Below are 237651 nucleotides of genomic sequence, written 5' to 3' on the forward strand. Positions count from 1 at the left end.
AATGCCCTGGGAATGCCTCCCAGGATACTGCACCGGCAGGATGCTGGTGGGAGGCCGAGCTGGTGTCCAAAAACTGTGCTACCATTGCCATCCAGACGGGCTGGTGCAAGTGGCACTACACTGGCATCCGTGTCAGTTTGCACAGCGCAAGTGGCACAGACACCAGCGCTAGGGTCACGTCGCCTCCTAAGGCGATTCAGCTCCCTACTTCAGGGAATGCACTCAAAGTCTCACTGATTTCAGTAGCAGAGCTAAACAAGAGAGTAAACTCTTGTCATAAATAAAAGGAATTCTAGACACACCATGCCCTTATTTACAGTGCCATGCTAACCTGATTTACAACCTTCTAAATCTGATCTACATTGGACTTTGGATTCAAAGGGTGTCACTCTGCTTAGGATGGCATTGCAAGTTCACAAATGTATACCCTGCCTTCAAAGAGAAGTCCAGGTAAGAAACTACCTGCCTCCAAAAGATTTTTTGAATTAAAACACCTTAACAATAATCTATAAAGACAACCCTCTAACATTACCGTGTTATTTTTTACCAAATACTTTTACCAAATTATTTTTAAATAAAAACTCGATTGATATTTTATTTTTCAAATGGTCTCAAAGTAGACTTGGGTTTCCTTTCTAGGTGTTTTTGCAACTGGGCATCACTGAGGGACATCTCCAATACAGAAAAGAAACATTTGTTTCCTGCTATAGGAGATAATACTAAATGCTGCATGTATTAGTCATTTGATTAATTTCTCATGTTTGCTTTATGAAAAGCTTGATTTTTCCAGTGTTTCTTGAAATTTGAAAACTTTACATTAGAATGGCCAGAGATGTCTCACTAAGCAGTGCTGGGGGGTTTTAAAAAGAGAGAGAGATTTACAGTGCACTCCTAAAAACAAACTAACACCCTTCAGTGCCCACTGACTTCAATGAATTCAGAATGTGAAACTCTGGTTAGAGTTACAGTTACGGTAGATTTTACAGATCAATTTTAAGTCAAAATTTAAAATATATAAATTAGCTATTGAATCACAAGTTATTATGCAGTATCTTAGAGCATTTGTGATTTATTGTATTACAGAAGTGAAATGTGGCATTTGCTTCCTCGTTTGTAGTAAATAATTTTCCCTTCAAATTTCATGAATTTGAAGTTATTAATCAGTGTGACATAGAAATAATGTTGTTGTTTTTCAGTTTAAGAAATGGGAGGACATATTCCTGGGAGTAAATCCTACTGTATCTCAAGGTGCTTACATTTGAGTAAGGAGTGCTCCCCTCATATGGAAAGTCCTACACAAAGCTTGGAAGAGGTCTAAGGAGACAAGGCAGCATGTACATATTTTAAACAAATACATAACTACTGAGACCCAGAAATAATGAAATCTGAAAGTATAGAATCATAGAGTTGGAAGGGCCATCAAGTCCAGCCCCCTGCACAATGCAGGAAATTCACAACTACCTCCCCCCTCCACACCCCTAGTGACCAGAAGATGGCCAAGATGCCCTCCCTCTCATCATCTGCCTAAGGTCACAGAATCAGCATTGCTGACAGATGGCCATCTAAACTCTTCTTAAAAACCTCCAGGGAAGGAGAGCTTACCACCTCCCAAGGAAGCCTGTTCCACTGAGGAACCGCTCTAACTGTTAGAAAATTCTTCCTAATGTCTAGACGGAAACTCTTTTGATTTAATTTCAACCCATTGGTTCTTGTCCAACCTTCTTGAGCAACAGAAAACAACTCGGCACCCTCCTCTATATGACAGCCCTTCAAGTACTTGAACATGGTTATCATATCCCCTCTCAGTCTTCTCCTCTTCAGGCTAAACATACCCAGCTCCTTCAAACTTTCCTCATAGGACTTGGTCTCCAGACCCCTCACCATCTTTGTTGCCCTTCTCTGGACACGTTCCAGCTTGTCTACATTTTTTTAAAATTGTGGTGCCCAAAACTGAACACAGTACTCTAGTTGAGGTCTAACCAGTATCTTTACTAAGGGTGAATAGTTTAATCTTGGGGCAAGGGAATTAAAAAATCTTTAGCAATAACAATACTACCAAACATTTAATACTCAGGACCTACCTGACAGCAAGTTGTCATACAGAGGAGGGGCAGGCAGCTGAAGGGAGAGGAGCAGAGCAAGAAAAACAAAAACAAATTTATCTGGTCAAATGGGCAGCAAATACAGGTGATGTATAGGTCCAAGGAGCAAGGGAGAAAATAAAGGGGAGAAATCTGGACTGCATGTCATGAATGGGGCGGAGGGAGCAATTTCCTAGACAAGGGTAGTTTTGGAACAGGAAAAAGGACACTTTGGGGAAAGATTCTATCCCCAGTTATAGGGCAAAAGGATGATGGAAACCAGTAGGAGGATTGTGGGTCAAATATATGTCTAGGAGGGGGCAGTTAATGAACTCAAATAAGGTAATATTGAAAGATCTTTATTAGGGATGGGGAATTATAGGGTGTGTGCAGTGGGATACATTCAAATCTGGGTAAAGGCAGGAAAAATACCAAAGGTAGTTGGCTTAAATATGATCATAGATCATGGGAAAGGAAAATAGAGATTAAGCCATTTTCAGTTATGATTTTGGCATTTCTACCTTGTGTACTGGGAGAATGCACATGCACAATCTTTTTGATACTTTTGGTTACCATTTTGTGTGACTTGTCAATGCATGTGTTTTCCTGTTTTTGGTATACATGATAGGAAACCTAATTTTTTTCTGGGTACATGTTCATGTATACTGAAGAAGTAAAATACTATTATGAATTTCCATACACCACCAAATGGCAACCATATGTATTGTGAGGACCGGTGGCTTAGTGAAAGAGCATCTGCTTGGCATGCCGAAGGTCCCAGGTTCAATTCCCGGCATCTCCAGTTAAAGGGACTAGGCAAGTAGGTGATATGAAAGACCTCTTCCTGAGACCCTGGAGAGCCATTGCCAGTCTGAGTAGACAATACTGACTTTGATGGACCAAGAGTCTGTTTCAGCATAAGGCAGCTTCATGTGTGCTCTCCCAATATGTGAGATAGGATCACCCAAATCATAACTGCCAAGGGTTATAATACATAGAGAAGAGAGAGGTATGTGGAGATCTACAGACCTTCTCAACAAAAGCATAGGACTCATATACATTTCTAATTCAAAGTATGACAAAAATAGCATTTAATCAATGTTATAATTCCATGTATCAGGCTGCTCATACCCATGCAACACAATGTTCGTTAACTTATCATTTATACCACATTTATATGGGAAGAAAAGCTTCAGTTTAAAATAACTGAGATCACTAGGTGTGTAAAAACCTTGTTCAAGTAAAAATACTTAAAACTGATAATGCAGGGGTTAAACTATTTACCACATGATCTTTCCCATATGAAGATAAACAAAGAAGTCAAGAGAGTTAATGTAGTTTTATTTTAGTCCCTTGTGTACTTGCTTCCTCTGTTGTTTGAGTGACATTTATTTGTTAGGTTGAAGGGCAGGAGAGAAAGTTGAGTGTCATCAGAAGCATGAGGAACATAAAAGCATGAGGAACATAAAAGCACCCTCCTGACATGGGAGGAATCATAATAGATAATGGATGTTTGAAGGAGAATATGTCATAGAATCAAGTGACACATTGAACAAAAAGAGGAAAAGAAATGAAAGACAAGAGGCTGAATATATTGTCACTGGGTGTTTCTAACAGGGTTCCCATGTCTCTAACATGTCTTTTGTTTCTACAGGGTTCCCATGTCTCTACCCAGATCTTTTATCTCTTCTTCTCTTTCCTATAATTGAGGGAAAATAGGATCTTTCAAGGTAGAAAAGTTGTAAAGGACCAGAAAGTGGAAAAGATAAACAGAATAACATCTATCTGCATAATTCACCAAGCTGGGTTAGTTTATAGCAGGTAATCAGTCTCCATGGTGTGTGACATGCCAAGAATTTTCTGAATTCTCAGAAACTATGATGAATGAATTCACCACAAAGACACAAATAATGATGTCTTGCCACTAGACGTGGAAAGAAAGGATATTTATTTGGGGAGACACAGCATTTAGATATTGTGATTCAGTCCATTTCTAAATACTCAAGAACTGTGTAAAACAGTAAAAATATTTTATTTTATGACAGTGCTTGTGCAAAGAGAAACTTGATACCAGAAGTCAGCTGGGCAGAGAGAAACATATTGAAATCAATTGAGCAGAATGAGGTCCAGCTGGGGGAGAGGAGCTCAAATAGACCCACCCCTGTACTCCAAATATTGTCTGTGGTCTCTAATTTTCCCTTCCTGGTAAAGATGATAAAGAGTGGGGTTGCAGAACAACTCCATGTCTTCCTCAGTGACTCATCTCCTCTAGATGCCGTTCTCAGGTGATCACAAGGAAAGAAAAAGGTGATCCTCGAAGGCCATACCAAACAGAATCAGGCATGTCTGGCTAAACACCCTGATCCACAAAGTAGAAAAAAACTGTAAATGGCCATATTGGTGGTGGAAAGTGCTGCCAAATAACAGCTGACTGATGGCGATCCTGTCAGGTTTTTAAGGCACATGGCTAAAAGAGGTATTTTGCCATTGCCTTCCTCTGCATAGCAACCCTGGTATTCCTAGGTGTCTCCCATCCAAATACTAACTAGGGCTGACCCTGCTTAGGTTCCAAGATTTGACAAGATCAGGCTAGCCTGGGCTACCCAGGTCAGGGCAACCCCCCATATTAGCTGACACAAAATACACACACACACACACAAGAAACAAAATCCATGTGGCCAATCAAGATGACCCAAAATATTGTGCTAACCTTCATGTTCATCAAAACTTCTAGTTAGGCAGAAGTCACAAAAATACAAAAAGGAAAGAGGTAAAAAAGCCGGCTTTCCAGATCAAGATATAGATGTTCTCTTACATATATGGCATTATGATTGTACAGTTCTTACTGAAGCATACTTGTTTAATCTGCATTTAGCTATTAGAGAAAGGTGGATTACAATATTTTAAATAAATTACTGCAGTATTAGTAAGTGGATCCTGAGATGCTCAGGAGAATGGAAGGCATAACATATTTTAAATTAATAAGTAAAACTGGTACAAGGGTTTTACCGCAACAATGTGTAAAATGCACTTATTTCCTGCTGTATTGGTCTCCCTTCTTCTCAATGCTTGCACATTTGTTTTATGTTTATATTTATATACACACATCAGAAATTTGGATATAATCCCTACTTACCCCTTGCATGAAAGACTTTTCTCTAGAAGATTTGCATTAGCATGGAAGAGTTGCACTAGCTAGACTGGAAAATTGGATAGAAAGATCATATGCCAAAGTGAGAGAACAAAAGGCCACTATTGGTATCTCTAATTTGAATGAGATGAGGGAATCCATAATTAGAGTCCCATAGAAGTCCTTAGATTTTAAAAAAGCATATAACCAAGGGAAACTACCTTCACAGTGCAATCTTGGGGAGGTGAAGCACATGGGGAACTCTGCTGGCATATCTCTGAGATATGCCAAAAAACCACCCTGGAAGTGCTGGGTCACGGCTAAGTGCCCTCCTGGCAATGGCATGGAGCAACATCGGGGCAAGCCACTGCACTAGCAGGAAAAGAGGTGGACCCAGGGGTGTGGCAGGTGCTAGTCAGATCCCTAAGCTGCATCAGCCCTAGAACACCTCCCAGCAGAAAGTTATTCTATCAACAAAAAAAAACCAGCAGAAAGTTATTCTATCAACAACAAAAAAATACAGCATAGCTCATAAGCAGCCATACAGTGTGACTGGTCAAGTGCCTCCCTACAGGTACAGTCCCACCCAAAGGCTCCAGTGGGGCACAGGAAGCTGACTGTAACCACAACCAATCAGCCCCTCAACCAATCAGTAGCAGACAAACCCCCTCCCCTGCAACCAGAGTCCCCCACCAGCACTAGGTAAATCTCAGCCAGAATGCCCATATTTCAGTAGGTAGGGCATGTGTCATGGGACTCTGTCTCAGAGTTGAATTTCGGTGGCAAGAGTCAGAGAGAGGGCACTTAGCACCAACAAGGCAGCATTTAACTCTAATGCCCAAGGGGAAGAGCAAAATCCCTGCCATGTGGATAACACGTTTCATTTTAGAACCCTAACAGGTACCCCATCTCCGGAGGCTCAGCCTGAAGGGGCAACTACGCACTGATGGATGAGCAGGGGAAGGAATCCAGCTGCCCCATCCTAGGAGTTCATACCTGCCACTGCTGTCCTGCCTGAGCTCAGGTGCAGCCTCAATAATGCTGGCTCCACACCCAAGGCTAGTAGAATGGGTATATGGGGGCCACCCAAGCAAGGCCCACCCAGCACTGTGCCACGTGTCATGCAATGGGGGATACTGCAGTGAAGCATACCCAGGACAGCTACCTATGTAGGAGAAGTGGTATCCAAAGGATTTTCAACGAGGTTCCCAATGAGGAGACGATCGTTTCGAGTTCACTATGAACAAAACTTCATCAGTCCTTCAACATCCTCTTGTACATTCATTCATTCAAATATTCTCCCATAACGGGTAAGATTTCAAAAAATGCCAAATCATTATTATTTCCCACGAAGGGTAAGAGACATCACTTCCCACTTGGGGTAAGGATTATAGTGTAGCACTCCTACAATTGAGAGAAACTCTATGAACATTAGCTGTGTCATTTTGACACTTTTTCCACCTTGTACAGTCACGTTGTTTGTCTTAGCTTATGCACTTTAGCTTAGTGGTGTATATAGTGTGTATAGCTGTATTGTTATGTCATTTTTGGTAGCTTATAAAGTTTTTTGCACTTTGTATACACTTTGCTCCTGTACTGAGTTCCTCATCCTCCCGATATTAGTACAGTGGTGTCTATTTCTCCCACACTAACTGGCAGTTGGCAACCCTATCCATGGAGAAAATTTCAGAGGGTAGCTGTGTGAGTCTGCAGTAGTACAGCAAGTTTTAAGTCCAATAGAAACTTACCGACCGACGAGATTTTGGGGGTATAAGCTTTCAAGAGCCAAAGCTCCCTTTGTCATGGGGTCAATGTGTGGCATCATGGGGCAGTGGCCGGATCATCCTATGGTGATTGGCTGCGCCTGTGTGCCACTCACAGGGGTGTCATTGGCTGCCATTTTTTGTTTGCTGAGTGTTGCTGGGGTTGCTATGGACTCTGACATGCTTACTGTGCCATCTGTGCCTTGCGGAGGGGTGTGTGCTGTTACTTCCCCCTGTGGAATTCCATAGAGAATGGATCACGGGCACCACTTTTGTATTCGTGGTTGACCACCACCACAGCAGCCCTCAGTCTGTGAGGTAAAATGTGATAAACGCTGGACTGCAGGTTCAATGAGTCACAGTAAAAAGCAATATTGATTTTAATAAAACGAAATATAAGCCCAAAAAATCTAACATGGTGTAATGCCAAAAATATTTTTTAACAAATTTGACTCCTAAATGAAGATGAGAACAAGACAAACCTGAAAATATCACCCGAGTAAGATTCTCAGTCTGTTTTTGATAATCCCTCACTTTACCAACAGACAACAGGCTCCTGTTTTACTACTATTTCTTCCTTTAAAAATAAATGAAAAGGTACAGCTTTTTTGTTTTTGTCTGTAGTAACCAAACTATAATTCTACACTTCACTCATGTGGGAAAAGACTTCCATATAATCCCACTTCAGAAGGATTATTATTAAACTATCCGTACACTTATAACATAGGATAGGAAAGTCAAGAATACCATAGTGACTTGAGCAGAATAGTTGAATAAATGGAACCCAAAAAATCCATTACATTGTTCATTCAAAATATGCTGTGTTCTATTTTATAATGAAAAGGGTGTAGCCAGACAGTTTTGAGGAAATTAAGAAAGATGTGAGTTTAGAAATAATGTATATATTTTAATTCTTCACTGATAACAGAATTGTATATTATTAGAACACATGAAATAAAAATGGAAGTTTAGTGGAACATGGGTAGCCCATTCCTGCGGGGGTGGGGGGGGAGAAATGCAGCGGCTGGGAGCAGCGCAGCCTCTCTGCCTCCTCAGAGGCATCCCAGCCAGAATAAAGGCAAATAACTCCATTTAAAAATAACAGATCTAAAAATAGCCCCATTGCCTTTAGCGAGGCTATGCCAGCAAAATAGCTGGAATAGCAACACTGCAGCATGAGGGGGCATTCCCAGGACAAAAGGGGTTGGGAAGCTGCCTCAAGTCAGCTCAACTCCCAGAAACTCCCTGGGAATGCCTCCCAGGACGCTGGTGCCGGGAGATATGCTGAAAGACATGCCAGTGGGAGGCTACACTGGCATCTGAGAGCCGCGCTCCCGCCGTGGTCCAGGGGGGCTATAGTAAATCACTCTACGCCAATGTCTATGCTAGTTTGCATGGTGTAAGTGGCATGGATGCCAGCATAGGGGTCACTCTGGCTCCTATGGGCATTTGCCCCCACTTCAGGTTTGTATTCCTATTTGGTAGGTTCATTCCAAAAAATCTCCATCTGAACTTGGCCCCTGATTTTGGAGTTTCAGATTACCAGATTGTGTTTGCAAGAAGGGGCTAATACATTCCATTAGGACTTCATTATTTCTTATAAATAAATAAATAAGCAAATAAATAAATAAATAAATAAGACTGTTTACATTATATGCAGTTTGTTTACAGCAGTTCTATACTACTTCCTTTTCTGTCCAAAACTGTTTATGGATTATTAAACCTATAACAAAACTTTAAGAAGAGAAAGTTAACGAGTAAGTTTATAATAGACAACATAAAGCTCATAACAAGAAGACTGTCGACTAATAAATCCATTAAACCATCGAGCCATAGTTACAGCAGAACATGATAGCAGGATAGCAGGGATCAAGAGAAAAGAAAGTTCTTATAATGAGCCAACCATAGAAGACCCCCCATACCTGCTCAGTCCAAAAGCAACCAGCTAATCCCATAATGCCCATAGGGAGAGTAGATGGGTCAGCAGCACACAGAAAATATCTGAATAGGAAAGGTAGACAGCCGTTTATTGACCTGGGCCGTTAATTGCTCCATCTGTGGGAAGGGCCAAGTGGCAAGTCATATAAAGTCCCATATTTAAATCAGAGATGGGACTGGGACAACAGCTTCCATGGCTCTAGTGGCCATTAATGAGAATACAGTGATGAAGAAGTAAATTAGCTTGAAGGAAGTGAAAGCTTCAGCAAACTTTGCATGCTCCAGTTTCAGAAAACCTTTATTTTAAACTAGAATTCAATCAGAAGGGAATGCAAGTCGCAAGTAACCCAAAGAAAAGTAAAGGAACAGAATGGGGAAATTGATTCATTCTTTCAGCAAACCAAGGCTTGCTTCCACATGGGGTTTTCCCCCAATATGAAAAGCAGCATTCTTCCACCCACCCCACCCCACACACATTGAAAGGGAGCTTCCAATTCATATTAATTGTGAAAATGGCTTGTGAGCATCCCGGAACTTTGACCTGGATCAAAGGAAAAATTCTTCTGATTCAGCTCAAAGGAGGCTGTTGTCATTACAGGTGCAGGTTTGAATGTCCATGTGGATGCTCCATCCACAGCCAACATGGGGAGGGAACAGCACTAAGCTCTACCTTCAACATAGTGCAACTAAGCTCCACCATATACCCCTCTCCAGCCCTTGTTTTTCAGGCTGAGCTGCAATATAGCTTTATACTGTGGCTCGCCTGGGAAGGAGAAGGAAGAGTTGTTGGTCAGTGGAGGGCCCCGACATACTGGTTGCATCAATAATGGTGCAAAAGGGGTGAAGGTGGAGTTCGCAAGAGCAAGAAGCAGTGTGGGAATAGGCTGTGTCAATGCCATTCTCACACACTACCATGGTACTTGCTGCTGCTGCCGAAACAGAGGCACATTTTTGCACCCCATGTGGAAGCAGCCCAAGGTTAGTTTTGATAGAAACTAAAAACATTTTCTGAATGTTACAAAATAGTCATTATGGATACTGTTTCAAAGATCAAGCCTATTACTTTCTGTGGGTCTTTCCACAAAATCCTATGCCAGTCTACTCCAATCTAAACCCATAGATTGGAGTAATGCTGTATGGGATTGCCCCCATTAATGAATCTTTGGATCAGATTCAAATCTGCAAATCAATATTGCATTCCTTGGTGTATGTGTGGATCAGGATGTCTCCCTGTCATACAAAGAAGCCTATAACATGATTCAGGATTCAAAGCCTAAATCACAAGATTATGAGATGAAGGTTCTGTTCATTTCTAACATGCTCTTGGGTAGAAGCTTGTAATAGTTTCACCAATAATTACTTCTTTTTTAATTTCAATTTTTGGACAGACATATCTACTTTGCTGTGGACACATGAGGATAGATCCAGCCAGATATTTTTCTTTCACGTTTGTTCTACAACTCCTACCCCACATGGCTTTTGTCTGAGCAGGTTCCATGATTCCCTAGCATAGCCTTTTTATTAGGTGGTTAAAAAGTACTCTTCCTCCTTTTTCCACCAATGGAAAATTTGATTGGATCCAACCCATGGCCAATTTCAACATGTCCTTTATCTCTGCTTAAAAAATATATGTTGAAATGGCTGACAGATGGCTTTTACACAAAATCCACATCCTAAAATGACACAGGACACCACACACACACACACATATAAGCAAGTCTCATACGACATCTTGGTGAGTTTGAACAATGCTTTAAAAGAATGCCTAAAATAATGTCCAAATTGACATGAGGGTTTGTGATCAACATGCACTTTTCAAAACCCATTTTTGTGTTAATAAGACATTACGCAGATATAGGTTTACAATTTTGTCTCCTGGCCTTTGTGTGTTGCTTCAGCACCTGCACTAACCTCTCTTTTACACCATGTCATCACAGTGTACTGCACCACCACTCCGCACCATGTGAAGCCCCAGTGTCTAAAATGGCCTTGAACAAATGATTTCTAACAAACCAGTTGTTTTTTATATGGAACGATACTCTGGCATCTGAAAGTGCATCCGGTGAACGAGTGAAAAAACAATAAATATCCAGTCCTTTTTTTCTATGCATGTTTTGCTTGCCAAATGTCACAATTTTGAAAGAAAGGTTGTTGTATATGTGTCTTGAATGCCATTAATGCCTTTAATTTGGTATTTACTTTGAATACCAGGTACAGCACAAGTTGGAAAGATTAGATTTCAGCTCCCAATATCTTAGTATTGTTCCACTTGTTAAAGTGCTGAAGTGAAGCTGTTATAGGGTTTATGTTATCCGACCCAATATGTTTCAGTTCTTGGGGCAATTGGCAGAGGACACTCAGACTGTTATTTGTGATTCACAGCTGGAATAGCAATGGATTTATTTGTAATACATCCATGAATTTCACCACAGGCCTTTCTAGCAAAGCCGAAGCATCTGTGAATCAAACTGTTCCCCAGCTGTTCATTCACTACCTGCAGGTTCTTCTAGCATAAAGTTCCTATTAATACTGATGGCTACACTGCACCCCTGTTGAGCTCAGACCATATTCTTCCTCTCCCACTACAGTTAAATGCATTAATTCAAAACTAGAACAACAGTGTTGGTTCTTCCAGTCAAATGTTTTTGCCAGCTTTAGACAGTGTTCGGGTGGCAGCTTTCCATATTTCAAGTAAAGCCCTTTTCTGTTGTATATGTATTTTTCCCCCACAAAGCAGAAATACCCTTCCAGGCAGAAACACCCATGGTGATTTTCTACACAAAGCATAGGGGAAAAATTTCCATTGTAAAGGAAAAAAGAGATTCCAGAGCTATAAAGAATTAATATAAATGCCAGACTAATGTTGTTTTAGTGCTTATCTTCAAAAGCGCCATTGCTTCAGGAGCCCTTAACAAATAGCCTTATTAATAAAACTGTAGAAATGTTAATTTATTTTTTTACACTGGCATACATATTTTAGGTTTTAATTAAAAGCTCTTAGTGATACTAATTTGAATCATTGTAGTAATATTTTTTCCAAGCAACAAATTGCATTTATAAATCATTTGATAAAAATTATTTGAGAGTTTTTGCTTGGAGTGATGAAAAGAGAGAAAAGAAATATATAGGCTGTTTAATATAGAACAATACTTGAATGCACTGCGTGTTTGCTCACATAGATATTTAACATCTTTCAAAGCTTTTCCAAAGCTTTATTTGGAATGATTAGAAAATAACTCAACACTGGCTCCCTGCTAACTGGTTAATTGGGGCCAGCCTCGGGAATGTGGATTACCTTCCCTCTGTCCCTCTCCTGTCTATAGCAAATTTACTCATGTCCCCTTAACCATGGATAAGCATTGGCACAGATGCTAATTGCAATTGAGGATAATGAGAGTTTCCATTAGAACAGTATCTCAAACTGCATGTTCAAGAGCGTTTATCAACCTAGACCGCTTGCATATGGAGTTTTTCTCCATCTTGGCTTCTGAACCACAGCACTTTTTCAGAGCATACACACAAAATTTTGCTACAGTTATCCTCTTTTCTCCATTTTTTAATATGCTCCTTCCCACAAGTATTTTATTTTTTCAAAAAAATGATGTCCAAGTGCATTATCATACACCTGGAAATAATAGTATTTTCTTGCTTTGTAAAGGTCCCAAACAAATCTGCACTATTTTCCCTCCATCAGTTCCTTGCGGGCATATAAATCTTCAGCCCATTTTGTTGCAAACATATAAGGGGGAAGTATGCAGGATTTTTTTGTTTAGATTGCCTGGAAAGGAATGGGGAGGTGAAGCTGCAAGCCAGCTGGAGTGGGGCAAGATTTCACTGCTCAGCTAATTATTTCACACCCAATTGTGCAGGGATTCCTTTACATAACATAAACTGGCAGTGCAATCCTAAACAGATTTACACCCTTCTAAACCCATTGTAAAGGTGCAGGGCAGCACTTCATGCAGAGGTATATTATGGATCAATATAATTACCAGCAAGTGTTGCTACACCAGCATGGTGATTCAATGCTTGTAAAATAATACAATTATACTAGCAATATGCTACCCTAGGCAGAGTACTGCTGTTGCAAGAGGCCAAAAGGAGCAGTGCAACAAGAAAAAAAATAACTTGAAATCCCATGTATGGTATGCTCTTAAAGCATAGGTGGGACAGGCCTTTTCTACCAACTGAGAGGACCATGCAGTCTCTTATGATTTTGGGGAACCAGGTTTGTTTTAAACTGAAAACCTTCCCCACAGTTAAAAGATGTCCTTAGGGATAGCATGTGTAAAGGCTTGGGGTACACTGCTATAGAGTAAGTTCTATGGCGAGCAAGTAGAACACAGAGATCACTGAGGAGGGATTTGTATGCAAATTAGGGCTGTTGAATTAAAAAAAAATCGGTATAGTTCGGATTCGGCCGAATTCAGCCCGTTTAGATTCGGGATATGCCGAAGTCCGAACTCCCCCACTTCGGATCCGTTCAATTCGGCGGGAATTCAAAGTTCGGAAAAAAATTCGGCCGAATAAAGCCATTAAAAACACAATCACGCCTTTCCGTGGCTCTGGGGGGGGGGCATTTTGGGGGTTAGAGGTCCCAAACTTTCGGCAGAGCTTCAAAGGACGTTTATTGAAAGACTCCCCAAGTTTTGTAAAGATTGGGTCGGGGGGGCTGAGATATGGGCCCTGAAAGGGGTCCCCCCACCCTTAATGTGCATCTCTCAGCAGAGCTTGCCGCCCATGCACAAAGCTCCCAGCCCCGACAACAGCTGAGAAATTTCCAAAGCAACTGCAAAACAACACAACCTTGTTAAACAACACCTTTGCAACACACAACTGAAACCTCCCCCCTCAAACCAGGGAGCGAGAGACTCGAGGGGGAACACACACCCCAGGCAGAACCGACGAAAGCCCCCTTTGGCTTCGCCCCCACCCACAGAAACTGCTCCCTCCCCACACACACACAGACTCTGCTTCCCCACACACACACACACATACACAGGAGAAAAATTATAGATTAAAGCCCCCAAAGGGGTCTTACTGTGGCTGTCTTCTGTTCCATCAAGAGGGGCTGAAGAGGACTTGTAATCCAAGATGATTCCAATTAGGCACGGGACGTTTTGCTCTGGAGATGCACAGGATCGGCTGATCCATTCATCCCAATAGGGGAAAGGGGAAAGCCCATATCTTGGGACCTCCTGACCCAATGTTCACAAAACTTGGGGGGTATCTTAAGAACACTGGTCTGAAACTCCGCTCAAAGTTTGGGATCTGCACCCCCAAAAATGCGCCCCCTGCAGCCATGGAAAGAGAAAAGGGGGAGGCGATATTTCTGCCCCCACTGAACCCATCTTTACAAAACTTGGGTAGTATCTTAAGAATAATTGACTGAAGCTATGCTAAACGTTTGGGGGCTATATCCCCAAAAAAGCGCCCCCTGCAGCCACATAAATGGAAAAAGGGCGGAGGGAAAAGGGGGAGAGCCCATATCTTGAGACCTCCTGACCCAATGTTTACAAAACTTGGGGGGTATCTTAAGAACACTGGTCTGAAACTCCGCTCAAAGTTTGGGATCTGTACCCCCAAAAATGCGCCCCCTGCAGCCATGGAAAGAAAAAGGGGGGGAGCCCATATCTCGGGACCCCCTGACCCAATGTTTACAAAACTTGGGGGTATCTTAAGAAGCTTCATCTGAAGCTCCAGTGAAAGTTTTGTGTCTGTACCCCAAAAAATACACCCCCTGCAGCCACAGAAAGGAGCGAATGTGCACAAGCACCCCACACACACACATGAGGATTTTGCTCTCTCTCTCTCTCTCTCCCTGGCCGGGCCGCACATCAGCTGATTCCTCCAGTACTCAATCCTGACTGATTGGCCAGAAGAAGACCCAGCTTGGCCACCGATTGGCCGGGGGAGGAGAATGCTGCTTACTGACGGTTATGCTGCTTACTGACGGCCCTGAATTTGCCGAATTTATTCACGAACTCCCGAACTCGCTGAATTCGGCCCCCCCGGTTGCCCGCCAGTTTTGAGTTTGGTTCCTCCCGAACTAAAAACCACCGAATCAGGGGAAATTCAGCTGATTTTCAGTTCGGGCCGAACCGAATCAACAGCCCTAATGCAAATAACAATTTTTTTTGTTTGTTTATTTACAGGTTGGTTTTAAACAACAGATCAGCAGCACAGGTCTCCAGACAGTCAAAGGAGAAACCTGGCTGAGGCACATAAAATTAAGCTAGTCATGGCTTCAGAGTGTGGTTTGAATTCCTTTTAATGCTTTCAGGTACAAACAGGCTTACACTGACCAGCTACCTGGTTGGGTCCTTTCACACCATCCATACCAGCCAGCCCTTTCTCAAGAGTCAGACTAAATGATACAACTTCTGCTCATCACCAGAAACAGGCCAAACAATTCGGTACTCTATTTTCTCCCAGAGGCAGAGTTAAACCACTCTGCCTTTCTACTAGGCAGAGCTACCTTACAACTGCCTGCTGTTTTGCTGAGGCAGACCCAAAACTATGACTTCACCCTCCCTGAGGCTGATCTGAACATGTCTCCTGCTGTTCTTCCCTCCAACATGGCATCACCTCCTCTGAAAGGTGATTGGATGCTGAAGCAGCACTCCAATAGGCTCAGCTGGGTGGCTGTTTTTCCCTTCAAGGGCAGGATGACGTCCTGTTTATCATAACATGAAACAGCAGCTTTACTGAAGCTCAGCAGATCTCTGTGTGATCAATGCCTGGAGATCTTTTGGAATCCCTGGAAACTTCATATATACTACCTTGAGTTCCAAGGGGAAAAGATGGGATACAAATGTAACAAATAGATGCATTCACTCATATGTCAGCTCTTTCCTATATACCTTTATTGTGTTAAAAGAGTTCCACTGGAGAATCCTGGGGGTGAGGGAATCCATCTCTTTCCTCTCTACCCATACAGAAACAACAGAGGATAGACTTCCAAGTGCAGCTGATTCCTCTCCTCTGCACATATTCAGAAATGTGCAGACTCCAGAATATCTCTTGCTTTAAACCTGCAGTCTCTTCAGATAATGTTAGCACAAAAAAGGCCTGATAATATTAGAGAGAGAGAGAGAGAGAGAGAGAGAGAGAGAGAGAGAGAGAGAGAGAGAGAGAGAGAGAGAGAGAGAGAGAGAGAGAGAGAGAGAGAGAGAGAGTTGGCCAAGCAGAATGTGATGTGAGTATTCCTTTTACAGCACAATTTTTTGGGGGGGTAGTTGTGCCAGGGCTGGAGATGGCACAGCCATGGCGCAGCTGAGCTGCCTCCCCTTTAGCCCAGGCATGATGTGTGGTGCTGCCACGCCGCTCCCTGGAGGCAGTGTTAGTGGCCCGGTGCCGGTGTAAATGCCCCTTATTCTGGCGCAAGTGGCATTTATGCTGTCACCGGGGTCACACCACCTCCTAAGCCCTTTCAGCCCCTCCCCTTAGGATTGCACTGTGAGTCTCCTTCACCACCAACATGGATTAAAGCTGAGGAAAAAACAAGGGCAAAGCAAACATTTGGTTCAGAGTACCCCTCCCCTCAAGCCATGTTCTTCATGGGACTTGGTTCACATAACCATGAATTGCCATGATTTGTCCACAGAAGTTACCTTCTGTTCATCTGCAGCCCAGTGATCGTTTTTTAAATTAATTTGATAGACTGCTGAGAAATTTCTTTCTGAATCCATAGTTTTGATGCATACCTCTAAGTTCCTCTTGTTTACAGTGATTCACTCCTGGTTGACTCCTCAGTGTGTAGTCTGAATATGGGGGGGGGCGTGACTTTGCTGGTCCAATCCCCCACCTCTGCATGAGCACCAGCCGTGTCCATGCAGGCAGTGTCCATGTGTATTCTCCCTCCCTGTGATTGACAATGTTTAGAAAGCAGCATCCCTGATCACTGGGAGTGAGAACATATGTGGATACTGCCTGCAGCCATAGGTGCCATCCTCACAAGGTGGTGATCATGCAGAGATGGGGTTGGGGCCAGCATACTTGTGCTCCCTCTCCCTCGCTACATGTTCAGTCAACACATGGAGGAGTTGTGTGAACACAGCTTCCGTATGCTTGTTTTGGTGCATTGTATATCCAGACATGGGACAACCACTTTGATACCATGGGCAGTTATATGTGTGTTCTCCAGGTGGGAATTTAACATTCCAGGACATGGGCAGCCCATCCCTGAGCCAGGAAAAACCTGGCACAGCAATGTTGTTGCTGGAGCGGGCATTCCCGGCCTGGAGGGGCTTTGGAAGCTGACGTCAGCTCCGCCCCAAGAATGCTCCGGGAACACCCCCCCCCCACACACACACACACGCTGGTGCCGGGATTTACGTCCCGGAGAGACTGCACTGCCTGGGGAGTGGCGTGCAGCTCCACGGCACCCAGGCATCGATGAAACTGCCCCCACCAACAGTGTAAGTGCCTCTTATCACGGACTAAGGGGCACTTACGCTGGCGGCGGGGTCATAACACCTAACAGCCCTCCAGCTCAGGAATGGGCTCTATGTCTTATGTATTGTTCTATTTTCTTAATCACCTTTAAAATTACGAACACTCCAAAAGTGCTATAGCAAAACAGTAGCAAAACAGTTTGAAAATTGTCTCCAAACAACTTTGTTTATGAGCATTACCAATTGTACTCTTAGTTGAGTACAATTGGTAATGCTCATAAGCAAAGTTATTTGGAGACCCCTTTATTAATTTTTAATTTATTTTTTCAGTCAATTTCTTATTGCTTCCCAATTCCTGTAGGGGACTATGTTAATTAGCCACATGAAAAAAATATTCATTAAAATAGCTTTCCCCCCCTTTTATTGCAAATTTACATTACTAATCTCATAACCAAAATAAATGCCACTGGGTAGAGGGACCATATTAATTTTGATCAACTATTTGAAACAAAAGCCTACACAATAAAGGATGAGGTAATGAAAAGCACATCAATGCTGCTATGTAGACAGTGACGGGAATCCAAATAGAACAATGTTTTATTTATCTAAAAAATGAACAATGATAAAGATCAATTAGAACAATGAAAAGTGTATTAGAAGAATCATTTCACTGATCCATTCTTTTAAGGATTTCAGCCAGTAAAGGTGAAATGGTGGTTTTTAAAGACTAGCACTCAAGAGGTTATGAACTGGTTGTGAAAATGTGAACAAAGTGACTAGAGTTCAGCAATACAGATAATCAGAACAACAGTGGCATGTGCACTCCATTTTCTTGACAAAATTGGCTTGGATCCCAAGTAGATTAGATTAAATATTTATTACAGTCAATGACCAGCACAGGTAAATATATAAAAGCACCAATTTACACAAGTATACAATAAACTACACATCAGAATAAAACATGCTAGTTCATTTGTTGGCATAGATAAAACCACTTTGAGAAAGAGGGGAACACATATAATTAGAACTGTTGCCCCTCATTTTCAGGACTGTTGATTAGCGCAAGCCCTCATCCATCATAAATCAATTGCAGCAGCACAAAATCTAGCCACTGGTCTAAAACGCACGGTCACTTACTCCGGTTTCTGTCCAGTTTCCTCCCTGTTTCACCCAGACTCAAATCCTCGCAAACGAACGGCACCTAATTTGCTGCTGGCTGAGCGATGTGTCGACCCGAAACGAACCCGGATATGCAATCGAGAAGCCAAACCGTTATCCCTGGCTCATCTCAGATGAACACAAGCCGAGTCTTTCGAGTCACAATGGCCTGCCCGCCTCCAAACCCCTCCCCTTGCAAGGCTGTCATTGGTCAGTGTGAATCGACCAATCACCAGGGGGAGGGGGCGTTGCTGCACGACCAGGAAGTGCGTGTCTCCCACATTTTCTGTTTTCACGGACGATCAGCACACAGTTTCACCACGGATCAACAAAGGTAATGCGTACAGATTCTCCCCCAGCCCGGGTTCATTTAATCCTGGCTGGAACGGGGAGCAAACTGGGCAGAAACCGGAGTAAGTGACTGTGCATTTTAGACCACTGAATATGTTGTATTGGAGTTTGCATCCTGTAACAGAGACGGAATATAGAGATGTCCCATATAACCAGAGAGTTTGTAAATTAATGGCGAGATTAACCTTTCTCGGATAGCTGTATAGTATTGACAGTAGAGCAGAACATGTTCAAAAGTTTGTATGAATCCAGAACCACAGGGACATTTTCTCTCCTCATATGGTATCTTCCTGAACCGGCCTTCCTGAATGGGTGAGGGGAGGGATCCCAAGTAGTGTAATCCAAAGTAGGGTTTACAATTTATGACTGCTTTACCCGACTCTGACCTTAGATTACATTATCTTGATGATGCACACTAAATGGACTAAGAATATGTGGGAGCTTGGAGAGGACTGCATATGTTTGTGTTACCATGTACAAAGATTCTTGAGGTCAGTGGTTATTCTGCCGTGATTTTTGAGGATGCTTGAACATCCATAAATTTGGCTCACATCCTGTTCTCCAGTCATGTGAGCTGTTCAGAAGGTTGTTTTACTCTATTCCTTCTTAGCAGCACACAACTGACTTTTCATGCATGTACCCTTTTACACAGCCCAGTTGAGTTCTACTCCCTCGCCCCCCATCCTTGTACTGCTGGTCCATACTATTCATATAAACCAAAACATAAATAAATGCCATTTAAAAAGTTCTGCAATTCAGTGTTCCCCTAAGTAGTTCTTGACAATCTTAGTGGCTGCCAATCTGTTTGGATTGACAGTATTTCAGCAGGCATTTGAGCACTGAATCAAACCGATCCAGTGACCAGCTTACATCTGATCATTACAGTTGGAAAAGTTGTTTTAATTGATGAATATATTCAACACTAAATTTGAAGCATCCCTAGTCACTTCTGTCTCATTAGCAAGCTTTGTTTTGTTTCCATACTCAAAAGGAAAACTTGGATGCTTAGAAGACAATCATGTGACCCCTCACAGAGAACCAAAGAACATTTTATGCATTTTATGCTCACTCTTATACTGTAAATTAACAGTCTGATTTAGCCAATGGTATCTGAAAGAAATCATGCACAGCAGTTTTGAAATCAGATCTTCAAGCCTGGAAACACCTCACATATATCATGGGCTATTTCATTTGATTTGGAGATGTTTCTCTTGCTGAGGTTGGGCATGTGGATAATTCCCTACAATAAAGCCTCAGTGCTCTCTGCTTCCTTTTGTTGTTGCAACTGGCAAGAGCTCAGACAGAAATGCATGTTATTCATCTTTCTTTACCACATGTATAACTAGAAAAGAAAGACATTAAAAACAGAAAGAATTTCAGCAGTGCCACCTGCTGAGAAGCTTGAAGTCCAAAAAACAAAACACAACAACAACAAATTGTACCGCTAATTCAGGGTTGCCAGCTCCAGGTTGGGAAATACCTAGAGATTTTGGAGGTGGCGCCTGAAGAAGGCAGGGTTTGGAGAGGTGAACCAATCTCATTTGTAATCCTAGGAGATCTCCAGCCACCACCTGGAAGTTGGCAACCCTGCACTAACTACTTCTATTGTTTTTCACATTGGGACCAACTAAATACTATTTCAATATTTGCAGGAAAGAATGGGACAAAAGCTCTGTTGGAAATATACACCATAGCTTTATCATACCAGCCTGTTAAAGCCAAAACATATAAACGTGCAAACATTGAACTATTGCATTTATGTCTTAATATAATTCTGATATAAAGGAATATGACTTGGGTTTTTAAACCTACAATACCACACCAAATCTCCCCTCTTATCTGCACACTCCAGGTCTATATAAGCAACCGCTATGAAATGCACTGCATGCAGAAAAGCAAAGCAAATCTATTGTTTATTTCCTTCTGTGAATAGAAATGTACACTGTGTAGACTGTCGGTACAAAAGGAATCCCATGCATACTGGATAAGTAACATATCAGAATGTGTTTTTCCATGCAGCAAATGGGGAAACCACCTATCTTAGTTCACTGTCTGCATAAAATACAGGAATAACAGCATAAACATGTCTTATTAATACATCAGAACAATGCCTGGGGTACTAGTCTTGGATGTAGGATCTCTTTCTGGACACAGGCTAAAGCAGGGGTGTCAAACTCATTTGTTGCAAGGGCCGGATATGACATGAATGTCGCTTGGTCAGGCCGGGCTATGCCTCGCCAGTCCAGATTGGGACTGGGGGAGGTGGCTGCCTCAGTTGGCTCGAGTCTTTTTAATTTGAGTTTACTGGGCTAATTCAGGGCCATGTCCGCACTACACATTTGCAGCTCCGAATTCTGCAGGCTTTCCTTGCATGTTCCCACTTCAACTCACCCGAAGGATTCCGAGGACATCTTCCGAGCGCAATTTCACCGCGTTAAGCACATCCGCTTATACGGCGAATTAAAAAAATAAAGCATCCTCCACATCCGGTGCCTTTAAGTGGGAACATGCAATGCGTGTTCCATCCATTTCCTGCTGCCAGCCCACTTCCTGCTGCCAGCCAACCCCCGCACTCCCCCGCCTCCCTTACTAACACAGGACCAATCGCCGTCCTTGCTTGGAGCACCGACTGGGCATGCGTGGAGAGAGTGCCAGTCTGGGCTTATCAAATGCAGCAGAGAAAGGCGGCGCGGTGGGAACAGAAATTTAAACTCGTCTTGGATGCTTTCGTACTGGACGTGTACAAATTGCAAGGTAAGTTGCTGGTGCGTTCACGGGCCTGGATTGATACAAGGTTGAAAAAAGTTGCAGTTTAAGCAAGGGAAGGGAAATACATTGAGTACTATAACAAGCCTCCTCAAAAGTTATTAGCAGCATAAAAACCACCAGGTTATTCATCACGTTCCCATTCTGTCCTCCGCCTACCTCTTCAGGAAACTGAACCCATACTACATTGCTTTTTCCTTAGGCTCATAGCCACAGCTACCCAGCTTCCTTAATGTGTCAAATATTATTGCTAATGGTCCTGCTAGTTCATCAAGCAATTACTTCAACTCCCCAGGCTGTAGACCCGCTGAATCAGGAGTCTTCTTTGTTAACTTCTTTTAAAACGTTACTGGCACTCTGCTTACTACAAATTAGTTTTATTTCTTACATTTTCTTTGGTTTCCTGAGTTTTCTTCCCAGTCCGTGCCTATTCCCAGTTCCTGCCAATTAAATTTATACTGAGGTATTTATTTAGGTTTTCTGTGTCAGAATCCTTACTATTTGTTCCACCTTTGTTATGTGGAGATCAGATTTTACCCTTTGGACTCCCCCCCCCCCTTTCCTTTGCTATATTTGAAAACTTTTCTTTCTTTTCTTTTCTGCACAACAAGTAACATGAATTGGTTACATTTTAAAAAACTTTTTTTCTTTACACTGCTTGACCTTTATCATATAATTCAATTTTCTTTGTTCCCATTGAAAATATTTTATGCAAATTTCCTTTGTGTTTCTTAAAGAGCTTCTCTTTATTCCCCTCCCCCCAGGAGGGAACAGTTACTGTTTGGCTTAACATTATTCTTATATGAAAAGTAGAGAGTTTAATGTGGTATAGAATGCAGAAGCAACTACTCTATAAATCAAAGTTAAAAGTTTTTAGAGGAGACTTCTTGGGTTTCAGAGAAATAAGCCAGAGAGAAGAGAGAGTTGATGTGCTATTCTGCACATTAAGACCCACAGACAGGGATACCTTAGACTGAAGGACTTGATTGACCTGCTGCCTCAAGATTTCTCTACTTCATCCTATGTAAGTCCTATTACAACTCCGAAATCAGCCTCAAGCTCATACCAAGCTTGGTGGTCAATAACATTGGCTACAGGTTGAAGTAGGTATTCAAGGCCTGCACAATATATGATCAAGCAAAGCTCCTACAGTACATTATGACTGCTTTGCTTGTGACAAAGCAATTGCCTACCCTGATTCCTTGCCAGATACCACTCCAGCAACATAATCCTATCATGTACAGGGACATTTCCCAATTTACCTTGTGAGGGTGTTTCTGTGTTGGGATGTTTGCCTCAATACCTCATATCAATGGAGGATGAAAGGAAAACAGGGTAGATGAGCCTCCCAGAGACAGGCAAGGCCACATTTGTTTATTAAAATGTTTATATCCCACCTTTCTTTTTGGTTCACAGTAGTTTACATGCCACAGTGAAAACCAATAGAATAAAGGAGAAGTTTCCTTCCCCTCTGTTGAATGGAGGGCATCTTAGCATGGGGGATTCTGACCAATCAGTCAAGGAGAGAGGTCTTAATTGCAAAGTTCCTGTCTCCAGCCGTGGGGATCATCCACTCCTCAGATATTCAGTAGGGGTTGTGCACACACAAAAATGGATTTTCTTTTAATTTGGGCATATTAGACCTGAACATTTTTGAGATTTCTGAAAAATGTCAAATCCCTATACTGGCATGGGGGAGGGGGGTTTCGGCTTTTTTTGGGGGAATCCTGGAAATTTTCAGCTCCATTATACTCTATGGGGAATCTTTCTCAGGCTCTAGGGAGCTGTTTTTAAAAGTAGAGGCACCAAATTTGCAGCATCACTGCTGGTGACTGTCCGTAGAAGAACCCCCCCCCCCGCATTTGGTAAAGATTGGCCCCCAAATGGAGGAAAATTGGGGGCCAATAGAATTGGACCCCTGACCCAACCTTTACCATATTTGGAGATCCTTGTAAGGAGAGTCACAAGCAGCTATGCTGCAAATTTGGTGCCTCCACCTTAAAAAACAACCTCCTCAGAGCCCTGGAAAGATTCCCCATAGGCTTCAATGTGAGCGTTTTTTGTTTGTTTGTTTCTTTTGCTTTTGTAGATGCCGTAAAATAGTAGCTGACAAACACAGGAAAGCTGGAAAAAAACACCACAATTTTTTCTGGCTTTTTAAAATTCAGATGGTTCTGTTAGTGTTAAATAGCACCATTCTTTTGGCCAGAAAAAAAAGCCAAAAAAATGCTGAAAATGCATTTTTTTTTTGGCTTTTTTCCAGTTTGGTAGATCTCTATGCACACCACTAGTATTTAGGAGTTTCCTAAGAGACATAATCACTTCAAATAAAACTCAGAGAGAAAAGCATAAAATGGTGAACATTTTATGGTGAATGTTGAATTATGAACAGAACAGATTGCAAATAAGACAACAATAAGATAATTAAACACATGCTGAAATATGCATCTCTCTGTGTATCCGTTTCATATTTTGTATTAGTTCCAGGGTACAAGAATATGAAGCAGTTCCAGTCCAGGTTTTACTCAGGTCAGTAGATAAGTTGGCTAGGGAAACTGCAATGAAGGACTTTGGTAGGCCTGGTATTCCTTCATTCATTGATCCTGAATAAAATTACTAAATGTTTATCAAAGAGACCATCAGCATCTATCCAGATGACTGAAGGATCATACCCTGCCGATGAACTAATGCTGAACACTAAAGGGATTTGACAAACCGGCTGCGGCCTACCTCAGAGAAAGAACCCTCTTCACAAGCAAGTACTCCCTCACAGAGAAGAGACATTTCCCAAGTTTTTGTCTTTTAAACAAGGCACAGACCACCATGGCTGCACTTCCTGTGTTATGATTTCAAAAATATATTTAATGTCAGTATTTTCTGTGTACTTATTCCTGTAATGTAAAAATACAAATGTTACCAAAAATACTAACTTTGGTATGAAGTGTTATTGGTATCAAAAAATGTTATAAATTGACAAAATAATAAGACAATATTCCTCTGGCTAGCAATATAGAACAGGAAAAGAAAACAAAGGTAGGGGAATTGCTTCTTATTGGAAAACAGAAAATGGCATCCTTATATTGTTGCGGTACTATGAACACTTTTACTTACACTGTACTGCTGAGCCTGTTGAGAATCATCTCTCACCTCTGGATTTAAGCCTATCAGTCAGGGGAGAAAAAAGATTAATTTCTAATGTATTCAGTTTACAGTGCCCTAACAACATTTCTGTTAGGGAAATTATAAGCATCATAATTAATTTAAAATGGATGATAATACCCAGCCCAACTGAATGTGATGACTAAAGGTTTGCTTTCACCTATTATATTATATTATCACCTGTTATGCCCTTTACAAGTCATGTGAATCTAGATACTACTTAATTTTCAAAGTTATACAGTAAGGATGGATATGAAAGCACAATATATAGACTTAAATGATACTGCTTATTTAGCCCTTGAGCAATGTCACAACAAAAAAAAGTAATTTAAATAACCAACCAGTTATCGTTCTTGAAGTCCCTTTGAATTAACTACATAAGCAAAAAAATTGGCTATTGCCAATGTAACTCATAAATCTGTGCCTGCCAAAAGTTTCTTAACCTTATCTGATGTTAGCAACCCCTCATTATCACAAAAGAGGAGTGTCCACAAATCCCTAGTACTGCAAAATGTACCACATTCCAGTAAGCAATGCTTCAAAGTTTCGATCTGTCCAGAAGCACAATCACATAGTCTATCAAAGTATAGGGGTCTCCTGTATCAAGGAATAGTTTAATTTTTTTTTTAAATATGGTAAGGGTGCCTTTGGGTAAGACAATCCCAAAGGGGAGTATAACCTATGGGCTCTCTTCGTGGTACTAATAACATCCAACATATAGGTGTTTATTCACCACAGACCATGCTGCTGTCCTTCCTAATATCTCCAGCTCACTGCTGCTAAAACCCAGTTGGAGTCTAGTCTCCATTAATTTCCTCCATGGAGTAACACAGGAGTCAGATTTTAATAAATAGAGACACCCATTAGCTTCTGTGGCAAAACACACACACACATTCAGCCAAAGCCCAAATGCTGTTGCCCCTACTCATGCTTCCAGAGATCATAAGCCTAATTCTGCCCTTAAAGAGACATTAGCCACACAATTTGGTATCCCTGTGATCTTCTGCAAAAATAATGTGGAAAGGGGAACTAACGTCTCTCTACCACCCTTGATCCACACCGGACCTCCAGAGATAAGCTGACCACCTACCTTCTTTTACATTAAAAACTGAAATAGCAGCAGTGACAGACTGGCCACCTTTGCTGTAGAAAAACCCTGTATTATGGCCTTTGTTGTGACTAAGGCCCTATTATGAGTGTTCTTAAAATGGGCCCTCCAGGCTGAATTAGCTTGGAAGTTCACTCCTAAATAACAAAATTGAGTAACTTGCTCTACAGGTTTCCCATTAGCTTGCCAATTATATTTCTTTGAGTGATTAGATTTAGAGAACACAATTACTTTAGATTTCCCTTGATTAATTGCCAACCCTTCTGCTTTAAAATATTTACAATATTACAATATATAGCCTAGTCACACCTCAAATACTCAGCGGACAACTAGTGAAAGATGATGCTTGCATTCAACAGCTCTTTTCCTTCATTGGAAAGACACTTCAGCTGATTTCCCCCTTTCACTGTTGAGTTTCACATTGTGCCCAGTGATGTTCCTGCTGTTCGTGAACCCTGGGTTTAAGTATTTCAGGGTGTGGCAGGCTACCTTGGGAAGGGAAGGGGAGAATGTCTATTTCCACATGTTTGTCTTTGATTGTAGTATCGATCGGATACCAGCTACTGTGTGGCTTGTATTAGCTAGCGAATTTGCATCTGTTGCTTAGATTATGTAACAAAGTTGCATCTGTTGCTTATGGGTAAGTAGGCTTATTTGACATAAAGGTATATTTTTATTGTATCAATTCTATAGCTACTTCTAATGAAGTACTACTGGGATCATTTAAAGTTTTCTGCTACTTAAAAACATAAGATGAGAAGTGCTGATTGCAGCAGCTTGGTGGGGTCACTCTACAGCTCTCTACAGCTGCTGAGCCCATCATCATCATTGTGTCCCATGGGAAGAGCCTGGCAGCCTGGTGAGGTCTCCCAGGCAGGGTGGGTTGGTGGTCAGTGTCCCCTAGTATTTCACCCCAGTACAGGGGCCAGGCAAGCTGCCCTGATTCCCAAACAGTTAATTCTACCCCTAGAGGCAAGTGGTGAGAACAATAGAGAGGGAACCCTAATATCTCTTTGGTTAGTTATTTTGCAAGTGTCCTGAATGAGCCAGAAGGAAAAATACATTTTCTCCTTAATCATTTCCATGTTGGTTGAGTGGATTTGTGGGTTGGATCCCATGATCTGAAAATGTAGGGTTAGTGGATTTCCCCCACATTTTACTTCCCCAAGAAGACCTTTCTGATTTGGGAAAGTTTACTACAAGGGTCGTGAGACCAATGTGTACTTATAGCCATGCATGCTGGGGGCTCACTGGGAAGAGGAAGGGGGGAATGCTCCCTTCTTCTACTTCCATCAGCATGTTCCACTGATTGTAAGATCCAACCTGATGCCTGGATTTTGTGGCATGTTTTAGGCATTCCAGAATAAGGAGTTACCATTCAATTTTATAAGGGTGCAAAAATAATTGCACAGTGTGCCATAGAGATAGATTTGCTGACCAAAGTTGAACTTATTCATTAACATACATTGCTATTGCAATTTGTGAAATCAACTGACCTGTAACACAATCGCTGTCTTTCAAAAGCCAGGAATGGGAAAAAGCCATGTCGTCATGCGCCAACTCCTGATTTTGCATGCGACCTTCATTTCGTTTTTCTCCATTATTGCTTCCACAAAGCCCACAGGTCTTACCTCTCATTGCTGAAGAAACTGTAACCTGTGTAGACAATGGAACTTTGCTGTAGAGGGTTGCTTATTCAAAGCTTTGAAAAAGAAATAACCAAGGAACTGTAGTACTAAGATAGGCTGATCAACTTACCCATAGTGTTTTACCATCATATGTCACATTCTCTAGGCCATAATGTGGAGCCAGAACACAAACAAAAGACTCATTTCTGTAGATTTCGATGTTTGCTGTGGAGAGATGGGACAGCTCAAAAAAGCTTGCCTATTTCTGAAACAGTAATCATTTCCAGTAACAAACAGACATGCACTTTTCATTTACTTATAGAAATGTTCTGTTTCTTTATGGTTCTTCTCTACAGAATGTGAGATGCAAGATATTTTTTTCCCTGTACGACCTTTGTGGCTTGCATTCTGTAATTCAGCAGCAATGCACAAGTATGTCCATCCAATCTGCAGGCTGGATAATTAGGCTAACACAGGAGTAGCAGTTTAATTGATCAATACCTAGTGAACATTTCATTCCCAAAATTTACTTTTTATGTTCTCATGATAGTATAAAGATGCATAAAGATTTTTTAATTAACTTAATTAACCTTCTGATTTTAGAAGTGATTAATCAATTTTTGAGAAAACAAAACAGTACAGATGGAATACATAGAATTAAACTTGATTCAGATGAATCGCAAGTGGTTTTTTTAGAGAAAAGATGTAACAAGATGCTATACCTTTGTCGTCCTCATACAGAGCTCTGTCTATGAGTTCTCCATTATATGTTACGAGGAGAGAGGAATTTGCGGCAGGTGAGATTGTGATGTTTCTTTGAGAAAAAAAAGATGTTCCCTTTGTTAGAACATGAAATTTCACATTACAGAAAAATATGAAACATTTCCCTCCTGTAATATTTCCAGTTAAAAAACCACTACAAAATGACAGTTGTACCCTCTAAGGAAGTGATCTCCAGTGCGGTGCCTATGGGCACCGTGATGCCCACTGAACTATTTCCTGGTGCCTACTTCCTTTCCCCCCACAGCATCTCTTTCCCAAAGCAAAGAGCCAAGTCTGGCTTTTCTCCATCTCATTCAAGCAGAAGGTATTTCAGAAGATGGCACCGCTCTGCGTGTTCCATTCCCAGTGCAACAAGCCTGCTGCTGCATGTGGCTGTCCTTACATTTTGTCTACAGGGAGCACCTGTCCAGAAATAGTTGCCTCCACCACAGTAGGCCATTTAGCTTCAAACCTCTCAGCATCATGTAGTTGCCCCCCTACCATGGCAGCCATTTTGTGGTGGCACCCATTGCCATTTCTCAAAACACTGCCATTCCTAAAAAAATAAAAAATAAATAGCAAATGCCCATAGGCTCAACAAAGTTGAGGACTTCTGCTGCAAGGTGTATGTTTATTTCTCTCTTTTTTGCCATTGTTTTGGCATGACAGTACTGGGAAGAGGTATTTTGCGGCTCTTACAGAACTGACAGCATGACATGGGAAAGCCATCTCATACAGATGCTAGCTCAGCAATATCATCCTTTATAGTCCGGTTCGTAGGACCAGAGAAAAGCCAATTTCCAACCAACCTGCGGAGTTATGCTGATATGGAACCACCATTAGAACAGCAGAAAATAAAAGTACAACAGTACTAACCGGGCATGAGAGCAAATTTATAATTATTTTTAACACAAGTTTCATCATCGATCTGTCTTCATGGTGCTCATGTCAATCCTCTTATCTTCCTTAGTGCTGGCTTGGTATTACCTGTACCTCATTCCCTGTCTGTTTGCATCTGAAACTAGAGTCTTCTTTCTTCATATGATTATAACTTCAATTTCAGTATCCGTAGCAGATAGCCATATTAGGGTTTAAAGATCCTAGCCTACCCATTTGAGGGTGGCAACTGAGATTTCATGTATGTGTTACTTTTGTATCCTTCCATTCCCTAGAGGACTTCAAAGTGGTGTCACAATAGGTTTAGGCATAACCACTTGTCCTGAGTAGCTAAACCAAGATTTTAACCTGAAATTTCCACCCCTTAATCCAATGTTCTAGCCACTCTGCTGTTCTGACTCTGTTCAATAAGAGCTTGTTGGTGCTGATGCTGGGTATTTATGCCACTTTCAGGATCTCATGTGTATGAGATCTCAGTCCTCTTGTCAGACAAAACAGTAGAAATGGGAAATCAGAAGTTGGCTGTGCATTCCTAAAGTTATACCCTGTGATCCAATTGACTTCAATGGGTATAAAAGGGTGTAACTGTTTAGGATTGCACTGTGGGTATCTGAGATTTCAGAAACCTGTAAATGTTCAGTGTCTAAACAGACTCTTAAGAATGAGATTTGTTCATAGACAAGAAAAACAAGCTCTTAAGAAAGAGGTTTGTCTACAGAAAGGAGGGTGGAATTGTTATTTTAAAAGCCTGTAGAATTTATGGAAATAAAATGTATTTTATTGCTATATCAATTGAAAACCTTTACATCTAATAAAACTTACACTGCAGTCAGAAGGATATAAAGTTCTCTTGGAAGATCCGGTTTGGACTTTCTTGTGATGATAGAGAATTGTGGATTTTCAGTGCATTCTTGGGCTATTAGGGTTCTACAGTTTTCATTAAAAACGCCATTGAATCTCATGTTGGCAAAATTTCTGATGCTTGTTTCATCCACTTGACATACAGCTAGGAAGACAGTAAACGGGAGTGACATCAGCAACAATGCTTATATAATCATAAGATGGGTAGACATGTGAAGGGTCTGAAAGAACCCATTCCAGCACGTCCTAAGGTTCAATCCCTTCCAGTTCAGATGGAAGAATCCAAGCTCCTACATGGCTGAAATTTAATTTTAACAGATGTTGGAGAGACCTGGATCAGGAATCTCTCAGCATCTCTTCCTTTTTAATCCTCAAAGTCAGTGTCAATCCGATGATTATGTACTAATTAAACATCTGATTCCCAGCAGAGCTATATGTAGATATAAACTAGCAAGAAGACAACTCCAAGCACTGGGGTGAGTGAGGAAGAGGTAAGAGGTAATTTTGGAATGTTGACGATGGAATTTGTGCATTCATGAAAAGGGACCCATAGGAGAAATAATGATTTTTTTTCTAAGCATAAAAACATAAGAACATAAGAAAGGCCCTGCTGGATCAGACCAAGGCCCATCAAGTCCAGCAGTCTGTTCACACAGTGGCCAACCAGGTGCCTCCAGGAAGCCAATAACAAGACGAGTGCAGCAGCACCATCCTGCCTGTGTTCCACCGCACCCAAAATAATAGGCATGCTCCTCTGATACTAGAGAGAGGTATGCAGCATGACTAATATCCATTCTAACTAACAGCCATGAATACCCCTCTCCTCCATGAATATGCCCACTCCCCTCTTAAAGCCCTCCAAGCTGGCAGCCATCACCACATCCTGGGGCAGGGAGTTCCACAATTTAACTGTGCGTTGTGTGAAAAAATACTTCCTTTTATCTGTTTTGAATCTCTCACCCTCCAGCTTTAGCAGATGACCCCATGTTCTAGTATTATGGGAGAGGGAGAAAAACTTCTCCCTGTCCACTCTCTCCAAACCATGCATAATTTTATAGACCTCTATCATGTCTCCCCTTAGCCGCCTTCTTTCCAAGCTAAACAGCCCTAAGCGTCTTAACCGCTCCCCATAGGACAGTTGCTCTAGTCCCCTAATCATTTTGGTTGCTGTTTTCTGCACCTTCTCAAGCTCTGTAATATCCTTTTTAGGTGCGGTGACCAGAACTGTACACAGTATTCCAAGTATGGTCTCACCATAGATTTGTACAAGGGCAGTATGATATCAGCAGTTCTATTCTCTATTTCTCGTCTAATTATAGCCAGCATGGAATTTGCCTTTTTTACAGCAGCCGCACACTGGGTTGACATCTTCATTGAGCTATCCACTACCACCCCAAGATCCCTCTCTTGGTCTGTCGCTGCCAGCACAGATCCCATCAGTGTATATGTGAAGTTGGGATTTTTTGCCCCGATATTCATCACTTTACACTTGCTCACATTGAATCTCATTTGCCATTTTAATGCCCATTCTTCCAGTACGCAGAGATCCTTCTGGAGCTCTTCACAGTCCGATTTTGTTTTAGCCACCCTAAATAATTTGGTGTCATCTGCAAACTTGGCTACTTCACTATTTAACCCCAACTCCAGGTCATTGATGAACAGGTTGAAAAGCACCGGTCCCAAAACAGATCCCTGAGGCACCCCACTGCTCACATCCCACCATTGTGAGAACTAACCATTGATTCCTACTCTCTGCTTCCTATTTTTCAGCCAGCTCTCAATCCATAAGAGGACTTGTCCTCTTATCCCATGACTATGAAGTTTGCTTAGCAGTCTTTGGTGGGGGACTTTGTCAAAAGCTTTTTGGAAATCCAAATACACAATATCCACAGGCTCATTCCTGTCCACATGCTTATTGACGCTATCAAAAAACTCTAATAGGTTAGTGAGACAGGACCTACCCTTACAGAAGCCATGTTGGGTTTTGCCCAGCAGACCTTACCCTTCTATATGCTTGACAACTCTATCTTTAATAATGCTTTCCACTAATTTACCCGGAACAGACGTTAAGCTAACTAGCCTGTAATTTCCTGGGTCCCCCCTGGAACCTTTTTTATAAATGGGTGTTACATTGGCCATTCTCCAGTCCTCTGGTACAGAGGCTGATCGAAGGGACAATTTACATATCTTTGTTAGAAGTTCAGCAATTTCCCAATTGAGTTCTTGAAGAACTCTAGGATGAATATCGTCTGGTCTCTGTGACTTGTTAGTTTGCAGTTTGTCTAGACGTTCTAGGAATTCCTGCCTTGTTACCACTATTTGCCTCAGTTCCTCATTTTCCCCTCTCCAAAATCTCTGTTCAGGAGAAGGAATCTGCCCTGTATCTTCAACAGTGAAGACAGATGAGAAGAATTCATTTAGTTTTTCAGCAATCGCTTTATCCTCCCTTAGAGTTCCTTTACTCCCATTGTCATCCAGTGGTCCAACCGCTTCCCTAGCTGGTTTCCTACTCCTAATATACTTAAAGAATTTCTTATTGTTTGTTTTGATGTGTTTAGCAATAAGCCCCTCAAAATCTTTTTTTTGCATCTTTAATTATCTGCTTGCAATTCCTTTGTGCAAGGTTGTGTTTGCTTCTGTTCGCCTCGTTTGGGCAAACCTTCCAGTCTCTGAAGGAAGACTTTTTTTCTTTAATTGCTTCCTTCACCTTACCCGTTAGCCATGGTGGTGACCTCTTGGACTTATTACTACCTTTCCTGACCTGCGGTATACAAGCTAGCTGAGCCTCTAGTAATGTGGACTTGAGTAACCCCAAGCCTTTTCAAGAGATTTAACCCTCTTAACTGTTCCTTTCAACTTCCTCTTTACCAGTTTTCTCATTTTAGAAAATTAGATGCCCATGCTTGCTGCTTACAAAGTAACAACAGTAAAACAATTAACTTTTTCTTTTAACAACAACAATGGGGGGGACAAAGTTCTCAGACGAACTGCTGAGAAAGCCTCGGCAGCACCTGATTTTATCCTTAGAGGACAGACCAGAGTGAAAACCACCACTCCTGGGTCCGTCTATCCTTTCCCCCCTCCCACCCAGAAAGCTGCTGATAGGCTCGTTTGAGCCTAGAGGGGGGAAAACCGATTGGCCGGCAAGCGTGCTCACCCCACCGCCTGCAAAAAAAGCCACCCATGCTCTCTCCGTCTTTCTCCTGCCTCCTGCCCCGCCCCGGACAGCAAACGGGGCTCTGGGGTAAGTCCCCATAATCCTCCCTTATGAATGAAAACTATAGTGCAACAATAATGCAATACCCAAAGATCTGTGGATACAGCCTATGGCTGAACTCTGTGCTGCAGCTATTCCCTTCCCTCAGGTATAAGAAAATGCATGAAGCAAGGATTCCTTGCATTCACCTTTTCATGCTTGCCTTTGTAATGTTCACATAATGCATTCACCAAAACCAACAGAAGCTGTACTGTCTGTGTGCCATATAACATTCTGCAAAAGGGACTCAGTCCTAAGTCTTCCAATTAAGCCAAATAACCAGTTCTGACTTCCATAACCTTTGCTGTGCTTTACACAATTCCAGTTATGGTCACTAGGATTACATATGGTTTCAACAGCATAGCATTTAATGTCTCACACATTATCTCTTTAAACACTGTCTTTCATCTTGAACGTATTGATTTCAGCAAGTAGAAACATACTGTTTCTGAGTAGTCTGCCCACCAGTTCCTGATGAAAAGAGGATGCCGGAATTGTCAACAAGAAGAGAGCTGACATAGTTGAAAATAATGCCTCCAGCATACCCTGTCTCATGTTTTCTCCAGCCACATTTCAGACTGCCCTTTCTTTTAGTATGCAAGTGAGACTACAACTGCCAAAGGGAATTCTTATTATAGCAGCCTGTATTTCAAAACTGATTAAAAATAAATTATCCATGCCCTTCTGAAACTTATCCCACAGAGGGTCTTGTTTTCTATCAGTGTGAGTAAGAAAATCTGGTACCCAGTAGTTAACTTGATTCACCTCAGCCTTACCTCAGCAGACTTAAAACAAATCATATCAGGTTTCCATTATACTTCATGTATTAAACATTCTTATAAGTTTTGTTGGGAACAAATATAATGAGCAGAGCTTTGGAGAGTTTTCCGAGACTTCTCTTTTAGCTTATTAAGTAAATCAGAAAAGTCTTGCTATAATAATAAACTTAAAATAATTATTTTATAACATTAAGTTTGGCTCACTTTGTCCAATAACAAAGTGGTGAGGTAAATCACAGAATTTGCAAATTCTATCTGCCCGTGTGGGAAATGATCCTGGGTTTTCTAGGAACTTAGGGAGAAAATGAAACTTGGCAGAATTTCCATGTGGAAATTCATTTCATCTGTTTTCTTTTTACAATGTGTCATGTCATCTTATCATTAAACGAAAAAGAAAAATGAAAATCTGCCATATGCATTCTATAAATTACACTTCAGCTCTCAGGTGTCCCACCTGCCATAACTCTGCTATTTGCTATACTTCAGACAACAGACACAATAGTTTGTTTGTGGCCTCTCTATTGCTGCCTGGTGGGGCTTTATTTACTGTAGTATTTGCAGTAAAACCTACTTGCTTCTACTATACATAATACACCTCTTGCTTGAAATATAGACAGTGACTTCAGCCTCCCTATGAGAAGCATATTGTATCATCCTAATTAACTGGCAAAATTTATACTCTCTGCATTTCTACTGACATGTTCTGAGCTTTAAAATTGACTGCTGACATTTTGTAAGACCCCCCATAACACAGTTTATAGAGCTAGATTCACAGTTGTTTCTTTTTATGCTTCTGAACAGCATAGCCATAAGCACGAAAGGTTGCCTCTAAGGTGCAAGCTCACATATTTCTGTTTAGCATTTCAAAATTACTGATTGAAAGGAAATCTCAGAATTAGGATCATGGTCTTCTCTGAATACAAAAATACTTTTGTATATGCAGAATCTTTGGAAGAATATTAAGTCTACTGTATTGTGAGCTCAGCACTTTAGAAGTGAAAATGAAAAAAGGTACATATCATTTACTTAACTAAAATCTATTGGAATAATTCAGCCAGATAACAATTATTTCCCCTGGGACCTGCTTTATGAGGGACAAAAGCACATATTTTGTTATACAATGCCTGATACGGAGCCAAGTCCTATGAATTTCAACTTAGAAGAAAATCCCACTGAGTACCACGGGAGTTACTACCAGAAAAGTGTGCATGGGACTAAAGTCTTAGAAAATTAACCTTAAAAAATGCTTTATTTGCTGTAACTTTTTCCTGACAAAGGATGTGTGTGTGAAGTGCCATCAAGTAGCAGCCAACTTATGGCAACTCTGTAGGATTTCCAAGGCAAGAAACTAACAGAGGTGGTTTGCCTTTGCCTTCCTCTGCATAGCGACGCTGGTATTCCTTGGAGGGAGGTCTCCCAGTACTAGCCAAGACCAATGCTGCTTAGCTTCTGAGATCTGACAAGATCAGGCTACCATGGGCCATCCAGTTCAGGACAACAGAGGATACAGTACCCCATGTTTTGTGCAATGTAAATGTTAAAGAAATTACAAGTCATAACTAAATATGTGTGAAATCTAGCAAATATGCAGAAAAGGACAATATAAATGACTTCTATCATGGACAGTATACATTTGAATCTAGGGGGTTACCGCACTTTGTATTCACAGCGATGTATTAAGAGTTTGAAAATGTTATTAAAAACACCGCTTTAAAACGGTTTTTGGAAACCACGGCTTATAAATGGTTGGAAGACGTCTTCACAGCTAAAGGGCCAAACAAAGTGCGAACAGTATTTTTTATAACGTTTTCAAACTCTTAATACATTGGTGGGAATACGCAGAAAGTGCAAACAGTATTTTTTATAACATTTTCAAACTCTTAATACATCGCTGGGAATATAAGTGCGGTAACCTCCCTACTAGGATGGCCAATGTAAGGTATGATGTCATAATTATAGGCATGATCTCATCTTTTTATTTTTTTACTATGCTTTATTTTTGCCTAATGCATACTACAACCATAGCTGATTAAATGTTGAGTGACCTTGAACATATGGCATTGCCTCATACTTCAAACCATAATAACACAATTTTATCTATACAAGATACAGGTTGTATTCAGTCATTTAGGAGATTGTGAAATTGAAGTGATGGAGAGCTTTGAAGAATAAGCAAGTATGCATTTAAAGGTGTCATTGATTTAATGCCAGTCAGTTCTTAACAGCAGTTAGCCATAATTTGCATCCATATCTCAAAAACTCCACTTTAAAATTTCATCAGATTTTGAAGTTATGCATCTTTAGTTTACAGTTACTTCCTTCTCTGGTTATTTTGAGCTCTGGGCTGAACTTTCTAAACCCCATTTATATGTAGCAGACTAAAGCGTCTTTGTAGTTCCTACTATTTTTATATTTATGTTCCCCTGAAGTTACAAACTTTTTTTTTCATTTACTTGCCGCATGGTCCATCATTTATATAAAAAAATTAAATGCTGCATAATTATGCTGCATCTGTAAGAAAACCAAACTGCCATGCATCGATGTATCTATTAATAAAGCTGTGGGACAGTGACATACTTTGAACAACAGCTACTTCCTGAGAAACTAATAAGCTTACTCAACCCTGAATTCATAGGCCAGCATTTGTGAGTAAAGACTAAACAGTCATCCAGAATAAATCTCCAGTCACACTTTCAGAGAAGCCTGATTGGTAACGTATTCTTTCCCCCCGAGTATCTCACTTCCTTCTTTTGACTGCTTTAATGTGTCAGTGTGAGCTTCATTACTGTTGGAACTACAGCTGGCATCTTACTGGCTTCTTTTGAAACTTTAAGGACTTCTGTCATTGGGGGCATTTTGTGAAACTTGAACAAATCTTGTCAACCACTCTCTTTTTTTAAAGTGTGGAGGATATTTTTCAGATCTTCACACAGTGCTATTTTTCTTCAGTAGAATGTGTAGATTCAATTTATATTGTCTTGTGCTGTTCAGGTAGGCATACAAGCAATAGGCCTGTGCCAGAAGCATGAGCCAAAGGGCAGGAGTACAAGGGCTCTCAGCCCATGGCCCTAACCTTGGATTGCACAGCCAGGACCCGCCATTGCAGCCAAGTGACTGCAGTTGGGAAAAGGAGAAGAAAAGCCATAGCAGCTCTGACATAGAACAGAACCTGCTGAACAACACTAATTAGAAACACCTTCACAACTTAGCCTTCTTTTGCTACTGGCTTGAATCTTGGAATAAATTTGGAACCCAAGGTGCTTTCTAAAGGCAAGGTCTCACCTGAGGCTGATGGCCTGGGCACATAGCCAAGGCACACAAGGACTGGAGAAAGGGTTGCTACTACTGGAAAGAGAGAGTCCCACCAGTTATATAACCAGTTATATATAAGTGGTTGCTGACATAGAACTACACCTATTGTACAATACTGGCATCAGCCCACTACGACTGGATCCCAGGTCTGTTCTAACAGTTTCTGTGCAGTCAATAGCATGTTGATTGTTGGTTGTCTGGGTGGTTTATTATTGTTTTTTGGAGGTGGGGCTAGCTTTACCTATAGCAAGATGTCTGATGAATGCAATATTTCAGTGCACTTGGGAGCTGGTAGATATGGGGGTGGGATAGATCAAAGAAAGCCAGTATGTGGTAAGGATGCTCTCTGCCTATCTGACCACTGTACCCTCTCACATGCTGATGAGGCAAGGAACCCTGTTTCCTCCACCTGTACACTAACACTATGTAATAACAGATCAGTAAGGCACCAAACTACACAACTGTTACAGGAAGAGGAAATTGACGGGTGTGGTGTGTCTGTCCCAGCTAATACCACCTAGATATGCAGTCCTCCATCAACCACAACCAGCTGGCTAGGGAGGAAGTGTGGCCATTATCCTCCATGAGTATTTCACCCTCCACAGACGTCCGGTGCAAATCATCACTGGCACTGACTGTATGATCCTCATATTAGGAACTAAGGATAGATTACACATGTTGCTTGTTTACCAGCTACCCAATTCTCCAGTGGGCACCTTCTCTGAATTGGCAGAAGTGGTCTCAGATGTCATGCTGGAGACACCCAGACTTATTGTTCTGGGGATCTTCAACATTCATGTTGTGTACACCTTATACGGGCTGGCCCAGGATTTTATAGCTTCTTCGTCTGCCTTGGGTCTCTCTCAAATTGTGACTGGTCCAGCACATGAAACAGGCCATACCTTGGACCTAATCTTTCATACTGAATCTTTGAGTGAAAGTTTGATTTCAGGGCTGGAGATTCATCTGAACCATGGTCTGACCACTACCTTCTTAAAACCAAAGTCAATGTGACTCCAAAACCCCAAGAAGAGGGGGGCTGGTTAAAATAGTCCTCCCATGGAGCCTTGGAATCCTATTGGATTCCAGAATGCTCTAGGGGATTGAAGAAGAAGAAGAAGAAGAAGAGGAAGAGGAGGAAAAGGTTTTTATTCTCCCATTTTCTCTACCAAAAGGAGTCTCAAACTGTCTTACAATCACCTTCCTTTCCTCTTCCCACAACAGACAGCTTGTGAGGTAGGTGGGGCTGAGAGAGTTCTGAGAGAACTTTGACTAGCCCAAGGTCACTCAGCAGGGTTCATGTGTAGGAGTGGGGAAACCAACCCGGTTCACCAGATTAGAGTCCACCACTCATATGGTGGAGTAGGGAAACAAACCCTGTGTTCTAAATTAGAGTCCACTGCTATTAACCACTACACCATGCTGGCTCCAGGATTCCAAACATGTGCTCTAAGGTCACAGTAGAAGTGTGGAATTTAAAATTCATTGAAGCTATTGAGAAGGCCACCCCTTGATGACCTCTCAAACCCTTGGGACAAAATTCAGCCCCCTAGTTTACCATGGAGCTGGGTGACCTGAAAATGGCTGGGAGATATCTAGAATGGTACTGGCAGAGAACTTGTACTGAATCTGACAGATCATGTTACACAGTTTACTGTAAGACCTATACAGCTATGATGCTACTATTGCATCCACTAGTTCCGTGTTGGCGAACCTATGGCACGCGTGCCACTTCCGGCACGCGTAGCTCTCTCTGCCGGCACGTGCGGTTCCTCCAAGCCGCTGGCCTTTCTGGCTCTGCCCTGCCCCGGGTGATCTCCAATCAATAGAGATCAGTTCCCCTGGAAAAAATTGCCACTTTGGCAATTGGACTCTATGGCACTGAAGTCCTTCCCCAAAGACCGCCCTCCTCAGGCGCCACCCAAAAAACCTCCCACTCATGGCGAAGAGGAACTTGGCAACCCTAGTCTCTCCCTCTTGGCCCCCTCTGGGGGTGGTATTCAGGTTAAATTGCCGCATTGGCACTCGGCGATAAATAAGTGGGTTTTCGGTTGCAGTTTGGGCACGTTTGGGCACTCGGTCTCTAAAAGGTTCGCCATCACTGCACTAGTTCATGACCAGCCCAATTGTTTAAGGTAGCATGGCATCTGCTGATGCCTAAAACTGAGCCTTCAGTCTATCAGAATCAGACAATTAGTTGTGATATTTTATGAAGTTTTTTCCCCCTGATAAAATATCAGGAATACACTCTGATTTAGACACTGACTGTAATGCAGGTACACCAGAAGAACTTAAAGATGCCTGTGTATTATATTTGTTTAGTATTTTAGTGTTAGTCCCATATTTTGGGGAAGATGGGGACAGGAACTTAATAGTGGTTATTCACTGGTGAATAAAAGGCATTTTGCATGCATCCAGAGGTATTCATTCTTCCACACAGACAAGCTACAGCAAGGTGACTTGTGTGTAATGATTAAAAACAGATACCGGACTAAGTTATATGGAACATTCATTTTTCTTTGCATTCCCCACACCCCCAACTTCTCCTGAGACAAATTTCTCACTGAAAATCAAGGAGAAAACCCCAAACAGTATCAAGAGAACTGCAGCTTTCCCCCCCGGAAGATCTCCCTACAGAAACAAGATGTACTGTACTGCATAAGGCCAAGGGGCTGATGGGGTATTATATCAAGGGCAGACAGGAAAACAAAAATAGTCCTGGAAAGGGTCCTGCCCCCCTAGCCCACCTCCAGTCCAATCCCACCCCAACAGAGGGGGGAAAGGAACAAAGAATGGTTTTCTCACCATGAATGGGCCAACCAGTGCAAAAAGAGTACCTGCATTCAAATTAGTATTTAGGTGTGATTTGATTGCTGACCCAGTGCTAAAGTAGGGTTTCAGCGGCAATTCCCAATTTTAACCCCCCTTTAACCTTAACAATAAAGACTCAGACACTGTTATTCTTTTGGAGGAATGGCCACAACTTTTATTGACAAACAGCTGTTTTGTGCCTTGGCGTGGCATGGGAACTGGATGGATATCAGCCACCACCTTGCGGACTGATGGAGCAAGTCCTCCCGCTGGGAGGGGCGAAAGGATGGCGGAGCTGGGAAATCACCTGGGCTTCAGCCACTTGGTGGTTTCCCCGCCACTTGGTAGAGGCTATACCCTGCTGCCCCCAAGCTGGGCACCCAGATCTGTGCCTCACCCCAAACCCCTTATTGGGGTCCCCAAAATGGCAGAGAGGGGCACGCAGGCCACTCACCCCTCGTAAACGAATCCAGTCCCATGCCTACACCGCCAAGTTGTGACATAAATAACAAACATGCAAACTTCAGAAAGGGAAGGGTGGGTGGGACTGAAGCCCGCAGCTGGCCCGGCTCCCTTTTTATGCTGAGCTGGAGGACCAGAGTGAAAAAATCACCTCCAGCTCAGACCTCCCTGCCCTGCCCTGCACGCTCAGGATAGGCTCATTCAAGCCTACTCCTGGAGCGTGATTGGCTGAGCCTAGGAAAGCAACCCGGGTCCAACAACGTCTCAGCCAGGACCTTGCCGCTTTTGGCGGCAGCCCCACCCAAGACTGCCGCCTCTTCCCCCATGCACGGGTCCCCAACCTTCGACACTATCCGGAACTGTCTGCCTGTAACTTTCAGTGTATCTTCAAAGTGGCCAGATCTACATAAATGTATCACTATGAAAAAATTCAAAAATTAATCTATCAATCAATATGAAAGGTCTCAAATGGGCCCACTCTCAGGAACAGTAAACTAAATCCAGGGGGAAAGAGTAATAAGTTAAAAGAATTCTTTATGGCATTTCATTTAGGAGTTTGCAGAACCTGTGTTGTCTGGTAAAGAGTGCCCATAGCACACTAATAAATTTCAAATATGTATATAGTAGTTTTTTTAATCAAAAATTGTTTATATCACCATGTTCAAATGCCTCAAAGAATTAAGTTATGATGACTCAGTACATTTTATTTCTAACCCATCTATTAACTTGGCACACACAAAAAAGTATCAAGGGAGTAAGGAGTGGAATCAGGGTATTTGATTGTGTGGGGTTTGTTTTTCTAGGATTCTTTAGTTGTTTCCATTACTTTAACATTTTTTACTTAAGTGACAAGTAGTAATATCCTGCCAGTATCATTTTCCCCCCACAATGCATTGTTTGGCCTGTTCATATACAAATTTAAGAAATGTTCAGCATCTGAGCTGTAGGCACTTAAAATGGGGCCTGGAGTTATCTCAGAATTACAAGTGATCTCCAGACTATGAGGATCAATTCCCCTGGGACAAATGGCAGCTTCAGGGGGTGAACTCTTTAGCATCACATTCCTGCTGAGTTCCCTGCAGTCATCTAACTCTACCATCCCTAGGCACCCTTCTCTAAATCTCCAAGAATCTCCCAAACCAGAGTTGGCAATATGGTCGCCACGTTTCTCACTATAGCTGGAGACCACCTGCTAGCAACCCATTCTACCCTCTACCACTTGGCAATGGGAGACTTCTTAAAAAAATCACAGTTGATGCACACAACATGATGCCACTGCAGGGAAAACCCCTGAAGTGACTCCAGGACCCTCTAAGAATTGCTGGAAACTCTATAGTTTAACCTGTTTTCTGGGAAGTGACCTCACATCACACTCAACAATGGCTCTTCCCATGCCCCCCCCTTATCTTGCCATGTGCCAGCCATCAGCTGGTAACCCTAGTTGGCAACCCTACATATAATCCATATGGTGATTAGGGTTGCCATGTCCCTCTTCACCACCGGTGGGAGGTTTTGGGGGCAGAACATGAGGAGGGCAGGGTTTGGGTGAGGGGAGGGACTTCAATGCCATAGAGTCCAATTGCCAAAGTGGCCATTTTCTCCAGGTGAACTGATCTCTTTCGGCTGGAGATCAGTTGTAATAGCAGGTGATCTCCAGCTAGTACCTGGAGGTTGGCAACCCTAACAGTGATCAAACAGTGGCTAGCTAAATGCAGAATTCTCATGTGAATTGAGTTCATTGATCTCATTTGCTACAGTCGCATGCCCTCAGCCTAACCTACATCACATTGTTGTTGTGAGGATAAAATGCAGGGGAAGAGAACTATGTAAGCTGCTTTGAGTCTCCATTGGGGAGAAAGGTGTGATATAAATGAAGTAAGTAAATAAATAAATCTACCTTCCATTGCAGTCAATTGGAAAACTTCCTATGATATTCAAAAAGTTGTATTATGCCCATTAACGGTACCAATCCCACTGCTGAGGAAATAGTGCCCTTAGAATGAAATTTAAAGCTGAAGTTTCTAATATGCTATTTCGTCCTGCTCTTCCTTGATAACATGAGGCATTCAGAGAAAACCATGAAATTACAATTTAAATATCCTGATAAGAATGGATTAGTTGTGTGCCATTTTTAGCTCCTATTACAATTTTTGTCACAGGACTAAGGCTACAGATTGAGTAAAAGTATATTGGGCTTTAAATTCAATGATAAGTCATTGTTAGGAAAAAGCATTTTGTGATAGTGCAGGCACAAGATTAATCCTCTCTGATGACAGCCTTACAAGTCTATCAGAAACAGAATAAGGTGTGAGTTTTATCCATCCTATTGACAAGGACAGTGAAGGGAATGGGAAATTGAACAAAATTAGTCTATTTGCATGACAACCTAAGACTGTAATCATATGGTTCCACTCAAATCCTATAGTAATGGACCATAAGGAAGCAGCATAAACAAGACACATCATTTAAAACTATGCTGTACCCATCAACCTTTCCAGTCTTTGTGCGGAAAGCACTGCCAGTGAATGAAAATTAATTGCAATGCTTCTGGATACATGGTAAACACAAATGAATATGCCATACAACAAAGTTTTCACTAGTCTTCTTGTCAAAAATTTAAATAAAGCCAGAGTCTTGTGCACTTAAAAAGAAAAAGATGGCACCTTGTTTTCAACTAAGATCAATCAACTTGGTTGGAGAAGAGGTTTGCCAATGTTTAGTAACACCAACAAGCTCATTTCTTAAAGAGGAACTAGTGATGCGGAATAACAAAGGAAAGGATTACTGGGGCTGCAGATAGTACTATTACATTATTAGTTCAGAGAACTGCAAATTCAGAAAGTGAAATATCCGAAATACAACCCTTTTGGAAATGATCATATTCCATGAGGACGTAGGCCTGAGATTTTCCATCTAAATTCTAACGCATTTCAGCAATTAATTTAGAAAAACATACAAAAGCTTTTTAAGCAATCAAGTAGCTTGGCTAAGGAGAATAGTAATAATCACATTCATACAGCTCTCCTTGATATGTGGCACTCAGGACCCTTTAGCTGGTATAACAACCTCACAGCAAGTTGGATCCAGACTAACAGATGGGGAGGTATAATTTCTGCCAATGTCATCTTGTGGCCCCACGGGCAAATGGCTCCCCGGAGAAAAGGGGGGACAGCAAATAACCCACAAACCAGAGTTACATAAACAGCAAATAAACACACACACACGTACTTTTTGGGTAATAAAAAATGGCCACAGCTTTTTATTGATCACAACAGAATGGAGCATTGGTGAAAACCATGGGGGCGGATCCAAGTATTGGATCACCACACCTGTCATCCGATGTATCGAAAGCATCGATAAACGTCCCAATCGCCTGTTGGGCAAACCACCGGAGTAGCGCTTAGATGGCCCCACCAGGATGGGAATCTCTGTGCGGAGCCAGCGCCACCTGCGAAAGCATCACTAAACTGCCCAATCGCCTGTTGGGCAAACCACCGGAGTAGCGTTTAGATGGCCCCACCAGGACAAGAATCTCTGTGTGGAGCCAGCGCCACCTGGGATTGGAGCACCGAACACAAGCCCCGCAGCTGGGCCACGGTGTTGTACTCCATTCCAAGACCCCTTATGGGGGTCCCCACAAACAGGAAGGAAAGGCACCTCTTCCCATCTTGGATCAGCCCCCATGCAAAAACCACCAAAAAGCAGGGCTGCCGCCCTGCTCCCACCAATGCTCCTACTGCTGTGACCAACAAAGCAGAGAGCCCCGAAATATCATGCAGCCACATGTCCTGACCCCAGTTGGACAGGTGCACTCCATCAGGGCAATACAGCTCCGGTATCCTGAATGAAATTTCCGTGTGGCAGATCACCACGCCCCCACTCGTCTCTGCATGAAGTCCACACAACGACAGCTTGCCGCACATATCACCTGGAGAAGCAGCTCCAAAACCTATTCCCAGGTTTTCCACCAAGTGACACCTGCCCATTGCCCAGAGGAAGGCAAAAACCCACAGGGCCAATGGCCAATCTGGCCTGTAGGAAAAATTCCTTCCTGACCACAAAATGGCGGTCAGTGTTACCCTGGGCATATGAAACAGGAGCACTGTGCGACCAGTACGTCACTGGGAGCCATCTGTAAAGCTGCAACCATACAGTTCTGGGGCCCGAGGCCGCACCCAAGGGGTCCAGACCCTTCTCCAACTTAGAGCTGAAATGAGAGGACATGTTAGCAGATGCTTCCTGCAAGTAGATGCGTCCCATAAACAGTGAGCACAGAGGCTCCAACCATGGCAGCAGTATTCACTCTGGCAGAATGGAGCATCATCCACAGTCCAGGAAGGAAATCAGAAGGTTACATGACGGGAAAGGGTATATGAGTGCTTGCCTGAAAAGACCATCCTGAAAAAGTGTCAAAGGCCTAAGGTGGCACAAGATACCGAGGCCCATATTTAACTCCTTATCAACACCACAATCTGTTGAGCCCAAAGCTCAAGGCCAATGAAGCCTCAGGTTCCCAACAGAACTGGTGGTCAGATTCATGCCACATGTGCCGAACAGGGCACCCAGCCCCACAGGCCCATAGGTCGCTAACTGTGTGGTGGAGAACCCAATAAGTTACGTTGCCATGTAATCTACCATCAAAGCCGCCCCATAAGTGGTGGTGCCAACATTTGGAAACTCAGGACCTGAAAGCCGTAATGTGTCCACCATTATCATAGATGCCTGAGGTATGCCAAACCATAGAAGAAAGGCTGTCAATAAGTCAAGCAATATTGACTGGCACTGAGGTGCATGGCCCATGTTTTACATACCCCTTCATAGAACATGTTAAAGGCCTTCAAGGCAGCGTGAAAAATGGAGCGTACCACAATCCGTTAAGTTTAAAACAAGGGGGGGGGGAATAGGTCCAAGACGCACGGGGTGAGGAATAGGGAAAAACCATCTGCGGCTACACAGACTTATGTAGTGAAACTGGAGATACCAGTTGCAGTGGGACAACCCCAAAGCAATAGGGGGGGGCATCAATAGGTATGGGCTCAGGAGCAGGATGGCCTAGGGTGGTGGTTGCAAAAAAAGTGCCGAAGGCATAAGCCGGCCCAAGATACCCCTTCATAGAACCTGTTAAAGGCCTTCAAGGCAGCATCTAAAGAGGAGGGGTGCCCACAGGCATGGCCTTATGAACACACCACAATCCGTTGAGTCTAACGGGAGGGCCAGTACCTGGCGCACAGGGCTGGGGAATAGGGAAAAAACCAGCCGCGGCTACAACAGAAGTATGTAGTGAAACTGGCGATACCAGCTGCAGTGGTGCCCAATATGCCCTATTTCGTGCTATCACTCAGAAGGGGGGGAACACTCCAAGCCACAAGGGGGGCATCGATAGGCATAGGCTCTGGAACAGGGTGGTGGCTGCAACCATTATTACAGCCATGCCCTTACCTGCCACAAGTGCGGAGACACCTGCCCTGGTCATTTTCCAGCAAAACACTCCCACCTGTTCTGCCCCAGTGTCACCCCTGCCAGGCCCACTAGTGTACGCGTTGCCCTTGAACCATGAGCCAACCCACAAAAGCCATAGCTTATCTCATCAAAAGGTCCCACTGGTTGCGCTCCCTATGTGAAACCCTTGTACTAAATGCTTCATCATAGTCCATAGTCACCCGCCGCTCTCTTGCATGCAGCCATTGCTCATGTGATCCATGAGGCACCACTCCCTTTACGGGCACGTGGCCTAAATCATCCCCATGAAGACAGTGTAGCCTGACAACCAACTAAGGAACCATCTGCGGCATAACCGTCCCCCTGTTCTTACTTGGTTTCAGTTAGGGTAAAACATCTACCTAGTAGCCTCAGGGCAAGGTGAATGCCAGGGGGATCGGCAGCCATATAGGCCACTGCCTCTGTCCCAAGGTGGAGGCTCGACTAGGAAACGTGCCGCCTCATGGCCATGGCCCCACATGTCCCCTCTTCTCACTGCCCATGCCGGTAAACCAGGCACATAGGCTGCTGCCACCCCATGTCGCCCCGATGTATGAGGGGGTGTTACCTGACTCCCTGTGGTAGATGGTGGCGTAGCCTGCAGGGACTCTAATGTATCCACCCTGGTAGCCAGGCATGCCAGAGTTTGGGATAAGCCTTAAAACACTGCTGCTGTGCAATGCTCAGCTAAGGAAGTCCTTAAGGGTTCATGGCATGGGCACGCACTTCCCAGACTCATGTTGGTGAGGTTGGTGAGGTTGGTGACATGATGGAACCACTAACAAGCGTTTATCTTGTTCATTCCTATAAACCAGTAAAGAAAGGCTCCCATGTGTGGCAGAAGGATCGAACCCTATGGCTCTGGTCAAACATTATTTCCAAAGAGGAAGCTATATCTCAGTATTCAATTCAATTCAACTTTATTATTACGGTCATCAGACCAAATATATATATATATATATATATATATATATATATATATATATATATATATATATATATATATATATATATATATATATATATATATATATATATATATATATATCAGTACAACTAATAGAACAAGATTTCTTGAGCAGAGATAAAGTATAATCAGGGACGTATATTTTGCAGTATCGTTAAAACACACAGTACAGTGATTAATCCAATCTACTGCTCTATTAATAGACTATCCCTTAAGTGACTATGGGTTTTAATTCTTCAGGCCTGTCTCTAGAGATGATAATATATTTTATCCCTGAAGTTTAATAGCACATAGGACTTTCCGATACATTGTTCTGTAGGTCTGTTTGACATTTTCTGTGCTCTGTTGCTGGGAACTATAGCAACTAATCTAAAAATCAAGACTTTTTCATATATGGATGCTGATTTAATTTAAAACAGATCTTATGGTTGAGCACTGGTCTAGGACATTTTACAACTTGAGCTATATCCTGTGTGAACTCTGCAGTTTCTGGAAATGCTGGAAGTCATGGCAATTTGAAAACATGGGTAATCATTGCACCGTCTGAGAGGTCAGAGCTACACTCTTAATTGGATCAAAGGTAAAGATTACTGACACACCTTTGCAGGCAAGTGGGGAATGATGAAGCAAATGATGCTTTTAAAAGGAAACAAAATGTGTTTTTAGAGAAGCATTTTACGTGGGTAAGTAGTAATAAAGCACAAAGGAACCAAACAAGTGCAAATACTGAGGACTTTTAGATAGTTCACTGAAAACATCAGTTCAATATGCTGCTGAGGTCAGAAAGGCAAACGGAATGTGACAGACTATTAGGAAAGAAAAATTACAGAAGAGATCACCTCATGACAAATTCACAGCTGTGCAGAGCACAGCTTCAACACTTGGCTGCGGTTCTGGTTGCCTACATTTCCAAATGCTCAGATTGGAAAGAAAAGGCAAGGAAAAGGGCAGCAATAAAATCACCAAGAACCATTTTTGTATGGAGAGGTAGGAAAATACAGGATGCAATGAAGTTGGCAGGCTTTGGATATAATCTACGTGGATCTGAAAAGCCTCCCGAATGCTTGAAAGCACATGTTAGAAGCTGTTCACATGTAGCAAGCTAAGGAAGAAGAACTTTAGCATGATAGCTATAGGGATTTTTCTAAAATTATCTGACACACACCCCCTACACACACACACACCAGATTTTAGTATTCTGAATGATCTGGTCTTGTTTCCAAAATAGAATTGATCATTTGCCAATGTTCTGGTTTTATTTCCTTTTTCTTTTTTTCTTTTTTTTTTGCAGACTGCTGTGTACATGTAACTTACTACAGGCAGCCTCAGTTCCTTCAGTTCCTGTGGATTGAGGAGAGGCCACACATGAGTGGAAAAGTGACATGCTGAAGAACATACACACATTCGACCTTTGGCATCTCCAGTTAAAGGATCTCAGGAGACAGTTGTTGGGAAAAACAGTTCTCTGCTGTTCACTCTTTGTTGTTTACTTTGTTGTTTATTATACCTTATAATATATAATTATATCTTATATTCTAAAAGTGAAGTTGGCCAAATCTTTGGATACTTAAATAGCTGAACACCTGGCACAATCCAACTCTTGAGTGACATCCGGCAGAGATCCTGAAGATTTTTTGCTTTACTCTGGACATAGAACAGAGGTCACTGGGGAGTGGGGGGAAGGTAGTTGTGAATTTGCAGGGGGCTGAACTAGATTACCCTTGAGGTCCCTTCCAGCTCTATGTTTCTATGTTTAATCCAGTGACTGGAGCTGTGAACAGGCAAGATGGATCTTTCTACAAAGTTTGCAGAAAAATGTGAATTTTTTAAAAAATACACAGGGGGTTAAAAATTGAAAATGATAAAAGCTGAGCCTGTAGCTTTAAGGAATGGATTCCCTCAGTGGTTGTTACTTGGCAACCACAGCTTGGTTCTGTCAGTAAAAGCAAGGCAAGGGGGCAGAGTTCTTTCCAGGTTTATTTTGGCCTTTGAGAGATGACTCACTGGGTCAGGCCTTTTAAGGGTTGCCAGCTCCCAGTTGGAAAATTCCTGGAGATTTTGTGGTGAAGTCTGAGATGGGCAGGGTTTAGGGAGGGGAGAGGCCTCAGCAGGGTATAGAGCCAAAGAGTCCACCCTCCAAAGCAGTCATTTTCTCCAGGGGGACAGATCTCTGCTGTCTGGAATTAAGTTGTAATTCGGCAGGCCTCCTGGAGGTTGGCAACCCTAGGCCTGGCAAAAACGTCTGAGTAAATTAATTGCATGACTCAACTAGGCCTGCCTGGCTGCTTGCTACTGTTCAACAGCAGCCACCCTGTGAAAGCCAGTGTGGTATAGCAGAGTAGGGTCTGGGAGAACCAAGTAATCCCAATATCCACTGGAAGCTGTGTGTGAGTGTGTGTGTGAGTGTGCGCGCACACACACACACACACACACACACACACACATATATATATATATATATATATATATATATATATATATATATATATATATATATATATATATATATATATATATAATGTATGCTGAAATAGAATCCAGACAAGAGACATTGGCAACAGATCATGCTGTGGATCAATTTGTCCTGGCCCTATTAACTTCAAATGAGGAACAGGATGCAATCAGTTCATGGCGAATATGGTCAGCCAATCAGGAGAGGGGGCAGGCTGCATTATCCAGGTGCACCCTCTCACCTACAGTGTTTTGCTGTGGCTGAATGAGCTGCCACCCTCCCTATGAGCAGCACAAGATTAACTGGTCAGTGTAATAGGGCCAAGCAGGATTTTTTTTTGGTGGTGGAGGGTTTCCAGATAAGCTAAGTGTGAAGCCCTTTTTTCACTTGCTCCATGCTGTCTCTGTGGGCCGGGCATTGTTAATTAAATAGGCCTGGTTAAATAAAACTGGTTAGGAATAGGGGAGGTTGCTCAGGATAGGTAGGGTTAGTTGGCAAGCACCTTGAGGCTTGTGGTGTGGTAGTGATGGGGTGTCCAGAGCAGGCCATCACAAGCCTTGCAGTTGGGTGTGAGCCTCTGGTGCTGAGCAGCCTCTATTGTACCTGGTAGGAACCTTGCAGCACATCAGTGGAGAGGGATGGAGCTTGGCACCTGTCAGCACATATGGTTGTGCAAGTGGTGATATTCAATGCTGGTGTAAGCACCAGCTGAGTTTGGAGCCAGGGCGGACCTTCTTAAAAGACATACCAGGCAGATGCCTAGTGCAGCTCACTCTCAAAATCGTCACCTTATTGGAATAAGCAGTGATGTAGATCAGCCATTAAATTAATTTAAATAATAATTTAAATAAGTAAAAACTAGTTGCACCCACATTCTGTTGTCTCGTGTCATCATGGAGGAGGGTGTACCAGCCAAGACCAAACTGTTGCTGGTTGAGAAAGCAGAATCAATAAGGGGACTATATTTTTCTCTTTTTTCTGGGAAACATCCAATATTCTCAAGATTGTGAAAGCACTCCTTGACCCAGCCTTTGTTACTGGAAAAGCATGTGGATCTGCATTCTATCTTTTTTATATAGTTCACAAACCTCTCTCCCTCTTAGACTCTGTTCATCTTGCCATGATGATATTTGCATCCGTACAGGTTTGCTTGAATTAGTTCAACATGCTCTACATGGGGCTGCTTTTTGAAACTGCTACTGGTGAAAAACATGCCTGCTCAGCGGTTGACAGAAGTTCTGTGATAAAAGCACATTATACCAGTATTAAAAGAAGAAAACTTCATTGTTGGATTATATGTCTCTTAGCTCAATTCAATTCAAAGTGCTAATTCTTGCCTTTATAGTCAGGGACCTTCTTCTTGTGGGACCACTTCTTCCTATGCATAGGTGCATACCAACTTAGGGTTGGCAGATAAACGTTTGTTAGTGGTTCCATCATGTCACCAACCTTGGCTGACCTTAATAAAGGACTCAGTCCTTTATGGTGATGGCTCCTATTCTATGAAATACTTTTTAGTCAAGGGCCACCTCTCTTGGTCCATTCTGTCTTTTTGAAATGTTTACAAAGCATTCAATCAAACTGGGAAAGATGGGACATACATTTTTAAATAAATAGAAATAGGCATGAATAGGTTTTGTTTCCTTATAATGTTTACATATCCCACACTTACATAAAACACCGCACTTATCTTCCACCGTGATATATTCATGAAAATGTTATGTAGAATGTTGTTGCTATTTTGAAAATGCCGCATTACTAGTTGTCAGTGGCAATGGAATTGAACAATCCTACAAGAATTTTTTATTATTATTCTCATCTTGGTTTGAATCTCCTGCTGTGCAAAGCCATCAGCCCTTACAAATAGAGCTGAAGCTACAGTTCCAGTAAAAGTGGCATAGGTGCTTTTCTACTTGCCGTCATGTATATCTATGTTCCTGCAGTTCTTTTGGTGCTTCTCCTGTTTCCCAAAAAGGTCACTTTCTTGTGAGAGAGGGGAGCCTACAAATAACAAAGTACCATACATCTCAAATTATATCTGGTATCAAATGCATCAAATTACCACAAAAAAAGGAATACTAGGCATTCTGGAAACCACGGACAACTTTGAAATTTCAGTCAGACCTGGACAGATCCCTTGACACTGCTTTTTGAGCAAGAAAATTAGACAGACTTCCACCAGAGACTACACTGAGAGGCAGAAAGTTTGGCAAAGGAGTCAGCCCACATTCTAACAGTAGGAATTTACTTTTCTGGAACAGCCCCGATGCCTCCTATCAGTCCGAGGCTACTTCAATATCAGATGCCATCTTCTAATGCAGGAGTGCCCAAGAAGCTCTTGGACCTCCATTGTGAGGTAGAAGTATTGTAGCTACTAGGTTCCTTTTCTTTGAAACAAATGGAAATGAAATGAATTAAATAATGGAATTATATGACTGCAATAATGTATACAATGGAAAAATTGGTTGGAAATGAGAAGAAGAAGAAGAAGAAGAAGAAGAAGAAGAAGAAGAAGAAGAAGAAGAAGAAGAAGGAGGAGGAGGAGGAGGAGGAGGAGGAGGAGGAGGAGGAGGAGGAGGAGGAGGAGTTGGTTTTTATATGCTGACTTTCTCTACCTTTTAAGGAGAATCAAACCGGCTTACAATCTCCTTCCCTTCCTCTCCCCACAACAGACATCTTGTGAGGTGGGTGAGGCTGTGAGAGCTATAAAAGAACTGTGACTAGCCCAAGGTCACCCAGCAGGCTTCATGTGGAGGAGTGGGGAAACCAACCTGGTTCACCAGATTAGAGTCCATAGCTCATGTGGAGGAGTGGGGAATCAAATCTGGTTCTCCAGATTAGAGCCCGCCTCTCTTAACCACTACACCACACTGGAATTGGAAAACAATTACCAACTCTGCCATCCATTTTGTTTAGAGAAAACCTCAAACCATTGAAATAGAATGAAGATCACCTAGGTAAGTTCAGTCCAGAGCACCCTGACAATGTGGATAAGAATTACTGTTGACACGAGTGCAGCACTGAAGGATGGGCATTTCTCTGTCTTTTTACAGAATTTACCAGCAGTGTTGTCACCCTTAGCATTTCCTAATGTTGATTTGTTTTAATGCCACTTTACAAAACGTATGAATTAACATCCTTTTTTTCTCCCTACTGTATTTTATATACACAAGTTCAAAGTTTTAGAAATTTTGACTATACGAGGGATTTTTTCCCCCATCAGTGGCTCCTGAGATTTCACAGCAATAAGAAAGCCTTGGCAATACAGCAGATTTTGAAAGTATTTTCTCACATGGTCTACAGTTCCTTCTCATGTGTCACTCCACTCTTTATCCCTATATACTGGTAGATATTATCACTAAATCCAGGTGGTTTTATCTCCCAAATGTCTCTAAAATCTTCCATTTCCTCTTCATTCTCACCACAAAAATATAAAACTTGTCAAGTCCATCATCCTCTTCATCCTTGATTACGGCAACCTCATTTTCTTCAGGCTTCAGCTGATACCCTCGACATTCATTTTTGCCACTAATCTGTTGTGAAAATAATCCTCCATTAAGATAAGGCTCTGACATTCCTAAATTGTCATCTTTGCTGGCTCTCCGTGGCCCGCTACATCTGATGTAAGCTTCTCATATTATCCTTAATGGTTTTATGAGCTGACCCCTTTCCTGCTCCTCTTGGCTTTTCACCTTTCATTCCTACCTTCTCAGCTCATCTAAGCTCCTCATCAAGATCTTTTCTCCTTTTCACCTATGAGCTTCTTATGTGGTTCCTCATTTTTGCAAGTCCTCAAAAAGTACTGTTGAAATACTGCTGAACAGGCGTGGAGAATTACATGAGCAAAATCAACCAATTTAGCAAATGTCTAATTCACAATACTGACGGGTCTGATCATGCAATATCTTATCAATCCATAGGAGGAGGGCAAGGAAATATATTTTAGAAATTGTTTATTCAAATGTATGTTCTTGCCCAATCTTGAAGCCTCCTTGTTAGTAAAATAGATTAAAAACTAACAGTGCATTCCTAAGAAGAGTTACTCCAGTCTAAGCCCTTTGAAATGAATGGGCTTAGACTGGAATGTGGAATGCTCTTTTGTGGTATGCACTGTAAGTGTGTTATGAAAATCATGACAGAGTAGTGACCTTGCCAAGCTATATGGAGATCAAATGTTGAGTATTTATCAGTGGCCTCACAGACTAGGTTCAAAATTCCAAGTAGATTCCACAATAATACTTTCCCATAGTCTATGTTTGTTGAACACAGTTCTAAAACAAAAAAATGTGCCACTGCTACAGCACTGGTAAAGGTTGTGTGGAAACCGACATCACCTAGTTTGAGTGGGTACAGTATTTTGTGATGGGCTGTTTGCCTGCAAAGCAGGGTGTGCAAATAGTGTGTGTGTGTGCTTTTTTAAAATGTTAATTTCAGGTTTCTTTTCATTTTGAAAATGTCATTGATTTTCACCTAAGTTTTACTTTCATTTCAAAGTAAAGGCAACCTTAGATGTGGTCCATGCAGTAGCCATGTAGGCAGGTCACCGTTTGTTGCATGATTAAAAACTAGAACATGTGAATGAGCCCTTATATGAAAAGTGCAAAAGGCTTCTTTAAATATCATGCTTTTCGTCCATGGGAAAAGTTGTTTCTGCATACAAAAAACATGAAGGCAAAAATTATGTTTGGCTTATTGTGACATGTGTTGATTTTATATAGGTTTTATGCTGTATTTACTGAAAATGAAGATGCTGAATGTAAGCTGATTCTCTTTAAAATGTTCTACACATAATAAAATATTGTTGAACATAACTGTAACTTGTATGCAAATGTAAGACGACCCCCTCTTAAAAAAAAAAAAACATGTGAAAAAACCTAGTCTTGACATTTGAGTAAATACTGCATTTCTTCCTAAACAGAAGTGTTTTCCATGTAGTAAAAGAATCATGTTTGATGCAATGGTCAGATTTAGAGGTTAAAGCAGGCCTAAATTGTTGTTCAGGCATCATTCTAATATGAGCACTGAAGCAACTAAGCTCTAATAAATCAAGAGCTCAAGAATAATACTAGGACATAACTCAGGGAGTGAGTTATGTTATACACATACACACACACAATACTCTCCAGTACCATTCCTCATACCTATGTACATTTAGCAAATAGGACAGACTCATAGATTATTTCCAAACAATCACAACAGTCATAGCTGATGAAATTCCTAGCAGGAAATAACATCTACTAACTTACAGTGTGACTCTCTTTGTGCAAGATTATTTTTCTCCATTCCATGTTAGCAAAAGCCTTCTCTCACACACACCCCAATGATCTTTTACACTCCTTTCCTCCTCTAATTGTAATAACGTCACCCCTTTGAGGGCCATAACATGCACCTCCCTGCTTAAGCCATATAAGAGCTGGCCCTGAAATTCCTTGCTGAACATTCAGCTTCCTGCCTTCTTCCTCCTTGGCTTTGTATCTTTGTTTTCCACACAAAAGAAATCTCAGTGGGTTTCCTGTACCTCCTTCTTATGGCACTGCCCTTAAAGAGATAGAATTCTCTGAGACCAGCCTGGCCACCCTGGAATACGGAGGGAGAAAAAACAGTCCAGATAGAAGCAGATGGGGATTGTCCAAGAACTCTGACTTCTGTGACTATCTTAAGGCGAGGGGGATGCTTTGCCTCCACTCACTACCCCTTTCAGCTTCCAGAACATTTCCCCAGTCTTCCAAGATTCTGGCAATCTCCTTCCAATCTAAATCTCCATCCAGTGTGCTAATCTGAATAGCTTTTTGTTCTCTTTCCCTTCATAAATTTTTGCCTAGGTCTTTAACACCTCATCTGCTCAACCCTTCTGCTCATGTGTCTCTCACACAACCCCTGTCCTCACTCACATTCCTTCATCCACTCTGTCACCCTTTCTTTTCCAGCTGAATTGTTATTCATCACTGGCACACTCGTTGTCCTTCAAGTATTTGAAGCTGTGTAACTAAGGACAAATGCCAGTCAAACAGGAGCAACGTCACTAGGATTTCACTCTTGTTTGTAGGCATGTGCAAATATTTTACGGATACTCACGTGTTCTACGGAAAGACTGATTTTTTCGTTACAAAAGGATTTACCACTGAACTCTTGATAGAATCACCACCCATGAAACTTCTCCTGTTCCTAGGTAAGTATTTTTTCTCTCTAAATGAAGATAAAATGTAAAGTAGGTATAGGAAAGCAAACAAGTGTACAGGGCTTGAGAAAGGAAGAGACAGCTTGTGGTTATGATAATTCAGACCTTTCAAAGGTCCTGCTATGGTGGTTGTTACAGCTGACTGTTGCTGCTAGGTTTGACAACCCCATTTTTTCAGCAAGGAAATTCTAGTGGTTGGGTGGGGGAATGAGGCAAACAAACCAGTTCTTATTGAAGTTGATGGCAAAATTCCCATTGGGTTGAATGAATTTGGACTGCTCTTTGAGATGATATAAATCTTACTGTACTGAATCATTTGCAATGCTAACTTGCTGCTCGGATATGTCAGATCACAAAAAGTGCCCAGAACATTTTTTAAACTTAAAAAGTTATCTGTAGGAAATATATGCATATTAATAATGAATTATACACTCGAGGAACCACATATATCTAGATTATTTACAAAGATGTTTAATGCTAACCTTTGCAAAAAAATTGGTCATTATTATTCATGAAAAAGGGCTTCTATTTCTACTGAAGCAATTAATCTTAGAATTGTAATGTCAGGGCCGTAGCAGTAACATACCTGTTCATTAGAGTGCCATGCAAAAAGCTTGCACTTGGTTCATCATGTGGCAAGATAGTTGCACAAATTGGTTCTCATTTATTTTCTAAAAGTGTGTTTCATATCTTTTTTTCATGTTGAGATAATATAGGTGATTATCTGCCCACAATCACCAGGTCTAAAGAGGGTTTAGCAACCTGTCTGTGATTTAGTATCCCATCCCCAAAGAAAGCCACTAACGCCTGAGGAGTTTACTTCGCTAGATCATGGTCATAGTCCTGAAAAATGGGAAACTGCTCAGAACTGTTATTGCAATTGCATGTAAATGTAATCTTCCATATGGCTGCATTGTTGTGCTAGTTTTTGGAAAACGTAATTTGAAAATGCTTGTTAAGGGGAAACTGTGCAGATAATGTTTACTCACTCTCTCTGCTGTGTTATTTGGAAAGGATAAAGAGTGATTTGTCAGTTTTGCCTATCAGGAAAGAAACAGAAAGGATGGTGATCTTTAAAGCTCTTTCTAAACCACTGTGGGACATTTTTTGTGTGTTCATAATTTTTGTGTGCTAAACATAGATTGAAGCTGATTTCTTACACCAAATTCCCACTTGCTCTTTATGTCCACAATGTAGTAGTAAGATTCCTGTCATGGATCAGCCACCCCAATGCTATTGGTTGCCCTGGTTCCCTATTTTCTGGGCCTTAATCAAAGTGATGGTTATTGCTTTTAAAGCCTTTCACAGCCTAAGGAACTCATCCATATGCATCTCCTGATGTACTTCCATGCCCAGCTGTATTCTTCAGAGAACCTTCTTGTGGTGCCCTCCTATGGATTGCCCATCTGGCAAAAGTCAAGCTATTTCTGTGACAGGACCAGTCCGTTGGACAGGACCAGAGTGGGTGTGGAGGGCACCTTCCTTTTCTGTGTTCAGGAAGGCATTTTACAAAGTTTTATTTCAGAAGACTTTTGGTGAAGGGCAAACTGTTTGAGCGGATCTGTTTTTTAAAAAAAACACAACCTTTTAAACTTGTTAAATTGTGATATTGTTTTAATGTGTTTGCAACTTGTTGTTTTGTTAGCCACCTTGGCTCTAAGGAGATAAGGTGGGATATCAATATTTTAAATAAACAAGTAATGCAAAACTATGTCCATTTTCATTCAGTTTTTATGTCCACACTACTGGACCGTAGCTACACCTCACAGAACTGCACCAACACATGCCATGAACATGCCAAATGTGAAGTTCGTAATGGAGTCCAAGGCTGTTATTGTAATCCAGGATTCACTGGCCCTGGCATAACTGGACCTGACAAAACTGGTTGTTACGGTAGGCCACCTCCACTTCGATTTCCTTTGTTGTGTGTGTGTGTGTGTGTGTGAAGTGCCGTCAAGTAGCAGCCGACTTATGGCGACCCCTTTAGGGGTTTTCATGGCAAGAGACTAACAGAGGTGGTTTGCCAGTGCCTTCCTCTGCACAGCAACCCTGGTATTCCTTGGTGGTCTCCCATCCAAATACTAACCAGGGCTGACCCTGCTTAGCTTCTGAGATCTGACGAGATCAGGCTAGCCTGGGCCATCCAGGTCAGGGCTTTTGCTTTGTTCTAATTACTGTTAATTAAGATCTTTCACTGAAATACTTCAGTTACCTATTATCTTTTTTAAAATGTTTTATGGTTTTTATTTCAATACACAAACAAAACATATAAACATAAAACATAACCAATCATATTCATACAATTTATGTGGAGCTTACTTTTTAAATTTACATGGTAGTAGTTCACTTTTTGAGTTACATTACTCTGTCTTTTCAATATATTTTCATTGTGAAACGTGTTACCTAAATATTTGATCTTCTGTTTTGGGTTTCTTTTATTCTTAATTTTCAACTGTATAATTAAAAAAAGATATTCCATTTTTCCTGAAATTCTATAATTGGGCTATTATGTATAAAGGGTATTTATTTTTCCACAGTCACATATTCGGTTAACTTATTCATCCATTCATTCAAATCTGGGTATTTCTCCACCTTCCATTTTGTTGCAAACGTTACCCTTGCTGTCATCACCATGTACTTGAAAAATTCACTATATATTTTTGGAATATTACTTGGTAAGATATTTAGTAGCATATTTTTCAGATCCATCAGAAACTTAAGTTTTAATATCTATTGCATTTCATCATGCATCACTATCCAATATTTTCTTGCTTTCTTGCATGTCCACCACATATGATAAAATGTTGCATCTGTGTTTTAGTTACCTATTATCTTGACAACAGGAGTGACATACCAGCATGTCATCAGGGTATGGGCAGGAAAGTCCCATTGCACCTTGTTCCCCGCATGGAGCTTCCGTTCAGATGCTTTGATCAATTTACAGACTGAGCCAATGAAATTCTGCTTCTCCCCACCCTGTCAAAACCTTGCTAATGTGCATTAGGTCACTTGAAGTGCTTTTCTTGTGGGCTATGAGATGATGCCAGATAACAGCAAGAATAGGTTACATAGTTAACCGTATTATTGTTCTTGAGCTTGAGTTTGTTAAAGTGAAGAACTACTGAGTTGCTTAAAACTCTTTCCAGTGAAGTCAACTTCCGCAGTTTCTGTTACAAGCAAGTAATGGACAAAATCCAAAGACTGGAAACCCTATTCAGACTCCCATTTCAAAGTTTTCTTTACACAGATTTTTGTACTGCTGTACCTGTATAACTTTTGTCTTACTTCAAGGGAAATCTTTGGAGTGGCTTATTTTGTTATTTTATTTTACGGCCTGCTTTTCTCCCTAATTGGGATCCAGAGCAGCTTATTACATTGTCCCCCCACCCCTCCACACAGCTCTCACAACAGCAACCTTGTGAGGAGAACTGCCAACTCTGGCTGGGGAAATTACTGGAGATTTGGGGAAAATGCCTGGGGAAGGTGGAGTTTGGGGAGAAGAGGCTGTGCGATGTCATGCAGTATGCCATCTGAAGCTGCCATTTCCTCCAGGGGAACTGATCCACCAGGAGGCCCCATCTGAGGCCTACTTGTAAGACAAGCTAGGCAGAGAGAAACATTGAGGGGCCCAAGGTCACCCAGCCACCTTCCATAACTGGATGTGGATTTTAATCCAGTTGTCCCACATCCTAGTCCCGTGGTGGCGAACCTATGGCATGCGTGCCAGAGTGGGCACTCAGAGCCTTCTCTGTGGGCACACGTGCCATCGCCCCAGCACAGAGTTCGCCTGAGTTTGTTACTAGAAAGCCAGAGGGACGCGGGGCCGGGCTGCTCCCCTCCCCCTCTCCACGCGCGCCTGAGGGCATTTCTCACATCACCCGCCCCTCTGCCCAGCAGCCCAATGGGAGTGCTTCCTCCCTCCCCTGTCTGGGGTAAGGCATGTCAAGGAAATGGGACCCCCCCCCCAAAAAAAAAATTCCTTGTTGCTGAAAAATCTTTGGTCCAGGCCTTTGGCCTGGCTGGGGAAATCATACTGCAAGACATTCCAGGATGCGGCTCAATTAACATTGGTAAAAAATGCAGTTGCTTCCCCCATCCGCCGGACCACCTGTTGTCATAGTAACAAATTGTCCTGCCTCAGGGAACCCCAGGTGATCTGCTATGTAAGCATTTGTCACCTTGGTGTTTTCTGTTGCAAGCTGGATGTCATCAATCTTTGGTCAGTTGGCATCTCTGGAATCTCAGTGAGGTTTGAACTCCCCCCCCCCCGAGATCCTGGAAAATAAAAGAGGGACACACACAACTGTGCGTGTGATGGTCTGGACACGCGTACAGCATGTTGGATACCATCAATCCATCTGATTCCTGGGGCAGGGATATGCCAAACGGAACTCTTGGAACATTTATTAAATGCTGAACTGATGTGCATCATCGCTTTTGGAACGGGTAACGTTTTTGTAACTTGCTACGCTTTTGCCAAACTCTTGAACCTAAGAATCCTACTGTGTAGCCAGCTGCTTAAAAGCTTTGTTGTTTTGATTTGCTTTTGAGAACGTCACACAAAACTAATTTTTATATGATATTAAAGGTAAACCCCAGAATTGCTTCTCCAATCCTATTGGAAAAGAAGTGCATGCCTAATTTCACATAGCTGTGAGTGTTCATGAAATACAGCATGATGCAGCCATCCAACCAGGATACTGCTGGCTTAATTAAAAAAAATGAAATCTTGCACAGTATTACTATTATTGACAGTATTTATATTTCACTTTTCTAACTGCTCCCTGTCCCTAAGGGGCTCACAATGTAAAAAGAAGCAAAAGAACACCAGCAGACAGCCACCAGAAAAGACACTGCTGGGGTGCGGAGGACCAGTTACTCTCCCTCTGCACAATAAAAGAGGAACACCCACTTACCCAGCATGTAATTAACCTGTGGAACTCCTTGCCACAGGATGTGGTGATGGCATCTAGCCTAGATGCCTTTAAGAGGGGTTTGGACTAATTTCTGGAGGAAAAGTCCATCCCGGGTTACTAGCCCTGATGGGTATGTGCTACCTCCTTATTATAGATGTGGGCCACTATGAGATACAGGAGCTGGACTAGATTGTTCAAAAGTATGCCAAATGCAAACTTTTATCTTTCCATAAAAAGTTGTTTGTATCATTGAAAGCTCTGTTATTGTGTTTTTCTTTAAAGACAAAAGATGTTAATGTATGAGTTGTTTTTTCTAAACTAAAACCTCAGTATTCAGGTTAAATTGCCGTGGGTTTTGGGTTGCAGTTTGGGCACTCGGTCTCTAAAAGGTTCGCCATCACTGTCCTAGTCTGACACTCTAACCTCTATACCACATCAGCTTGTTGCCCTATGCCCTCCCCCTTTCAGCTCTTTAAAGAACTTTTTTCTCTTCTATCCATGCTTAGCCAGACTGTAGTATTACTGAGTGGCTAAGCAGGAAACGTGGGGTGGGAGCCAGAGCCGCTTTTGTGTGGGTGCAATGGGGGAAAGTGGAGGAGCAGGAGGCCGCAACATTGAGTTGTGCGGGAATGGGGTATGCTATTCACATGCTTCTTGCTGGTGCCATCATGGGGATACAACCTAGGTTATTTATTTGTCTAGAAAACCTATCTGTTGCCTCTAGGGCTGTCAAAAAAAAAATCGGTACAATTCGGATTCGGCCGAATTTGGCCCTTGTGGGTTCGGTACGTGCCGAAGTCCAAACTCCCCCACTTCGGATCCGTTCAATTCGGCGGGAATTCAAAGTTCGGAAAAAAAATTCGGCCGAATAAAGCCATTAAAAACACAACCGCGCCTTTCTGCGGCTCAGGGGGGGCATTTTTGGGCTTAGAGGTCCCAAACTTTCAGCAGAGCTTCAAAGGACGTATATTGAAAGACCCCCCAAGTTTTGTAAAGATTGGGTCAGGGGGGGCTGAGATATGGGCCCTGAAAGGGTCCCCCCACCCTTAATGTGCATCTCTCAGCAGAGCTTGCCGCCCAGGCACAAAGCTCCCAGCCCCGACAAACAGCTGATGAGAGCAAGGGCGGGGCAGGTGCTAAGAACTTTGCAAAGCAACACAACTGAAAAGCAACACCTTTGCAAACATGCAAAGGGCAGGGCAGGTGTGAAGAATTTTGCAAAACAATACAACTGCAAAGCAACACAAGCACGCAATGCAACACCTTTGCAACAGTGCAAAGCAACACCTGACACCTGGGAGTTTGCATACCATGGAAAGGGACAGAGGCAGCTAGCTATGCATAATGAGCAGGAGGGGGTGGAATTTCTCCTTTTGCATTGGACTTGGGACCAGGCAGATGCATTCTTTAAGTCACCATTTGAAAACCAGTTTTGAGCAAGCATCAAAATAACCTAACTGACCTTATGAATGAGGAAAAAACTGAAGAATAAAAATGAAGCCCCCCCTCAAACCAGGGAGAGAGACACTGGAGGGGGAACACACACCCCAGGCAGAACCGGCAAAAGCCCCCTTTGGCTTCCCCCCCACCCACAGAAACTGCTCCCTCCCCACACACACACACAGACTCTGCTTCCCCCCCACACACACACACAGAAAAGAAAAATTATAGATTAAAGCCCCCAAAGGGGTCTTACTGTGGCTGTCTTCTGTTCCAGCAGGAGGGGCTGGGAGGCTGGGTAATCCAATATGATTCCATTTGTATCCAATATAAGATCCATATGTATGCATCTCTCGAGGGTGATCCATTCATCCCAATAGGGAAAAGGGGAAAGCCCATATCTCGGGGGGCCCTGACCCAATGTTTACAAAACTTGGGTGGTCTCTTAAGAAGCCTTGTCTGAAGCTCCGCTGAAAGTTTGGGGTCGGCACACCCAAAAATGCGCCCCCTGCAGCCACAGAAAGAGAAAAGGGGGGAGCCGATATTTCAGCCCCCACTGAACCCATCTTTACAAAACTTGGGTGGTCTCTTAAGAGGGATTCTCTGAAGCTATGATAAAAGTTTGGGGGCTTCACCCCCAAAAAAGCGCCCCCTGCAGCCACGAAAATGGAAAAGGGGAGAAAGGAAAAAGGGGTGGAGCCCATATCTCGGGACCCCCTGACCCAATGTTTACAAAACTTGGGGAGTATCTTAAGAAGCCTTGTCTGGTGCTCCGCTGAAAGTTTGGGGTCGGCACACCCAAAAATGCGCCCTCTGCAGCCATGGAAAGAAAAAGGGGGGAGCCCATATCTCGGGACCCCCTGACCCAATGTTTACAAAACATGGGTGGTCTCTTAAGAAAACTTGTCTGAATATCCCCTGAAAGTTTGGGGTCTGTACCCCAAAAAATGCGCCCCCTGCAGCCATGGAAAGGAGTGAATGTGCACAAGCACCCCCTCACACACACATGAGGATTTCCCTCTCTATCTCTTTCCCCGGCCGGCCGCACATCAGCTGATTCCTCCAGTACTCAGTCCTGACTGATTGGCCAGAAGAAGACCCAGCTTGGCCACCGATTGGCCAGAGGAGGAGAATGCTGCTTACTGAAGGTTATGCTGCTTACTGACGGCCCCGAATTGGCCGAATTTATTCGCGAACTCCCGAACTCGCTGAATTCGGCCCCCCCGGTTGCCCGCCAGTTTTGAGTTCGGTTCCTCCTGAACTAAAAACCTCCGAATCAAGGGAAATTCGGCTGATTTTCAGTTCGGGCCGAACCGAATTGACAGCCCTAGTTGCCTCTCCACTAGAATCACCTAAATGGTATAAACATATTCAAGTTCCATTGGGAATGACAGCACCCAATAACTTAAATATTTTAGATGTTCTGATTTCACTGTGGGTTTTTTTTTTTTAATTGTAGATTGAGCTCTGTTTTTTAAAGCACCAAATAAGTACACTTTACACAGAGAAAGTGTTATATAAGAGAACTGAGTTGGACATATTCTGGGAAAGCAAAAGGTTTTTTTGTTTTGTTTTTTGAAGGCAGCAAAGAACATAAGACTTAGTTAATGTATTCTAAGAACTTTGTTTTTTCAACTGGATCTTCAAAGGATTAAAAGGTAATCTAGGTAGGTTAACTAACTTGAAGATAAAAGAGACGAAGCAATGCTGTGGCTTAATGCTATTTCAGATCTTGGGGCAGCCCCCCCTTTTCATAAGTAGCATCTTCTGGGTATATAAGCTTAGCATTCTTCAGTTTATAACCATGGTTTCTACAACAGCTCTGCTATCATCAGTGTAGACTAGGTGTGTGTGTAGAGAAGGTGTAGATCCCCAAATGGCACGCAGAGCACATAAGCTTGTTTGCCCATTTTGCTAGTTAGATAGGTGGTAACATCCACTGTTGCTGTCATTAACATCAATTTAACAATTTTGCACCTGTTCAGTAATAGCTAGCTTTTAATGATATCCTTAATGATGCTGTTTAAACACTTCCATTCTCCTCTGCAACTCTGGAATGTTGTGTTGATGATCAGACAAGCTACAGTAGCTGCTGTTTTCGAATGTAACATTTAGTTTCCTCTTTAAAAAAACCTGTATAGGCAAAAAGGATTAGAAAATAAAAAGATGTCACTTGTCAGGTTAATTTATTGTAAGTATAAACCTTTATGAAACCAACACTTTAGTGTTTAAAGGGGTAGTAACTTGCAGTAATCAATTGCCAGGTTCCCAATCGTTAATGAAAGCTAACAAAGTGAATCAAGGGAATGAAGCAATATGGGATAGGGTTGCCAACTGGCCTAAACATTTCCAGCTTAGCCTGCTTCTGTGCTTTTAAGAATAGCTTGGAATCAGTCAGGGAATCTTTTCATAGGGGCAAACATGATCACCAAGTAATATTAAACTGTTGTTAAAGGCAACCCAAACATTGAGGGTTAACGCACCAAGAATAAATAACGTTTAAACAAACGTCTTATCTTCGATCGCACCCAAAGCCTTCCCCATGGTCCTGGAAATGATTTTTAAAGCACCAAATGTCCATGCTTTCAACATACGCTTATAGCATGATGTTTCCACTTCATCCATTTCAGGGTCGTTTTCCCCTGAGGAGCATACACCTTTAAAATGCTGCATATTTCTCCGCCCCTCTGTAGTCCATCTGTGTAGCCCATCTTCCCTCCCCTCCTCTTTCCCCCTGGCAGCCATTTGCCGTGGGTTGTTATTTTATTTTTGTCAAATCAACCTTTTATGCCCTCTGAATCACTGTCTCAGAAATTTGGGGATCTTCTCCAAATAAGTAGAAATGGAAAATTCTGAGTGTCATGGTGCATGTGTTTGAACAGCATGGAATAGGTATGAGCATGAAGTTATTTGGATCCAGCCAGGGAAGGCAGTTGTGCCAAATCAGTACATGGCTTCTGTGAAAAGCCTGAGGAATCAGAGTCAGAGACGGTGATCAGGTTCATATAGCAAGAAAAATATATATATTATTTCAGTCCCCTTAAGCAAGAGGCCTCTATTTTTCTACGGGTTCTCACTCCAGTAGGTACACAGCTGTCAGCAGGAATATACAGACTCCAAAGTGTTACTGATACAAGTTAAATGGTTTATTGGAAGGCACTACTACAAAAGCAAATTGCAAACTGCAAACTGAATCAGAAAAACATGAAAAAGCATGGACAAATCACTAAGCATTATAAAAACACTTGAAACAAGAAGTTGCAAACATGACAGCAAGCTTAGTGCATTTTAGACAATCTATACCTATTGTCCGCGGATGCGTAATAACGAGAGCTGACAGCAGAGCTGGTATAATAAAAGGGCCAACTTTATTTTATTGTTCATCACCCTGTCCCAAGACGGCTGCTGTGGAGGCTGCCCCAATACGAAATGGATGTGTGCCAAAAAGGGTGTGGGGGGGAGCTCCCAGACCAGCTAACATTTTCTACACCACTGCCCCGAACTGGTACCTGGTAAGCGGCCTGCCATCGCGTGTTGGAATAAAAGGCCCACCCCCTGGCCCCGCAAAGCAACATAGCCCGGCAAGGCCTGCACGGGGCAAAGGGCAACTGCTGTACATGGGTACAGGTGAAACACCTCCCCTCTCCCCCTCTGGTCCGTCTTAGATGACCACAACCTGACAGCCAATCCCGTGGCCATGATGATAACGTGCATTTGCAGTGCTCTGCCTGCTTGATCCCATTTTGACCTCATCAGCCATTCGCCGATCCGCAAGGCCCCAAAGAAGGCCAATAGGACTGCTGCGCAGTACAGCTTGACCTCAAATGCAGAGGTACAATGCGACTTTAAGGCCGGAGACAAACCCGAGAGCAATTCGGGGGAAACCGAGTCCCTTACTCACAGCTTCCGTGTCTCTTCTCCAACCCACCCCTACAGCATCCTCCTCCCCTAAAATCCCCTGCCATGTCTGCCCCCCCGGTGGCTTTTCATTGAACAGCCAGGCAGACAGGCGGCCGGCGATAGTGGCCACTGTGTATCCCGCACTGTGCGGCAGGACACAATACTGCATGAGATGGTCTACTGGCATAGGCCAGACTGGCTGGAGCTGTTCCTTCTCCCTAAATTCCTCAATTGCCCAGAAACTCCTGGCATAGCCCTACCAGTACTCGGGGCCAGAGAGTTGTATATGGCTCCCTAGGCCTCACCCCTCCAAGACTTCACTGCGCCTCGGGCATCCCCGCTGATGCTTCCTGAGCTGGTGGGGCCAGGATCCTGAAGCACTCTATCTGGAAACAGGATAGTGCATTGGCACAATTATTTGTTATTCCCGGAACATAGTGAGCTGCATGGCAAGCTGAAAAAAGGATGTCATATGTGAGGCGCTGGAGTACAAAACCCGCACTAATGACATGACCTTAGGAGATTTGGGGGACAATGTGCTAACGTCGTCACACCAAAACGCACTAAAGGATTGGCCAGAGCCTCGGGCCAGCTGTAAACTGCCACCACCATTGGGAAGAATTCCAGGAAAGTGCAGTCTCTCATAATGTCATGACGATTCCTCTCGGCGGACCATCGCTTGGCACACCACCATGCCGAACCTGTGGGCATCAGCTGCATCAGAGCTGCATCAGAGTGTATCTGCAGCACAGCCTCGAGCAAAAGACCTCCCCTCCAGAAGGAAACCCCATTGTACTTTCTAGCAAGCTGGCCCACGTGCGAAGGTCCTGCCTCCTGTCGCTAGTGCCCTTATCCAGCGGTGGGTGGCCCGCACACCTGCCCTGGCCCTGCAGAGGCGACGCACAAAGGTGTGCCCCGGTGCAACCACCCTGCAAGCAAAATTCTGATGGCCCATCCATGACTGGAGCTCCTGCAGCATGACTTTCCTTGCCTTGATAGGCCAATTAAGGGCCCCAAAACTTCTGAATGAACGTATAAAACACATCACATCATGACCTCATCTAAATACACTTTCAAGTAGGGTTACCAACCTGCAGGTGGTGGCAAGAGATCTCCCAGCATTACAACTGATCTCCAGCTGATACAGATCAGTTCCCCTGGAGAAAATGGCCGCTTTGGCAATTGGACTCTATGGCATTGAAGTCCCTCCCCTCCCCAAACTCTGACCTCCTCAGGTGCCATCCCCAAAACCTCCTGCTGGAGAAGAGGGACCTGGCAACCCTACTTTCAGGATGTATACTAATGTACAAATACAGGGGACTAGGAAGCTCCCAGTTTTGAAAGGTTATGCCAGTTTTGAACTATTACCCAAAGGTGTGATGGTAAAATCATTGCTCTAGGACTGTAAGGAAAATGGAGTCACTCACCCACCCAGGGAGACAGGCAGGCAGGCAAAGATTGGCAAAATGCTTGACGTCTACAATAACCGGGCACTGGAATTTTTCTTCTGAAGTAGATCTGCCCTATGAAGGAGTGTCATAGAAAACATAGGAAACAGCTACACAAGGAATGGATTTTTTTCACCTCTTCCTGTACTCTGCAGCCCCCAGAACCCCTTGAAAAGTCACTCCTGAGACTCAGACCTAGTGGGGATATTGTGGGATGTAGGGCTGCTGAATTAAAAAAAAATTCGGTATAGTTCGGATTCGGCTGAATTTGGCCTGTTTAGATTCGGGATATGCCGAAGTCCGAACTCCCCCACTTCGGGTCCGTGCAATTCGGCGGGAATTCAAACTTCGGGAAAAAAATTCGGCCGAATAAAGCCATTAAAAACACAACCGCTCCTTTCCGCGGCTCTGGGGGGGGCATTTTGGGGGGTAGAGGTCCCAAACTTTCAGTGGAGCTTCAAAGGACGTTTCTTGAAAGACCCCCCAAGTTTTGTAAAGATTGGGTCAGGGGGGGCTGAGATATGGGCCCCGAAAGGGGTCCCCCCAACCTTAATGTGCATGTATGAGCAGAGATTGCCGCCCACACACAAAGCTCCCAGCCCCGACAAACAGCTGAGAAGTTTGCAAAGCATTGCAACACAACTGCAAAGCAACACGACTGCAGAGCAACACAACCTTGTAAGCAACACCTTTGCAACTGTGCAAAGCAACACCTGCACCTGGGAGTTTGCAAACCATGGAAAGGGACAGAGGCAGCTAGCTATGCATAATGAGCAGGAGGGGTGGAATTTCCTTTTTTGCATGGGACTCCAAATGCATTCTTTAAGTCACCATTTGAAAACCAGTTTTGAGCAAGCATCCAAATAGACCTAACAGCTCTTATGAATGAGGGAAAACCTGAAGACACACAACTGAAACCCCCCCCCCTCAAACCAGGGAGGGAGACTCGAGGGGGAACACCCCCCCAGGCAGAACCGGCAAAAGCCCCCTTTGGCTTCCCCCCACCCACAGAAACTGCTCCCTCCCCCCCACACACACACAGGAGAAAAATTATAGATTAAAGCCCCCAAAGGGGTCTTACTGTGGCTGTCTTCTGTTCCATCAGGAGGGGCTGGGGAGGACTGGGTAATCCAAGACGATTCCCGTTTTGCTCTGGAGATGCATACACGATCAGCTGATCCATTCATCCCAATAGGGAAAAGGGGAAAGGGGAAAGCCCATATCTCGGGACCCCCTGACCCAATGTTTACAAAACTTGGGTGGTCTCTTAAGAAGGCTTGTCTGAAGCTCCGCTCAAAGTTTGGGATCTGCACCCCCAAAAATGCGCCCCCTGCAGCCACAGAAAAAGGGGGGAGCTGATATTTCTGCCCCCACTGAACCCATCTTTACAAAACTTGGGTGGTATCTTAAGAAGGATTGTCTGAAGCTATGCTGAAAGTTTGGGGGCTGTATCCCCAAAAAAGCACCCCCTGCAGCCACGTAAATGGAAAAGGAGAGAGGGAAAAGGGGTGGAGCCCATATCTCGAGACCCCCTGACCCAATGTTTACAAAACTTGGGGGGTATCTTAAGAAGGCTCATCTGAAGCTCCACTGAAAGTTTGGGGTCTGTACCCCCAATAACGCGCCCCCTGCAGCCATGGAAAGAAAAAAGGGGGGAGCCCATATCTCGGGACCCCCTGACCCAATGTTTACAAAACTTGGGTGGTCTCTTAAGAAGGCTTGTCTGAATCTCTGCTGAAAGTTTGGGGTCTATACCCCAAAAATACGCCCCCTGCAGCCACAGAAAGGAGTGAATGTGCACAAGCACCCCCCCCCCACACACACACACACACGAGGATTTCCCTCTCTCTCTCTCTCCCCGGCCGGGCCGCACATCAGCTGATTCCTCCAGTACTCAATCCTGACTGATTGGCCAGAAGAAGACCCAGCTTGGCCACCGATTGGCCGGGGGAGGAGAATGCTGCTTACTGACGGTTATGCTGCTTACTGACACCCCGAATTGGCCGGATTTATTTGCGAACTCCCGAACTCACTGAATTTGGTTCCCCGGTTTCCCGCCATTTTTGAGTTCGGTTCGTCCCGAACTAAAAACCACCGAATCAGGGGAAATTCGGCTGTTTTTCAGTTCGGGCCGAACCGAATCAACAGCCCTAGTGGGATGTCACTTGGAAGTTGGCAGTGGCAAGGAAGTAATGGTGGGAAGACATCACTCTTCTCTGTTTTGCAAGTAGGGATGATCTTCCACTTTCAGAAGGGGAAGTCAGATCTTCATGATTCTTATCATGAAGCTCCCATTCAGAATATGAAGTATTTTCTTGGGGTTCCTGCAAAAGTCACCACATACTGATCAAAACCAGAACACACTATTTACATAAAAGAACATTTCCTGTAGGATTATAATTGGGGGGGGGGGTAACAAACCATAAAAGTGATAAAAAGGAAGCTTTTGTTGGATGTAAAAACAGGTTGGAGGGCTAAACAGTTTCTTTATTTTACAGTTTGAGGTATGACAGAGAAATGGAACATCAACATTTCATAAAACCCCTATCCAAAAACAATTCAGACTTCTGAAAAACAGTGGGTGACAAAGAAGAGGGAAATTCAATGTAGCAGGATTCTTTTTCTCTCTCCTTTTTTCCCCAATACAAGATCAAAATGAGCTGACATTCTAGCAGCTTTCCTCGGCTGTTCTGCAGTTTCGGAACTGGCTGCTTCATAACTGCTGACTGCCAATTTGCTGTTTTGCTGGCAGAATGCAGGATATTGAAGTAAACAGTGTGATCACTGTGTTTCCTTTAACTTTCTAAAATATGGCAGGACAATGAAGCTGAGCTGTTTGTGCCATGACGGCAAGCAGGAAGAGTGGAGATACAATAGCCACAAGATTCCCTTGTAAATGTCGTCTGCAATTTCCACTCTGGAAGATGAATAAATCTGCATCAGAAAATAGGCACAACTCTTCCAGATATCCTGAGAAGGAAACGGTACCATCAGGTCTACTTTTCATTTCAGATGAAGTCAGGACTATGAAAAGCCATCATGCCTTTTCCTTCCTAAGTGAAAAGCAATTAGAGTTGCCAAGGTTTCTTAGAGGTAATTTACAGCCGGTGTTAAAAAAAAAAATCTACATGAAAGTGCAATTGTCCTGGCAGAGAACTGAATAATTTCAGAAGATTTAGCAAATACACTTTGAATAGCAAAGATAGGATTTATAATGAAAGGATAGTTTATATGTGCATGAACATCACATGATTATATAAAGTGCTGGGAGTTTAAAAGAAGTAATTCTGATTAAGAGACTCAAATGTGCCACTGGAGAAGCTTGCCAGAAAAGGGAAGCCCCGGCCTGCTGTCTGTTGTGTTTAGAAGCCACCAGTGCCACAGTCTCCAAAGTAGGGTTGCCACCTGGCAACCCCTGGGAACTTCTTGGGACAGGGCTGGATATCACAGGCCAGCACAACATCACTTCCAGCAATTGCCCAGGGCAATGCAATGACTTTTTTTTTTTCACCCAAAATTTCTCCTGCTGCTGTACGGGCAGCAACAAGGGACAAAAGACAGGGGGCAGGAAGTCTCCTGCTATAGTCCCCCTACTCCAACATGCTGAAGCTAGTAGCAGCAGGTGATACAAAGGAGGATGGGGCTTCTCTCAGTGTAAGTAAATTAGAGCAGGGGTGTCAAACTCATTTGTTATGAGGGCCAGATATGACTTAAATGTCACTTGGTCAGGCCAGGCCATGTGTACCATAAAATTTAATGCCAGGTACCAGAGATACAAACTTTATAGAAGACACAAGCAAAGCCAATTAATGATATTATTTTTACTTTATTTTTTACTTAAAATACAAACATGCTTAAAACAATAACACTCTTACAGTATTTTCTTTTATTTAACAGTCTTTGATCACTGACACCTCAGGACTGGGTGAGCCTGCTGCAGGCTCGCCAGCCCAGATCAGGAGTGTGTGTAGGGGTGTGGGCTGCCTTGGCTAGATTGGCTGGATCGTGGGCCAGATAAGAGGTCTCATGAAGCCGTATCTGAACTCCGGGCCACATGTTTGACACCCCTGGCTTAGAGGGTCTAACTAGAGCCAGTGTGGTGTAGTAATTAAGAGCGGTGGTTTGGAGCAGTGAAGTGTGATCTGGAGAACCGGGTTTGATTCCCCACTCCTCCACATAAGTGGCGTAGGCTAATCTGGTCAAAAGGGTTGGTTTCCCCACTCCTACACGCAAAGCCAGCTGGGTGACCTTGGGCTAGTCACACACTCTCAGCCTCAGCTACCTCACAGGGTGTCTGTTGTGAGGAGGGGAAGGGAAGGTGATTATAAGCCGGTTTGATTCTTCCTTAAATGGTAGAGAAAGTGGGCATATAAAAACCAACTCTTCTTCCTCTTCCTCTTCTTCCATTTTTTCCTGGTTCCACCCTTTGTTGGGGCAACAGATGTGGTCTGGAGTTCCATGCTTCCCAGGCACACGTTTATCTAATTGAGATTGAGATTATGGCAAACAGAGGCTACACACACACACACACAAACACACCATTTTCCTCACTTGAAATGGCCCTGAGAAGGTATTTGTCCTACTGGGAAAAGTTAATTTGTCCTGACAAACTACACATCAGTGTTCCCTGGAAATTACTTTATTGTTTAATTATTCATTAATTCATTCATATTTTATTATTTATTTACCAATATTGTACTTGAGACCCAAGGTGGATTACATGGTATAATTGAATAGCATGAGAGATCTAATAAGCACTGCAATAGGACTAGGATTACAAATATTAGAAAAGTGCAAAAAAAAAAGTCTCACACTTGCTATGCAGAAAATGGAAGAACAAAAATTAAAACAAAGCTGTGCCATAGACTACAGTCCCGTTCTGTGTTAGCTGTATAAGAATGCCCACCCAAACAATGGTTTTACGTAGTTTGCAGTTTCTTCCAGTTACTGAAACCAGAAACTGTAAATATAACCTCCTTTTCTCTGTTAATTTTCTGCAAGGGAAACAGAAAGCTCTGTCACAAAGCAAGAATGCCTATCATACCATCTGTAGCTAAAACTCACAAGCTGAGGTTTTCCATACCTAGGTCTGGAGGACAAATGGGTTCACTTCTCTAAAAACTCTTGTCTCTGTTGCAGTTCTATGCTTGAAATTGAGCAATTGTTGGGTTCTAGTTATGAACCTTCCTATTTTCTTACAAGATTAAGTTATTAAACTGATGCAAAAGGAGACTCCCAATATGCAGGTCACAGTTATAAAAACTTTTTTAAATGATTGACAAATTTAACACAGAACTAAATCACTAGTTCAAGGCTTCTAATGGTGCCAACCAACAAATGGGTAAGATCAATAACTGCTCATACACCTGCACTTTCTGTTTAGGTTGCCAAACCTTCAGGTGGTAGCAGGAGATCTTTTATAAAAGGAACAGGGCTGTGGATTATATCCCTGTATATTACGCATTATCTGTTTGCTGTATGTATTATCCTGCTCTTACTGCATTGCTTTCTACCTCTGTGATACCATTTTCTGCATTGTTTGGCATGCCATGTGGAATGATTTTGCTCTGTTTCAAGTTGCTGTAATCCTAGTCTTATTGCATTGCTCATTAGATTGAATTGATTTACACTGTGTAATCCATTTTGCGTCTCAGTGAGAAAAGTGGACTATAAATTAAAAAAATAAACGAATAAAAAGAATAGGATCAGGCTGTGAGTAGGATTCTTTTCTAAGTGAACACAGATAAGATCAATAGGGTTGCCAGGTCCCTCTTCACCACTGGTGGGAGATTTTGGGGGCAGAGCCTGAGGAGGGTGGGGGTTGAGGAGAGACTTCAGTGCCATAGAGTCCAATTGCCAAGGCGGCCATTTTCTCCAGGCGAACTGATCTCTATCAGCTGGAGATCAGTTGTAATAGCAGGAGATCTCCAGCTAGTACCTGGAGGTTGGCAACCCTAAGGATCAAGCATGATCCCTGAGCTGCTCACAGGTAAGAGACCCTTTCTCAGCAACTTTCCATCTTCAGAGAAAACACCACAACCCTCCCCAGTAAATTAGATTCCTGCAGGATAGCATATATTTTCAAAAGAAGATTTGTGCTCACTTACCTCTGGGCCTAAATCCCTTATTATTTGTTTCCTGCTCTGTCAAAAATAATTTCCCCAGTAATAGTCTGCAGGACTATTTTAGAACACTGTCCTGTTCTCTCTGTCTTTTTCTTTGCTTTGCTTTACCCCTTCATTCCTTCATCTGTCTCACTCTCTCGGCTTTACTCCATCATAATTGTACTCTCCCCACCCCCCAGGCTTTTGAATCAGTACTCTTCAGCCCTCCTCCTAACTGCTAATAATTCTGTTCTAGCCAGTCACACAGATAATGAAGATCTCTTGGTGGCTCATTCTCAAATGCAAATCACAAGTGAATAGCCTGCATGTGTGAAACAGCACTTTGTCATAGTGATAACATTTGCTTCCTTAAAAGCTGGTCAGTGATAACCACTTCAGATTAGTCTGGTTTCCACTGACCTTCCCAGACAAATGGAGGCTAGGTCTCTAACTGCTAAATGGAGTGAATATAGAGTACCGTACTTTCACAAGTAACACAAAGAGCATATTATTTCCTTAATGTGGTCTCTTTTAAAATAATATGAATATGGTTTTCACAGTATTATATACAGGAGTCACCAATTTAACGTTCCGATTATAGCCCCCACTTATCAAGCTATACAGTCTGAATTCTCTGCAAAATATATGACTTCCTTTCTTCTGAAAAGCTACAGTGTTACAGAAGTTATTCCTATTAACAGAAAGCAAAGCGTACATGGCCATCTCGTACGGCTATATTCTCTTCTACGATGGAAAAAAGGGCGAGGACTAAATTGGAAAAAGCATAATGTGAGGTGGTGTGGTAGGGAAAAGACACAAGAACTCAAATACAAATTTCAGTGTTGCTTTTGAAAATATGAGTCACTAAAGATCATAGTTTTAAGAGCTTGGCTGGCAATTACTGGAAGTAGTGGGATTCACATGTGTTGTATAGACATAGCCAAAGTTCAGTGACTGAGCTTGTGCTTTGCATCTATAAGGTCTGCAGAAGGCTATGAAAGTAGCAGCTGGGGAAAGACTTCTCTTTGCCTTAAATTCTAGACAGTCAGTGCCAATCAGAGGCGACAGTATTGGACGGCTGGTCTGAATCCATCCAAAGCAGTTCTTAAATCCTCCTTTTGTGATATTTTTGGCCTTACATGCCAGAAACATGTGGGCTGAGAGTATTTCTATTCTAGCTCACTTCATCTTAGCCTGAGGTTACAAAATGGTTCTGGCAAAGGCTGGCCTGAGGCATAGCTCTACCGCAAGGAACTGCAAAGATGTTAAGAAGGCCCCTCACTGACTGCTGAAGTTCCTTTCTCTAATCCTCCCCCCACCCCAATCTGAGTTCTGACTCTTGTAAGTGTTCTTACACTGCAGGAAGTAATGATCTGCCACAGCTTCTTGAGAACAAAAGAAAGCCACTGCTCTTTTCTACCAAGAGCTAGAGTTGAGAAGAAATCCTTGGTAATTTGAACACCATAATACATTTTGCCTTTTATTTCCATCCAAAAGGCTTGGATTGGAGTTTTTAAGCAATCGTTTGGTTTAATTTCATGACAGCTAATACGCTTAGAAATAAGTACATAATGAAAAGTGCCTTGCTTGCATGAAAATGATATCTCTGTAAAGCAGCCTAGAAAGCCAGTGTGGCACAGTGGTTAAGAGCGGCTGACTCTGATCTGGAGAACTAGGTTTGATTCCCCACTCTTCCACATGATGCTTGCTGGGTGACCTTGGGCCAGTCACAGTTCTCTCAGAACTCTCTCAGTGGGACTGTACTGCAAAACATTTATTGACTTCATTTTTAGGGTCGCCAACCTCCAGGTACTAGCTGGAGATCTCCTGCTATTACAACTGATCTCCAGCCAATAGAGATCAGTTCACCTGGAGAAAATGGCTGCTTTGGCAATTGGACTCTATGACATTGAATTCCCTCCCCTCCCCAACCCCCATCCTACTCAGGCTCCACCCCAAACACCTCCCTCCAGTGGCGAAGAGAAACCTGGCAACCCTATTATAAGCCTGAGCCTTGCCTGAGAGTCCTCTTTTATAAAAGCAAACTTAGTTGAGCTATTTGGGAAAATGAGTGGGGCAGGTTGTTCATCAGAGGGAACTAGGCATACCTGGGCTTGACAGAAACAAAAGGGGGGGAGAAAAACCCAGCCTATAAACAAAGCTGGTTACCCAAAGGTTGGGTGGAAAATAACTCAATAATATATAGAAATGTATTTATTTTAAGGCACTTACGTAACTATTAAGAACATTAAAAATTACGTTATGTAAAAACATAAGCGCCTTAAAATAAATACATTTTTACATATCTAGGTTTGAGTCATATAAAAAATGCTAAGAGCTCCTGAAAGGTGGGGTTGGGTTTTAAGCTGAGGGAAGAAGGAAATACTTCTTAACAACAACAGAACATATGGGCAAGAGACCTAACTCTTGTTGCTTTATTATATTCTAAACTTACTTGTAGTAAGTTTTTTTTTTTTTTTACTCACAACCTGGCTCAGTTGCTAGTAGCGAACTGAGATGGAAGAAAACTGTTGAAAGCACTGAATACATTGAGGTAGGGCAGGAAAGAAGACAGAGCTTTATTTTCCATATTTGAATGCTCTTTTTTTTTTAAAGAAGGCTTCTCTGCTTCGAAAAGTCAAGTGGTATACATAGATCTCCCCTTCTCCAGTTTATCCCCAAAACTGCCTTATGATGTAAGTAAATCTGAGAGATCACTACTGGCCCAGTCACCCAGTAAGCTTCATGGTTTAGTGAGGATTTGAACTCTGGTCCTCAGTCCTAATTCAGTGCTCTAACTACGCATTGGTTTTCTCAATGGATGTGCCACATTATGCTTAATTTAGCCTGAAGGCTTTTGAAAAATGAAATGTTGCTTCTGTTCTTTATGAAAAGGCTGTATTCGTCTCTTGAATCCAACCCACAATAGGGTTTGGTGTTCCCTTAAAGCCTAAAAAAGGGTATTGCAGTGTAAGTTTTATTTAAAATGGCTGAGCCTACTATAAAAGATACTTGAAGTGTAGGTTTGCCAGGTCCCTCTTTGCCACCGGTGGGAGGTTTTTGGGGTGGAGCCTGAGGAGGGCGGGGTTTGGGTGAGGGGAAGGGTTTCAATGCCATAACTCCAATTGCCAAAGCAATTGGATCTCCACTGGCTAATATACAGGGTTGCCAGATGCCTGGTGGTGGCGGGTAAAATCCCACCAATCCACCGGGTTGCCAGCCGTCCAGCTGAGGCCTGGCGGGCACAGCGGACATGCACGTGCACACACTCCACGCACGTCACTTCTGGGTTTACCGGAAGCGACGCGGACCCTCTGTGGAAACCATAGAGTTTCGGCCGGGATCACTAGACCATCCATGTCGCTTCCGGGCAGCATCACGCGGGGTGCATGCCAGTCAATAGAGATCAGTTCCCCTGGAGAAAATGGCCGCTTTGGCTACTTCGAGATTATTCACTAATTAAGGGAAATGATCTTTTTACTTGGGATGTCAAATATCCCTGTTTCCATTTTGCTACTCCCTTGTGTGAATCAAACCTAACAGTCTTCATTTTAAAAGACATTGTTTTGGTGTCTGACTGAGCAGTTCTAAGTAGAGATACATCCTTATAAACCCCATGTATTAGAGTCCATTCATAGTAGTAGTAGTAGTCAAATATGGAGGGATTAGTGCTGGCCCAAGGGATTTTAGTGCCAATGGCAGATGACTTTACCCCCTCCTGCCATGACCCAGGTGTATGTGGACCCATGCAGGCAAGGAGTCACTCCTACTGCCACCACTAGCCAGGCAGCACAAAGCTAGAAGATTCCCTTTCTTTCTTTCTTTCTTTCTTTCTTTCTTTCTTTCTTTCTTTCTTTCTTTCTTTCTTTCTTTCTTTCTTTCTTTCTTTCTTTCTTTCTTTCTCTCTTTCTCTCTTTCTCTCTTCCTCACTCCACTGGGGGAACAGGGCAGGATGGAACAGGGAAAGCAGAGTGGGTGAACATGTCTTGTCCTCCCAAACCATTGCTGATCATGTGGTGCACCTGGGGTGGCCTTGCTGGGGCCAGCAGCTCTGCCCAGCTGTCACTTGCCACAGCTGATCTGACTCCATCTGGGACCTGCCCTGAGCCCCTTTTGATGCCCCACCCTCACACCCTAGGCAAGCACCAATGTCCACCTCTAGCTGCACCAGTTGACCTCCCCATGTGTAAGGTTGTTGTTTGTACAGATCCCTACACATGATCTGTACCTCCATTTTTTTCAGAGTATGAATAACAGATAGAGAGCTGGATGAATTTGAGTGCATGATGTGGGCTCCTATGTGAAAATCAGGGGCAAGGTCAGAGGGTATAGTCTGTTTCCTCGCCAGTCAATTAATTTGTATACCAATATGAATATCTGAGCATATATTCTTAAGGGAAAAAAAGGATTCCTCAAAGGACATTACTTTAATGCAAATTTAATGCTAATGTCCCTCATTTTAGAAATTAAGCACAACAGTTCTTTTTCAACTATTCTGCACATTGGACATTTACACTTCACTAATACTAGCATATTGGCTGATTATAAACTCAGCTATAGAATGACAAGCAATATATGCTTATGGGCAAAGCCTGTAGTGCAGGATCTATTGGACCAGAGTATCTTTAAGTTAAGTAGGTCTATGTTAGGCCTAGTTTGGAGACCTCCTAGGAATCCAATGTAAGCTAGCAAGATCCATGATGGAAGAAAGACAGGATACAAATGCAATTAAATAAATAATACCACAGGTGGGCTACCTCATTCAATTCATCCATCTACTTAGTGCTGCAGGCAAAACGATCTATACAGTGTCCTCAGGTTGCTGAGCTATCATCTGCATATGGTGATGGAAGTGACAATACTTACAACATTCTCCATTCATATACAGACTATAGACAGAAAAGATTTTCTCCTAAATTTTCCCTTTTAGATTACACTACCACCATGTAAACTCTAAAATGCACATCACAGTAGCTTCACACAAAATTTTGGTTTCTAATTCTCTGAACAGATTCTACTATTTTCTAGCTGAACATCTGTATGAAGGACACATTTCTATAATTCAATATGTTTTAAACTTTGTCAGCTATTGCCCTTTCCTTTAAGAAGGGAAGTCCTGTCTTTGTCTGTTTTGTAGATCTCAAATCAGTCATACTATGTCTAAAAAGGATGTGGGAAAATTCACTTTAGAAATCTTAAATGTATTAACTGGAAGTCTGGGGTTTTTATATCTGAGATATAAATTATTTCAATTGTAGCCAGCATTGAAAAGAAGACCAATTTCAGTGAGCACAAGTAGCAAACTTCCTGTTTCTCTAGTTTTCTCAACTGAAATAAAGCAGATGGATGCATAGCTAGAAGGTGTGTGTGTGTGTATTCCTTAGTCTGTGAGCAATAAATAATTTCTCATTTTAGGACTACACAAATAACAATGGGGGGGATGAATGAGTGGAAAATCCCCCTCACCCGAATCTCAACCTCAAGGATACTGCAAAATCTTACGGGCTTGAGGAGGCCTATTTTCCTACCTCCTTTGTTGTTTCTTCCTCCTCCCCTTTTGTAAAGTGCTCTCACCATTCTAAGGATAATGAACATGTTCAGTTGTCATCAGGCTGGGAGTGTGAGGTGTTGTGTGTAAAGTCACCCTCTTTTCAATTTAAAGTCATTTTTTGCATACTTGGTGATCCCCACAAGTATGTAGAAATCCCTGGGTTTGTTAGATCATCACAATATATAGTTCAACAGTATGTTGATTTAATGCAAAACTTATTTTGTGGCATCGGCATTCTTACAACCAAAATATGTATCACTGCATTTAAGGGAAGGTTAAAGAAAGTCATCATTATTTGCAACCACATTGTTCTTTCACCTTGACCTCTGCAATTAATAGGAATGGCAATCACCGGTCAACAAGGAAACTGCCAGTTTTGTTTTGCTGGAATACAAGGAAACAAAATAATCTGTCTTCATTGTCTAAGCAGTATGTTATTTCTTCAGTCTCTCTATACTAACTTGCAGAAAAAACACCGCAGTTTTGATATGGAGAATTCTGGCTGACTGGAGCACTCACAAAGAAATAAAACCTCAGCTAAGGCTTATCTGAACACTAGATTCAGTAGCTCTTCTCCTACGTATATCACCATTACTAATAATAATGCACTTTCCTCTCCACTGTAAAGACAGTTTACAATTGATCATGGATTGATTAATCTATTGATTAATATAATTATGGGTCTTATTCACCTACTTCCGTAGGACTGTACCATAATATGCCCTTCACCCTTGTCCCCTTGTCTATTTTTCTCAACCTATGCAATGCAGACATTCATTAGGCCAGGGTTGAGCTTGGTGAGGAATGTTATACCAGCGGAATGCTGTCCTTGAAGAAAACAAATGTCTATGGTTTTTTGGGCAAATGCTATTTTGAAATATTGGGAAATTTGCCACTCATTTATTGTACTTGGATTTTGGTCTACCTCACAGGTCTATAATAATGTCTATGAGGTAGACAGAGTGGTCAATCATGGAACAACCTTGTTTAACATTACTGAGACATTTTAGGAGATAACAAAAAAGCTCTGGTCAGAGAAACCCCAGGATTCTTCCAGATCATTCAAAAATATATGAACATGAGTTTACTAGTTCTTGTAGGTTATCCGAGCTGTGTGACCGTGGTCTTGGTATTTTCTTTCCTGACGTTTCGCCAGCAGCTGTGGCAGGCATCTTCAGAGGAGTAACACTGAAGGACAGTGTCTCTCAGTGTCAAGTGTGTAGGAAGAGTAATATATAGTCAGAAAGGGGTGGGTTTGAGCTGAATCATTGTCCTTCAAAAATCATTGTCTTCCTACACACTTGACACTGAGAGACACTGTCCTTCAGTGTTACTCCTCTGAAGATGCCTGCCACAGCTGCTGGCGAAACGTCAGGAAAGAAAATACCAAGACCACGGTCACACAGCCCGGATAACCTACAAGAACCAATGAACTCTGACAGTGAAAGCCTTCGACAATATTATGAGTTACTTTGTGCATGACAGTGTTCAATTTCTATAAGCGAAACTGAGTGAGAACACCTTTCTTTTTGTTGTGATTTAATGTTGGCCATTTGTTACCCAGACACAAAGATCTTGTGTTGCGAGAAGGAAAATGAAACTTGCTGCAAACCCCTCACAATAAATGGCTATTTTCTCCAAACCAGTTGAATCCAATCTTTGTTTATTTTAGAAGCAGCCCATGTAATGGGTGCTGCAATTTAGAAAAATAGCTTGGATGGCTATGCAAGGGGGTTGATGCTTTATTCATAATGAAACCTATTCACATGAGCAGTCATCTAAACAAGATATTTTGAGAGTGGGCATAAACTTCAGCAGTGACTAGCATCTTTCTTTATTTAATATATGTTTCTTACAAAGAGTCTCCAGATATCTTTAAAAACAGAATGTGACTGAAGCAGCATTGGTAGATCAATGGAAAGTAATGTCTCTGTTATCAAGGTCACATTGCAAAAAATACCAATGACAAAGTAACTTGTGAAAATCACATTGTGGACATTTAAATGGCAAGGTTGAAGCTCTTGTCACTTCATATCTCATTAAGCAGTCCAAAAAGAATAAAAGCATTCTGATGACAAATGATATTCAGAGACATATTCCAAAAAGGAGTAAACAAATGGATTGGTCATGTTGCCTATAAGTATCTATAGTTTCTTCCAGATCACTATTATCATTATAATTTATGTAGGTCTTTTTGTACAGTTTCTATTAGGGTCAGCTCACAGTTTCCCATGTAGAGTAGGGCACCATTATTTCCATTGTATAGGAAGGCTAGATGATATTGACTCAACTAAGATCACAAGTTAGGGATGCCAGCTTCCAGGTGGGACCTGGGGAATCCTCCAGAGTTACAGCTCATCTCCAGACTACAGAGATCAGTTCCTCTGGAGAAAATGGATGTTTTGGACTCTGGGGCATTGTATCTCATGGAGGGCCCTGCCCTCCCCAGGATCCATCCCCAAATCTCCAGGAGTTTCCCAACCTGGAACTGGTGATCCTATCCCCTATTCCCCACTGGTGGTCAGGAGAGACCTGACAACCCTACAACAAGTGTATAGTAAACCTGGTACATGAGCCCAGGTCTCTCAAATCACACTCCAGGGCTTCAGTCCTCAATTGAAGTAATTGTGAAAGTCTTTAAACTGCCACAAATTGTTTAACACTATAGTAGGACTGATCACACAGCTATTGTTTTCTGAACACAGCCATGGGTTTTCTTTTTTAATCTGCATTGTGTTGTGCAGAGTGGCTGTGTGACTTGGCCTAATCTTTTACATGGGATTCAGGAGGAGCATCATAAGGTGAGCTTTCATCGAAACTATCCTGTGATTTCTTCACTGAATGCCCAGACTGATGATTGCAATAACATCAGGCACAACATGTCAGTACTAAATTGAACAGTAGTCTGTTGTGATCTGGGGTCATTGTGCTTTGCAAAATTGGATAAAGCCACTTCACAACCACTTTAGCACATGATCATCAAATTTCTGTGACAGTTTTACCAGGATGAAGAGTGAGTCCTTGTCATGTCATGTTCAGACTGCATCAAGATTCCATCTTTCCAGAGCTTTAATCTATACTCATGTGCCCTCATGTGCATTGATATTTTTGTGTGTGTGCCATCAAGTCACAGCTGACTTATAGCAAACCCGTAGAGTTTTCAAAGCAAAAGATGTTCACAGATGGTTTGCCATTGCCTGCCTTCGCATGGGCTGAGGCAGTTCTGAGAGAACTGTTGCTAGCCCATGGTCACCCAGCAGGCTTCATATGGAGGAGTGGGGAATCAAACCCGGTTCTCCAGATTAGAGTCCACCACTCTTAACCACTACTCCATGCTAGTTCTCACATTGATATTTAATATGGAGGAAAATAGAAATTAAAAACTGTGGCAGATAATGGTCTGAAGTACAGAAATATAAACTAAAATGGAAGAATTGCAGGCCATTGATACACAGGTATGAGTCTATGAAACAGTTAATTTGTAAGCCCAACATCAAGGGAGAAATTTGGATGCATTGCATTCAGAAGATGCCTTACTTTCAATTCAGGCACGCTCTTCCAAACATAATTACATAATTGCTAGAGCTGTGGTACGTCATGAGATCAAGCTCGTTGTGCTTTACTGATCACAGGCAGAATCTTTTTTCATTATTCGAATCCAGATATTTATCCCTCCATAAGAACAAAATAGTGCAGGCATTTCAGAAAGAGTGCGACTAGTTACATGGTAGTAGTTTTGCAGGCTTATTGTGTAAACGATACACAGAGCATGCAAAAAGAATCTTATCTCTATAACAATCACAGTGAAAACAGGAAAAACAAATAGCTTTGAATGTATATTGACCTGAAAGCTTATTCAGAGCAAAAAAAATCTCAAAGTTAAAATGACTTTCCAGCATCTAGGTTAGTCATATGAATTAACTCAGTTAGCACTTGTTAAATGGCTGAGAGAGGCTGAGTTCATTTTTTCCCTGTAGAAGGCTATATAAAGTGAGTTTTATGCAGAACTTGGGCAATAATTGTTAAATGTTGAAGTGTTTTATCATACCTAGTTCCATTGTTAAGATCTGAGTAAAAAGATGCTGTCTAAAAGTGGACTCTGTCCTAGCTATTTGAAACATGCACCATGTGACTTTCACCAGGAAAGGGAGCTTCGTAGGATTACAGAGCCTTATGAATGGACTACAGAAGTTGTGTTTGAGCTGGGGTCCCAGTGGGCAACCAGGCTGACATGAATGCCAGCAGCCAGTGTGAGTGACAGTATTTACACAGCTGCATAGGTCAAAGGAAAGGCTTATTAGCGGAACATCTCCTACATCCTTTTGTGTAAACAAGTAGTTGGCTCATACTGCCTTTTGTTTATGATGCTTTGACATTGCTGCCTTGCTAGCACAGGAAGTATTTTACATACTTTTGGAGTCTATCATTACCTGCCCTTCTGAAGCAGTAAGACAGAAATGTCAGTAAAGCTGTAAATCACAAGGCTAACCAATTTATGATCCACCAACCTAAACACAGCCTGTCAGCCATATGTAAGGGTCTGCCCAGGTATTTGACACCATGTCACTAGGTTTCACATTCCTATGCAAACTTTTGCTAGCTGGTTTGATGTTCAAAACAAGATGTTCAAAATCCATAAATACCTTACTTGCAATGCCCTTTTTCTTTGGAGTTATGTGCCTCATTTGACAACTTTGATGTTCACAATTTGAAATGAGCAGTATTTGAGTAGGTCTGCATCTGTGCAGGGCAAGATTCAGCCTGGCACCTGGCTTGCATATGCCCCAAGATCATCATGATATATCATTTGAAGTCAACTCCATTAGAGCGCATGCACTGCCTTACTGCCTGAGCAGTTGGAAGCAATCATCATGTTGGCACTTGTTTGAGTTTACTGGATTGTACTTGAAGTTCCCAGGCAGCAGGGAGTCAGGGAGGGAACCAAGGATGGAGTGCTGGAGAGAAAAGCTATGCAGCTTCTAGTACCATCCACTTCAATCCCTCCACAGGGAAATTTGTCTGTCCCCCTCTAGCGTTGTCTGACCCTCCTTCCTGTTTTTTGTTTTTTTAATTGTTGTTTTTATTTTTTAAAATATAGATATGTTTTTTTAAAGCTGGTTTCTAATGTTTCTGGTTGTTCACAAATTTAGGGACCATAAATTGGATAAAAAGGTCGCATTAAAATATTTTAAATACATAATACAACAAATAAAATCAAGGGAAGTGTCCATGACTTTTTTCCTGTTGGTTGCCTTGAGGAAGAGGATGAGGATGGCTATTGACAAGACCATGTGAGAACGTGCAAAGAATTTTCTGTGCAGATGCAAATGTGGAGGGAGCTGTGCAAAACTGAAACATCCCTTTCTATTTTATTAGCTTTTTAAACACAATGATGATGGATTTGTTTGTTTATTTACTTCATTTGTAGTCTGCCTTTCTCATGGAGACTCAAAGCAGATGAGAAATGGGGGAAACAGTGTGAGAATGCACATGGGCAAAGCTTTGTGATCCCGTTGCTCCAGGCACCCCCAATAAAGGCACAAGACAACAGCATTGGGTTTAACTATTTCAAGTCATCAGAAGAGGGACCGGGCTGTGCTAGGCAGCCTGCCAATAGCTGCCTTTGTTAGGCAGACCCACCCTGATCTCAAATGCGGTCTGTATCTTCTGCTGGCCTTGATCACCTGCACACTATGTGCTGAGAGGTGCCCCAGTACCACCACTTTCCCCTGCTGTGTGCCACATGGCCACTACCAGGTTCAGAATGATGATGCTCAGCACTGAGGGCTACTCCTTCCCAGCTGCACCCTGCCAGCGATGCACGGTTCTGTACCCATGCTCTATCACTACTGATGCCTCAAGGTTAGGGTTGCCAACCTCCAGGTTGTGTTTGGAGAAGTCTCACTATTACGTCTGATCTCCAGGAGACAAAGATCAGTTAACTTGGAGAAAATTGGCTGCTTTTGATGGTGGAGTTTATGGCATTATACCCCACTGAAGTCCCTCCCCTCCTCAAACTCTGCTCTCCTCAGGCTCCACCTTCAAAATCCCCAGGCATTTCCTTACCTGGAGCTGGCAACCCTATTCAAGAGGTTTGCTGATCATCCCTGCCTATTGTGATTAGCCCACCCTATCCCAGCTTAGCTAAACTGGTTACAGCTTAAACAGCCCAAGGACCAGGCCTATTTAACCACCTCCACCCCAACATCACAAAGCAGCCATTCATAGGAGACCCCAAACATTTCTGCTTGGCCCCAAAGGTGACCAGCTAATCCCATGATGTTAAAGGGAGGCAGGGTGAGTTTGCGAGCAGAAAGGCCCACATGGAAGAGGCACAGCCAGTATATATATGGTAAAAATCACACTTCGTCATCAGCTGCTTCGAACATGGCATCCCAATCAAGCCTCATGCCTTCCTTTTCTCTAAGAGAGACCAAGACAAACCAATCCCTGGCATTAATGCCACAAATTTCATTTTCCAGTGCTTGGGGGGAAAGGAATATTTCAAATGCTGCTCACAATATGTAATCAAATTGTAATCTGAACACAGGTCTGATCAAGTGTCCCCAAAACTAAACTGGTAGCAAAAACCAGAGCCCTGTTGGGCTGCCCCATGTGGTTGGAATGTTGCAAAGTCACAGCTTTTAGTCATTTACAAAAGAATCTGGCCTTCGTTAGACCTAACTTTGTGCCATCTTTATTCTTTTCTTAAGCAAAGGCACTTTAATGAGAAAGGGGAAAATTCAAATGATTTGGAGCTGCCAGTGGTAAAGCTTCCTTTGTCACAGGAGATTCAATAATTAAATAAGTAGATAATATCCTCCTTATTGAGGAGATTTAGGAAATCATATGAACATTAGATTATTGCCATGTTTAATATCTGCAGAGGGAGCAGGAAAGCACTGTAACTGCTTTTATTGGTTATCATGCCCATGGAGCTATTTTTCTTATTTTGAGCAGTGCAACACTTAAACTATTTTGTACAGCGGCCTTAGTTGCTTCTGTTTACTTCTTGGTGGTTAAAAAATACATTAAAACATAAATTAAAAAACTGATTTGACAACTCTATCCACAATGTTTTTCTAAATGGCAGCACTTTGGTATAATTTGTCCCTACTATTCTAATAGAGTAAATTAAAGGGGAAAAAATCATGGAACAGCTTTCTCATGGTCAGTTATTTCTTTCCATGCCTGGTATTCTGTCTTTCCCTATGCTGTTTTATGCATGAGTTGGATCTCCCTGCTTGGACTTGGGTTCATTGCACGTTAAAGTAACCTGGGTTGGGGGAAACTGTATGCATTGGCTTGAATGATCAGGGACAAAACTGTGTGCTAATTGAACCACGAATACAGAAAAGCAGTCTCCCAAGATCAAATCAAGTCTTTAAATGCTGCTCTGTAATTGGCTTACTTCGCAGTGCTCCCTGTGAGAGAAGATTTCCTTCCCCCCAAACCCAACTGCCGCATAAAAATGCATTTTAAAAACAAAAAATGGAGCTACCTGAAAGAAGGGGGGGGGGAGAAATCCAAGCCTCATTTTAAAAAACCTTTCTTTTGCTCAGAAAGAGCTCTGAGGTAGCAGCAAGCAGGAAGCACTTGAATCCCTGCCTCTTTACACACTGCTTTGTGATTGGCTGTGAGAGAAGCCAATCTTCTGTTTTCCCCTGTTAAACCATCCACATGCTGCTTTGAGGAGGGGGTTGGAAAAGGGTGGGGCGTGCTGGTGTGGGGAAGCTCAACCTGAGAATGGAGTATGCACGCTCTGTGACTCCGGAATGAGCCAGGATGAACTGTTTAATTTGGGCCAGAAGAGGAATGGGAAAAGCCGGGTTGGTTTTGCGTCGAAACAGTGTTGAGCTTCCAAGGAATGAGGTATAGTGGATACTGAAAAATTTGATCCTGACTGAAACTGGGAATAAAGGAGGTCAAAGCGACCATGCGTAAAACACCTTTATCTACTTTGTGTGGTTAAGAAAAAGGACATTTTCTCCCTAGAAGATGAGGCAGATATTTACAGAAGGTATGCCCAAAGGTATTGTGCAGATTTCTTTAGAACAGAGAGTGAACACAGATCAAGTTGTAAGAGAGGCCCAGCTAGACTTCAGATAAACATAATCAATTTTCTATGGCTTGTTCATTTAAGATCTTTAAGGTCATTTGCTTCTTCACTCAATTTAATGTCTGTTGGGGATTGTGATAAATCATCCTAGATTTGCATTTCTTCATACTGAGATTGCTGTTTTATACCTCATCCCAAATCAGGGCCTGGCAACTGGGGTACAGAGATGGGATCAAGGTCTTATGTGGTCCCTCCAACCAATCTAGGAAAGCTTGTCCCACCCACAGTTGCAGGCTTTCTGCAGCTGCTTCCTGTCAGCCCTTGGCCCACAGAACCAGAAATCACCACAAAGTCGTATAGAGTCCAAACAGGTGGATTTTACTGATCAAATAGGCATACAGTGCAAACGAATAAAATGACAGCTATGAAAGGCTCACTAGCTGGGAGATATTATAAGGCAGGAAAGGCGGGAGATTACACGCAGGAATACAGTTTCCCAGGAGCTGAGTTCCCAGGCTTAGGCTTAGGCATGCGACCTTGGGGGGCAGACAATACAGCACAGAGACAGAGGCAATAACGAAACCGAGATAGCAGCCTGACATTCTGCTCCCCTCAAGGCCCCCTCCCAGATCGCAAGGGGGCTGGCCTGTTCGGGTAAGCAATGTGAAAGGCGTCAATGAGGTCGGGGGCGGAGACATCTCGTGCGCGCACCCATTCGTCATAGGCAGGGGGGAAATGTTTCCAACGAACTAGATACTGGAGAGTACCATGGTGAATACGGGAGTCAAGGATCTTGGAGACTTCGAAGTGTTCTTCCCCCCCCACCATGATGGGTTGCGCAGGCGGTGGGTCCGGATGCCACCGTGGAGAAGCAACATGGGGTTTGAGGAGGCTTATGTGGAAAACAGGATGCACACGCCTCAAAGATTTGGGGAGAGCCAGTTCCACTGTGACAGGGTTTATGACCCGAGTAATGGGGAAAGGGCCAATGAATTTGGCGCTGAGTTTATGGCACGGTTGGGTGGACCGGAGGTTTTTGGTGGAAAGGTAAACCAAAGCACCCACTTGCAGATCACCCCCGGGGGAGCGATGTTTGTCAGCTTGCGCTTTGTATTTACGTTTGGCCCGGTCGAGGTTGCTAACGAGCCAGGGCCAAGTGGTACGGAGGGCGTGTGCCCAGGAGGCAATGTCGGGGTTCCCCTCCCCCTCTACATCATCTGTAGGAACGATGGGACTGAAATCTTGTCCATACACAGCAAAAAACGGGCTAAAACCTGTGGATTGATGCATGGCATTATTGTAGGCATATTCTGCTAAAGGTAGCAGTTCCACCCAGTTATCCTGGTGGTAGTTAACATAACAACGCAAATAACATTCGAGTACAGCATTGACACGTTCAGTTTGACCATCAGTTTGAGGATGGTATGCACTAGACAATCCCTGTTCCACCCCCACCAACTTGAGGAAAGCTTTCCAAAACTTAGAAACGAAACCACTTCCGCGGTCACAAATTATTTTACGCGGAAACGAATGTAAACGAAATATATGCGTCACGAAGAGGCGGGCTAGTTTCTGAGCAGAGGGGATCCCTGCACATGGAATCAAATGTATTTGCTTAGAAAACAAATCAGTAACAACCCACAACACAGTTTTACCCCCACTGAGAGGGAGATCAGTCATGAAGTCCATAGCGATCACTTCCCAAGGTTTGCTGGGCGTTTCAAGAGGTTGTAGCAGACCCGGGGGTTTGCCCTGCGATCGTTTCGCAGCGGCACAAACGGGACAGCTGCGGATGAAGGAGTCAATGTCGGAACGCATTCCCCCCCACCAGAACTGTCTGCGCAATAAGTGAAGGGTCTTCAGAAACCCAAAGTGCCCAGCTGTTTTGGCTCCATGAGCTAAATGTAAAACGTCCTTCCGGAGAGCTTTGGGTACATACAATTTTGAGTCTTTGTACCAGGACCCCCCTTGTTCCAAAACACCAGGAGGTAGGGTATGAGCGGAACGTTCTAAAAGGCACTGGTCCCGAAGGACAGTTAAAAAGGATTCGGAGATGGGGAGTTTGGAGGGAGCCCCCCCGTCGGTTTTGGAGATCTGAGAAATAGTTATAGGGCTAGTGCTTACGTGTGGCGGCGCGCAGACTGCAGGCGGCTGAGCGGTCGGAGGGGTAGGAGGGGCGGGAACTCCGGTCTGTTGCGGTGGCGGCTGGGCAGCCGGTTGGGCTGGCGGAGCTTGCGAGGTGTGTTGATGCTGGGATCGGGTTTGCACAGCCAGCATAGGTAGGGCCCCACGTTGCATAGGGGTGAATAGAGAGTTGGTGGGTCTTTCGAGTTTTACCGGATATTGTGGTAAACGGGAGAGGGCATCCGCGAGAACGTTCTGCTTCCCAGGGACGTGCTTCAGGGTGAAACGGAACTGAGCAAAGAACTCCGCCCACCGTTGTTGTTTCGCCGATAGCTTATGGGACCCCGTGAGGGCAGCTAGATTTTTGTGATCGGTCCAAACTTCAAAGGGTATTTTAGACCCTTCCAAGAATTGCCGCCATAAAGTCAGTGCATGATGAACTGCAGAGGCCTCTTTCTCCCAGATGGGCCAGTTTAATTGAGCGTGCGCAAATTTTTTTGAAAAGTAAGCGCAAGGGTGAAGAAGACCGTCCGGTCCTTGCTGGAGGAGAGCCCCTCCCATGGCTACATCGGAAGCATCGACTTGCACAATGAACATTTGATTTGGGTCTGGGTGCCGTAGCACCGGCTCCGAAGTGAAGAGGCGTTTGAGGGCCAGAAAGGCGGCTTGGCATTGCTCAGTCCATAGGATCTTTGCGGAGGGCAAGGCAGCCGAGCTTACTTTTCCTTTAGTTTTCAGCAGGTCCGTAATGGGTAGAGCCACTTGGGCGAAGTTAGGGATGAATCCCCGATAGAAGTTTGCAAATCCCAGAAATTGCTGTACTTGCTTACGGTTGGTGGGGGGAGTCCAATCGAGGACGGCTTGGACTTTGGCGGGGTCCATGCGAAGACCTTGGTGGGAGATGATGTATCCCAAAAACGTGAGTTTGCTTTGGTGAAATTCACACTTAGCTAGTTTAGCGAACAGTTGATGGTTACGCAGGCGTTGTAGAACTTCTCTGACCAGAGTCACATGCTCGTCCATAGTTTTCGAATAAATGAGAATGTCATCTAAGTAGACCACCACCCCACGATATAGAAGGTCATGTAGGATTTCATTGATGAGTTGCATGAAGACCCCCGGGGCCCCTTTTAATCCGAACGGCATTACAAGGAATTCATACATTCCGAAACAGCTAGAGAAGGCAGTGAGGTGTTCATCTCCTTCGCGGATACGGACTCGGTAGTAGGCTTCCACCAAGTCTAATTTAGAGAACACACGGCCTTCCTGTAATTGTCCCAAAATATCCGATATTAATGGGATAGGATAGGCGTTGGTCTGGGTAACCGCATTGAGCTTTCTGAAGTCAATGCACAGGCGAAGGTCGCCCTCTTTTTTCCGGACGAAAAACGCGGGGGCCGAGTTTGGGGCATTCGAAGGGCGAATGAACCCTCTGGCGAGGTTTTTGTCCAAAAAGTCCCGGAGGACAGTGCGCTCGGAAGCGCTCATAGGGTAAATCTTACTTTTGGTTAATGTGCAGTCCTTTACTACTTCAATCGCACAGTCTGAGGCCCGGTGGGGGGGTAAGGCATCACATTCCTTAAGGTCGAAGACATCTTCAAAGTCCCGGTATACAGCGGGTAGAGCCGGTGGTACTGGGGCAGTAGAGGTTAACGCTGGAACGGGCGGAAATGGCAGAGCAAAGTTTTGCCGATGCTGGTCGCAGGTGGGACTAGCGAAAGAAATAGTGTCTGTTTCCCAATCAATACTGGGACTATGTCCTTTAATCCAGTTAATTCCCAAGACCACTTCAAATCGGATAGGGGCTATAGTGAAGTCTATTTGTTCCCAGTGGGAACCAATTCCCATTGCCACCCCTATGGTGCGATGATCAACTGGACCCCCCTGGAATTGGCTCCCGTCCATTTGAGCAAATTGGACGGGGGCGGGTAAAGCCTCTGAGTCGGCTCTGAGGGCAGCAAACGTGGCTTCGCTTATGAGAGTGCGACAGCAACCGGAGTCAATTAGTGCTTTGACGGGGATTTGTGGACCTCCGTTAAGTTGTTGTAAAACTGCATCTACGTAGACGGTGGAGTCCACTTCTTTGATTTTGGTAGGAGCATTCGGTTTGATAGGAAGATCCTGAGAGGTCTGTGGAGATGCTCCATTCACCACAGACCGGAGCCGTTTTTTGACAAGTCGAGGGGAGATTCCAGGTTTAAGGCTGGAGAAATCCAAGGGTTTTCCTCATCCGAAGAGGGAAAGCTGTCCCCCAATGGGGCACTTGTAATCCGAGACCCGGCGGGGTCGTTGGAAGCAGGCAGGGAGGCTGGGTCCCCGGCATGGAGTGCAGAGGGTGTGGGCCTTCCCGGAGCTGCGCTGCGGGTGGCCGCGGTGCCTCTGCGTGGTGGACGACCTCGGGCGCGGGTTGTCGTGCTGGGACGAAATAATTCCTGGCGGCGTGGGCAAACGGCTGCAAAGTGGCCCATTTCTCCGCATGTAAGACAGGCACCCCTCTGAAATCGGACTTCACGTTCCTGGAGCGGACGTGAGGGATTTCGTGGGACGAGCAGTGGTGCCTTGGGTTGAGGCTTTTGGGTGCCCTTCTCCTTGTGCTTTTGACGGACGAGAGAAATAAAGCGGCGGCGGCTTTCCACTTCCTCGGCTAATAGGATCCAGCCTTCGAGGGTATCGGGATCGCCCCGCATGTAAGACCAGTTCAGAATGTCAGGATGCAAGGCTTCCCTGAAATGATGGATTAGGGTGGTCTCGGGCCAACCTACAATTTTACTTGCCAGTCGCTGAAATTCATCGGCAAATTCCCGAACTGTAGCAGAGCCTTGTTTTAATTGTAAAAGTTCCGTTTTGGCTCTTTCTCCCAGGAAGGGGTCTTCAAACCTCCTTCTCAGGGCAGTCATGAAGTTGTTGAGGGAACGAATCGCACGAGAGCGGGTGTCAAACTGGAGGACCATCCAGTCAGCCGCTTTGCCTGTCAGGAGGGAAGCTACGTACCGCACCCGGCTATCTTCCGTGGGGAAAAGTTGACCTTGTTCTCGCATATAACTGTCCACTTGATGCAAGAAACAAGGCAAAGTCTCAAGAGATCCGTCATACGTAGTCCTCAATTTGAGTTGCTTCCAAGGGCCGGGCGCGGGCTGACCCGGTTGCACGGGTGGTCCGGGCGGAGGAGCAACAGGAGCTCCAGGAGGCAAGGGTGGAGCAGGCACATTAGCAGGTGGTTGCACGGGTGGTCGGAGCGGAGGAGCAACAGGAGCTCCAGGAGGTAAGGGTGGAGCAGGCACATTAGCGGGTGGTTGTACGGGTACCGCCTGACCCGGTATCGGAACGGGCTGTCTCTGAGCTATCAGGGTTTGTTGTAATTGCCTGTTCTCGTGAAGCATAAGTTCCATTACTTCTTGGAGTTGATCCACACGGTCGGAGAGCTCCCGATTCTGGGCTCGTAAAAGATGAACCTCCTCACTTGGGCCCCCAGTAAGATGAGGCTTACTGGTTCGGAAGCTCGTGGCCCATTGAGAGCTATCCCCATATAAATCCTCGTCTTCAGACTCATCTGAGTCTCGACGTCGGTCAGCCAAACGGCGTGCGCGTTGGGTCGTACGCGACGGGACAAACGCCGGGGAAAAGGTGAGACCTGATAGTCCCAGTACATAGTCCTTGGGGCGCGTGTCCACGTTCGCCTGATTCCTTGCTGCAGCCGCCCTGGCTGCTTCCGCCGCCTCTCTCTCTCTTGCGACCCTAGCCGCTTCGGCGGCTTGCTGATCCGCAAGAACTTTGGCGTTCTCAAGTCTTAGGGCAGCCTCTGCCGTAATGCGTGGCAAAAGTTCTGTCTCGAGGAGCAAGAGTATGGGGTCAGGTTCCCCGCCCAGCAGAGGTTGTACTCGAACCGCCAGTGCGGATGCCTCGGCTCCAAACGTCGGGGTCAAAACTTGAGCCAAGGTGGCTACCGGGGTGTCTTTTGTACATTCCACAAGGAGAAGAGCGGTGCTAATAGCGACTCGCTTGGCCTCAGCCTGGCAGCTGGCCGCATCCGGGATCAGGGAAAAACCCTCCGGTGGGGCTCCCGCCATGGTAGAAAGAGTTTGTCGAGAAATAAGATTATCCAGAAGTCCAGTTAATATTTGTAAATCCTCAGTCGCCAATCGGGCATCGTCCAGTAATTGATCCAAGTCCTGAAGATCTAAACGAGCATCAGTATCCTCCGATGTTAACATCCAGAGACGTCCTGTAAGAGATTGCCACTGCGCGTGTACCAGTCCCCTCAAGCGGCAAACCTCTCGGTTCGTCCGGAAAAGTTCAGCAATTAAGTCCTGTAACAGAGTAGGGTCCTCTGAGAAGGGCTCCAGGGTAGTAGATCACCTGGAGAGCTGCACAGCTCCCATCCAAGTGGCAGGCGAACCCCCCTGGGCTCCAGCCTGGCTAGGAGAATGGTGAAGATGTGAGATAGCTGTCATAATGTCAGCCCTTGGCCCACAGAACCAGAAATCACCACAAAGTCGTATAGAGTCCAAACAGGTGGATTTTACTGATCAAATAGGCATACAGTGCAAACGAATAAAATGACAGCTATGAAAGGCTCACTAGCTGGGAGATATTATAAGGCAGGAAAGGCGGGAGATTACACGCAGGAATACAGTTTCCCAGGAGCTGAGTTCCCAGGCTTAGGCTTAGGCATGCGACCTTGGGGGGCAGACAATACAGCACAGAGACAGAGGCAATAACGAAACCGAGATAGCAGCCATCCACCCTAACTTATATATTATGAGACTAGCTGATCACTTTTGAATCTCCTTGGAAAAGATTTCTTTTTGCCTACTCTGAATTATTGGTAGGGGCAGGTTATAATGAATAAGCCTCCTTTTGTACTGGATAGGCCCTAACTTGGTTCACAGGAATAGTGTGGGTTAATACCATATAGATGGGGTAATTGACAATGACTCTCAAAAAATGAAGGATATTTTTCCAAGCCAGCAAATCACTGTGTGGTCAGGAAGTTGGGGAAGGCACCCCCTTGGTGCTGAGCAGCTTGAGCAAAACCTTTAGTTGATAGGGTTGCCAACTGCCAGGTAGTAGCAGGAGATTTTCTGCTAATTCAACTGATCTCCAGCCGATAAAGATCAGATCACCTGGAGAAAAATGGCCGCTTTTTGCAATTGAACTCTAGGGCATTGAAGTCCCTCCCCTCCCCAAGCCCGCCCTCCTCAGGCTCCGCCCCAAAAATCTCCCACCGGTGGTGAAGAGCGACCTGGCAACCCTATTAGTTGAAGAAGAAGGAGGAGGAGGAGGTTGGTTTTTATATGCCCATTTTCTCTACCACTTAAGGAGGAATTAAACTGGCTTACAATCACCTTCCCTTCCCCTCCCCACAACAGACACCCTGTGAGATAGGTGAAGCTGAGAGAATGTGACTTGCCCAAGGTAACCCAGCTGGCTTCATGTGTAGGAGTGGGGAAACAAATCCAGTTCACCAGATTAGCCTCTGCCGCTCATGTGGAGGAGTGGGGAATCAAACCCAGTTCTCCAGATCAGACACCAGTTTGTGAAGGGAGGGGATGAGGTTTGGCACCTCTTGGTATAGTTTTCTGAGCAGGCAACAAAGACAGAAGCCACACCAACTGAGTCTGGAGCCAGGGTGATCTTGTTCAAAGATGCTGTGAGCCAGCAAAACATGCCCACTGAACTAAAACAAATGCATCCTCTGTGTGAAGTCTGCCATCTGTTGGCAGATACCTATGCATGTATGCAGGGAAAAAAAACTAAATACAGGATTAAAAATGCAACGAAGGAGGTAACACCTGTATTGTGAAAGCAACTCATAATCACGACTGAGCCCTAATTGGATAGCACTGAAGTTTCTGATAAATTCTAATTACATGCTGAAGTCTGTCTTTGAAGCTCATTTGCTGAATAATGATGACTTAAAGTCAGCAGCAGTGTCCTGAGAGACTGAAAAGTTTCTCAGTGTTGCCATTTTTGATGTTTCCATTTATTATTTTATGGAGAAATCAACCTCTTTATATGATTAGCCTAGAATTGAAGAGCCAGTATGGTGGTGTGAGAAGTATTTTGGACTTGAACCAGGGAGCCCTGGATTCAAATCTTCTTGGGTTACCTTGTGCCAGTTCCTCTCTCCCAGTTTAACTGACCTTACAGGGTTGTTATGATGAAATGGAAGAAAAGATACACGTGTAAGCTGCACTGAGATCCTTGAAGAAAGACTGGGCTAAATAAATAAAATAAGTAAAAATAAATAAGTATGGTTTGACCACATCCTCAGGGATGCAGAAAAATATCATCTGCCTCATTACATCAATTCCCCTAACATGGCAGTTCAAAAACCTGATCCCAGTTAAACCACACTACACAACAGAAATGTGAGGCAATCCCATGCTGTGTGTTCCATGTGCAATATTTACTAATTTAAGCTAAACTAATTTAGTTCTGTTGCTTTGAATTGTACTTAACCAATCTACACCTGCTGAAGAACCTGCTCCATTTTCTCCATAGGCACAACTGTGAAAAATGAGAACTCCCCTCCATGTTCGCCTTACTAAATACCAGCTTTTACTAAATTCAGATGCTTTTTTTTTAAACTAAGTGATGAGCCAATGATAGTGGGGAAGTCTGGGTTTGCATTACAGATGGATGCCATTTGGATTTCACTCAGCTTGATCGATGAGCAGGGCACCAAGGATCTGTATTCCAAATATATGAAAGCCAGAGCTAGGGGTGGAAGGTGGATACAGTTTGTAGGTGGATACAGTGAGAGCAATTTGTGAAGCAGACCCATAACTTTAAAAATTAAAGGTCATGGGTTACATTTTTCATAGACAAAAATATAGGAAGTGCAGTCAAGATGATGTAACAGTGTCAGAGCAAATATTCCAGTCCTTCTGGAGGTGCCACTAAAAACAGGTTCTGAAGATCGGGCTACTAGTCTTTTATGTATGCCCTCATGTCTTGTTGATGAGAGCCATGAAGTAGACTGGTTAGCATGTCAAATGGACCTGGGAGACCTGAATTCAAATCTCTGCTTAGTTATGAAGTTCACAGCGCAACTTTGAGACAATCACTCCCCTTTTCAGAACCTAACCAGATGTTTAATTTCCATGGTACACTTGCATATGGCTGCCTAGATATGTACTAAGTTTGAATACATAAGACATGGTGATACACACATCTTGAATTTAACTCATGTTCCTTTGTCACAGAGTTAGGATTCTGCCAAGAATTCTGCATGACCCACAGTTCCCCACAGCTTTGTGTATGCTTAGTACATTCTTTAAAAATAGGTTCTTTTTCTTGGGATTTGCAGATGGCCACAAGGTGGTGTTTATAATAATAATGAATGTTCCTGATTTCACCTCATTGGGGCATCATACAGCAATGACCAGTTAGTGATATTTTCTTTAAAAAAAAAACATATGTTTAAAAATTATATTTCCTCATAATTGCAGATTCAGATTGAACAAATTGTGCACTTAAAAAAAAAACATTAAATGATTCTCCCACACATGGTAGCCAAAACAAGACTTCAAGTAAATGGCACCACCCTGTGGTTTATCTTCAGAAATGCAGGAATAATAAAAAAGACCAGTGATTGCAAGTGTTCAAAAAAGGCGGGTGCTTGATGCTCTATAGTACAAGTGGTATGCAAGGTGATCTACATGATGGTATGTAGACACACCACTTGAAAAACTCAAGTAGGTAATTGCAAGACTTGTGTGTGGGGGGTCCCTTCCATCCCCTCCACTCTCCAGCCAGGCTAGCCATTCATCAGCCATCCAGCCCACCTGCAGCACCGCTGCTTCTCTTGCCATCCCCTCCCCCAGCCTCCCACGTGGCTCACACAGTTGGAGGGTGGGGGCAATGGTGTCTCCTGCTCCTCCTCCTCTTTCCTACATTGCTGCCACCTCCTCTGACTGCCTTTTTCAGGCAAGGGCAGCAGCTGCCCTCCACTTTCTTTGTCTACAATATGCACCCGCCACAGCTGGCAGAGGCACATTGTTTGTGCAAGTACAGATAACACTCCGCTGTTTGGGGGAGAATTTAAGCCCTCCCTTAAAAAAAAAAACACAGATTTTTCTTCATCCTGTGAGGTTTGTAAAAATAACTCTTTACATAACCCCAATCCATGGTTATAAGTATCCAGAGATAGCTAGGGATAAGAATTATATATATTCATGATTGAAACTGGCACAAAGGGGAGGAAAGACATGAACACCTGCTGATCAACAACATTCTTTTTAAAGCCTCAGGAAACCTATGTCAGAAACAAACGTGGCAACTCTAGAGGTAGGTCAGTGGCTTATGAGACATTGTAGTTAGTAATGAACAACATTTTGATCATTGGGACTGAAGCTGTTCATGTTTAAAGGGATTCAAGTTCAGGAAATAAACTGCAGAAATGATGATCAACTCTTAATCCCTGAGTCTCATTACTAGCTTTTACCATGGCAACTAACCTCTTGCACCCAAGTTGCTTCTTTCGTCTTGACCTTTTAAAATATCTGATATAACCTAATATTGGTTCTTGTAAGTTATCCGGACTGTGTGACAGTGGTCTTGGTATTTTCTTTCCTGACGTTTCACCAGCAGCTGTGGCAGGCATCTTCAGAGGAGTAACACTGAAGGACAGTGTCTCTCAGTGTCAAGTGTGTAGGAAGAGTAATATATAGTCAGAAAGGGGGGGTTGAGCAGAAAAACACAACCTAATATATTCAGCCCCCTTTCCCCCATACGTTCCCTATTCCTGTCCTCTACCCCTCTTCTTATGTTTAGTTTCTCTAAATTATATAAATTCAAACAGGGATGGTTTTACTTGGTACAGTGTCAAGGATTTCCTTGTGAGAACAATGATATTGAAAATGTGAGGGCTGACATGAAACACAATGCAGGGAGTTTCTCCTTAAAGCAGAAATCTTGCTAGCTCCTGGAAGAAAATGTTAGCTTAGATCATACAAGAAAAAACTTCTTTTTCCTGAGGTGTTGTAAATATGCTTTGGAAAAGCCAACAGAGAGCATATTTCCTTTTCTGGGAATCAGATAATCAAAAACTCAGATGTTTTCACTTCCACCCACAGGAATTTGGCTGCTGCTTTAATTAACATCCTCTTTCTATTTAAAACTATTCGGTTATGAAATTTCAAGATTACATTATCATCAAGATATTGCTATCAACTAGTAATGTAGTAAAGTACTCCTACATGAGCTTCTGCCTTAACCGCTTCTTTATTGTTCAGACCCAGCTTTTATTAGAGCCTTACTGCTTGTGTTCCCCTTTGTTTGCCCTTGTATTCAATCCTCCAAGTTTCCTGGGAAAATGTGATTAATGTGATGTGAATTGTTGTTGTTGTGTTATACTTTCCTGGCACCACCTAATTCCTGTTCCTTGAGTGGCATCATGTTCTTGTATCAATCTCTGAAAGTTGACATGGGCAAATGGAAAACTCTCATGCAAATGCACTCATATGAATGCATTTTGAGAGCCAATTGAGATGTGCGGAAATAGCACGCATTATAGTTCTTTCTGAAATATACTTGTTCAGAATGCAGATGAAGGAGTCACATGCTTGTCCATGTTATAAAAAAATCTTGGACATTCATGTCAGGAAGAAGGAGTAATGCTGTGATCCTTGCAAGTAACATAAAAAAAAATCAAACATAGCCTGCTTGCAGTGCCTGTTTTCTTTTCTTATGTCGATCCCCTGCACTCTGCAGGTATGAAATGTATGCAATGAGCCGTATTTTGAATTGATGTGCAGCTTTTTCATCTATGCAGTTGGCAACTATCATAATCACACTAGGCAGATGGCTGTTGGTTTCTGTGGATTAAACTGCAGTTTAAAAGGTACACAAGCAGACCATGCCAGGGTTTTGTTTTCTGGCTGGTTTGCAACCCTATTTGCTGGCCAGAGAGAGAAACAGCAACAACAGAAAGAAAAAGAATCCAGCCTACTGAAGTTACAACTGACTATGATGGAAATTTTATATACATTTTGCATTGGTATAAAACAAAGTTAAAAACTAGATTTATGAGTGCCAGACGTAACTAAATTATTGTTTATAATGATATTTATTTAATGTGAATGGTATGTGGGATCGTTGGTTGCAATTCTAAGCACATATACTTGGGGCTTACCTTTGGGTAAACATGTATTCTATGGCTCTTTTTGAATACTGAAAATTCTGGTGTGAACCTTTAAAAAACCAAAGTACCAAAATTAGCTTTCACAAAACCAGCTTTAAGAAGAATTTTATTCTTCAGTGCATTTCAGTCCTTAGTTTGGAATGGTCTACCTAGGAGAATTTAATATTAGAATCAGAGCATGCACAAAACTCAAGGTGTGGCATTGTGTTCCCTAGAAAAAAAGGGGTATTTGACTAAACAGGTCCCCCCATTGTGGACTTACCGGGCAGGATGCAAGAAAGGGAGAGAGACTCCGCCGGGCTGGGCTGCCGCCCGTAGCTGTCTCGCGAGGCCATGCTTACCTCGCAGTTTCTCCCCCCCTCCCTTCGCAGTGGTCAGGCGGGGTGTCCTGACATCACCTCTCCCCGCGCCGATTTAAAAGCCGGCGCAGCCCAGCAGCCGTCCTGTTTTGCTTCGGGACGGCGAGGTTGCCCGCCCACCCTCCCTGTGTTCTGTTGTTGGGTTGTTTGATTTCTTTTGTCACAGTTTGTTCTGGCGGTTTTTGCATGGGGTCTGATCCAAGAAGAGAAGATGTGCTTTTCCTTCCTGTTTGTGGGGACCCCATAAGGGGTCTTGGGATGGAGTACAACAGTGTTGCCCAGCTCGGGGGCCTGTATTGGGTGCTCCAATCCCAGGTGGCGCTGGCTCCACACAGAGATGCCCATCCGGTGGGGCCACCTAAGCGCTACTCCGGTGCTGTGCCCACAGGTGGTTGGGCTGTTTATCTATGCTTTCAATATATATATCGGGTTACAGGGTGGTGACCCAATATCTTGGATCCACACCCATGGTTTTGCACCAATGCTCCATTCTGTTGTGATCAATAAAAAACTGTGGCCATTCATTTCCCAAAAGAGTACTGTGTATGTGTGTTTATTTGATGTTACTCCTCCTTCCCCTTTCCTTGGAGCCGCTTGCCCGTGGGTCCACAATGACAATTGGGAATTCGTCCTTGAAAATCCATTTTTTAAGGAAAATGCTTCAGTGTCAGTGGATCAGTTGTAAGGAACATTCTTTGCAGGTTCAGAACCTAGATTTGGAATGGTAGATCTCAGGTAGAAGAATCACTGCTGCACTTGAGAACCTTGGAAAGCTGCTGCTGATCAAGGTAGATGATGCTGAGATGAGATGCTGGCCATCTCATACATTCAGACTCAGAAATGTGAGCTTTGGCATTACAGTTCCAAATTCTTTGAGCCAGAGAAGAGCTGATTTTTCCATCCCTTCCTTGTTCTTATACTCACTTATTTGCTGTTGACAGCAGGGGAAAGGTAGGAAGAAAATTTCTGGGTCCCCATACTTGACCAGCAATGTCCAAAGTGTATCTAGAACACTAGAGGTCAAACTCTGTGTTATCTACATTTCTCTTGATGCCCCAGGTACATCTCAGATGTTGGGGAAGGACAAGGCAGAGAGACAGAGACACAGAGAGACAGACTGTTCCCAACACTCAGCAGCAGCAACCACTGCTGTCAGAGATATGTTTAGGGAGAGGAGGAAGATGGAGGAAAGTAGAGAGGAGGTAGGAAGAAAGGGAAAGGCAGAAGAAGAAGGCTGCAAGCTTAGAATACTTCTAAAGTGCATGTGCTGAACCTACAATTATCGCCAAGATGATCTTGTAGTAAGATAAGGACTGTACAGATAATATCTGTCTTCAGCATATAGTTAATACATTAACAGTGCTTTCCTAAGGAGAGTTACTTGAGTCTAAGCCCATTGAAATGAATGAGCTTAGACTGGAGTAACTCTCCTTAGGAATGCACTGTAGGTGTATTGGAAATCTGTAGAAGTCTACTGAGTCAGAAAAAAAATCCAGTGAAAAATTAAATAGGTTTCCTGTTGTTGTTTTTAACTAGCTTTCGGTTTTATAATCTAACCATACATGTTGCAACGGGATGCACACTTCTGAAAGGTGTAATCGTGTATGAAAATAAGATATTACCTATAATTATTATTTCTATTAATTAAATGTGTGAATCACTTTATACTCATGCGTGATTTTACAAAATTGTATTATAATGGTATTTTTCTCCATTTTTAAAAAACGTTTAAGGAATTCATTCATTGACTAGTTCCCCCCTTCAAGTAAGAATGTCGATAGACAATATGATGCATCTTCACAAGAAGAAACCACAGGGTATGCCATGTGTCCCCATCCTCTGCCTAATAACAGTACATTTCTTATATAGTTCTTATACTATTGGCAATGTTTGCAAGATATTCTCTAGCCAGTATTATTGTTCAACATCATAAGCTGTTACTGTAATCTGCTCCATATATGTGGATCTGGTTTTGGTCTAAAAGCAAACAACTCAAGGTGTAAAAAAGAAACAAACCCTAAATATATTATTTATCTGATGATAGATCAGTGTATAAAATGGTTGTTGTACATGGCCACTGCAAAGGCAAAGAAAAAAAGATCCTGTGAGTGCCCTTGGTGAGCACAGCAACTTGTAATTATCCTATGACAGAGCATTTCTATGCTGTGATTGATGGAACATTTTGGAAGAAACAATTTAAGAGAATCTTACTGTGGAAAAATACTCTGCTGCCTCCATGATTAGGAACAAACAACAACATTTAACATAGAACTTGGAGTGGGGGAATCAATTCACTTAAACTGCCTTGGATGTCCTTGCTCCATAGTTTCTGTGTGTCACACGTGGGAGCATAAACAACTTAATTCTGAGGTGCCATGCAGTGACCTTTTTCAGTGCTTTGATCTAAGGAGTGTCTGAAATATAGATGAGAAACCTGGAATACTTGTGGTACACTTTCACAGAGGAATAGATTTACATGAAAAAGAGCACAATACCTTCCATTGCAGCAGGCTCTGAATGAAGTGCTGGGGAAATGTTCAGCTTGGTAAAAGAATCATGATTATCTTGTGGTTTGAAGATAACCTACGACTGAGTATAATTTTGACCTCTGAATTTCCTTGCTGTTCTTAAAGTCGAAAATAAGATTTAGTATATCACTCCAGAGCTTGAATCTCATTGAACTAGTATTCTGGGTTAGCAAAAGAGCTCCTTGAGTTGCTGCATTAATTTATGAGAAACCCCCTATGCATTTCACATGAAAACGAGAAATGCTGTGATACTGGATAGGTCTCACCTAATGAGATGGTTAAGAGAAAACAAGGTTAGGCAACAACATGTTTTTAAGATATATAAAATAAAACGTACGGTTTCCCCCCCCCAAAAAAAATTGTTATAAAAGCACACAGACAGAAGACACAAGCATCTAAACTACATCAGGCTTTATTAGTGGCTGATCTACATTAAGAAAGATCCTCACCGTAATTTTTATGGTGGGTGTTGTCTAACAAGCAGCCTACCATTGCTACCAGCATTTTGGGCAAACCCACTGTAGCTCTAAACTTACCCAGCATTCCTGCTAGTTTGATTTATGCCAAGCTGCACATTAAACAGTGCTGACAGGTGTTAAACCTCATCTCTCTCCCTCAACAAGCCAATTGAGCAACTAGGGGATTGGTTGATGCTGCTGAGCACCAAGGTTGTCCCCTACTCAACCCTCCAGTCAATGGTGGGCTGGCTTATGAATTGCCCTTCTTCCATAGAAGCCTCAGGGTACTTGTCAATTGTCCTTCCTATACTGTAGCAACTAGGGTTGTGCATATCAATATACCCGAACTGAAAGTAAACCTAAAATTGGCTGTTTCAGCAATATTTGTATTTCAGGTTGACCGAATACAAATGAGAATTTGCCCGAAACTGAATAGGTGATTCCTGAAAAAGCCGTGTACATATTAGGCTTTTTGGGTTTCGGGTATTCACCTTCTGCGGAGTCTCCATTTTGTGGCCCTTGTTGCGTTTAAAGGAGAGCTATCTCCTTTCTTCATATTCCTGCCCCCTAGCTGGTTTCTAGGGCATCAGGAGGGAGGGAGCAGGCATGGTAGGAGGGAGTGGCCTAGAGAGGGGGAAGGAGGAGGGCCAGGAATTCTCAGTGGCCAATAGGAACCCAGGTAAGGAACAAGAGTGTTCTTTCACCAATCACAGGATGTTGTTGTGTTTTGTTTAGTTTTTTGGCTGGAATTATTTTCAAACTTTTCTGTGGCCAAAGACTATAAAAGCAGGTCTCGTTCCCAGACCAGGCCATTTGAGAGAGTTTGGTGGCATAGCTTGGCTTTAGCTCCTGCTGCCTGATTCTTCCTCTGCAATCCTGGATCCTAATGCTTCATCCTGACCTGCTGGATTACAACCTGCTGCTTGGGTTGGATTCCTTCCTTCCTGCTGCCTGAAAACATCAAAGGGTTTGAGACATCATCCTTTTAAACAAGTTGTTGTATTTGGGGTTTATTTTCTAATTTTTGCTAGAAGCCAGCAGGCCTTGGCCTGTTTGTTTGTGGGGAGGGGTTGCTAGTTTGAGGGGGTGGTTTGATTATTTTGGGTGGGAAGCAGTGCTTCCATTTCTCCACTGCTTGCTGTTTCAAAGTTGCATTGTTTGAATTTTGGGGTTTCCTCTGCTTCAGATCTTGCTGGCTTTCACCTAAAAGGAGGGGGTGATTTGGTTGTTTTTTGGGGGGCACTGCTTTGTTGTTATCATCATTGTTCTCACTGTTGAATTTAGAGAGAGGTTTTTTTGGCAGTTTGGTGTTTTCTTGTGTGAACTTTGCGATGTTTTCCTATAGGGAATGGGGGCAACCCCTTTGGGACCCCATAAAATTGGATCCCCTGACCCAATCTTAACCAAACTTTGTCATTCATGCAAGGAGAGTTCCTTCGAGCTACTCAGAAAATTTGGGAATTCTACCTCCAAAAATACCCTCACAGTAGGGTTGCCAACTGCCAGGTAGTAGCAGGAGATCTCCTGCTAATTCAACTGATCTCCAGCTGATAGAGATCAGATCACCTGGAGAAAAATGGCCGCTTTGGCAATTGAACTCTAGGGCATTGAAGTCCCTCCCCTCCCCAAACCTACCATCCTCAGGCTCCACCCCCAAAATCTCCCGCCGGAGTTTCCGGTTCCGGTCGAACTGAGAGCAGCATTGTGACTGAGCTCCGCTCCGTGGAGCATATTTTTTACTTTCTTTTTAGCCCTAAGCCTTTGCTTAGACTATTATTTTATTGTTTTATTGTTTTAGTGCCTACTTGGCACTATAAATCTTCTGCTTTTTCTCTCCCACACCCCTGCAGTCTCGACAAGTTTGTTGAGCTCATTACCCAGGCACTAGGCGAGGCCTATGTAGCCAGCGGGGGGGGGGGGGGGGGGCGAGCTGAGAACAGCCTGCGACTCTGCAGATTTGTTTCAGTTCCTCTGCTCCTGTTTAGCTTTCACTTTGCCTTGTTCTGGCGTTTATTTGGTGCCTGGCTGCCTGCCTGCATTTTGGGAGATTTGATTTGTCCTTCCGAAAAATATTTTCTTGCCTCTGCTAGACGCTGAGGCAAAGAGCTGTGTGACGCTCACGAAAATCTCCCGCCAGTGGCAGAGAGGGACCTGGCAACCCTACCTCACAGGAGCTTTGAAATCCCCCCCCACACACACACTATAATGGGCCCAATTTTTTTTGGGTAAACTCAGAAACAAGCCAAATACCAATATTTACTGGTATGGATATTCAGCTTATTTCAGGTTTACTGGAAAAAATCAGGCCCAACAAACCCGAACCCGAAGTTTACTGATTTTTTGTTGTTGTACAACCCTATAGTAGCAACACACACTATTTCTACCAACCTTGTTATGACCTAACCAGCCCTGAGACCAGCCCAAATTACTTTTAATTGCCATCCATGGAACAAACATGACCTTCATCATAAATCAAAAGAAAGACCAAAAAATTAATGTATGGCCCTTAATGGCAACTGGCTAGTCCTCTATTATTCCAAAGTGAGGGTGGGAGGGCCAGCTTGCAGAAAGCTTGACATGTGATGCCAAATAGGGCTGTCAATTCGGTTCGGTCCGAACTGAAAATCAACCGAATTTCCCCTGATTCGGTGCTTTTCTGTTCGGACGGAACCAAACTCAAAACTGGCAGGCAACCGGGGGGGCCGAATTCAGCGAGTTTGGGAGTTCGCGAATAAATTCGGCAAATTCGGCCGTCAGTAAGCAGCATAACCATCAGTAAGCAGCATTCTCCTCCCCCGGCCAATCGGTGGGCAAGCTGGGTCTTCTTCTGGCCAATCAGTCAGGATTGAGTACTGGAGGAATCAGCTGATGTGCGGCCCGGCCAGGGAGAGAGAGAGAGAGAGCGAAATCCTCGTGTGTGTGTGGGGGGTGCTTGTGCACATTCGCTCCTTTCTGTGGCTGCAGGGGGCGCATTTTTTTGGGTGCACACACAAAACTTTCACTGGAACTTCAGATGAAGCTTCTTAAGGTACCCCCCAAGTTTTCTAAACATTGGGTCAGGGGGTCCCGAGATATGGGCTCCCCCCTTTTTCTTTCCATGGCTGCAGGGGGCGCACTTTTGGGGGTACAAATCCCAAACTTTGAGCGGAGTTTCAGACCAGTGTTCTTAAGATACCCCCCAAATTTTGTAAACATTGGGTAAGGGGGTCTCGAGATATGGGCTCTCCCCCTTTTCCCTCCCCCCCTTTTCCATTTATGTGGCTGCAGGGGGTGCTTTTTTGGGGATATAGCCCCCAAACCTTTAGCATAGCTTCAGTGAATTATTCTTAAGATACTACCCAAGTTTTGTAAAGATGGGTTCAGTGGGGGCAGAAATATCGCCTCCCCCCTTTTCTCTTTCCATGGCTGCAGGGGGCGCATTTTTGGGGGTGCAGATCCCAAACTTTCACTGGAACTTTAGATTAAGCTTCTTAAGGAACCCCCCAAGTTTTGTGAACATTGGGTCAGGGGGTCCCGAGATATGGGCTTTCCCCTTTCCCCTTTCCCCTATTGGGATGAATGGATCAGCGAGCCGATCCTGTGTGCATCTTCTCCAGAGCAAAACGTTCCGTGCCTAATTGAAATCATCTTGGATTACTTTACAAGTCCTCTTCAGCCCCTCTTGATGGAACAGAAGACAGCCACAGTAAGACCCCTTTGGGGGCTTTAATCTATAACTTTTTCCTGTGTATGTGTGTGTGTGGGGGGGGGAAAGCAGAGTCTGTGTGTGTGTGGGGAGGGAGCAGTTTCTGTGGGTGGGGGGGAAGCCAAAGGGGGCTGTCGTCGGTTCTGCCTGGGGTGTGTGTTCCTCGCCTTCCTGGGAGTCCCGGGAAGACAGGCGAGGGGTCTTTAAACCCCTCTGCTTTGCCTGTCCAGGCAGAGCAGAGGAGCTTGCCAACCCCCCGCTCGCCTTCCTGGGAGTCCCGGGAAGACAGGCGAGGGGTCTTTAAACCCCTCTGCTTTGCCTGTCCAGGCAGAGCAGAGGAGCTTGCCAACCCCCCGCTCGCCTTCCTGGGAGTCCCGGGAAGACAGACGAGGGGTCTTTAAACCCCTCTGCTTTGCCTGTCCAGGCAGAGCAGAGGAGCTTGCCAACCCCCCGCTCGCCTTCCTGGGAGTCCCGGGAAGACAGGCGAGGGATCTGCAGTGGATCGCCTGCCCTTCCCCCCCTCCAATCCCCCCTCCAATCTCCCAAGTGATCCTGTCAGCTGGGGGCAGAAGGATCGCCTGCCCTTCCCCCTTCCAATCCCCCCTCCAATCTCCCGAGCAATCCTGCCGCCTGCGGGGGCCACAGAAGCCACGGCCCTCCGTTTGCAAGATCTGAGCAGGGCTGTCAAAGATGGGACATTTTGGAGGACTTTCATTCATGGAAGGTTTTGCCTTGGATTTGCCACTCTCCAGATGCACATTTTCCCAGCCAGATTCTCCAAACTCTGCATGGGGGCTTATTGTTGAGTTTTGAGAATTTGGCTGGGGGGAATGTGCATCTAGAGAGTGACAAATCCAAGGCAAAACCTCTCTGACCCTGGAGATTATAGATATGCATCATGACTAGTATTCACTTTGACTAGTAGCCATGGATAGCCCTAAGCCCTAAGCCAAAAGTTTTGCATTGGTTTTTATGGAGAAGGGGGCAAGCCCCCTTCCAGCCCCCCCCCAACCCAATCCTCACCAAACACGGGGGTTCTTGCAAGGAGTGTCCCACCAAGCTAACCTAAAAGTTTGGGACCCCCACCTCAAAAAATGCCCCCCCCAGAGCCGTAGGAAAAACCTCCCTATGCCTGCCTATGCTGGGAGATTTCTCATTAACCTACTTCCCATGAGGGGTTAACACTTTGGGTGTCTGTGGTTAACCGCAGAGGAAACAAGCTTAATGAGAAATCTCTCAGCACCAGCAGGCATAGGGAGGTTTTTCCCACGGCTCTGGAGGGGGCATTTTTTGAGGTGGGGGTCCCAAACTTTCAGGGTAGCTTGGGGGGATCTTCTTGCAAGAACCCCCAAGTTTGGTGAGAATTGGGTCAGGGGGTCCAGAGTTATGGGGCCCGGAAGTGGTCCCCCCCCCGCCCATTGCATGAATAGCAGCCGGCTTCTGTTCTCTTTCCTATGGGTGGATGGGGGGGACCCCTTCCGGGCCCCATAACTCCGGACCCCCTGGTCCAATCTTAACCAAACTTGGGGGTTCTTGCAAGGAGGGTCCCTCCAAGCTACCCTGAAATTTTGGGACCTCCACCTTAAAAAATGCCCCCCCCAGAGCCGCGGAAAGTCGCGATTGTGTTTTTAATGGCTTTATTCGGCCGAATTTTTTTCTGAACTTTGAATTCCCGCCGAATTGAACGGATCCGAAGTGGGGGAGTTCGGACTTCGGCACGTACCGAACCCACAAGGGCCAAATTCGTCCGAATCCGAACTGTACCGAATTTTTTTTTTGACAGCCCTAATGCCAAAAACACATGTGTGCTTGTTTTTTACCTTCAAGTCACATATTACTTATGGTGACCCCTGGTGGGGTTTTCAAGGCAAGAGACATTCAGCTGGTTTGCCATTGCCTGCCTCCATGTCATAATCCTGGTATTTCTTGGAGGTTTCCCATCCAAATACTTGCCAGGGTCGACTCTGCTTAGCTTCTGAGATGTGATGAAATCAGGCTAGGCTGGCCTATCCAGGTCAGGGCAAAAACATCTTAAATAGTACTAAAAACACCATTGCACTGACCTGGATGGTCCAGGCTAGCCTGATCTCATCAGATCTCAGAAGCTAAGCAGGGTCGGCCCTGGTTAGTACTAAGCAGGGTCGGCCCTGGTTAGAGACCACCAAGGAATACCAGGGTCGCTATGCAGAGGAATGGCAATGGCAAGCCACCTCGGTTGGTCTCTTGCCTTGAAAACCCTACCTGGTTGCCATAAATTGGCTGCAACTTGGCAGTACTTTACCCGCACAAAAACCTCAGTGCCCATTGGTTGCCCTAAACAAGGCAGCAATAGGGCAGCCAGATCTCTCACTATTATCTACCAGTGTTTATGAGGGCTGCTCATTATATTTAAAAACTTTTTGTTTTTGTTTTCTAAAAACTTGACTGGCTTTTTTAAAAGATATTAAACTCTTTAGCTTCAAGTATTCAACTTACATTTGGCTTCCATTGGTTTTAATGAAAAACACATTTGTATATATAGCACCCCCACCCATCCAATTACAACAAAATTCTTAAACTATATGCCAATAATATGGATTATTAAGACAGGATGTCTGGGCATTATTTTTAAGAGTTTGTGGAAGCTGAGAGGTGGGGAGTAGATCAGGGCCATAGACCAGGCAGGGGCGGGGGCTTAATCCATCTAAACAACTTAAACCATCTTAAACAACCAAAATTGTGCCATCTCCAAAGCAGCTACCATGGTGCAGAAAAAAGAAACGTAGAATATAGCTCCCCGCCCTTCCCATTGTGGCTACTATTTATGGGTGGGGAGTGGTTTTAATTAGGAAATGGTGCAAGAGTGAGCCTCCTGCAGCACCACAGAGCCATGTGAACCTTATCCCACCACCATAGCCACTTTAAAAATAATAATAATAATAATATATAGTTTGGCCATAACCTTATTTCATTTTATCCCATTCTTCTGCCAGGGAGCTCAAAACAGTTTAACTACACAGCTGGCTTCCTATCCAGGCCACCTATGGGCCAGATCTGCTTAGTACAGTTTATTAAAACGGTCCGTGACCAGTAAAATGGCCAGATGTGCTTATTTTTAGTAGCTGAACTGTGCAATATTCCTTCAAGCCACTCTATGAGATATATCAGTGTTCTCAACTGAATCATAAGAAATCTCTCTTGATTCCCCAAGGGCAATGGGCTATGGATGCAGTTTAAGTCTAGAAATGATTGCTAAACTGCAATTTTATGGAGAGTTACTTCAGTCTAAACCCATTGAGATGAATGGGCTTAAATGAGACTAAATGAGAGAATGAGAGAGAAATGAGAGAGAAAATATCCTTTTTCTTAACCACACAAAGTATATAATGGTGTTTTATTCATGGTCGCTTTGTGTGTGTGTGTTAAGTGCCATCAAGTCACTTCCGACTCATGGTGACCCTATGAGTCAATGTCCTCCAAAATGTCCTATCTTTGACAGTCTTGCTCAGGTCTTGCAAACTGAAGGCTGTGGCTTCCTTTATTGGGTCAGTCCATCTCTTTTTGGGTCTTCCTCTTTTCCTGCTGCCCTCAACGTTTCCTAGCATGATTGTCTTTTCCAGTGACTCTTGTCTTCTCATGATGTGACCAAAACACGATAGCCTCAGTTTAGTCATTTTAGCTTCTAGGGTCAGTTCAGGCTTGATTTGATCTATAACCCACAGATTTATTTATTTATTTATTTATTTTTGGCAATCCATGGTATCCATAACACTCTCCTCCAACACCACATTTCAAAGGAGTCTACTTTCTTCCTGTCAGCTTTCTTCTTTGTCCAACTTTCATACCCATACATAGTAATAGGGACTACGATGGCATGAATTAACCTAATCTTGGTGGCCAGTGACACATCCTTACACTTCAGAATCTTTTCTAGCTCCTTCATGGCTGCCCTTCCCAGTCTCAATCTCCTTCTGATTTCTTGGCTGCAGTCTCCCTTTTGGTTGATGATGCAGCCAAGGAATAGATGTGTCTTATTTGCCTGCAAAGTTCACAGTTCATCAAAGGAATCTACATACATATGGCCTAGTTTCAGGCTTAACTTTATTTTGTTTCTTAGGTATTACCAAACTGTAATCACAAAGCTCATTCTTGCTAGCAAAATATAAAGGATACACCCCTCCCCTTTTTGTGTTACTAACTGTATGGAAAATCTATCTCTGTATTGGTCTTATTATATTTGGAAAGTCCTATGGCACAATATGATTATAAAAAAAAACTAAAGTTGTGCTTTTCTGTAACCTCTTACATGGAACTAAATTATGTCAATCCTTTGGGGACTGTTTCTTATATTCTCAAATCCTTGGGGACTCTGAGTTCATTTTATTTGTAACTGCTGGGATGGAGAAGCTGCATGTAGCATTCTCAGTGTAAATGGGACCCCTGCATGCCTTGTATTATGAGTTCTCCCTGAACCAGTTTTTCTAGAGAATTAACCAAGTCACTATTTCTCAAATGCACTAGCAGGCAAAGGATTTCTTTTAACTTCAGTTGCATGTGCTTCAGTTGTACATGTAACATTGCACATTCAGTTGTAATTATGATATTAACAACCTTTGTAAATTGGTATTAAATGTAGGTGTCTTGTCTTAAATATGACCTACCAACCTCTTCTGCTTCTTTAAATTTCCAACTGGGTAACATCTGTATCAGTCAGACAATTTATTTTTCTAATGATTTGTTAGGACAGTCACCAGTGTCAGTTTCATTACCATTGTGCTTTATTTAGATAGGAAATTTAGATAGGAAATGAGGTAAGAAGTAATATTTCTTGTGTGAGGATTTGCTCAAGTCGGTCTTATACGAGGACAAGTTATTTCAGTACATAGCTTGGAAATAAGAATAATAATTTTTTGTGCCAAAATCCATGTCATATTTGCAATCGAATGTACTTTTGTATATTCTCTAATTAGATGTAGGGTAACTAAAAAGAAAGAAAGAATTATTAGCAAATGCAAGCTGTGCTTTTTTGAGTTCTTTCAGAACCAGTTTTTCTGGTTCCCGTTATTACGGCCCCATTATATCCAGTGCAGGCGTGTGTGTGTGTAAAGTGCCGTCAAATCGCAGCTGACTTATGGCAACCCCTTTTGGGGGTTTTCATGGCAAGAGACTAACAGAGGTGGTTTGCCAGTGCCTTCCTCTGCACAGCAATCCTGGTATTCCTTGGTGGTCTCCCATCCAAATACTAACCAGGGCTGACCCTGCTTAGCTTCTGAGATCTGACGAGATCAGGCTAGCCTGGGCCATCCAGGTCAGGGCCCAGTGCAGGTAGACCCTGACCATGTCCACTCAACTATCAGCTGTTATTCAGCTTCTCAGCTTTAAAGGAATGGAGACACCAACTAACAGCTGTTTGGTGGCCCATCTTACTCTGTCTTCCTCCCAGCTCCTGGGCCTTCCTGAAACCAAAACACTGCCAAAATTCATGGAGTTACAATTCCATTACTCCCATAATTTCAGGAGTGTTTTTTTGAAATGGCCGGAGCTCAGCTGGACTGGCTGGTAGTCCCTGCAGTTCCCCAAGGCTTCGCTGCTCCATCAGATTGGGGGGGGCTGTACCCCCACAAAGTTTGGCTGTTCAGTCAAGCCTCCCAGAAGTGTGGGAGCCCACGCACCAATCTGGTCAGGCAACGAAGCCTCACAGGAACATAGAAGCCCATCCATCAGCTTAGCTGACAACCCACCATTTTCCTACGCTGTCCAGGAAAATGCCCATTCCCCCAATTATCAGTTGTTAGCTAGGTGGACAGAGGACTAAGTCTAGTCATTATTTTCTTTCCTCCCAACAGCCCACAGGAAATAATGGCCCCATTATTTCCAATTACTGTCAGGGGCTGATCCCTTTAAAATTTAGAGATATTGGAGTTGCTGAGTTCACAGTTGTTTGATGGAGCCGGCTTCCTCTCTCTTAATCCTTCCCTCCCTGCTCCTGCTGCCTCTGGGAGGGATGGGAGGGGGAAATTGGAGAAAATGGTCCCAAACTTTCAGAACCTAGGAAAAGTACCCCCCCAATCTTAAAATGTCACCAAGGATCTGAAAACTTCTGGATAATAAAAAAGCATGACCTTGATAAAGTCTGGATCTAAACTTACCATGATTTTTTTAAGTGCACACCCCTAAATATTACTTTATTGTTAAAGCTGCAAAATACTTGGTGGATATTTTCACCACCATTCTTTATCTTAAGATTTCTTTAAAAAAAAAATCTGAATAGGCCCTCAGACAGTTCTGTATTCAGAACATTATAGTGCTATGCTTAGGTTTAAACAAGCTTAGTCCCATTAGTGACTAGCAGAAATGAAAGTATGCCCATCCAAACCAACTGTTTTACAGACAAAATGTACTATCATATATTCTTTTAAACTGGTGGCCATATAATGGTGGGGCAGCAGGGAAAAAGTTACAGCTTACAGAAGTTACTACTTAATATCATAGAAGACAATGTATATTCTTCTAGAAGCACAGACGAATTTTCATAATGGCTACATACTTGTGGATGTCTATGCATTCTAAGTTATTGTAAGGTTAGAAATGGGGAATATGATAACAAAGTTAAAGAAGTTCATAGAGATGTGTTTGTTGCTTTCCAAACTCTGCCATCTGAGGCCACCCCAGTCATCACAGTGTAGAGCCAGTCATAGTCAACTCTTTGCACTTTTCTTTATCTCGTCTTAAAATGCCTCCAGCAAGCAAGTTACAGTCCCAGCAGCAAAACCCTTCCATTGTGTTTTGCCAAAGCGTTTTTAACCAAATGGCAGAGGTCCTTTTCCATTTGGAAGCAATGGACAGAATGTGGCTTGTTAGGAAAAAAGGTTTATTAATGATATACCAGCAGATAAGTACCAACGAAAGGAAAACAATGCTTACAGTAGCAGATAAGTATGAACACAGGAAAAATCAGTGCTTAACTACAACAACAAAAATCCAAAGGCTTACACAGCCTAGTGGGTTATGACAAAAAAATCCCCCCTTGGAACCAAAATTTCATCTCCCTAGTTTCCCTTCTCCAGTCCAAGTCTCTCCTTCTGTACTCCTCTCTGGCTTGGCTCCTCTGGCTCAGCCTCTCTCCTCTGGCTTGGCTTCTCTTAGATTTCCCTTCTCTGGCTTGGTTCCTGTGACCCCACTTGCCCCCTTCAGGCTGAAGCTCTCTTGTTTATATACAACAAGAGGTCTTACAACTAGGCCTGTCGATTCGGTTGATCCTGAACTAGAAATCAGCCAAATCCAGTTTGATTCGTGTCTTCCAAGTTCAGGATGAACCGAAGGCAAAAACCGCTGGAGATTCCCGAAGCCGAACTAAGAAGCTTCGGGGAAACGCTGATTAAATTCTGCGAGTTTGGGGGAATCCCCCACGCCTTCCTGCTTTCTTTGACACCAGGGAGTTAAGTTCTTTCTGCTAGCCAGGTCAGAAGTTCAAATCGTAAATTGCCCTGGAGGGGAGCTTATTTTAAACAAAGAAAGCCCCCCTCCAGGGCAATTTACGATTTGAACTTCTGTGAGCTGGGTTGGGCAGTGGGCAGTGGTCTCTGAAGAAGACTTCTGGCTTTCTAATCCCTGCTGTGGCCTGGAGTTGGCATAGGCCAGAGTTAGGCCTGGCCTGTGGTCTCTTCTCGTGATTTAAAAGTTGCAGTGTGTTCAAACTGCAGGGAGATTTGTTTGCCTTGCCTTTCTTCAGCTAGTTGGAAGGCAGTTTCTTAATAGCTAGTTGCAGAGGGTAAGCTGGAGACATATACAAATGCAAAATAGGCAATCTCCTTGCGATTCATATGCAGATTACGCCAGCTTCAAGCACACAGGAGAATGTCCTTTTAAAATCCAAGCCTCTTGCATGGGATGAAACTAGCTTCTATTCATTCCAATGGGTGGATGGGGGGGGGACCCCTTCCAGACCCCATAACTCTGGAACCCCTGACCCAATCTTCACCAAACCTCCAAGCTACCCTGAAAATTTGGGACCTATAGTTCAAAAGATGCCCCCCAGAGCCGCGGAAATCCACGAATGGGTTTAAATGGCTTTAAATTGATGAATTTTTTGGGAATCCCGAATTTAAACCCCAATTCCTACCTATACTGATATAGGGGGATTCAGAATTCGAGGTTTCCCCCCCCCCACTAAAAAAAGGCCATTTAACCCCAAATCTGAATTAAAACGATTTTTTTCAACATCCCTACTTACACCGGTATTCCTAATTGATCTTTGCTAACCATGGGAGGGATGACATATCCTAGGCCCTCCCAATGTTGGCTGACTAGTCTGTCTGCTGTGCCTTTTAAAGGCATATACCTCCAGATACAAAGAAGGGGAAGCAGACATATAGCTACTACCTGCAGATAGGTTGGAAAGGTGAATTAAGCATGGAGGAGAATTATGGCACACCCCCTTACTCCTAAAAACAATCTTCTGCATTTTCACTATACATTAAGAATGAGATGTCTCTGTCCAGCTAGTCTTTCTATCCATTGGTATGTTTAAAGTGTTGGTAACTGCCCACTGCTTTTTCTCATGTAAGAATTTCAGAGGTGGCACTTGTGTGGCCTTGTATGAATCTGACATAAACTGATGGTGTGCCTTCCACAATGAGGAAGTAAGACCATTGTGAAAGAACCCATTCATATGTGGGGGGTTTAGCCCAATTTTCACAAATTTAATACAGAATCTTCATACAAACTCTTTCTGTTCGGTGAATATGTTAATTACTCACCCTTTTCATTTTTACAGTGTCATTTCATTATGAATAAAGTTGGAAAACTGCATTCAAAGCTTTTAGCCAGGTCATTCCCTTAAAGAAAAGAAAAATGGAGATTATTATGGGCATTGATACTCTGAACTTGTTTTCTCTTCTGTGTGACTTGGAGACACAGTACAACAGCACAAGGGGTAATGCATGTCAGACTGCCCACTGTGCTGAGACCTCTACACAAGCTGAGCACAGCAGGGTGAATGTCGCTGGGATTTGTTTTACAGGAAGCCTTCATTTCCTTGCTTTGGAGGGGTTAAGTGAGCCACTTCAACCACTGGTTCCCTTTGGGGGTTATGCTACAGAAAGGCATATCCACTTTACCCCAGAGGCTATGCCAGCAGAGAGCCGCTGTCAGAGGAAAACAGTGGGATGCAATGAATCAATGTATTCCCCAGCCACTTAGGCTATGCTCACTTTCCGACCAGGGCTGTCCAGTCTCAAGCTGTGATGTCCCCTTAGTGGCCTTCAGCCTGAAGCTGTCAAATACACCCCCGACAGGTTTTGGTCACTAGGGATCCTGCGTCCAGGTTTATTCTGGAAAGAATCAGGTTGAATTCATCCATTGTGCCTTAAGAATCTCTCTTGCACCAGTGGAAGAAAACTGAGTGTAGAAACTTTGGGAACAATCTATCAAGAACTATTCCTGTGTAAAACTCCATTTAAGTGAATGAGTCTAATGTTTATTTACCAACTAACTAAAGTTTTCCTGATTTGGAGGGAGGAGGGAGAGGAAGTGAAAGATGTGGCCAATGCAGTGGAAGGTATTAGTGGCCACCTAATTATGCTGACAGCGCTCAAGTAACAGGAAGGCAGCACAGACTTTGCACTTCCTTCTCCATAGCTCTCACATTCCCTTCCTTATACAATTTCTATATTCCCCATCTTTCCACATTGATGGCAGGAACAACAGATAATGTCAAGTGAATAAGGTTCAGAGAATGGAGGACTTGAACATTGAGCAAAAAGCATTGCTAGGCATGGAGAATCAGGTCATTTATCCTTTACAATGCTTGAGAATGAAGACCTTTATTATCATACTTGTATTTTTACTCCTTTATTATCATACTTGTATTTTTGACTTGTATTTCACAGTCATGCTAGGAAAGGTTGAGGGCAGCAGGAAAAGAGGAAGACCCAACAAGAGATGGATTGACTCAATAAAGGAAGCCACAGCCTTCAATTTGCAAGATCTGAGCAAGGCTGTCAAAGCTAGGACATTTTGGAGGACTTTCATTCATAGGGTCGTCATGAGTCAGAAGTGACTTGACGGCACTTAACACACACACACACATTTGTGCTCACTCAGAATGGTAGCACAGATATGCCATCTTAAAATGACTGTAAAGACTAATCCAGTGTCTCCTAAAGTTTAAGATGTTTTATTGACTTACTTTAGCAAGGTTAGATCAAAATTTTATTATAAATATTGAATAGATGTATCTTAAAATTCACTGTGAACACAGTATCTGCTGTATGTAAGACAAACAACTATAGATACCAGTTTTCATTAAACATTGAAAGGTATCGAAAACAAATTTGTTTTAAGTATTTTTGCCGTCAAGACCAAAAAGAAATGCATTCATCAGATAACTCACTGTGGACTTGCACAGCCCAATCCTACACATATTTAGAAAGAAGTGGACCCTGCTATGTTTAATGAGATGTACTCCAAAGCAACACGAATAACAATAAAAGTTAACGACATTGCAGATGTATCTGGTTTTGGTCCAGATATTATTTCATTGGATTTGCTTGCAAATAAGTTGGAAAACAGGTTCTTGGTGAACTCCCTCCTTTTCCTGAATGATACAGGGTAGAGTCCTGAAATGAGTGTCTAAGAGGACCAGCTGTTAGCCTTTTGGCACTGTACTTCAGCACTGCTGTTAAAGAGCCACTCGATGCCTTGCTGAAGAATAATATTTTGGCTATGTTAATCTTGCTTCATTTTCTTATTCCATGGCCCTGAAATTTTGATATAAGACTTCTTATATTTTGGCGTAAGATTTTATATAGAATGAGTAACTAGTACTGAACTCAGGGCCGAAGTAGATAAGACTTTGGGAGATTTATGAATGGATCTCCCAAAGTTAGTTTTAAAGATTTATTTCATTGCAGATATCAGCTTTGAGCTAATTCAGATTGTGTCTGTGTCAAGAACTTTCCACACACTGAGCATCTGGGTAGGAAATATGGCAGCACATATAAAGAAATTGTGTGCTTCTCCATGTGGAGTAAATGGAATCTTGGGGAAGTGTTGAGGATGGGAAAACAGTTAACACCACCATTCTGTCCCACTATGGCCCTCAAAAGCTATTTATCAATCAAATTGCCCCAAATATTCATTCATGTATCTTCCAGAATCTTTTGAATCATAGCTGATTTGTGCAATAGTTTGATCTGTAATTCAGAAAGAGTAATGGAGATATCTAGTGGATCCTGGAATCCAGACATCAGTATATGCAAACAATAATAAAGGATGGAAAGAAAATGAATTCGTCAATTAAGAAGGCCACGAAGATTTATATTAGCCCACAGACCCTTTAAGGTTGCTACAACTGAGTTCTAGATCATCTCTTTCTCTAATGTCTGCTTGCGAACCCAAGTTACTAATAGTTAGAGCAGCACAGAGATTTGCTATGGTTCCAGTTTCTAGGATTGATGACTAGATGTTAGGATGCCTTAGGAAGCAACTATAATTTATCTCTCTCAGTGGTAATCTGCAGAAAATTGCCTGCTTTACAGGGGTGTTGTACAATCAGATACCGTATTTTTCGCTCCATAAGACGCACTTTTTTCCTCCTCAAAAGTGAGGGGAAATGTCTGTGCATCTTATGGAGTGAATGTGTGCACAGAGCCGGCTGGGCGAGCTGGGAGGCGGGCGGGGAAAGCTGGCTCGTGCCGTTCCAGCGTGCCCAGCCAGCTCTGTGCACCCCGCCCGCCTCCCAGCTGCCCATCAGGGCGCACAGAGCTGGCTCCCGTTGTTCCAGCACGCCCAGCCGGCTCTGTGCACACATTCCCTCCACATTCACTCCCAGCTGGGAGGTGGGGGGGGGGCACACAGAGCCGGCTCGCGTCGTTCCAGCGCAAGCCAGCTTCCCCCACCCCGACGGCCAGCTGGGGGGGGGCGTCTTATGGTCAGGTGCGTCTAATGGAGCGAAAAATACGGTAATATCAGTGAAGTGCAGAAATATATAAAAACGTATAACCATTACTATCTTCTTCTGAAGGGATGCCACATAGCCATCATGTATCCCAAGGGCTTCCACCTAGTTTTGTGTCCTGCACTGAGGCAAAGGGGTGAATTGTTTTCCTTGCACTGATGTTAGGATATGTATACCAGATCTTCTGAGCTGCTAACTCAAGAAAGTGGCTCTTAGGATCGATCTTATTAAGGATGATAAGAACTTCAGAGTAAACATATTCAGCAGGCAACTGTACCACTTCCACAACTGCAATCACTCATGACCCGAGCCTTAGATTGGCCTGCACCACTGTTTGGCACCCAACTCAAGCACCACTCTAAGCAGCTTTGAGGCTGTGCAGTAGCTACGGGGGGGGGGGCTTCATTTCCTTCTGCTTTAGAGCTGCTTTTGCACATGAACAGAGTTGCAATTGATTTCCCCGCATGGGTGGATCAGGTAATTAAATGAGGCAACTGTGACTCTCTCGGGGATAGGGTTGCCAGGTCGCCACTGGTGGGAGGTTTTTGGGGTGGAGCCTGAGGTTGGCAGGGTTTGAAGAGGGGAGGGACTTCTGTGCCATAGAGTTCAATTGCCATGGCGGCCATATTCTCCAGGTGAACTGATCTCTATCAGCTGGAGATCAGTTGTAATAGCAGGAGATCTCCAGTTAGTACCTGGAGGTGGGCAACCCTACTCGGGGAGGTGCCAAAATGTGCATGTGAGAACTGCTTCAGATTAGCAGCCATTTGCATTGAATAAGATACAAACACACAATGATAAAACTTTGATTTAAAGTGTTTACTATCAAAAATAGTTTTTAAAAATTGCATAGTATTTATATATGACTGACTGCTTTTATTAATTCTTCATTTAGTGACAGAGCAGGGAGATGTGGTGGCAGTGATACCAGGAGAAGGGATTAAGGTTTACTATGTATGCATACAAAGCAATTGGTAAACAGGCTTGAGCTGCTTCAAAGCAACCTGAACTACCCACTGAACAATCAGCTCTCTGCTTGTGATGGGTGAGCAGGATGTGTGAGCCAAACGGATAGGTGCTTGAGCATCCCCACCTGTTGCACATTTGACATTTACCATTATAAAGTTGTACTTTTTACCTTTAGCCGATATTTGTGCTTGCTGTGAAGGTGGCTGAGAGGTAATGAATTCATATTATGCATGCATTATACAGAGATGACATTGCATATGACTATGCTCAAAATATAGTTGACAGATATATTTATAGACTCGTTCAAATTATTCTTTCCAATGTTTGTGAAAACCCAGGAAACTGGTGCTGATTGAATGTGTTCAGCTTTGGGTCCTAAATGCTATTTTTCTCTAGCCTTAATGAAAATTTAAGAAAAATATTTGACAGCCTATGATCATAGCATAATCATTGTACTCTATTTTGATTGGAACTAGCCAATTTCAAACCCTGAGAGTTATACATTGACAGTGTTATGATCTATGCTGTCAAATAATCTCTGAAATTGCATTAGGGCTGGACAAAAATCATGGCCCAATCAATCCATTCCCAAGGTTTTTGCACACTTTGGCAGTTCTGATTCATCCATAAATTTTCCACTGCTCACAACACACTGAACATGGAGACAGCCCAGACCTTTGAAGAATAAAGTACACATTTTATAGAGTTAAAGGCATAGGTTTGGCCTGTTGGGCAGCCTATAACATGAATTTCCTATAAATACTGTACGTGTAGATAAAAAGCATTGTGCATGTGGAATATGCTAAGTTTGGTCCTTTTTAAGAAATGGAGCAAGGGCATTGTTGACCCCACCCATTGTAGGAATGGAGTGAGGGGCACCACAGGTGTGAGCATGGCTGGGAGCTGCATGCTGCCCAACCAGTGAGGTTGGTATATAAATCAACTCCACCACTGTGAAGTTGGCACTCACTATAGCAGCTACCTGCTGTCCCCCAGTGACCCATAGATACTTTTTTTTTGGGGGGGGGGTTAATGCACATGGTTAAATTACCAGATTGCTTTAAAGCCAAAGAGGATTTATGAGCTCCTTTCTCAGATTTACTAAGGCCCTTTTCACCTGCTTCACATAGTTAGTTGAAGGGATGTGTTAGATCCTGACTGGGGATCTGCAGCAATAGTGCAGGTTTCAATGGATGAGTTATAAGAAAATTGATGAGTGCCCCGAGGCATCTGAAGGAGCTTACCCAACCTAGCTCCTTATAAATGGCCAGCCATGGGGGGTTGTGAGAGGGCATAGGGGCTGGGCAGCATGATTTGAACTCTAATGTTCATCATGGGGAAGTGACGGGGCTCGGTATCACTCAGCACAGCTTTGTGTGCAGGCAAGGAAAAATAAAGCACAGCAGCCCTGCTCTGCTGAAGTTTGAGCTGAGCCAGGTTGGGGTGTCCCAAATGGCTATCCAGTTAATAAGAAGGTTCAATTGTTTGAGTAGATAAATAAATCCAAGTGTAAATCATGGACTTTAATCTGGCATCTCCATTCTAGAGTGTGGGGTCAATTATATACTAAGCTTCTTTGACCCCAATGACAGGTGGCATTTGTAAATGATGAAAAAGGTATTCCCAAAATAACTGTTAAATGCCACAAATCTCACATAATGATTTCAAGTATTATAGAGAAAATTATAATTCTGTGAACCTGAATTCCCTTGAAGTTCTGAATTATTCATTATTTCATGGGAACCATGGGTCTCACTGACAACTTCCTTGGCACCCGACAGGTTTTTTTAAAAAGTGGGTGTGGCCAGGTGAGACCTTTACCCAGATTGGCTGTTGGAGGTCTGATTGGCTCTGCAGATTTTTAAAAAGTTGCTTCAGCAAGAGCTACCACCATATTGCAAGGGATCTTCAGTGAATTACTCTGTGTGTATATATTTTAAGCATTATGTTGATTTTAAAAGGCATCCTGTTAAACAGAGCTTCTGCCTGAAATGCTGAAGAGTTACTATTAGAGTTATGCACACCTTCACTCCCTGACATTTTGTAGTTGGCTCTGCTCCTAGGACAGCCATTTTGTGGTTGCACCCACCACCCTGTGTTAGAATTCCAAAGGTGCCCACAGGCTCTAAAAGGTTGGGGGTCCATGATTTAGAAATTTGATGGCAGCAGTGAGAATGCAAAAAAAAAATGTACTTCTATCATTCAGTGAAGAACTTCAGCTATTAGGCAAACACACTTGCTATAAACAGTGCCAAGGGCAGTGGAATTCCATTAGTCCCACTGAACATGGATGTACCATTATATTTGTTGGTTGGAATCACTTTGCCATTCCTTTCAACAGCGGGAGCAAACTGATGTGCAGTTCTTTTCACAGCTGACACTGATGGAAACTCAGAGTAACACAAGCAACAGCGTACAGAACAAATATGATTTTCACTTTACCATTAGGAAGCCAAACTCTTATTTATCCATTGGGCAAATAAATTCTAAATTGTTTAGTTTTTCAAAAACTTTCTTCTTTCTTTTATATATATATATATATTTTTACAAATTTCTAGTGCATTCCTATGATGGTTGTTTTTCACTACTCGAAGTATACCCTTGCCAGAGGTTGTTTGGTTGTGCATAATTAAGCTAGGTAGTAAGGTATCCATGGAATCTATGCCTGGTTGCTTTCAAAAGTATTCTTTTTTGACCAAGATGGGGGAAAAACAAGCTTGTTTATTATAGTTGTAAAATTTCTAATCTATAAAGCCTGCAGTTGTTGCTTCCTTCAAACCATACAACATTCAATATAGTAGTGAATTATGATAAAATGTTGAAAAATAAACTTAAACCCTTCGGTTTCAGAATTGATTTTTTATTGTGGTTGAGTGCTTTTATAAGTTTTTTTTAAAAAAACATTGCTGTTGATTAATATGTTTGGTATATTTTATAAGAAATCAGGAGGAATATGGTAATTCATCCTAAATATTCAATTCTTCTCATATTTAGCTATCCACCCCCACCATAGTAAATATCTTGTTTTTCTTGAGCCTTGTTGGGTGGGAGGCCTGGCTGCTACTGGTGGTGAACTCAAACAAACCTGATCCTAGAGGAAAGCCAGAGCTCATTCTTTGTTCTAACGGATAAATACTTTTGGGCAAGAAGGTAGAGTTCTTCAAATCTGTCTTTTCTCCTTTAATGTTGACCTGTGCTGGTGGTGGTTATTTGAAAGTGGGGTGTTGGGGGGGGGGGTTGCGCCATGCCTTATTGCAACGTGCCCTGTGTAAATAAGTTAAGTAAAATCTGTTCTTTAATAATCCTGACCCTTTTCCTTTAATTGTTTCTTACCTAATGAACAATTATTACTCTATTCATGGATGGTAACAGCAAGCCAATAATATTCAGTTTTGATCAGGGTCTCATGAGGGGCCCCCAAATGGGATCTCTGTCTGAGGGCTCATGGTGGCACTTGGCATCTCTGACAGTTCCATTGTATAATAAGGCCTTTTCTGGATGCTACCAGTGAGTGTTATGATTAACGTTTGCCTTTACAACTGCAGTGAATTAGAAATTTCCTCCTTTCTTTGAAACTTGAGTGAAAACGTCCATTTCCCCTTTGCTTTAGTGCCTCTTTCTAGATCAATTTGCTTTCATTTGGCTATTTTTGGTATTTTACTAGATGTTTGCCCTGACCTGGATGTCCTAGGCTAGCCTGATCTTGTCAGATCTCAGAAGCTAAGCAGGGTCAGCCCTGGTTAGTATTTGGATGGGAGACCACCAAGGAATACCAGGGTTGCTGTGCAGAGGAAGGCACTGGCAAACCACCTCTGTTCGTCTCTTGCCTTGAAAACCCCATAAGGGGTCACCATAAGTCGGCTGCGACTTGACGGCACTTTACACACACACTAGATGTTTATCTTTGGTTTTATTAATTTTATTTTTGTTTGTACTTGTTTGTTTGCTGGCAAATGGTAGGGTTGCCAACTCACTGGAAAATTCCTGGAAATTTTGAGGTGAGGTTTGGGGAGGGGAGGGACCTCAGTAGGGTTACCAGTAGGGCTGTCAATTAGGTTCGGCCTGAACTGAAAATCAGCCGAATTTTCCTTGATTCGGCGGTTTTTAGTTCGGGAGGAACCGAACTCAAAACTGGCAGGCAACCGGGGGGGCCGAATTCAGCGAGTTTGCGAGTTCGCGAATAAATTCGGCCAATTCGGGGCCGTCAGTAAGCAGCATAACCTTCAGTAAGCAGCATTCTCCTCCCCCGGCCAATCGGTGGCCAAGCTGGGTCTTCTTCTGGCCAATCAGTCAGGACTGAGTACTGGAGGAATCAGCTGATGTGCGGCCGGCCGGGGAAAGAGAGAGAGAGAGGGAAATCCTCATGTGTGTGTGAGGGGGTGCTTGTGCACATTCGCTCCTTTCCGTGGCTGCAGGGGGCGCATTTTTTGGGGTACAGACCCCAAACTTTCAGGGGATATTCAGACAGGTTTTCTTAAGAGACCACCCAAGTTTTGTAAACATTGGGTCAGGGGGTCCCGAGATATGGGCTCCCCCCCTTTTTCTTTCCATAGCTGCAGAGGGCGCATTTTTGGGTGTGCCGACCCCAAACTTTCAGCGGAGCATCAGACAAGGCTTCTTAAGATACCCCCCAAGTTTTGTAAACATTGGGTCAGGGGGTTCCGAGATATGGGCTCCACCCCTTTTTCCTCTCCCCCTTTTCCATTTTCGTGGCTGCAGGGGGCGCTTTTTTGGGGGTTCAGCCCCCAAACTTTTATCATAGCTTCAGAGAATCCCTCTTAAGAGACCACCCAAGTTTTGTAAAGATGGGTTCAGTGGGGGCTGAAATATCGGCTCCCCCCCTTTTCTCTTTCCGTGGCTGCAGGGGGCGCATTTTTGGGTGTGCCGACCCCAGACTTTCAGCGGAGCTTCAGTCAAGGCTTTTTAAGAGACCACCCAAGTTTTGTAAACATTGGGTCAGGGCCCCCCGAGATATGGGCTTTCCCCTTTTCCCTATTGGGATGAATGGATCACCCTCGAGAGATGCATACATATGGATCTTATATTGGATACAAATGGAATCATATTGGATTACCCAGCCTCCCAGCCCCTCCTGCTGGAACAGAAGACAGCCACAGTAAGACCCCTTTGGGGGCTTTAATCTATAATTTTTCTTTTCTGTGTGTGTATGGGGGGGAAAGCAGAGTCTGTGTGTGTGTGTGGGGAGGGAGCAGTTTCTGTGGGTGCGTGGGGGAGCCAAAGGGGGCTTTTGCCGGTTCTGCCTGGGGTGTGTGTTCCCCCTCCAGTCTCTCTCTCCCTGGTTTGAGAGGGGGCTTCATTTTTATTCTTCAGGTTTTTCCTCATTCATAAGATCAGTTAGGTTATTTTGATGCTTGCTCAAAACTGGTTTTCAAATGGTGACTTAAAGAATGCATCTGCCTGGTCCCAAGTCCAATGCAAAAGGAGAAATTCCACCCCCTCCTGCTCATTCTGCATAGCTAGCTGCCTCTGTCCCTTTCCATGGTTTGCAAACTCCCAGGTGTCAGGTGTTGCTTTGCACTGTTGCAAAGGTGTTGCATTGCGTGCTTGTGTTGCTTTGCAGTTGTATTGTTTTGCAAAATTCTTCACACCTGCCCCGCCCTTTGCATGTTTGCAAAGGTGTTGCTTTTCAGTTGTGTTGCTTTGCAAAGTTCTTAGCACCTGCCCCGCCCTTGCTCTCATCAGCTGTTTGTCGAGCGGGAGCTTTGTGCGTGGGCGGCAAGCTCTGCTGAGAGATACACATTAAGGGTGGGGGGGACCCCTTTCAGGGCCCATATCTCAGCCCCCCCTGACCCAATCTTTACAAAACTCGGGGAGTCTTTCAATATACGTCCTTTGAAGCTCTGCTGAAAGTTTGGGACCTCTAAGCCCAAAAATACCGCCCCCAGAGCCGCGGAAAGGCGCGATTGTGTTTTTAATGGCTTTATTCGGCCGAATTTTTTTTCCGAACTTTGAATTCCCCCCGAATTGAACGGATCCGAAGTGGGGGAGTTCGGACTTCGGCACGTACCGAACCCACAAGGGCCAAATTCGGCCGAATCCGAACTGTACCTAATATATATTTTTTTTTACAGCCCTAGTTACCAGGTCCCTCTTCACCACCAGCGGGCAGTTTTTTGGGTGGAGCCTGAGGAGGGTGGGGTTTGGGGAGGGGAGGGATTTCAATGCCATAGAGTCCAATTGCCAAAGTGGCCATTTTCTCCAGGTGAACTGATTTCTACTGGCTGAAGATAGGGTTGCCAACTGCCAGATAATGGGGAGAAAAACGGCACCTCTGTACTTGTACCAAAAACTTTAGAAAAACAGTACAGGAAACTGTATATACACAAAGTGCAAATATTTATAAGCTACTGAGGTGAAACATAGACCATATACGTGACATATATACAACACAATTATATACAATATGTACAGTTCACACAAAAAATGTAGAAAAATTTCCAAAGGTCTCAGCTGAGTACCACAAATATATAGAGGAAGTTCCAAAGGTCTCAGATCCACTATGTGATGTACTTTACTGACTTCTGATTGCTCATACTTACCCTGTGTGGGAAGGAATGATGAATATGTAACAGCACTTTTGTATTAAGGACTGAAGAAAGATTTCCACTGCTGTGGATCTGAAACGGCCGTATCCATCGATGATTGTGGCTCTATATGAACTTTACACAAGGATTACAATATTAGCATTCATTTGGTACTCAGTTGAGACCTTTGGAACTTCCTCTATATATTTGTGGTACTCAGCTGAGACCTTTGGAAATTTTTCTACATTTTTTGTGTGAACTGTACATATTGTATATAATTGTGTTGTATATATGTCACGTATATGGTCTATGTTTCACCTCAGTAGCTTATAAATATTTGCACTTTGTGTATATACAGTTTCCTGTACTGTTTTTCTAAACTGCCAGATAATAGCAGGAGATCTCCTGCTAATTCAACTGATCTCCAGCTGGTAGAGATCAGATCACCTGGAGAAAAATGGCCGCTTTGGCAATTGAACTCTAGGGCATTGAAGTCCCTCCCCTCCCCAAACCCTGCCCTCTTCAGGCTCCGCCCCCTAAATCTTCCACCGGTTGCAAAGAGGGACCTGGCAACCCTAGCTGGAGATCAGCTGTAATAGTACGAGATCTCCAGCTAGTACCTGGAGGATATAACAAGATCACAAAATCACCTGTACTGTAAGGAAGTTACAAAGTAAAAAACAGCACATAGCTCAATACGAGTAGTTTCAAAAATTGTCATCAGTGTATAGAAACAAAACAAGCAAGTGCAATAACAATACAACAGATAGAAAGCAAAACACATAGAGTGGAAATAACAGGAACTCAAAAAAATATAGTTCCAATAATGTTAAACCAAGTCTGAATAGACTTCCACAAGGTTGCTCGCAGAAAGGGGAGACTATTCAAACCCCAGAGTTCAAGCGATTGCGAGATGATGGTGATAAGAAGTTGTAAACGGGAGAAAACCACCCTCTGTTCAGCTCTGTGGCTCCCTGGCACTGGCATGTTTGCCCCCACACTGGTGTCTGTGCCACTTGGTGCTGTGGTAAAATGGCAAGGACATCGGTGCAGGGTCATACCGGCTCCTAAGGTGTTCTGCCCCCCCCTTCAGGATGGCAGCCATAGACATACTTAACACTGATAAAATAATAATAAACAACTTGATTCTACTTTTATTCCTTCCATACATAGATCTTGAGTGTCCTTCAAAGTAACTCACTTGCTTTAATTCTCCTCTTCTGTCACTCACTGATTTCATTATGTCTAGGTATAAATTTTGAAATATAAGGATCAAAGTGGAGCATGGTTAGGAAAACTACTTCTTCTCAAATTCCTTTCTTATACTATCTATGCAGACTTTAAGCCTGACACTGAAATAAGTCAGGATCTCTACCACTGGTAAAATGTCATTGACTTCCCAGCATTAAAGTAAGAAACTGGCTCTCAGAACATGTATTCCTGTATACTGCCTATGAATGCAACTTAATTCTACAGGAATTTTGCTTGTTGGAGCAGTGACTAAACACACACACACCTGGTAATGTAACAATAAAAATAGCTTATTTCTTTTTAGAAAATGGAGAAAAACAGCTACACTTGTCTGAAAAGGGTTTGTAAACCAGAGGGGTTTCTGCTATATAGTGGCCTCCATTAAACCTTTACAAGCACCTAGCTGTGTGGAATACTGCCAACACTACAATAAAGTTAATTAGGCAAAACTGTAAAGATTTTAATAGTGACCACTGTATGAGACAATTTATACTACTTGAGAGTTTTCCCCCACACCACTTGAGGGTTGTAAGAAAGCATTGTTTTCCCTCTCTGCGCATCTTATATCTGAATTACAAAAAAAAAAAAAAAATGCAGAATGGAACTTTTGGGTTGGCATTTTACACAGAAAGGAGAAAAGGAAGCTACAGGAATAAACACCAGTTGAAAAAAAAAACAGGCTATATTGATGTTCAGTGTTTTTACTAACTCAATTCAGAATTCTAGTTTATAGTCAATTGCTTAGGGTTGACATCCTCCAGGTGGTGGCTGGAGAACTCCTGCTATCACAACTGATCTCCAGGTGAGATAAATCAGTTCCCCTGGAGAAAATGGCCGCTTTGGCAATTGGACTCTATGGTATTGAAGTCCCTCCCCTCCCCAAACCCTGCCCTCTTCAGGCTCCGCCCCCTAAATCTCCCACCGGTTGCAAAGAGGGACCTGGCAACCCTACAATTACTGTTCTTCAAATATAGAACAGTCATCATTGTATCTGCTACTGCTTGATAAAACTCTCCAAGTAAGCATATGCTTCTCCATTTCCGGCCATGTTTGGGACAGTTCCATGTGGGATCAGGATCTTAAAACTGACATTAGCATGACAGTAAGTGGGGAAAAAAATAGCACACATTAGTTTTCATATGCGCAAGAAGCTTTGAATAAGCAAGGCAATTAAATTATTAGTGTTGATGAAAAAAATTCTGGGGCAGCAATTTAATCTAGACCTAGCTGAAAGGCATGCAAAATATAATAATCTGAGATCAAAAAGTTGCTAGTAGCTCTGTGTCAAAAGGTATACCGAGAGTTATGTCCATTCCAACTAGGGTTGCCAACTGCAGGGTAGTAGCAGGAGATCTGCTAATTCAACTGATCTCCAGCTGATAGAGATCAGATCACAGATCACCTATCACCTGGAGAAAAATGGCCACTTTGGCAATTGAACTCTATGGCATTGAAGTCCCTCCCCCTCTTCAGGCTCTGCCCCCAAAATCTCCCGCCGGTTGAGAAGAGGGACCGGGCAACCCTAATTCCAACATCAGTTTGAAATTACTACCATAAATTATGTGCTTTCATTCACCATTTAGTGAGTGTCTCATATGTGAACTTTCATATATGATTGACTCTTCATTGCAACCACCAACAGAGCACATTTTCCTGATGCTGAAAGCCTATCACAAGTGGTTGTTAATGTTTAATCTGTGACTGCTTCCAAAGTACACAACAGTATAATCCAGTGCTCCCTGCAATTTATTTGTTAATTAAACTATATGTACCGTATATACTCGCGTATAAGCCGACTTTTTCAGCCCAAAAAAAGGGCTGAAAAAGCCGGCCTCGGCGGGTCAATACGGTAGAGGGGGGAAAGAGGAGGGAGGAGGGAGGGGGGAACTTACCACCGCCATCTTTTCCAGGCCGGGAGCGGCCTCCAGAACCCCCCTGTGGCCGCAGGGAGGGCGCTCCGCTGCCCCCGCCGCCTTCTCCCGGCCGGGAGAGGCCTCTAGAGGCCCTCTGCGGCTGCGGGGAGGGCGCTCGGCCGCCCCCGCCACTTTCTTCCGGCCGGGAGAGGCCTCTAGAGGCCCTCTGCGGCCGCGGGAGGGCGCTCCGCCGCCCCCGCCGCCTTCTCCCGGCCGGGAGAGTCCTCTAGAGGCCCTCTGCTGCCGCTGGGAGGGTGCTCTGGCGCCCCCGCCGCCTTCTCCCGGCCGGGAGAGGCCTCTAGAGGCCCTCTGCGGCCGCGGGGAGGGCGCTGTGCCGCCCCCGCCACCTTCTCCCAGCCGGGAGAGGCCTTTAGAGGCCCTCTGCGGCCGCGGGGAGGGCGCTCCGCCGCCCCCGCCGCCTTCTCCCGGCCGGGAGCGGCCTCTAGAGGCCCTCTGCGGCCGCGGGGAGGGCGCTCCGCCGGCCCCGCCGGATCCGCCGCTTCCCGCCGCCAGGAGCCCAGAAGGTAAGTCTTGGGGGGGAGGCGTTATAAGCCGACCCTCGGCTTATACGCGGGTGCCTAATTTTTCCCCATTTTTGGGGAGAAATTAGGCACCTCGGCTTATACGCGGGTCGGCTTATACACGGGTATATACGGTATATGCCACCTTTCACTATTGACCACAGTGGCTAATGGTAATTTACCAGGAAAACTTGGTCTGCAGGTAATAGGTAATAAAATAAAAACAGACAAAAAGACAACTATACAACTTTTCTGCAAGATAATATCTTTCTTACCGTAAACTGCAAAATGCTCATAGAAAAGGAATGATTTTACTTTTTTTATGGGAAACAGATAACATAAGGGCCCTCCACACCTTTTTGGTCAGGGCATTGGGGAAGGGTTGTGGCTCAGTAACAGAACACCTACTTGGCATACAGGTGATCCCAGGTTCAATTCCCAGCAACTCCAATAGAAAAGATCAGGAAGTAGGTGATGAGAAAGACCACTACCTGAGATTCTGGACAGTCAGTGTCAGTTTGAATAAATAATACTGATCTTGAAACACCAGTGGTCTGGTTCGGTATAAGACAGCTTCACATGTTCATTCCATAATGCTGAAAATGTCACCAAAAAAAACCCACCAGGCCCATGCTATGGTCATTGGCCAAACAACTGAAGCTCAATTAGAAGGAGACTGTGGCAGATCTGAGGTGGGGAAGAGACTCATAACACATAACCGAGAAAAATCAGGACATAAAAACAGTGCTCCAGACAAATCAACTTTATTTATATAAGTATATTTATAATATATGCACATAATACACATTCAATAAGACCTTATGTCTGGTGGCCATCAGATAACTCCATAATGCTAGCTGTGATTCCATTTAGCTGTGTTCCCCCTTTTTAAGCACTTTGTGGGGGGGGGGAGGATATAGGATTTGGGTTTTTATCTTCAGACAACACTGTCCCCCAGCACCACAGTTTATCAGTTCTCCTTTGCTTGCTTGTCAGAAGCTATTGCAAGTGGGGAAATGGGGCTGGGACCTGTGGCTGTAAATTTTCTTGGTTCGGGGATCTTCACAAAAGCACCCAGAGGTCTTCAGTAAGGTGAAGTAATGGAAAGAAAACATAAAATATAAGTAGAAGCTTCATTGCTATGAGCATGCACCATCATGAATTCTGACCATCAAAAGTCTTATGCAAATTTTAAGAATCACTACTTTCATTAAAAAAGGAAAAGAAAATATTAAGCCATTATGAGCCTTCAATCCTCATTACTGACTGTGGAGCAACTGCAATGAAAATATATTTATTGTTGTAGGGGATGTTTCTCTGGGTAAATATGTATCAAATCCATTGGATGTACATGGAGTGGCCTTCATGCATCATTTTAGTACCATGCATCGTTTTAGCAGCAGCAGAAATGGGCATGTGTGTCTATCTTTCCTACTATAAAAGACCTTGGAATCTGCAAAGGAAATACTTTATTTACAAGATTTGTGTAATTAAATAGAGGAAGTGCAAATAATCTGATGTTGTTTCTTTACAGATGACAATGAATGTGCAAATGCTACACAGCTTTGTGGAGAAAATGCTAACTGTACAAATACAGTGGGAAGTTACTTCTGCACGTGTGCCCCCGGATTCAGATCTAGCAATGGCAATGCAACTTTTGTAACTAACGATGGGTCTTCTTGTGAAGGTAAGAGGCCAATGGATCTTTGCTATGCTTTTCTCAACACATTTCCCTGGTTCACTATCATCCCTGTCTAGGGTTGCCAACCTCCAGGTGGTAGCTGGAGATCTCCTGGGATTACAACTGATCTCCTGGTGACAGAGATCAGTTCACCTGGGAAAAATGGTTGATTTGGAAGGCATTATACCCCATTGAAGTCCCTCCTTTCCCAAAACTCAGCCCTCCTCAGGGTGCATCCCCAAATTTTTCAGGTATTTCCCAGATTATTGCTGGCATCCCTAGCAGTAGGGTTGTGAACCTCCAAATAGCACCTGGAAATCAAACACTATTACAATTGATCTTCAGGCAACCAACTGCTCAACAGACTTGTCCACCCTGTTGAATTTTACTGCCAAACTTACTGTATCTAAGGATGCCTACTTCCTTGCTAATTCAGGGTCAAGAATCAAAACACAACATGTATACTTAAGGGTATTGACGGGTAGATGGAATTGCCATATAATGCAATGTCTTTGCTATTTGCTGCCTTACTGGGCACAGCTCTTCCCTTGTACCTTGTATAAGCATGACCTCAAAAACTGCAGTGAATGAAGAAGCTGGTGTTTGCATTGGCATGAGCTTCCTCAGTGAATTCAAGAGCTATGGTTCAGAGCTGAACACATGGAATTGCCTTAGTGAGTCAGACCATTGGTCTATCAAGATCAATATCATCTAATTTGATTGGCAGTGGTTCTGCAGGATCTCAGTTACATCACCTGCTAATGGACCCTTTTAACTAGAGATGCCAGGGATTGAACTTGGCGCCTTCTGCATGCAAAGCAAATGCTCTACCACTGAGCTACCTCTTGTACAATTCTCTGTGCATCTGTTCACAATCTGCTAGTGTGTGTTTAGGATTGATATTGAACAAAAGATTTGCTAGGGAAAAATATTCCTTAACCATTTTATAGGCCCTAAGGATTGCTCTTCTTTAAAGGAAATGTAACTATTTTGCATTTTTTTAGTCTTCTGGTATTTTTCTTGTGCTTCTGGGTTGCTCCACAGGGACTGGGAAAACAATCAATAAATCTATTTTGTCTTTTGGCAAGTATATTACCCCTGTGATGATTGTATCTTATTCAAGACACATCTCTTATGCTTTACAGTCCTGATAATTTGTTTGCCTCATAGTGTTCCCAGTAAGAGAGTTATGTTTGCATTTTAGTCTAGGGAGGCATTTGTTTAACATTTCTGCAAGGATGCTTCATACACCCATCAAGCCCTTTATTCAGCTTGATAGGATTTTATTACCACTCACTCCCACAATGAAATATCTTCTTGATGATCTCTAGAATTGAGAGCCTGCAGTCCATTTTGGATTTTCTGTCTTGATGATGGTTATAAAAATGAAGGGATCACATCTGTGCAATTGTCTGAAAAAATCAGAATAGTAATTGTAAATATTTTTAAATAGTCATATAGATCTTTATATACCAGAGTTATCAAAAATTAAATGAATATATCCTGGTTATCTGAATTGTAATTACCTCTAAATCTTTCTCCATGGACCCATTTAACCTTATGTCAATAGCTCTCTGCTTTATTCACATTTCTGAAAAGCTGCATATTTCAATTCATAATGACCTTTGTTTATCCAAAATCTTGGGAGAGATCCAAAACTTCCCGTTCATCGGGCAATTTTGAGAAATGGGAGTGGGGCTGACATAAGTTTACACTGATATTTCCATAAGCATTCAGCGCTGCTAGAAACAAAACAAAAAAAACCACTAGATGAATAGTTGAAGGGATAAAAACATGGGATTTCATTACACAAAGTCATTTCATGACATGTTCCTTGGCATTGCCTAGTCTTAGGAATTATGAAATATATTAGACTGTCTTTCTAAGATGCCACATCACAGTAAACCCCTGCACAATCATGAGTGTGTTTCATGTTCACTCCCTGTCCCCCCCATGCATTGAGCATGACTGAAATCTTCCGGGTTTGAAAGGCCTTTAATTAACCTCCAGGTTGCAGTGATGCCAAAATGTAGGAGCCAGGGGAAAGTGAAGTTAATTCCCTCCCCATAAACTCTATAGTGGGGTTAAACCATGGTGTAGACTCCAGGTTTGTGGAGAGAGAATGACCTCCAGTTAGCCCAGACACCTGCATTCAGACATCATATGAAATTGGGAGGTCTTTAATCACTCTAGGAGAGGATGGAGGGGGGTGAAGGTGAATGTGAGAATGGCATGCTTGTGGCCAGTGCATAAAACTGAGGTTTAACATTATATCTGAATGTTGCAAGTGACTCTCATTCTCCTAACTTCTCGATTGGTATGTGGCCCTCATGTACTTTCCTACTGTTATTGGTGTTGAATGACAAACACACACGTGTTGCAGGCACTGTACACCTTATCTTTGTTTTCTCTACTATTAAAATGAACTATTTGTATTTGGCTATCTTCTCATTCCTGCTCTGGTTATTGCAGGATAAGAGCGGGGAAAATGGTTTCTTACACAATAACTTTCTAACTTTACACAATGTTTTGACTTTGCTTTTCTCTATACTGTAGTGGCAATTTTCATTTCCTGTCCCTAAATGGAGTGGATGTATTTTTTGCCCACAGGTAGTGTTGCTATGGAGAGGGAGATTTCTTTATAGCCATGGGATCCGCTTTCTTCCTTCCTTCTTTTAAAAGAGAGATTCCTCTTTCATATCTCTTTGATTTACCTTTGAAGAGAAATCAACGTACCATTTATAACTTCAGCCCTTACACTTATGTTTTATGTTACGCAACACATTGTGGTTTACACAAAACGCTGTGGTACTCTAGCAGAAAGATAGGAAGACATTACCTGCCTCTGGGAACAGAGTGAAATTCTGAAATTTTGCAGAACCTCCCTTCCTGCCCCTCTAGGGTTGCCAGCTCCGGGTTGGGAAACACCTGGAGATTTGGGGAGTGAAGCCTGAGGAGAGCAGGGTTAGGGGAGGAACGTCAATGGATTATAATGCCATAGAGTTCTCCTTCTAAAACAGCCATTTTCTCCAGGTGAACCGATCTCTTGAGATCAGTTGTAATAGAAGATCTCCAGCCACCACCTGGAGGTTGGCGACCCTATGCCCCTCCTCTCTTCAAATTTCTGTTTGATCAAAACAGAATTTATTAGAAACATTTCTAATAAATTTATTAGAATTTCTAATAAGCATTTCTAATAAATTTATTAGAATTTATCCAGAATCCTAGAATGAAGGAAATAGGTGGATTGTTAAATTTCAGGGAGAAATGAGGTAAAGGGGAATTATTTTCTCTTAACAATGCTACCTGCAGCTCCTCTTAGAAAGAATGCAGTACATGAGGCATGCTGGATAACTGGGCCATTAGGTGCCAATTTTACCTAATGTAAGGGAAGCACTGAGCACAATATATAAGAGCAGCTCTACCTCCAGGCTTTTTCTCTGAGTTAACGATTGACAGTATGAGATTAGCTAGTCATCTAGGAGCCAAAGAGGAATTTGAAAGGGTCCACTTAGCTAATGGAACCCTTCAAACCCCCATTTTTCACCTGCTTCATATATAGCTTAAACAGGCCTAGTCCTAGAACTGGATAGGCCCTAACTAGGTTGGCAGGAATATACAACTTAATATGAGACAGTCATAGGGTTATAATATGATGGGCATACTCACACCAATGCACCCCCATCCCTGCCAGTTCTCAATTGAGTGGTGGTGGGAAAATGTGGCAGAAAGAATATCCGCGACAGCGAAACTTTATCTTCCATGTAAGCAAATCTACCTCAAGATCCTCCTCCTCGCTTGCCTGCCCGGATGCCTTACCTGAAAGCAGAGATTTGTCTCTGCACAGAGGAATTCTGTTGTTTGACTGCTTGAGGATTAAGTTCACCCTTAAACTTGTTGCTTAGAAAAGAAATAGAAGTTCTTTATTGTGAGAGAACTCCATACTAGATAGGGTTGCCAGGTGCCCGGTGGTGGCGGGCAAACCCCCGGCAATTTGCCCCTTTGCCCGCTGACCAGCTGATGGTCGGCGGGCAAATGTGCACACGCGTACATGCTGCTGCAGGTCACTTCCGGTTTACAACCAGAAGTCCCGCCTTGCAAGGGGCCTTATGCCACCCAAACTAAGAGTTTGAGAGGCATAAGGCCTCTCGCGAGGGAGGACTTCCGGTTGTAAACCGAAAGTGACACGCATGCATGTTGGCGCGTCCACGCATTGCAACGTGATCCCAAGCTGTGCCTTAAAAGTCTCCCCCCGGAGGAGGGGTAGGACCTGGCAACCCTAATGCTAGATAAGAAAGGCAGAGTAAAGGTTTCTAGATATTTATCTAAGCTAGGATGGAGAGAGTTGGTAGAAAGTGTTTCCAGCCCTCATGGTAGAAAGAGTGGGAAGGGAAGTGACTGGAAAGAAGGAACCCCTGAGAGTTACAGCATGAGTGGACAAAGGAAAGGTCAGGGATCACCTTCTAGCCTTCTACTAACTTTCTACTGCCCTCCCCTAACACACGAAAGTCTGTGCTAGCATCAAGCGACATTGCACAGTCCGTTCCTTCCAACATTACCCTCCTTGTGCCATGTTCAAAATCTTACTGGCAGGAGTTGACCAAAGAACTACTTTATCTGTGGCTAAGTGTCGGTTATTAGTAATGAAAATATGGGCCAAGTTAATGTCCTATATATAATCTACTTGGATGCTAACCCTTAAACTATAAGTTATTTTAAGATGAATGATGCATACTGATATTTTACATAGGTAATTAAATTATAGAAGTGTTTCTTTCTGCTTCTGAATGGCATATGCATTTTAATAAAAATTGAACTGAACTTTCTCCCCAATGGGGATGCAAAGCAGCTTACACCATTCTCCTTTCTTTTGTTATATACTCCCAAACCCTGTGAGGTAGGTCAGGCTGAGAGTGTTTGCCCCAAAATCATTCAGCAAGCTTCCATGGCAGATAGGGGATTTGAACCTGGGTCTCCCATAGGCTAGTCTTACATTCTAACCCAGGGGTCCCCAGCGTAGTGCCTGTGGGTGCTGTGGTGCCCAACAACTTTTCTGGTGCCTGCCAAGTGTTTTTAGAAAGTGGCCAGGGTCAGGTGGGGCTTTTGCCTAGCAAGGCTTCAGATTGGTCATTGGAGATTTAATTGGCTGTTCAGATTTTTTTAAAAAACAACAACAACAACATATTGCTCTAGCAAAAGCTGCCACCACAGCACAAGGATCTTCACTGTATGACTGAAAGTAAGCTCCAGCAGCCATTTTGTGGCTGGTTCTGCCTCCTGCAGCAGCCCTTATTCAGCAGCCACTTTGTGGCTGTACCCACCACTCTATGTCAGAATTCTAAAGGTGCCCACAAGCTCAAAAAGGTTGGGGATCCCCTGCTGTAACCACTATACCACACTAGCTTTCCTATTACACGCACATGTCTATGTGGAATTTGCAATGGATTCTGGAATGCATGTGTATCTCTGGAGCTTACAATAAACCCTAAAAAACAAAGTGTTTTAGATATGAAAGTAAAAGAAATTGTTTGGCTTTTTTTATCTTGCTAGCAATACTTTCTAAATCAAATTGGTGCCGTCTGGTTGGCCTAAACTGGACAATCCTAGCACCAGAAGTCCTTGAATTGCACCCTCGTTTTGCTAAAAATAAATTATATGTTTGAAATGACTTATAAATGATTTACGTTAGTAATTAACCTCTTCCTTTGAATAGATAATTTTGAAATCTACTGAATTATATATAACTATCTCTACACAGTGTTTATCATTTTTTTAGCAAAAGCGCAGTTACTATTAATTTTTGTATTAATTTTTAATACACTATTTATAAGTGCTGTTTGAAACCTGACTGAGATGCAGTATGTTATTTTGTCACACACCTTAAAAGGCATTGCAGGCGAGTGTCTTGTTAAAACCCTATTTATTTGCTTAATGTACTTAGGACTCAGGTTTCTTTGTGTTACTGACATGAGGTTGATCTCCAAAGCTGATCTACACAATCATTATGCAAACAGATGTTTTGTCCATTGTTTTCTCATGCTTGATATTTCCATTTTTTTAAGTGAGTTGGTATTAGGGCTGTTGGAAAAAAAATTCGGTATGGTTCGGATTCGGCCGAACCCGGCCTGACTTGGGTCCAGTTTGGCCGAATTCTGAACCCCCCTGTTCAGGAATGCCGAATTCGGCGGGAAATTCGGCATTCCCGAACAAATTCAGTTTGAACTGAACGCTGAACCTGCCGAATTTATCCGGCAATCGCCGGAACTCGCCGAATTCAGTGCGTCCTTTTCCCGCCTTTTTTTGAGTTCGGGTCCATCCAAACTGAAAACCCCCAAATCGGGGGAAATTCGGCTGTTTGTTCGGTTTGGACGAACCGAATCGACAGCCCTATTTGGTATATGAGGGACAGCGGCATGCTTCAAACATGAGATGTACAGTTAATTCACAGTGGTCAATTGTGTCAAGATAGACTCCTTTAATTCTTTGTAGTTAATGATCCATGATATAAATCCAGAGCCAGATTAACTGCAATGTTAATAGTACAATGGAATAGGAGTTTAGGTATCTTCCACACCCATGTTTTGGTTCAGCTTTGTGCTGATGTGAAAGATTGCAGCAAAGGTGGGGTGGATGCTGTGTGGATGAGGATCTTTCCACATATGCAGATGACACCCAGCTATATCTATTGATGGATGAACGGCTGAGCGCTGTCCCAGATACGTTGGCCATGTGCCTCGGAGGTGTGATGAAGTGGTTGAAGTAGAGTCAGCTGAAACTGAATCCAACAAAGATGGAGGTCCTGTGGCTGACTCTTGATGGGTTCAACTGGAACCAGTTTCCTCCATTAGGAGCCTGGGCATGGTCCTGGATGCTTTTCAGTGGCCCAGTTCACAGATACTGCCAGGAGAATGTTCTTTCACCTTCACCAAATTAGGCAGCTGATCCCCTATCTGTCACACTCTGATCTAGCCACAGTGAGCCATGCAATAGTCACCTCCAGGCTAGACTACAGTAACTCACTCTACACAGGGCTATCCTTGAGACTGCTCTGGAAACTACAACTGGTCTACAATGCAGCAGCACAGGTCCATATGGGAAACCCCTTGGAGACCGCATATTCAACCTGGGCTTTGCCAGCTGCACTTGCTCCAGATTGAATACGGAATCAGGTTCAAGGTTTTGGTGTTGACCATTAAAGCCCTAAATGGTCTGGGATCATCATACCTACGGGACCGCCTCTCCCAGTATATCCCCCAAAGAGCACTGTGCTCATCTGGAACCAACCTGCTGGTGATCCCTGGCCCAAGACATATCTGGCAATTGCCCGCCAATGAAGGGGCTGCCTGCTGCCCCTCAGCTGGCTGGTGGGCAGAAGCAGGCCAGCTGAGTGGGTGGGGGGTGATTAATGTCACTCCAGATTTACCCTGGGTTTTCCCATTTACCCTGGGTTTAACATCCGGGGTAAACCCGGAAGTGATGTTATTGCGCCAATCACCTCTCCCCCCATCTCCACCACAATAAAACTCCCGCCAGTGGCAAGGGGGGACCTGGCAACCCTATGTAAGATGGAGATGTTCCCCTGGGCCTATGGTTGAGGGCAGTGATGGTTGTACATCAGTTGGCCTCCCTGCTGGTCTCTTCCAGGGTCACGAACCTCTCCTGTTTGTCTCTGTGCTGTGCCCTGTTATGTTACTGTATTTGAGCACTGCCGCTGCTTGTTCATCCTTTGTTAAAGGCATAATTGAAGACACCATCTTTTAAGTATTTTAGTTATATTGCTAATTTCAGGTTTTACAGTTCTACATTGGTTTGTATATTTTGTTTATTTAATGATCTAGATTATAGTTAGCTGAGCCTGACTTTTGTTGGAAAAGAGTTGGATAAAAGTCAAATAAATATTAATAATAAAGTGTGAATGAGGATTTTTTTCTCATCCTGCCCACATTTCCCCCTGCATATCACTAGAGGACTTCTTTTAAAAAAAAAAAAAAAAAAACACAACAATTAGGGTTAGGGCTGAGCAGTCAAATAATTAGATCCTGTGGATCCATTCTACTACTGGAAGTGCTTTTCTCTAGGGCAAGGAGACTCCTCCCTCCCTTACAGCTTCTTGAATAAAAGATAGGATCCTTGCACTAGTGAAAAGTGCTTCTCTCTGCTAGTGGAATGGATCCATAGGATCTAACACAGTTGGATCAATCTATAGATAGATTAGTAGCCTAGATGTCTGTAGATGTATGGAAAATATCTTTAGAATACAGGTATATTGTCCTTTTCAACCTTTGTCTCATTTACAGTTTCATGTGCTGTGAGTGTAAGTGGAGGTTAGTCTTTTATCAATGCCAAAAGAGCAAGTATGTTGTTGAAGGAAAATTCAAATAATGTTATTCTGTGCAGCATCTGAGGCAAGATAATTTTGCATTGTATATCATAATATATGCAATATGTAAAGTAGTTGAAAGATTCTTTCTAATGACCATGTTGCTTGTTCTGCAGTTTCCATGAAATCTTGCAACATAAGAAATCTTGAATCTGGGACAGCAGGAGTCAATATAATATTTTAACAAACAGTAAGGATAGGAAAGTAATGGTTGGGTGATATTCCAGTAGATGGTATTTCAATTAAATTCTAGGATCAATTTTCCAGATTTCATGACCTTAAAAATATTTAATGAGATATTGTGTAACCTGAGGATCAGCAATAGGAAAGGAAATAGGGAACTGTTGCACATAGTCCCAGGCCCCCGGGCATGGGGAAAAGAGAGTGGTAATGAAGGCTGGAGACAGACATAGAAACATCTGCAGATGCAGGGTAGTAGTGATGGTTTTGGATAAGCTTCTGGACAAGTTCAATTCTCTCTGCCCTTTCCTCAAACTTACTGTTTTGCCTCTCAGTCTTTATATCTCCCATATAATGCGCTAGTCTTGTTTATGCATATATGCATAATCTCACAGGCAGCATTTGTTTGTTATCAATTTATATGACCTACAGGGTCCCAGCATAGGGGAAAACTTTACTAGGATGCAAGGAGAACATGCCCTGGGCTGAAAGCCCATTACCTCGATATGGTCTATTTATATTATTTCAGAAATAAAGTAGAATTGTCTTTAATGACCCATTATACCATATGTTTGGAATGATGGTTATAGAAATCATGCTTGGGCTCTGTTGACTTGCAGAATTGCCGCTTTCCTATGCTTTACACATAATCCCGTTTCTGGTTCATATGCCCTCCATATTCATCCACTGGTTATTTTTAGGGTTGTTCATTTGTATCAGCTATGATCCATGACCCTCTATTTAACTAATCAAATACTATTCTGAATCTGTTCTAGTGGGCATTTTAACTAATCTGAATAAAACATTAATGAGTCAACAGTCTCCTGAAGTTTTGGTAAATTCCGTCCATTTGCTTGGACAGAAATGCACCAAAAAATCTATAGGTGAATTTTGAAAGAAGAAAACTGATTGAATTTGATGCAGATTATGAGAATGTTAGAACAGAAGAGGTGGGGATAACATTAGGAGGGATGAATTAGGACCAGAAGAAAAATAAACTTGTAATGAACAGATGGAGATTTTTGATTAAAAGTGCTTGCTTGAAAAGGGCAAGATAATTTATGAACAGAGGATTGTTGTAGAAGTGTGTCAAAGAAAATCAAGGATGGAAGTAGATACATGCATTTTTCTGTCCATTTCATTCTCTAATACTACTGTTTTCTTTACCATAATAATTATTAGTGTAGCTATTGCATTCTTACAATTCTTGTTTTCCATCTATTTCAAAAGGGAACAAATTTCTACCTGTTTACCCCCCCCAATTCAACTAATTGGAATGAAATTATCGTGCTGTCTTCACAGTGCCCACAGTCTAGAGAATATGAACAAAATGCTTTCCCTATCTATCTTAGACAAACATGGTCTGTGCCTCTATTCTACCTCCCACCCCCAGCCTACAGTTGTTGCCTTCAGAAAGCACAATAAAAATGTTGCACCTAGGCTGGTAGGTGTAGTAACAGAACAGGAAATGGAATAATAAGTCAACACAGTCACTTTTGCTTATGATATAAAATCAATAAAGTGGACCAAGCTAATGGGATCAGTGCAATAACTGCTGGAAAATGCAAATTCTATGTCCAGAAACAGCTGTTGGGATGATCATCTTTGGTGGGACCATATGCATCTGGTTGGAAAACACCTTTGTGAGTTAGATCGTTGAGTCATGTTTCCCCCTTGTTGTCCCTCTCTTTGCCCTCACCTCATGCAACTGTGAAATGGAGGAAACAATTGTCAGAATAAGGATAATTTATACTGTGTTTTCCAATCTACCCCATCATTTATTAGATTTATTAGATTAGCATTCTCTTTCTAGTAGTTTCCTAATGTTAAAAATCCCATAAAAATAGCATCAGCGAAGAGCCAATGGGAACATATAATGGTGGCAAAGTTGAGAAGAGCCAACACTTAGGTGTTCCCATCTGAGAAAGGAAAGCTACATATTTGCCCTAACCCCTTCCTATAAGCCTTTTTATGAATGCGTACTTCAAGGGAATACTGGATCATGAAACAACAGCAAACCCTTAAGGAGAACATGGATGTTTTTGATCCAATGGAATATGTAGGAAACTCAGTGACAGAGCACATGATTTTCATATAGAAAGTTCAGGGTTTACTTTGAGCCAATAATTTCCAGGGTCGTGAATATTAATACTGAATGATGTGAATTAAATAATGATAATGACAAATGTACTCTTGATCATATGCAGAGTGGCTCTATACCACATTGGACAACTACAGCCAGAATGAAGGGCCACAGCTTCCAGTTAGCAGGATATGCTTTCTTGACATGCATGAGATCCACTGCTACCTTGCTTTTGAAATTAAGCACTGTTCTAGTGACCTTAAAATTTCTCCTGCACAGTGATATAATTTGTCACACATTTCCATTACATTTGACGAATACTTTTGCTTTTTCTCATATGTGTGTGTGTGTGTGTGAAAAATGTGTTATGAAATTGCTTGCAGTATGTTGGTTTACTATCAACAAAACAAGGTGTTAGTATGTAAAACCTTTTTGTAAACTCAATTTCTCACAATATTTGCAGATATAGATGAGTGCAGTGAAGCGGTAACCGTTGCCTGTGGAGATCATGCAAAATGTGAAAATTTGGATGGAGGATATAACTGCTCCTGTAAGGAAGGTTATCAACCATCCACAGGAAAATTACAGTTTAAACCAAACGATGGCACTTCCTGCCAAGGTAAATGATATTATAGAGGTTTATGTGTTATTATAGAACTATATCTTCTGAGAGGCCCACCAGTGACTCTTTCTCTTCCGTTAGATTAATCGGCTGGATACGAAAAACTGGCAAGACATGAACTCCTAGATTTTTAAAGAATATGTGTATTGCTGAAAAATAGAAGTAACACTGTGTATCATAAAAACAGATTTGATGCTCTTCTTTTTTGCACTAACCACTGTGCATTAATGTTAATTGACCAAATGTCTTGTGTAAGTGACTGTAGATGGCTATTATCAGTAGACTGCTATTATCAGTAACACTCAACCCCTGACATACTTTAGGGGCCAGATTTGTAACGCATGAGTAAAGGTTGGGCAATCCTGTTGTAGTGCCTTAATTAGACTCCCTTTTAATTTCAACAGAAATCCCAGCACCAGAATGTGAACTGCACCATGACTGTGTAGCTGAAAATATAAACAGAACCTTAGCTAAAGTAAGTACTACCAGAGAATAGACTGATTTGCACGTTTTCATTTTTTCCCTTGCATTGAAAGACGGCTGCTGTCTTTTAGATGCTAAACAATGTGAAGGTTGTTTGAAAACCCTTTGGTTGAATGTTGGTTTTACGTTGGTCTTTTCAGTTTTCGGTTGATGTTTTAATTATTATTTTTTATAGGATTTTATGTTTGGAAAACCACTTTTTAGGGAAAGTAGGCTAGGAACATATTAAGTAATGCATATAAAGTATGTGAAATAACAAGATAATGAAATCAATTAATATGTTTGACACAGAAATGTGATGAGGGGGTGGAAATCTCTAGGGGTCAAGGTTTTCCAGTTTTACCCTCAAGAGTTTTGTGGCTGGAATGGGGTTTGAATGCAGATGTTCCCAGTCCAATTGCAACTCTGTCTCGACTATGACATTTTGTTTTGTTTTTAACAGTTTACCAAAATGTTGCACTTGTATTCAGACTGAGGAATTAAAATAGCAGACTTTTGTTAAAGATAAATGTTTACAGATAAATGTCATCCTTTGACTTAATAGCAGAAATGTAACCATATCGTACAATTTTAACTTTCTTTCAGCTCAGAAAAATAAAAGAACCACTTGCTGTTCTACAAGAAATCAATCAAAACACTTTAGGACAAATTTCACCCATAGATGTGATTTCCTACATAGAAGCATTATCTGTAACTTGTCCTTTGATAAGAACCATGAATAACACGATTTCTGATGAGGAAACACTTCCTAATCTAACTCTTAATGTGAGTAACTTGGCTTTGCAATTGCATTTCTGCCACATTTTAAAGTATAATACTTAGCCCTCGTAAAATACTTGTTTATTCATCTAACAGGCATTTGTCAACACTGTGAACAATTTTGTTCAAAAAGATAAAATTACAGCATGGGAAGCTATCCCAACAGATAACAGAAGAAGGAGTCTCACTAAACTGATTCATGCTGCGGAACAAACAACAGCTCTTGTGTCACAGAACTTCAGAAGGATGACAGAAGTTGAGGTTAATGCTAGCGATTTGGGTATGCAAAAAGAAATGAATGATACTGCAGATTGGTTGTATGTTTTTTTTCCCTCCCAGGACAGATTGTTGGCATTAAAAGTAATGTTGTGTGAATCCCATGCTGTGCTTCTGGTTCAATCTCAGTGTGTGTTTGTGTTTCCCTAGAAATATGGGCATAGTTGATGCAAATAAGAACATAGAGCTGAAAGGGACCTCAAGGATCACCTAGTCCTGTGCACAATACAGGAAATTCATAGCTATCTTTACTGGCCAATCTCCCAATGACCCCTGCTCAATGCCCAGAAGAAGGCACAACAAAAACAAAACAAAACCCTGCCAGGATCCCTGCACCAGTCTGGCCTGGAGGGAAATTCCTTTCTGATCCCAAAGTGGTGATTACTCTCATTATTACCCTCAGCATATAAGTAAGGGCCACAAACGCCGAGCACTGGCTCATCCCTTCCTGCCCTCCCTCTCACAATCTGCCTAAATTCATAGTGAGTCATACAATCTAGCTTCTGCTTAAAAACCTCCACAGGAGGACAGCCCATCACCCCCTGAGGAAGCCTGTTCCATTGAGGAACTAATCTAACTGTCAAGAAGTTCTTCCTAATGTTTAGCTGAAAACTCTTTTGATTTAATTTCAACCTGTTGGTTCTGGTCTGACGTTCTGGGGCAACAGGAAATAGCTCTGCTCCATCCTCCATATGACAGCCCTTCAAATACTTGAAGATGGCTATCATATCAATCATCTCTCCAGGCTCCTTCAACCTTTCCTCATAGGACTTGGTTTCCAGACCCCTCACCATCTTTGTTGCCTTCCTCTGGGCACGTTCCAGTTTATCAACATCCTTCTTAAACTGTAGTGCCCCAAACTGAACACAGTACTTAAAGTGAGGTCTAGCCAATTTGTGAGATCAATTTGTGTGATCTGGACTCTAAACTTCAGTTGATGCAGCCCCAAATTAAATTTGTCTTTTTAGTTACCCCATCACACTGCTGACTCATGTTCAGTGTATTATCTACTAAGAGTCCTAGATCATTTTAGCATGTAGTATTGCCAAGATAAGTCTCCTGATCCTATAATTATGCATTTGATTTTTCCAACCTAAATGCAGAAGTTTACATGTATCTCTGTTGAAATTCATTTTGTTAGTTGTAGTCCACTTTTCCAGCCTGTCAAGATCATCCTGAATCTTGATCATGTCTTCTATTGTTTTTGCTACACCTCCCCAATCTGCAAATTTAATGAGTATTCCCTCTATTCCTTCATCCAAGATTTGTCTTGGGACCTGTGTTGTTCAACATTTTTATAAATTACTTGGATATGGCTGGAAGCATGCAAGGCCTCTGCTGTGTACTCTCCACATGTACTTTTTGAAGCTGGATCATAAAATCATAGAGTTGGAAGGGCCCACCAGGGCCATCTAGTCCAAAAGCATGTGATCTTTAATGCATGTGAGATAGCCCTAAATCAGTCCAGGAAATTGAGGTGGGGGATAGCAAATGGCAGCATGGCTCTGCTCTATGAGTGTGACTTCAGATCAGTCCAAGCCATTTGAGTACATTCTCCACTAGCATAAATCAACTGATTCTAATTTATTTTCAGAATCAGTTTAAAGGCAGTGTGATGTTGTAATCAAAGTGTCAGCCTAACAGTGAAAAGACCAGGGCTCAACTCCCAACTCAATCTTGAAGCTCACAGGGAGGGACTAACTTACTTCATGGGTTGTGGTAAGGATAAGATGGAAGAGTGGAGAACCACATGTACTCCTTGTAAGAAGGATGAGATAGAAAATATAGATTGTGTATCCATATGTTGTACAAAAATAGTTTGGCTATTCACTGGCTTTTTTTATTATACCTACATACAAGCTGTCTTAACTTTCCAATCTATCAGGAACTATTTCTTATATTCATAAAAGCATTCACTGAAAGCTGGTGTACTGAAAAGCTCAAATAATGTCTGTGTGCCTGTGAAATCTGCAACACACAGCCCAGCTATGCTATTAGTCAAGTTTTTGTTTGCTTTTAACAAAATGTCTGATTGACTTTCTGGTTCCCCTCACAGGGAAAGGGAAGCTTGGAACACTGTATGGTGATGAACATGCAGTTTTTGTCCTGAGGGGTAATATTTGGTTGTGTTGTTTAGGTTTTTGACAGCAAATATCATTATACCAAAGTAAAATATTCACTCCACACATAATAAAAAAATTATTATAAAATTCAATGGAATCTTCTCCCATGCTTTTAAAGACTGCAATTGGTATTCTCTTTCAGAAATGCATTCTTAATAAAGCGGTACCTCTTTCTAAAGTAGCTTCCATTATTCTTTCCAGATCCTCATTTAATGCAAAGCAAATTAGAGGCTGCATTTTTCCAAGGAAAGAATGAAAAGGTACAAGAATGGAAATAAAGGATGTATGCCTGCTATGAATAACAAAGTCTAGGGATTTAGAGCAAACATGTACCACATTAATGGGCTTTCCCCCCCCCCCCCTTGAAATATCTGGCAGAACTCTGGGCTTTTAAAAATCAGTAATAATTGTGCAGTCCAGTGTAACCTTTATTGCAGAAGAGTAAGTTACGCTAGGCTGGGATGGAACTGCCTTTTCCAAAGAGTCCCCCCCACTCTTCTTTCTTCTTGTTCTTTTGCAGCTTTCAAAGTTTTTGCCTTTGAGATTCAACGAATGGACCACATTCACCAACATGTGTGCATGGGAGGCGATACTATAAAGATCTCTGCAAGGAAGAAGGAGGCATCAACTTCCAATGGTTAGGGAAAAAGTGTGGCTTGGGGAAGAAGGACAGAGAGGCTATGCCCAATAGGTTTCCCTAACAATAAACACCCAAGTGCCAGGTTTCCTTGGCACCCTCCTTTGTGTGTGTGTGTGTGTGTGTGTGTTTGAGTGTGGGAAATCAGGGGAGTGAATACATCAGCAGTTCTGGTAACAGTGAGAACACAAGTGAAGACACTGAGAAACGTCATTCCACCAGCATACAATGGAGCAACATCATCTGATATTGTTTGCTAAAGCATTCTAAAAGTCTACTACTGTTATCATACCACGGAGGAAGTGGTATGGCAACAATAATGGGTGGTGAGGAGGAACACTGCTTTCTCTGCAGTAACACCAAAGCTGTAGAACTCCTTCCCTAAGGAAGATTGCTCTCCAGGCTCTAGCGTGGGCACACTGAGGAAATAAGTACACTGCAGCAGGGTTCCAGGTGGGACTGGCCCTACTCTAGCTATGATCCTGTGTGTGTCATTTCAGAATTTTTTTTAAAAAAAATTTCTTTCATGGTGCATCAGAATGTATGCATGGTATTGTGTTGTGCACGGTAGGGTACATGTTACATTAGCTTGTAACTATTGATGCTTGGCCTCTGATTGCTCTGCCCCAGTCGGTTTAGATGCCAGACAGTCTTGTCTGTATCTTTGGTAGTTTCTATCGACTAGGTTTGCTACCGATTTTGTATGACATTTTATTCCTTTGTGTGATTACTTATCATATTAGCTAAAGTTCAGAGATATGATGACGAATATAATCAAGACAACTGAAAAGAGCAGCAACTATTGGCTGAAGTTCTTTTTTAATACTTCATAATAACTACAGCAGCAATACCAGGGCATTATCCCTTTTGTTGTTGTTATTGATTATAAGTGGGAACTTGCAAGAACTTGCAGGAGGCATCTCATTTCCCCCTCCCCCACTATTTTGTTTTTCCCTTCCCTGAAAGCTCCCATAGCATCTCCCCTCTTCCTGCTTCTTTCTCTCCTTCAAGATTACCAACCTCCAGGTGTGGCCTGGAGATCTCCTGGAATTGCAACAGAACTCCCAACTACAGAGATCAGCTCCCCCTTAGGGTTGTCAGCTCTAGGTTGGGAAATTCTTAGAGCCTTGGGAGGGAGAGATTTGGGGAGGGAAACAGCCTTAGCAGGGTATAATGCCATAGAGTCCACCTTCCATATCAGCCATTTTCTTTGGTGAAATTGACCTCTGTCATCTGGAGATCAGTTGTAATTCCAGGTGATCTCCAGCCCCCACCTGGAGGCTAGCAATCCTAGTTCCACTGGAGTAAATGGCTGCTTTGGAGGGTGGACTTTATGGCATTATACCCTTCTGAAGTCCTCCCTGCAACATCCCCCTAATATCCTGGTATTTCCTGACCTGGAGTTGGTAACTCTATCTCCTTTCTACCCAACAGCTAGGGTTGCTAGCTCCAGATTGGGAATTACCTGAAGATTTTTGAGGCGGAGCCTGAGGAGGGTGGAGTTTGGGGAGGGGAGGGACTTCAATGCTATTGAGTCCAATTGCCAAAGCGGCCATTTTCTCCAGGTGAACTGATTTCTATCTGCTGCAGATCAATTGTAATAGCAGGAGAGCTCCAGCTAGTACCTTGAGGTTGGCAACCCTACCAACAGTCAACCTACCTTTAGCTCCCTTCCTGCCTTAAGCTTTCCCTCCCACCCACCCACCCAGGCAGCCTCCACTTAATGAAACTGTGACACAGTTGTGTGGTGCTGGCCACTTGCATGGTACAGAACCCTCAAGGACTTGTTGGGTGACACCTCACTTTCCTCTCTTTCTTTCCTCCTGGCACCCCCCATATCCTCTCCCCTTTCCCTGCCTCATTCTCTCCTTCTCAGCCATTCACCAACCTACCTTTTATCTGCCTCCCATTTTCAGCTATATTTATTATTTATTTACTTCATTTATATCCCACATTTCTCCACAATGGGGACCAAAGCAGCCTACATTATTCTCCTCTCCTCCTTTTTTATCTGCCCCTCACAACAACTCTGTGAGATAGATCAGGCTGAAAGTATGTGACTGGTCCAAAATCACCCAGTGAGCTTCCACAGCAAGATGGGAATTTGAACTGGGGTATTCCAGACCCTACTGTGCTCTAACTTCTACACCACAGTGGTTTTCATAGGGCTGAACAGCAGCAACTAGCCAGGCCTAGTTGAGTCATGCAAGTTGGGAAATATCAAGTCACTCAGAGGTTGCTTCCAGGCCTAGGTTTGACAAGCTCCAGGTGGGACCTGTTTTTTTTTTAAAAAAAAATCACATTTTTCTGCAAATCTAGGGCCCTTTCACAGCCCCAGTATCCTCAGGTTTGGCTGACTTCTCTATTAATATGTAGATTGTTTTGTAGCAAACACGCCTGTACATTTGGCATTCATGGCCACTTAAAAAGTCCACATGAGTAATCAATCTGTCTTCCTCCCTAAAAGACATCCCTAGATCAGGCCCTACACATGAATGAAACACCTTCTAAAGTATATTGGCTTGGACTCTAACAATATCTTCATTTTTCTGCAATATTTAGTTTATTGCAGAGGTGATATTCCATTGCAAAGTGTGGTCCTCTGGCAATAGCATTTCTGATTATTGCAAGAGACTGAGCAGAACTTGTTTAGCTCCAGCAAACTGTGCATTTCAGTGCAGCACATCCTTCACAATGGAGAGCACATTGAAGAAATGGAAGAAAGGGTTAGGATCTATGCCCTAATATCCATCTGCTTAATTTCCGTCACAAACATCCACTTTGAGAGCCAGCGTGGTGTAGTGGTTAAGAGCTGTGGTTTGGAGCGGTGGAATCTGATCTGGAGAACCGGGTTTGATTCCCCACTACTCCACATGAGCTGCGGAGGCTAATCTGGTGAACTGGATTTGTTTCCCCACTCCTACACATGAAGCCAGCTGGGTGACCTTGGGCAAGTCACATTCTCTCAGCTTCACCTACCTCACAGGGTGTCTGTTGTGGGGAGGGGAAGGGAAGGTGATTGTAAGCCGGATTGAGTCTCCCTTAAATGGTAAAGAAAGTCAGCATAGAAAAACGAACTCTTCTTCTTTTAATTCTGATGGAAAAGATACTGGGTTGGATCACATGGGTTTGTTCCACTAACAGAGGTGCTTTCCTACAGTACAAGGAGATTACCCTGACACAGAAGGCTCTTCTGTAAACAGAACTGCCTGAGCCCCTAGCATAATGGAAAGGCTCCTTGCATCAGAGGAAAACACCACATCTAGTGAATGGATCCATGAGATCTAACCCATTGTCTCTAAAACACGTTAAGTTTTTTTCTGACAGCAAGACTAGCATCCATTGTTTTGTGTTTCCTGAATGTCTTCAATGCCTATACAGTTTAGAATACATACACAAGCCACTAATCACAGTATGTTTGATTGATAGGCACTGTTGCAGTTGTGTTTCTGCACTACAGCAGTATTGGCTCTCTGTTTTCATCACCACGGAACTTCTCATCGAAGGAAAATCCAGAGCCTGAAGAGACAGTAGCCTCATCAGTTATAGCTGTCACAATTAGCTCCACTCCACCTATGCTCTACCCAACTGAGAAAATAACATTTACTTTAAAACATGTCCAGGTAAGTTTTCTTTTTAATGACTCTCTGGTTTGAAACTAACCCTGCAAGTTATTTTGTAAAGTATAGCAATTGTCTGTTGGTTTGGAGCTTTACTCACAGTTATGTTGTTACCTAATATGTATATAATATGATTAGAAAGAAAATCACTACCCTGAGTTCCACACAGCAAGCACAAAGAAGATGCTTCCACTGGAAAGCATTGATGAGAATTGATAGCAATAATAGCTGCATGTTGGTTCCACAACAGATTTGTCAATAATGTGTTAGTGTAATGCAAGTTTCTTCCTCACCTCTCAGCATTCACCATTTAGAAGATGTACATCTACTGCATTTGTTACATTGCCTGGAGACCCAAAAATGGGTGGGTAAAATGTGGCAGGACATTGAAATGTATGGTGCTGCTCCATTTCACAAACATATCACACAGTGGGTGATATGGTCGGAAGTCATTCCAACAGTGATCATTTACCACTAGCCCTGGCTTTAAAATTCCCCAGTCAAAATGTATATGTGGATTGTGAATGTTTCTTATTAGCTTCTACAGAGATAAGAGCCGTGTATATCAAGTTGTCCACACAATTGGTGAACTCTGTCAGAGCTGCTTAATTCTGAGACTTCCACATGATGTAGTGTCTCCAAAATAACTGCAGACACAGTTGAGGTGGCATTAGTGGTGTATAAAGATCTGATTCAATTCTTGCAGAATTATTTGGCATTCAAAAACACTTGGTTTGATAGGGAATGCATTGTCACTAAACATTTTTGGTTGAATTGTATAGAAGATATAGGGAACAGAACTAGTCAAGGTCCCAATGGAATGGTTTGTGCTAAAAAGGAAATAAGAAATTTTAATCAAAGGAAATACATTGCAGCCCAGAGAGAGGTTTGGCAGAAGTTAATTGCAGCATCAAAGATGAATGATTTAGCCTCCTTCTGGGGGATTAAGTAAGCTATCTGAGTTGGATTCTTGTATACCTATAAGAAATCATGGGAAGCATATTTTTGAGATATATTTGCAATGGGGTAGGAGTGCCTGCATGCTGCAGTGGACAGCCTGGATGGGGTACCTACATGGCCATCGGTATCCAATTTTGGAAATTACCAGCCTGATCCAATGTTTGAGATCAGGTTAAGTTATCATCACTGCAGTTCTTGCTGCATTATTCATTTGGATCCATCTTACAGACTGTATTCCGAAGAATTGGGGATTGGCCATCATTACTCCTTTTTTTAAAAGGCTCATGAGATTAACTCAATTGTTCCTTGGAGTTATGCAAGAGTTTTCTGTCCATCAGAGACAAAGGAAGCATTGTCAATTCCTCCATCCTCAGATCACATTCCTCCTACCCAGAAGAAAATACCAGATCAACCTTCACAATGTGTAGAACCAGTTATTGCCTGAGTCAGGCCCATGGTTGTCCTGAGCTGCTCCTACCAAGGCAGGATTGGCATGAGTGTTAAAGTCCCCCCGGAAAACCAGCCTGAGGGCATGAAGTATTGAATGCTCTAGTGTAATCAGACAGATAGAATGCTGGAAGTGGATTTGGTAGACCTGAGTTTCAAATACCCACTTTCCCATAAAGTTCATTAAGTGATCTTGGCTAAATATCAATCTAGCTTACTTCCCAAGGTTGTTAAGAGAAAGCAACTTTGAGATATTTGGAAAAAGGGCAGGATCTACAAATAACATTTATTTATTTACTTTATGTCTTTTTTCCACCCAAAGAGGGTCCGCAAGGCGGTGAACATAAAAATCATTAAAACAATTAAACAACTAAAAATACAGTTAAAAGTATAAAATTCAATTAAGAACACATACATATGCAATAAAAGTATGGACATATGAAAAGTAGTACAAAGCAGGTATTTATTTCATTGGTATGCATTTGTTTACCTATTTTGTTTCATGTTTATGTAGATTTCCTTGTTTTTTAATTTATGTGCTGCTCCTTACCGTGGATTATTAAATGAAAGATCTAGGTGTTCCTGTATTAAAATGTAACCAAGCAATGGATTAATTTGGCTAATGTAACAAATTTTTCTTACTGAGTGGGTTTTTCCCCCATCCATAAAACATTTTATTTTTGTTCCAGGATATAGGCAAAATGGGTATTAAATGTGCATTTTGGAATTATTCAGAAGACACAATGGAAGGAAACTGGTCTACAGAAGGATGTGAGACAATACATTTCAATAGAACTCATACCTCATGCAGATGTAATCATCTGACTCATTTTGCTGTTTTGATGTCCTCAAATGACTCTGATGTTGTAAGTGCTTTTTAATGTAGTGTTCACTAATTTCTTTTACTGTCTGGCACATTTCTTTAAAGTGTAGGATATTTTCCATTTTAGATTAGAAGCACTGTTTGCATCTCTGTCACCTGGTTCCATCACTTTTCCTTGATGAGCCAATACACAATGGAATAGTTCTTCAGAACGAACTTTCATAGTTATGTTGTCCCTGATCTTTACACTTCAGATTTTCTCAATAATCCATTATAACAATGTGATGCACATTTTTGTCTTTTACAGTCATTTCTGCCTATTCTGAGAGCTGAGAAAACATTTCACCCATGTTTATTCTTGGCACTAAACTGTTCTATAGTTCACAAAGTACTTCATTTTCTTTGTATAATACATGCTTTCAAAAAAATACTGACATAAGCTACTGCTGTTCTCATTTTACCATCCGGGAATGGATATTTGCATCAACCATTGTCTAAAATACAATCCAAAGTTCTGACACTGAACAAAGTTTGGTGTCACAGCAAGCTATCCCTTTGTCTTTCACATGAGTGAAGACTCTACGTTTGCAATGTGCCTTTGCAATGAACCTGCTGGCAGTGCAATCTTTGGCTATGTTTGCTGCAACTACCTCAGGACAGATTTTAAGGTGCCTGAATCTGTGGGACCCCTTGGGCCCATAAATGGAATTCAAAGCTATGGCTAAAATCATCATAGAGGAAGAAGGTGGCAGCATGGTTGGGGTAATGGTCTAGCAAAGGGCATTGAGGTGGATGGGGGTGCGAGCAAGCCTAAGGCTTGCATCATTGAGGCCATGGAGACCAATTTGAAGAGCTGGAGGTGGTGGTGGGTCCTGACCCTCCTGCCTTCTTGCTGATGGCTGTGGTAGAGGGTCAGCTGCCCCAAAAGGGCTGGGATGTGCTGTGATGGCAAGAGAGCCTAGGATGAGGGCCAAAACAGCTACTGCAGTTGTGCTCAGATTGCAGTTGTGCTTGCATGCTGGCATTTGCCCCGGTTATACTCCCAGCACACCCGCTGGGCAGAATCCTACCTAAGTATCCCTTTTACTGTCCTGGATGGCTCAGGCTTGCCCTTAATGTGGGGCCCCATGATTTATTGACCACAATTTGCCCTTGATCAGGTGCCACCTGGCTATGTGAGACCTGCTTACAGAATGGCTCATCATAGTTGATGGCCATAGCAACACCTGCCAATGCCCAAACCCTTAAAACGTTATCAAGAGGGTTGGACAAATGTCAACTGTGGTTGAGATAGGTGGATTGGACCACCCCATGAAGATGGTGCAGCCACCATCCAGTTTTGAAAAGTGTGGGCAGCCTCTCCCTTCTTATCCCCTTTTTTTGTCTGGTCATAGATGATGCCAGACATCCTTGGCTTCCATCTTAAGGAGGGGCAGATATCCATGTAGTATCCAACAAGGATACACTCCTGTACTTTATGGGGAATCCTCATGATTGCCATAGGCAACTGGGGGTAAGAACAGGCATGCTGGGCACTCGGTATCCCAAACAGCCCCAGGCTAGTTCAACACTCCCTTCTCCAAATGGCCCTAGTGGGCAAACTCAGTACATGGGTAATGGCGGCCCAGTGTTCCCCTGACATGTGAGTAGATTCCTTGTATGACAAGGACTCACCCAAAGTCCTGTTGCTTTCAGATGTCTTTCAGATGGAGACATCAGCAACACCGAGATGTAACTTCCAGAAAAACCCCAGAAGTGACATCACACCTCTCTAGGAATCACCAGAAATGCTATGGGAAAACCAGAAAGTGATGTCAGTAGACTCTAGGAATAGTTGCAAACTCTATGGAGTTTTCCATAGGGGTGATGACCTTTTATAATTTTATTTTTTCCTGCCACTGATCTGTGCAGAGGTGGGCGACAAGAGCTGGGGACAAAAGATTCCCAGCCTCCACTGGGGGACTGGCAACCCTAGTCCAGGTAGCAAATGGCAGTAGCATTTGGAGAGAGCTTGGTTGTGACCTGTTTATATGCTAGGATTGCCATCTTCCAGGTGGGCCCTGGAGATCTCCCAGGATTACCATTGATCTCAAGACTGCAGACATCAGTTCCCCTGGAGAAAATGGCTGCTTTGGAGGGTGGACTTCATGGCATTATAACCTGCTAAGGTTTCTCCCCTCCTCAAATGCTGCCCTCCCCAGGTTTCACCCCAAAAACTTCAGGAATTTCCCAATCTGAAGTTGGCAACCCTAGGTACACAACCCTACCTCCCTCACTGCAGTTAGTACTTGGGTGCATTTTATGCAGATGCAGTAAAGGAAGAGAATATTATATCTTCTTCTTCCCTCTTGATCCACAGTGGATATATCATGCTGGTGGCAGTGTACACTTTCTTACAGACTAAAATGTGTGACATTTTAAAAACAAATGTTAAGCACTAACTTGCTCTTATGCTGCTAACTCTCATGAAAAGCAATGAAATATCATTCAATTGCATGAACCTTTGGGACATAAAGTGGGTTTGGTACAACCAGTTTTTCAATTGATGAAAAAGGGAGGAAAGGGTCCCCTTTGACTACCAAAAAGGCTATGTTTGGGCTCATGGGATCTCCATGAATAAAAGCCATGTGGAACAGGGGTTGAAATAGAGGGGAATTGGCCACACAACAGAGCAAAAAAACAAAACAAAAACTGGTTGAATGCATCCCAGTATTTCTGCTCTACTCTCATTGTGTTAATATGCATTGTCAACTTTGAAGATGCTGATCACCTGTTAAGCAGTAAAAAGGTGGTAAGAATCTCTCCTTTTCTGCTTCCCAGGTGATCAGTGTTGACCTTCTGTTTGAAGCAAGACATCTTCTCGCACACAACATTAGGCTCACAGCCTGCAGTTGCATACAATAGACATTGGATCACAGCCAAAGTCTTGTTATTGGGTTTTTTTCCCCAAAGCATTATACCTGGCATAGGAAACAATCTTAATTGAAATTATTTATAAACTTCTGCCATGTTTGTAATAATGATTAGTGCTCTGCCAAAAATAAAAAAGGTATGTGGGGGAGAAGGAATAGAAACCCAGGATTGTATTATCAAATAAAGTTTTAAAGACGTTATTGAGCCATTTATCTTGAACATTATATTATAATTTCCCCCCCAGGATGTCAAGGATTATATTCTTACAAGAATCACTCAGCTAGGAATAATTATCTCGTTGATTTGCCTCTCCATGTGCATTTTCACATTCTGGTTCTTTAGTGAAATTCAAAGTACAAGAACAACAATTCATAAAAATCTCTGTTGCAGTCTTTTCCTGGCAGAGCTTATTTTTCTTGTTGGGATTAACATGAGCACTAATCAGGTGTGTATACTTTCCTTGTTGTTTCTTCATTTGGAACACAAAAAACAAATGTATGCTTTACTTTGCCATTCTCAAATATGAATGTTGCATTTTCTAGTCTTAATATGAATGTTGTCATTTGAGTTTTCACACAGGCAGTTGTGTGGGAATTTAAAATTGTCTTCTAAGGATTTCAGGCAATTACGGTAATGATGGAGACCTTAATGAAGAACACTGGAGGCATAGTATTAGTTTTGTTTAAAGACAAATGTTCCAGAAATAGGGGAAAAAATCTAACGGTTTCAACAGGAATTATGTCGATTTACTCTTTCTGTCTCCAGTGTACAAGAATGCTGCTCGAATACAGCTCTGTAGTGCTCTTGTCATTTTATTTCATTGTAAATAGTATCACCAGTGCCAATTTTAGTATGCTGAATATTAATAATGTATTTATTTATTTAAATCAGCCACCCTGAGGGTCAAGGAGAATAACAATGTTCAACCAAGGTTTACAATCTAAAATGTGTGTTTGTAAAGTGCCATCAAATCACAGCTGAATTATGGCAACCTCAGGCAGGGGCTTTCAGGGCAAGTGAGAAGCAGTGGTGGGTTGCCCTTGCTTTCTTCTGCAAAGTCTTCCTTCATGGTGTCCCTTCCAAGTACTGACCCTGCTTAGCTTCTGAGATCGGACGAGATTGGGCTATACCATGCCTCCTTCCCTCTCACATTATAAATTAGACAAATGGAAAAGAGAACAAAGGAACTGAATAAAAAGAATGACTGGAGCATAAATCTTCTAGCAATGTGTCCTGTCCTTCTCAGTTCCTTTGTCTATCTATACTGTCAAATGACTTCTCTTGGGAAACCAAAATCAAGCAGATCCTCTAAGGGTACTTGGTTCGAGATAGTTTATTTGCGGCCCTTGGCCAGATAAAACAAGATACATGGATTAAAATGGTCTTACCGACAAAGGTTTACAGTCCAAGTCTTAAATCACTTTAAAAAAATAATAATAATAAAATAAATAACATCCAAGTTACATCTGCCATTTGGACTAAGAGACTACTCTGTGGCAATGAATTTTCATTGCAGCCGTACAAAATTTTGCTACCTCAGAGGTGATTGAGGGATTATCACCTTGTAGGAGCTTTTCTATCTTTTCTCTTTCCCTGTCGGGTCCCATTCTCAGTATGACGGGCTCAATAAACTTAGAACGGGGTATAGTGTAAAAGTTACAGTTCAGGAGAACATGTTCAGTGGTTTCTAAATCCCTGGATTTGCAGGGGCATAGTCTCTCTGCCCTGGGTATCTTCTTGAATTTCCCCTCTAACATAGCAGAGGGTAAGTACAAATACAATCATTTGTACTTATTGGAAGTTGATATAGGAAGTGACAAGGGTAGCTCAAGGAATCATAGAATTTTTGGTGATACCTAGAGCTACCCTTGTTACTTCCTGTATCAAGACCTGGTGAGTACACAAGGAGGCTTTTTTCTTTAATTTTTCCTTGTTGCCACTCACAGCTTTGGTGGGCAACTGGGCCTAGGGGTGGGAGATCCCCCACCAAGGGCTTAGCAGCCCTACCTGTAAAAAGCCCTACTTTTTATTGTGAGCTGAGTTCAGGTTTAATTGATTTTATTGTGTTTCTACCTAGTCCGTGTTTGATACTATCAAATCTGTATATGAATTCCAACTCAGGAGCCAAGCACCAGCAGCAACATTGGGTTTAAGAAGAGGAGTTTAACTGATGAGCTGGATAGTACAGGAAGAGGGAGATGGGCAGCCAGTGCAGATCTTTGAGCATCGGGATTATATGATCCCCACATGCATACCCTAACAACAGCTTGGCTGCCAAATTTTGGACCAACTGAAGTTTCTGTAAAGTTTTCAAAGGAATCTACATGTAAAGCAGATTGCAGTAATCTAACTAGGATGTGATCAGTTCCTGAATCATCACGGCCAGAACATATTGCCGTGACCTCTGATTTCCCAGCTTTCATTTTTTTAAAATGCAAATCAACAACAAAAAAAGGACTAGAAACTTTAAAAAAAAGAAATCTGGGAATTGAGAGATTATGGCAGTCGATTGTTCAAATATTAGGACACAACTGCAATTACTGATTTAAAAAAGTGAACTCAAAAAGAGAAAATGATAGTAATGGCTGCATGCAAAGGCAATTGTAATGTATTGTACTGCTGGAAGGAATTCAATGAAGCAATCTGTTGAATGGACATCAACTAGCTGACAAATAGTATGTTGAAAAGTTGGTACTCTGTTCACCACTAGCAAACAGGACATGAGCTGAGCCAGTGAGTGTTTGAGCCATCCCTAAGGCATGCTTTAAAAGATATGTAAAGAATCATACAATAGCATCTAGCTAATAAGAGTGGATTAAACAATACTCTTTTTATTAGGCTGTAAAATACAATTGAAAATCATTTTCATTTTCAAAGTTTGTTTCCAAAGTTTACTTACTTACATATACATTTATTTCTGAATTAAAATATGTATATCCCACCTTTCCTTTAGGCTCAAGGCAGTTTACACAGCACAGTTAAACCATTACAATGTAAAACTAATAGAATAGAGCAAGTAGGGAAACAGCAAAAACTTGTCCTGCTGCATTAGGGGACATGACAGGGGAGGGAGATGGGGCTCTTTCAAGGATTTTGTCCCCACCCCCATCTTTCCTTTACAGGTTTGGAAATCTCAGCAATATTGTTCTGGTTGCCTAGCAACCTCCAAAATGGGCACTGAGAGCTCAGTGGGCATTTTTTTATTAAACCTACAGGTAATGTTTCTATCATCTGAGAAGTTTTAATTCCCCAATGTTTTGGTGTTTTTAAGATTTCAGTTTTTCTGCGAACTTGGGACATCTTTTAAATTTGTAGTGAAATTTTCCCTATCTGTCCCATTTTGCTGAACTATTAATGCACACACTGTGGCACACTTTTGAATTAGGAATAGAATAGAATAGAATAGAATAGAATAGAATAGAATAGAATAGAATAGAATAGAATAGAATAGAATAGAATAGAATAGAATAGAACCCTACATACTGCCAAAGATATCTGCAGTGTATACCCAATTAAAAGAATTGCCAACTATAATAAATAGCCTTGCATAATGTATATGTTTAGCAGTGGCAGTTAATATACTGGATGGACTTACATGGGCATGGCAGATAAAAAATGAGGCTGTGGCTTGATTTTTAAAAAATAGGCATGGGTTTTTCCCATGTATTTCCAGAAAAGTAATGAGAAGATGGATATTCTTGTATTGAAAAATAATCTCAGTGGAACAAGTTTTCTTCTATAGTGGGATCACTTCTTTTTAAACTAGTTTGATATATACAAAGTCTTTGTTATTCACTTACCTTGCTCTCTGTTTGCTCTTTTAGCTATTCTGTTCAATCACCGCAGGATTACTCCATTACTTCCTCTTAGCTGCTTTTGCATGGATGTGCATTGAAGGCATTCACCTTTACCTGATAGTTGTCGGAGTAATGTACAATAAGGGATTCCTTCACAAGAATTTCTATATCTTTGGCTACGTGAGCCCAGCAGTGGTTGTTGGAATTTCTGCTGCACTGGGATACAAATACTATAGAAGAACTGATGCGTAGGTCATTGTTTTCACATACTGCCTTTCATTATGAGTAGTTCTGTCATAACGTTTCTGGAAGGGATGTGGTAGCCAAAACATATTTTTGTCAGTGCAAAACTTGGTATTTCACATTATTCTGCTTTACAGTGGGTTGTCCATGTTTTGTGTACATACTTGAGTGTGTGAACTTTATTTGTTTATTTCTTATCCCCATTCCTCCAAAGAACTCAAAGTGATATCCATATTCCCTCCCATCACTGTCATCATGGACTGTGTTGATCTACTTTTAGGAGAGAATGGATGGCTGTCCATTCTCCAGCGAAGAAAGATTACATATGATTAGCACTGCAAATGCTGACATTGCCCATGATTTCTTCTGAAAACCCACCATTGAACCAACAAAAATATGAACAAGAGCTAGCCAGTGGCAGTGGAGGCCTGAAATCCACCTCCTGGGGCCATTGTTTCACTTTATTATATTGGACAGCTTGTCATGCTATTTCTTTTGATTCTCTGTACTTCTTAAGCTCCTTATTTATCTGTTTATTCACCTTTATAAAGTTTCTCCTTTCCTGAAACTCATCTCTTAAGAGGTTGCCTTTTCTTTTTTACACTTCTATATTTTCCTTGTGCTGAATCCTTTATAGTGTAAGGATCTATAACATTTATCTCATGTTGAGCTGAGGGTATCCTGAGGTGTGGGAGAGACAATGGTTCAATGCAGAAAGTCCCAGGGTTAATCCCAGTTAGAAGGATCAGCTAGGAGGTGATATGGAAATCATCTATCTGAAACCCCAGAGAGCTATTGTGTATCACAGTGGACAAAGCTGACCTTGATGAACCAATGGTCTGGCTCAGTAGAAGGCAGTTATGTGATAATGTGAGATAAAATGTGGTACATGACTTTGTGAAATAGTCTAGACTGAGAGACAGTCATTGGCCCAAGGCCACCTAGTGAGCTTCATAACTAGAGGGAGCAGTTGAACCCAGACCTCTTACTAGTCCACCCTTCTAACCATTTTACCATACTGTCTCTCAACTCACTATCCCTCAACATCTGTACCTTTCTGTCTTTTAGACAATAACTGGACTAATAACTGAAACTGTTCTTCTGCTAACCTTTGAGTCACTTTCTCCCATGTTCAGCTCCACAGCTTGGCAAGGTGTGGTAAATGCTAGTAAGGGCCTCAATGAAGATGTTGGTTTATTGTTATTTTGAGATGTTTTGGTTTGGTTGATATTTATGTAGTGGGACTGAAAGTACCATTAATGATAGGCAACACAACAAACAAACACTGCTCAGCCAACAGGTATAAACTGAAGCTGGACTCCCTTCTTTTGTGGGGTGTCCTGTTACAGCCAGTGTGGGTGGGGAAGGGGTAAATTGAAGGGAAGCTTATGTGGAGAATTTCACTAACTTCACCTCACCTTATTTTGTTGTCTGCTTACTACCCCAGCAAAGTTGGGAAAGGGTCATAATTGGAGGGGGTAAGGAAGGCAGCCACCACCCCTGTGGCATGCAGAGAGGGTGGCAGAACTGCCCCTCCTACCCGGCCTGCTCCTCCTGTAGGAGAGGCAGTTCTGCTGCCCTCTCTGCACATCACAGGGGTGGCAGCTGCCCTCCTCGCCCCCTCCCAGCTACAGCCCTGAGTTAGGGAGCCTTGGGCAGCTACATGGGACCTGTGAGAGAAGACAACACCAGTGAGAAGAATACTACAGGCTATTGTCCCACTGTGTTCTCTTTGTCCTCTAGCTTGTTGAGGCTAGAAAGTAGGGGCTGGGGATGAGGGCAGGATAAAACTCACACACACACAAAAAAAAAGATCAGCCTTTCAAGACCAGCCAGTAGCCAGGCAGTGCCCCTATGAGAAGAGTCATAATTGAGACCTTAATAGGAAGTCTAAGGCAGCAGCTTCTACTACAGTTTCCTTTCCTGTCAGGGAGTTGGGCTATACATTGCAACAGAGGAAGAACTATGCTGCATTTCATGAAGCTTTTTTAGCCTAACATCTTCTAATAGGTATCTGCTTTCCCATTAGGGGATGCACACTTACACTAGTTACCGCTGTTGTGGCTCTCTTTAAGAGGGAAAAAGACATGTTGTAAACTTTAAAAAAAAACAAGTAAAATAAACATCAATGAGACACTAGACAGCAAACTTGGTGGTCAACATTCAAGTAGTAGTCAAGTAATCTGATAGGACAGAGACTGGTGGCCTTCCACAGAAAACAAGTAACTAGGAGAGTGAACAGATCTGGGAAATTTATAGCAGCTAGAATAGTGGGACTGAATCTCTGGAATCATATGTTTATGAGGACCAGAGGGATTCTACACTTCAGGGCTTATCTACCAATTTGAACTGCCTACAGTTCCCTCCTCTGATTAGTAGTATTAGTGGCAAAAGAAGCCACTTCCTGTCTGATTCATGGAGCTCCCAGACAGAGACCCACAGTTCCCAAGAATGGGGGGACAACATTCAACTTGGGTTCCATCCATGCATGTTGATAAATAATCTTTAAACACGGTCACACAGCCCGGATAACCTACAAGAACCAATCAACTCTGACCGTGAAAGCCTTCGACAATATTTTGAAAGCCTTCGACAATCTTTAAACACATTTCAAGGAATTATGTGCTGTTTACTTTTCAGATGTTGGCTCAGCACAAAGAATAACTTTATATGGAGTTTTATAGGACCAGCATGTCTAATAATTCTTGTAAGTATGCTATTTCTTTTTTATTGGAGTACATAAAACTGATAATAAAAGGTGTTTAATAATTACTAACCCATTGACAGCCCACCTGTGAGTGCTAATTATATGGCAAAATTAACTATTTTAGACATTTTTAACTAGCCACTCTAAAATATATTTATCTTGTATATGCCTAAATACTTTGGCGGTCTGGAAGACATATGTTTGATTAAATAATATTTCAGATGAGGGACTCTTTTTCACTGTCTTATGGCTTCAGGGAACAGAATTCTCTGTAGCAATTCAAGTATGTAAGATGTAGCTTCTTTACATGTCAGTGACATCTCTGAAGAACTCGGCAGGGGGTGTACACAGACATTGTGCCAGGAGACAGATAATCTGGTATTTCAAATGCTGAGTTACTTAACGTTTTATCTGTGATCGGTCATCTTTGAAGATTAGGCTGTCATCTTTATGATTTTATCATTCTTGGGTACCCTGTCATCATCAAGGCTATTTTAAACAAAATTGCGACATCAGAGACAAGAACCCACTATTTCACATGGGCAGGCAAGCCAAGAATTGATAGCCCTCTATTTTTGCTGGGGAAAGGAGCCCTTTTAATTCCCACTGGAAATATTTTCAAGCTTGTTCTTGTTGGTGTCATGTTCACAACAAACAAACAAACAAATCACCTGGCTACATCAAAAGGTTTCCTATGTGTTACAAAGTTAAACAAGTTAAAAAAATAGATACAGATCCTCTAAGAGCAGGTTCACTGGTGCAGCAGGTTACGTGAGTAGCAGTTCCAGAGAACGCACAGACACTCATGTATAATAGTATAATTATTAAAAAAAAAACCAGCTCAAAGGCATTTCACGGGTTACTCAGTATTAAACTTCTTCTCATTGACTGTTCTGAGTATATAAGTGTTGAAATACATAATGCCTATGTTAGAGCAAGCTCTTTTGGATTATAGAAATCCAACCAAGTGGATCAAGGGTTTCACCCTAATCTAGAGCAGCAGTTCTCAACCTTTCATATCACTCAAGGAAAAAATCTGGTCCCGCTATGAGAGAAACAAAAAGCCCACTTTTCCATGAAGGACATTTATATGTTTACAAGCAGTCTGTTGTTATATTTATCTTTAATAGTAAGTTTTAAGGGCATTAAATTGCAGTAAAATTGTTGGAAGTAAATGGTATTGCTTTAAAACAAACAAAAAAAGTAATTCCATTAGCAGTTGAAAATACTACTGAGTATAAATTCTACTGCTATGGTAACTGTAAAACACAAAGCAAAACACTGAAGAAGCAATGCACATGACAAAAGGGGAAAGGGGACGGTTCTAACCCACCACAGATGGAGGTCAGGTATATGCATAATTTGGAAAATGGAGATCTGCTTTATTGATTAAGAATACATTTGGGGATTCTACATATGATATTCTTTAGTTGCTTTGATTATTAGGACAATGCTATTACTGAAAATGGTGACTAGGAGGAATGGAGAAAGGGCAGAAGCCCAATGGATAATCCCTGGCAGCAAGGATCAGCAGTAGTAAGAAGTAACGCATGAAAGCAGCGCACTTGCTGGTGGGTAGGGAGAATGGGGCACTAAGAGAAACACTGACTGTCAAAGATTACTACTAGGATGCCAAAAGGTCATAGAGAGATAATCTATGGCAGGTAGGGTTGACAGGAGATGGCATGTCACTCTTGGATGTGGGCAAGTGGGAGAGAAAATTCTTAGCTATTGCTTTCAAAACTCAGTGTCTCACCAAGGCCGTTAAAGCAGTACCATAATGAAAGATGAAAATGAGCAGGAAAAACACAAAAGCATAAATCAATTATTGATTGTGCTGTAACATCAACAATACAACACTGCTGAAGAAATAAAATCCTTATAATAAAACAGGAGAATACAAATGCAATAAATACCAAACCAGTTGGCAGAGGAATGAAAACCAGAGTAAAAAGCAAAAGCAAGCATTAAGAACACACATACACACATTTATTTATTTATTTATTCATTTAAATCTACTATAACTACCAACAATTCCCTGGAAAACCAAAAAAAAAAAAAAATGACCCTAAAACCTGATGCCAGGTAAATTGCTGCAGAGAGGAAGATTCAAAGATGTGTGTGCAGTGCTGTCAAGTGGCAACTGACTTATGGCAACCCAGTAGGGTTTTCAACAGAGGTGGTTTGCAATTGCCTTTCTCTGCATAGCAACCCTGGCATTCCTTGGTGTTCTCCTATCCAAGTACTAACCAGGACCAACCCTGCTTAGCTTCTGAGAACTGAGGGGAACAGGCTAGCCTGGGCCATCCAAAGATGGGAAATGACAATTGAAATATTCTTTTTGTCTGATAGCCAGACCCTCCATCTTCAGAAAGTGATACACATAACATTATACAAATGCTCACAATTCAGTCTCAATAAATCACATTTATTTGGAGACTTCATAAGGCCTGGTATGGTACAGGAGTTATCAGATGAAGAAAGGTTTCTTGTACATAAATGGGGAACATATAGGCAAAATATTTCAGCTGGGTCTTCAAACTTAATATTCTGCAGTTAGATTTTGCAATAAAGCACTACCACTTACATTCATACATTGGCAATGTATGAATCCCTGGACAAGTTTTGCCTGGATGGTCTATATTAGCCATATGCATTTGGGGTTTCCTTTGACTTCCCACAGTACTATGAATTTTTTTTTTCCTTAGGCAATTTTGCTTTGTCATAGCACCAGGTTTTTTACCGTCCACTGGACAGTGGTTTTTATTGGTTAGTATTGCTCATTTTTACATAACCATAGAAATGTTCTATTGGATATGCAATTATAATATTCAAAAAGGTACAATAGAATAGAAATGCAAGTTCCATTATAATGTAAGAATTTGATGTGTATGTTTGTGTGTCTGTATGTTTGTATGGTTTGTAATATTTGTTTGAAAAACAAAAAAAGTTTTAAAAAATTATTTCTCCCACCAGCTGTTTGAGTGCTGGCAGGCAAGTCCCACTGGGATCAGGAGATCTCCTGCCCCTAGTGGGCACATGACAACCACAAGCTAACCTAACTAATGTTTTCTACTGTGTAATGGACTGTTGTAATCATCATCCATTTCTCCTCAACAAATATTTATATTATTGAATGGTTCAGGAGGCCCAGGGAATTTTGCCTTGGTTATATTTGCAATGGGACTACATAGTGAACCATTCACACAAATGGGATCCATGTGGATCTACATCAGGATGCGGTTGGGATGGGGGCGGGGGGGGAGAAACCCAGCTCATTTAGTCTGTCCTTCTATGTGCTGATAGAATATATGAAAGTGTAACATATTATGCTCTTTCTATCGTTTTAAGCAGCTTAGAAATATACTTTTTAATAAAAATCTACATTCTCCTATAGTACAGAAGGCTTAAGTAATTTAAAGCCAACAGAGGTCTGTAGGAAAAAGGGGGGGGGGCAATTACACACTTCAGAAAAAAGTGTGTTGTAATTTTTTTTCTGGGAGCAGCAGTTACAAGAACAATTGAAACATCAAGTACAAAGCTGTAAAGAACAGCAGCTTTCAAGCGTACATTTTATCTCGAGCATAACGGATAGATTGCAACAATTTCACAGACTTTTCAAAGCAGGCCTAGCCACAGTTCAGCTCTCTCGCAAACAGCATGCTGCAGCTCTAATTCTTACTCAGAATCATTACATCTTTAGTGAGAAGGGGAAAAATGTAAAGTGGGATTCAAAGAGCTACTGAAGGGCCCCCAAGGGTTTGGACATACCTACAGGGATAGTTCCATTCTTTTCTTAGAGGGTGATCAGTTCCCCCGCCCCGCCATATCATAAACTGTTTTTGAGATTTCACTTGGTTTCAAAAAAGGCTTGTTGTGCCTTGCAGGAAGTAACATTTGAGAAACCACAGTCCAAACATAGTGTGTGTGCAAATGATTTTTTGGCTCTGGGTCACATGGTTTAAATGAGAGCTTTTATCTTTTATAAGAAGGTGAGGGAAACTTAGGGGTATAGCAGGTCGGCATTTTAGTGTAAAGACTGCAAATAAATTAAGAGCAAATTGGTAATGTGGATTGGTTTAGATTCCTTACCTCAAAATGATAGTGTCAGTAAGATAGTCTGATAGTTGCATTGCTGAACAGGCAGAGGTCATGGATCCCTGATAGAACATCAGCTTTTCATGCAGAAGACCCCAGGTTCAATCCCTAATATCACCAGTTAGAAGACTGGTGGTGTCATGTGAGAGACCTCAGCCTGAGACCCTGAAGATCTCATTCAGAGCATATAGTACTGACCTTGAAAACCCAATGGTCTAACTGGAATAAGGTACCTTCGGGTGTTCATGTGATACAAAACTGAGCTCACGCATGTATCACCCTTTTCTTGTTCTTCTCCAGCTGACTCAGAAGCAGGGCCATTCGGGGGCAGAAGGGCTTTTTGGCTTGGGCCTCAAGCTCAAAGGGGAAGGACATGTTATTTTTTTGTCATTTGATAAGTTTTGTAACTTGTTTTTCTATGCAACCCTGTCAGCCAAAATGTAACCCATTCTCATATTTAGTTTTGTTTTGGCTGGGGACTCAAAAACTGCAAGTGGCCTAAGGCTCCGAAGCAGGAGACCTGGTCCCTCTCCCCAGGTCCCTCTGGTATTCTGAGAGGACCTGTTCAGGAACAACATTTTTTCTTTACCAATTAAGACACCATTAGCATTCAGAAGTATATGCTACTGGCCTAATTAATCCTATCTAATAACTGTTCTGAATTTTGATTCTATACATGAAAAGCATGGTGTCAGAAGCTTGCTAGACTGAACTATGGATAATAGGGCATTTCAAACCTTTGTAAAACAAGCTGCAGACCAAAGATAAATTCCCACAAGCATTAGCTAAGACTATATTTTAGATTAGATCAGAATAACCAAGTCAGACAGGATGTGTGTGTATGTGTGTGTGTGTTGTAATATATTTAAATAGAATGAGTTTTGTGCAGGGGGTTGGGAAACAAAACAAGACAAAACAACTACTCAGCAGTGGATTGCCACCCTCAAGCTGTGTATCTCCACATCTAATATGTATCATTTGAGAATATTAAGGTCTCTGTCAGTGGTGACCAGAAATGGGGAGAGGGAGAATCACAACATGATATTGTTGATGTACTTGGTAGTAAGTAGGGCTGTACAGCCAAACATTAAATAATAAGAAATCATGCCAAAAATTCCCCTCCCAGTGCTTGCTCTGTGATGCTGTCAGTTGCCAAATGCAAATTTCTGTACTCTTCATGAAACCTTCACCCATCAATCTAAGGATCCTAAATGTCTTCTCTGCCTATTCTGCCCTACTGCTTGCCTTCTTGGGGTATTCAACAACTTCCAGTGCCCACTGCATGTGAGAATAATACTCTGCAAGCTGGGTAGAAACAAGTATGGATGTCAGTTCTAACTTTTCAATAAGCTTTATTTCTACATGATGAGCTGTGCGAGTTACACTGAAGATGTTTGCTTATGAAATGGTAGAATTACTCGGGAAGACCATCTGTGCCTTTGAAGACTGCCGTCATGAGTGTATGAAGTTGTTCCTGCAGCTGACAACTACACTGCTTAACAACAAGTTTAATTTAAGGACTGCATAGTAATGAATATTGTGAATACTGTATGGTGAACAAGACTCCTTCGACTGGAGTTTGTTGTGTAATATTTGTTGGAATCATAGGGCTACTATTTATAAAGTATATATCAGGATGTTTACTGCTGCAAAATCTCCTTTCATCTAACCTCTTTATTCCCACTTGTTAATTTTTTTCTTGTTCTTTGGCAATCTATAACTAAATAACTAAAGCATTTGGCCAGATGTATTGATCCGGGAGATAGCAAGAGAGATCAGAACAGCAGATATACCACTCAATATTTGACTGCCAACTTGTGTGCAATTTTAGTTAATTAATATGGCATACATTTTCATTTTCTGGCTTAAACTGTGGCATTGTGAGCATATTAGCTCTCTTCTACTTTAGCTGAAACAGCACTGAAGCAATTCTTATCCAATGGTTAGCCTGAAGATAGAAATCTTTTTTTCCTGTTCACGGAAGATTGCACATCAGAATTCAAGCTTGTTAATTCTAACATTGATAATAAGGGTCACTGGGAAGAATGATGTCTATACAGCTGTTCTGAACATCAGACATTTTTGAAGGCGCCATATCTAATCTAATTTTTTTAAGCAAGTATATTACTAAAAGAGCAGCAGGAGACATCTTCTCCCCCTCCTCCCTCTCTATTTTTCTAAGGTTTGACATCAGCATATAGATGGTTCTATCAATTATTGAGCACAAGCCTGAAAAACTAGAAAGGAATGATTTGGGAGCTACAGTTTTGAAGCTTTGAATGTGAGGCACTCAGCTGACTCAGAACAAGAGTGCCAGAATCTTTAGAATTAGTTTTTTCTTTACTAGACTGGATCTTCTTTGTAGCAATAGAGAGCTGTAAAGGGTCTAATTCTTAAAGAGGCTTCTATATCAGAGAGTTTCTCCTATTCTTATCTCGGGGGGGGGGGGGGATCATATATTGCACATATTCTTCACCTCTCTCCTTTTGCTATGCTTATTTTCAAATAGCTGCTTTTAAAATTCTTCAGTTACTGTATGATTTATGAAGAATTGTTTCAATATTCTCCTCCCTGAGCAATTTAATCTTAATTATCGTTATAATATTCTTCTTTTATGGCATTATCATATTTTGCAGGCAGGTATAATATGCTTTGTAATACATTACCAACAAAAGTGGATAAGAATAGAATAAAATGAGAGTGAAATGCTTTGCCCCATTGAGATATGTATAAATTGTATTGATATACTTGGAGTATTCAGAGCAGCAAAGCTAAAGAAATGTGTATAGCTCGCTGCTGTGAGAAAAGAAATGAAGACCTGACTTAATACACAGCAAAGTAATCCCACTGGATCAAAGGGGTCAATTCACAGAATTGAGCTAAAGTTGGACATCCACAAACAGCATACTTGCTGGTAGCCTTACTGGCTGCAGTAAGTGGGCTCCTATACCAATAACTGCTTCCAACACTAGTTAGAAACATGTGGTCCAGAACGGCATGATAGAAGTGACTGAGGCTGCAAAAGGAAAAGGAGCTGGAGGTAAACAGCTCAGCACCTTTTAAGAACAACCTTGATGCCTCCCCATACTGAGCAGAGCCCCCAATCTATGATTAATTGATTAGATGTATACCATGGGGACTGCAACTCAAAGTCAATGCAGAGCTGTTACATATGCATTAACAGGTTTTGTGTATTTTAAAACCCTTAGCACTCAATTAAAAATTATGGCTGATTATGCTAAGTCTAGAATTATTTTACATAATATGAAGCATTAATGTATTTACTCCATCAGACTAACATCAGTGTGGTCTGCTGCTGTAAAACACCAGTGTTTTCCTATCCCTCAAGATCTAGCTTTTTAACTATGGGTTCGTGTATTTTATACATGTATGAATTCCTTCCTTCCTTCCTTCCTTCCTTCCTTCCTTCCTTCCTTCCTTCCTTCCTTCCTTCCTTCCTTCCTTCCTTCCTTCCTTCCTTCCTTCCTTCCTTCCTTCCTTCCTTCCTTCCCAGGGTCATTCATTCCCATTCCAAATCCCCTCCCTCGAGAAGATTGTTCTTCTGTAAGAATTAAAATACATTCTTCAAAAATCTAAAACTCTGCAAGGGATGTCTATTGTGGTGGGACAATATAAGAAGGGAAATGATGCCCATGGGAAGGATTATGCTTCCTATCTCCCTTACTGCCCTCACTGTTTCACTTTCAATCACACCTCCAAAGATTCTTCTCATTTTAAAAATATGCCACGTGGGCTTTGCCCATAAGGTATAGATAGCCCTTTAATAGTTGCTAGGCAACGAGCACTATTGCCTTGAAGCATTTACCATTTTTAGAGTTACATGAGCACCTTAGATGATTTTTAGTTTGTGAAGCAGAGTTACTGATAATCAATCAATAAGTCTGACTATTTATGGAAAAACTAGGGAAGTGTTCCCACCTGTAGTGTTTCTGGACCCGCTAGAGCTTATGTAGGTGACTTCGCCACTCTCTAAACTGTTGCTGTTCCTTCCTTGAGGCCTCAGTTTTACAGGGGAGGGGCTTCCACCACCCAAGTCTTCCTCTCCAATGCTACTATTCCTTTAACCCACCACTTTCTGTCTGGATTCAACCAAAGAATTGACAGAGGAGTCCTCCTCAGCCCAACCTGATTGGGGTGTAAATAGTATTGAGAAGTTGCTGCACTTTCCCCCCTCTATTCCAATGCTTTCCATGGCACCACACATCAAGCCATCCCAGGAACCACTTCCATTGTCCTTTCCTGGCTTGCATCAGTTGCCAGGGCAACACATCCTTCTCTCCTGCTGCCATGGCAGACAGGTCTGATTCTTCATGTTCTGGCCGTCTGGCTCCTTGTATGGCTCCCACCGATGCCCCTGAAGTCTGGGAGATACTATGCCCTACTGCTTTCCACACACCAACCTAACATCCCTATTTATGAGACGGAAAAATCTATACCATTGAAACGAGGGTAACAAAATATGTAAACTATCTTAAATGCCGACCAAAAAAGCTTTCAGAAAACTGCTAAATGCTCATGGCCTTTCATTGGATAATTTCATAAACAGAGGCTACAGTTGGACAAATCGAAATGTGGCTCTTCTTCCTGTATTTAGACATAGAGCAAGAAACACATTCAAAGCTAGCTGTTTAAGCAAACTGCCAAAAGAAGATGAAATAACTTGTATTCCTCAGATGTGTGCTCAATATGGAGCTGTCTGGATGTCTTACAACTCAGTCATAGATAGTAATGCAAAATCTAACACACTAGGATATCATATGATTTTGTGATTCTCTCTGGAGGAACTTAGAATTACAGTGATTCATACTTGCTGTTCTCTCCATCTGTAAATAGGCACAATAGTATTAGCACATCAGTAGATTTCTTTGTATGACATAGTGCTCAATAGCTTTTCCTTTACAAGGTATTTTACTTTTTGTTGCTATACATAAAGCTGAAGACTCAAATGTTCCCAAGGAGTATAAGAGCTGTGGAGAGCGATGCCTTGACAAATACCTTTGAGATCAAGCAGTCTGGAAAGGTTTAACAACCAAGTGCAGATTCCAATCCCATGGCACGCCTGGTTGGAGCCAGGGATCACCAGAATAAGTGTAGAGAATCCAGGTTCAAATTCTCATAAGTTTAGAATTTTGATTCAGTCCATACACTACTTGTGTGTAGTGGTATCAGTCCACTCTCTAGAATGGCTAATATGCAAGTGGATCATTTTTGCTATTGGTCTCGGAAGTCTCTTTCAAACAATGTGGATTAGAGTTGGCTCATTCCAGCAGCATGTTCATTTTACGCCTGCTTATTGCTGTACTGATTTCTTTATGGGGAAAACCTTAGAGAATATATTCCATTTTAATTTCTACCTCTAATATATTCCACCTAGTAGAAGATTGCAATCTATAGGTGTGCTTTCCTGAGCCAACCAAATGATCAGTCTTAAATCAGCACAGAGTTTTGGTTATTACAAGTGCCCATCACTGGGAATGCCATGGGGAGCCCCTGGCTTTCTGTGATGTTACCTTTTACTTGCAAGCCAGGAACAGTTTTAATTTCTGTCCCCATCATCTCCAATTATCCCCTGAATTACCCACAAAGGATAAACCTGATGAAGGCTCGAAATGATCCATTGTTAAACAAAGGGTATAATTTTCTAACAGAGCAGTTCCTCAATGGAATAAGCTTCCTCGGGAGGTGGTAAGCGCTCCTTCCCTGGAGGTTTTTTAAGCAGAGGCTAGATGGCCATCTGTCAGCAGCGCTGATTCTATGACCTTAGGCAGATCATGAGTGGGAGGGCATCTTGGCCATCTTCTGGGCATGGAGTATGGGTCTCTGGGGGTGTTGTTGGAGGTAGTTATGAATTTCCTGCATTGTGCAGGGGGTTGGACTAGATTACCCTGGGGATCCCTTCCAGCGCTATGATTCTATGATCTGAAATCTTATTATATGATGGAGACCCAAAGAAGAAACTGAATCCCTTCTGACACCATGTGTTATTGCCTTTTGCATGAAAATCAGGAATGAGAAATTCACTCAGGATCCTGCTCTTAGGTTCACACAGCAGAGATGGGTGCATTCCATACAACATCCACTTATTAGCAAGAAGATACAGGGATGAGAGCAACTGGTTCTAGGACAAGGGAGCTCATGCAGCCTGCACTTCTAACTAACAAATAGGATTAATGAGCAGGGAGGGACTCCACTTCATGAGACTAAACCTACACACAACTGGCGGGGGGGAGAGTCTGTTCCATTGTAACGTGTACAATAAATCAGACCTCCAGTCCAATTTCTTTGCTGCTCTTTGTTAGATGGCAGGCCGGCCAGCCAGCTAGCTGGTTGACCAGCCAGGAATAAGAAAGTGGTCCCCACTTCTTGTCTGACTGCCTTTCCTGTTTCATAATCAATGGGAAATGTGAGGTCAGTATGGTTAAAGTGGCCAGAGTGTTGGTCTAGAATCTGAGAAACCCAAGCTCAAGTCCCCCCTCTGCCAGGAAGCGGGTTGGGTGACCTTGGGTCAGTCACATACTTTCAACATTGCTTATGTTGCAGACGTTTTGTGAGGATAAAAGGAGGAAGAAAGGGCCATGTACCTGGGCATACTGGAAAAAAATTAAGGCCACTGGAAAAGGTTGGAGGGGGTTCAATGGCTTAGGGAGAGCCCCCCCCCCCCCCATTCAGGGCCACCTAGCCCACAGTGAGAAGTGGCCCGAGCCCCATGCCAGGCAGGAAGCGGCTGTCACCATAGTAAGATAGCAGTCTTTGTCATGTGTAGGGCAGCTGTTGTGCATGGGGTAGAGGAGGAAACTTGAAGCCCAGCAGAGCCTCATGCAGCACAGGGAAGGATGTTTTGGCCTGAGTGTAGCCTGCACAAGCAACCAGCCAAGCCCTGCACAGTGAAGCTGACATCTTCCTCCCTCTCTCCTTTGAGGGGCAGGGCCAGGAGCAGGCTAAGGACTGAGCCCTTTCCTAGGACCATTTTTTCATCCCAGTCCACCACTGCTTATATGCCACTCTGATCTCTTTGGAAGAAAACTGGGATTAAAGAGTATGAACTAGTTGCATAAGAACATAAAACATAAGCAAAGCCATGCTGGATCAGTCCAAGGCCCATCGAGTCCAGCAGTCTGTTCACACAGTGGCCAACCAGATGCTTCTAGGAAGCCCACAAACAAGACAACTAAAGCAGCATCCTGCCTGTGTTTCACATCACCTAATATAATAGGAATGATGTGTGTATGTGTGTGTGTGTGTGTGTTAAGTGCCATCAAGTCGCTTCCGACTCATGGTGACCCTATGAATGAAAGTCCTCCAAAATGTCCTATCTTTGACAGCCTTGTTCAGATCTTGCAAATTGAAGGCTGTGGCTTCCTTTATTGAGTCAATCCATCTCTTGTTGGGTCTTCCTCTTTTCCTGCTCTTCTCAACCTTTCCTAGCATGACTGTCTTTTCCAGTGAAAAGACATGTGAATAGGCATGATATTCCAGTGAATAGGCATGATACTGGAGAGAATAGGTATGCATCATGACTAGTATTCATTTTGGCTAGTAGCCTTGGATAGCCCTATCCTCCATGAACTTGTCCATTCCTCTCTTAAAGCCTTCCAAGTTGGCTGCCATCATCACTTCTGGGGCAGGGAGTTCCACAATTTAACTATGCATTGTGTGAAGAAATTCTTCCTTTTATCTGTTTTGAATCTCTCACACTTCAGCTTCAGCAGATGACCCCACATTCTAGTATTATAGAAAGGGAGAAAAGCTTTTCCTCATCTACTCTCTCCATACCATGCATAATTTTATAGACCTCTATAATGTCTCTCCTTAACCACCTTCTTTCTAAGCTAAACAGCCCTTCCACAATGACATCCTACTACCCGGCAGACTTTGAACCAAATTTCCCACTATGCACTAGGCACCTCTGGTGGTAATGAAACAGGCAAAGCACCAGCCATGAAATCAGGAAGAAAGTATATTTTTCCATCCTCCCTTCTTGCTGGTCAGCTGGCTAAGTCATTTTCCATAGAGCAGCAAGAAATCTGGAGAAGAGAGGGGGATGGGAGAGAGAAGGGGAAATGAAATACCTCAGAAACAATTTCAGATATTGCAGGGGGAATATATATATTGCAGTTGATATTCAGACAATTTACCAAATTCCATAGAATCCTCTACAAAAGTGTTACACACTATATATAGCAAGGTTCAATTAAAAAAAAACAACTAACAACCTAATGTGTCCATGAGCACTACATGCATGAAGAGCTCTCTGCCTCTGAATATCTATTGTTGTGCACTTCTGTTGTTAAAGAATACAAGGAGTTTTATGGCACCTTAAACAAATTTATTGTATCATAAGCTTTTGCAAACTAGGATCCACTTCATCAGATGCATGCACTGTTATTTTAGTTGAAGACATATGTATACATATGTGTGGAAGACAAAATTATTTCTCTATAATTGTGTGTGCATGTGCATGTGTCTGCTCTCTACTTTTTATATGCGGTGGAGTGAGTGCACTGCCAGCTATGAAATTTTATGTCGCAATAAATCTGTTAGTCTTTTGGGTACCAGACTGTGTTTTTGCTGCAATGCATTGACATAGTTGCTCCTCTGGAATTGTTACAAAAGTGGATCTTGAGGAAGGCTTTAGAGGGAGAGAGACTGAAGTAGTCTGCCTAGACAGGCAAATGGTTTGACCCAAACACAAGAAGCGACATGAAAGAAAGCACAAAGATGGGAGAAACAGAGAAAAACAAAGGAAGAAGAAAATAGATTTTACCCAATAATGAAAGCAAGATGAAACCTAAAGTGCTTTGCGCAATTCCAGTTCTTGAAACTACTCCTTTGTACCTCCAGATGTGAAACCTCTTGAGAGGAAGGCAGGTGCCACTCAACCAATTGTATACATGTGTGTACATAAACACTAAGGCACAATCTAGCATGCAACCCACAGTCAAAGTAATTTTGAACTGTTATATGATGATAGTCTATGAGAAAATTATGTGTTTCAAGTATGGCATCAAATCCATTCTTCCGAGGTTGGTAAAACGAGTACCCAGCTTGCTGGGGGTAAAGTGTAGACAACTGAGGAAGGCACTGGCAAACCACTCCGTAAACATAGTCTGCCTAGTAAATGTCAGGATGTGATGTCACCCCATGAGTCAGTAATGACCCGGTGCTTGCACCTTTACCTTTTTAAACATAAAATGCAACTGCCTCTGCTTTAGTTCCATTGCCCCTTCTCCAGAATTACCTATACAAATGGTAAATGTTTCTTTTGTAGCTATGTGACAATATATAAATCCAACTCCTAGCTGTTCCACAGCGCAATCCTCAGAAAGCTGGGAGTAAGTTGGATCCTGAATAGACCTGCTTAAGATTGCTGTGTAAGTGGGTTTAGATGTTCTTAGTCAATTGGATGGGTTCTTTTATTATACTGTAAAATGCATTTGGCACGTTCTGTGGAGAGGCGGTATATGAAATATTTGAACTAAGTGAACAATAAATGTATCGATTGTTAGTTTAGACATAGTATGAAACATTAATTTGATAATAAGAAAGTGTTCTGATCAGCAAATCTCATCCCCTACTGCACCTTCCAAAGCTAGTACAGGATAGGCTGTTGAGCCCCCAGTGAAAACTATTTGCAATGATTAAAACCTCACTGTTTTTGTCTTGCTCTTGTGCTTTTTAGCCCCAACGATTTCAGAGTGTGTTATTTCCATATTATGTTGCATTTTGCAACAAATAGCATGTTATTCCATTGAAATATCTGTACAATTTTGGTTTGGTTGATATGAACATAAAGTTGGCACTCATAATGTGGGGTAAACCATGGCCCAGAAATCTAGAGATTTACCTATCAAATTAACAAACTTTTGAATAGTGCTATCACTTATACAATTGTCCTATATTATTAGTCCTTTTAAAAAATTATTTATAATTTTTATTTATTTAAAACTTTTTAACACCACCTTTCTCCCAAGAAGAGGCCCAAAGCAGCTTACAATATGATTTAAAATAACCAGTTACATAAGGAAAAAATATGTGGGGTGAGTGTCACCCTTTCCTCTTAACATTTTTTAAATATAATGTATTTGCTATACATGTGAAAATACTGCTTTATTCCGATTTGCATCCTTATAACATGAAAAACTGATTATACTCCAGGTGAATTTGATGGCTTTTGGAGTGATTATCTATAAAGTATTTCGGCAAACAGCTATGTTAAAACCAGAAGTGAGCTGTTATGAAAATATAAGGTAAGTTCAGCTTCAGTTTTTTTACTTCCAGAGCTAGGCAGTATTTTGTTAAGAAATAACTGTGCCTCCTGAATTTTTTTTCATTTGTTTAAAAACAATAAAAATGTATATTATATTAAGTCTTTGTCTTAGGTCATTTATGCATGAGGGTTTTGCCTGAGGTTCTTTGCTGGCTGGACCCACGCTTTCCTGTTGGAAATCGCTGCACCAGCACAAATAAAGTCCTGCCCCTTTACATGCTGCTTTGTAATTGCAATGCTCACTGTGAGAGAAGATTCTCCCCCAAAAGCCAATTGCCGCATAAAAAAGCATTTTAAGAACAAAAAATAAAAAACGGAGCAATATGAAAGAAGGTGGGGGGGAGAAATCCCAACTTCCATTTAAAAATGTCTTTCTTTTGTTCAGAGAGAGCTCAGAGGAAGCAGGAAGTATTTGAATCTCCACCTCTTTACACGCTGCTTTGTGAATGGCTATGAAAGAAGCCAATCTTTTTGTGGCTTGGTTTTGCCATCTGCTTGGAGATTTCAGCCGGGCTGAGCTCAGGTTAGAGGGGAAAGTCAGATTAAGAGAGGAATGGGAAGACCCACACATTGGGAGGGCTTGCAGTGAAGTCATTTCTAATGGATGGAGAACTCATGCATAGCTCCAAGAAACAACCTAGTCAGACCGGGGCCAAACGTGAGTCCAAGTGCCCGTGCATAAATGAATATTGTATCATATTTTGCTTGAAGAGGTATTGATATAGACAATACCATGCTCAAAAGAGATCATTTAACTTCTTTGTGCTTGAACTGGAAAAGGATCTGCAGTGACAAACTATCATTGAAGAACGCTTGTAAAAAAAAGAAAAACACCTTTTCCTGTCCATGCATTGTAAATTGTCTCTAAATTGCTTGTTTGATCTTTGTGCCTGCATAGGGTTGGATTCAACCATTTTTTCTACTGATGAAAAAGGAAGGAAGGATTCCCACTCACCACCAAAAAGCATCCACAGATAATTGGGTATTGTGATGTTGTTGCACTATAGCAATCATTTGCAACTGAATTTTCCGATCATGCAGGAAAATCCAGATGCAAATTACTGATGAAGTGCAACAATAGCCCACTGAACAAGGATGTGTGCGTTCAGCTATAAATGGCAAGTTCATTCTAAAGAATACAACAAGTGTATTTTTCATGCCAAGACCAAGAAAAACTTAAACTTCTCACACAGTAAAAAAAAAAAAAAACCTCTGAAAGTAATCATATTGAAAGTATGATTAAAGGGCTTTGGGGGCTACTGGCGTTCTTCTCATAATACTTCTGAGAAACCCATTATAGGAGCAGGAGAAGCAGGAGACTCAGTGTAAGCGAGGGCCTCATCAGCAATGTCTGACACTACCCAGAAGCAATGTCATCTTGTAGGAGTGACGCTGCAGCATTTGCCCCAAACTCTATGGATTAATGATAGAGTTTGGGATGAATGCTAGAGTGTTGCCTGATGTGATGACATCAGTTCTGGGTTGCCAGCAAGTGATGTATTGCCATCAGCAAGACACCATTCACACACACACCATTTCCCCAATCATTTTTTTCCTGACACCCAGCTCAGCAGTAGCAGGAAGACCCTGGAGGGTGGGAAGTCCCCCACAGAAACAGGAGACTCGACCTCCCTCTATCTGAGCATATTTGTGATGACCTTTGGTGGGATTTATAATTCAGGATCACACTTTTACTGTCTCAGACTGAACTCTGCACTGCATACAGTGCCCCAGAATTTGAAATAAGTTTTCAAATTCAAACATTTTAAAAGTCCCTTTAAAGTGGTTAAAGGGTTGGACTAGGATCTAGGAAACCCAGGTTTTGAATGCCCACTCTGCCATAGAATCTCGCTGAGTGACCTAGTCACACACTCTCAGCCTCGACCCTGGCAAGTATTTGGATGGGCGTGATGCACAGGCAGGCAATGGCAAATCACCTCTGAACGTCTCTTGCCTTGAAAATCCTACAGGGTCATCATAAGTCAGCTGTAGGGTTGCCAACCTCCAGATGGTGGCTGGAGATCTCCTGGCATTACAACTGATATCCAGGCAACAGAGATCAGTTCACCTGGAGAAACTGGCCACTCTGGAAGGTGTACTCTATGGCATTGTACCCCATTGAAGTACCTCCGCACCCCAAACCCCACCTTTCTTAGGCACCACTCCAAAAATCTCCAGGTATTTCCCAACTCGGAGATGGCAACCCTAGTCAGCTGTGACTTGATAGCAAAAGAAACAGAAAATCCCTTTAAATTCTTTTAATTTTCTTGAAAAATGCCCCAACAATATTTAGGGATGAGGTTGTTAATGTAAGATGTCACAATCACTTAGGAATATGCTGAGGGTCCTTTGAAGCAAACAAAGTATAACTTTATTCAGAATTTAAAAAATATAGGAATACTGTGCCTAAAAAAATTCCCTCATAGTAGTTTGCCTAGCCAGTTTACCCAAAGCCATAAGAAAAACCTGTTCTGGAATTCCTCCAGATTCTGGTACCCTGGAACTATGCAAGCTAAGCAAACTTTTAATTTTTCTAAGCCTATGCTTCAAGTAGAATTGAAATAGTTATTTCTGATAAAGAACACCAATTCTTACAGCGACACTTGACTTGGTGCTCAGTGCAGTTCAAATCATATTAATTTCAGTGGGAGAAGTGAAGCATGTCCTTAGTCCTTCCATTGAAATGAATGGGCTTAAAATGCTTAACTTCACAGGGTGTCTGGGTGATTCACTTTGTTTCTGGGGTAGACAGAAATTGGGGGGCCAGCTCTGGTTTTTATGTTATTTTCCCACGATTTTTTCCTCTTTCTTCTGCTATGATTTTTCCATCAACTCATTCTCTTTAAAACTGATTTATAGAGACCTTGAAAACCGTTTGTGCTGGAAAAGCTGGAGTGTGCTACAGGGACCGTTGAAAACAACTTACTGTTTTTGTTGCTTAGAAACACTCCTGCCGTTTCAATACGGCTGCACTAGATTTATAGTTAGGATTTAGCAATTGTTTGATTGATCACTTTTCTTCCACTGCTCGCCCTATCAGCTTCACACAGTGCACTGCTTCTAATGAAGGCAAAAAATATATATTCATTTTTGAGGAAACAATGGCAACAAAAGAAAAAGAGCGAGAGCACAGTTCTCTTGTGCTCAAAGAAGTCCAGCAACTGTTGGACCAAAAATGAAAGGAAAAAAACTAATCATTGAGCTCATTTGCAAGACAACACTGTGCGATTTGTCAAACTCCATGAGCTGGGCTGTATATACTTATAATACAGTGCGTTAGTACTAACAAAACAAGGAAAAAAGCCCCAAATTCAACCAATTGATTTGTATGCTATTAGAGCATCAGCATTCTGACCCTGCAACAATTTAAAGTTCTCTTGCGTTGTAAAAGCAAAATTCTTTTAATATAAAGAGAAAGTCTGGTTTTACAGCCAGCAGTATCTCCAAGGCTGAAACCGAGAAACAGCCAGAAGATCCCTTTGATGTCATGCACATGTGCTGACCTAAGAGCATACTATACATTCTTTCCAAGGTTTCTTAGGGGGTATACTTCATAACAGACATATGTTTTACCTTGGGGAATTACACTAACAGTAGATTTAAAATCAAATCATATGCCTCTGCAGTACACCAGAGAAAACAGATTTGAAGATTAAGACAGCCAGTGTTTTAAAAACCATCCAGTTTTACCTTTTCTGAAGTGTTTTGCTAGGAAGCACCACAGCACACCCTAAAGTGTGCACCAGGTAACTGCAATGCAGTTTCCGGGGATTTTCAGCTGAAAACGTGCTGCTTTCTTCAGTGGAGAAACAGGGGCCAAAAAAAAAAAGGATACTTGGTTGATAACTTGTCCTGCTTCTGCCTAGGTCTTGTGCACGAGGGGCACTTTCTCTCCTCTTTCTCCTTGGTGCAACCTGGATCTTTGGAGTACTCCACGTTATCCAGGGATCAGTGGTCACTGCGTATCTTTTTACAATCTTTAATGCCTTTCAAGGACTGTTCATCTTCATATTTCTTTGTGTTTTGTCACGAAAAGTAAGTACTCTCTGATTTCTAAAAATGCTAATGATTTCTATTCACATATACAGATACATGAGCCACAACACTCTTTGGATTTTATGCTCACAGTTATGATTTTCAGCAGTCCTACTGAAATGTTTTTATTACGTTTCATCCATTTAAAAATAAATAAAATATTGCTCTAATATAGGCATAGGCAGACTCCAAGCATAAAAATCTGGGGAAATTCCTCATAATGAGGAATCTGTACAATCAGTCTCTGAGCTAGTCAAAAAAGCCTAGATTTGGGAAAGTCCAAAGTGAGCGGACCTGCCTTAAATCTTCTCTTTAAGCCTATATCCAGCCATATTGCTAGGGGCAGGGTTTCCCAGCTCCCCAGCCTGCCGGTTGTATGATAATATTTGAAAATGTGCAAGAATTAAGGGATTACATACAACCCATGAGGTTCTCAGGTATGCTTAGTTCAGTACAAAGATCGCTCCAACTACCGCCCAGTATTGAACTTATCGTACCTGGGTAAGGTAGTTGAGAGTGGTGGCCAAGCAGCTTCAGGCATTCCTGGAGGAGACATTGGCCTTGGACCCATTCCAGTTGGGCTTTCACCTGGCCATGGGACGGAGATGGCTGTCACCCTCACAGACAATCTCTGCTGACAACTAGACCGAAGCAGGTTGGGGCTGCTGATCCTACTAGATCTGTCAGCGGCCTTCAACACAGTCGACCGTGACCTTCTAGGATGCTGTCTCACTGACATTGGAATCCGGGGCACAGCCCTTCAGTGGCTGTGCTCCTTTCTCCATAGTCAGGGACAGAGGGTGATGTTCGGGAAGCAGGTGGCACCCTTTGGTGTGTGGGGTACCACAGGGTGCAATTCTCTCCCCTATGTAATTTCATATCTGTATGCAACCCCTTGTCCAGCTTGTTCAGAGCTTCGGACTGGGTTGTCATCAGTACGCTGATGACACCGAGCTTTACCTGTTGATGGACGGCCATCCGGACTCTGTCCCAGACACACTGCCTGATACTTTGATGGTGTGACTGGGTGGCTGAGACAGATACGGCTGAAATTAAATCCATCAAAGATGGTCGTTCTGTGGCTTGGTTGGGGCGGCCTTGGGGTGGGGTGCCAGCTCCCAGCTGTTGGTGATGTGCAGTTAACACCTGTGCCCACTATCAAGAGCCTGGGTGTGATCCTTGATGCCTCCCTTACTATGGAGGCTCAGGTCACAGCTGTGGCCTTGACAACCTTTTTTCAATCTCCACTGGGCTAGTCAGCTGGTGCCCTACCTCTACTGCCCTGACCTAGCCACAGTGATCCATGTGACGGTCACCTCCAGGTTAGACTACCGTAACTCACTCTATGTAGGGCTGCCCTTGAAACTGATCTGGAAACTCCAGCTGTTACAAAATGCCACTGAGAGCCCACATTCAGCCAGTGCTCTACCATCTGCACTGGCTCCAAGTGGAACACCAAGTCAGGTTCAAGGTGCTGGTTTTGATCTTTAAAGCCTTACACTGTCAGGGACCGTTGTAAGTTCAGGACTCTCTCCTTGTATGCCCCCCAGAGAGGAGTACGCTCTGCTAATAAGAATCTGCTGGTGGTCCCTGACCCAAAAAGTATCTGGCCGTCCTCATCTAGGGCCAGGGTTTCTCAGCCCTGGCCCTGGCCTGGTGGAATTCCCTTCCGCAGGGCCTGGAAAATGGAAACATTCTGCCAGGCCTGTAAGTTGAGGGCAGCTACGGTTCCTTCATCAGTACTGGCCTCCCTACCCCAAGGGTTGCCAGGTGGGTGCTTTTGGCAGGCCACTGCCCACCAATCCACCCAGCTGATCCGGAGTGGCAGCCGCGTGCGCAAGCGGGGGTGCTTGCGTGATGACAGCACTTCTGGTTTTACTTCCAAAAGTACCGCATACCTGCAGCTGCTTTAACACTCAAACCCCCCCAAATTTGGTTTGCCCCCAAATTTGCCTTCTCATAATTTCAGGCAGTGTTGCTGACAGAGTGGGAAAGGCTTTGTTTGGGTGTGCGCTTTGGGGGGGGGGAGTTGCAAAAGCTCATGGGAAGTGAAAGGAAAAACTCTGCACCTCCTTAAACTATATTAGGTGTGAGCTACTTAGGGCCATGGCTGCCGAAGAGAAAGATAAAAGGGTGTGCACAAAGCTAACATTGAAATTGCCTGCCTCCTCCCCCCAGAATCAAAAGTTCTAAGTAAAAGCAAATTTAAAATGTGAGAGACCGTGGTGAGCATTCCAAATTGGTTACCTGGTAGCACTGCTAGAAAGTTTCCTTCTCCTTGCCCCATGCAGCCCACCAGAAATGGGGAGGAGATATCAGGGGAAATACTCACAACATGTTGGAACTCACAAATCATGTAGTGACTACCTGCAATATTGGCAGAGGTGGAAAAACTGAAAGATTTCCAGCACATTCTTAACTATGGTTGTCCATTCATTTCAGTGTGCCTTACATGGTCCTGTCTATGGATACTTAAATCCAGAGACTGGAGGCATGGACAGACAAAACAGATGTTTCTACAAAACCTGAGAAAATCCCCAGGTTTGCTGAAAAATCTTAAATCTAAAACCCAAACTCCATGGTGTGTGCGTGTTAAAAACCCAAAAATAATACAAGTTGCACCTGTATCAAATGCCTTCAGACCTCACTGGCCATTGCTAGTCAACCACAACAGTATTGCCATCCTTCAAGCCTTTGTTTCAGTCAGGAAATGCAGTGGCAGGGCCCTTCCCAGGGCTGTTTGGCCTTTGAAGGATGACTTACTGGGGCCAGGGCCAGGGGCAACTACCTGGCAACTTGCTACTGTATGACTCGCCCAGGCCTAGCTGCTTGCTACTGTTCAGTAGCAGCCTCCTCACAGAAGCCAGTGTAGTACAGTGGTTAGAGTTTCAGACCACATTTGAATCACCACTCTGCTATGGAATCTCAATGCATGACCTTGGGCAAGTTACACATTCTCGGCCTAATCCACTTCACAAGTTTGCTTTGAGGATAAAATGGAGGAAAGGATGTAAGCTGCTTTGGGTCACCATTGTGGATAAAGGTGGGGCTATAAATTAAATAAATAAATAATAAATATAGCTGAAGATGGGATGCAGATAAAAGATAGGTAGATGGGTGGGTGGGTAGGGAAGAAGACAAGAAGGAACCAAGGAAAGGTTGCCAGAATGGGGGTACAGGGGTAGTGAGGTGTGCCTTGCAAGTCCTTGCAAATTTTCCACTTTGCAACTGGGCCTGGCTCAGCAGCTGGCATCATGTACCTGGCCTAGGGTTGCCAACCTCCAGGTGGCAGCTGGAGATCTCCCGCTGATAGAGATTAGTTCACCTGGAGAAAATGGCCGCTTTGGTAATTGGACTCTATGGCATTGATGTGTACCCTGTGAATATGCCAATAAAGGTTGATTGATTGATTGATTGATTGATTGCACTGAAGTCCCTCCTCTCCCCAAACCCTGCCCTCCTCAGGCGCCGCCCCCAAAACCTCCAGGTATTTCCCAACTCGGAGCTGGCAACCCTAACCTGGACATAATTTTCCCAAGCAGAGGCTGGCAGAAGGAAGGAAGAAAAGCTGAAGACAGGGATGCAGATAAAGAAAGATTGGCAGGTGGATGAGAAGGAGAGAAGGAAGCAGGAAAAGGGGAGAGACTATGGGGGATTTCAAGGAATGAAAAAAGAAAATGGTGGGGAAAGGAAAATTAGATGACACCCTGCAAGTCCTTGTGGGGCCCCAATTGGTAGTCATCTAATTCTGGATTGTGGTTAATATGTAAGCCCAAATTCTGAAAGTCTCTTTAATATCTCTCCGAATCTTCTCAAAGGCAAATCTGACAACTGGAAAATTACTTAACATACATCTATTAACTGGCAAATAGGGCAACATGATCATTTCCTCTTTTCACTCTAGATCCAGGAGGAATACACTCGGTTGTTCAGAAATGTCCCTTGCTGTTTTAGATGCTTGAGATAAACGGATAGAATGTTAAGATGAGCAGTGCCATGGAAGAAAGGAGAAAACGAGCGGCTTTGGAAGGAAAATGCTATATTGTGAAAGTATGAAATGAACTTCTGAGCTGTCATCTCTCTTAAATCAATTACTTTCTCTCCAGTATAGGTATTGTACTTAAATGCACACTCAGGCACATTATATTGTGTACAAACAGCATATCTGTACAAGATAGACTGGTTTATTGTATAACAAATTAGGCTTCTAAAGGAGCCCAGGACTCTTTAGGGCTAATGGCTGCAGCTCAGAAGGGAGCAAACCCAATGTGCAAAGCAGTTTTTGTGAGTAGCTGTGCTATTAATGTCATACCTGCTGACTCGGTAATGAAAATAATTTTGCTTATTGGTGTTTAAAGAGAGTAAATTCTATTAGAGTGTTAATAAACAGAATCTACTTTTACCACGACTCAGTGTCCCTTGTTTAAAACATGGGAGATTAAGAGCAAGATTTGGTAGCTGTGTACAGTTGCTCTTGTTCAGATCTTATATATTAATCGATGTTTAATTTGCACAAGAAAATGGAAATATTGTTCAGTTCCCATCATGTGAATTGATACTGAATATGTATCATTTTGCGTACAGGAGATACAAAGGACAGCTTGAGAGTATCTTTATCCATTAGCATCTGAGTTGGGATGCTCATATGCACAGCAGCTGTCCAATCCATGTAACCCTAAAAAAATTAAATAGTTCATACTGTTCACATACCAAGCATCTCTGTTTTCTTTGTCCCTCTATTTGGATGGAACTATGTATACATTAAGTTTTCCACAGATGCATCCTGGGGTCAGATGGAGAAGTGTGTTCTAAAGTTCCCTGCTTGGCAGGCATGTGTAGACCCAATTTGGATTGGGACCAGAGTGCATGGAGGGGGAGGGGGTAGACCTTCACCCACATCATTTCCCCCCCCCACCCCGAAACAGCTTTGGGGGTGCTATTTGTGCCATAAGCGGCTGTTCATGTATTGAGCTACAGATTATGCTTCCACAATGGGGCAAACAGCGCCCCCTGGGGCCATTGTCAGCCAACACAGGGGGTAAGGATTCCATGTCCCATGGCCTCAAGTCAAATTGGCCCCTCAGATGCTTGGAAAGCAAAAAAAAACCAACTTCAGAATATGACTATTAACCCAAGCCAGGAACATCTCTGGAGAAAGGTATGGGTTCCATTGCAAACATGGCATCACACTAATTCAGGAGAGAGGGCATTTGCAGGGGAGAATCAGGTAGCTGGAGTGAGTACCTGACAATTACTCCTAGTAAAAATGCCCTGCTCCAGCCACTTTACCCTATGTGTTTTCCATTAACCGGAAATAAGCCTGAATGAGCCTTTAAAGCCAAAAATTTGTGAGAAGGATTAAAGATGTCAAAGCCAATCTCCAGGAGAGATGAAGGGATTCCTGCAGTTCCATCTCATCTTTCCTTCCAGGGATTCAGTCCTATCTGATCATCTTCCATTGCAGCTCATGAATATTAATGGAGCACAACCCCAGAAGTGGAGTGGAGCACCCATTTTAACCCATGCCATCTTTCTCAGTGTCTGTGGAGACTTTTGACACACCCACACACAAAATCTGACTCTCTAAACACCTTGATGCAGTCTCAGATCCCAAATATGAACACTGCTTGGTTTGATTAATCAAGCCAGATAGTTACTGCCAGAACTGAGCCTCACACTGATCTTTGAAAGCCCCTGGAAATGAGATTCAAGCCAATGAGCAGTCCAAGGAAGTGGGGACCCTGTCTCAATTGCAAAATCCAATCTAATCAGATTCATCCCTGGTATAATAATATTGCTCATGCAACCACACTCAGCACAGTGTTCAGCACTGACACGGTAACACTATTGGGAGAGGTTGGCAATCCCCTACAGTCTTGAGCAGTGCAGCCTTGCCTTTTAAAAGGTATGAATATTGTTCATTAACCAAGAATGTGAAAGAATAGGCCATAACTTTCTTGCTGGCCAGATCTGGCAAAAAGTACTGTATTTTTGGCCTGTTTAGGATACAGCGAATTGTCCAAAGATCTTCAACTTTATAATACTTGGCTTGAAGAAAGTGTACTCTATCACTGGATGGTCCCACAAATCATAGTACCTTCCAATCAATATTACTTCAGAGGCAAAACATGTGAGCACATTTAAGCCTGGCACTAGGGTTCAGCTTCATTAGGTATCTGCTGAGATTGGGAGTGTGTATTGCCAAGAGGCAAATGGTTCTTTTCCACTAAGGAATTCTGAGCCAATAAACACACAAGTGATGAAGAAAATTGATAGGTTTTATTGAAATCTCTCTGGTGATTCACAGAAAAAGGATCAACAAGTCATGAAACAAAGAATGCATTCATATGCCTCTTCTGCTGGTCAGGAACCCCAAAAACCACAGTGGGCAGAACCCTGGAAGGGGCTGACTTGCGCAATGCTGCTCCATGGTTCAGCCTGAGTTGTGGCAGTTACCAGGGACAAGGGTTGTGCAAAACAAAACAAAAATGGTACATTTTGAGTTTGGGTTTATTGGGCCTGGTTTTTTTCACTAAACCTAGAATAAGCCAAATAGCCATACCGGTAAAGGGGTATTTTGGCTTTATTTCCAGGTTTACCCCCCCCCCCAAAATTTGGTCCATTATAGTCTATGGGGATTTTTTTTCATAGCTCCTGTGTAGGGAAGGGGGTTTGGAGATAGAGTTCCCAAATTCTCAGGGTAGCTTCAAGGGACTCTCCTTGCATGAACCCTGATGTTTGGTGAACATTGGGTCAGGGGGTCTGATTTTATGGTGTCTAGAAGGGGTCACCCCTTCCTTCATAGAGAAGTATGGTAAAGTTTACAATTTACAAAGTTTACCAATTTACAATGCTTCTCTATGGAGGATGGTGGCAACCCCTTCCGGACCCCATAAAATTGGACCCTCGGACCTAATTTTCACCAAACTTTGAGGTTCATACAAGGAGAGTCTCATGAACATATGCTGTGAATTTGGTGACTCTATCTTAAAAAATGCCCCCTAGCAAGCATTCATGGGAAAATGATTTTTCCCACGATTCTTGGGTACAGTGCAGTCATTACAGACTGAGAAATGTAAGTAAATTCTAAAATTCTAAAATTTTAAAATTCTCCCAGACCCACAGGGGCATTTTTTGAGGTAGAATCACAAAATTCACAGCGTAGTTTCATGAGACTCTCCTTGCATGAATCCCAAAGTTTGGTGAAGAGTCACCAATACAGTGATGGAAAGAGATCTGCTCTTTCCGTCACTGTATTGGGTCCAAACAGGTAGAAGAAAGGGGAGCTGGATGTAGTTAGGGATGCTGAGAACTTTGCAAACATACCAATTTCAGCATACATGATCAGATGTGAGCTGAGCCCTGGATCTTCTCATCTTACCACCACAAACGTTGAGCAAGCGATGAACGGCTATGTGGCTGTACATTGGTTGCTAACTTGGTTTCTTTGTCATTAGCAGCCCATTCCTGAAATGATGGTGTGCAGAGTAGGCAGGGAAGAGGCGCAGCAGCACCTAAGCCGATTCGCGCACGCCGTAAAAAAAAAAAAGCCGTTTCGCGGCTTTTTTTATTTTACTGGGGCTTTTTACCCCATTGAAAACAGCGAGGCTGCACTTGCTCGAAAGCAGGCGCAGCACTGCTGTAACCAGCGCCGGCATAATCGGCCAAACTGGGATATGAAGCCACCTAACTGGCGGCTCCTCCCCCCGGCCCGGCCCCGGAATGTCCCCCTGCGCCGGTGCAGCCTCTCTACGCCACGGCCTGCACCACGGAGAGGCCACACTGGCAGAGGGGCAAGGAGCGGTCCCGCAGTGCTTGGCCGCCGGTGGGACTGGCCTCGCCGCCAGCGTAAGTGCATGTAATCATGGTTTTACATGCACTTACGTTGGCAGCGGGGTCACACCGCCTCCTAAAGACTTTCAGCCCAAATTTTCAGGAATGGGCTGTTAATCACCTGGCAAATTTTCCCCACCTGTTAAAATGCATGCTTCTTGTTTGTGCAATTAATTTTTAAACAGCTAGCAACTCTGGTGGAAAATGCATGTGTAAAATGCTGCCAATGGCACTATACTGTTCTGTTTTGAATACATTTGAAGGAGAAACCTCATGAAAGGCTTGATTTGCTCATGAACAGCTGAACAGCCAACTGGAAAAGTGACTTCCTGCTGCATGAACTGTTACCAATTGTACTTGGGGCAATACGTGTAAATTTCCTTGCCTGTATGAACAGGACTTAAGCCCAGACAGACCACTCTGGATGTACAATGGCAGTCAGGCCAGGTGCTAGCCAAACTAGAGGCATATTGCTCTTGGCAAAAGACCAATGAGCATAACAGGAGCTGAAGTAGCGAGTGTTTGAGAATTCCTAGCAGCAGTGAAGAGGAGAGACAAACACCACTAGCAATGAGGGAAGAGGAATGATTCATGGCCAGGCTGCCAGTCCAGCTGCCTCCCCATATGTGTATGAGGGCGATCCATGTGGTAGACAGAGCAGAAACCACTGCAGGTCTTTTGTCTGGAAACCCACCAAAAAACAGAAGCTAGTCTAATAGCTGCATGTAATGTATCTGTTGCAGACTGATGAAGGGTGATTGAATGTTTGTCATGTTAGAATTATACTAAAACTCTGCACTTGTGGAATTAGCATGTTGGGAGCAGGCTAGGTTACAGTCTTTCCCCCTCTGTGTTGGTTTTGTATATGAAATCCAGACTTTGTTAAAGAAGCAAATGTTCAACTAAGAAGTCTCAGCGATCAATTTAAATCACTGGTAGGCTGATCTCAAGGAATGAACGCCAACCCCCCACCACCCCATTTCAGAAACTGAGCTAAAGAGTCTTTCAAGAGGGCAAGGCTCCTTCACGATGATTCAGTAGGAAACAAAATTTAGAGGACCATGAACATAAACGACAGATGAACATAAAATGCTAAGATTGAAGTATGAAACTGTTTGCTTACCAAATGAAGCAAATCCTTCCTATTAAACCTATCAAAGACAGCTTTGCTTTTTCAAATAACAGTGCATCTGTGTTGCTACGTATAATAAAAAAAAGGCCTGTATTAAGAAAAGCTTAATTGTGCTCAAGGTAATTTTTTCCCATTCACCATCCCATCTTGTATTTGGAGCTGAATTTCAAAGGCTGTTCAGCATGTAGGGGACTAGGGGTTAATTATCCTCACCATGAGCTAAACACTGGAAATTTCAAACAGAAAGCATTACAAGCATAGCGTCGACTCCCTGCAATCACTGCCTGCTGTGAAGAAACAAGAGTGTGTTTCCATCACCCAAAACACTGTTGAAATTACAGGAAGGCCTAGTTCTCACTGAAGTGTTAGTATAGGCTGCACCATTCGGAGTCGGCCATCACATAAATAGACTAGTTCTCCTCACACATACATTGCCTGCACTAAAAAAAAAAAAAAAACACTACTGGAACTTTCTCCATCTGTAGTTTTCTGTGTGGAAGGATATATATGTGTGTGTGTGTGTGTGTGTGTGTGTGTGTGTGTGTGTGTGTGTGTGTGTGTGTTAGAGAGAGAGAGAGAGAGAGAGAGAGAGAGAGAGAGAGAGAGAGAGAGAGAGAGAGAGAGAGAGAGAGAGAGAGAGGAGCATTCGGTTTCATGAGCCTGTACCCACAGTCTGCAGTAGTTTAACCCAAACACAGGTTTATTATCTCAGTAACAACTAGGCCTTCAATGCTCAATGTTTTGGATCCTGGTACTTTGTACTGCAAGCAGAGCTTTGCTTCTAGTGTAATGCCCTCATTATGGCACACCAAACCAATAATGGTTATTGCACACCAAACCAATAATGAAGAGGTTAAGAATAACAGATCTTTTATTTAGCCAAATAACACAGCCGGGTGAACTGCCCTTAAATCAGAGCGCAGCCAATCCACACGAGAACAAAGCATAGGATTGATCCTTTATACCACAGGATGGGGGGGGAGGTGTTTACCTTAAATGGTAGCATTTCGTATAACAAAGGAACCAATAAACAATTAGCAGTTTCCTATAGCTCATTATCATAGCCTATTAGCGTAACCTGAGGGCGTGATATAGGAAAGTATCCTGTTCCTCTAATTAGGAATCGAAACTTAACATTCCTAAGAGATGCTCGCAGGGTCATTAAATCAGTCCTGTCAGCCCAAGGCCATACCGGGCTCCAGCCAGTGAAGCTTGCTGGCAACTTATAATAAGGGTTGCCAACTGACTCAATCCTTCTATGTAAGTGTATATGGATGCACAAAATACAACTAATATTAGCCCTTATACATATGGGCATTCCCTTTATATATGCGTGTGTGCATATACATATGGAGTATATAGTTCTTCTTGCCCTTCTATGTATGAGGCACTTTCCTTGTACATATATGTATGTACATAGATCATAGTCACTACATGCCTTTATATAACCAGGAATTACAATAGATGGACCACAAAATGTTGCTACCCCATTGTTCAGAGGACCTCCAGGAACAGTGGGAATCTGCAGGGGGAGAGGGTAATTAGTGAAAATTTCCCCATCTCCACTGGTGGTGGAAGCCACTCTGCCAGCAGAAAACAAGCATCACATCCAGCCCAATTTTCTTTCTCTAACTCATCATCTTGTTAGTGAGAAGCAACTTCCCCATGTGGCCACTGATTTATTGTGTAAGCTTATCTGATAACCAGAGGGATTATATTTATGACACCATATTAAACAAAGGTAAAGGTCCCCCGTGCAAGCACCAGGTCATTCCTGACCCATGGAGTGACGTCACATCCCCATGTTTACTAGGCAGACTTTGTTTACGGAGTAGTTTGCCAGTGCCTTCTCCAAGGGGGGCCTTGGAGGGACTTTCATAGATTTCCATCCTTGCCAATCTCCTTGCTACAGATTTACAAGGGTTATTTGAATTAGGGCACCTTTTTTGTTTTAAACAGAGTCCAGTTTAGTAATTTTAATGTGGTATGTTTAATTGCTGAATTTATAGCTGTATATTTTTGATGGAAGTCACCCTGAGCCTTGCGCTGGCTGGGGAGAGCAGGGTATTAATTAAATAAATAACAACAACAATATTCGGTTGAATATTAGGCGAAACTTCCTAACTGTAAATGCAGTTTGACAATGGAACCAGTTATGGAGGGAGGTCTTGCCCTTCAAGCAGAAGCTGGCAGACATTTGTTGGGAATGTTTTGGATTTCATGTACTGAGCAAGGGATTGGACTGCCTAACCCATAAGAAGCCAGCATGGTGTAGTGGGGACCAGCATGGTGTAGTGGTTAAGAGTGATGGTTTGGAGCGGTGGACTCTGATCTGGAGAACCAGGTTTGATTCCCCACTCCTCCATATGAGTGGCGGAGGCTAATCTGGTGATCCAGGTTGGTTTCCCCATTCCTACACATGAAGCCAGCTAGGTGCCCTTAGGCTAGTCACACTCTCTCAGCCTTACCTACCTCACAGGATGTCTGTTGTGGGGAGGGGAAGGAAAAGTGATTGTAAGCAGGTTTGATTCTCCCTTAAGTGGTAGAGAAAGTGGGCATATAAAAACCAACTCCTCTTCTTCTTCTTCCAATTATAGGACTCTGTAACATAACATACAATGATCTAGACACATAAACAAGTAATCCTACATATTAGGTTTTGAACTAGCTTTTCTTTATGGAAGACTAACTTGCATTTTGTTTTGAAAAATTAATGTTAAAGCAACCACAACACACTGAAGAAGGCCTGTGTGTGATGTGCTGTCAAGTCACTTCTGACTTATGGCGACCCTATGAATTAATTACCTCTAAAACATCCTATAATTGACAGCCTTGTTCAGGGCTTGCAAACTGATAGCTGTGGCTTCCTTTAGTGGCTCAATTCTTCTCATGTTAGATCTTCCTCTTTTCCTGCTGCCTCCAACTTTCCTAGCATTAGGAAAGGAGACATTAGGAAAGAAGACATGGATGATTAGTCATTCCATTATATAATAAAATGCATTTTTACACAAACTTATCCATGTAGACATTTGTATTTGAGACTTCTACAAAATTGCATTAACAAATGGCAAAAAAATGTGTATATTTTAATTTATATTGATATCTATATCAGGAACAGAAAGAAAGATAGCTGAACAGTGACAATGCTCAGGGCAGAAGATTGTCTACACTACACATCTTAGCAGTGATAACTATTATTGCTACCCTCCAGGCAATTTTTGCTAGTTGCTATAGATTATAATCTAGGACCTTAAGTACCTTCACAAAATTACCATCCCAGTGTTCCTTGAAGGAGATTGTGGAAGTCAAATCAGTGTGAAACCAGTCTGAGTTTGTAGTGCAAATGTGTCCTAAGGTTACTTTCTAATGCAAATACTGGCAGTCATCTCAGACAGATTTTGCCTGCAGCTGCTGTTCCAGCCAATAAATTATTCTAAATCCATAAAATCCTAAAAGAAACAAAAGCTTTTTAAAAACCAGTTTATCATTAGTGTGTCCTAAAATATGGAATCTAACATGTCCTATAGCTAACCCTATTGGGCTAAAATTCAAGCAGTACTAGAGTGCTGGAATTCTCACTTTCTGAAGAAAATGTATATTATGAGTAATGACTGTGCCCTGTATGATTCATAAAATATTTTACTATCTCCCACTCATACTGAGAGATTGAAGTAAATACGTGGGATTAGTAGAGAAAAGCCAGAAACGTCAAACTGATGTGCTTAACCATATATAAGGGAAGATTTCACTCCTTTGCTATATTCCACACTATGCTAATTTGTTGTGTTGGTTGCCCTCCTCAGATACATAGTCCTTGGGGACTGGCTCACTCACAATCTTCCTAACTGTAATTCCTGTCTCAGAAATAGAATATAGAGGAGGTAGGAATTTGAAACTGTCTTAAATCTAGGACTTCACATTTAGAAATACATGGTTCTTTGTTTGCACATGACAACAGAAAAGGGGCAGATATTAAGATGCATGAAAGCAGATTTATGAACTACTGTGGAGATGAGAGATGCATCACATGATCGTAGTTTGAAGGGATATCTTCCCTAAAGCTAAGCAAAATTGAAAAGGCAGCTACCAAATCTTAAATGAATTTCCAGTGATACCACATATTCTACCTTTTTAATAGATGATTTGTATGAAACACTTCCAAAAGAGATGAGGGTATTACAAGCTACTGAATCGGACATAATAGTCTTGTTGACACAGCATGAAGCAGTTTTGCAATAATGGGAGAGGTATATAAGCCTAGATTCCGGCAAGGTTTCTAGGAAGCCTCCCAGCCTTGTAATACTTTGAACATTTATTCGGGTTCACATGCTCTGGCCCCTCAGCACCAGCACCCTTGTCTGTCACAAGGGCAACAATTTCTTGATATTTCCAAAAAAGATAAGTCTTTGGGAAAACAGCATCCATGCTATAAATACTGTACCAATGGACCAACTGCATATTTGAGGGAATAACTGGTTTGACAAAGAGACTTTGCAGCAGAGATCAGCAAATATGTTAAGGTCAGTGTCAGGGGTTATGAAGTAGTTAGTAAGGGCATAGTGGTCATCATCTGGGTAATAAAATTTGTTGTTTTGGAATGGTACTCTTGCATACTGTTGGCATTACTGCACCAGAAGCCATCAGTGATTGTTACTACAGCATGACATTCCACAGAGGTATTTCTGAGGGCAGAAGAGTGACTCATCAGTACATATCAAATATATTTTAAGTTTAGCTACCAAGGGCCATAGATATTAGTAATTAGTTTTCTTTGCTTTGGAGCTTGAAGTGCAACACAGCAATAAATTGAACTGATCTCTTTGCCTCTCACAGATGCTGTTGAGATGGTTTAGGCCGCTATCCACATGCTGTTGGATATTGAGGTGCTGTTTGCTCTGTAGCAACTCAATTTTCTTATGTGGACTAGACAATCTGGGAAGACTGCAGAAGGATGGCAGGAGGGAAGTCCTCTTCTATTAAGTAAAAGTTCCTTCCATTAGCAAAAATGATCAGTAGGATGAACCCCCAATCTTGACTTACCAATCAATAAAAGAGAATATGCAAATGAAAGATATATAAAAGACAGAGAAGAGCCATTAGCAACATGAAATAGGCTATGTATAAGTGGAACAGGGTATCACATAGCAATGATTCGTATGAGAATTGGGGTGACTATTTTCAATTGTTAAATGTTGGAAGGGCTGATACTTTCCACTTGAGCACATCCTTGCTCATTTATCTAAATAAATAGTTTCCTGAAGGAAAAAAATTCCCTCACTACCCTTGGTTCTCAAAAATGGCACTGCAATGATCTGTTTAATGTATAGTTTGAAATCCTTTCAGTACAAGTAGGTGTAATTTTATATATATATATATAAAGTCAAAGTGGTCAGGTTTCAAAAATCAAATCAGTGTGATGTCTGGATAATTTCAGGTGCAGTAATTTAGTTACACCAACCAGCAAGCAACATCTATAATTACCAATTTCATTCTTCCAAAATGGATACATGCAGAATGTATTCATAGACCAAGTGAATTTTTTTACAAAGATTCTGCTTCAGCTTCATTTGGCACCTGTCTACATTTTCATTCATTTTTCGCACAAAAAGTTATAGACCGAGATGTGCACTTAAGGACATGACATCATGTCACACGCATTGCTTAATGCCACTCCATTTACTGTGTGGGACCTAGAGGACATCCAGACCCATATGATTTTATTTGCTCAGGTTCAGTGATTTCATAATATTGAGCATCGTTACAGAATATAATGCCATTGGTTCTGTCCACTGTCTTGTTGAGTCACATGATTTAATATTCCACAAGATAAGCAGATAGGGTCAAACTACATAAGAAATTGGGAGATCCATGATACAAACTTCCCAACAGTCTTTCAAAAGTAAATTGCAGCAGTGCAGAGCCCTGATTTTGATTGGTACCACATGATGTGGGGAAGAGGGGTTTTATTTTTCTATATCCATACAGCTTTGTCTTTCAGAACTGGACCGCCCCCAATCTCACATGTAATCATTAACTCTGGAAGGGGAAAAGATGGGCACCCTTTTCCCTGCTGATGAACATATAACAGCATGGTATCATTTTCAATGGGAAAACCCATTTGGAGTGGACTGTCTCTCCACCCTTGCCATGTGGCCCCAATTTGAATTGGTGCCATGCATAGATGCATTTTTTAATGGATTCTCTCTGAATCTTGTCTTGTTTGACCCAGAGTCTGATGTTTGTGGAGAAAGAAGGTTGAACATTTACCCCAAGATAATTTCAATGTGAAAGTGTTATCGCTAATAATCACAAGGAAAAATGAGGACCTGCTGAACTTTATTCAGTTTTTTACAGAGATTTGCACTTTTAAAGGCACAAAGATTTTTCATCAGCTTGCTAGCAACCATTTCAGGGGAGGGAGAGAGTTTGGTTTGTAATTATTTGTGTGTGTTTTATGTAGCCAACTAGGCCCTATGATTAATTGCAGAGTTAGTTGAAATCCTATCCTCTGTTGTGGCTGTTGGAGACAGAAAGGGAGAAGGAAGTGATTTGGAGTTGTCTCTTGACTTCAATTAGAGTGTTTGAACTTATGCTACCTTTTTCCAGGCATGACTCTATGCCATCACTGGGGCAGAACTCACATCAGAGCAAACATAGGATACTAACAACTTCCTCTCTTCCTCTCCAAGTTGGCAGTAGCCTCCTGCCAGTACAAGGGTATTGTTCCGCTGGTGTAATGTTTTTCAGCAAGAGAGTTTAAGAGTAATTCTATCTCATCCACTGAGCATAATTTAAGGATACAATCACTCTTTAAATAACCTTTTAGCAGGTCATAACTTTAGGAGCACAAACCCTGATGAAGGCAAAGATGTTATATGAAAAATAATCCTTTGTTGTCTGATTATAATAGTGGAAGAGAAAACTAACTAGACCTCTTTAGTTAGTTGAATCATCAGCACTAATATGACACTGGTCCTCAGAGACTCTTCTTACTAGGGTTGCCAGCTTCCAGGTACTAGCTGGAGATCTCCTGCTATTACAACTGATCTCCAGCCAATAGAGATCAGTTTACCTGGAGAAAATGGCAGCTTTGGCAATTGGGCTCTATGGCACTGAAGTCCCTCCCCAAACCCTGCTCTCCTCAGGTTCTGCCCCAAAAACCTCCCACTGGTGGCAAAGAGGGACCTGGCAACCCTGTTTCTTACTGTGGTTCCAGTTGGTCTACTGAATTCTCAAAAGATGTTATGCCATGATAGATGACAGACATGGGTACTATAATTTGGTCTAGGTTCAATAATGTTAGTCATGGTGAAATCTTTGAAAACTAAATTGGTATTTAGCATGAGACAACTGTAATAATTACAAAGTCGTTTCTTTTACCTCTGAAACATGGAACCTCTACAGAATGTAGACCACCAAATTATCCTTTTTCTATGATTGCTACAGTTATGAAAACTGATGAAAAATGGCGATGAAACTCTGCAGCAAAATAGCAACAACAGTAACAAGAGAGAAAATGCCATTCATCAAATCTGGCCAAATGAGGGAGTGTTTAATGGGCTTGACCCCTGGGAAACCCTCTACAGGCCCCTCATGGGTCTTTCTGATCTCTGGAGCAAGAAGCCAACATCTGCTCCATGAGACTCTTGCTTTTTGCATACACTGTTACCAAAAGTAATATTTTCTGTTATGGAAGCCACTTGTGCATCTCCTCAGGCTGAGGCACAAGTCCTCATCTTCAGTTTCTTTCTGTGTTACTGCCCCCAGTGGGCTGCAGAGTATCTCACAGTACACCCTACTGTAAGTTTTAGCTTTTGCTCTTCCTTTTGAATGTGGCCCCATTCCTCTTCCCTGCAAAATGCTGTTTTCCCTCATCTATATTCCAACGGCAGCTAATACATGAAGAGGCACTGTGGACTCCTATAGCTGTCTTTTGTGCATTATTTATAGGTATGAATCTGTATCATGGTGTGATTACTTAGATTGAGTCATTGCCATGCATTGATTGGTGCCTTCCACATATGATTAATGAGGGAGGCCTCTTGGTGTGCAATTAGGGTTGCCAGCCTCCAGGTACTAGCTGGAGATCTCCTGCTATTACAACTGATCTCCAGCCGATAGAGATCAGTTCACCTGGAGAAAATGGCCACTTTGATAATTGGACTCTATGGCAATTGGACCCTCCCCTCCCCAAACCCCGTCCTCCTCATGCTCTGCCCCAAAAACCTCCCGCCGGTGGCAAAGAGGGACCTGGCAACCCTATGTGCAGTGTCACGATTGGTGGTTGATTCCAGAGAGTCTGTGAGATGTTTCTCAGTATTGCTACATTAGCGTTTGTTTCAGGAGCTCTTTTGTATTAACTCTCCTTTTGCTTGAGATTACGACAGCATCTATGTTATGGCTTGTATCATACTGAGGCCATAGGATCATTCTGCCTGATGTTCAAATCAATAGGAAGTAAATGAGATTGAATGGGGGTCTGTAACCGGTGTAGCAGAAAACAAAGTTTGGCTCCTTTCTGAAGGAAAAAATACCCCAAGATTTCTTCTAATATTAATTGTAGCAACAGAAGACTGTTGGATGCCTCCATTTAATTGTTACGTGTTTCATGTTTTGCTTAGCATTAGGAAATTCTGTTCTTATGTGAAGAATGTGTCTCTCTGACACATTTTTTAAAAACAAGTGAAAAAGTTCTGTGCTTCCTGATGACTCTTCTGTTTTGCTGTTATCAATCAGTGGTAAGTTTTCAATGTCAGCCCTATGCCATTCTTTCCAGTTCACAGGCACATCAGAGATGAAATGGAAATGGTGAAGAGTGGGTTATGAAAGGCTCATGTACAATGGAGGATAAGATAAAAACAATGATAAAAAACAAATAAGGCAGTCCAAAGGTCTATCAGGTAGTTCCATGTTACAACTAAGAAACATAAAATTGTCAACTGGGGTACCTATCTAGTCAACTCTTGCTTAAAATGCTTCTCTTTTTATCTTGATTCCCGCTTTAAGATGCATTACAATGGTTGGAGATTGTGTTTTTAAATATGCTTACACTCAGATACATTCTTTGTTTTTAAATCAGACTTGAAACAACTCTGGGTTTTAGATGAGCAGATTAGGGCAAAACTGGAAGGTGTGAACAGATCTCAGAGTTCTTGAAACTGTAATAGTGTTTCCCCCTCCCCCTTCAGTTTGGTTCAGGATGAAGGCACAAGGTGAAATGGGATTTAACTCTTTCCTCATAATTTTGCTGATCAAAACACACACACACACACACACACACCATGTTCCTATTAGTCAGGGAAGGGGAAAAAATAATGGCAACTCATTTTGCCTATCTTCCTTCTAGGACTAATACTTACTTTACTTTAATGATACTCTCATTAAACCTTCAGGCCTTGAGCAAAAGTGCTAACTACTAGATTAATTTAGCTCAACAGAGCCAGCTTTTTGGGCGGAGCCTGAAAAGGGTGGGGTTTGGGGAGGGGAGGGACTTCAATGCCATAAAGTCCAACTGCCAAAGTGGCCATTTTCTCCAGATGAACTGATCTCTATCGGCTGGAGATCAGTTGTAATAACAGGAGATCTCCAGCTAGTACCTGGAGGTTGGCAACCCTAGAGCCAGCATAGTGTAGTGGTTAGAGTGTCAGGCCTGGGTCTATAAACCCCACTCTGCTCGGCAGGTGACTTTGCTAGGCAGGTGACTTTGGGCCAATCACTCTCTTTCAGTGTGGCTTACTTCACAGGGCTGTTGTCAGAAAAAAATGGAGGAAGTGAGAATGATGCTATAAGCCACTTTGGGACTAGGCTTACCAGGTCCCTCTTCTTCTTCGGCGGGAGGTTTTTGGAGTGGGAGGGTCGCGCGCTCCCAGACGTGCTTCAGTGCTTCTGGTTTACACCCGGAAGTGCTGCATTGCAAAGGGCCAGTTTCCACTCAAATGGCCCTGTGTGATGCGTTTTACACCTGGCCAGAAGTGCAGCATCACAACAGGCCTTTACCACTCAAACTGGGAGTTTGAGTGGAAACCGGCCCTTTGCAATGCAGCACTTCCGGATGTGAACCGGAAGTGACCTGTCCCTGCCTGCACAGCTTGCCCACCGACCCTCAGCTGGTCAGCGGGAGGCCAGGTGGATTGGTGGGGGTTTGCCACCACCACCTGGCACTTGGCAACCCTATTTGGGACCCAATTGGGGAGAAGTGGGGCATAAATTTTGAAATAAATAAATAAATAAATACGTGAAGCTCCAAGTCACAGATGAGTACCAAATTCACATTGCAATCCCATGCAGAGTTACTCCAGTCTGAGTCTGTGGAAATTATCAGGTTTACAATGGAGTAATTCTGCATAGGATGTCACTGTGAATGCAAGAAAACAAAAAACAGCAGGATGGGAGGTCAATAGCAAGATTTCCCAACCCCTAATAGGTTCCCTGTTGTCCATCCATGTAGAACTGCTGATGGTATCGGTGTCCAAGAGAGGAGGAATATCAGAGCCATACGTATTTGGTAGCTTCATGAGGATTTAGTGGCTCCATGTGAAAATATGTATTAATTTATTACTTACTTACTTACTTCATTTACACCCCCTTTCTCCCCAGCAGAGAGTGAAAGAGGCTTACCTCATTCTCTTGTCCTCCATTTTGTCCCCACAGCAACCCTGTAGAGTAGGGCTGTTGATTCGGTTCGACCAGAACCGAAAAACAGCCGAATTTCCCCTGATTCGGCAGTTTTTAGTTCGGATGGAACTGAACTCAAAAAAGGCGGGAAAACAGGGAGCCGAATTAAGCGAGTTTGGGGTGTTCGGCGAATAAATTCGGCAAACTCGGAGTTCGGCGCAGCAGCATAACCATCAGTTAGTAAGCAGCATTCTCCCGCGGCCAATCGGTGGCCAAGCTGGGTCTTCTTCTGGCCAATCAGTCACAATTGAGTGCATTAGCCCAGCTGCTGCGCGGCCCGGGGAGAGAAAGAGAGAGTATCTGTTTGTGTGAGAGAGAGATCCCCCTTGGGGGGGTGCGTGTGCACATTCGAGCCATTCCGTGGCTGCAGGGGGCGCATTTTTGGGGGTGGAGCCCCAAACTTTCAGCATAGCTTCAGAGGACCTTTCTTGCAAGAACCCCCAAGTTTTGTAAAGATTGTGTCAGGGGGGGCTGAGATATGGGCCCCGAAAGGGGTCCCCCCTCCTTAATGTGCATCTCTGACAATGGGGGTTTGCAATTAGCAGAGCTTGCCACCCACGCCCAAAGCTCCCAGCCCCGACAAACAGCTGAGCTGTGGGGAGCAAGGGTGGGGCAGGTGTGAAGAAGATGGAACAGAAGACATCCACAGTAAGACCCGTTTTGGGGCTTTTCTCTATAATTTTTCTCCTGTGTGTGTGTGGGGGGGGAAGCAGAGTCTGTGTGTGGGGGGGGGAGGGAGCAGTTTCTGTGGGTGGGGGGAAGCCAAAGGGGGCTTTCGCCCTTTCTGCCTGGGGTGTGCGTGCCTCTCTCTCTCCCTGGTTTAAGGGGGGGCTTCAGTTGTGTGTCCTCAGGTTTTCCCTCATTCATGAGATCAGTTAGGTCTATTTTGATGCTTGCTCAAAACTGGTTTTCAGATTGTGACTTAAAGAATGCATTTGCCTGGTCCCGAGTCTGATGCAAAAGGGGAAATTCCACCCCCTCCTGCTCCTTTAGCGTGCCTCTGTCCCTTTCCCTGGTTTGCAAACTCCCAGGCGTCACGTGTTGCTTTGCATGGTTGCAAACGTGTTGCTTTGCATGGTTTGCAAACGTCTTCGCACCTGCCCCGCCTTTGCTCCCCCCAGCTCAGCTGATTGTCGGGGCTGGGAGCTTCGGGAGTGGGCAGCAAGCTCTGCTAATTGCAAACCCCCATTGTCAGAGATGCATGTTAAGGAGGGGGGACCCTTTTCGGGGCCCATATCTCAGCCCCCCCCCTGACCCAATTTTAACAAAACTTGGGGGTTCTTGCAAGAAGGGTCCCCTCAAGCTATGCTGAAAGTTTTGGACCTCTACCCCAAAAAATGCCCCCTCGGAGCCACGGAAAGGCACGATTGTGTTTTTAATGGCTTTATTTGGCCAAATTTCCCCCCGAACTCCAGATCTCATCCCGAATTGCATGGACCCGAAGTGGGGGAGTTCGGACTTTGGCATTTCCCAAATAAAAACGGGCCAAATTTTGCTGAATCCGAATTTTGCCGAATTTTTTTTTCAACAGCCCTACTGTAGAGTAGATTAGGCTGAGCCCATGTGTGTGACTGGCCAATGGTCACCTGGTAAATTTCCATCACAATTGGGATTTGAACCTGGGTTTTCCAGATTATCATCTGGCACTCTAACCACTACACCACACGGGCTCTCACATCCAATGCCTCTACAGCATAACATCATCAGAGCCCTATAGACTGTTGGCTAACTCACATTGCTTCAGAGGCCACTGTACAATTGGCTATTGCAGCACAAATGAATATAACACACAACATACAACTGTAGCAGTAGAGGGAGGGTGCTCAGTCAGTAATCCTTAGTGTGAGGATGGGGTGTTATAAGTTTAGAAGTGTGTCACAATTTTCACTTGGGAAATAATGGTGTGTTTTGTTTATTTATTTATTTATTTGACTTATACCCCACTTTTCTACCATAAACTCTTCAAGAGCCAGTGTGGCGTAGTGGTTCGGAACTGTGGACTCTAATCTGGTGAACCGGTTTGGTTTCCCCACTCCTACACATGAAGCCTGCTGGGTGACCTTGGGCCAGTCATTGAACTCTCTTAGCTCCACCTACCTCACAAGGTGCCTGGTGTGGGGAGAGGAAAGAAAGGTGACTTTAAGCCGGTTTGAGACTCCTTAAAGGTAGAGTAAATCGACATATAAAAAATAACTCTTCTTTTTCCCCTTCTTCTCGAAGTGGCTCACAATATTTAAACAACATACACTATTATCTTCTCTCTTTTCACCTTGCCAAAAATATTATTCCCCTGCTGTTCTGATTTCATATAGGCCCTTTGGTGGCTTTGGAAAGACAGTGACCCAGGGGGCACCCTCTCTTGCCCTTTCCTCTGAAGAGATTTTTAACATTCTGAGAGACAAGTGCTGCTCTGCCTCAGATGGCTATGATAATACTGCCCCCAGTTCTGAATTTGAAGCATCTCTCATAGGGCCTTTCTCTGGCTAATTTTGACCAGATATTTCCCATCTGCTAGCAATGCAACCATCCACCCATTTTTTTTTTACCACTGTGCATCAATTTTACCACTGTGCATACAACCAATTTTTTGCCATAATATATATTATAATATATATTATGGCAATATATATAGCAATATATATTATATATCAGGAGAAAGATATTTCTAGCAAGTCTGAAGTCATGACTACGGCCACATTATTATTTTTGCCCCAACAGCTTGTTTTAATTCAAATACACATTTTGGTTCCTTACAGGGGCATTCTCATCTGCATTAGGGTTGCCAGGACTCTCCTGGCCACCAATGGGGGATGGGGGTTGGGTTGCCAGCTCCAGGTTGGGAAACTCCTGGAGATTTGGGGAGGGAGCCTGGGGAGGACTGGGACCTCAGTGGGGTACAATGCCATAGAGTCCACCTCCAAAGCATCCATTTTCTTCAGGGGAACTAATTTCTGTAGCCTGGAGATCAGCTATAATTCCAGGGGATCCCCAGGTACCACCTGGAGGCTGGCATCCTTACCTGCATGTTTAGGAACTTGGGGATTTGCACACATAATTTCCATTAACACTAATAGTTGTTGGAGTGTGTGAATAATGCCCCCTCCTCTGGTATCAGGGAAAGATACACCCCTGCCCTGAAGATAACAATAATGGCACTTTTTTATTTTTAGCCATGCAGATTCTTTATATTGCATATACTCATACGTCACAAAAGGCTCTTTCCAGAAAGTACACACAAGGCTCACCTCAGCACATTGTACCAGACACCACGTTCTCAACCACATTATTTTCTTTCTTTCACAGAGGATGGCAGGCTCGAGATAGTTCCTAGATCTTTAAAACATATAGAGAGAGTTTAGGAGTCTTTGTTTGCAAATGCACCTTTTCTCCAAGTAGCTTTATGGCATTACTGATGCCATGACATATTATTGTAGTGCCATCTGCTGGATGATACATGTAAATACAATCTAAATAAGACCAGTGTTGCTAGGAGGAGCGCTATATATATATATATAGGTATTTGTTTTTCAGAAGAAGATGGCCCTTCATAATTCTCATTCATTTTACAACCCAGTCTTAGGTCTCTTTCATACAGGCTGTTTAACCTGGTTTGGTCTCTGAAGGCAAATGGATTTTTTAAAGGTTTCAGACACCCTGTGGATAAAATTCTATTGTTTTGCTCTTAACGAAATTTTATTCTGGGTTTTCCAAAATCCTATACACACAGTGATTATTGTTGTGCTTTATGCTTTAGGTGTGTGAAACCTTTAAAAAAAGTTTGCCTTCAAAAGTCAAAGTGGGTTTAAAGAGCCCTTATAAGAAGGACCTTAAACACATGGCACATAAATAAGAGTGGATCAGACATCAGGTGAGCAAACAAAGATTTACCGAACATGCTCTACTGGCTAAAAACACATTTGCAAGGGGAAATCAGTGGACAGAAAGTTGTTTGTAACCAGTTCCATGCTCTTCTATAAATGCCATCCATAGGCCATTTCCCCCTCACATTTAGGTCTCAGAGTCCAATTGGGGACGACGACAGGTTTTTTTAAATTGTTTTTAATAAGCTGCTGGGTGGCATTTGCAAAAGACCCAGCCTCCTGCTTGCTGATCCTTGCTTGAAAATTCCCTCCACAAACCTTCATACTGGCATAGCAAGGCAAACACAGAATTTCTGAAGCCTCTGTTTAATTTGAATCATGTAGTTCTCCCTAATTGACTGCGTGTTTTGGGGGGTTGTAGTGATAAACCGAAGAAGGTTTGTCATGAAGACTTATATAGCTGTCCTAGCACTATTGAGCTGGTGCAGCATTAAAAGAAAAGGTGACCTAGAAGGCGGGAAAACATGTTTTAATAACAAATATACTGACTGGCATTTCACAAAAGACCTTTATAAAGGGTTAGCAGGAAAAAAGCAAAGAAATATGCTTAATTACCTCACATACAGTGAGCACCACAAAATATAAAAGAATTTGCATCATTTTCTGTCTGCTGCCAAGACCACTGAGAATAGCGTTGCCAGCCTCCAGGTACTAGCTGGAGATCTCCCACTATTACAACTGATCTCCAACCGATAGATATCAGTTCACCTGGAGAAAATGGCTGCTTTGGCAATTGGACTCTATGGCATTGAAGCCCCTCCCCAAACCCCGCCCTCCTCAGGCTCTGCCCCAAAAATCTCCCTCCGGTGGCAAAGACAGACCTGACAACCTTAACTGAGAATCACCACAACCCCCAGACCACAGTTCCTTCTGTGATGCCAGCCCCAGACCAAATACAGGGGTTGTCATGTTCCTCCTGGCAACTAGCGGGAGCTTCATGGAGGTGAGGTTGGGGGCAGTGATCTGTGCGCCTGGCATGTTGACGTCACTTCCGGGTTGACATGGAAGCACAGGCATCATGCTGGGGGAAGCTCTAACACTCTCCCCAAAACTCTATGGTTTCCATAGTTTTTTTGAGGGAGAGTGCTAGAGCATCCCCCAATGCAATGCCGGCATTTCTGTGACAACCAGGAAGAGACATCAATGTGCCAGGCATGCAGATAGCTCCCCCTTTCCTCTGGCCTGCTTCTGCCCGCTGACCAGCTGAGGGTCGGTAGGCAGCCGTATGAACTGGAGAGTGATTGCCTGCCATTATTGGGCAGCAGGGAACCATTTAACTCTGGAACTTTATTAGCAGCACTGGTTGTCTATTTGATTCCAGGACCAATGCAAAGGGCTAGTTCTTACCTTTAGAGCCCTTCATGGCCTTTGGCCCTCACAGTTCTTGAACTGCATCTCCCGGCATATTCCCAAGCTCCACCAGCGCGCTTCAAACAGCCTTTCCTTGTGGTGCCCTCTCGAGCACTGTCCATTTAGCAACAGTCAGGTCATGGCTTTTTTCCAGTGTCACCACCTGTCCTTTGGAGTAGCTTATCAGAATGGGTGCAGAGGTCACATTCAGGAAGGTATGCAAAACGGTGTCATTTCTATGGGCATTTAATGGAAAGCAAATTGTTTTTGGGGAGATCTGCTGTGCTGTTTTAACCTGTGCTATTTTTTGCTGCTGATTAATAGTTATATAGTGTGTGTGTGGGGGGGGGTTGTTTGCAGCTCGTTGCTCTGTTAGTCTCCTTGAGTCTAAGAATATAAGGCAGGATATAAATATGTAAATGAATAAATAATAGGTCCTCTCTATGTGTGGCATACGTCTCTTCCCCATTCTGTTCCTCACATTTATAACTCACTCTTACTCCAAGGAGCTCAGGGCAGGGTACATTCCCTCCCCCTCCATTTCATATTCACAACAACCCTATGAGTTATGTGACACTGAAGTACTATGCGTGACTGACCCAAGGTCACATTTCTCCCTTTCCTCTCACTCAATAAAGTAGCTGAAGATGCTAGGGGCCCATGCTAGGGGCAACTCTTCCAGCTCCTTGGGTCCCTAGAGTGACCAACCGACCCTTCCAGCATTTTGTAACTCTTAACGTCGTCGTCGTCCCCTTGGAGATCCTACTTGCTGCACTGGTCATTCTACTCTTGGTCTAAGGCAGGGGTCTCAAAACTGCGGCTCCAGAGCCACATGTGGCTCTTTGGCCCGTTGAGTGCGGCTCTCCAAACTTCGTTCGGAGCCCCTGATCTTGCGCCCGCTCGCACTGGCTGCGGAGCCTGCGCGCCTGAGAGAGAGAGAGAGCGGGAGAGCGGGCGTGCTGTCCCCCCCCCACCGTGGAGAATGGCCGGGTCCCCCTTTCCCTTGCCCTCAATGGTTGGGAGGCTAAAGCCTCCCCTCCCCTCTAGCCGCGCGATTGCTGGGTGGGCAGCTCTTTGGTTCCTGCCCCCCCGCCTATCAGCTGTTGGGCGGGGCAGGCTTCCTTTGGTAGACCTGGCCTCTGGCTGAGTCCCATTGGGAGGCCATGTCTACCCGGAAAAAGTCCCCCTTCAGAGGCCAGGTCTACCAATTGGCTTCTATGGGCCTCTGGAGGCCAGGTCTACTGCCAAGAAAGCCAATGGGTAGACCTGACCTCCCAATGGGACTCAGCCAGAGGCCAGGTCTACCAATAGGCTTTTATGGCGGTAGGCCAGGCCTCCAGACGAGGACTCTGGACGGGGAGGGGGAAATGGCAGGGACTTACAATTTAATTTTTATCAATAAATAAGATCACTATTAAGTATGATATCAAATTTTATTCAGTGTGCCTATAGTTTAATTAAGACTTAAAACTTTAATTAAAGTTTATTAAGTTAATAAACAGTGTACCTACCTATATAGTTTAAGTTTAAGAAATTTGGCTCTCAAAAGAAATCTCAATCGTTGTACTGTTGATATTTGGCTCTTTTGACTAATGAGTTTGCCGACCCCTGGTCTAAGGAACCTAACTGCATTAGAATGCAAAGTCCAAACACTGTTTTAGTGCATGTAAAAATGGCATGAAAATAGCGTAAACACCGCCCCGTCATCACTGGCAGCAAGGAAGAGCATTTGAAACAGATGATGAGGAGAACATATGATATCAAAGAGAAACAAAATGTCCACATTGGCTGATCCTTGCTTATCATGGTAGCATCACAAACCCAAAAGGAGAACAAAGGGAATTATAAGGAAAGGAAAAAGGGACTTAGATGGCAGGCAGAGCTGGTGGGTTACTTGAAATGATGTTTCAGCTGCTCTAATTTGTGCCACTATGGCTAACAGAATTCTGTCCACCTGCTCTAAAATGCAGGGAAAGTACTTCTTTCAGCAAAGTGACACTAGCACAGGAGAAACTAGAAATTATGTCTGTGAATGAAGTCAGTGATTGCTTTAGCTTTGTCCCCGTAAATGCTGTTGGGTCACCCTGAAAGGCAAAAAGAAAGAGAGAGAGAAGGGGGGGGGGCTGGATGTTGGCAAAGGCTTTTAAGCAAACTTTCATCAGGCCACTTTGACCTGTTTCCTCTCTACCTGTCAAAATTATTTGTTCTTTCAGGGTGCCCAGAACAATTGCAGGGTGAAGGTTTGTTTACTCTTTTGCATCCTATTCAAATCATTTACCTTTATCACTGCACAACGCTGTCCAAGAGGAATATGAGATGAAGATGTAAACCCTGACCCCAAATAACAGCTGGTGCATCTGAAATAACCAGCAACAGGATTTTAACTATGAGAGTACAACTGTGACACCCAAATAGGATGCATCTCACAATATCAACTAGAATTTGAAGTAAATGTGCATTTTTACAAAAGTAGCTCCTACTAATGTCAATAGAATAATCACAGGAAAGTAAAAGATGGATCTGTTGCCCTGGAGGATCCACTGGTGGCAGAATAGACTCTGGCATTTGGTGAACCCTCCATTGGAACAGATTTCTTATAAAACTCAATTATGAATCTCCTGTAAGTCCAATTGACTGTGCCTTAAAGTACAAGAGATAGGACTTCTACTGGAGTTTCGAAAGAGGGGAATGTGTTGTAAGGTTACCTTGAAGAATTTGTAGAGGAAACCAGAGATGTCCATGCCCACTTTGGTAGAGCACTATGTGCCATTTGGGGGCATCTATTGTATAGCCATGTATCTTTGTTGCTGTTGTTGCTGTTGTTGTTATTGTTGTTGTTATCTGTTGACCTTCCCAGTGTCACCTCTAGGCATTTTGGATTAGGACTCTTGGCTGTACTTAATGTTACAGACTTCATATACATTATTCTCTTAACTGGGGCAGATTGTGGTTCAAAATATTCCTAAGGATGCCATACGGCATGTTGCCTTTGTCCGTTTGGCTGGCTAAACGGTTTACTTCTTCTTATAGCAATATTGTAGCTTTAAGCTTTCATACAGTACATCACAACAGGGAATGTTATGAGTTTAGTAATTTTCATAGCCTCCACTGCCTGAAGTAAAAAGAGCAACAGTGAGCACAAGCCAGCATTTATATGTCGATGTTCCACTCCAAGAAAAATAATTGATTTATGGTGTATGAACTGCCCTCCAGGACATAACTGGCATTATTGTGGGGACAGGGAGGCAAACATCCTGCTGTAGATATGGATTGATCGCTCATGAATTCTTAATGAAGGAAGATTTTTAAAAGTCATTTTCCAGTCAAGGTACTGAATCATCTATTCAAGAACTCCCCCAAAAATATGTGGCTGAGAATGAAGAGATAAACATTAAGGGTTTGAGACCTGAGTATTTCTCTCCATTAGAAAAATAAACTGGTTGCTACTAATCAACAAAGAGGGGCACTTTCACACATGCCAAATAATGCACTTTCAATCCACTTTCAGTACCCTTTAATGATCATTTGCAAGTGGATTTTGCCAGTTCACACAGTAAAATCCAGCTTCAAAGTGCATTGAAAGTGGACTGAAAGTGCATTATTTGGCATGTGTGAAAGTGCCCAGGGAGAGTATGATTAAAAACGGAGTGTTTTAAACTTTGTAAAAAATCTTTAAAGGAATGACAAGTTGTAATTCTTCCTACATTTGCACAATTCTAACATAAGACAACATCAGTTGAGCATATAAGATTAAGTTTGGGAGGGAAACAATGTTGCCTGGACCTGCCAGCAACAGAAAAATAAACATCCCAAAATTGCAGTGTAGTCAATATTGTGGTGTCACTGCCAGAGAAAGCCCATAAGTGATGTCAGTCCTCTCTAGGAATTGCCAGATTCCTAGAAAGCTGGGATGTCACTTCTGGGTTCGCCCTGGAAGTGAAGTCATGCTGTCACTGACATCATGCCCCCCCCCCATGTCCCCATCCCCTGGACTCCAGCAGGTTGCCAAGCCATATCTGGCAACCCTAGAGAGAAGACATGATGCCAGGATAGATAATAATGGGTTGGATCCCATCCAAATTCCGTGCACAAAAGCCTGATTTCACTGCCTTCCATCTCCAACTGTAGCTCAAAATGCCCCCTGAAATGCTGCTTCTGAGGGATGGAGGTCTTCCAGAAGCAGCATAAGGTGGGCATTGGAGGGCTGATGTAGGAAGAGGGAAATCAGTGAAAATGATGCCTTCCTTATACATGTGGATCTTTTCCATGGGATCTAAACAATTGCTCCAATCATCCATTCCACACTATCCTTCGACATATCCCTGTTTCATTGTTCCTAGTGTGGGAAATGGCATGCCTGGTATTCAAAAGACCTGAGAGGGATTGCTTTTCATAAGCCCTGGACAGTCACATGCTCACGAGATAAACTATGCACACAGGAAGCTTGTACCACTGTTAATTTAACTACAGAAACTTTTAATCAACTGACAGCTTTAGCTGTGTTTATGATTTCTGACATACAGATGTTTTGGAACATTTGGTTCTGTATTTAGTGTGCTTAAACAGATGCAGAAAGGTGATAACTGGCTCTCATAAAAAGTGCGCAGTGTGAATGCTAAAATGATAAATGGCATGCATCTCAGTACATCAGATTTCTTCTCAGTGATACCATTCTTTCTAATACATGCCATTCTAGCAGTTACGACGGGGACAGTTACAAAGGGGAGTCAGCAATGACCCCCCCCCCATTTTATGCAAAATGTGGCAGTGTCTTGTACCTTTCCATACGACCTTATTCTTATCATCGTTTTGTCTTGCCTAACATCAAGAGTGCATGTTTGACACTGGAGGCTGGCCAAAGGGACATTGCTACTTGGCACTAAACAGCCTGAGATACAGCAGGTCATCAACATGGCCAAAATTTAATTTGCCAGAAAAGAATTTCCTGAAAAGAATTTCCTGAAAAGAATCTGTAAGCACATTACATTTTATAGCAAAATGGTGGAATTGGAAATATGTTTCTCTCTCTGGGTTGAGCATATAAGATTAAGTTTGGGAGGGAAGCACCTCCATCTTCATATTCCTATTGTGAGTCTCATCCCACCAAATTTCAGTAATGCTTTTTAGGTCATAGTCCCCTTTCTGTTAAGACTTCAAGTTCCTCCTGTTTGTTCTCAGGGTAGCTACATGGTATTTATGCGCTATTATAACATGAATTACAAAATAACTATTAAGGAGACAGGAAAACTGGCTCCATTCAGATGCATCCATGACTATTTTCATTGAAATTTCATCCCCATATTCACGTGTCAAATTCTGGATCAAACAGAATGCAGTGACTGAAGTTGTGGCATGTATCTGTTGCCATGCACAAGGAGGAGAAGATTATTTGGTTTTTATATGCCAATTTTCTCTACCTTTTTTTTTAAAGGAAAATCAAACCGGCTTACAATCACCTTCACCTTCCCCCAACATACACCCTGCGGGGTAGGTGAGGCTGAGAGAGCTCTAAGAGAACTGTGACTAGCCCAAAGTCACCCAGCTGGCTTCATGTGCAGGAGTGGGGAAACCAACCCAGTTCACCAGATAAGTGTCCGCAGGTCGTATGGAGGAGTGGGGAATCAAACCCAGTTCTCCAGATTAGAGTCCACTGCTGTTAACCACTACACCACCTGGACATTAAGGACAGTTCAATTGACTATTCAGGATTGGAAATAAATAAAATACAATGAAGCAAAATAGAAACATTGTTCTGATCATTTCAGATGCATATATGAGATGTGAACATAACACTCTTCAGTATTTTTGCTTCAGTTTGTTAAATAACTTTATTATTTAACATAAGGACAGATCTGCTGAATAAACACAACGGTCCATCTGCTCCAGCATTTGGGTAGTGACCAGTCACATGCCTCAGGGAAGGAAGGCAAGTAAAAGTTCCCTCCTATAAATATAATTAGCATCTGATATTCTAAGGTGTTCTATGCCAGGGTGGTGACTATGTAAGAAGAAGCCTGATGTGTTAGATCAAAGATGCATTTAGTCTAGCTTCCTGTTTCCCACAGTGGCCAAGCAGGACATGGAGGCCAAAGCAACCCCCTGTTGTTGCCCCGGAAAAACTAGTACTCGGGGCTACATTGGCTTGAACATGGCAGTTCCATTTAACCTTCATGGAGGTACTATTTAGCCTTCATTAGACATTGTAAAGGTTTTTTTTTTTCCGGCAAGTGGATCTTGTACTACTAGAGTAGGAAAAGCCACAGCTTCTCAAATTCTCTTCCTAAATACAACTGTTAAAAGTACAGAAGCTCTGTCCACTGGGGTCTTTAAAGATTTTTTTTTTGAAGGGATGGTCTTGATTATAGTTCAGTGGTTCAGATTATTCTGAAAAGAAATGGAAAAGGGAGATCATGAAGTAAGTTGATTGCATGCTTCTGTTTGCTTCTTGCTGTAAGATACCATGCATTACACTGAGACCAACTTACATGGGACTCTTTGAGTCCCAACCCACATACAGAGAGCTGATAAGCTTTTCACACAAGGCCATATTAGGGCTGTTGATTTGGTTCGGCCCGAACTGAAAATCAGCCGAATTTCCCTTGATTCGGCGGTTTTTAGTTCGAGACAAACTGAACTCAAAACTGGCGGGCAACCGGGGAGCCGAATTCAGCGAGTTCGGGAGTTCACGAATAAATCCGGCAAATTCGGGGCGTCAGTAAGCAGCATTCTCCTCCCCCGGCCAATCGGTGGCCAAGCTGGGTCTCCTTCTGGCCAATCAGTCAGGATTGAATACTGGAGGAATCAGCTGATGTGTGGCCTGGCCGGGGAGAGAGAGAGAGAGGGGGGGGGAAATCCTCCTGTGGGGGGGTGCTTGTGCACATTCGCTCCTTTCTGTGGCTGCAGGGGGTGCATTTTTGAGGGTACAGACCCCAAACGTTCAGTGGAGATTCAGACAAGCCTTCTTAAGAGACCACCCCAGTTTTGTAAACATTGGGTCAGGGGGTCCTGAGATATGGGCTCCCCCCTTTTTTCTTTCCATGGCTGCAGGGGGCGCATTTTTGGTGGTACAGACCCCAAACTTTCAACGGAGCTTCAGATGAGCCTTCTTAAGAGACTCCCCCCCAAGTTTTGTAAACATTGGGTCAGGCCCCCCGAGATATGGGCTCCACCCCTTTTTCCTCTGCCCCCTTTTCCATTTCCATGGCTGCAGGGGGCGCTTTTTGGGGGGTGCAGCCCCCAAACTTTCAGCATAGCTTCTCTTCTTAAGAGACCACCCAAGTTTTGTAAAGATGGGTTCAGTGGGGGCTGAAATATCGGCTCCCCCCTTTTCTCTTTCCGTGGCTGCATGGGGCGCATTTTTGGGTGTGCCGACCCCAAACTTTCAGCGGAGCTTCAGACAAGGCTTCTTAAGAGACCACCCAAGTTTTGTAAACATTGGGTCAGGGAGGGCCGAGATATGGGCTTTCCCCTTTTCCCTATTGGGATGAATGGATCACCCTCGAGAGACGCATACATATGGATCTCATATTGGATACAAATGGAATCATATTGGATTACCCAGCCTCCCAGCCCCTCCTGATGGAACAGAAGACAGCCACAGTAAGACCCCTTTGGGGGCTTTAATCTATAATTTTTCCTTTCTGTGTGTGTGTGGTGGGGGGGGGAGCAGTTTCTTTGGGTGGGGGGGAGCCAAAGGGGGCTTTTGCCGGTTCTGCCTGGGGTGTGTGTTCCCCCTCCAGTCTCTCTCTCCCTGGTTTGAGGGGGGGCTTCAGTTTTGTGTCTTCAGGTTTTCCCTCATTCATAAGATCAGTTAGGTTATTTTGATGCTTGCTCAAAACTGGTTTTAAAATGGTGACTTAAAGAATGGATCTGCCTGGTCCCAAGTCCAATGCAAAAGGAGAAATTCCACCCCTTCCTGCTCATTATGCATAGCTAGCTGCCTCTGTCCCTTTCCATGGTTTGCAAACTGCCAGGTGTCAGGTGTTGCTTTGCACTGTTGCAAAAGTGTTGCATTGCGTGCTTGTGTTGCTTTGCAGTTGTATTGCTTTGCAGATTTTTTCACACCTGCCCCGCCCTTGCTCTCAGCTGTTTGTCGGGGCTGGGAGCTTTGTGCGTGGGCGGCAAGCTCTGCTCGGAGATACACATTAAGGGTGGGGGGACCCCTTTCGGGGCCCATATCTCAGCCACCCCTGACCCAATCTTTACCAAACTTGGGGGGTCTTTCAAGAAGCGTCCTTTGAAGCTCCTCTGAAAGTTTGGGACCTTTACCCCCAAAAATGCCCCCCCAGAGCCGTGGAAAGGCGCGGTTGTGTTTTTAATGGCTTTATTCGGCCGAATTTTTTTTCCGAACTTTGAATTCCCGCCGAATTGCACGGACCCGAAGCGGGGGAGTTCGGACTTCGGCATATCCCGAATCTAAACGGGCCGAATTTAGCCGAATCCGAACTATACCGAATTTTTTTTAATTCAACAGCCCTAGGCCATATAACCAAGCATGAATAGCCAGTGCTTGTAGGGAGAGAGTTAGAAAAGCTAAAGCTCAGTATGAACTTAGGCTAGCAAGAGATGCTAAACACAAAGAAAAGGTGTTCTTTGGTAATGTTTGGAACAAGAAAAAGAACAAGGAAGTGGTTGACCTACTGTGGGGAGAGGAAAGTGGAATTTTAACAGGAGATGAAGAGAGGAGAGAACTGCTCAATTCCTACATTGCCTCTATCTTCTCTTGGTAGGGAAACAGTGCTCAACCTGGCAAAAAGAGAACACGTGATTAAGGAAGGGATGGGGTGGTACGTGAACACCTAGTTCCTTTAAATGAAAACAAGTCCTCAGGGTTAGATAAACTGCATCCAAGGGTACTAAAGGAACTTGCTCTATCCATCAATTTTGAGAATTCTCAGAGAACAGGTGAGGTACCAAAAGAATAGAGGCAGGCAAATGTTCTCCCCATCTTCAAGAAGGGGAAAAAGTAATTGTTATTTATTATTTAGATTTAGATTATTTAAATGTTCCATGTAACTACTGATCTGTTGGTTTGATGTCTATACCTGGTAAGAACTAATCATCAGTCAGTCCCTTAGCATTTAGAAAAGATGGCTGTGATTACTAAGAACCAGGTTCACACATGAACACACATGAAGCTGCCTTACACTGAATCATACCCTTGGCCCATCCAAGTCAGTATTGCTACTCAGACCAGCAGCGGCTCTCGAGGGTCTCAGGCAGGGGTCTTTCACATCACCTACCTGCCTAGTCCCTTTAACTGGAGATGTCGGGGATTGAGCCTGGGACCTTCTGCATGGCAAGCAGATGCTCTACCACTGTGCCCTTCATGTCAGGCTAACCTTGACTAATTTTTTGAGAGAGTTACTTCTTTGTTGGATCAGGGGAATGCTATGGACATAATTTATCTTGATCTCCGTAAGGTTTTTGATAAGGTTCCACATTATATTCTTGTGGATAAGTCGGTAAAATGTGGTTTGGATCTTGAAGAGACTTGACGGCACTTAACACACACACACACACTGTTAGGTGGATTTGTCTAGTTACTCTCTCCAAAGCCTTTATTGGCATAGAAGATAAAGCATACAAAAGCAAATAGACCACCATATACAAGGTACATCATACCTCCATCATTTTTACAGTAAAATCGATTTAAGCGGATTACTTAATTTCGCAGTCCTAAACCAGCCTTGATACACAAGCGCTCATGTTCTTTGATTGCAAACTGTAGAAACCTTGCCACCAATTCTCTGGTTTCTATTCAGATCATATGAATCATTTGCCTTTTACTAAAGATTTCTGTGGAGATGATTTGTCTAGTTGACAGATCACACCCAACGAGTGCTTGTTAATGGTTCCTCATCCTCTTGGAGAGGAGTGACAAGTGGAGTGTCTCAAAGATCTGTACTGGGCCCTGTGTTTTTCAACGTCTTTATAAAGGACTTGGATGAAGGAATAGAAGGGATGCTCGTTAAATTTGCAGATGATACTAAATTGGAAGAAGTAGGAAATACAGTAGAAGACAGAATAAAGATTCATGATCTTGACAGGCTGGAAAACTGGGCTGAAACTAACAAAATGATTTCTAGCAGAGAGAAATGTAAAGTTCTGCATTTAGATAGGAAAAATCAAATGCATAATTATAAGATGGGAAGACTTGTCTTGGTAGAAGCACATGTGAAAAAGATCTAGGGGTCTTAGTGGATCATACACTGAAAATGAATCAACAGTGTGATGTGGTAGCTAAGAAGGCAAATGCAATTTTGGGCTGCATCAACATAAGTATAGAGTCCAGATCCAAGGCCACTGAGAGAGGAAGGCTGGGTGGACAAAATTCAGTGGGCCCCAAGTCAGCTGGCAGGTCCACGAAGCCAGCATCGTGCTGTATCCAGCTGAATGCCTTTCCAATTATTTTTCTTTTGGTACAAAGCACATGTGCTCTGGACCCATGCCCATCATGCCTTTAAAAAACTTGCCAGGAAAAGGTATTGGAGCCATTAGTGAAAATTATCAACTCCTCCCTGATTGAGGGGAGGAAGTTTGAAGGAGGCAGTTATTAGACTTCTGATCAAAAAACCTTCATTGGCTAGGGATGAGGTGGCCAATTACAGGCCAGTTTCCAATTTACCTTTTCTAGGGAAGGTGATAGAGGGTGTGGTGACAGAGCAGTTCCAGGGTTTCCTGCCCGTGACCCATTTCAATCTGGTTTCAGAGGCTTTTGGAATGGCTGTCAGATAGGGTTGCCAGGTCCCTCTTCGCCAATGGTGGGAGGTCTTTGGGGCAGAGCCTGAGGAGGGGAGGGACTTCAATGCCATAGAGTCCAATTGCCAAAGCGGCCATTTTCTCCAGGTGAACTGATCTCTATTGGCTGGAGATCAGTTGTAATAGCAGGAGATCTCCAGCTAGTACCTGGAGGTTGGCAACCCTACTAACAGAGAAAGCTTAGAAAGAAAGCACATACAAGGTCTCTGGGTATGCGGTAGCACCCAAACCAGTTAAGGCACTGCAGTGGCCAGTGTTACGTGGTGCCTCGTGTCAACTTCAGTGCGGTCACCATTCCTTTTCTGACTAGATACAGGTACCACACCATGACATCTCTGACTTCCAATAAGTACAGCCCGAAACATTTCTGTGGTTCCTTTTGGCCTTAATATATTCAGGAGGTTTTTTAAAGTGTTTTGTATCAAAGTGAAGGTTATTTTGCCTTAAGTTACCAGTGAAGTTTTAAAGTGGCAACTGGCTTACTGCCCCCAGGCACTGCTTATTTTAAAGCATGTGCCTTGTTTTACAAACAGAGTTGCTTTCTCTTCTTCTATTAAGGGCCTACATTTCCCAGCATTGTACTAACTCCAGCCTGCTCTATTGAATTGCACTAACACACTCTTGTCCATTGTATGAGATTAGCACCTCCTTGGCTATAATAAGTGGGGGGGGGGGAGAGAATCAAGGCTAGCTCATCAAATGGAACTTTTTGGTGACTTATTAAAAGAACCCCTGTGGTGTTACAAAATGCAGCTTGGCTGTCATCGAGCAAAAAGATCCTTTTAGGAACCCTTCATTTTTTATGTGTGTAAAGGCAATTTCTCCCACTTAAGCGCTTTGATTCCATCCTGAATGAAATCAAGTGTTTCAAAACTTTTTTGAGGTGCCCCAAAGGCTCACTTCTGTACTGTAGAATGTAAAGGACTGTGAAGCTCTCATCTAGCTCCTCTTCAATGAGCTCACAGGAAACTATCCTTCATTACTCACCACCAGATTTGTATGAAACTGAATAAAGCCAGGTGAGAGGAAAGTAGGAGCTCTATCCTTCTTGATCACAAACAGCTTGGGTAAGAGAGGCCCTCTAGAGAAACCTGTTTCTAATATTACACATTCTGTAATGAGGTTAATGTAGATTGTTACAGGAGAGTTCTCAGTTAATGAGGAAAGAAGAAGGAAAGGGGTCAAAGGGGTAAAATTATTCACATGTTAATCTTTTACTCATCAGGTATCTTGTCTTGTTCCCAGGCAAAAAAATTTAAAATAATGCTCAACTCTTCTGACATAGGAACTTATAGATATGGTAGTTCTGCTCACCCATTTTGTGGGTTTGTCAAATGCCCTTAAAATCTTCCTTCACCATCAGTCATCCCTACAGCTGGACATCTTGTAAGCATTTTTATAAGGTCCTAATATATTTGTCTGTATATTTAGCAGTGATCCCTGGGTCAAATCACAAAGGCCACATTTGCACACCCCTTGAGAACTCTTAGAAGGCAAAAATCTAGCAAAGAGGGGAGATTACCAATTGGTAGAGCCTGTCAAGCGTCACTGGAAAAGACAGTCATGATAGGAAAAGTTGAGGAAAAGAGGAAGACCCAACAAGAGATGGATTGACTTAATAATGGAAGCCACAGACTTCAGTTTGCAAGATCTGAGCAAGGCTGTCAAAGATAGGACATTTTGATGGGAGGCGTGGAGGGTTTACTGCAAAAATGAATTTTAAATGGGGACGCTTAAAGGTTATACATTGATCTAATCCATTTTTTACCATTATAAATACTGCCTAATAATTAATAGTTATTATTACTATAGTATGGTTAATCTGAAATAATGGAATCTATGTTATGAAATCGTACCTAATTACAATTTAATTGATAGTAAAGAAGAAACTATATTTAATTATATAAAATACTATTTTTATACAAAAGAGTACATAAATTTATAATAAGATGGAGGGGGTGAAGGGGAAGCTTCAATTTTTACTTAAAGACAAAATATACTTTCAACAATATTATATATATTTTTCTCTTTGTTGATGATTTTTATTAACTGTTTAAATGTTTGAATATGATATTACGGAAAATAATAAAAATTGTTTTGTTTTGTTTTTTAAAAAAGAGGACATTTTGGAGAATTTTCATTCATAGGGTCGCCATGAGTCAGAAGCGACTTGACGGCACTTAACACACACACACAGAGCCTGTCTCAAGGCCCATCCAGTGATTCAATCTACCATATGCAAAGCCAGCAGAGGAAGGAGGGGACAGCCAACTTGTAGCTTGCAGGGAGCGATGGTAATGGGAAATACCTAGAGGTGCCAGATGGTTTCAACAACAACAACAACAACTAGACAGATTTAATAAAAAAAATTATTGACCTCCTCCCATATGTGCTTACTTCTGGGACTTACTTCTTAGTAGACCTACATAGGATTGCTCGCTGATAGAAGAAGTTTAGGCTGAGAGTATGTGACTGGCTCAAGGTCACCCAGTGAGCTTTCATAGCAGAGTGGGGATTGGAACCTGGTTCTCCCAGATCCTAGTCTGACACTCTGAGCACTGGCTCTCAGTTTAACTGCTCTGGGCAACTGTACTATTGCAAAGAATGCCTTGCAAAACTACTGTTGCCAGGGTACCTTGGAAATGCCAGGTTAGTTAATTGGTATAAATCTGAGTGTAATTGCCCTTAAACTTCTATCTCTGAAATGTTCACAGGCTCACAGCTATCTTTTAAGCATTCCAGGAGAAACAGCCATGCAAAAGGAACTATCCAGCAGGCATTTATGGCTCACGATCCTCAAATTTCTTGAATAGCAGAGGAAGTAAACAGGAGAATAAGGCTTCATTTTAACCCTGAATTGCCAGGAACATTCTAAGTGCCATTGGGCATGTGCAGAGTGTAATTTCTTTCACCAATTAATAATTAGGGTTGCCTGATCACTTATAGTGGTGGGCAATTGCCCGATAATCCAGCGCCTGGCTTGGAAGCAGGGATCATGTACATGTGGCTACTCCAACATGATCGCATCACTTCCGGATTACACCCAGAAGCACCACATTGCAACGGGTCTTTTACCACTCAAACTCTCAGCCTTTTACCACTCAAACTGGAAGTGATGCAATCGCCACCATGCGGCCATGCGCACGAGATCCCTGCCTCAGCTCCACCCCAAAAACATCCCTGGCAACCCTACTTAATAATGCCAACTCACAGATTTACACCCAATGTAAATATATTATTAGGATTTCCCATGGTTCATTAAAGCTGTGAATGTGGTGGGAATTTGGATTAAGGACACAATACTGGGGGAGATTTTTTAACCCCTTTCCTGGACTGTTTTCATATGCTCTGTTGGTGAGGAACTGAGATTGGGAACATGGGAATCAAAGAAGGGGGTTTAAAAAAACCTTTTCTCAGTATACTGGTCCTGATCCAAATCACATCCCTGTAGCTTTCAGCTTTTAAAAAACCAGCAGAGGATTGCAATCACAGATCCCCAGGTCACATTCAGTTGGGTCCTTCAAAAAGTCTTAACCTGATCATTCTTTCTCTGGACACCAGACTTCTGGAGCCCGTTTTCCATCATTCTTTTTTAAAAACTTGAATGCCAGTACCTTGCTCTTTCCCCCTCAAACAGGGTAAAATGAAGACACCCCTCCCAATGGGGTAGCAAATGGTTTTAGGACCAAAGAGGCTAAAAACTAAGAATTTCTTTCCCCAGTAGAAATAAAATTAAACTAATTTTCTGAGGGTTGCAGCCCATGGCTCTTATTACAGCTTTTTCTGCCCCCCCCCATAAGCCTTTGTCAGCCCCATAACTACTGCCCAGCTCCTCATCAGTGGTTTGGGCACAATTGGACACCTTCTTCTCCCAGCTGGTGGAGAGTTCATGTTGTAAAAGTCTCCCAACCAAAATGTATGGCAGGTGAGCCGCTAGCTTGGCTTTTTGAACACCCTTCCCTTCCCATTTCAGCTCTGCTAAATATTATAGAGCTAATGGAAGCAAAGACTGAGCCCCATGGCACAGAGTGATAAGCTGCAGTGCAGCAGTCAAAAGCTCTGCTCATTACCTGAGTTTGATCCCGATGGAAGTCGGTTTCAGGTAGCCGGCTCAAGGTTGACTCAGCCTTCCATCCTTCTGAGGTCAGTAAAATGAGTAGGGCTGTTGAAAATTTTTTTTGGTAAAATTCAGATTCGGCAAAATTCGGCCCATTTTTATTTGGGAAATGCCGAAGTCCGAACTCCCCCGCTTCGGGTCCATGCAATTCGGCATGAGGTCCAGAGTTCGGGGAAAAATTCGGCCGAATAAAGCCATTAAAATCACAACCGCACCTTTCCGTGGCTCCGGGGGGGCATTTTTGGGGGTAGAGGTCCCAAACTTTCAGCGTAGCTTCAAAGGACCCTTCTTGCAATAACCCCCATGTTTTGTAAAGATTGGATCAGCGGGGGCTGAGATATGGGCCCCGAAAGGGGTCCCCCCTCCTTAATGTGCATTTGCAATTAGCAGAGCTTGCAGCCCACTCGAAGCTCCCAGCCCCGACAAACAGCGGAGCTGCGGGAAGCAAGGGCGGGGCAGGTGCGAAGAAGTTTGCAAACCATGCAAAGCAACACAACCATGCAAACCATCACGTTTGCAACCATGCAAAGCAACACCTGACACCTGGGAGTTTACAAACCATGGAAAGGGACAGAGGCATGCTAGCTAAGCATCAGGAGCAGGAGGGGGTGGAATTTCCCCTTTTGCATCGGACTCGGGACCAGGAAAATGCATTCTTTAAGTCACAATTTGAAAACAATTTTTGAGCAAGCATCAAAATAGACCTAACCGATCTTATGAATGAGGGAAAACCTGAGGACACACAACTGAAGCCCCCCCCCTCAAACCAGGGAGAGAGAGACTCGAGGGGGCACACACACCCCAGACAGAATGGGCAAAACCCCCTTTGGCTTCCCTCCCACCCACAGAAACTGCTCCCTCCCCACACACACACAGGAGAAAAATTATAGATTAAAGCCCCAAAAGGGGTCTTACTGTGGATGTCTTCTGTTCCATCAGGAGATACTTGGAGGACTGGGTAATCCAATATGGTTCCATTTAAGCACAGGAGGTTTTGCCTTGGATTTGCCGCTGTCGAGATGCACATAGGATCGGCTGATCCCATTCATCCCAATAGGGAAAAGGGGGGCATATCTCAGCCCCCCCCAATCCAATCTTTACAAAACTTGGGGATTCTTGAAAGAAGGCTTCTCTGAAGCTACGCTGAAAGTTTGGGGGCTGTTCCCAAAAAAATGCCATGGAAAGGAGCGAATGTGCACAAGCACCCCCCCCCACAGGGATTTCTCTCTCACACAAACAGATACTCTCTCTTTCTCTCCCCGGCCGGGCCGCGCAGCAGCTGGGCTCATGCAGTCAATTGCGACTGATTGGCCAAAAGAAGACCCAGCTTGGCCACCGATTGGCCGGGGGAGAATGCTGCTTACTAACTGACGGTTATGCTGCTGCGCCAAATCCCGAATTTGCTGAATTTATTCACTGAACACCCCGAACTCGCTGAATTTGGCTCCCAGTTTTCCCGCCTTTTTTTAGTTCGGTTCCATCCGAACTAAAAACCGCCGAATCAGGGGAAATTCGGCTGTTTTTCGGTTCAGGACGAACCAAATCGACAGCCTTAAAAATGAGTACACAGCTTGCTGCTGAGGATAAAGTGTAGCTGACTGAGAAAGGCAATGGCAAACCACTCCGTAAACATAGTCTGCTTAGGAAACGTCAGGACATGATGTCACCCCATGGGTCAGTAATGACCCGGTGCTTGACCAGGGACTACCTTTACCTTTTAATGGAAGCAAGAAAAAGGAAGCAGGAAAAACTGAGCTAGCAGCAAAGATGAAGGTTTTGTAAACCCCACATACCATTTTTGGAATGACTAAGACAGCTTTAGGTGAGAGGACACTCCAATCTCAGCTGAAGTCATCTGAGTTGCTCTGATCATAACTAATCTGCTGTCACCTGGCAGCTGATCTGAAGAGGAAAAATCAGTCATGCCCATTGAACTCTATCCAGATGGCTGCCCTGTATCCAATCTTGCCTTATTTCCATTATAGTACATATAGCAGGCCTGGATCTCAAGGAGATATTCACACTCAAGCTCACTTCCTGGAGTCCATTGTATGTTTCCTGTGTAACGGGCAAATGCACAAATGCAGAAAGAATATAGAGTTTTCCCATTTGAAATCCATATAGACTTCATATATAAGGAGAAAACAGGTTTTTCAGAAGCCTGACTCTCAAAGTCTTCCTGTGAGACTGGAGAACTCCCTAAAAGGGGGATACTTTTCAAGATAGCCAGCCCTTGCTAGGACTGGATGTCTGAACTGAATGCCTACAGACTTCTCCATCTTATAAATAAGATGGAGACTCTTAGAATCCATCAACCTTTGTGTGGAGTCTAAGAGTTTAGATCTTTCCATATTTAATATGGAAACACTGAGAGCTCATTTATTCTAGCAGGGATTAATGAGTTTTCACTAAGATCTATCTAGGCTTGTACAGGCCTCCCAGTCCTGACAGACATGGAGATTGTAAAACCTTATAGCTCCCTTCACACAGGCCACTTCAACCCTTCAAAGAGTTGAAGATACTAGGAGCATATACTCTGAGCATGCATCAGAGATTTCTCTAGCTAACAGAGAATTCTGAACTTTCTCTGAACATGAGTCAGAGGTTTCTCTAGCTGACAGAGAGACCTGTGAACTCAGTTCTTACACAGAACTCTGACATTCACATAGCTTTAAGGTTTGCTTTGCTTTCTAGTTCTGACACAGCTAAAGATGGCATGCACATACATATAGAACTCCCTGATCTTAGCATAGATCAGAGGCCTTTCATAGGCTAAAAACACTTAGAGATTTCTCTATGGTTTCATGAACCTAGTCCTGGCATGGACTGAAAATATGTGTTAAGGGCTCATGACTTCAGCTCTGACATGAACTCATGGAACCGGAGATTTCTCTAACCATTGCATACATCAAAGACATTTAAATGCTAAAATAACACATAGAGGACCCCAAAAGGTCTATTTTATCCTTAACATGAATTAGTAACTTTTCAGATCTCTCTCGGCCCTGCTGTGCTGGGGAGGTTCGCAAATGACATGACTAGGTGAAGTATGTCTTATATTTTATGATATTATAGGTTCTTTGAATTAAGATGCTTTTAACTAAATTAAATCTTATTCATTGCACAAACCATTTTTTACAAGATTTCTGTAACCTATTTCCTGAATGAAATATTATTACTGGTTTAAGGTTTGAACTCTCATATAGAGGAATAGAGATTGTTTAAGATTGCTTGCATACATGCACATGTTTAAGACTCATAATGTCTGAACTTTGTAACATGTTTTAGAACTTTGTAACCATTTACAGGCATATATATTATGTAAAATAAACTTAACATTCACATCTTTTTCATAATTTATTGAAGCACTTCAAGAGAAAGCTTACTTCGGTAAGAAGCATTGAGTCCTGCTTTGCAGGTGCCTAAACTGAATAAGATAACATACTTCTTCTCAGGAAGGTGTTCATTCTAAGAGCATATGCACTGAAAAGCATAGACCCGCTTCACCTGGTCATTAGCAACTTCTCTGTAGCAATAGGTTTCCAAACTTTCCTTATTTTTTTCCTTTACCAAACAGCTGATTCTTGAAGAGCACTGCTCCAAGTCAATCTTCTTTTTGTTATCATTTCTTTTTGTTATCATATGCCTCTTCTTACAAGTAGATATGTCAATGGTATTAGAATTTGTACATTATGCTTATATGTGACTATGATTCTTTCTGATAAATCTTTATTCTGCCCTTCCTCCAAGGAGCTGAAGGTGGTGTACATGGATCCCCCCTTTTCCATTTTATTTTCATAACTATGTAAAGGAGATTATACTGAAAAAGGGTGACTGGCCCAAGGTCACCATAGAGTTTCTTGGCTGAATCCCAGCATTCCAAGCCTTAATCTGACACATTAATGACTATGCCACACTGGCTCTCTGACTAGCAAGCCCATCCTCATGCATTTAAGATTTAACTTCAATGGCAGTCTTTATCCACTTAATCAAATTAGTTACATTACCCATATATTTTGAATATGGAAGTATTTGTAAAGGCACGTATAGTTATTACATCTATACTAGCATTGTGCATGGGAGCTTTTTGTTATTAATTTAAAAAGGGACTGTTATTGGTTGTTTTGTATGGCTTTGTTATTGTTTCTTTCATTGCTGTTGTTTCATTTTCATGATTTTATTTTGTCATCCTTTCCCATTGGTTTCAATAGATTTCCACCCCCTGCTTGAATCTGTTCTTTCATGGTTTACCAAGCAATTTTGGAGGGAAAATAATGGGGACTGTAGTACTCCCCTAGGGCATCCACATCGCCAAATTTCAGATATAAAGTCACAGTTTTTGAGGCAATGGAAGATGCCATGTTTAACATTAAAGTATATGGGAGAAGTGATAGGAAAGATTCGAAACACAGACTGCAGCATGTAGTGAAGGAATCTGGCTCTGCAGTTGTGCAGTTTGAAGAACAGTAGCATGAGGAAAAGGCAGACTGATAAGGCAAGGGCATTTGCTGAGGTCAAAAGGGAAAGGCATTTGGGCAGGCAAGCAGGCAGCAGCAGGAGGTTAGATTTGCCTGGGTGGGGATTAAGGTTTGGAGACCAGCAGGCAAGCCGGGAAGTACAGGATGCAAGGGGAGATTTGGGAGAGCAGGGAAGGCATTAGGAGGAGAGAGGAAGGCGCACTCCCATCCCCATGTACCTCAGGATTGGAATACCTCACACATGTATGTAATCCTAATGGCTACAGCTTGCACTCAATCAAGAAAGCCCAGACCCTCTCTCTCTCTGCTCCCCCTAAGGAACACAGCTTATGTACTTATTAGGAAAATGCTGACTGCCTTGTAAGAGTGAAACCAGTTGAGTCAGACAGAGGCAAGAGTACAGTAACAAAAGACTAGAAAAAAATAAAAGATAACCATGGGGGTATAGGCTGCTCACATGGGGGATTTCATTTTCATATTAACTACAATAATAGTTGTGAATTTCCTGCATTGTGCAGGGGGTTGGACTAAATGATCCTGGAGGTCCCTTCCAACTCTATGAGTCTATGATTCTATTAATTAAGAAACATCCACTTTTTGTAATTGTTATAACTAATAATGAAAGAAACACACAAGTCTAATCCTTTCCTTTACTATAATTAAATTAACCACTTCCATTATACTGGAAAGAACAGTGGAGAGAGAGAAAGCAGTAGAGAGAGAGATTTAGAATCATAGAATCATAGAGTTGGAAGGGGTCATACAGGCCATCTAGTCCAACCCCATGTTCAATGTAGGATCAGCTTAGAGCAGTGATGGCGAATCTATGGCACGTGTGCCAGAGGGAGCATGCAGAGCCCTCTCTGTGGGCACGCTCGCTGTCACCCCAGCTCATCTAGAGAGTTGCAAACCCAAGGCAAAACCTCCCATGCGTTTGGCCATTTGATCCCTCCCCTTGCCCACCAGTCGCAATAAGACCCTGCAGGATCCACCCGGGCCTGCCTCCCCCATTCCTTCCCCCCCCCCCGCTTCCCAGAGCCTCCCGATGGGCCTCCAAGCAGCTGAGCAGCTTCGGAGCAGCAGCAGCAGCAGGCGGTGGGGCGGGCATGGAGCAGCAAAGCCTGGGGCTGCTGCTGCCGCTGCTTCTGGCTGCCCTGGCTGGCGCGCAGTACGAGAAGTACAGCTTCTGCGGCTTCCCGGTGGCCAAGCTGCAGCCGCTGCAGCGCGCCTACGTGCTGGAGCAGTACAAGGGCCAGGAAGAAAGCATCCGCGCCCTGGAGGCCAGCCTGAGCCTCCACCACCTGCTGCACGACAGCGAGGCAGACTGCCACCAGGAGTGCGCCGGCGGCAGCAGCAAGGCTCCGGGGAGCCCTGGCTCAGGGAGCCGGCCTTTGGGGAGCTGGGTGCCGCACCGGACGAGGGACTGGCTGAGCTGGAGCTCTTCGGGCGCCTCCTGCCTGCGGCGCTGCAAGCATGGCCTGCCCGTCTTCCAGCTCCACTACCCGCCAGCCGATACCCTGCACGACTTCCAGGGGCGCGCCCCCCAGAGACTGTCCGGTCATGCGATCCTGTGCAAAGTGACTCTGATAGCATGGGATGAAGTGGGGATGTTAATGTATGAGTTGTTTTTCTAAACTAAAAGCTCAGTATTCAGGTTAAATTGCAGTGTTGGTACTTTGCGATAAATAAGTGGGTTTTGGGTTGCAGTTTGGGCACTCGGTTTCTAAAAGGTTCGCCATCACTGGCTTAGAGCATCCCTGACAAGTGTTTGTCCAGTCGCTGCTTGAAGACTGCCAGAGATGGGGAGAAACCCCCCCCCCCCCCGGGCAGCCGATTCCACTGCTGAACTAATGTCCAGCTGGTACCTTTCTGCCCGCAATTTAAACCCATTGAGCCAACAGGAACAGCTCCCTGCCCCCCTCTAAGTGACAGCCCTTAAATTCTTAAAGAGAGCAATCATGTCCTCCCTCAACCTCCTCCTTTCCAAACTATACATTTCCAAGTCCGTCAGTCTTTTCCTCATAGGGCTTGGTCTCCAAGCCCCTGATCATCCTCATCGTTCTCCTCTGCATCCGCTCCATTCTGTCCACATCCTTTTTGAAGTGAGGCCTCCAAAACTGCACACAGTTCTCCAGGTATGACCTGACCAATGCAGTTTACAGCAGGACTATGACATCTTGTGATTTGGATGTTGTGCCTCTGTTGATACACCCCAAGACTGTAGTTTTTACTGCTGCATCACACTGACTGCTCATATTCAGCCCACTGTCCACCTGTACCACTAGATCTTGTTCACACAAGATTTTTTGCTGTGAGTTTTAAAAAAGATGGCTATGTAGCAGTTAACAAATCTACTCTACTACATTTATTTTTTGAAAGTTGTCCAATCATACAGTTCCACACCCCCAACACCAATAGGCCACTAAGGGATGAACTACATATTATATGGAATTTCATGACTGGACACCCCAGGATATTAGTTAATGTTAAAAAGAAGACCTTTTAAATGTTAAAAGGATGGGTGGCTGACTTTTTCCCCATAGTGGAGTTCACATCAGCTTAGGGAACTGATTTCTCTGTGGAATATGGTGCAAAGGTACAGTGATAGATCTCCCCATGTATTGTATTCTGGATTCAGAAAAGGAAAAGACATTAGAGATCATATTGCAAATTTATGGTGGTTACTGGAGCATATGAGATAATTTTAGAAGAAAATCTGTTTGTGTTTCATAGGTTACAGCAAAGCTTGTGTCTGTGTAGATCATGAAAAGTTATGGTTGGTTTTAAAGGAAATGGGTGTGCCACAGCATCTGATTGTTTTGATGTGTAACCTTTGCTCCAGACAAGAGGCTACTGTTAGGACAGTATATGGAGAAACAGAATGATTTCCAACTGGCAAAGGTGTCAGACTAGGATGTATTTTATCTCCCAGTCTCTTCACTCTGTATGGAGAACATATCATAAGGAAAGCAGGATAAGATTTAGATGAGGGTAGAGTGAAAATTGGTGGAAGGAACTTTAACAATTTGAGAGGTGCAGATTGCACCACATTTCTGGCAGAAAATAGTGAAGAATTGAAACAACTACTGATGAAGGTTAAAGCAGAAAGTGCCAAAGAGGATTACAGCTGAACATCAAGAAGACAAAAATAATGACTATGGGGGAATTAGACAATTTTAAGGTTGACAATGAAGAAATTGAAATTATTCAAGATTTTCTGTTCCTTGGCTCCATCATCAACCAAAAGGGAGACGCAACCAAGAAATCACAAAGAGATTGAGACTAGGAAGGGCAGCCCTGAAGGAGCTAGAAAAGATTCTTAAGTGTAAAGATGTGTCACTGGCGACCAAGAGCAAGATAATTCATACCATAGTATTCCCCATTACTATGTATGGGTATGAAGGTTGGACAATGAAGAAAGCTGACAGGAAGAAAGCAGATTCATTTGAAATGTGGTGATGGAGGGGAGTTTTACAGATACAATGGATTGCCAAAAAGATAGATAAGTGGGTTCTAGATGAAATGAAGCCTGAACTCTGCCTGGAAGCTAAAATGACCAAGCTGAAGCTATTGTACTTAGGACACATTAAGAGAAGAGTCACTGGAAAAGGCAATAATGCTGGAAGAGCTGAAGGCAGCAGGAAACGAGGAAGACCCAACATGAGATAGATTGACTCAATCAAGGAAGCCACAGGCCTCAGTTTGTAAGACCTGAGCAAGCCTTTTAACATTAGGATGTTTTGGAGGTCACTAATTCACAGAGATGCCATACGGCCAAAGAAATGGATGGCGCTTAACACACGTATATTGTGCAATTCAGCTTTAACTCAATAATACTGCATCTTTCCTTTGGTAGAAGAAAGGCTTCTGAATTGAAGGAGAACCCTGTAAAATCTTGATTCTCAAAAACAATTTCATCAAAACTGTTCTTTGCTCAAGTACATTGTTATTCTTTCAATGCATTACATCCATTGCAGCTTTATGCCATTTTAATCTTATATTCAAAACCATTTTTTTCTCCCCGCAGTTTCAACTACACTGTAGACAGCCTCACAACTTTTAAAGCCTCTTAACTACTAACCTGCAAATATATGGGTTGTTTTATTTGGCAAGTGCTTTGTGAGGTTTGATCTTTGTTTCTCCCACTCCCTTCCCATTTCCCAGGTGACTGCTCCAACTTTTTAAGCTTCACTGTAACGCAACTCTATTTTGCAAGTTTTATTTTTCATTAACATACAATATTTGTTACTCTTCCTTCAGACATTAAGTATGTCTTAATGCTCTCTCATACTCCTTTTTATTTCTTCCTATACAGTTCCCATAGGTGAAAAGAAGAAGAAGAAGAAGAAGAAGAAGAAGAAGAAGAAGAGTTAGTTTTTATATGCTGACTTTCTCTGCCACTTAAGGGAGAATCAAACCGGCTTACAATCACCTTCCCTTCCCCTCCCCATAACAGACACCCTGTAAGGTAGGTGAGGCTAAGAGAGAATGACTTGCCCAAGGTCACCCAGCTGGCTTCATGTGGAGGAGTGGGGAAATCAACCCGGTTCACCAGATTAGCCACTCATGTGGAGGAGAGGGGAACTGAACCGGGTTCTCCAGATCAGAGTCCACCACTCCAAACCACCGCTCTTAACCACTACACCAAGTGGCTTTACAGTGCAATTCAATGGACTTAGAAGGATGTAACTCTGTGTGGGATTGCAATATTAAATGGTCCAGTTTCTCCACATAACCAACCCACATGACTTGCTGGGGTGCCAGAATGAGAAGAAGGTGCTGAGATACCACTTGAGTTCTGCTTGCTCCCAACTGATGTTATTGTGGGAGGAAGTGACAAGCACTGCTATCCAGAATTGACTCTCAGGCCCTTGCCACCATGAGCCAAGTCTCAAATAACTCCCTACTGGGGCCCTGCTTGCTCTATAGTAAGAGTGCCCTGCTGCTTGTAGGAGTGAAATATTCCATTCCTTTTATTTACTGCTCAAAGACCAACAGGTCACAAGCAAAAAGAAAAGTAAAGCATATTATCTTTCCTGGCAGAAAAATATATATACTGCTATCTTGATTTTATCCAATTTGCTTATCCAATTTGTGACCTGAAGTCACTGTGACCAGGTGCTGTGAGATCCAAAGTATCATATTTACAAAGCGTCTGCCCCATCCAGAAACAAATTTACTCTGGCCACGTAACCTTCCATTATTAAACTGTTTGGGCTTTCAGACTTCTAAACAGAAATTAGTTGTTGGATGTATGAGCATATACTAGACTCAACTCACTACTAAGTTACACTGGTTTTATAGCAACACACTCACTTAAAATCTATGTACCATTAAAAAGGATTTCTCCTATATTTATACTGTACAGAGTCTTTGGCTACAGTTTATAACTTGCTTATTCTGGGAATATTTCATTGGCTTATCTTTATTGGTCCATAACATCCTAGCACAATCAAGAAACAGAATCCAAATATACAGATGTAGTGTTGGTGCTATGCCCATAAGAAACAGGGTCAGTTCTCAGTGTGTTCCATTGACAGTAGAGACAAAGTAAAAATGGCTGCAATTTGGGACATTGTTGAGAGAGGGTAAAACTGGATTCTCACTGGAAATGGTATGCAAGTTGTCCAGGGACAACAACTTGCCCCCAGAAGGTTGTAACTCTTTTTAGGATAGCACTGTGAGTTGTCTTCATCTAATCCAATCCATTAGTTAGAGAGTTTCAGAAGAAAGCAAAGTCAAAGCTTAGCTTGGGCCTTCTGTTAGATATCAGATCTACAGTTCACAAGTTGCTTGCACCCAATTTCACACATATTGGGTTTTCTAAAGCAACCAAATCAAGTCTTTCAGACTCAAGTGTATTGTCCGGTGTGCAGCAAACTAATAACCAAACATCCTTCGTAAATTTAGGTATTCACCAGAAATATAAGAACATAAAAGGCCCATTAAGTCCAGCAGTCTGTTCACATAGTGGCCAACCAGGTGACTCCAGGAAGCCCACAAACAAGACAACTGCAGCAGCATTATCCTGCCTGTATTCCATAGCACCTAATATATTAGGTATGCTCCTCTGATCCTGGAGAGAATACCGGTAGGTATGCATCATGACTAGTATCCATTTTTTCTAGTAGCCATGAATACCCCTCTCCTCCATGGACATATCCACTCCCCTCTTAAAGCCTTCCAAGTTGGCAGCCATCACCACATCCTGGGGCAGGGAGTTCCACAATTTAACTATGTGTTGTGTGAAAAAATACTTCTTTTTATCTGTTTTGAATCTCTCACCCTCCAGCTTCAGCAGATGGCCCCACATTCTAGTATTATGAGTGAGGGAGAAAAGTTCTCCCTGCCCATTCTTTCTACACCATGCATAATTTTATAGACCCTTATCATGTCTTCCCTTAACCTCCTTCTTTCCAAGCTAAACAGCCCTAAATGTTTTAACAGTTCCTCAAATGACAGTTGCTCTAGCCCCTGATCATTTCGGTTGCTCTTTTCTGCACCTTCTCGAATATCCTTTTTTGTATCCTTTTCTGTAATATCCTTTTTTAGGTCTGGTTACCAGAACAATACACAGTATTCCAAGTGTGGTCTCACCAAAGATTTTAATAAGGGCAGTATGATAGCAGCAGTTTTATTCTCTGTTCCTTGTCTAATTATGGACGGCATGGAATTTGACTTTTTCACAGCAGCCGCACACTGGGTTGACATCTTCATCGAGCGATCCACCAACACCCCAAGATCCATTTCTTGGTCTTTCGCTGCCAGCACAGATTCCATCAGTGTATATGTGAAATTGGGTTTTTTGCCCCAGTATGCATCACTTTACACTTGCTCACATTGAATCTTATTTGCCATTTTAATGCCCATTCCTCCAGTTTCAAGAGATCCTTTTGGAGCTCTTCACAGTTCAATTTTGTTTTAACACCCTAAATAATTTGGTGTCATCTGCAAATTTGGCCACCTCGCTGTTCACCCCCAACTCCAGGTCAATGATGAACAAACTGAAAAGCACCAGTCCCAACACAGATCCCTGAGGGACCCCACTGCTCACATGCCTCCATTGTGAGAACTGAGCATTGATTCTTACTCTCCGCTTCCTATTTTTCAGCCAGCTCTAAATCCATAAGGGGACTTCCCCTCTTATCTCATGACTATGAAGTTTGCTTAATAGTCTTTGGTGGGGGACTTTGCCAAAAGCCTTTTGAAAACCCAAATACACAACGTCCACAGGCTCATTTCTGTCCACATGCTTATGGACACTTTCAAAAAAAACTCTAAAGGGTTAGTGAGACAGGGCCTCCCTTTACAGAAGACATGTTGGGTTTTCCTCAGTAGGGTTTGTTCTTCTATTTTCTTGACAATTCTATCTTTAATAATGCTTTCCATCAATTAACCTGGAAAAGACATTAAGCTAACTGGCCTGTAATTTACTAGGTTCCAGTTCTCATTTGAGTTCTTGAAGAACTCTAGGATGAATACCATCTGGTGCCTGTGACTTGTTTGTTTGTTTGTCTAGATGTTCTAGGTCTTCCTGCCTTGTTTGCCCAGTTCCTCTTTCTTCTCTCCCAAAAACATCTGTTCAAAACAAGGCATCTGCCCTATATCTTCAACAGTGAAGACAGGTGAGAAGAAATATGGTTTCTGGCCTACTGTATAGAATATTAGTGCCTTAGAACATGGAAGGAAGATTTTTTTCCCCTTTAGGAACTAGCTAAGTAAAATTCATTGCGCTTAACTATCTGCATCCATGTGAGCAAGATATTGTTGCTTGGGAGCTGTTTTGCTAATCCCTGCTTTGTTGTTAAGCATTATATTGACAGTATGAAAATGGTTTCCATGCACCATAATTTAGCAACATGAATATACAACAAGGAGACTAGGGGTATATCAGCAGCAGACCAACGACAGACAATAAGACTCCTGTTACCAGACAAGAATATGGTATGGAGTGTCAATGGAAGTGAAAGTGATAGTTCTAATCAGGTTAATTAGACTGCATTCATGTTTCATTTATGGAGAAGTATCCTGTAAATTCGAAGCATCCTCCTTTCTCACACTGCAGCTCTCATAAGCATATACAGACATCATGTTCTCCTTCACTCTGCCCTTCATGCATTGAAATGCTGTGTGGCTAGGGTTGCCAGGTCCCCTCTTACCTTTGGTGGGCATTTCTTTTGGGCAGCGATTTACACGTGCACACTCCTGATACTGTTACTTCCAGGTTTCCGTGCTCTGTGGAGTCAGAGCACTCACACAGCAGGGCTAGGAGGAACGTTCCCACCTCCCTCTGAGAGACTGATCTGGCATGCAGCTTGGAGTGGGAGGTGGGAGCATTCCTAGCCCCACTGTCTGCACTTTGTGGAGTCAGAGTGCACACACAGCGTGTCTAGGTACCCGGAAGTAACAATATCGTGCAGGAGTGCATGCACGGGGGGGGGGGATCTCTCTCCCCTTCCTGTATCCACCCGCTGACCATCAGCTGGTCAGTGGGCAGCCTGTTGATTGGTGGGCAATTGCCTGCCACAACCAGGCAATTGGGAACCCTATGTGTGCCACAATGTTTATGCAAATCAGGTACAACATCGTGAAGTTCTTAAAATGTATCCACATGCGACTTTGCTTTATTTTTGTTCTCCAAGCACTATTCCTAGTTTGTCAATATTCCCAAGATTATAATTATTCTTCTGTTGTTCCCTTATAAAGACCCAGAGCCTTTTTAATTTTAAGTTAGATGTGTGTGGGCAATGCTATCTGTCTGAGTGTGTTCACATGCTTTCCAATGCAAGAGAGCATACAAATGCAGGAGTCTGTTTTGGAGTGCATGATGCCCTAGGTAAGGCAGAACATTCGTGTTTGCTCATCAGATCAGATCAAGGAGACTTTAGGAAACACTGCTATTTTCCCTCCCTTTCCATTGGGTGTTTCAAATTTCAGATTCTTTGTTACTTAATATCCCAGGGTCATGAAACAATTTTTTTAAAGGCATTCTGACCCAGACTTGTTACCTTGCAAGACCTACATTTGAAACTTGCCTACTGAACGGTTGCCTACATCATCAAGACATTTACCCAAGAGAGTTCAAAGTACCTTTATGTGGATGCTTGTAAGTGTCACACTTGTGTCATCAATCCACCAGAATTATAGATTTAGCCAATTTTAGATGCTTCCTTTTAATCTCATCCCAATTTGCTGAATACTACTCATATCTTCCCTGTTTATTCTACATTCTTGCTTCTCTTCTACAATCACAGCCCTCCGTTCCTCTCCAAAACAATGTACAATAAAATTCCTATCCTTGCATTCTGTGCCCCTCCATGCCATCTCCAAAGTTGCTAAGCAGACTCTGGTTGTGCTTTGCATCCTTGTATTTTGCATAGCAGACTGCTTCACACACTCAGCAGAATTCTAGTGACCTGACAGAGCAAAAATAACCTTAATTCTTCCTATAGCTAGGTGACGCAGACTCCAAGCACGTGAAATAATATCATTATGGAGAGGGGACAACTGCTTCATGGGACCTTTCCAGTTCAGAATCAAAGGCTATCTAATGTTGTTGTGAGGAATTAGCCTTCATATTGTTAATGAACTAGCTGGGAAACTTCCTTCTCTCTCTGCCTGTGTTGCCAGTTCAGTTCACAAGTTATTTTTTATGTTTCAAAGTCTCAAGAAAATATTATTCCTTTTGCCTCATTTATGATCTTAGAGCTGCAAATTGGGAAGATGGGCCTATTTAATCTAGCATCAAATTTTTGTTCATGAAATTACATTTTGAAAAATGTAACAAATTCATGAAAAGGATCACCTTTAAATCTGAAGACTCTCATTCTGCTCTATAGGACTGTGCTGAAGTAATTCTGGATTAAATCCTACTCAAAAATGTAGATGACAAATATGAATTCTAAAAAATATTTCATGTTTTCCTAAGGAATATTAAGCCAGCATCTGTTTAAAGTGCCACAGCCTATGTAAAAGCATATAAGGGGAAACAGATGTAATTCCCCAAGACAGTCTGTGTACATATGTTATGGTTATTAAGATTATAGTCTGATTAGGATTTGTCTGCTTGCCCTGACTGGTGCCAAAATCTACCAGAGCAATTATTAGGGTTGCCAGGTCCCTCTTCGCCACTGGCGAGAGGTTTTGGGGTGGAGCCTGAGGAGGGCAAGGTTTGGGGAGGGGAGGGACTCCAATGCCATAGAGTCCAATTGCCAAAGTGGCCGTTTTCTCCAGGTAATCTCATCTCTATCGGCTGGAGATCAGTTGTAATAGCAGGAGATCTCCTGCCACTACCAGGAGGTTGGCAATCCTAGCAATGATAGATATATCTATCCTTCCATCCATCCATCCATTTTTATCCCATCCCTCCTCTAAGGAACTCATGGTGGCATACATGGTTCATTCCCCCCTTTTTACCCTCAGAATAACCCTGTGAGGAAGGTTAGATAGAGAATATAACTGATCCACTGTACCTTACTGAGCTTCATGGCAGCAAGGGAATTTGAATCTAAGTTTCCTGGATCATTGCACTGGCTCTCAGGCTGTTTGGGTCACAAATGAGACACAAGTTATCTTAGCTCAGATTTAGCTGCTTGGTCATACAAAACAGATATGAACAAGGCCAACTTTGCTTGCCTGGCTTGCACATAGTTGATGCAGAAAAACCAACCAGGGCAGACTGACTTCTTATCTGTCTTGCAATAAGCAAGACATAGAAACTTTGACATCCTGAAAGGGGCCTTCAGCAAGATAAATTGGTTGACCTCCATTCACCTGATTGCAACATATGTTAATAGTGATAATACAGGTGGCACCAAACATTAACTTGGGATTGGATCATCATAAATTACTCACAGCCAAACTTGTGCTGATATCAGGTTCCTAGAAAAACACCCATTCAAAGAAATGCTGGCAGGATGGGAAAATAATTGAGCTCCCTTCTTTTGCAGGCAAACATGAAATAAGAAGAGCCAACATGGTTAGCTGGAATAATACAAGGCCCAACTTTATTTTATTTAGTTTGACATCAAGGAATCTGCAGCACCAATCTACCAACCCATTCCATACCTAGTCCCAGTGCAGGCCAATGATGAGATGCAGAAAAGTCAGGCTTCCTCTGCCTGCATGTCCCAGATTTTATGAGTGGGGAAACCCTAAGCCATCAACAGTATATGGCTCTGTCTGCTCTTTGCCAAGCATTTGATCAGTGGAGGGAGGTGGGTCATGCGAGGTCTACAGGCTGAGGATAATGGCATCCTTTGGGTCCTCTCACAGTTAGTTCCATAAAGGCATCAAGGCCCCAGGCCTCTGGTCTGATGACTGCCTCTTCATTAGAGTTGCCAGCTCCGGGTTGGGAAATTTTGGGGGTGGAGCCTGAGGAGCACAGGGTTTGTGGAGGGGAGGGACTTCAATGCCATAGAGTTCAATTGCCAAAGCAGTCATTTTCTCCGGGGAACTGATCGCTGTCGCTTGCAGATCAGTTGTAATAGTGGGAGATCTCCAGCCACCACCTGGAGGATGGCAACCCTATTCTTTGCCCTACTAATTGATGCTGCAAGATGCTTACATAAATTTTCCTATGTACCACTTAATCAATTTTACCCTATTTGCTGGCCTACTTTCTACACAGACAGTCATACACAGTGTACATCAACGTTCCCCCCACCTGTTGCTGCTAGGGTTGCCAACCTCCAGATACTAGCTGGCGATCTCCTGCTATTGCAACTGATCTCCAGGCGATAGATATCAGTTCCCCTGGAGAAAATGGCTGCTTTGGCAATTGGACTCTATGGCATTGAAGTCCCTCCCCTCCCTAAATCCCGCCCTCCTCAGGCCCCGCCCCAAAAATCTCCTGCTGGTAGCAAAGAGGGACCTGGCAGCCCTAGTTGCTGCTGTTTCACAACACTCTGCCAACTGTTTAAATGAAGAATGAGCAAAACGCTCAGTCATATAGAAGTAAAGTGTTAGGGTTTTTTTTTAAGACTTACCTACCTTTTGGTGTTCATCTGTGCCTTTCTGACCAACGTTAATGGCTGCCTATCTGTCTTGATCTGCAAAAGGTCACACATGGGCAGGTCTGCATAGGCCCATGACCAGGGCTGCCAGCTCTGGGTTGGGAATTGCCTGGAGATTTTGGGGGTGGAGCCTGAGGAGGATAGGGTTTTGGGGAGAGGAGGTACTTCAGCCATTTTCTCCAGGTGAAATGATCTCTATCACCTGGAGAGCAGTTGCAATAGTGGGAGATCTCTAGCCACCACCTAGAGGCTGGCAACCCTATCCATGACTAGGGTTGCCAGCTCCAGGTGGGAAAATATCTGGAGATTTTGGGGGTGGAGCCTGAGGAGGGTGGGGTTTGGGGAGGGGAGGGACTTCAGTGCCATAGAGTCCAATTGTCAAACCAGCCATTTTCTCAAGGTGAATTGATCTCTGTCACCTGGAGATAAGTTGTCATAGCAGGAGATCTCCAGCCACCATCTGAAGGTGGGCAATCCTACCCATGACAGTCATAGCTTTCTAGCCCCTTGGCATAGTTTAATTTCCTGGCCAAACTATGACCCTGGGGGACAATTGTATTGACCTACTCACAGGTAAAAATGCAGCTACAAGATAGAAGGCAACGAAACTCTACCACAGTAGATACTGTGCAACTATGAAGCTCCTTGTCATGATGCTTGGCAAGACACCAAAGGCAACACAATCCAATCTGAGGCCCAGTTCACAA

General features: G+C 42.8%; 1 protein-coding gene across 3 annotated transcripts; it reads left to right on the forward strand.

The window, feature by feature from the left end:
- The first annotated feature begins 55563 nt into the window (after window positions 1-55563).
- On the forward strand, window positions 55564-185096 carry ADGRL4 (adhesion G protein-coupled receptor L4). 3 transcript variants are annotated; one of them, XM_056844114.1, is made up of 16 exons: window positions 55564-55684; window positions 57422-57586; window positions 131084-131236; window positions 142337-142492; window positions 142900-142970; window positions 143564-143743; window positions 143834-144017; window positions 146657-146773; window positions 150203-150396; window positions 152490-152666; window positions 155781-155981; window positions 159361-159581; window positions 162217-162283; window positions 176558-176649; window positions 180536-180704; window positions 184609-185096. In XM_056844114.1, the coding sequence occupies exons 1-16, from the start codon at window positions 55564-55566 to the stop codon at window positions 184669-184671; spliced, it is 2331 nt and encodes a 776-aa protein (XP_056700092.1). In that variant the 3' UTR covers window positions 184672-185096. The 3 variants fall into 3 exon arrangements, with proteins under 3 accessions (XP_056700092.1, XP_056700093.1, XP_056700094.1); XM_056844115.1 differs by lacking the exon at window positions 142337-142492 and having other exon boundaries at window positions 55628-55684; XM_056844116.1 differs by lacking the exons at window positions 176558-176649; window positions 180536-180704 and having other exon boundaries at window positions 55628-55684.
- Window positions 185097-237651: the final 52555 nt, after the last annotated feature.

This window comes from Euleptes europaea, chromosome 2, assembly GCF_029931775.1.
Source record: "Euleptes europaea isolate rEulEur1 chromosome 2, rEulEur1.hap1, whole genome shotgun sequence".
Taxonomy (NCBI): Eukaryota; Metazoa; Chordata; class Lepidosauria; order Squamata; family Sphaerodactylidae; genus Euleptes; species Euleptes europaea.

Excerpts from the sequence above, each read along its gene's own strand:
- ADGRL4 (XM_056844114.1), top strand. The coding sequence starts at position 55,564 with ATGTGCAAATATTTTACGGATACTCACGTGTTCTACGGAAAGACTGAT. Across the intron at positions 146,774-150,202 it reads GGAGGCATCAACTTCCAATG|GCACTGTTGCAGTTGTGTTT; the intron begins GTTAGGGAAAAA and ends TTTGATTGATAG. Across the intron at positions 176,650-180,535 it reads AGCTGTTATGAAAATATAAG|GTCTTGTGCACGAGGGGCAC; the intron begins GTAAGTTCAGCT and ends GCTTCTGCCTAG.